General features: G+C 55.1%; 11 protein-coding genes, 1 long non-coding RNA gene, 3 other non-coding genes and 1 pseudogene across 20 annotated transcripts in view; 9 read left to right on the top strand and 7 right to left on the bottom strand.

Annotated features, from left to right (window-relative positions):
* RNF10 (ring finger protein 10) overlaps window positions 1-37,967 on the bottom strand; it is a 44,789-nt gene extending 6,822 nt beyond the window's left edge. The window contains exons 1-15 of the mRNA XM_075569221.1: window positions 37,397-37,967; window positions 35,989-36,170; window positions 35,526-35,722; window positions 35,277-35,367; window positions 34,965-35,149; window positions 34,670-34,806; window positions 34,196-34,356; window positions 33,511-33,630; window positions 33,207-33,438; window positions 32,995-33,128; window positions 32,362-32,479; window positions 31,983-32,084; window positions 31,605-31,757; window positions 31,039-31,109; window positions 7-29 (exon numbers count right to left, since the gene is read on the bottom strand). Of these exons, the coding sequence (XP_075425336.1) occupies window positions 7-29; window positions 31,039-31,109; window positions 31,605-31,757; window positions 31,983-32,084; window positions 32,362-32,479; window positions 32,995-33,128; window positions 33,207-33,438; window positions 33,511-33,630; window positions 34,196-34,356; window positions 34,670-34,806; window positions 34,965-35,149; window positions 35,277-35,367; window positions 35,526-35,722; window positions 35,989-36,170; window positions 37,397-37,508 (2,018 nt within the window). The 5' untranslated portion in view covers window positions 37,509-37,967. The remainder of the gene's footprint in view (window positions 1-6; window positions 30-31,038; window positions 31,110-31,604; window positions 31,758-31,982; window positions 32,085-32,361; window positions 32,480-32,994; window positions 33,129-33,206; window positions 33,439-33,510; window positions 33,631-34,195; window positions 34,357-34,669; window positions 34,807-34,964; window positions 35,150-35,276; window positions 35,368-35,525; window positions 35,723-35,988; window positions 36,171-37,396) is intronic.
* A 690-nt stretch (window positions 37,968-38,657) lies between these two features.
* COQ5 (coenzyme Q5, methyltransferase) lies at window positions 38,658-52,149 on the top strand. Of its 2 annotated transcripts, XM_075568409.1 has the most exons (8): window positions 38,658-39,048; window positions 40,268-40,417; window positions 41,294-41,518; window positions 49,659-49,760; window positions 49,853-49,959; window positions 51,422-51,510; window positions 51,594-51,705; window positions 51,871-52,149. In XM_075568409.1, the coding sequence occupies exons 1-8, from the start codon at window positions 38,895-38,897 to the stop codon at window positions 51,970-51,972; spliced, it is 1,041 nt and encodes a 346-aa protein (XP_075424524.1). In that variant the 5' UTR covers window positions 38,658-38,894; the 3' UTR covers window positions 51,973-52,149. The 2 variants fall into 2 exon arrangements, with proteins under 2 accessions (XP_075424524.1, XP_075424525.1); XM_075568410.1 differs by lacking the exon at window positions 49,659-49,760 and having other exon boundaries at window positions 38,677-39,048.
* Window positions 52,150-52,574: 425 nt separating this feature from the next.
* Window positions 52,575-53,986, bottom strand: DYNLL1 (dynein light chain LC8-type 1). Its single transcript, XM_075568412.1, has 3 exons — window positions 53,838-53,986; window positions 53,593-53,730; window positions 52,575-52,980 (listed from the first exon to the last, which is right to left on the bottom strand). Exons 2-3 carry the CDS (start codon window positions 53,722-53,724, stop codon window positions 52,843-52,845), a joined length of 270 nt encoding a protein of 89 aa, XP_075424527.1. The 5' UTR covers window positions 53,725-53,730; window positions 53,838-53,986; the 3' UTR covers window positions 52,575-52,842.
* A 4,445-nt stretch (window positions 53,987-58,431) lies between these two features.
* On the top strand, window positions 58,432-62,726 carry SRSF9 (serine and arginine rich splicing factor 9). The gene is made up of 4 exons (XM_075568406.1): window positions 58,432-58,694; window positions 59,452-59,660; window positions 61,557-61,729; window positions 62,142-62,726. Exons 1-4 carry the CDS (start codon window positions 58,495-58,497, stop codon window positions 62,277-62,279), a joined length of 720 nt encoding a protein of 239 aa, XP_075424521.1. The 5' UTR covers window positions 58,432-58,494; the 3' UTR covers window positions 62,280-62,726.
* On the bottom strand, window positions 62,367-64,568 carry GATC (glutamyl-tRNA amidotransferase subunit C). Its single transcript, XM_075568407.1, has 5 exons — window positions 64,366-64,568; window positions 64,228-64,275; window positions 63,180-63,349; window positions 62,996-63,099; window positions 62,367-62,920 (listed from the first exon to the last, which is right to left on the bottom strand). The coding sequence occupies exons 1-5, from the start codon at window positions 64,438-64,440 to the stop codon at window positions 62,850-62,852; spliced, it is 468 nt and encodes a 155-aa protein (XP_075424522.1). The 5' UTR covers window positions 64,441-64,568; the 3' UTR covers window positions 62,367-62,849.
* A 37-nt stretch (window positions 64,569-64,605) lies between these two features.
* On the top strand, window positions 64,606-77,895 carry TRIAP1 (TP53 regulated inhibitor of apoptosis 1). The gene is made up of 2 exons (XM_075568408.1): window positions 64,606-64,875; window positions 77,728-77,895. Exons 1-2 carry the CDS (start codon window positions 64,729-64,731, stop codon window positions 77,809-77,811), a joined length of 231 nt encoding a protein of 76 aa, XP_075424523.1. The 5' UTR covers window positions 64,606-64,728; the 3' UTR covers window positions 77,812-77,895.
* A 4,530-nt stretch (window positions 77,896-82,425) lies between these two features.
* COX6A1 (cytochrome c oxidase subunit 6A1) lies at window positions 82,426-84,017 on the bottom strand. The gene is made up of 3 exons (XM_075568405.1): window positions 83,857-84,017; window positions 83,258-83,400; window positions 82,426-82,653 (listed from the first exon to the last, which is right to left on the bottom strand). Exons 1-3 carry the CDS (start codon window positions 83,957-83,959, stop codon window positions 82,564-82,566), a joined length of 336 nt encoding a protein of 111 aa, XP_075424520.1. The 5' UTR covers window positions 83,960-84,017; the 3' UTR covers window positions 82,426-82,563.
* A 38,957-nt stretch (window positions 84,018-122,974) lies between these two features.
* On the top strand, window positions 122,975-197,991 carry MSI1 (musashi RNA binding protein 1). The gene is given in 15 exon segments (XM_075569220.1): window positions 122,975-123,081; window positions 126,830-126,840; window positions 126,843-126,869; window positions 130,543-130,624; window positions 170,887-170,971; window positions 178,003-178,044; window positions 178,555-178,647; window positions 181,192-181,240; window positions 183,164-183,246; window positions 183,494-183,611; window positions 184,380-184,502; window positions 184,803-184,859; window positions 195,750-195,806; window positions 197,126-197,280; window positions 197,971-197,991. Coding segments are annotated over 15 exon segments (1,062 nt in total). The 5' UTR covers window positions 122,975-123,022.
* A 989-nt stretch (window positions 197,992-198,980) lies between these two features.
* LOC142464811 (uncharacterized) lies at window positions 198,981-203,265 on the top strand. Its single transcript, XR_012787724.1, has 2 exons — window positions 198,981-199,105; window positions 200,484-203,265. It is a non-coding gene; the product is annotated as an uncharacterized LOC142464811 (long non-coding RNA).
* A 1,508-nt stretch (window positions 203,266-204,773) lies between these two features.
* On the top strand, window positions 204,774-212,152 carry PLA2G1B (phospholipase A2 group IB). Its single transcript, XM_075567877.1, has 4 exons — window positions 204,774-204,939; window positions 207,127-207,286; window positions 207,869-207,996; window positions 211,545-212,152. The coding sequence occupies exons 1-4, from the start codon at window positions 204,903-204,905 to the stop codon at window positions 211,661-211,663; spliced, it is 444 nt and encodes a 147-aa protein (XP_075423992.1). The 5' UTR covers window positions 204,774-204,902; the 3' UTR covers window positions 211,664-212,152.
* Window positions 212,153-213,275: 1,123 nt separating this feature from the next.
* Window positions 213,276-220,938, bottom strand: LOC142464810 (hydroxysteroid 11-beta-dehydrogenase 1-like protein A). The gene is made up of 6 exons (XM_075568402.1): window positions 220,767-220,938; window positions 218,948-219,078; window positions 218,098-218,209; window positions 217,613-217,801; window positions 214,431-214,574; window positions 213,276-213,514 (listed from the first exon to the last, which is right to left on the bottom strand). The coding sequence occupies exons 1-6, from the start codon at window positions 220,849-220,851 to the stop codon at window positions 213,300-213,302; spliced, it is 876 nt and encodes a 291-aa protein (XP_075424517.1). The 5' UTR covers window positions 220,852-220,938; the 3' UTR covers window positions 213,276-213,299.
* Window positions 220,939-225,271: 4,333 nt separating this feature from the next.
* SIRT4 (sirtuin 4) lies at window positions 225,272-239,121 on the bottom strand. Of its 5 annotated transcripts, none has more exons than XR_012787723.1 (5): window positions 239,034-239,083; window positions 232,018-232,556; window positions 230,880-231,174; window positions 228,636-229,313; window positions 225,272-227,007 (listed from the first exon to the last, which is right to left on the bottom strand). XR_012787723.1 is itself a non-coding variant. In XM_075568399.1 (5 exons), exons 2-5 carry the CDS (start codon window positions 232,500-232,502, stop codon window positions 226,985-226,987), a joined length of 960 nt encoding a protein of 319 aa, XP_075424514.1. In that variant the 5' UTR covers window positions 232,503-232,556; window positions 239,067-239,121; the 3' UTR covers window positions 225,272-226,984. The 5 variants fall into 5 exon arrangements, 4 of the variants coding, with proteins under 4 accessions (XP_075424514.1, XP_075424513.1, XP_075424516.1 ...); XM_075568399.1 differs by having other exon boundaries at window positions 229,157-229,313; window positions 239,067-239,121; XM_075568398.1 differs by having other exon boundaries at window positions 229,157-229,313.
* On the bottom strand, window positions 237,600-237,775 carry LOC142465313 (U2 spliceosomal RNA; annotated as a pseudogene).
* Window positions 239,122-239,569: 448 nt separating the features above from the next.
* On the top strand, window positions 239,570-239,710 carry LOC142465316 (U4 spliceosomal RNA). The gene has a single exon (XR_012787845.1). It is a non-coding gene; the product is annotated as a U4 spliceosomal RNA (small nuclear RNA).
* Window positions 239,711-244,821: 5,111 nt separating this feature from the next.
* Window positions 244,822-244,962, top strand: LOC142465315 (U4 spliceosomal RNA). The gene has a single exon (XR_012787844.1). It is a non-coding gene; the product is annotated as a U4 spliceosomal RNA (small nuclear RNA).
* Window positions 244,963-246,528: 1,566 nt separating this feature from the next.
* Window positions 246,529-246,669, top strand: LOC142465317 (U4 spliceosomal RNA). The gene has a single exon (XR_012787846.1). It is a non-coding gene; the product is annotated as a U4 spliceosomal RNA (small nuclear RNA).
* The last annotated feature ends 17,093 nt before the right edge of the window (window positions 246,670-263,762 follow it).

Raw genomic sequence — 263,762 nt, 5'->3', positions numbered from 1 at the left:
CCAGACACAGCTTTACCAGCTCTCAGCATCTACACGAGGCAGGAGACACGCAGGGCAGGCGTGAGACACGCAGGGCGAGCGTGAGACGCAGGGCGGCGGGCGTGAGACGCTGGGCGGCGGGCGTGTGACACTGGGCCTTGCATAGTTACACAGAGCGGGCGTGTGACACTGGACTGGCCTTACATAGTTACAAGAGCGGGCGTGTGACACTGGGCCTTACATACAGTTACAGAGCGGCGTGTGACACAGGGCCTTACATACAGTTACAGAGCGGGCGTGTGACACTGGGCCTTACATACAGTTACAGAGCGGGCGTGTGACACAGGGCCTTACATACAGTTACAGAGCGGGCGTGTGACACTGGGCCTTACATACAGTTACAGAGCGGGCGTGTGACACTGGGCCTTACATACAGTTACAGAGCGGGCGTGTGACACTGGGCCTTACATACAGTTACAGAGCGGGCGTGTGACACTGGGCCTTACATACGGTTACAGAGCGGGCGTGTGACACTGGGCCTTACATACAGTTACAGAGCGGGCGTGTGACACTGGGCCTTACATACAGGTTACAGAGCGGGCGTGTGACACTGGCCTTACATACAGTTACAGAGCGGGCGTGTGACACTGGGCCTTACATACGGTTACAGAGCGGGCGTGTGACACTGGGCCTTACATACAGTTACAGAGCGGGCGTGTGACACTGGGCCTTACATACAGTTACAGAGCGGGCGTGTGACACTGGGCCTTACATACAGTTACAGAGCGGGCGTGTGACACTGGGCCTTACATACAGTTACAGAGCGGGCGTGTGACACTGGGCCTTACATACAGTTACAGAGCGGGCGTGTGACACTGGGCCTTACATACAGTTACAGAGCGGGCGTGTGACACTGGGCCTTACATACAGTTACAGAGCGGGCGTGTGACACAGGGCCTTACATACAGTTACAGAGCGGGCGTGTGACACTGGGCCTTACATACAGTTACAGAGCGGGCGTGTGACACTGGCTGGCCTTACATACAGTTACAGAGCGGGCGTGTGACACTGGGCTGGCCTTACATACAGTTACAGAGCGGGCGTGTGACACTGGGCCTTACATACAGTTACAGAGCGGGCGTGTGACACTGGGCCTTACATACAGTTACAGAGCGGGCGTGTGACACTGGGCCTTACATACAGGTTACAGAGCGGGCGTGTGACACTGGGCCTTACATACAGTTACAGAGCGGGCGTGTGACACTGGGCCTTACATACAGTTACAGAGCGGGCGTGTGACACTGGGCCTTACATACAGTTACAGAGCGGGCGTGTGACACTGGGCCTTACATACAGTTACAGAGCGGGCGTGTGACACTGGGCCTTACATACAGTTACAGAGCGGGCGTGTGACACTGGGCCTTACATACAGTTACAGAGCGGGCGTGTGACACTGGGCCTTACATACAGTTACAGAGCGGGCGTGTGACACTGGGCCTTACATACGGTTACAGAGCGGGCGTGTGACACTGGGCCTTACATACAGTTACAGAGCGGGCGTGTGACACTGGGCCTTACATACAGTTACAGAGCGGGCGTGTGACACTGGGCCTTACATACAGGTTACAGAGCGGGCGTGTGACACTGGGCCTTACATACAGTTACAGAGCGGGCGTGTGACACTGGGCCTTACATACAGTTACAGAGCGGGCGTGTGACACTGGGCCTTACATACAGTTACAGAGCGGGCGTGTGACACTGGGCCTTACATACAGTTACAGAGCGGGCGTGTGACACTGGGGCCTTACATACAGTTACAGAGCGGGCGTGTGACACTGGGCCTTACATACGGTTACAGAGCGGGCGTGTGACACAGGGCCTTACATACAGTTACAGAGCGGGCGTGTGACACTGGGCCTTACATACAGTTACAGAGCGGGCGTGTGACACTGGGCCTTACATACAGTTACAGAGCGGGCGTGTGACACTGGGCCTTACATACAGTTACAGAGCGGGCGTGTGACACTGGGCCTTACATACAGTTACAGAGCGGGCGTGTGACACTGGGCCTTACATACGGTTACAGAGCGGGCGTGTGACACTGGGCCTTACATACAGTTACAGAGCGGGCGTGTGACACTGGGCCTTACATACAGTTACAGAGCGGGCGTGTGACACTGGGCCTTACATACAGTTACAGAGCGGGCGTGTGACACTGGGCCTTACATACAGGTTACAGAGCGGGCGTGTGACACTGGGCCTTACATACGGTTACAGAGCGGGCGTGTGACACTGGGCCTTACATACAGTTACAGAGCGGGCGTGTGACACTGGGCCTTACATACGGTTACAGAGCGGGCGTGTGACACTGGGCCTTACATACAGTTACAGAGCGGGCGTGTGACACTGGGCCTTACATACAGTTACAGAGCGGGCGTGTGACACTGGGCCTTACATACAGTTACAGAGCGGGCGTGTGACACTGGGCCTTACATACAGTTACAGAGCGGGCGTGTGACACTGGGCCTTACATACAGTTACAGAGCGGGCGTGTGACACTGGGCCTTACATACAGTTACAGAGCGGGCGTGTGACACTGGGCCTTACATACAGTTACAGAGCGGGCGTGTGACACTGGGCCTTACATACGGTTACAGAGCGGGCGTGTGACACTGGGCCTTACATACAGTTACAGAGCGGGCGTGTGACACTGGCCTTACATACGGTTACAGAGCGGGCGTGTGACACTGGGCCTTACATACAGTTACAGAGCGGGCGTGTGACACTGGGCCTTACATACAGTTACAGAGCGGGCGTGTGACACAGGGCCTTACATACAGGTTACAGAGCGGGCGTGTGACACTGGGCCTTACATACAGTTACAGAGCGGGCGTGTGACACTGGGCCTTACATACAGTTACAGAGCGGGCGTGTGACACTGGGCCTTACATACAGTTACAGAGCGGGCGTGTGACACTGGGCCTTACATACAGTTACAGAGCGGGCGTGTGACACAGGGCTGGCCTTACATACGGTTACAGAGCGGGCGTGTGACACTGGGGCCTTACATACAGTTACAGAGCGGGCGTGTGACACTGGGCCTTACATACAGTTACAGAGCGGGCGTGTGACACTGGCCTTACATACAGGTTACAGAGCGGGCGTGTGACACTGGCCTTACATACAGTTACAGAGCGGGCGTGTGACACTGGGCCTTACATACAGTTACAGAGCGGGCGTGTGACACTGGCTGCCTTACATACAGTTACAGAGCGGGCGTGTGACACTGGGCCTTACATACAGTTACAGAGCGGGCGTGTGACACTGGGCCTTACATACAGTTACAGAGCGGGCGTGTGACACTGGCCTTACATACAGTTACAGAGCGGGCGTGTGACACTGGGCCTTACATACAGTTACAGAGCGGGCGTGTGACACTGGGCCTTACATACAGTTACAGAGCGGGCGTGTGACACTGGCCTTACATACAGTTACAGAGCGGGCGTGTGACACTGGGCCTTACATACGGTTACAGAGCGGGCGTGTGACACTGGGCCTTACATACAGTTACAGAGCGGGCGTGTGACACTGGGCCTTACATACAGTTACAGAGCGGGCGTGTGACACTGGGCCTTACATACAGTTACAGAGCGGGCGTGTGACACTGGGCCTTACATACGGTTACAGAGCGGGCGTGTGACACTGGGCCTTACATACAGTTACAGAGCGGGCGTGTGACACTGGGCCTTACATACAGTTACAGAGCGGGCGTGTGACACTGGGCCTTACATACAGTTACAGAGCGGGCGTGTGACACAGGGCCTTACATACAGTTACAGAGCGGGCGTGTGACACTGGGCCTTACATACAGTTACAGAGCGGGCGTGTGACACTGGGCCTTACATACAGTTACAGAGCGGGCGTGTGACACTGGGCCTTACATACAGTTACAGAGCGGGCGTGTGACACTGGGCCTTACATACGGTTACAGAGCGGGCGTGTGACACTGGGCCTTACATACAGTTACAGAGCGGGCGTGTGACACTGGGCCTTACATACGGTTACAGAGCGGGCGTGTGACACTGGGCCTTACATACAGTTACAGAGCGGGCGTGTGACACTGGGCCTTACATACAGTTACAGAGCGGGCGTGTGACACTGGGCCTTACATACAGTTACAGAGCGGGCGTGTGACACTGGGCCTTACATACAGTTACAGAGCGGGCGTGTGACACTGGGCCTTACATACAGTTACAGAGCGGGCGTGTGACACTGGGCCTTACATACAGTTACAGAGCGGGCGTGTGACACTGGGCCTTACATACAGTTACAGAGCGGGCGTGTGACACTGGGCCTTACATACAGTTACAGAGCGGGCGTGTGACACTGGGCCTTACATACAGTTACAGAGCGGGCGTGTGACACTGGGCCTTACATACAGTTACAGAGCGGGCGTGTGACACTGGGCCTTACATACAGTTACAGAGCGGGCGTGTGACACTGGGCCTTACATACAGTTACAGAGCGGGCGTGTGACACTGGGCCTTACATACAGTTACAGAGCGGGCGTGTGACACTGGGCCTTACATACAGTTACAGAGCGGGCGTGTGACACTGGGCCTTACATACAGTTACAGAGCGGGCGTGTGACACTGGGCCTTACATACAGTTACAGAGCGGGCGTGTGACACTGGGCCTTACATACAGTTACAGAGCGGGCGTGTGACACAGGGCCTTACATACGGTTACAGAGCGGGCGTGTGACACTGGGCCTTACATACAGTTACAGAGCGGGCGTGTGACACTGGGCCTTACATACAGTTACAGAGCGGGCGTGTGACACTGGGCCTTACATACGGTTACAGAGCGGGCGTGTGACACTGGGCCTTACATACAGTTACAGAGCGGGCGTGTGACACTGGGCCTTACATACAGTTACAGAGCGGGCGTGTGACACTGGGCCTTACATACAGTTACAGAGCGGGCGTGTGACACTGGGCCTTACATACAGTTACAGAGCGGGCGTGTGACACTGGGCCTTACATACGGTTACAGAGCGGGCGTGTGACACTGGGCCTTACATACAGTTACAGAGCGGGCGTGTGACACTGGCCTTACATACAGTTACAGAGCGGGCGTGTGACACTGGGCCTTACATACAGTTACAGAGCGGGCGTGTGACACTGGGCCTTACATACAGTTACAGAGCGGGCGTGTGACACTGGGCCTTACATACAGTTACAGAGCGGGCGTGTGACACTGGGCCTTACATACAGTTACAGAGCGGGCGTGTGACACTGGGCCTTACATACAGTTACAGAGCGGGCGTGTGACACTGGGCCTTACATACAGTTACAGAGCGGGCGTGTGACACTGGGCCTTACATACAGTTACAGAGCGGGCGTGTGACACTGGGCCTTACATACAGTTACAGAGCGGGCGTGTGACACTGGGCCTTACATACAGTTACAGAGCGGGCGTGTGACACTGGGCCTTACATACAGTTACAGAGCGGGCGTGTGACACTGGGCTGGCCTTACATACGGTTACAGAGCGGGCGTGTGACACTGGGCCTTACATACAGTTACAGAGCGGGCGTGTGACACAGGGCCTTACATACAGTTACAGAGCGGGCGTGTGACACTGGGCCTTACATACAGTTACAGAGCGGGCGTGTGACACAGGGCCTTACATACAGTTACAGAGCGGGCGTGTGACACTGGCCTTACATACAGTTACAGAGCGGGCGTGTGACACTGGGCCTTACATACAGTTACAGAGCGGGCGTGTGACACTGGCCTTACATACAGTTACAGAGCGGGCGTGTGACACTGGGCCTTACATACAGTTACAGAGCGGGCGTGTGACACTGGGCCTTACATACAGTTACAGAGCGGGCGTGTGACACTGGGCCTTACATACAGGTTACAGAGCGGGCGTGTGACACTGGGCCTTACATACAGTTACAGAGCGGGCGTGTGACACTGGGCCTTACATACAGTTACAGAGCGGGCGTGTGACACTGGGCCTTACATACAGTTACAGAGCGGGCGTGTGACACTGGGCCTTACATACAGTTACAGAGCGGGCGTGTGACACTGGGCCTTACATACAGTTACAGAGCGGGCGTGTGACACTGGGCCTTACATACAGTTACAGAGCGGCGTGTGACACTGGGCCTTACATACAGTTACAGAGCGGGCGTGTGACACTGGGCCTTACATACAGTTACAGAGCGGGCGTGTGACACTGGGCCTTACATACAGTTACAGAGCGGGCGTGTGACACTGGGCCTTACATACAGTTACAGAGCGGGCGTGTGACACTGGGCCTTACATACAGTTACAGAGCGGGCGTGTGACACTGGGCCTTACATACAGTTACAGAGCGGGCGTGTGACACTGGGCCTTACATACAGTTACAGAGCGGGCGTGTGACACTGGGCCTTACATACAGTTACAGAGCGGGCGTGTGACACTGGGCCTTACATACAGTTACAGAGCGGGCGTGTGACACTGGGCCTTACATACAGTTACAGAGCGGGCGTGTGACACTGGGCCTTACATACAGTTACAGAGCGGGCGTGTGACACTGGGCCTTACATACAGTTACAGAGCGGGCGTGTGACACTGGGCCTTACATACAGTTACAGAGCGGGCGTGTGACACTGGGCCTTACATACAGTTACAGAGCGGGCGTGTGACACTGGGCCTTACATACAGTTACAGAGCGGGCGTGTGACACTGGGCCTTACATACAGTTACAGAGCGGGCGTGTGACACTGGGCCTTACATACAGTTACAGAGCGGGCGTGTGACACTGGGCCTTACATACAGTTACAGAGCGGGCGTGTGACACTGGGCCTTACATACAGTTACAGAGCGGGCGTGTGACACTGGGCCTTACATACAGTTACAGAGCGGGCGTGTGACACTGGGCCTTACATACAGTTACAGAGCGGGCGTGTGACACTGGGCCTTACATACAGTTACAGAGCGGGCGTGTGACACTGGGCCTTACATACAGTTACAGAGCGGGCGTGTGACACAGGGCCTTACATACAGTTACAGAGCGGGCGTGTGACACTGGGCCTTACATACAGTTACAGAGCGGGCGTGTGACACTGGGCCTTACATACAGTTACAGAGCGGGCGTGTGACACTGGGCCTTACATACAGTTACAGAGCGGGCGTGTGACACTGGGCCTTACATACAGTTACAGAGCGGGCGTGTGACACTGGGCCTTACATACAGTTACAGAGCGGGCGTGTGACACTGGGCCTTACATACAGTTACAGAGCGGGCGTGTGACACTGGGCCTTACATACAGTTACAGAGCGGGCGTGTGACACTGGGCCTTACATACAGTTACAGAGCGGGCGTGTGACACTGGGCCTTACATACAGTTACAGAGCGGGCGTGTGACACTGGGCCTTACATACAGTTACAGAGCGGGCGTGTGACACTGGGCCTTACATACAGTTACAGAGCGGGCGTGTGACACTGGGCCTTACATACAGTTACAGAGCGGGCGTGTGACACTGGGCCTTACATACAGTTACAGAGCGGGCGTGTGACACTGGGCCTTACATACAGTTACAGAGCGGGCGTGTGACACTGGGCCTTACATACAGTTACAGAGCGGGCGTGTGACACTGGGCCTTACATACAGTTACAGAGCGGGCGTGTGACACTGGGCCTTACATACAGTTACAGAGCGGGCGTGTGACACTGGGCCTTACATACAGTTACAGAGCGGGCGTGTGACACTGGGCCTTACATACAGTTACAGAGCGGGCGTGTGACACTGGGCCTTACATACAGTTACAGAGCGGGCGTGTGACACTGGGCCTTACATACAGTTACAGAGCGGGCGTGTGACACTGGGCCTTACATACAGTTACAGAGCGGGCGTGTGACACTGGGCCTTACATACAGTTACAGAGCGGGCGTGTGACACTGGGCCTTACATACAGTTACAGAGCGGGCGTGTGACACTGGGCCTTACATACAGTTACAGAGCGGGCGTGTGACACTGGGCCTTACATACAGTTACAGAGCGGGCGTGTGACACTGGGCCTTACATACAGTTACAGAGCGGGCGTGTGACACTGGGCCTTACATACAGTTACAGAGCGGGCGTGTGACACTGGGCCTTACATACAGTTACAGAGCGGGCGTGTGACACTGGGCCTTACATACAGTTACAGAGCGGGCGTGTGACACTGGGCCTTACATACAGTTACAGAGCGGGCGTGTGACACTGGGCCTTACATACAGTTACAGAGCGGGCGTGTGACACTGGGCCTTACATACAGTTACAGAGCGGGCGTGTGACACTGGGCCTTACATACAGTTACAGAGCGGGCGTGTGACACTGGGCCTTACATACAGTTACAGAGCGGGCGTGTGACACTGGGCCTTACATACAGTTACAGAGCGGGCGTGTGACACTGGGCCTTACATACAGTTACAGAGCGGGCGTGTGACACTGGGCCTTACATACAGTTACAGAGCGGGCGTGTGACACTGGGCCTTACATACAGTTACAGAGCGGGCGTGTGACACTGGGCCTTACATACAGTTACAGAGCGGGCGTGTGACACTGGGCCTTACATACAGTTACAGAGCGGGCGTGTGACACTGGGCCTTACATACAGTTACAGAGCGGGCGTGTGACACTGGGCCTTACATACAGTTACAGAGCGGGCGTGTGACACTGGGCCTTACATACAGTTACAGAGCGGGCGTGTGACACTGGGCCTTACATACAGTTACAAGCGGGCGTGTGACACTGGGCCTTACATACAGTTACAGAGCGGGCGTGTGACACTGGGCCTTACATACAGTTACAGAGCGGGCGTGTGACACTGGGCCTTACATACAGTTACAGAGCGGGCGTGTGACACTGGGCCTTACATACAGTTACAGAGCGGGCGTGTGACACTGGGCCTTACATACAGTTACAGAGCGGGCGTGTGACACTGGGCCTTACATACAGTTACAGAGCGGGCGTGTGACACTGGGCCTTACATACAGTTACAGAGCGGGCGTGTGACACTGGGCCTTACATACAGTTACAGAGCGGGCGTGTGACACTGGGCCTTACATACAGTTACAGAGCGGGCGTGTGACACTGGGCCTTACATACAGTTACAGAGCGGGCGTGTGACACTGGGCCTTACATACAGTTACAGAGCGGGCGTGTGACACTGGGCCTTACATACAGTTACAGAGCGGGCGTGTGACACTGGGCCTTACATACAGTTACAGAGCGGGCGTGTGACACTGGGCCTTACATACAGTTACAGAGCGGGCGTGTGACACTGGGCCTTACATACAGTTACAGAGCGGGCGTGTGACACTGGGCCTTACATACAGTTACAGAGCGGGCGTGTGACACTGGGCCTTACATACAGTTACAGAGCGGGCGTGTGACACTGGGCCTTACATACAGTTACAGAGCGGGCGTGTGACACTGGGCCTTACATACAGTTACAGAGCGGGCGTGTGACACTGGGCCTTACATACAGTTACAGAGCGGGCGTGTGACACTGGGCCTTACATACAGTTACAGAGCGGGCGTGTGACACTGGCCTTACATACAGTTACAGAGCGGGCGTGTGACACTGGGCCTTACATACAGTTACAGAGCGGGCGTGTGACACTGGGCCTTACATACAGTTACAGAGCGGGCGTGTGACACTGGCCTTACATACAGTTACAGAGCGGGCGTGTGACACTGGGCCTTACATACGGTTACAGAGCGGGCGTGTGACACTGGGCCTTACATACAGTTACAGAGCGGGCGTGTGACACTGGGCCTTACATACAGTTACAGAGCGGGCGTGTGACACTGGGCCTTACATACAGTTACAGAGCGGGCGTGTGACACTGGGCCTTACATACAGTTACAGAGCGGGCGTGTGACACTGGCCTTACATACAGTTACAGAGCGGGCGTGTGACACTGGGCCTTACATACAGTTACAGAGCGGGCGTGTGACACTGGGCCTTACATACAGTTACAGAGCGGGCGTGTGACACTGGCCTTACATACAGTTACAGAGCGGGCGTGTGACACTGGGCCTTACATACAGTTACAGAGCGGGCGTGTGACACTGGGCCTTACATACAGTTACAGAGCGGGCGTGTGACACTGGGCCTTACATACAGTTACAGAGCGGGCGTGTGACACTGGGCCTTACATACAGTTACAGAGCGGGCGTGTGACACTGGCCTTACATACGGTTACAGAGCGGGCGTGTGACACTGGGCCTTACATACAGTTACAGAGCGGGCGTGTGACACTGGGCCTTACATACAGTTACAGAGCGGGCGTGTGACACTGGGCCTTACATACAGTTACAGAGCGGGCGTGTGACACTGGGCCTTACATACAGTTACAGAGCGGGCGTGTGACACTGGGCCTTACATACAGTTACAGAGCGGGCGTGTGACACTGGGCCTTACATACAGTTACAGAGCGGGCGTGTGACACTGGGCCTTACATACAGTTACAGAGCGGGCGTGTGACACTGGCCTTACATACAGTTACAGAGCGGGCGTGTGACACTGGGCCTTACATACAGTTACAGAGCGGGCGTGTGACACTGGGCCTTACATACAGTTACAGAGCGGGCGTGTGACACTGGGCCTTACATACAGTTACAGAGCGGGGCGTGTGACACTGGGCCTTACATACAGTTACAGAGCGGGCGTGTGACACTGGGCCTTACATACAGTTACAGAGCGGGCGTGTGACACTGGGCCTTACATACAGTTACAGAGCGGGCGTGTGACACTGGGCCTTACATACAGTTACAGAGCGGGCGTGTGACACTGGGCCTTACATACAGTTACAGAGCGGGCGTGTGACACTGGGCCTTACATACAGTTACAGAGCGGGCGTGTGACACTGGGGCCTTACATACAGTTACAGAGCGGGCGTGTGACACTGGGCCTTACATACAGTTACAGAGCGGGCGTGTGACACAGGGCCTTACATACAGTTACAGAGCGGGCGTGTGACACTGGGCCTTACATACAGTTACAGAGCGGGCGTGTGACACTGGGCCTTACATACAGTTACAGAGCGGGCGTGTGACACTGGGCCTTACATACAGTTACAGAGCGGGCGTGTGACACTGGGCCTTACATACAGTTACAGAGCGGGCGTGTGACACTGGGCCTTACATACAGTTACAGAGCGGGCGTGTGACACTGGGCCTTACATACAGTTACAGAGCGGGCGTGTGACACTGGGCCTTACATACAGTTACAGAGCGGGCGTGTGACACTGGGCCTTACATACAGTTACAGAGCGGGCGTGTGACACTGGGCCTTACATACAGTTACAGAGCGGGCGTGTGACACTGGGCCTTACATACAGTTACAGAGCGGGCGTGTGACACTGGGCCTTACATACAGTTACAGAGCGGGCGTGTGACACTGGGCCTTACATACGGTTACAGAGCGGGCGTGTGACACTGGGCCTTACATACAGTTACAGAGCGGGCGTGTGACACTGGGCCTTACATACAGTTACAGAGCGGGCGTGTGACACTGGGCCTTACATACAGTTACAGAGCGGGGCGTGTGACACTGGGCCTTACATACAGTTACAGAGCGGGCGTGTGACACTGGGCCTTACATACGGTTACAGAGCGGGCGTGTGACACTGGGCCTTACATACAGTTACAGAGCGGGCGTGTGACACTGGGCCTTACATACAGTTACAGAGCGGGCGTGTGACACTGGGCCTTACATACAGTTACAGAGCGGGCGTGTGACACTGGGCCTTACATACAGTTACAGAGCGGGCGTGTGACACTGGCCTTACATACAGTTACAGAGCGGGCGTGTGACACTGGCCTTACATACAGTTACAGAGCGGGCGTGTGACACTGGGCCTTACATACAGTTACAGAGCGGGGCGTGTGACACTGGGCCTTACATACGGTTACAGAGCGGGCGTGTGACACTGGGCCTTACATACAGTTACAGAGCGGGCGTGTGACACTGGGCCTTACATACAGTTACAGAGCGGGCGTGTGACACTGGGCCTTACATACAGTTACAGAGCGGGCGTGTGACACTGGGCCTTACATACGGTTACAGAGCGGGCGTGTGACACTGGGCCTTACATACGGTTACAGAGCGGGCGTGTGACACTGGGCCTTACATACAGTTACAGAGCGGGCGTGTGACACTGGGCCTTACATACAGTTACAGAGCGGGCGTGTGACACTGGGCCTTACATACAGTTACAGAGCGGGCGTGTGACACTGGGCCTTACATACAGTTACAGAGCGGGCGTGTGACACTGGGCCTTACATACAGTTACAGAGCGGGCGTGTGACACTGGGCCTTACATACAGTTACAGAGCGGGCGTGTGACACTGGGCCTTACATACAGTTACAGAGCGGGCGTGTGACACTGGGCCTTACATACAGTTACAGAGCGGGCGTGTGACACTGGGCCTTACATACAGTTACAGAGCGGGCGTGTGACACTGGCCTTACATACGGTTACAGAGCGGGCGTGTGACACTGGGCCTTACATACAGTTACAGAGCGGGCGTGTGACACTGGGCCTTACATACGGTTACAGAGCGGGCGTGTGACACTGGGCCTTACATACAGTTACAGAGCGGGCGTGTGACACTGGGCCTTACATACAGTTACAGAGCGGGCGTGTGACACTGGGCCTTACATACAGTTACAGAGCGGGCGTGTGACACTGGGCCTTACATACAGTTACAGAGCGGGCGTGTGACACTGGGCCTTACATACAGTTACAGAGCGGGCGTGTGACACTGGGCCTTACATACAGTTACAGAGCGGGCGTGTGACACTGGGCCTTACATACAGTTACAGAGCGGGCGTGTGACACTGGGCCTTACATACAGTTACAGAGCGGGCGTGTGACACTGGGCCTTACATACAGTTACAGAGCGGGCGTGTGACACTGGGCCTTACATACAGTTACAGAGCGGGCGTGTGACACTGGGCCTTACATACAGTTACAGAGCGGGCGTGTGACACTGGGCCTTACATACGGTTACAGAGCGGGCGTGTGACACTGGGCCTTACATACAGTTACAGAGCGGGCGTGTGACACTGGCTGGCCTTACATACAGTTACAGAGCGGGCGTGTGACACTGGGCCTTACATACAGTTACAGAGCGGGCGTGTGACACTGGGCCTTACATACAGTTACAGAGCGGGCGTGTGACACTGGGCCTTACATACAGTTACAGAGCGGGCGTGTGACACTGGGCCTTACATACAGTTACAGAGCGGGCGTGTGACACAGGGCCTTACATACAGTTACAGAGCGGGCGTGTGACACTGGGCCTTACATACAGTTACAGAGCGGGCGTGTGACACTGGCCTTACATACAGTTACAGAGCGGGCGTGTGACACAGGGCCTTACATACAGTTACAGAGCGGGCGTGTGACACTGGGCCTTACATACAGTTACAGAGCGGGCGTGTGACACTGGCCTTACATACAGTTACAGAGCGGGCGTGTGACACTGGGCCTTACATACGGTTACAGAGCGGGCGTGTGACACTGGGCCTTACATACAGTTACAGAGCGGGCGTGTGACACTGGGCTGGCCTTACATACAGTTACAGAGCGGGGCGTGTGACACTGGGCCTTACATACAGTTACAGAGCGGGCGTGTGACACTGGCCTTACATACAGTTACAGAGCGGGCGTGTGACACTGGGCCTTACATACGGTTACAGAGCGGGCGTGTGACACTGGCCTTACATACGGTTACAGAGCGGGCGTGTGACACTGGGCCTTACATACAGTTACAGAGCGGGCGTGTGACACTGGGCCTTACATACAGTTACAGAGCGGGCGTGTGACACTGGGCCTTACATACAGTTACAGAGCGGGCGTGTGACACTGGCCTTACATACAGTTACAGAGCGGGCGTGTGACACTGGGCCTTACATACAGTTACAGAGCGGGCGTGTGACACTGGGCCTTACATACAGTTACAGAGCGGGCGTGTGACACTGGGCCTTACATACAGTTACAGAGCGGGCGTGTGACACTGGCCTTACATACAGTTACAGAGCGGGCGTGTGACACTGGGCCTTACATACAGTTACAGAGCGGGCGTGTGACACTGGGCCTTACATACAGTTACAGAGCGGGCGTGTGACACTGGATGCCTTACATACAGTTACAGAGCGGGCGTGTGACACAGGGCCTTACATACAGTTACAGAGCGGGCGTGTGACACTGGGCCTTACATACAGTTACAGAGCGGGCGTGTGACACTGGATGGCCTTACATACAGTTACAGAGCGGGCGTGTGACACTGGGCCTTACATACAGTTACAGAGCGGGCGTGTGACACTGGGCCTTACATACAGTTACAGAGCGGGCGTGTGACACTGGCCTTACATACAGTTACAGAGCGGGCGTGTGACACTGGGCCTTACATACAGTTACAGAGCGGGCGTGTGACACTGGGCCTTACATACAGTTACAGAGCGGGCGTGTGACACTGGGCCTTACATACAGTTACAGAGCGGGCGTGTGACACTGGGCCTTACATACAGTTACAGAGCGGGCGTGTGACACAGGGCCTTACATACAGTTACAGAGCGGGCGTGTGACACTGGGCCTTACATACAGTTACAGAGCGGGCGTGTGACACTGGGCCTTACATACAGTTACAGAGCGGGCGTGTGACACTGGGCTGGCCTTACATACAGTTACAGAGCGGGCGTGTGACACTGGGCCTTACATACAGTTACAGAGCGGGCGTGTGACACTGGGGCCTTACATACAGTTACAGAGCGGGCGTGTGACACTGGGCCTTACATACAGTTACAGAGCGGGCGTGTGACACTGGGCCTTACATACAGTTACAGAGCGGGCGTGTGACACTGGGCCTTACATACAGGTTACAGAGCGGGCGTGTGACACTGGGCCTTACATACAGTTACAGAGCGGGCGTGTGACACTGGGCCTTACATACAGTTACAGAGCGGGCGTGTGACACTGGGCCTTACATACAGTTACAGAGCGGGCGTGTGACACTGGGCCTTACATACAGTTACAGAGCGGGCGTGTGACACTGGGCCTTACATACAGTTACAGAGCGGGCGTGTGACACTGGGCCTTACATACAGTTACAGAGCGGGCGTGTGACACTGGGCCTTACATACAGTTACAGAGCGGGCGTGTGACACTGGGCCTTACATACAGTTACAGAGCGGGCGTGTGACACTGGGCCTTACATACAGTTACAGAGCGGGCGTGTGACACTGGGCCTTACATACAGTTACAGAGCGGGCGTGTGACACTGGGCCTTACATACAGTTACAGAGCGGCGTGTGACACTGGCCTTACATACAGTTACAGAGCGGGCGTGTGACACTGGGCCTTACATACAGTTACAGAGCGGGCGTGTGACACTGGGCCTTACATACAGTTACAGAGCTGGGCGTGTGACACTGGGCCTTACATACAGTTACAGAGCGGGCGTGTGACACTGGGCCTTACATACAGTTACAGAGCGGGCGTGTGACACTGGGCCTTACATACAGTTACAGAGCGGGCGTGTGACACAGGGCCTTACATACAGTTACAGAGCGGGCGTGTGACACTGGGCCTTACATACAGTTACAGAGCGGGCGTGTGACACTGGGCCTTACATACAGTTACAGAGCGGGCGTGTGACACTGGGCCTTACATACAGTTACAGAGCGGGCGTGTGACACTGGGCCTTACATACAGTTACAGAGCGGGCGTGTGACACTGGGCCTTACATACAGTTACAGAGCGGGCGTGTGACACTGGGCCTTACATACAGTTACAGAGCGGGCGTGTGACACTGGCCTTACATACGTTACAGAGCGGGCGTGTGACACTGGCCTTACATACAGTTACAGAGCGGGCGTGTGACACTGGCCTTACATACAGTTACAGAGCGGGCGTGTGACACTGGGCCTTACATACAGTTACAGAGCGGGCGTGTGACACTGGGCCTTACATACAGTTACAGAGCGGGCGTGTGACACTGGGCCTTACATACAGTTACAGAGCGGGCGTGTGACACTGGGCCTTACATACAGTTACAGAGCGGGCGTGTGACACTGGGCCTTACATACAGTTACAGAGCGGGCGTGTGACACTGGGCCTTACATACAGTTACAGAGCGGGCGTGTGACACTGGGCCTTACATACAGTTACAGAGCGGGCGTGTGACACTGGGCCTTACATACAGTTACAGAGCGGGCGTGTGACACTGGGCCTTACATACAGTTACAGAGCGGGCGTGTGACACTGGGCCTTACATACAGTTACAGAGCGGGCGTGTGACACTGGGCCTTACATACAGTTACAGAGCGGGCGTGTGACACTGGGCCTTACATACAGTTACAGAGCGGGCGTGTGACACTGGGCCTTACATACAGTTACAGAGCGGGCGTGTGACACTGGGCCTTACATACAGTTACAGAGCGGGCGTGTGACACTGGGCCTTACATACAGTTACAGAGCGGGCGTGTGACACTGGGCCTTACATACAGTTACAGAGCGGGCGTGTGACACTGGCCTTACATACAGTTACAGAGCGGGCGTGTGACACTGGGCCTTACATACAGTTACAGAGCGGGCGTGTGACACTGGGCCTTACATACAGTTACAGAGCGGCGTGTGACACAGGGCCTTACATACAGTTACAGAGCGGGCGTGTGACACTGGGCCTTACATACAGGTTACAGAGCGGGCGTGTGACACTGGGCCTTACATACAGTTACAGAGCGGGCGTGTGACACTGGGCCTTACATACAGTTACAGAGCGGGCGTGTGACACAGGGCCTTACATACAGTTACAGAGCGGGCGTGTGACACTGGCCTTACATACAGTTACAGAGCGGGCGTGTGACACTGGCCTTACATACAGTTACAGAGCGGGCGTGTGACACTGGGCCTTACATACAGTTACAGAGCGGGCGTGTGACACTGGGCCTTACATACAGTTACAGAGCGGGCGTGTGACACTGGGCCTTACATACAGTTACAGAGCGGGCGTGTGACACTGGGCCTTACATACAGTTACAGAGCGGGCGTGTGACACTGGGCCTTACATACAGTTACAGAGCGGGCGTGTGACACTGGGCCTTACATACAGTTACAGAGCGGGCGTGTGACACTGGGCCTTACATACAGTTACAGAGCGGGCGTGTGACACTGGGCCTTACATACAGTTACAGAGCGGGCGTGTGACACTGGGCCTTACATACAGTTACAGAGCGGGCGTGTGACACTGGGCCTTACATACAGTTACAGAGCGGGCGTGTGACACTGGGCCTTACATACAGTTACAGAGCGGGCGTGTGACACTGGGCCTTACATACAGTTACAGAGCGGGCGTGTGACACTGGGCCTTACATACGGTTACAGAGCGGGCGTGTGACACTGGGCCTTACATACAGTTACAGAGCGGGCGTGTGACACTGGGCCTTACATACAGTTACAGAGCGGGCGTGTGACACTGGGCCTTACATACAGTTACAGAGCGGGCGTGTGACACTGGGCCTTACATACAGTTACAGAGCGGGCGTGTGACACTGGGCCTTACATACAGTTACAGAGCGGGCGTGTGACACTGGGCCTTACATACAGTTACAGAGCGGGCGTGTGACACTGGGCCTTACATACAGTTACAGAGCGGGCGTGTGACACTGGGCCTTACATACAGTTACAGAGCGGGCGTGTGACACTGGGCCTTACATACAGTTACAGAGCGGGCGTGTGACACTGGGCCTTACATACAGTTACAGAGCGGGCGTGTGACACTGGGCCTTACATACAGTTACAGAGCGGGCGTGTGACACTGGGCCTTACATACAGTTACAGAGCGGGCGTGTGACACTGGGCCTTACATACAGTTACAGAGCGGGCGTGTGACACTGGGCCTTACATACAGTTACAGAGCGGGCGTGTGACACTGGGCCTTACATACAGGTTACAGAGCGGGCGTGTGACACTGGCCTTACATACAGTTACAGAGCGGGCGTGTGACACTGGGCCTTACATACAGTTACAGAGCGGGCGTGTGACACTGGGCCTTACATACAGTTACAGAGCGGGCGTGTGACACTGGGCCTTACATACAGTTACAGAGCGGGCGTGTGACACTGGGCCTTACATACAGTTACAGAGCGGGCGTGTGACACTGGCCTTACATACAGTTACAGAGCGGGCGTGTGACACTGGGCCTTACATACAGTTACAGAGCGGGCGTGTGACACTGGGCCTTACATACAGTTACAGAGCGGGCGTGTGACACTGGGCCTTACATACAGTTACAGAGCGGGCGTGTGACACTGGGCCTTACATACAGTTACAGAGCGGGCGTGTGACACTGGGCCTTACATACAGTTACAGAGCGGGCGTGTGACACTGGGCCTTACATACAGTTACAGAGCGGGCGTGTGACACTGGGCCTTACATACAGTTACAGAGCGGGCGTGTGACACTGGGCCTTACATACAGTTACAGAGCGGGCGTGTGACACTGGGCCTTACATACAGTTACAGAGCGGGCGTGTGACACTGGGCCTTACATACAGTTACAGAGCGGGCGTGTGACACTGGGGCCTTACATACAGTTACAGAGCGGGCGTGTGACACTGGGCCTTACATACAGTTACAGAGCGGGCGTGTGACACTGGGCCTTACATACAGTTACAGAGCGGGCGTGTGACACTGGGCCTTACATACAGTTACAGAGCGGGCGTGTGACACTGGGCCTTACATACAGTTACAGAGCGGGCGTGTGACACTGGATGGCCTTACATACAGTTACAGAGCGGGCGTGTGACACTGGGCCTTACATACAGTTACAGAGCGGGCGTGTGACACTGGGCCTTACATACAGTTACAGAGCGGGCGTGTGACACTGGGCCTTACATACAGTTACAGAGCGGGCGTGTGACACTGGGCCTTACATACAGTTACAGAGCGGGCGTGTGACACTGGGCCTTACATACAGTTACAGAGCGGGCGTGTGACACTGGGCCTTACATACAGTTACAGAGCGGGCGTGTGACACTGGGCCTTACATACAGTTACAGAGCGGGCGTGTGACACTGGGCCTTACATACAGTTACAGAGCGGGCGTGTGACACTGGGCCTTACATACAGTTACAGAGCGGGCGTGTGACACTGGGCCTTACATACAGTTACAGAGCGGGCGTGTGACACTGGCCTTACATACAGTTACAGAGCGGGCGTGTGACACTGGGCCTTACATACGGTTACAGAGCGGGCGTGTGACACTGGGCCTTACATACAGTTACAGAGCGGGCGTGTGACACTGGGCCTTACATACAGTTACAGAGCGGGCGTGTGACACAGGGCCTTACATACAGTTACAGAGCGGGCGTGTGACACTGGGCCTTACATACAGTTACAGAGCGGGCGTGTGACACTGGGCCTTACATACGGTTACAGAGCGGGCGTGTGACACTGGCCTTACATACAGTTACAGAGCGGGCGTGTGACACTGGGCCTTACATACAGTTACAGAGCGGGCGTGTGACACTGGGCCTTACATACAGTTACAGAGCGGGCGTGTGACACTGGGCCTTACATACAGTTACAGAGCGGGCGTGTGACACTGGGCCTTACATACAGTTACAGAGCGGGCGTGTGACACTGGGCCTTACATACAGTTACAGAGCGGGCGTGTGACACTGGGCCTTACATACAGTTACAGAGCGGGCGTGTGACACTGGGCCTTACATACAGTTACAGAGCGGGCGTGTGACACTGGGCCTTACATACAGTTACAGAGCGGGCGTGTGACACTGGCCTTACATACAGTTACAGAGCGGGCGTGTGACACTGGGCCTTACATACAGTTACAGAGCGGGCGTGTGACACTGGGCCTTACATACAGTTACAGAGCGGGCGTGTGACACTGGGCCTTACATACAGTTACAGAGCGGGCGTGTGACACTGGGCCTTACATACAGTTACAGAGCGGGCGTGTGACACTGGGCCTTACATACAGTTACAGAGCGGGCGTGTGACACTGGCCTTACATACAGTTACAGAGCGGGCGTGTGACACTGGGCCTTACATACAGTTACAGAGCGGGCGTGTGACACTGGGCCTTACATACAGTTACAGAGCGGGCGTGTGACACTGGGCCTTACATACAGTTACAGAGCGGGCGTGTGACACTGGGCCTTACATACAGTTACAGAGCGGGCGTGTGACACTGGGCCTTACATACAGTTACAGAGCGGCGTGTGACACTGGGCCTTACATACAGTTACAGAGCGGGCGTGTGACACAGGGCCTTACATACAGTTACAGAGCGGGCGTGTGACACTGGCCTTACATACAGTTACAGAGCGGGCGTGTGACACTGGGCCTTACATACGGTTACAGAGCGGGCGTGTGACACTGGGCCTTACATACAGTTACAGAGCGGGCGTGTGACACTGGGCCTTACATACAGTTACAGAGCGGGCGTGTGACACTGGGCCTTACATACGGTTACAGAGCGGGCGTGTGACACTGGGCCTTACATACAGTTACAGAGCGGGCGTGTGACACTGGGCCTTACATACAGTTACAGAGCGGGCGTGTGACACTGGGCCTTACATACAGTTACAGAGCGGGCGTGTGACACTGGGCCTTACATACAGTTACAGAGCGGGCGTGTGACACTGGGCCTTACATACAGTTACAGAGCGGGCGTGTGACACTGGGCCTTACATACAGTTACAGAGCGGGCGTGTGACACTGGGCCTTACATACAGTTACAGAGCGGGCGTGTGACACTGGGCCTTACATACAGTTACAGAGCGGGCGTGTGACACTGGGCCTTACATACAGTTACAGAGCGGGCGTGTGACACTGGGCCTTACATACAGTTACAGAGCGGGCGTGTGACACAGGGCCTTACATACAGTTACAGAGCGGGCGTGTGACACAGGGCCTTACATACAGTTACAGAGCGGGCGTGTGACACTGGGATGGCCTTACATACAGTTACAGAGCGGGCGTGTGACACTGGGATGGCCTTACATACAGTTACAGAGCGGGCGTGTGACACTGGGCCTTACATACGGTTACAGAGCGGGCGTGTGACACTGGGCCTTACATACAGTTACAGAGCGGGCGTGTGACACTGGGCCTTACATACAGTTACAGAGCGGGCGTGTGACACTGGGCCTTACATACGGTTACAGAGCGGGCGTGTGACACTGGGCCTTACATACAGTTACAGAGCGGGCGTGTGACACTGGGCCTTACATACAGTTACAGAGCGGGCGTGTGACACTGGGCCTTACATACAGTTACAGAGCGGGCGTGTGACACTGGGCCTTACATACAGTTACAGAGCGGGCGTGTGACACAGGGCCTTACATACAGTTACAGAGCGGGCGTGTGACACTTGGCCTTACATACAGTTACAGAGCGGGCGTGTGACACTGGGCCTTACATACAGTTACAGAGCGGGCGTGTGACACTGGGCCTTACATACAGTTACAGAGCGGACGTGTGACACAGGGCCTTACATACAGTTACAGAGCGGGCGTGTGACACTGGGCCTTACATACGGTTACAGAGCGGGCGTGTGACACTGGGCCTTACATACAGTTACAGAGCGGGCGTGTGACACTGGGCCTTACATACAGTTACAGAGCGGGCGTGTGACACAGGGCCTTACATACAGTTACAGAGCGGGCGTGTGACACTGGCCTTACATACAGTTACAGAGCGGGCGTGTGACACTGGCCTTACATACAGTTACAGAGCGGGCGTGTGACACTGGGCCTTACATACAGTTACAGAGCGGGCGTGTGACACTGGGCCTTACATACAGTTACAGAGCGGGCGTGTGACACTGGGCCTTACATACAGTTACAGAGCGGGCGTGTGACACTGGGCCTTACATACAGTTACAGAGCGGGCGTGTGACACTGGGCCTTACATACAGTTACAGAGCGGGCGTGTGACACTGGGCCTTACATACGGTTACAGAGCGGGCGTGTGACACAGGGCCTTACATACAGTTACAGAGCGGGCGTGTGACACTGGGCCTTACATACAGTTACAGAGTGGGCGTGTGACACTGGCCTTACATACAGTTACAGAGCGGGCGTGTGACACTGGGCTGGCCTTACATACGGTTACAGAGCGGGCGTGTGACACTGGGCCTTACATACAGTTACAGAGCGGGCGTGTGACACTGGGCCTTACATACAGTTACAGAGCGGGCGTGTGACACTGGGCCTTACATACGGTTACAGAGCGGGCGTGTGACACTGGGCCTTACATACAGTTACAGAGCGGGCGTGTGACACTGGGCCTTACATACAGTTACAGAGCGGGCGTGTGACACTGGGCCTTACATACGGTTACAGAGCGGGCGTGTGACACTGGGCCTTACATACAGTTACAGAGCGGGCGTGTGACACTGGGCCTTACATACAGTTACAGAGCGGGCGTGTGACACTGGGCTGGCCTTACATACAGTTACAGAGCGGGCGTGTGACACTGGGCCTTACATACAGTTACAGAGCGGGCGTGTGACACTGGGCCTTACATACGGTTACAGAGCGGGCGTGTGACACTGGCCTTACATACAGTTACAGAGCGGGCGTGTGACACAGGGCCTTACATACGGTTACAGAGCGGGCGTGTGACACTGGCCTTACATACAGTTACAGAGCGGGCGTGTGACACAGGGCCTTACATACAGTTACAGAGCGGGCGTGTGACACAGGGCCTTACATACAGTTACAGAGCGGGCGTGTGACACTGGCCTTACATACAGTTACAGAGCGGGCGTGTGACACTGGCCTTACATACAGTTACAGAGCGGGCGTGTGACACTGGGCTGGCCTTACATACAGTTACAGAGCGGGCGTGTGACACTGGGCCTTACATACAGTTACAGAGCGGGCGTGTGACACTGGGCCTTACATACAGTTACAGAGCGGGCGTGTGACACTGGGCCTTACATACAGTTACAGAGCGGGCGTGTGACACTGGGCCTTACATACAGTTACAGAGCGGGCGTGTGACACTGGGCCTTACATACAGTTACAGAGCGGGCGTGTGACACTGGGCCTTACATACAGTTACAGAGCGGGCGTGTGACACAGGGCCTTACATACAGTTACAGAGCGGGCGTGTGACACTGGGCCTTACATACAGTTACAGAGCGGGCGTGTGACACTGGGCCTTACATACGGTTACAGAGCGGGCGTGTGACACTGGCCTTACATACAGTTACAGAGCGGGCGTGTGACACTGGGCCTTACATACAGTTACAGAGCGGGCGTGTGACACTGGGCCTTACATACAGTTACAGAGCGGGCGTGTGACACTGGGCCTTACATACAGTTACAGAGCGGGCGTGTGACACTGGGCCTTACATACAGTTACAGAGCGGGCGTGTGACACTGGGCCTTACATACAGTTACAGAGCGGGCGTGTGACACTGGCCTTACATACAGTTACAGAGCGGGCGTGTGACACTGGGCCTTACATACAGTTACAGAGCGGGCGTGTGACACTGGGCCTTACATACAGTTACAGAGCGGGCGTGTGACACTGGGCCTTACATACAGTTACAGAGCGGGCGTGTGACACTGGGCCTTACATACGGTTACAGAGCGGGCGTGTGACACTGGCCTTACATACAGTTACAGAGCGGGCGTGTGACACTGGGCCTTACATACAGTTACAGAGCGGGCGTGTGACACTGGGCCTTACATACAGTTACAGAGCGGGCGTGTGACACTGGGCCTTACATACAGTTACAGAGCGGGCGTGTGACACTGGGCCTTACATACAGTTACAGAGCGGGCGTGTGACACTGGCCTTACATACAGTTACAGAGCGGGCGTGTGACACTGGGCCTTACATACAGTTACAGAGCGGGCGTGTGACATTGGATGGCCTTACATACAGTTACAGAGCGGGCGTGTGACACTGGGCCTTACATACAGTTACAGAGCGGGGCGTGTGACACTGGGCCTTACATACAGTTACAGAGCGGGCGTGTGACACAGGGCCTTACATACAGTTACAGAGCGGGCGTGTGACACAGGGCCTTACATACAGTTACAGAGCGGGCGTGTGACACAGGGCCTTACATACAGTTACAGAGCGGGCGTGTGACACTGGGCCTTACATACAGTTACAGAGCGGGCGTGTGACACTGGGCCTTACATACAGTTACAGAGCGGGCGTGTGACATGGATGGCCTTACATACAGTTACAGAGCGGGCGTGTGACACTGGGCCTTACATACAGGTTACAGAGCGGGCGTGTGACACTGGGCCTTACATACAGTTACAGAGCGGGCGTGTGACACTGGGCCTTACATACAGTTACAGAGCGGGCGTGTGACACAGGGCCTTACATACAGTTACAGAGCGGCCGTGTGACACTGGGCCTTACATACAGTTACAGAGCGGGCGTGTGACACTGGGCCTTACATACAGTTACAGAGCGGGCGTGTGACACTGGGCCTTACATACAGTTACAGAGCGGACGTGTGACACTGGGCCTTACATACGGTTACAGAGCGGGCGTGTGACACAGGGCCTTACATACGGTTACAGAGCGGGCGTGTGACACTGGCCTTACATACAGTTACAGAGCGGGCGTGTGACACTGGGCCTTACATACGGTTACAGAGCGGGCGTGTGACACTGGGCCTTACATACAGTTACAGAGCGGGCGTGTGACACTGGCCTTACATACAGTTACAGAGCGGGCGTGTGACACAGGGCCTTACATACGGTTACAGAGCGGGCGTGTGACACTGGGCCTTACATACAGTTACAGAGCGGGCGTGTGACACTGGGCCTTACATACAGTTACAGAGCGGGCGTGTGACACTGGGCCTTACATACAGTTACAGAGCGGGCGTGTGACACTGGGCCTTACATACAGTTACAGAGCGGGCGTGTGACACTGGGCTGGCCTTACATACAGTTACAGAGCGGGCGTGTGACACAGGGCCTTACATACAGTTACAGAGCGGGCGTGTGACACTGGCCTTACATACAGTTACAGAGTGGGCGTGTGACACTGGGCCTTACATACAGTTACAGAGCGGGCGTGTGACACTGGGCCTTACATACAGTTACAGAGCGGGCGTGTGACACTGGGCCTTACATACAGTTACAGAGCGGGCGTGTGACACTGGGCCTTACATACAGTTACAGAGCGGGCGTGTGACACTGGGCTGGCCTTACATACAGTTACAGAGCGGGCGTGTGACACAGGGCCTTACATACAGTTACAGAGCGGGCGTGTGACACTGGCCTTACATACAGTTACAGAGCGGGCGTGTGACACTGGCCTTACATACAGTTACAGAGCGGGCGTGTGACACTGGGCCTTACATACAGTTACAGAGCGGGCGTGTGACACTGGGCCTTACATACAGTTACAGAGCGGGCGTGTGACACTGGGCCTTACATACAGTTACAGAGCGGGCGTGTGACACAGGGCCTTACATACAGTTACAGAGCGGGCGTGTGACACTGGGCCTTACATACGGTTACAGAGCGGGCGTGTGACACTGGGCCTTACATACAGTTACAGAGCGGGCGTGTGACACTGGGCCTTACATACAGTTACAGAGCGGGCGTGTGACACTGGCCTTACATACAGTTACAGAGCGGGCGTGTGACACTGGGCCTTACATACAGTTACAGAGCGGGCGTGTGACACTGGGCCTTACATACGGTTACAGAGCGGGCGTGTGACACTGGCCTTACATACAGTTACAGAGCGGGCGTGTGACACTGGGCCTTACATACAGTTACAGAGCGGGCGTGTGACACAGGGCCTTACATACAGTTACAGAGCGGGCGTGTGACACTGGGCCTTACATACAGTTACAGAGCGGGCGTGTGACACTGGGCCTTACATACAGTTACAGAGCGGGCGTGTGACACTGGGCCTTACATACAGTTACAGAGCGGGCGTGTGACACTGGGCCTTACATACAGTTACAGAGCGGGCGTGTGACACTGGGCCTTACATACAGTTACAGAGCGGGCGTGTGACACTGGGCCTTACATACGGTTACAGAGCGGGCGTGTGACACTGGGCCTTACATACAGTTACAGAGCGGGCGTGTGACACTGGGCCTTACATACAGTTACAGAGCGGGCGTGTGACACTGGGCCTTACATACAGTTACAGAGCGGGCGTGTGACACTGGGCCTTACATACAGTTACAGAGCGGGCGTGTGACACAGGGCCTTACATACAGTTACAGAGCGGGCGTGTGACACTGGGTCTTACATACAGTTACAGAGCGGGCGTGTGACACTGGGCCTTACATACAGTTACAGAGCGGGCGTGTGACACTGGGCCTTACATACAGTTACAGAGCGGGCGTGTGACACAGGGCCTTACATACAGTTACAGAGCGGGCGTGTGACACTGGGCCTTACATACAGTTACAGAGCGGGCGTGTGACACTGGGCCTTACATACAGTTACAGAGCGGGCGTGTGACACTGGCCTTACATACAGTTACAGAGCGGGCGTGTGACACAGGGCCTTACATACAGTTACAGAGCGGGCGTGTGACACTGGGCCTTACATACAGTTACAGAGCGGGCGTGTGACACAGGGCCTTACATACAGTTACAGAGTGGGCGTGTGACACAGGGCCTTACATACAGTTACAGAGCGGGCGTGTGACACAGGGCCTTACATACAGTTACAGAGCGGGCGTGTGACACTGGGCCTTACATACGGTTACAGAGCGGGCGTGTGACACTGGGCCTTACATACGGTTACAGAGCGGGCGTGTGACACTGGGCCTTACATACGGTTACAGAGCGGGCGTGTGACACTGGGCCTTACATACAGTTACAGAGCGGGCGTGTGACACTGGGCCTTACATACAGTTACAGAGCGGGCGTGTGACACTGGGCCTTACATACAGTTACAGAGCGGGCGTGTGACACTGGGCCTTACATACAGTTACAGAGCGGGCGTGTGACACTGGGCCTTACATACAGTTACAGAGCGGGCGTGTGACACTGGGCCTTACATACAGTTACAGAGCGGGCGTGTGACACTGGGCCTTACATACAGTTACAGAGTGGGCGTGTGACACAGGGCCTTACATACAGTTACAGAGCGGGCGTGTGACACTGGCCTTACATACAGTTACAGAGCGGGCGTGTGACACTGGGCCTTACATACAGTTACAGAGCGGGCGTGTGACACTGGGCCTTACATACGGTTACAGAGCGGGCGTGTGACACAGGGCCTTACATACAGTTACAGAGCGGGCGTGTGACACAGGGCCTTACATACAGTAACAGAGCGGGCGTGTGACACTGGGCCTTACATACAGTTACAGAGTGGGCGTGTGACACTGGCCTTACATACAGTTACAGAGCGGGCGTGTGACACTGGGCCTTACATACAGTTACAGAGCGGGCGTGTGACACTGGCCTTACATACAGTTACAGAGCGGGCGTGTGACACTGGGCCTTACATACAGTTACAGAGCGGGCGTGTGACACTGGGCCTTACATACAGTTACAGAGCGGGCGTGTGACACTGGCCTTACATACAGTTACAGAGCGGGCGTGTGACACAGGGCCTTACATACAGTTACAGAGCGGGCGTGTGACACTGGGCCTTACATACAGTTACAGAGCGGGCGTGTGACACAGGGCCTTACATACAGTTACAGAGTGGGCGTGTGACACAGGGCCTTACATACAGTTACAGAGCGGGCGTGTGACACAGGGCCTTACATACAGTTACAGAGCGGGCGTGTGACACTGGGCCTTACATACGGTTACAGAGCGGGCGTGTGACACTGGGCCTTACATACGGTTACAGAGCGGGCGTGTGACACTGGGCCTTACATACGGTTACAGAGCGGGCGTGTGACACTGGGCCTTACATACAGTTACAGAGCGGGCGTGTGACACTGGGCCTTACATACGGTTACAGAGCGGGCGTGTGACACTGGGCCTTACATACGGTTACAGAGCGGGCGTGTGACACTGGGCCTTACATACAGTTACAGAGCGGGCGTGTGACACTGGGCCTTACATACAGTTACAGAGCGGGCGTGTGACACTGGGCCTTACATACAGTTACAGAGCGGGCGTGTGACACTGGGCCTTACATACAGTTACAGAGCGGGCGTGTGACACTGGGCCTTACATACAGTTACAGAGCGGGCGTGTGACACTGGGCCTTACATACAGTTACAGAGCGGACGTGTGACACAGGGCCTTACATACAGTTACAGAGCGGGCGTGTGACACAGGGCCTTACATACGGTTACAGAGCGGGCGTGTGACACTGGGCCTTACATACAGTTACAGAGCGGGCGTGTGACACAGGGCCTTACATACAGTTACAGAGCGGGCGTGTGACACTGGGCCTTACATACAGTTACAGAGCGGGCGTGTGACACTGGGCCTTACATACAGTTACAGAGCGGGCGTGTGACACTGGGCCTTACATACAGTTACAGAGCGGGCGTGTGACACAGGGCCTTACATACAGTTACAGAGCGGGCGTGTGACACTGGGCCTTACATACAGTTACAGAGCGGGCGTGTGACACTGGGCCTTACATACAGTTACAGAGCGGGCGTGTGACACTGGGCCTTACATACAGTTACAGAGCGGGCGTGTGACACTGGGCCTTACATACAGTTACAGAGCGGGCGTGTGACACTGGGCCTTACATACAGTTACAGAGCGGGCGTGTGACACTGGGCCTTACATACAGTTACAGAGCGGGCGTGTGACACAGGGCCTTACATACAGTTACAGAGCGGGCGTGTGACACTGGCCTTACATACAGTTACAGAGCGGGCGTGTGACACAGGGCCTTACATACAGTTACAGAGCGGGCGTGTGACACTGGGCCTTACATACAGTTACAGAGCGGGCGTGTGACACTGGGCCTTACATACAGTTACAGAGCGGGCGTGTGACACTGGGCCTTACATACAGTTACAGAGCGGGCGTGTGACACTGGGCCTTACATACAGTTACAGAGCGGGCGTGTGACACTGGGCCTTACATACAGTTACAGAGCGGGCGTGTGACACTGGGCCTTACATACAGTTACAGAGCGGGCGTGTGACACTGGCCTTACATACGGTTACAGAGCGGGCGTGTGACACTGGGCCTTACATACAGTTACAGAGCGGGCGTGTGACACTGGGCCTTACATACAGTTACAGAGCGGGCGTGTGACACAGGGCCTTACATACAGTTACAGAGCGGGCGTGTGACACTGGCCTTACATACAGTTACAGAGCGGGCGTGTGACACTGGGCCTTACATACAGTTACAGAGCGGGCGTGTGACACTGGGCCTTACATACAGTTACAGAGCGGGCGTGTGACACTGGGCCTTACATACAGTTACAGAGCGGGCGTGTGACACAGGGCCTTACATACAGTTACAGAGCGGGCGTGTGACACTGGGCCTTACATACAGTTACAGAGCGGGCGTGTGACACTGGGCCTTACATACAGTTACAGAGCGGGCGTGTGACACTGGGCCTTACATACAGTTACAGAGCGGGCGTGTGACACTGGGCCTTACATACAGTTACAGAGCGGGCGTGTGACACTGGGCCTTACATACAGTTACAGAGCGGGCGTGTGACACTGGGCCTTACATACAGTTACAGAGCGGGCGTGTGACACTGGGCCTTACATACAGTTACAGAGCGGGCGTGTGACACTGGGCCTTACATACAGTTACAGAGCGGGCGTGTGACACTGGGCCTTACATACAGTTACAGAGCGGGCGTGTGACACTGGGCCTTACATACAGTTACAGAGCGGGCGTGTGACACTGGGCTGGCCTTACATACAGTTACAGAGCGGGCGTGTGACACTGGGCCTTACATACGGTTACAGAGCGGGCGTGTGACACTGGGCCTTACATACAGTTACAGAGCGGGCGTGTGACACTGGCCTTACATACAGTTACAGAGCGGGCGTGTGACACTGGGCCTTACATACAGTTACAGAGCGGGCGTGTGACACTGGGCCTTACATACAGTTACAGAGCGGGCGTGTGACACAGGCCTTACATACAGTTACAGAGCGGGCGTGTGACACTGGGCTGGCCTTACATACAGTTACAGAGCGGGCGTGTGACACTGGGCCTTACATACAGTTACAGAGCGGGCGTGTGACACTGGGCCTTACATACAGTTACAGAGCGGGCGTGTGACACTGGGCCTTACATACAGTTACAGAGCGGGCGTGTGACACTGGGCCTTACATACAGTTACAGAGCGGGCGTGTGACACTGGGCCTTACATACAGTTACAGAGCGGGCGTGTGACACAGGGCCTTACATACAGTTACAGAGCGGGCGTGTGACACTGGGCTGGCCTTACATACAGTTACAGAGCGGGCGTGTGACACTGGGCCTTACATACAGTTACAGAGCGGGCGTGTGACACTGGGCCTTACATACAGTTACAGAGCGGGCGTGTGACACTGGGCCTTACATACAGTTACAGAGCGGGCGTGTGACACAGGGCCTTACATACAGTTACAGAGCGGGCGTGTGACACTGGGCCTTACATACAGTTACAGAGCGGGCGTGTGACACAGGGCCTTACATACAGTTACAGAGCGGGCGTGTGACACTGGGCCTTACATACAGTTACAGAGCGGGCGTGTGACACTGGGCCTTACATACAGTTACAGAGCGGGCGTGTGACACTGGGCCTTACATACAGTTACAGAGCGGGCGTGTGACACTGGGCCTTACATACAGTTACAGAGCGGGCGTGTGACACTGGGCCTTACATACAGTTACAGAGCGGGCGTGTGACACTGGGCCTTACATACAGTTACAGAGCGGGCGTGTGACACTGGCCTTACATACAGTTACAGAGCGGGCGTGTGACACTGGGCCTTACATACAGTTACAGAGCGGGCGTGTGACACTGGGCCTTACATACAGTTACAGAGCGGGCGTGTGACACTGGGCCTTACAGTTACTCACCTGAGCGAAGGAAGGAAAGGGCGAGTCGTCATCCTGTTTCAGCGGCGAGCCAGCAGGACTCAGAGCTGGGCCTGCAGGAAGCAATAACAAGGTACTGAGTGTATACAGCTCTAGAGTCAATTAATTCAGATATAGTGCATTAAAGGAGAAATTCATGCAACATCCCACGTTTAATTCAAGTCAATGCCATTATTAATGAGTTTCAACATACGGAGCATCCTTTGATTTCGATAACAGGTGTTGGCCCACCCGAGATCTTTGCAACACTTTCCTGTTTGTGATCACTTATTACCAATATTCCCAGCAGTGCGAGCTGCAAACTGTAACAATAGCTAATATTACCTTAGTAATATAAGAATACATTGTAGCTGCTGAAGGATTGATTGAAACTGAAAGGCGGCCATTTAGTGAACCCCGGGGAAGCAGGATCTTTGCTGATCGATCACGGAACAAAAAAAAAAAAAAAATCGATCGGCAGCTTAGGTAATTAGTTTTCAAAAAAAGGAAAAATCAAAGGCTGAATATACTGAAACATAAAAGCACTTCTCTATACACCCCCCTCTCACCCGTCTGTGAGGCCTGGCTGTAATTCATAGGAGAGGGCGAGGAGCCACGACTGTCTGCGCTGGATAGCAGGGCGACTGGATGTGTCACTGTGAGCTCAGCGTTCACCTCGGGGAACTGCTGCAGATTCTCAAGGGCGATGTGCACCTCGGGGTCTGCAGAGAACACGGCACGTCAATAACTCGGAAGCAGCAGGAGACCCTGCGCCGACACCAACCAGCAGGAGACCCTGCGCCGACACACCAACCAGCAGGAGACCCTGCGCCGACACAGCAACATAAAGCAACCCCCCGCCCCTCAGCACAGAGCAACGCCGCTCTCAGGGGCCTGGGAATTATTTCAGGGAGGGGGGGAGATGTTTAAATGGGAGCAGATCTTACACTTCCCTTGCTTCTCGTTCTCCTCCATCTCAATCCTCCTCTCCCTGCGTCGCTCGTCTCGCGCCTTGCGCTGACGCAGACTCTTCCGCTTCTCCACATCACCTAGAAGAAAGGACGTGCGGTGTGAGCGCGCAGAGAGACTCCGCGTGAACCCGGCAGAGCGTGCGATCGCCTCGAGCCATCGCTAGCAGGATGGGCCAGCACCGGGTGCGCGGAGGGAGATTAAACAAGATCTTTAACCCAATGTGACAAAGCCCTGAGCAGCTGCACGATGTGTGGGGGTCACAGAGTTATTCTCACACCCCCAGATAACGGGCTCGGCTTTTAGCTTTGCGCAGGGGTTTAAAACGGGGGATTTGTCTGCTGGTGCGCCACTCACCGGCAAAAAGCGCCAGGGTTTCCATGGAAACCACTGGGGGTCCCAGCGCCAGCTCACAGATGCTGAACTCGCAGGTGAGAGGCAGGTGACACAGGTAGCGGTGACGTCTGCGCACTTCCTGTACCAAGCAGAGAGCAGAGCTTTACAAGCGGACCCTGTGGCGGGGAGAAGCCGCCACTGCCAGGCACCCCGCAAATCATCAGATAATCCAGGGGCGCGCAAACTTTATTTGGGGCGCCCCACCTACCTGCTCATCAGTTTGAGCGCGCACCCCCTCCCAACCTTACCTCGCGCGGCGGCATACAACGTTACCGTGGCAACCATTACGTCACATGACCTCGCGGCGACATTTGATGCCGCTTTGCCATGCTGACGGCAAGCTTCTGAGCCACGGTAAGTGTAGTTGCAGAGGCATTGCGCAGTCCTCCGGCATCTAATTTAAATGACTTGGGGAAGAGCGCGGGACCTCTGCAACCGCCCGCCCCCCCAGTTTGCGCACCGCTGAGATAATCAATAGAGTGACAGGCTGAGCAGCCTCAACACAGCAGAACACATCAGTGCAGAACTGCACTCACTACGTCAGACTTTCCTTCCTTGTAAACGAGTCCCTCCCCCACTTAGAGACAGACACACCTCTGTCATAGTAAAGCCGTCAAGCTCAACCACAGCAGCCGTAATACTCTCCGGACACCGCTCCAGGCTGCCGTACTCCTGCACCAGACAGCGCACATTCACTGGGTGGAGGAACACGTGCTGCCCGTCCTCAGCTGGACAGAGAGAGGAGAGAATTACACACTCGCCGATACCTCCCCTCCCACACTCAGATTGAGCGCCACACCCCTCACCTTGGTAGAAGTAATAGAAGGGCAAGTTTGCACAGGGAGCGGCGTTTGAGGACTTGGTTTCCTGGGGACTGTACGAGGCGGAGGCTGCCTCACCTACAGGTCCCTGATCTCCCCCCTCAACCGCCCCAGAATCCCCCTCCGCAACAGCACTGGGGTCCAGAGCAGTGATCTCTGGCTGAGGAGACAAGTCTTCACGTGGAGGCTCCGTGGTCTCCTCAAAGGCGGACACAACCTGCCGAGAGAAAGCAGCGTCACAGCTCAGCATGTCCAGCCTGCAGGGGGCTCCCACTCACCCGACACCCACCTTGCTGTGCGAGTGTAGGACCCTCTCCCGGGGGCTCCGCTCCAACGTCAGAGCCTCCATGGAAGCTGCAGCTGCCTCAACCTCCGCCTGGCAGGCAGCACGAAGCCCGTCCTCCCGATCCTGAGCGTGCAAAGAACCAGAGAGCAGGTCTGACCCGGACAGCCGGAAACGGCACACAACCCAAGACCTCTCCGCCCCACCGGGCGTCGGGGTCCCGCTGTCACGGTAAAATCACTTCTAGGAAGTGCCGAGGAGCTGGTGCAGCCGGGAGAGGCCGATTTAAAGCCCCGCCGGCTGCACAGTTCATGATGTTCTTATGACATACCCGGCACTCAAATGGTTAAGTTAATCTTGGTGGCGGCCGTGTAACTGGGGTGTAGTGCGAGTGCGCGTTCGTAGTGTCCGGCGGGGAAGTGAGCAGCCAGCTGTGTTAACCCCCCAATAAGCGCAGAGCAGCCACATGGTGTTAACTCTCGGTCAAACATTTGCATTTATACCCCCCCTGGCATATTAACCCTGTGTGGCCACATTTCATGCAAAGCATCGTGGGCTCCTTGTGCAGCGTCGATGTTGAAGTCTTCACCGCCAGCCTGACCCAACCCGCCTCACCCCCCCTTGTTCCGATCCGCTGGCTGCCCCTTCTCCCGAGGTTCTGACCGCCCACCAGCTACTCCGTGCCTCTTACCTGCAGGTCTTGAATGGCTGCCTCTACAAAGCAGACCTCGGGGGTGTCCCGCTCTTCCCTGTGCTGCTGCAGCAGGGCCGCCTTCTCGCCCGCAATCACCTGCTTCAGGATCTGATCCTGGGAGGCCAGGAGGAGCTTGGAGAACTGCGTGTGCTCCTCACCTGGGGGAGACGGCAAAGTCAGAGCCCAGACCACGTGCGAGCATCCCACCCCCATCCCCCTCACTAGTGGTCGCATGACGTTACAGTGCTAGACTTCACTTCCCATATTTACGCTGCGTTACGGTATTCGCCTCAGCCCTATACTGGCAGGCGTTTCCACACACCCACTACCTTTGCTCTCACACAAATTACTTCTAACCCCCTCAAGAAAGAAAAAAAAAGTCTCCATTTAAACTTGACCGTTGCCTCCAGCACTTCTATGGAGGCCTTTTACACGTCCACCCCCTCGCCACCTGCCAGCTCCTGTCCTCACCTCCCAGGTGAATGGGCTTATCCAGCTTCATCCACTTTGATTTGGGCATCGCCACCAGAACGCCCTTCTCCCTCCTCATCAGCTGCATCGTGATGGTGTCACCCACGGCATAGAGACGGGTCTCTGTGGCAACAACACTGCACACAGACGGGGGGACAGATCAGGGCATTGGGAGGAGGCGTGCACGCAGCCATGGAGGAGAGAGCGGGCAGGCGGAAGCAGGCCGGCGGCATGAGGGGTTAGAGGGGGGGGTAGTACCACAGCGCTGCCCAGGGTGGGGGGGGGGGAGACTCACCTCTTGAGGTCCTTTTTCACAATAGAGCTGTAGCAGATGGGACACCGGCTCCAATCCTTCTCGCTCAGCGACAGGTAGTGCAGGATGCAGACCCAGCAGAAGATGTGCCCGCAGCGAGTGATCCTGGCTGCGGTGGGAGGGTACAGGCAGATCGGGCACGAGGGCACCTCATGGCTGCAGATACGCTGTGGGGGTGGGCAGGGCAGGAAGGGCAAGGTTGTGATTTAAGGTGTTACCCGACATTTAGAGCATCAGTCCAAAAGGACTGGATACAGGTCAAACCCCTCTATGAAGATAGAAGCCGCTACTGACCACTTGTTCAACAAGGTCCCAGCTGACCAGCGTGTCGGGGTCAGTGAAGTGGATGCTGTAATCATGATCCTCAGACACCACAAACTGGCAGCTAGAGGGAGCAACACAGGCGGGTGAGGGCGGTGACCACGTCCCATTTACTACCCACATCAAAGGACAGCCGGCCCCCCTCACCCACCCAGAACACGTCAGCAAAACGTGTGCCCTACAGGCGACCCTGAGCCGCGGGTCTCCCTCACACTCACTCACTTGGCCTGCAGGAAGAGCTCCTTGTTGAAGGGTTTGTGCCCCCACTTGTTCCTCCTGCCCCAGTTTCCATGCCCATCGTGAAGTGCCCCTGGCTGCCCACGCGGCTCAAAGGTAAAGTTCAGCAGGTGGTTCAAGCTGATCTTCTTGGGCCCCGAGTACTGGGCCGGGCTGAACTCGGCCCGCTGAGTCTCTGCTACCTGCACCAAGCACAGACAGAACGCTGAGCACAACTCCTGCACACCGAGCTGCGGGCACTGCCAACACAGGCTCACCACTGTCTCCTAACCCATGCCCCCCGAGAGAACATACACGACTACAGCTTCATACTGCAGGGGGTCTGTGACCGCTTACAAAGGGGGCGCAAAGAATGAAGAGTTGGGGGGGTTGCACTCGACACTTTATATTCTTTACTTCTTTTAGGTTGACAACCACTGTGGCAGAGCAGCCACCCCTGCACCCTCACCTCTTCCCTCCTCCCGTACACATACTGCTTGCTGCCGCCTCTCTGCGGTGGAACCTTGTTAAAAGTTTTGCTTTTCTGTGGGCCGGAGCGGCGGGGCTGCCCGGGGGCGCTCTCATTTTTGGGGTACGCGTTTTCGCGTTTGCGGCTGTAGCGCTGCTTGGAGCTGGTGCTGTTCTTCCCGTCTGAAATAGATGGGGGGGGGGAGAAAAAAAAAAAAAGCAAATGAGTGGAGGGTCGGAGAGGAGAAAACCCCCCTACCCAAACACAGGGAACTTCCTGGGCTCGCAGAACAACATTGGGTTCCAGACAGCAGAAGAAAACCTTATATACGGACGGCTAGGCCCTTCTCCCTGTGTATACAGATACATTTAGCTACAGCAGGAGTGGCCAACTCTAGTCCTCAAAGGCCCCCGACAGCCCATGGATATCCTAGCTTCAGCACAGATGGCTTAGTCATTATGATTGCACCACCTGTGCTGAAGCAGTGATATCCTGAAACCCTGGCCTGTCTGTAACCCGTGCGGACTGGAAATGGCAACCCTCCAAGCTACAGCGTAAAACAGCTCAGAACTCCACGTAGATAACATTTTCTAACATACAAGCAGGTCACAGCAACAGGCTGCTGCGGTGACATTATCAGTGGCAGCAGAGCAGGGTGGGCGAGCCTGTTACAGACAGATGCATCACCCCTGTAATCGTGCTAATATCACACCAGACGTGTCTGTCCAACATACTGACAGCAACTCATTCCGGTCAGGTAGACATGGGCAGCAGTACGGGACAGATAACGGCGCGCTGGGTGAATGAGACCGGAGCATACGCTTCCTCTATCAGAGCTCAGCCCTGTGTGCTGCGGTCAGAGATATGTCTGATCAACAACACGTGTGAAACTGCAAAACAAAAACATGCTGAGAAACTGTGCATTATATACAGGGTGCCCACCCTGTGTGTGTGTGGGGGGGGGGGGGGCGCTTTGCTGTATGTATATTGTTATTTATATAGCACCCACAGTGTATGCTGTGCTTCACAAGAGAGACAATACAAGGAATTATAATACAATAAGTGAAACAGTCAGACAATACAAAAGGAATGTCCTGCCCCGGAGAGCTTACAATCCAAGTGGTCAGACATGCTGGCGTGTGCGGGGTGTCCACCCTGCATGTGTGAGGTGCACGCTGTCCATCCTGCATGCTGGTCTCGTGTACGGGGTGCCCGCTGTGGTTGTACACATACTGCTTTTGTGTAGTGCAGTCTGAATTTGTATACATTTTGGTGCAGAACAGACTGGTGTGTACACGACATTGTGTTATATGGGCAGTATTGTTTCGATCTCTGGACACCATCAGTCCTGGATGTTCTGGTCATGTACACTACCCCCCCCCCCCCCCCAGCCTCCATCCCCGCTCACCACTCTTAGGCTTAGAATCCCCAGCAGGTCCAGTGGAGCCCGAGCGGTTCTGGGCTTTGCTGTTGGATCCCGGGTCCATGTCCGCGGTGGAGTTTGGGGAGCTCAGCGGCATAAGCCGGGGGGAGAGCGGGGGAAGCACACAGCGGGAGGTGGCTGGAAGCCAAGAGCATGGCGGGTGGGCAAAGGTGAGCAGGGCTCATGGCAACATCTTCTGTGTCAGAGCCCAGGGAATGAAGAAAGACAAACTGAGAAGGCAGGGGTGGGGGAGGAGAAGCAGGAGAGGTGTTGGGGGAGAGAGAGACAGACCCCGGGGGGGGGAGGTGAAGAGGCAGGCGAGCCCCGGGGGGCGGGAGGGGTAGAGAGAGACGGGACTGGGGGGCTGACAGGCAGACCCCAGGGGGTTGGGGAGAGAGATAGGCAGACCCCAAGGGGGTGGGGAGAGAGACAGGCAGACCCCAAGGGGGTGGGGAGAGAGACAGGCAGACCCCAATGGGGGTGGGGAGAGAGACAGGCAGACCCCAGGGGGAAGGGGGAAGAGACAGGCAGACCCCAGGGGGGGGGGGGGGAAGTGACAGGCAGACCCCAGAGAGTGGGGGGGACAGGCAGACCCCAGGGGGTGGGGGGGGACAGGCAGACCCCAGGGGGTGGGGGGGGAGAGACAGGCAGACCCCAGGGGTGGGGGGGGGGGGGAAGAGACAGGCAGACCCCAGGGGTGGGGGGGGGGGGAGAAAGACAGGCAGACCCCAGGGGTGGGGGGGGGGGGGAGAAAGACAGGCAGACCCCAGGGGGTGGGCAAGGGTAGAGAGACAGGCAGACAATGGGGATGGGGGGAGGGTGAAAGACTGAGACAAGTAGGCCCCCGGGTGGGAGGAGTGGGTCAGGGGGGAAGAGGCAGACAGGCCCCGGAGAGTGAGAGAGACAGACAAACCCTAGGGGAGGAAGGGGGGGGGAGAGAGGCAGGCAGGCCCTAGGGGGGAGAGAGGCAGGCAGGCCCTAGGGGGGAGAGAGGCAGGCAGGCCCTAGGGGGGAGAGAGTGAGACAGGCCCCGGGGGGGGGGGAGAGAGTGAGACAGGCCCCGGGGGGGGGGGAGAGAGTGAGACAGGCCCCGGGGGGGGGGAAAGAGAGTGAGACAGGCCCCGGGGGGGGAGAGAGTGAGACAGGCCCCGGGGGGAGAGAGAGTGAGACAGGCCCTGGGGGGGTTGAGGGAGAGAGCGAGACAGGCCCCGGCTGGGAGCGGGTGGAATGTATCGGGGTTTCCTGTTCCCGGAAGCAGGGGGCAGACCCTGGCGGAGACACACAGACCCGCGGCGATAATGGCGACTGGTCGCCGGACAGTACGAAGTCCCCGGATGTGGAGTTTACAAGAAGGGGGCGGCGCCGGCTCGGGGGCTGATGGGAGTTGTAGTTTTTACGGTTGGGCGTTTGTAGGTGACTTGCGAGTGAAAGTCACACCGGGAGGCGTGGCCGGCAGGGGGCAGAGGTCACTGGGCGGGGCACCATGATGGCGGCGCCCATGAGAGCTGCTGCCCGCTGCCGCCTCTCCGGGGCTGTGTGGAGATGGAGCAGTCCGAGGCCTTATCACCCGGAGCCCCCCGGGGGGGACACCCACTTCGGGTTCCAGACCGTGTCCGAGGAGGAGAAGGGAGAGAGAGGTGAGGGGGGAAGTCAAGCAGTGTGGTGGTCGGTGGGTGCCCGGTATTGGGGGTCAGAGCAGTGTGCGGGTCGGTGGGTGCCCGGTATTTGGGGTCAGAGCAGTGTGCGGGTCGGTGGGTGCCTGGTATTGGGAGTCAGAGCAGTGTGCGGGTCGGTGGGTGCCTGGTATTGGGGGTCAGAGCAGTGTGCGGGTCGGTGGGTGCCTGGTATTGGGGGTCAGAGCAGTGTGCGGGTTGGTGGGTCCCTGGTATTGGGGGTTAGAGCAGTGTGCGGGTCGGTGGGTGCCTGGTATTGGGGGTCAGAGCAGTGTGCGGGTCGGTGGGGGTCAGAGCAGTGTGGGGGTCAGAGCAGTGTGCGGGTCGGTGGGTCCCTGGTATTGGAGGTCAGAGCAGTGTGCGGGTCGGTGGGTGCCTGGTATTGGGGGTCAGAGCAGTGTGCGGGTCGGTGGGGGTCAGAGCAGTGTGCGGGTCGGTGGGGGTCAGAGCAGTGTGCGGGTCGGTGGGTCCCTGGTATTGGAGGTCAGAGCAGTGTGCGGGTCGGTGGGTGCCTGGTATTGGGGGTCAGAGCAGTGTGCAGGTCGGTGGGGGTCAGAGCAGTGTGCGGGTCGGTGGGGGTCAGAGCAGTGTGCCGGTCGGTGGGTCCCTGGTATTGGGGGTCAGAGCAGTGTGCCGGTCGGTGGGTGCCTGGTATTGGGGGTCAGAGCAGTGTGCGGGTCGGTGGGTGCCTGGTATTGGGGGTCAGAGCAGTGTGCGGGTCGGTGGGTGCCTGGTATTGGGGGTCAGAGCAGTGTGCGGGTCGGTGGGTGCCTGGTATTGGGGGTCAGAGCAGTGTGCGGGTCGGTGGGTGCCTGGTATTGGGGGTCAGAGCAGTGTGCGGGTCGGTGGGTGCCTGGTATTGGGGGTCAGAGCAGTGTGCGGGTCGGTGAGTGACCGGTATTGGGGGTCAGAGCAGTGTGCGGGTCGGTGGGTGCCTGGTATTGGGGGTCAGAGCAGTGTGCTGGTCGGTGGGTGCCCCATATTTAGAGGTCAGAGCAGTGTGCGGGTCGGTGGGTACCCCATGTTTGGGGGTCAGAGCAGTGTGCGGGTTGGTGGGTACCTGTTGTTGGGGGTCAGAGCAGTGTGCTGGTCGGTGGGTGCCCCATGTTTAGAGGTCAGAGCAGTGTGCGGATCGGTGTGTCTGTTACGTCTGTTCATATCTTTCTGCTCCTTTTCTCCCCAGTTTACCGGGTATTTGAGCGAGTCGCCCAGAATTACGATGTGATGAACGATTCCATGAGTCTGGGGGTGCACCGCCTGTGGAAAGACAAGCTCCTGCAGCTCATGGACCCCACCCCAGGAACCCAACTTTTGGATGTGGCGGGAGGGACGGGTAACAAAACAGTTACTACATACACTGAATATCCCCAACCTCAATGCCGTCTGACGGAAAGAGTTACCGGAATTTCCGCACTCGTCACATTCTCGCCCAGTTCTTAAAACGGAGACGGGTTTTAGCTGTCCTTGAATATTTCATATTTATCTGCGTTTTTAGTGAGCTTTATGGAGATTTGTGTCTTGTGAGAGTAGACCACGTCCATCGTGGATCCCACGTCACTCGCGCCAAATCCAAACCAATGGAGGCCAATGCACGTGTCCGTAGTGCACGTGAGCGCCGAGGCGGCAGATGCTTGGTGAGACAAACTTGATTGGCTGTGTCCATGCTGATCGCGCGTAACTGGGTCGGAGCACTCATACTGCGCACGTGAGCGTGGGTAGGCGCCATCCGTGCAAAGACAAAAATAAATGATGTCTTTGTCGCGCGATTGGCCGGTCACGTGCGCGGTTCAGCCATTGAGGGCGAAACGCGCACTTGACGTCACGGGCACACCCCCCATCGCGCAACAATGCAAGCCAGGAATCCCCCCTGCTGCAAGCAAGTGTCGCGGTGCTCCGTCGCGTGCCGTCAGCATGGATGAGGCCTTTGTCTTTGCCGCGCGACCGCCGGCTTATGTGAGCGCTTCGACCAATGAGGGCGAACCAGCTCCATGACCTCACGTCACCTCTGCCTGCAGGACAGAGATCTCTCCTGCTACAGGCAAGCGTGACGCCGCGCCACCGCGTACACTCTAACCCTCATGGTGATTTTAGATTTGTAAACACCTGGAAATCAAAATGCTTTTAAAATATCTGCATGTAATAATGTTCGGTATTTATTTAAATGGGATAAAACCAGGTGTGTTCATTGGATGAATCTGTTTTTATACAGGGGATATTGCGTTCCGTTTTGTTAATTATATCGGCGCTCAGAGGGAGAAATTCACCCGACACAAGCTGAAATCCCAGCAGGATCTGTCCTGGTCAGAGATTTCTAGGACCTACCTCCAGGAGAACTCCGGGTCCCTGTGGGGTTCCAGGGCTGTGATCTGTGACATTAACAAGGAGATGCTCAAGGTGGGGAAGCAGAAAGCGCTGAAACTGGGTCACTCTGAAGGTGAGATGTTTCACGACTGCCTGATGCTTCGTACTCACCCAGGATACTATATCTTTATGTACATTACTATTTCCTCTACCTCGAGTGCAATGTGAAAAGGGGACTGCTGTGACCTTGTCACTATCTCTGTATCTTGATACTCACCCAGAAAGTCTGTTCCCTTCCCTGAAAAAGTGGTAGACACATGGAATAGTCTCCCAGCAGAGGTGATGAAGGGCAATGGGGAGCAAACTAAGACAACAGACAAGGCTGGAGTGAGCACTGTGGTATTGCAGTAAATAGGTGATCAGCTGCTAATTCATGATGAGAACTTTGACTGGGATACTTGCACTTGATACTTCTAAACCAATGTAGTGTGACATGGTGCTTTGTACTGGTCAGTGAAAGTTTTCAGTACAGCAGATGCCTGCGATGTAAGCAAGTCAAATCAGCTTTATTGGCGTGACGGAAGAACATTCCAGTGTTGTCAAAGCATGAATAACAGGGGTTAGGGTAATGGTTACACAGTACATGAATAACAGGGATAATGATTACACAGTACATGAATAACAGGGAGTAGGGTATAATGATTACACAGTATATGAATAACAGGGGTAGGGTATAATGATTACACAGTATATGAATAACACTGGGTAAGGTATAATGATTACACGGTACATGAATAACGGGGTAAGGTATAATGATTACACAGTACATGAATAACGGGGTAGGGTATAATGATTACACAGTACATGAATAACGGGATAAGTGTAACAGGGACTTATCCCTGTTTAAAGAAACTTGCCTCTGATCCAGCAGTGTGCTGGTTAATTGCATACCAGCAATTAACCAACTCCACCTGGCTGATTAGAGCTCTCTCAGAAACTGAAGGGGGATTCCTTAGTCTCACAATTGGGGGCTGAACCAAGGCAGGACAGATAGATTTTTTCCTTAGTCCACACTGGACTGACCAGAGGAACAGATGTCTTGAGCTGCAGAAGGACTGGACTGTATCCTGATAGCAAGATAAGGGGACCAGACATTGCCTTGGCACACAAGGATGCTGACCCAGGAGAGCAGAGAGGCGTCCCCTGCAGTTACAAGAGACAGATGAGACATTCTTATGGGACTGTTATATATCTGTATAAATGTATATATATATATTTGGGGCTGGTAATTAGCTTAGCTAACCACTCAGTTAGAGAGGTCTGGACTACATGTGTAGATATTCTCCAAAGTGGAGTAGGTTTTCTTTTGCTTCATTTAAATATTTTGCTGTGTTAAAGGGACAGGCGCAATAAAGCCTAATTTTAGTTTCACTTTAAATGGTCTCCATTGCGTACCTCTGCACACGTCTCTTACAGTAGGGTATAATGATTACGCAGTACATGAATAACAGTATGTAGGGTATGATTATGAAGTACATGAATAACAGCAGGTAGGGTATAATGATGACACAGTACATGAATAACGGGGTGGGGTATAATGATTACACAGTACATGAATAACTGGGTAGGGTATAATGGTTACACAGTACATGAATAACGGGGTATAATGATTACACGGTACATGAATAACAAGGGGTAGGGTATAATGATTACACGGTACATGAATAATTGGGGGTAGGGTATAATAATTACACAGTACATGAATAACAATGGGTAGGGTATAATGATTACACAGTACATGAATAACGGGGTAGGGTATAATGGTTACACAGTACATGAATAACGGGGTAGGGTATAATGGTTACACGGTACATGAATAATAGGGGTTAGGGTATAATGGTTACACAGTACATGAATAACAGTATGTAGGGTATTATGATTACACAGTACATGAATAACAGTAGGTAGGTATAATGATTACACAGTACATGAAAAATGGGGTAGGGTATAATGATTACACAGTACATGAAAACGGGGGGTTGGGTATAATGGTTACACAGTACATGAATAACAGGGTAGGGTATAATGATTACACAGTACATGAATAACGGGGTTGGGTATAATGGTTACACAGTACATGAATAACGGGGTAGGGTATAATGATTACACAGTGCATGAATAACGGGGTAGGGTATAATTATTACACATTACATGAATCACAGCAGGTAGGGTATAATGATTACACAGTACATGGGTAACAGGGGGTAGGGTATAATGATTACACGGTACATGAATAACAGTGTAGGGTATAATGATTACACAGAACATGAATAACAGGGTAGGGTATAATGGTTACACAGTACATGAAAACAGGGGGTAGGGTATAATGATTACACAGTACATGAATAACGGGGGGTAGGGTATAATGATTACACAGTACATGAATAACGGGGGGTAGGGTATAATGATTACACAGTACATGAATAACGGGGGGTAGGGTATAATGATTACACAGTACATGAATAACGGGGTAGGGTATAATGATTACACAGTACATGAATAACGGGGGGTAGGGTATAATGATTACACAGTACATGAATAACGGGGTAGGGTATAATGATTACACAGTACATGAATAACGGGGGGTAGGGTATAATGATTACACAGTACATGAATAACGGGGTAGGGTATAATGATTACACAGTACATGAATAACAGGGGGTAGGGTATAATGATTACACAGTACATGAATAACGGGGTAGGGTATAATGATTACACAGTACATGAATAACGGGGGGTAGGGTATAATGATTACACAGTACAGGAATAACGGGGGGTAGGGTACAGTGTCAGATTTCCCGTTAGGCCCAATGTGGCAAAATTTTGGGGCGGCAGAAATGTGCGCCCCCATTTGCCGCGCTCGTTGGCGTATCGGACCTAAAGGGAAGTACTTACTTACTTGTGTCGGCTACCTCCGTTCTGCTGCCCTGCTCCTTCAAAATCGAGAGTCAAATGACGCAGCGGACGTCACAAGGCGTCTCGTTGCCATTGCAACCGTGACGTTGCGTTACCATGGTGACGTTAGCGGCGTCATTTGATGCTGGTTTCAGTAGGAGAAGCAGGGCGGCAGACACAGACAAGTGCCTACGGGTGGCGGATTTGTAAATCTGCCGCCGGTATAATGTATAATGGTTACACAGTACATGAATAACGGGGGGTAGGGTATAATGGTTACACAGTATATGAATAACAGGGGGTAGGGTATAATGATTACACAGTACATGTATAATAGGGGGTAGGGTATAATGGTTACACAGTACATGTATAACAGGGGGTAGGGTATAATGATTACACAGTACATGAATAATAGAGGTTAGGGTATAATGGTTACACAGTATATGAATTACAGGGGGTAGGGTATAATGGTTACACAGTATATGAATAACGGGGTAGGGTATAATGATTACACAGTACATGAATAATAGAGGTTAGGGTATAATGGTTACACAGTATATGAATTACAGGGGGTAGGGTATAATGGTTACACAGTATATGAATAACGGGGTAGGGTATAATGATTACACAGTACATGAATAACAGGGGGTAGGGTATAATGATTACACAGTACATGAATAACAGGGGGTAGGGTATAATGGTTACACAGTACATGAATAACAGGGGGTAGGGTATAATGATTACACAGTACATGAATAACAGGGGGTAGGGTATAATGATTACACGGTACATGAATAACAGGGGGTAGGGTATAATGATTACACGGTACATGAATAACAGGGAGTAGGGTATAATGATTACACAGTACATGAATAACAAGGGGGTAGGGTATAATAATTACACAGTACATGAATAACAAGGGGGTAGGGTATAATGATTACACAGTACATGAATAACAAGGGGATAGGGTATAATGATTACACGGTACATATATAACAGGGGGTAGGGTATAATGATTGCACAGTACATGAATAACAAGGGGATAGGGTATAATGATTACACAGTACATGAATAACAAGGGGGTAGGGTATAATGATTACACAGTACATGAATAACAAGGGGATAGGGTATAATGATTACACGGTACATATATAACAGGGGGTAGGGTATAATGGTTACACAGTATATGAATAACGGGGTAGGGTATAATGGTTACACAGTACATGAATAACGGGGTAGGGTATAATGGTTACACAGTACATGAATAACGGGGTAGGGTATAATGATTACATGGTACATGAATCACACAGGGTGGGGTATAATGATTACACAGTACATGGGTAACAGTTACACACAGGGGTGTGGGGGTTAGTGGGCGTCTCAGCCTGTGACAGGTGCTGATATAGTGTGCAGCCAGTCCTGCTGGGGTTTCATCTTCTCCCAGGAGCATCGTTATTTTTTGGTTCTCTTCAATATTATTAAAGTTCTGGATAAGAGCTGTGCGTTTCTCCAGGTGGGCGCTCCTCACTTCAGAGTATTGTGCAGCACAGCAGGAAGTGTGTTTCATCTTCTACCTCTCCTAGCTCACATCGCTGGCACAGTCTCATCTCCCGGGGCTTCCTGTTCTGTCTGTGTGTCTCACACACCTCTCCTAGCTCACATCACTGACACAGTCTCATCTCCTGGGGCTTCCAGTTCTGTCTGTGTCTGCCTGTGTCTCTCTCACACACCTCTCATAGCTCACATCGCTGGCACAGTCTCACCTCCCGGGGCTTTCAGTTCTGTCAGTGTCTGCCTGTTTCTCTCACACACCTCTCCTAGCTCACATCGCTGGCACAGTCTCATCTCCCGGGGCTTCCAGTTCTGTCTGTGTCTGCCTGTGTCTCTCACACATCTCTCCTAGCTCACATCGCTGGCACAGTCTCATCTCCCGGGGCTTCCAGTTCTGTCTGTGTCTGCCTGTTTCTCTCACACACCTCTCCTAGCTCACATCGCTGGCACAGTCTCACCTCCCGGGGCTTCCAGTTCTGTCTGTGTCTGCCTGTTGCTCTGATTGGAAGGGAAATGGGGAAAGAGGTGCGGGAGGCCCTGCTCAGCTGCTAGCACACGTATTGAAAACTAAGGTGTGCTATCAGGGATGGAAAGACAACATATTTGTGGACAGAAAAAGATACCCTATTGATGCACTCACCTATATTAATACAAAAATATTAAAATTTTATTTGTCAAAAAATGGAAACAAGCTAATTAAAACCTGATTAGTAGCGCTACATTGTGTTATACCATTAAAAGTGGCACGAATGTTCTAGTATATTCCTGTTATGTTTGTACAAACATGATAACATATATCATACTGTCTATGGAAATGATAGACATATACAGGACATATCCAGGAATGTTGTATGTGTATGTTTATTCAGTATGTCCATAAGTATTCAATAGACTCAAAATACTCGTGATGGTAACAGAGGTTGTGTACCACAGAATTAGGTTAATTGCCTGAGCCTAATACACTGATAGTTAATGCAGGGTAAATAGCCCTGGGTGGATACACCAGTAAGATAGCTAGTGTCAGTGATTGTCAAAGCTCGTTAACCGTGAGAAATTATTCCCATATGGGTGGTACTCATATTAACTTCTAATGTGATAATAAGGAGTAAATAGCCCCCTTCTGTCTTTGATGCAGCCAGATAGATATCATGTAGAGTCACACAATCCTATACTTGACAGTCCACACTCTGCTATGTGCATACATGCCTGTATAAGGCTGCAGTGTGTTACCCTAAGATCCCAGTGATAGCAAATACACTGTAGCCTGTGCACTAGAGTTCTCAGATGGATTATATACCTATAGTGCTGACGACATACTGCTATGTTTGTTCTGTTACTTGCTAGTGAGATCCACATAAAAACAAAGAGAGAACAGCGCAAAAAAAAACACTGATCAGCAGCACAAAACCCCACCTATCAGGTTGTATTGTATAACTCATTTTTAAGTCACTATTTTTATCACAGACCACATATGAGCGCAAGTCTTTTCTGTTTTCACTTAGTGAGATCCACGTATGGCTCACATCAGTTTTAGCTAAATCACCATAAGTGTAGCTAGATCAACCGTTGCGTGGGTTTTATAATCTAAGCCGGATACACAAGGAAATATCACTCATAGAGGTGAATGAAGTTGATGAAGGGTTAATTGCCCATAATGTCACTTGTGTCTGTAATAGTGCCTGAAAACTCGTTAGTCATCAGAACCTTTTCATGCATGTTTTCAGACTGCTTAGTTTCTATGTATTGGTGACGGGTTAATCCCCAATACCTACAATGCAGCAAGATAAATATCCTGTAGAGTAACACAAACATATGCTGATTCTGTCCACACTAAATTGTGTGCAGAAACATACACACATACGGCTGCAGTATATTGCCCTAGAATCAGGGCGATTTGTGGATATACTGTAGCCTGTATACTCGAACTTACAGCTGGGCTATATACCTCCAAAGCTGATGCCACACTTGCTATGCCTGTTCAATCACTTGCTAGTGAGATCCACGTATGGCCTAAATCAATTTTAGCTAGGTAGTAACAAGTATAACACCCTCGTGACAGTCGCGCTACTGACGTCTGCGTGATGTCATACCCGACGCGCGTTTCGTTCCTGTCTGGAACTTCTTCGGGGGTGCCCCGTGTTTTGTGGTACACAACCTCTGTTACTATCATGAGTCACGAGCATTTTCAGTCTATTGAATACTTATGACATACTGCATAAACATACACATACAACATTCCTGGATGTCTTGTATCATTTCCATAGACAGTATGATATATGTTATCATGTTGGTACAAACAGGAATATACAAGAATATTCGTGCCACTTTTACTGGTATAACACAATGTAGCGCTACTAATCGGGTTTTAACTAGCGTGTTTCCATTTTTTGACAAATTTAAAATTTTATTTTTGTGTTAATATAGGTGAGTGCATCAATAGGGTATCTTTTTCTGTCCACAAACATGCCTGTGTCTCTCACACACCTCTCCTAGCTCACATCGCCGACACAGTCTCATCTCCCGGGGCTTCCAGTTCTGTCTGTGTCTGCCTGTGTCTCTCACACACCTCTTCTAGCTCACATCGCTGGCACAGTCTCATCTCCCGGGGCTTCCAGTTCTGTGTGTGTCTGCCTGTGTCTCTCACACACATCTCCTAGCTCACATCGCTGGCACAGTCTCATCTCCCGGGGCTTCCAGTTCTCTCTGTGTCTGCCTGTGTCTCTCACACACCTCTCCTAGCTCACATCGCTGGCACAGTCTCACCTCCTGTGGCTTCCAGTTCTGTGTGTGTCTGCCTGTGTCTCTCACACACATCTCCTAGCTCACATCGCTGGCACAGTCTCATCTCCCGGGGCTTCCAGTTCTGTCTGTGTCTGCCTGTGTCTCACACACCTCTCCTAGCTCACATCGCTGGCACAGTCTCATCTCCCAGGGCTTCCAGTTCTGTCTGTGTGTCTCGCACACCTCTCCTAGCTCACATCGCTGGCACAGTCTCATCTCCCGGGGCTTCCAGTTCTGTGTGTGTCTGCCCGTGTCTCACACACACATCTCCTAGCTCACATCGCTGGCACAGTCTCATCTCCCGGGGCTTCCAGTTCTGTGTGTGTCTGCCCGTGTCTCACACACACCTCTCCTAGCTCATATCGCTGGCACAGTCTCACCTCCCGGGGCTTCCAGTTCTGTCTGTGTCTCTCACACCTCTCCTAGCTCACATCGCTGGCACAGTCTAATCTCCCGGGGCTTCCAGTTCTGTGTGTGTCTGTGTGTCTCACACACCTCTCCTAGCTCACATCGCTGGCACAGTCTCATCTCCTGGGGCTTCCAGTTCTGTCTGTGTCTGCCTGTGTCTCTCACACACCTCTCCTAGTTCACATCGCTGGCACAGTCTCACCTCCCGGGGCTTCCAGTTCTGTCTGTGTCTGCCTGTGTCTCTCACACACATCTCATAGCTCACATCGCCGACACAGTCTCATCTCCCGGGGCTCCCAGTTCTGCCTGTGTCTGCCTGTGTCTCTCACACACCTCTCCTAGCTCACATCGCTGGCACAGTCTCATCTCCCGGGGCTTCCAGTTCTGTCTGTGTCTGCCTGTGTCTCTCACACACATCTCCTAGCTCACATCACTGGCACAGTCTCATCTCCCGGGGCTTCCAGTTCTGTCTGTGTCTGCCTGTGTCTCTCACACACATCTCCTAGCTCACATCACTGGCACAGTCTCATCTCCCAGGGCTCCCAGTTCTGTCTGTGTCTGCCTGTTTCTATTTCCAGGCTGTGGGCGCTCATTCTGTACTGGCACAGGGTCTGTCTCTGCTTTGGGTCACGTACCCTCAGTAGGTAGGGTGCCACGGTGTATTCTCTCTGCGGGCTGTGGTAAGTCCCCAGCTTCTTTGAGCGATGGATATCATTTTTCCAGTCACATAATGCTCTTTCATTTGTCACTGCCTTGTGTTCCTGTTGCTCAGGGCTATCCTGGGTGGTCGGTGACGCTGAGGAACTGCCTTTTGCCAGTGACAAGTTCGATGTTTATACTATTGCCTTCGGAATCCGAAATGTGACCCACATAGAGCAGGTGAGTGATATACGCATAACCCACATAGCGCAGGTGAGTGATATACGCATAACCCACATAGAGCAGGTGAGTGATATACGCATAACCCACATAGCGCAGGTGAGTGATATACGCATAACCCACATAGAGCAGGTGAGTGATATACGCATAACCCACATAGCGCAGGTGAGTGATATACGCATAACCCACATAGCGCAGGTGAGTGATATACGCATAATCCACATAGAGCAGGTGAGTGATATACGCATAACCCACATAGAGCAGGTGAGTGATATACGCATAACCCACATAGAGCAGGTGAGTGATATACGCATAACCCACATAGAGCAGGTGAGTGATATACGCATAACCCACATAGAGCAGGTGAGTGATATACGCATAACCCACATAGAGCAGGTGAGTGATATACGCATAACCCACATAGAGCAGGTGAGTGATATACGCATAACCCACATAGAGCAGGTGAGTGATATACGCATAACCCACATAGAGCAGGTGAGTGATATACGCATAACCCACATAGCGCAGGTGAGTGATATACGCATAACCCACATAGCGCAGGTGAGTGATATACGCATAACCCACATAGCGCAGGTGAGTGATATACGCATAATCCACATAGCGCAGGTGAGTGATATACGCATAACCCACATAGAGCAGGTGAGTGATATACGCATAACCCACATAGAGCAGGTGAGTGATATACGCATAACCCACATAGAGCAGGTGAGTGATATACGCATAATCCACATAGCGCAGGTGAGTGATATACGCATAACCCACATAGAGCAGGTGAGTGATATACGCATAACCCACATAGAGCAGGTGAGTGATATACGCATAACCCACATAGAGCAGGTGAGTGATATACGCATAATTGTTAAACAGCCATCCATTTAAAAATAAAAGCATTGCTACTCTGGCACTGAAACAGGGTTCTTTGCTCTTATTAGCTCTGGTTTTATAGTTATTCCTATTGGTAAGCCTCAGAAAGACATAGGCTGCGGTCCCAGTTATTAGCGCCCGGTGGGGGGGGGGGGGGTGCGTGCACAGCGCTAACCGCGATCTGAGGGAGGGGAGCTTGCGACGGGAGGGGGCGTGGCCATCACATCACGCGGCTGGTTCGCCCTCATTGGGTGAACCGCCGGTGGGGGCGTGGCCACGCCTCCGTCGCTAGGAGTAAACTCAATTTGATTGAGTTGGGAAAAACCCTGCAGCACGGCGCGGCTGCACCTTCTGCGTGACGGTGCGTACTGGGCCCAGCCCCATTGAGGGGCGGTGCTTACACGCACAGTGCACGCCGCGCCGTGCGCACAGGCTGTTACTGGGACCGCAGCCATACACTGCACATCACCTTGCCATGGGTGAGGCCATGTCTGTGTGTAGATCTGACTCGGATTATGTACGTAACACACTGACAGACAATGAGAACTTCACTGAACTATGAGAATTTCTCTTTAAGGCTCTGCAAGAAGCTTACCGTGTACTCAAAGTCGGAGGAAGGTTTTTGTGTCTGGAATTCAGTCAAGTAAACAACCCTCTGCTGGCCAGGTATTTAACTAGTTCTTACATTACAGGCATGAGGGTTCTTACATGGGTGTAATATAAATATATACTAATTACTTATTCTGCAGGCTGTATGACCTGTACAGTTTCCAGGTGATTCCTGTGCTCGGGGAGATCATTGCCGGAGACTGGAAGTCTTATCAGTACTTAGTAGAGAGCATCAGATGCTTCCCGCCTCAGGTAAAAACCACAAACAATGGGAATGGACAGATCATAGTAACAGGGAAGAGCACACCAAATACATTAACACCCAGTTATTATGTCACTACACGCACTGGGAAGATGTTACCAAGGGTTTTCCTTTACTGTCATTAAAGCAAGCTAAACGCTGCCTTTTATCTTTAGGAGGAGTTTAAAGCCATGATTGAAGAGGCTGGATTTTGCCAGGTGAAATATCACAACCTGACATCGGGTGTTGTTGCTGTCCACTCTGGCTTTAAATTGTGATATTGGATGCTGCTGCCTTAGGAAAGTACTTTATGCGGAAGTAATTAAGTACTGGTTACAGAAGCACAAACAGTGGAATGCAGCAGTGATATCTAAATGTATTCTAATCTTAAGTGTGCATGCAATTATTTAAAGTTTCTTTTATATTAAAATTGGCCACGATCTTGGATACCTTGACGTGTGTGGGGGTGTTGTGTTCATTTCTTTTAAACTGTACTGTAAATGGTGATGTACTAGTGAAATTCTTAGAGAAACCTCAGTGATACAAGGAGCAACAGTGAGTTATTAATGTATTTACCAGTCAAGCACTCACTACTGTTACAGTATATCTCTAGTGAAGTTTAATATGGCTGTGAACAGTTCTTAACAGGAGTCTGATACAGCTTTGTCATGGTAATGAGTCTAGCCTGGTTTGGAAGCAGTGGCCATGCAATATTACCAATAAACAAGATTTCAAAGACTGAGATCTAAGTCTCCATTGTTCTATTAACAAATGCACACTACTAGCCGGGACCACGTCAATTTTTTGTAAGAATACTGTACAGCCACACATCTCCCCTCACCCCAATGTCCCTTAAAATAATAACAAGAGTGAGAATGCAGATGTTAAAAAGAAACATTTATTTAATGTTTAGAAAAAAAGTGAAAGAACCTTAGAAAATAAATACAATTGTTAAGTTTTGTTGCAAGAACTCTTTATAACCATTATGAAAACAAGTCAGCACAACAGGGTTCCAGTCCCATGAACACAAAAAAAATAAAAAATAAAGACATGGTGAGAGGAGGGGATTGTTCCCTTGGTGAGGCAGAGGTGTCGATCTCTGGTGTTTGTCATTTTGTACAGTCCAGTGAGGAATCCAAATACATGTTCTAGCCAGATTTGAACAGAAGGATGGCCACCTGGCCCAGGTAGAAGTAAATGAAGTGCTTGGTCTCGTGCGTTACGTAGCTGCCAAAATTTCTGCCCACGATGCAATGCCAAGTAGGATTGTATTTCTTGTCAAATTCCTGCAACATCAGAAAGCAGTGGTTACCACAGTATACTGAGCATCCTCATTCCCCGGGGAGTAACAAGTCTCACCCATACAGAGATCAGGCCTGCTCACCTTCTGTATGTATATACACCCAGTCACCTTTTTGAAGCATGTGAATAATTACATACATACATACTAAATAACAGGCACACCGGGTCCTGTATCAAAAAAAGAAGATTTGTGCAGTTTTGCACCCAGGCAGTTACTAATATTTTAGTGGCGTCACCATTTCTTTAAGTGGGGTGAAAATATACATACACACCCCAGTGCCACACCTTCGCATATACACACACATTTTGTATGCATTCTGTACCAATAAATTACCCATTTAACAGTTGTGCTGTGCTGGTATACTAGATCACTTTGGATGTATATATCGATATCACAATAAAACCACTCAGCACAACAGGGTTCTAGTCCCAATAAAAAGAAAAAAGCTGGACACAGTGGGAGGAGGGGGTTGTTCCCTTGGTGAAGCACTGGTGTGCACACACACTTTAAAACGCCACACACACACACACACAATTTAAACACCAGACACACACACACACAATTTAAACACCAGACACACACCGGCCCCACTCACCTTTTTGATGTACGCCGCGATGTCCTTCTCGATGTTGAATTTCTCCAGGGCCTGTGTCGCACACTCCACCGCGTCCTGCTGCATCTCCTCGGACATGTCCGCATTTTTGATGACCGCTTTTCTCTCTGACATGGTGACCTGCGTTATAGGAGGGGGGGCGCAAAACCATGAGCCGTGTCACCCACCATTAATATCGCTAACACCCCCGCCCCTCTCCCCCATGCAGCAGCAGCTCCCTCACTCACGGTGCTCGGTGTCCCGGTGCAGCTCTTGCTGTCTCTATATTCTTCCTCACACTGTCAGCCCCCGCGCGCGCGCCGCCTCCTATTAGCCAGCACTGGTGGGCCCACGCTGCACCCGATTGGCTGGCTGTCCACCCACTCGCTCTCTGATTGGTCAAACGCCTTTGGCTTCTCTCGGCTTTTTCCCCTCGCACTTTGTTTCAGACCATGATGCATCGCGGCGGCAGGCGTCCGTCTCCTTGGAAACGCACGCTGCTGGGTCGCCTCCCGGCATTGTCTCCGAGGCAACAGCAGCCGCGCCCCTTAATTCGCGCATGCGCAGGTGCTGCCAGGTAGCAGCTTCAGGTTAACATGTGACTAGTCACTACTGGTGCCTGGAGATACTCACTAGGGGGGCGCATATGCCTAAAATACTCCCTAAATACTCATCAACCACTTCTTCTCCAATATAAATATACACACACCACAAAATAGCCGTGTTAGTCCAGTTGCGATAGTGTAGAATAAAGGAGTTCTTCAGTATTAGGCGATACCTTTTTTATTGGACTATTAACAATTTATGTCATAGGACAAGCTTTCGAGAGTTCTCCTCTCTTCTTCAGGTCAAGCAATACTGATATACAAAGGATTCAATGGCTAAAACTGTAGAGAGGAAAAAAAAACCCAGATATTTACTGTAGATAAGGTAGGGTGTTAAATGTGTTTGAAGCCAGGGGATGGTGTCATATACATAAATATATATTTTATGTCAGAAGCACGTATTCCCATGATCTGTTATTTATATGTTATTTATATGATTGTTCCGTATTACTACTGTGAAGCGCTATGTACATTAATGGCGCTATATAAATAAAGACATACAATACATGAATATTCCCAATGCAGCTCAATGGGGTATTCTGTGTGGGCCACACAAAATGGCTGCCACAGTTTGGTTTCCCCTCACTGTGGCTCTGGCTGCTGCATGGCTGTGAAAATAATGCGTTACAAAACATGAAATAAGAGAGGAAATGTGTGTAGGAACCTTGCATCTGTCTCCGGCTCGTTTAAAGCTTCAGTTGAGAAGAGAGGATTTGATTATCACACAAAAGGAATAAATAAATACAATTGATTTTGATTGTTAATATGTCATCATTTTGTTTATTGAACAAAGGAGAATTTCTGCCCTGATGGCAGATAAGGAGCACGCCGGCATGCACAGACACCCCAAACGGCTAATGCAAGCCCGTCCCACCCCAGACTCTCACAACAAACGTCACACCCAAACTGTCAGAACGTTTAGAGTCGCACACCTGCCCCACCTCATGGTGATTTTACGCTCGGCGGCGACCCTTAGACGTCGCGCACTGCGAGATCCCTGCCAATGCTTCTACATTCAGATCGATGTCAGGGATTTTGAGTCTGCATCATACAGCAGATGTATATTGTATTGTATTGTACAGTATGTCTTTATTTATATAGCGCCATTAATGTACATAGCGCTTCACAGTAGTAATACATGTGGTAATCGAATAAATAACAGATAATATAAATAACAGATCATGGGAATAAGTGCTTTAGACAAACATAACATTAAGGAAGAGGAGTATATGTATATATATATATATATATATATACACCGTTATATATGAACCTTGTAGTTTTTACTTGAGAAACCGCCCAGGAGGGATAAAACGTGTTAGAAAAACATAGTCCTTTTTAATCACGGTCGAAGAAACCTTATTTGGTCATTCTGGCTGTCTCATGCATGATCACTGGTTCTCATTGATCTGCTGTACCTGTCCCTGATAGTTTTGTGTAGTGCCTTACAGGAAATGAAGTCGGCGTCTACGTGCGGAGGCATTGAATACAGAAAACCCCAGCACTCTTTCAGGGAGTACCTTCCTAGGACTTGCTCAGTTTTTCTTCCCTTCTTGACTGGTTATTCCTGCGACTATGTCTATTTGTTCAGTGAGTGGCCATCCTATAAGCACTGGTATTTCTGGAAGCTTGTGCAGAGGAGGCCTGTGATATGCACATGAGAGGGGGGCTTGTGAGGCTGTCTGTGGGTTTGACACTCAGCTGCTCCCCTGCGTCAGGTTTCTGCAAGGGGGCGAGTAGGAGGGGGCGGTGGATACACACAGAAGCTTCACCGAGTCATTGCAGCATCGCCGTACACGACTCTGTAACGAGGATTGTGCCTTGACAAGACAGGACTGCAACACATTTATGGTGTTTAGTTTTCTTTTTTTACTTATTTAGCTTCCTGAGAAAGCTGCCAGGGACCCAAGGAGTAAGAGCTGAGGATTAGCAAGAAGTGTGAATATTGTAATATGCAGTATTTATGTATGACTGAGATATTAGTGGAATTAATATGTACAATGAGAAAGGGTGAGATATGTTTTGTCACACAGATTCCATACTGATGCACACACGTGTACATGTGCAGAGGGCACACGCGGGGGAGATGCTGCCAAGTCTGGACACGTCAACTCACAGATATTCTCTGCTTCTGACTTATTTGCAGTCAGTGTCCCTCATTTTGAAAATGATTGTCTCAAACACTTCAATGGAGTATCACGGTCAATACATTTGCATTAAAATGTTTAGTTAATTTTATTTTAAACCGCGAAATCTCACTGATTTCGGTTTCTGGAAGTGACCCCTCGGCAAGTCCGTAGCTTTAATCGCAGGGAGGCTGCGGTACAATAGGTGGCAGATCACGGAATATGTCCTTAAGGTTCTGCTGTCCCCGCTGTTTCCAGCCCAGAGGAGCCCCCAAAAAAAAGTGTCGGATCGGGTGAAGGTGTGATCAGTATGGATGATGGCACGCAATGCCCCTGCAGCAAGAGAGACATTTTTCTTTAAACCAACACTTTTGTTTAAGCGCCTTTATAGTGTCTTAGGCTGCGTCCCCGCTAGCGCTGAGGTCGCTGAGCAGGCGGTGCTTGGCGAGGTGACTTGCATATATATATATATATATATGCAAGTCCCTGCTCACGCGATGCGCGCCCGCGTATGCGCGGGCACACACGCTCACCGGCGCTCAAGTAAACAAATTATTTAAACTTTCTAGCGCACTCTACTTCCCCTGCAGCGTCCCCCCCGAGAGCGCTTGCGAAAATTTAAAGGACACCCGGCGCTCATGCTTGGAGAGCTCTCCAAGCATGAGCGCGCTCAGCGCCAGCAGGGACAAAGCCTTAGGCCTCGGCCATGTTTAGTGCTTGCTTGCACTGACGCGCGCTCCCGCTCAGCACTGAGCCCCTACAGCCGCAATTAGAGCGGCTTTAGTAGGGGCTCACCTACGCTTCCGCAAGCGCGCGGAAGCGCAGGTCTTGGGGGAATTTAAAATTCCCCCGCTTGCCGGTGCGACAGGCCGGTCACGTGAGCGGTTCGCCTAATCAGGGCGAACCAGCTCCGTGACGTCACTGGCCCGCCCCCGCCCAGTGACGCGCCCGCCCCGCTGACAGTGTGTGCGGTAAGCAACCGCAAGGCCAGGGAAAGCACCCGCTTTCCCTGCGCCTCAGCACGCCAGCAGGGAGCCTGGCCGAGGCCTAAGGCTGCGTCCATAGACACTTCGCCCATGCGGAGGCGCGGAGGCTGAGGGAAAATGGGTGCTTTCCCTGGCCATGGTACGCTGTCCGTGGGTGTGTCTAGGGGCGTGCCAGTGACGTCACGTAGCTGGTTCGCCCTCATTGGGCGAACCGCTCAAGTGATCGGCCCATCGCGCCAAGAAATCAGTTTTAACTGTTATCTTGCGCAACGTGCGCCCCCTCCCGCACGCGCCCGCATGCCATATAGATGCGATCACTGCCTTTAGCCAATCTGATCGCTCAGTGTGCGGACGCGTCTGCGCAGTTGTCCATACCACCCGCGGCGCTGACCGCGCTCATGCTTGAGAGCGGTAACGTCACCAACTCTCAGCATGAGCGCCGGGTCTCCTGTCTATTTTGCAAGCGCGCGCGTGGAGGCATTGCGGACATGATGAGCGCGCTTCAAACTATCTTTTTTTTGTCTCCCCAAGCGCCATTCTTGGGAGAGCGTGGGACAATTTATATTGCAGGAACTAAACTCTGCAAGCGCCGCACACTCACCGCTGGCGTGGACTCAGCCTTAGCCACATTGTATACGATCAATTGAGCCTGCATATCCTTTAATGAGAGGTCTGAGGGAGCGAAGAGCAAGGCGTCTGCGCGCAGCCATCTTTAAGTAGCCGTCCGTTTGCGCAGCATAACACACACAATTCACAAGTGAGGCCTTGGCGAGAGTAAACTGCTAGGCAACTCGTCGCCAGGGTGAGGTTACTAGGCAACCCGACGCCATCGTTCGGTCGCCGAGTAACCTGCTGCCACGGTTAGGTTGCTAAGCAACTGTCGCCATGGGTAGGTTGCCAGGTAACTGGGTGCCCGGTACCCATTGCCATGGTAAAGCTGCTCAGCAGCACCATGCCATAGGACGCTTTGCCAAAACAGGATCAGCTACAGAGGACCGAGAGCGCGCGCCCGCGATCCCGCCTTTCCCCTTTAAGGCGCGCTCCCGACAGCCTTGCCCCTTTAAGGCGCGCCCACGCCGCCACTTCCCCTTTCCCGCGCGCCACCCCCCCCCCCCCACATCTACTCCTCTTCTTCCTCCCGCCGTGTCCCGGCGTGCACCGCGCGGTGAGTGACAGGAAGCGGGCGGGATGGCGAGCTGGGAGCGGGAGGTCGCGCGGGCCGGATCCGGGGACGGGCGCATCTACGTGGGGAACCTGCCGGCCGACGTGCGGGAGAAGGAGCTGGAGGAGCTGTTCGACCGCTACGGCCGGATCCGCAGCATCGAGCTGAAGAACCGCGGCGGGAGCAGCACCGCGCCGTTCGCGTTCATCAGCTACCAGGACCCGCGGTGAGGGGGGGCGAGGAGGGGCAGAGCGGCGTGGGAGCCGGGTGTGGGGGAGGTGGGGGCCGGAGGCGAGGTGTCAGCCCGGAGGAATCGTCCCTCTTTGTGTGTGCCGGACACGCGCGCTGAACCTGGCCCCCAAGCCCGGGAGTTGTTAGTGACCGACCCTGCAGCTGGAGGCCGTGGGTGTGTAAGGGGGGAACCGGGCCTTCCGTGCGGACTGTGTGTGCGGCTGGATGCTCGAGGGGGAGGGGAGTGGCCTTGAGTCGGTTGCGGAGCCGTGTGTGCGTGGGGGGAGGGGGACGCGGGCCGTGTGTGCGTGGGGGGAGGGGGTCGCGGGCCGTGTGTGCGTGGGGGGAGAGGGTCGCGGGCCGTGTGTGCGTGGGGGGGAGAGGGTCGTGGGCCGTGTGTGCGTGGGGGGGAAGAGGGTCGCGGGCCGTGTGTGCGTGGGGGGGAGAGGGGGTCGCGGGCCGTGTGTGCGTGGGGGGGAGAGGGGGTCGCGGGCCGTGTGTGCGTGGGGGGGAGAGGGGGTCGCGGGCCGTGTGTGGGGGGAGAGGGGTCCGTGTGCGCATGGGGGGAGGGGGTCGCGGGCGCATGGGGGTCGCGGGCCGTGTGGCTGTGGGCCGCGTGTCTGGGGGGGCGTGTCTGTGTGGGAGTGGCTTGTATGGCGCGGGTGGAAGCTGTGTATATGGCGCGGGTGGGAGCTGTGTGGGGGGTGGGGGTCTTTACGTGCTGCTTTGCCCCTCACTATCTTGTCTCTCAGGGATGCAGAGGATGCGGTGTTCGGACGGAATGGATATGATTTTGGCTCCTCCAGGCTACGTGTTGAGTTCCCTCGATCTTTCCGGGGGTCTGGTGGTGGTGGTGGAGGAGGAGGAGGAGGAGGTGGTGGTGGTGGTGGGGGTTATGGGGGCCCACGTGGCCGGAACGGGCCCCCCTCTCGGCGGTCAGAATACAGAGTACTTGTCTCAGGTAATATGACCTTTCTGCATCCTTCCTAAGGAGCCCTTACTATAGCCCTGGACTAGATACAGCTGTGTCCAACTAATTGTAGGGGGTTAAGGAACCCTATGTGAAATTCTGAGATCAGATACATTGTAAGGAACCCCAACCCTCTCTAATAGCACCTCTGAGATCAGATGCAATGTAAAGAACCCCAACCCTCTCTAATAGCGCGTCTGAGATCAGATGCATTGTAAGGAACCCCGACCCTCTCTAATAGCGCGTCTGAGATCAGATGCATTGTAAATTCTTATATTTGGTACAATTGTCAAATTACCAGAAAATTGCATGGAACCTTCTAGGAATGCCCGGGGAACCCAAAGGTTAATAGGAACCCTGGTTGAAAAAACACTGCTAGTCTGTTTCCCCATTTCCACAGGGCTCTTATATGAAATATAATTTGCCGTTACAATACAATTAGGCTTCACTAGTTCAGATAACACAGGACATGGATAAATATATGTATATACCGTATTTGCCAGAATATAGAGCTGTTTTTTTCCTAAATGTCCTGAAAAATGAACTCGTATTATATGCGCAACCTAACACCTTTTTTATTTTTCATGTAGAACAGCTTCAAAACTTAAGTCTTATGTGCGAGGCCGTGCTATATTCGGGCGCATGCATGCATACATCGAATCCAAAAAAACGAAAAAGGGAAATGGAGCAAAACAGAAGATGAGGGCTACAATACTATAACCAAGTTAAAACCAATTTAATTGAAGTGACAACATTGCATGAAACGCGTTGGTTACTTACCATACCTCTGCCAATGTTGTCACTTCAATTAAATTGGTTTTAACTTATAGTATTGTAGGCCTCATCTTTTGCTGTTGTGCTCGGTTTCGTTTTTTGTATTCGTTGTATTCAACTCGACAGCGTGAGGCAAGCATTTAGCATCGATGGCATCTAAATTGTGAGTGCTTTCATCTCCTTACCACATTATGGTTCATGTATAGCGGTAGGAAGATTTCTGGATTATGCATCAACAGCTCTAGGGTAGATATAGGAAGAGACCCAGATAGGGATGATTTTCAACAGTACTAATCTGCATTATCAACCATTGGATACTATATCCATACACACACTTATTTATGAGCTTGATTACTTCATTAATCACCAGACTCCATGATGCCTTAAATATTCCTTTCTTCAAGCAAATTAATACCTTATATTTTTTTGTCTGGGCTGTTAATTTGTATCCAGGATTTGGAAGCACTGACCTATGAAACTTTGTTCATTTTTGTCCACTTATACATACATATCTCCGTGTCCTGAACAGCAAGTCTGAGCGAAATAGTGACTACATTGATCTGCATTTCTCTGTTTGGGTGTCAGAACTCTTGCAGCTTGTGAAAAGTTAAAGCACATATTCACTCCAATAAGTGAATGTACTGCAGCTTATGGTGGTGATATGGCTGAACAACCGACTCCGAGGCACAGTTTAGTATCAGGTGGGGGTTACTTGTTCACGCCATGTCACTTCCCTATGTGAATTCCACGGCAGTGCTATTTAATTTTACAGTCCGTATTGCAGTTTGCTCCCTTGGAGATCTCTGGCTTATTCTGACACCACTGCTCACATTCCATGCAGCCATTCACAGGAAGTGACAGTCAGGATAATTCACTCAAGCAGCACTTTTATCTTTCACTTAATCAGAAATAGTAATAAATGGAGACGGCTCTGGCTCAGACTGCGTTAAACACTCAAACCCCATTTTCAGTGCATAAGACCCAATCCAGTGATTTATACACTGAAGCTTAGCATGTTTAATAAAGCCAGACATCTGTGTTCCTTTGGCAGGCACTACTGATTTTTTTTGTTTGCAGAGTTGCTCCAGGTAACACATGTATTTTCCATGCCAGGTCTTCCCCCATCAGGGAGCTGGCAGGATCTGAAGGATCACATGCGGGAAGCCGGTGACGTCTGTTACGCTGATGTACACAAAGATGGAATGGGGATAGTTGAATTTATCCGCAAGGAAGACATGGAATATGCTCTGCGGAAACTGGATGATACTAAATTCCGGTCTCATGAGGTGAGGTGGTACTCTAGAGGTGGAGGCAAAAAGGAGCATTCAATAACTGCAGATGTTCCTGCCATGGGTCCACACCAATCAAGAGCAGCACATGAGGAACAAAGACTGCACTCCTGTGGGCTGGTGTCTATTGAAACATTTTATGAACTTGGGTCAACGTTTTGGTCTTCCCATGGAGTTATCCCGATAAACTGTGTGTATGTACCATCGACTGAGCCACCTGGGTTGGCCACACCTGATACCCTCTCCCAGTCTCGGTTAACTTGATTAAAGGGACCAAAACCATCCTAGTTCATAAAATGTTGTTCATCAACGCACAAATCCATAGGAGTGCTGTCTTTCAACGGTACCATAACGGGGCCAGAAGTTTGGGAGCACGAGATACTGATTCACTTCTTCTCCCCCTCCCCAGGGTGAAACTGCCTATATCCGAGTCTGCGCAGAACGAAACGCCAGCTACTCGCGATCCAGATCCCGCTCTAGAGGACGTGACTCCCCATATCAGAGCCGTCGCTCCCCCCGTTACACCTCCCCCTTCCAACCGTACTGAGTGGCCATCGCAAGGATGCTTTCTATCAATCTGACTTGAGGCCGTCTACTCTGAACTTACATTCCACAACTGATGGATTTCATCAACTTTGTTTTTTCTTTTTATCGTTTTTGTTTTTTTTTTAAGAATTTAGCTTTCTTGGAATCAGATGTTTGGATTTTTTTTTTTTTTTTTTTAAAGTTCTCCGCAACTGAAATGTTTTGTTGAATCTTCAGGAAGGGAAACGACAGGAAGGTGCCTAATGTGAGGGGGGACCCGTTTGGTCTTATTCTGCATGTACTGGCCGCCTGTAATGACTTTACTGGGACTAACAGCGAGGCAGGATGCTCTGGCAACATGGCTAACCCAACAGAGAATGTAACTGCTTGTTCTACATGTAGACTCACCCCATCGGTTTATCACAGGAACAATATTATTTGAAATAAATTTTTAATCCTTCTGAAACAAGTTTGTATTTTTTTTTATTTTTAAAATATAAAAAGTTATGAAAGTGTTTTCTTTCAAGTCCACTTCAGTAACTGTCCTAATAGTGTGAATTCTCTGTTGCTGCTCCTTGCAGGTAGTTGGTCTTTAGGTCCGGTCAAGTCCTGAACCAATCACGGTAGCATCTCTCTCATGGCGTGTAGGTAAAGGAATGTTACCTGTTGGGGAAACTGGACTCAGTATAAGTCTATCAACATTAACTAATGAATAGGCTCAATTAATCGAGGTCATACCTGGAGGTGCCACAAAATACTCCTCTACAATGCTGCTGGCATTCCCAATGAGCTGTTCTGCACAGGAGCCTTCTGTTACCATGTCTGCCCTAATGTACAGGGCCCTATAATAGGAGAGAACACAGGAAGCTATCTGGTCACCAATAATACTCTGTGCAGCACAGACTGACAGGGTTGCAGTTACCTGTCCTGTAGAACAGACACCAGCGGGTCAACTCCACTTGTGTCCACATGGTGCAACTGGTCAGCAAAGCAGATAGCCGTCTCTAGACGTTGCACCGCCTCCCGGTTGCGGAAGTCCACTAACGCCAGATGCTCCAGGTGATCAATAACCTGCAGAGTGATTGGAGTCTCCTACAAATGGAGCAAGATGGGAACTATCGGTACTATCTGATTTGTCTACATAGTGTATAACGGTAACGCGGGTGATGAGAAGGCAATGGGCAACTTCAGGATTACAAGGCAGGACCGAGACACCTTACTAAGGAGATGTGTAAAGGATTATAATTCCCTAAAAATAAATTACATTTCAATCACCGGACATTCATATTTCCATTGGAATTATCACACGTGCACAGGGAGACTGGCACCTTACTACATGGGGGTCTCCAATCTGGTGACCGCGATGCCAGCTCCTCTACCCTCACAACTGGACAGCAGACCGATCTGCATCTCACACAGCCGGGACAAAACACATACCTGAGTCACAGAGAAGATAAAAATACATACCCAAGACACAAGCACACACTCCAGTAGCAGAGGGGGGACACAAGCGCACACACCTCAGTCGCAGAGTTGGGACACAAGCGCGCACGCACACACCTCAGTCGCAGAGGGGGGACACAAGCACAAATACCCCAGTCGCAGAGGGGGGACACAAGCACACACATACCCCAGTCGCAGAGGGGGGACACAAGCACACACATACCCCAGTCGCAGAGGGGGGACACAAGCACACACATACCCCAGTCGCAGAGGGGGGACACAAGCACACACCCCCCAGTCGCAGAGGGGGGACACAAGCACACACATACCCCAGTCGCAGAGGGGGGGACACAAGCACACCCCCCCCAGTCGCAGAGGGGGGACACAAGCACACACATACCCCAGTCGCAGAGGGGGGACACAAGCACACATAACCCAGTCGCAGAGGGGGGACAAGCACACACAACCCAGTTGCAGAGGGGGTGGGGGGCAAGCACAAGTACCCGAGTCACATGACCTATACATACCAGGCGCTGTCTCGAAGGTAGTGGACTCCAGGTCGGTTTCTGTGGCACCTTCAGAATGAAAAGAAAAGGAGTGTCAGCTTTTGGGCTCCCTCACAGACACGCTGGTCGGGGTGAGGCCTCTCCCTCGCTACTGGGTACCTTGCTCAGCGTGGCCGCACAACTCCGTGCCGCCCCGGGAACCGGTCCCAGGTAACCCGCCGCCCGCAGCCACATCTCCGGCCGTCTACTGCCAATTACGTCGCTGAGCACGTGGCCTTGAGAAGCAAATCAGCATCCATCTTTAACAAGGGATGTAAGATGGACGCCCCTTCCCTTTAGCTCTGCCCGTCTGTAAAATGGCCGCCTCCTCTATCTCTGCCCGTCTGTAACATGGTCGCCCTCTTAGCTCCGCCTCCTAGCTCTGCCCAGCTCCAAGATGGCCGCCGCTGCTTCCAAGACCCCGTAGAGGTGTCACGCGGAGTTCTAGTCCTCGCGCAGCGCGGAGACTCCGGTGCGAACAGCATGAACAGTGTGGGCGAGGAGTGCACCGACATGAAGCGGGAGTATGACCAGTGCTTCAACCGCTGGTTCGCAGAGAAGTTCTTGAAGGGAGAGGGCAGCGGGGACCCGTGCACCGAGCTGTTCCGCCGGTACCGGCAGTGCGTGCAGGTGAGAGGGATGGGGGGTCTGGGTGTCATGGGGGTTGTCATGAGGGGGAGGGGGGTCTGGGTGTCATATGGGGGGGGGGGTCTGGGTGTCATATGGGGGGGGGGGTCTGGGTGTCATATGGGGGGGGGTCTGGGTGTCATATGGGGGGGGGGTCTGGGTGTCATATGGGGGGGGGTCTGGGTGTCATATGGGGGGGGGGTCTGGGTGTCATATGGGGGGGGGGGGTCTGGGTGTCATATGGGGGGGGGGTCTGGGTGTCATATGGGGGGGGGGGGTCTGGGTGTCATGAGGGGGGGGTCTGGGTGTCATGAGGGGGGGGATCTGGGAGTCATGAGGGGGGGGGATCTGGGTGTCATGAGGGGGGGGGATCTGGGTGTCATGAGGGGGGGGGATCTGGGTGTCATGAGGGGGGGGGTCTGGGTGTCATGAGGGGGGGGGTCTGGGTGTCATGAGGGGGGGGGGTCTGGGTGTCATGAGGGGGGGTCTGGGAATCATGAGGGGGGGTCTGGGAGTCATGAGGGGGGGTCTGGGTATCGAGGGGGGGTGTCTGGGTGTCATGAGGGAGGGGGGGTCTGGGTGTCATGAGGGATGGGGGGGGGGTCTGGGAGTCATGAGGGAGGGGGGGGGTCTGGGAGTCATGAGGGAGGGGGGGGTCTGGGAGTCATGAGGGAGGGGGTGGGGTCATGAGGGAGGGGGGGGGGTCATGAGGGAGTCATGAGGGAGGGGGGGTCTGGGAGTCATGAGGGAGGGGGGGAGTCATGAGGGAGGGGGTGGGTCTGGGAGTCATGAGGGAGGGGGGGGGTCTGGGAGTCATGAGGGAGGGGGGGGGTCTGGGAGTCATGAGGGAGGGGGGGGGGTCTGGGAGTCACGAGGGAGGGGGGGGGTCTGAGAGTCATGAGGGAGGGGGGGTCTGGGAGTCATGAGGGAGGGGGGGAGTCATGGGGGAGAGAGGGGGGGACTGGGGGTCATGAGGGAGGGGGGGGGAAGTCATGAGGGGGGGGGTCTGGGAGTCATGGGGGAGGGGGGGGTCTGGGAGTCATGGGGGAGGGGGAGGGTCTGGGAGTCATGGGGGAGGGGGGGGTCTGGGAGTCATGGGGGAGGGGGGGGGTCTGGGAGTCATGAGGGAGGGGGGGTCTGGGAGTCATGAGGGGGGGGGTCTGGGAGTCATGAGGGGGGGGGGGGTCTGGGAGTCATGAGGGGGGGGGGTCTGGGAGTCATGAGGGGGGGTCTGGGTGTCGAGGGGGGGGGTCTGGGTATCGAGGGGGGGGTGTCTGGGTGTCATCAGGGAGGGGGGGGGGTCTGGGTGTCATGAGGGAGGGGGGGGGTCTGGGTGTCATGAGGGATGGGGGGGGGGTCTGGGAGTCATGAGGGAGGGGGGGGTCTGGGAGTCATGAGGGAGGGGGTGGGGTCATGAGGGAGGGGGGGGTCATGAGGGAGTCATGAGGGAGGGGGGGGGTCTGGGAGTCATGAGGGAGGGGGGGAGTCATGAGGGAGGGGGGGGGGGAGTCATGAGGGAGGGGGGGGGAGTCATGAGGGAGGGGGTGGGTCTGGGAGTCATGAGGGAGGGGGAGGGTCTGGGAGTCATGAGGGAGGGGGAGGGTCTGGGAGTCATGAGGGAGGGGGGGGTCTGGGAGTCATGAGGGAGGGGGGGTCTGGGAGTCATGAGGGAGGGGGGGAGTCATGGGGGGGACTGGGGGTCATGAGGGGGGGGGTCTGGGAGTCATGGGGGAGGGGGGGTCTGGGAGTCATGGGGGAGGGGGGGGGTCTGGGAGTCATGGGGGAGGGGGGGGTCTGGGAGTCATGGGGGAGGGGGGGGGTCTGGGAGTCATGAGGGAGGGGGGGTCTGGGAGTCATGAGGGAGGGGGGGTCTGGGTGTCATGAGGGGGGGGGTCTGGGTGTCATGAGGGGGGGGGGTCTGGGTGTCATGAGGGGGGGGGGTCTGGGTGTCATGAGGGGGGGGGTCTGGGTGTCATGAGGGGGGGTCTGGGAATCATGAGGGGGGGTCTGGGAGTCATGAGGGGGGGTCTGGGTGTCGAGGGGGGGGTCTGGGTATCGAGGGGGGGGTGTCTGGGTGTCATGAGGGAGGGGGGGGGGTCTGGGTGTCATGAGGGATGGGGGGGGGGGTCTGGGAGTCATGAGGGAGGGGGGGGTCTGGGAGTCATGAGGGAGGGGGGGTCTGGGAGTCATGAGGGAGGGGGGGTCTGGGTGTCATGAGGGGGGGGGTCTGGGTGTCATGAGGGGGGGGGGTCTGGGTGTCATGAGGGGGGGTCTGGGAATCATGAGGGGGGGTCTGGGAGTCATGAGGGGGGGTCTGGGTGTCATGAGGGGGGGGTCTGGGTATCGAGGGGGGGGTGTCTGGGTGTCATGAGGGAGGGGGGGGTCTGGGTGTCATGAGGGATGGGGGGAGTCATGGGGGAGAGAGGGGGGGACTGGGGGTCATGAGGGAGGGGGGGGAAGTCATGAGGGGGGGGGGTCTGGGAGTCATGGGGGAGGGGGGGGTCTGGGAGTCATGGGGGAGGGGGGGGGTCTGGGAGTCATGGGGGAGGGGGGGTCTGGGAGTCATGGGGGAGGGGGGGGTCTGGGAGTCATGGGGGAGGGGGGGGGTCTGGGAGTCATGAGGGAGGGGGGGGTCTGGGAGTCATGAGGGAGTGGGGTCTGGGAGTCATGAGGGAGGGGGGGTCTGGGAGTCATGAGGGGGGGGGGGTCTGGGAGTCATGAGGGGGGGGGGTCTGGGAGTCATGAGGGGGGGGGGGGTCTGGGAGTCATGAGGGGGGGGGTCTGGGAGTCATGAGGGGGGGGTCTGGTCGTCATGAGGGGGGGGGTCTGGGAGTCATGAGGGAGGGGGGGGAGTCATGAGGGAGGGGGGGGGTCTGGGAGTCATGAGGGGGGGGGGAGTCATGAGGGAGGGGGGGGAGTCATGAGGGAGGGGGGGGAGTCATGAGGGAGGGGGGGAGTCATGAGGGAGGGGGGGGAGTCATGAGGGAGGGGGGGGGTCTGGGAGTCATGAGGGAGGGGGGGGTCTGGGAGTCATGAGGGGGGGGGGGAGTCATGAGGGAGGGGGGGAGTCATGAGGGAGGGGGGGGTCTGGGAGTCATGAGGGAGGGGGGGGGGGTCTGGGAGTCATGAGGGGGGGGGTCTGGGAGTCATGAGGGGGGGGGGACTGGGAGTCATGAGGGGGGGGGTCTGGGAGTCATGAGGGGGGGGTCTGGGAGTCATGAGGGGGGGGTCTGGGAGTCATGAGGGGGATATCTAGGAGGGATTGTAGTGGTGGATTCCTGGGGGGATAAGAGATACCGGGGAGAAGGGGGTACTGGAAAGGGGGGGAAGAGATACCGGGGAGAAGGGGGTACTGGAAAGGGGGGGGAAGAGATACCGGGGAGAAGGGGGTACTGGAAGGGGGGGGGGGAGAGATACTGGGGAGAGGGAGATAATGGAAACATGGGGGGGGGGGGGGAGAACAGATACCGGGGAGGGTGGGATACTGAAAGGGGGGGGGGGAGAAGAGATACCGGGGAGGGGGGGGAGATACTGGATACCCTGTGCATAGAGGGTGCTGTCTCTCACTTTCTCTGTCCTTGTCTAGCAGTCTCATACAAGCCTCTTCTGAGTGCAGGCTATGTCTGTACCCCCTCTCACTGTCACCAGGGCTGTCTCACTGTGTCTCTCTCAGGCTGTCTCACTGTGTCTCTCTCAGGCTGTCTCACTGTGTCTCTCTCAGGCTGTCTCACTGTGTCTCTCTCAGGCTGTCTCACTGTGTCTCTCTCAGGCTGTCTCGCTGTGTCTCTCTCAGGCTGTCTCGCTGTGTCTCTCTCAGGCTGTCTCGCTGTGTCTCTCTCAGGCTGTCTCGCTGTGTCTCTCTCAGGCTGTCTCGCTGTGTCTCTCTCAGGCTGTCTCGCTGTGTCTCTCTCAGGCTGTCTCGCTGTGTCTCTCTCAGGCTGTCTCGCTGTGTCTCTCTCAGGCTGTCTCGCTGTGTCTCTCTCAGGCTGTCTCGCTGTGTCTCTCTCAGGCTGTCTCGCTGTGTCTCTCTCAGGCTGTCTCGCTGTGTCTCTCTCAGGCTGTCTCGCTGTGTCTCTCTCAGGCTGTCTCACTGTGTCTCTCTCAGGCTGTCTCACTGTGTCTCTCTCAGGCTGTCTCACTGTGTCTCTCTCAGGCTGTCTCACTGTGTCTCTCAGGAGAGTGCTCCAAGCATGAGCGCCGGGTGTCCTCTGATTTACGCAAGCGCGCGCGGGGGGGGGGGAAGGAAGAGGAGGCATTGCGGGCCAGCTGAGCGCGCGGAGGGGGGGGAGGAAGAGGAGGCATTGCGGGCCAGCTGAGCGCGCGGGGGGGGGGGGGGAAGAGGAGGCATTGCGGGCCAGCTGAGCGCGCGGAGGGGGGGGGGAGGAAGAGGAGGCATTGCGGGCCAGCTGAGCGCGCGGAGGGGGGGGGAGGAAGAGGAGGCATTGCGGGCCAGCTAAGCGCGCGGAGGGGGGGGAGGAAGAGGAGGCATTGCGGGCCAGCTAAGCGCGCGGAGGGGGGGGAGGAAGAGGAGGCATTGCGGGCCAGCTGAGCGCGCGGGGGGGGTGGAGGAAGAGGAGGCATTGCGGGCCAGCTGAGCGCGCGGGGGGGGGAAGGAAGAGGAGGCATTGCGGGCCAGCTGAGCGCGCGGAGGGGGGGGGGAAGGAAGAGGAGGCATTGCGGGCCAGCTGAGCGCGCGCGGGGGGGGGGGGAAGGAAGAGGAGGCATTGCGGGCCAGCTGAGCGCGGGGGGGGGAGGAAGAGGAGGCATTGCAGGCCAGCTGAGCGCGCGGAGGGGGGGGGGGGAAGGAAGAGGAGGCATTGCGGGCCAGCTGAGCGCGCGGGGGGGGGGAAGAGGAGGCATTGCGGGCCAGCTGAGCGCGCGGGGGGGGGGGGGAAGAGGAGGCATTGCGGGCCAGCTGAGCGCGCGGGGGGGGGGGAGGAAGAGGAGGCATTGCGGGCCAGCTGAGCGCGCGGAGGGGGGGGGGGAAGGAAGAGGAGGCATTGCGGGCCAGCTGAGCGCGCGGAGGGGGGGGGGAAGGAAGAGGAGGCATTGCGGGCCAGCTGAGCGCGCGGAGGGGGGGGGGGAAGGTAGAGGAGGCATTGCGGGCCAGCTGAGCGCGCGGAGGGGGGGGGAAGGAAGAGGAGGCATTGCGGGCCAGCTGAGCGCGCGGAGGGGGGGGGGAAGGAAGAGGAGGCATTGCGGGCCAGCTGAGCGCGCGGAGGGGGGGGGGGAAGGAAGAGGAGGCATTGCGGGCCAGCTGAGCGCGCGGAGGGGGGGGGGAGGAAGAGGAGGCATTGCGGGCCAGCTGAGCGCGCGGAGGGGGGGGGGAAGGAAGAGGAGGCATTGCGGGCCAGCTGAGCGTGCGGAGGGGGGGGAGGAAGAGGAGGCATTGCGGGCCAGCTGAGCGCGCGGAGGGGGGGGGAAGGAAGAGGAGGCATTGCGGGCCAGCTGAGCGCGCGGGGGGGGGTGGAGGAAGAGGAGGCATTGCGGGCCAGCTGAGCGCGCGGGGGGGGAAGGAAGAGGAGGCATTGCGGGCCAGCTGAGCGCGCGGAGGGGGGGGGGAAGGAAGAGGAGGCATTGCGGGCCAGCTGAGCGCGCGCGGGGGGGGGGGAAGGAAGAGGAGGCATTGCGGGCCAGCTGAGCGCGGGGGGGGGAGGAAGAGGAGGCATTGCAGGCCAGCTGAGCGCGCGGAGGGGGGGGGGGGGAAGGAAGAGGAGGCATTGCGGGCCAGCTGAGCGCGCGGGGGGGGGGGGGAGGAAGAGGAGGCATTGCGGGCCAGCTGAGCGCGCGGAGGGGGCGGGGGAAGGAAGAGGAGGCATTGCGGGCCAGCTGAGCGCGCGGAGGGGGGGGGGAAGGAAGAGGAGGCATTGCGGGCCAGCTGAGCGCGCAGAGGGGGGGGGGGAAGGTAGAGGAGGCATTGCGGGCCAGCTGAGCGCGCGGAGGGGGGGGGAAGGAAGAGGAGGCATTGCGGGCCAGCTGAGCGCGCGGAGGGGGGGGGGGAAGGAAGAGGAGGCATTGCGGGCCAGCTGAGCGTGCGGAGGGGGGGGGAAGGAAGAGGAGGCATTGCGGGCCAGCTGAGCGCGCGGAGGGGGGGGGGGAGGAAGAGGAGGCATTGCGGGCCAGCTGAGCGCGCGGAGGGGGGGGGGAAGGAAGAGGAGGCATTGCGGGCCAGCTGAGCGCGCGGAGGGGGGGGGGAAGGAAGAGGAGGCATTGCGGGCCAGCTGAGCGTGCGGAGGGGGGGGGGAAGGAAGAGGAGGCATTGCGGGCCAGCTGAGCGCGCGGAGGGGGGAGGAAGGAAGAGGAGGCATTGCGGGCCAGCTGAGCGTGCGGAGGGGGGGGGGAAGGAAGAGGAGGCATTGCGGGCCAGCTGAGCGCGCGGTGGGGGGGGGGAAGGAAGAGGAGGCATTGCGGGCCAGCTGAGCGCGCGGAGGGGGGGGAAGGAAGAGGAGGCATTGCGGGCCAGCTGAGCGCGCGGTGGGGGGGGGGGAAGGAAGAGGAGGCATTGCGGGCCAGCTGAGCGTGCGGAGGGGGGGGGAAGGAAGAGGAGGCATTGCGGGCCAGCTGAGCGCGCGGAGGGGGGGGGGAGGAAGAGGAGGCATTGCGGGCCAGCTGAGCGCGCGGAGGGGGGGGGGAAGGAAGAGGAGGCATTGCGGGCCAGCTGAGCGCGCGGAGGGGGGGGGGAAGGAAGAGGAGGCATTGCGGGCCAGCTGAGCGTGCGGAGGGGGGGGGAAGGAAGAGGAGGCATTGCGGGCCAGCTGAGCGCGCGGAGGGGGGAGGAAGGAAGAGGAGGCATTGCGGGCCAGCTGAGCGTGCGGAGGGGGGGGGGAAGGAAGAGGAGGCATTGCGGGCCAGCTGAGCGCGCGGAGGGGGGGGGAAGGAAGAGGAGGCATTGCGGGCCAGCTGAGCGCGCGGAGGGGGGGGGAAGGAAGAGGAGGCATTGCGGGCCAGCTGAGCGCGCGGAGGGGGGGGGGGAAGGTAGAGGAGGCATTGCGGGCCAGCTGAGCGTGCGGAGGGGGGGGGGGGAAGAGGAGGCATTGCGGGAGTCATGAGGGGGGGGGGTCTGGGAGTCATGAGGGGGGGGTCTGGGAGTCATGAGGGGGGGGTCTGGGAGTCATGAGGGGGGGGTCTGGGAGTCATGAGGGGGATATCTAGGAGGGATTGTAGTGGTGGATTCCTGGGGGGATAAGAGATACCGGGGAGAAGGGGGTACTGGAAAGGGGGGGGAAGAGATACCGGGGAGAAGGGGGTACTGGAAAGGGGGGGGAAGAGATACCGGGGAGAAGGGGGTACTGGAAGGGGGGGGGAGAGATACTGGGGAGAGGGAGATAATGGAAACATGGGGGGGGGGGGGAGAACAGATACCGGGGAGGGTGGGATACTGAAGGGGGGGGGGGAGAAGAGATACCGGGGAGGGGGGGGAGATACTGGATACCCTGTGCATAGAGGGTGCTGTCTCTCACTTTCTCTGTCCTTGTCTAGCAGTCTCATACAAGCCTCTTCTGAGTGCAGGCTATGTCTGTACCCCCTCTCACTGTCACCAGGGCTGTCTCACTGTGTCTCTCTCAGGCTGTCTCACTGTGTCTCTCTCAGGCTGTCTCACTGTGTCTCTCTCAGGCTGTCTCGCTGTGTCTCTCTCAGGCTGTCTCGCTGTGTCTCTCTCAGGCTGTCTCGCTGTGTCTCTCTCAGGCTGTCTCGCTGTGTCTCTCTCAGGCTGTCTCGCTGTGTCTCTCTCAGGCTGTCTCGCTGTGTCTCTCTCAGGCTGTCTCGCTGTGTCTCTCTCAGGCTGTCTCGCTGTGTCTCTCTCAGGCTGTCTCGCTGTGTCTCTCTCAGGCTGTCTCGCTGTGTCTCTCTCAGGCTGTCTCGCTGTGTCTCTCTCAGGCTGTCTCGCTGTGTCTCTCTCAGGCTGTCTCGCTGTGTCTCTCTCAGGCTGTCTCGCTGTGTCTCTCTCAGGCTGTCTCGCTGTGTCTCTCTCAGGCTGTCTCGCTGTGTCTCTCTCAGGCTGTCTCGCTGTGTCTCTCTCAGGCTATCTCGCTGTGTCTCTCTCAGGCTGTCTCGCTGTGTCTCTCTCAGGCTGTCTCGCTGTGTCTCTCTCAGGCTGTCTCGCTGTGTCTCTCAGGCTGTCTCGCTGTGTCTCTCTCAGGCTGTCTCACTGTGTCTCTCTCAGGCTGTCTCACTGTGTCTCTCTCAGGCTGTCTCACTGTGTCTCTCTCAGGCTGTCTCACTGTGTCTCTCTCAGGCTGTATCACTGTGTCTCTCTCAGGCTGTCTCACTGTGTCTCTCTCAGGCTGTCTCACTGTGTCTCTCTCAGGCTGTCTCACTGTGTCTCTCTCAGGCTGTCTCACTGTGTCTCTCTCAGGCTGTCTCACTGTGTCTCTCTCAGGCTGTCTCACTGTGTCTCTCTCAGGCTGTCTCACTGTGTCTCTCTCAGGCTGTCTCACTGTGTCTCTCTCAGGCTGTCTCACTGTGTCTCTCTCAGGCTGTCTCACTGTGTCTCTCTCAGGCTCTCACTGTGTCTCTCTCAGGCTGTCTCGCTGTGTCTCTCTCAGGCTGTCTCGCTGTGTCTCTCTCAGGCTGTCTCGCTGTGTCTCTCTCAGGCTGTCTCGCTGTGTCTCTCTCAGGCTGTCTCGCTGTGTCTCTCTCAGGCTGTCTCACTGTGTCTCTCTCAGGCTGTCTCACTGTGTCTCTCTCAGGCTGTCTCACTGTGTCTCTCTCAGGCTGTCTCACTGTGTCTCTCTCAGGCTGTCTCACTGTGTCTCTCTCAGGCTGTCTCACTGTGTCTCTCTCAGGCTGTCTCACTGTGTCTCTCTCAGGCTGTCTCACTGTGTCTCTCTCAGGCTGTCTCACTGTGTCTCTCTCAGGCTGTCTCACTGTGTCTCTCTCAGGCTGTCTCACTGTGTCTCTCTCAGGCTGTCTCACTGTGTCTCTCTCAGGCTGTCTCACTGTGTCTCTCTCAGGCTGTCTCACTGTGTCTCTCTCAGGCTGTCTCACTGTGTCTCTCTCAGGCTGTCTCACTGTGTCTCTCTCAGGCTGTCTCACTGTGTCTCTCTCAGGCTGTCTCACTGTGTCTCTCTCTCTCAGTCTGTCTCACTGTGTCTCTCTCTCTCAGTCTGTCTCACTGTGTCTCTCTCTCTCAGTCTGTCTCACTGTGTCTCTCTCTCTGTCTGTCTCACTGTGTCTCTCTCTCTGTCTGTCTCACTGTGTCTCTCTCTCTCAGTCTGTCTCGCTGTGTCTCTCTCTCTCAGTCTGTCTCGCTGTGTCTCTCTCGGGCTGTCTCGCTGTGTCTCTCTCGGGCTGTCTCACTGTGTCTCTCTCAGGCTGTCTCACTGTGTCTCTCTCAGGCTGTCTCACTGTGTCTCTCAGGAGAGTGCTCCAAGCATGAGCGCCGGGTGTCCTCTGATTTACGCAAGCGCGCGCGGGGGGGGGAAGGAAGAGGAGGCATTGCGGGCCAGCTGAGCGCGCGGAGGGGGGGGAGGAAGAGGAGGCATTGCGGGCCAGCTGAGCGCGCGGGGGGGGGGGGGAAGAGGAGGCATTGCGGGCCAGCTGAGCGCGCGGAGGGGGGGGGGGGGAAGAGGAGGCATTGCGGGCCAGCTGAGCGCGCGGAGGGGGGGGGAGGAAGAGGAGGCATTGCGGGCCAGCTAAGCGCGGAGGGGGGGGGAGGAAGAGGAGGCATTGCGGGCCAGCTGAGCGCGCGGAGGGGGGGGGAGGAAGAGGAGGCATTGCGGGCCAGCTAAGCGCGCGGAGGGGGGGGAAGGAAGAGGAGGCATTGCGGGCCAGCTGAGCGCGCGGAGGGGGGGGGGAAGGAAGAGGAGGCATTGCGGGCCAGCTGAGCGCGCGCGCGGGGGGGGGGGGAAGGAAGAGGAGGCATTGCGGGCCAGCTGAGCGCGGGGGGGGGGAGGAAGAGGAGGCATTGCGGGCCAGCTGAGCGCGCGGAGGGGGGGGGGAAGGAAGAGGAGGCATTGCGGGCCAGCTGAGCGCGCGGGGGGGGGGAGGAAGAGGAGGCATTGCGGGCCAGCTGAGCGCGCGGAGGGGGGGGGGAAGGAAGAGGAGGCATTGCGGGCCAGCTGAGCGCGCGGAGGGGGGTGGGAAGGAAGAGGAGGCATTGCGGGCCAGCTGAGCGCGCGGAGGGGGGGGGAAGGAAGAGGAGGCATTGCGGGCCAGCTGAGCGCGCGGAGGGGGGGGGGAAGGAAGAGGAGGCATTGCGGGCCAGCTGAGCGCGCGGAGGGGGGGGGAAGGAAGAGGAGGCATTGCGGGCCAGCTGAGCGCGCGGAGGGGGGGGGGAAGGAAGAGGAGGCATTGCGGGCCAGCTGAGCGCGCGGAGGGGGGGGGGAAGGAAGAGGAGGCATTGCGGGCCAGCTGAGCGCGCGGAGGGGGGGGGGAAGGAAGAGGAGGCATTGCGGGCCAGCTGAGCGCGCGGGGGGGGGGAGGAAGAGGAGGCATTGCGGGCCAGCTGAGCGCGCGGAGGGGGGGGGGAAGGAAGAGGAGGCATTGCGGGCCAGCTGAGCGCGCGGAGGGGGGGGGGAAGGAAGAGGAGGCATTGCGGGCCAGCTGAGCGCGCGGAGGGGGGGGGAAGGAAGAGGAGGCATTGCGGGCCAGCTGAGCGCGCGGAGGGGGGGGGGAAGGAAGAGGAGGCATTGCGGGCCAGCTGAGCGCGCGGAGGGGGGGGGAAGGAAGAGGAGGCATTGCGGGCCAGCTGAGCGCGCGGAGGGGGGGGGGAAGGAAGAGGAGGCATTGCGGGCCAGCTGAGCGCGCGGAGGGGGGGGGGAAGGAAGAGGAGGCATTGCGGGCCAGCTGAGCGCGCGGAGGGGGGGGGAAAGAAGAGGAGGCATTGCGGGCCAGCTGAGCGCGCGGAGGGGTGGGGGGAAGGAAGAGGAGGCATTGCGGGCCAGCTGAGCGCGCGGAGGGGGGGGGGAGGAAGAGGAGGCATTGCGGGCCAGCTGAGCGCGCGGAGGGGGGGGGGAAGGAAGAGGAGGCATTGCGGGCCAGCTGAGCGCGCGGAGGGGGGGGGGAAGGTAGAGGAGGCATTGCGGGCCAGCTGAGCGCGCGGAGGGGGGGGGAAGGAAGAGGAGGCATTGCGGGCCAGCTGAGCGCGCGGAGGGGGGGGGGGAAGGAAGAGAAGGCATTGCGGGCCAGCTGAGCGCGCGGAGGGGGGGGGAAGGAAGAGGAGGCATTGCGGGCCAGCTGAGCGCGCGGAGGGGGGGGGGAAGGTAGAGGAGGCATTGCGGGCCAGCTGAGCGTGCGGAGGGGGGGGGGGGGGGAAGAGGAGGCATTGCGGGCCAGCTGAGCGTGCGCGGGGGGGGGAGGAAGAGGAGGCATTGCGGGCCAGCTGAGCGTGCGGAGGGGGGGGGGAAGGAAGAGGAGGCATTGCGGGCCAGCTGAGCGCGCGGAGGGGGGGGGGAAGGAAGAGGAGGCATTGCGGGCCAGCTGAGCGCGCGGAGGGGGGGGGAAGGAAGAGGAGGCATTGCGGGCCAGCTGAGCGCGCGGGGGGGGGGAAGGAAGAGGAGGCATTGCGGGCCAGCTGAGCGCGCGGAGGGGGGGGAAGGAAGAGGAGGCATTGCGGGCCAGCTGAGCGTGCGGGGGGGAAGGAAGAGGAGGCATTGCGGGCCAGCTGAGCGCGCGGGGAGGGGGAAGGAAGAGGAGGCATTGCGGGCCAGCTGAGCGCGCGCGGGGGGGGGAGGAAGAGGAGGCATTGCGGGCCAGCTGAGCGCGCGGAGGGGGGGGAAGGAAGAGGAGGCATTGCGGGCCAGCTGAGTGCGCGCGAGGGGGGGGGAGGAAGAGGAGGCATTGCGGGCCAGCTGAGTGCGCGGGGAAGTATAGTTTTTTTTGTTTTGGTATGCGCCAAACGCGGGTCAGCATGTGTGCCCGCGCACGAGCGCCGCGTGAGTGGAAACTTACATATTTATATATATATATATATGTAAGTTAACGCAGCAAGCGCCGCCCGCACAACGCTGGTGGGGACGCAGCCTTAGGCTGAGTCCATGGTGACTCAGCCCGTGCGGAGGCGCGCTGAGGGAAAGCGGGTTCTTTCCCTGGCCTTGGTTAGTGCGCCGTCGGGGGGGGGGGGGCGGGCCAGTGACGTCACGGAGGTAGTTCGCCCTCTTTGGCCGAACCGCTCACGTGACCCGCCCTGCGCTCCCGTGAGCGCTTGAATCTAACATTTTCTTAAGACCCACGCTTCCGCACGCTTCCGGAAGCGTGTGCGAGCCCCTGCTAAAGCCGCTCTCATTGCGGCTGCAGGGGCTCACTGGTAAGCACCAGCGCGCCTCAGCACGGGCGCTGACCATGCCCGAGGCCTTAGAGTTCAGAGGAACGCTGCTTCAGAAAACAAATCACTTTGTATTTGTTGCGCGATGGCCGGGTCACCTGAACGGGTCGCCCAATGAGGGTGAACCTGCTCCGTGACGGCCACGCTACAGACCATTTTCAAATGGCCAGGTATCGCTCCAGCTTGCTCAGCGCGTGACGTCACTGCGCACATTTACCCTGGCCGAGGCCTCAGACTGGCAGTTGGACTCCCTCTCTGTCCATCAAACTGACCGCTTGTTTCAACATTCTTTCTGGGTTTCTTCTTATCCAATCCCGTATCTCCTGACGTGTGTTGCCAGGCAGATCAGGGACAGGGTCTCTTATGCCTTATCGTGCCGTGTGATAGGTGGAGCAGATTAATTCTCTATGAGCATTATACATATATGTGTAGCAGGGGCTACACACGAGGTGGGGAGGATACATGTAGGGGGAGCAAGATTCGAGGAGGGGATGGGATATCTCAGAGGTAGAGGTGGGTTAGGAGAGGGGGATTATGGGGGGGAGGAGTGGGGATTCTGGGCCGTGTCTGACCTTGCTCTGTCTCCGCAGAAAGCGATTAAGGACAAGGATATCCCGGTAGACGTCGTTGATTTCATGGGGCCCAACAAAGAGAAACCAGATGGCTCCTCCTGACCCAGCGCGGGCCTTGGACATCGGCGGGCCCACGACGTCACATCCTCTGCCCACACAGAAATTAAACATAATTTTATGATAAAAGTTGTAATTCATTATTAACGCGGCTCTAATTTTAAGAAAATCTTCCAGCCAAACAGGGAATTGAACCCTGGTCCAAATTAAGTGGGATGCTCTAACAACTGTGCTGACCATTAGCACAGGGGAGCCTCATACATAGGGAGTGATGCTGAGTGTGATTAAGAGAGAGGTGTTTATTTGCTTATCACTGCTGCTATATAACAAACAGTTGTCACAGTGGTGCCCTAATTAGGGTGGTAACGTCTTCCCTGCAGGGGTACTTTCTTGTTTCTGTCCAGTTTCCCCATTCTCTCCCAGGTCTGTATTAGTTGTGTAACACAAAGTGATGTAACTGGAAGGAAGGGGGTGGGGAAAGCTGAGACAACTGTCCTGGCAATTTAGGCCCGACACCACCCCAAGGTAAAGTGAGTGTGTGGGTATTGTGGGGTGGGGAGGATTGTGTGGTTCCTGTGGGTGGGGAATGAGACAGAGGGGGAGAGAAAAAACATGGAGGGGGCTAGAGGTGGGTGAGAGGAAGGGGGCTCGCAAGGCTGCCAACATAGGGGAGCCCCGGTGGAAACTTCTAGTCCTGGTCCCCGAGAAAGCTATCAGCGGCCCCGTCTGCGTATTCTTTACTGCCCAATCCAAAAGCTTCAGGATGTTCTGTCTAGCTGCATATAGTTGGTTACATTTAGGTGTGTGTTTGAGAGTCTGCGTGGTAAGGTACTCCTTAACATAGCTACATTCCAGGTGTCACGGAAATGTGCGTGTGTACAGCAATACGGAAAGATCCAGCACATTTGGGGTTAACAATAAAGTATATTTATTGAAGAGATTGATCTTTCATTCCCTAGCGGGGACTTTTGTCATGTCGATCACTGCAATAAATATACTTTGTTGGTCTGTGTGTGCGCGCGTTCGCTAATTAGGTCGGTAGTTCAAAATCATGTAACTTTATGTTTCTGATAATCGCAAAACAGTAGAGTTCTGACAACTGCAGAACTTGCCCTAAAAACAAAATAAATATATACATTAGAGTGTAAACCGTGAAAACAATTCAACATTTTAAGTGTCAAAATACAAATAGTCCGACCATCAAAGTTCAAATGAGAAAATATGCAGAAGTATTATAGAACGTCACCAGATGTCCTTCGAGATAATATTTGTAGTGTATAGGGAGGGCCGCCTTCAAACGATCTGCGTTTATCTCAAGAAGCGGCTTCTCCCAGCACGATGCCTGCAATCTGATCCTGGATGGATATTTAAAACAAAAAAGGAAAGACAGAGCGCAGAACGCCAACAGTCTATAATTCTGTGTATTTACATTAACAATCAATTTTACACTTGTACGTCGTCAGTGTAAAACCAGCATAGAGAAACAAGTGTCTTAGAAATAACCGCTCGAAGGAAGGTTTTTCTAACAGAAAAAAAAACATTCTGGGAAAAGAATATACACTATGTAACGTATATGAACCTAATGACTGTAATGTGCAATTTTTCCATGACATTACGTCAAAAATCTGGGGAAGTAAATACGCAAACATAATTGTGGGAGGAGATATGAATGCTATATAAGATGTATCCCTAGATGGATGAAACCCTGGGAGTAACACCACCAGAGCTAGTACACAAACAAAAACTAGGCAGCTTGTAAAAGAAACCCCGGGGGTTAATAGACGCATGGAGAAACTTAAAACCCAATTGAAAGGGATTCTACATTATAGTCTAACGTTCACAATGCATTCCCTAGAACAGAATGCATCCTGGTAAATTCCCACCTGCTGGGTGAAGTATCAGATGCACAAATAGGGGACAGCATTATATCAGATCACGCCTTGGTCACGTTGGATATAGTGTCTGGAATCGGAATGGTGCAAATACCGGGACATTCCCCAGTATCTATCAACCTAGGTCAATTTTAGGAATTATTTTATAAATAAATGGGAGGATTATAGAGAAACAAATAAGGAACATCGCATAAGTCCATTGTTGTATTGGGAAATGTCAAAGGTGATGACGAGGGGACATATCATTCGTATGTAGCCATGTTCAAGAAAAGGAGTATTGCAGGAGTATTGTTCAAGAAAAGGAGTATTGTTCAAGAAAAGGTGCATTGTTCAAGAAAAGGAGTATTGCATAGCTTGAACATGGCTACATTTTGTACAGCGAGTAGACAATTTTCCAAAGCAGACGGCGACTTTAAACTACTCCCCACACAAAGTAACAAAGAAACTTAAAAAATAAATAAAAAATAGCTTGTGAAATTTGGCTAGAAAACAAAGAAAATAAGAAATTGAGCAATAAAAGAAGCCCGATATTTTAGATATGGGAACAAATCAAGAAGAATATTGAGCAATCTGCTGAAAGACAGTAATAGCTTCGTAATAGGATTGGAGTTATTAGATGACAATCGGAATATAACATTTGACCGCCAAAAAAGAAATGAAACATTTAAAAACTTATACACAACTATCTAAGTTGATGAAGTAGTGCTCCGCTGCGAAACACGTTGGATATAGTTTGCGCCCAATTTGACCTTTTAATGTATCCACCATCCATCTTCTTAAGGTTATTTCTCCATATTGCTCATCTGCAACATTGTGTCCCATGGACTGATCTTTCCTCCTGTCCATTTGTTGGGGGTGACATCATACACTGGCGCGCCTCGCTAAGAGTGTGACTACCTGCCCGTGCTCACTCGTTGGGGCCGGGTTGGAGGGTTAGATGGACAGTTGCCAATATGTGCCTTGAGCCAGTATCCACCCGGGCAGCTGCTCGTTCTACTACGGTGATTATTTTTGTTCAGCTGCCTGATGTCCCTGCCAAGCTTCACTGCGAGAGTCTGCTCCACGGAATTGGGGCCGGACCGAGTGCTGCATCAGTGGTGATTCCAAGTTTGCCTCCCACCATCATCTTCACAAGGTTGGACGTTGGAGTGAGGACTTACCCTGATGTCCAGGCTCATGGTTTTTATACCTCAATGCTTTTAAATGCTGTTTTTTTTTGTACATGCATACATCACCCCACCTTTTTTTACCACTAAATATTGTCAATACCAAACCAAAAAGTGCTCGTGGCGCAAAGTGACCAGCAATAAACAATAACATGTGCAAATGAACCCAGTGAATAATAAACACTGAAAACACATATACTGTTACTCCATATGTAGATCCTCTGTTTCATAGGCTCCTTGGTGATCTCATATGCAGAAAAAGACACAAATGCAGAGGGTATATATAGTGCATTAACATTTACTGAAGGTGACCAACAACACAGGGCAAAGGAATAAAACTCACACTCTCCCCACTGGAATAATAGCAAGAAGTGACTTTGGGCGCACTTCACCCCTCCTCCCGATCTCGCTGTGCACAAAACCATGTGTGCCGGTCTCCTCCGTCAAAGGCCTTTTGACTGTTTGAGGCCACCGTACCAACCCTGCATCACTCCCGGTGAGATCCTGATTGGCGGAGACTGCTGAGGCGGCTGTTGCGCGTCTAACAGATGGGAGGCTCCGGTCGCGGCTGAGAGACGCTAACGGACGAGACCGGCACATGTTGTTTTGCGCAGCAGGTTCGGGAGGAGGGTTGAAGTGCATGCAGAGCAGTGATTGACAGCTCTGCCTATAATGAGGTTATTCAGCAGCAAGTCCTTCCGATGCTGGCCTCCTGCGGGCGCCGTTACAGAGGCCCCGTGCTTCCCCCCCCCCCCCCCCAAGGCATTTCAATTAAATGCTGGGGGATCGCTTGAGGCATGTGCAATTATCCTTACCATGTTTTCGGCGATGCATCACCATGGCAAATTACGCCATGGGGTCACTTGACACTGGAGACAAGGTGGGGGAGGGCGTGAGCAGGGCGGCAAGCAGGCAGGGGGGCGCAGCGGGGAAAGATCGCACAATCCAGCTCTAGCTCTTCCTGCTTCTGTTCTCCAAATGAGTGAATTGTCCCACATTTCATCAAAAGAAGCTTCCCCACAAGGGGTGCCGTGTCCAATATTGAACTGCACTGTCCAGTAAAAAATTAGCTGCAATACTGCATGTGTCTGGTATTACCTCTCTGGGCATAGAGACCTGACCAGCTTGGGGGGCAATGGAATTTCCCTAAGCAGGCCTGTTGCTAGGGTGCGGGGCAGCTTCCTCCATCCTGATTGACTGCGGCTGGGTAATGCAGCAAATCAGATGGTGGTGTCAGGAGCCTGGGGCCAAGGAGAGAAGGAAACAGCATGGAGCAGTGAGCGGTGTCTTGAGCACATCGCACCTTTCACAATGGTGTCCAGTATTTTTGGAAAAAGCTACCTTTTAAAGGTTTAATCACCCTGAAAAAGCTCAAACATGTGATTGACATTTTTGCAGATAAGTCTCACTTGAAGATTGAAGGAACCTTCTGAAACAGTTGCATGTATATATGTGTAAATATATTATTAAGGCTTCATCACCCTCAGCTGACCTATTAAACAAACATTCTATTCTTTCCAAGGTATTCCACACCCCAACGGTATGATAATGTGTAATCACTAAACCTTCACTGGATGTTTGTAGACGAACAAACCAAAACATGAAGAGAACCATAGACACTTTATTTAAGTGACCTCTGCTGCAGCAGTAGATCAAAAAGGGAATTTACAGCCTTAAATGCAGTGCTCAGAGGTGGGCCCACGCAACACTCTGGTCCAGACAACCCATGGTCAATCTGTTCAATGCTCCGACTCTTCGTAGCCACTAGGGAGAGCGTTCACATGAGGATTGTGGAACAGACTCTTGTCTCCATCTCCCCATGGGAATTTCTGCAGGAAGGAAATACAGATAGTAAATGCATGTATTACAGATCAGGCAACATGTGAAGGCGACAACTCGGCCGCTGAGACTGAACAGCTCCTGACCTTCATTCAGCACAAGTGATACAGAACCCTCGGCACCCTGTGCAACAGGGCGGTACGGCCTCAGGCCACTAACAAACCGTGTTTTCAGAGCAGTGTTGCCAAGTCTTTTCATGCAGCTAGTTATGACAGATCCAAAAGTGATCATTCTTCCTCTAACTATAGAGGTAATAAGAATTTTAATCAGTTAGTGTTAGGACCTGCAATATTTGGTCATGCCTTGATGTGGCTTGCACGCTTTGGCCAAAGGGTTTAACTAAATGACCCTTTTTCAAGAGAGATAGATATAGAGGAATTTCACTGTGTATTTTTGTCACATTGGATGTAACTCTGGGCTTCTTTGTTTAGTTTTAGCCACAACAGACAGACAGACAAAATATATATATATATATTTAAATTTTTGTGTCCATCATAGCTTGCTGGTATCTGGGTGTCAGTGTTGCCTTGAGCAAGGTGCCTGTGATAACAGCTGGCTTAATGACATGCAGACTGATCTCAGTGTGAGACCCACCTTGGTCCGGATCCGCAGGTGGGTGTAGGGCACAAATTCAGGTTGCTCATGAGAGTGATGCTGCATTTTCAGGTAAGCGTTCAGCATACAGACCGCAACTCCAGGTATAGCCACAACGAAGGTCAGGATCTTCCAGGTGCGAACTGAGGGGACAGAGCAACAAGCAGCGCGTTAATCCTCACACCACCCCCAGGGAGCTCCTCTCAGGCTTGTCCGGTCCCCCAGGCCTATGCACCGGGGGCAGGTGAAGGTGACCCCAAGGTAGTACGCCCCCCTCCCCGGAACGCCTCTCGGGCCGTGTCCGGGTCCCCAGGCCTCTGCACTGCACCGGGGACAGGGGGGAAGGTGACCCCGGGTAGGACGCCTCTCAGGTTATGTCCGGTCCCCAGGCCTCTGCACCGGGGACAGGGGAAGGTGACCCCTGGTAGGACACCTCTCAGGTTGTGTCCGGTCCCCCAGGCCTCCGCACCGGGGAAAAGTAAAGGTGACGCCCCCCTCCCCGGAACGCCTCTCGGGCTGTGCCGGGTCCCCCAGGCCCCTGCACCGGGGACAGATGAAGGTGACCCTGGGTAGGAAGTCCCCCGCCCCTCCCCCGGTACCTGCGCCTGCATGATCGAGATCAGCAGCTGCAGCTGAGAAGAGGCGCCCGCGGCTCGGGAGAGCGCGCCCGAGTATCCCGGAGAGTCTGCCCAGCGCCGCCATCACTGTCACACACACAGTCCGTGAACTGCACAACCGGAAACGGAACTGGCGGTGGTAACGCACTGCGCATGCGTTAAATAATAAAACAAAAAACCCTCATCAATGGACTGCGCATGCGTAAAACCCAGCGGCTCAAATTTACTGCGCATGCGCAAAACACAGCTCATCGATTTACCTGCCTGTGCAAAACCCAGCTCATCAGTGGACTGCGCATGCGTAGGGCGGGAGTTTTAATTCCACGAGGTGTGAGACACCGAGAGCAGAACTGTGACTGAAGGAATCCCACAGCCGCCCACTGTGAGCCTGAACCCCTGTGTGAGGGTGTCTGGCTCCCTCTATAAGGCTGTGTGTGTATATATATGTAAGGAATAACACTTGTGAGCACATTCACATGTCTTACAGGTCTGCACCCCTGCCTTTCAACCATTATCATCTTGCATACAGTGCTCAGCAAGGGATTCTGGGACATTACATGCAAATGAGCACACAATGTGTCACCTTTTGCCTGGAATATCGATTCACATGGAGCCCATTTAAACTGATGCATCGCCGTTCACACAGCTTTTAAGCACAGCATGGGACTAGCAAAGCAAGTCAAACCACTCACAGACATGTTTCAACCTTGATGGGTATCATCAGTGAGAGGTAGGTTTACATACACACATTTTAAGTTATGGTGGGTGAAAAAGGCGACAAAAAACCTCTATCGTTAGCATATAAGCCGATAAAGAATGTAATTTCCCAGAATCCCTTGCTGCAGTGTAAGCACTATGCTAGGTCAGGGGAGCACAAACTTTTCCTGCTGCGCCCCCCTGTCTCACTGCTCCGGAGCACGCACCCCCCCCCCCCCCACTGCTACCTTGCAGCTGCGTCAAATGACGCTCCGGGGTCATGGCACAACAGGTCACGTGACCCGTGACGTCATTTGACACCTGTGAGGTCACGTCACAGGACCCCGCGGCGTCATTTGATGCGTGTTGCCATGGAGACTCGTCACAGCGGCTGAATCCCGAAGGTTTTAATGTTGCAGAGGCCTCACGCGATCCCCCGGCATTTAATTTAAATGCCTGGGTGAAGATCACTGGGCCTCTGCAACTGCCCGTGTCCCCCCAGAAGAATCTTGCGCCCCCAGTTTGCGCACCCCTGCGCATCGCCTCTTATCTCCGGTGCAGGGAGGTTGGTGCTGGTGAGCAGGTCACCGGAGACCCGAGGACGCCGCTATGACAGAAGGCTCGCGCATGCGCAGCAGAGCGCCCGGCGGCCATTAGAAGGATTGTGCATGCGCAGGACGGCGGCCATTAAAGGAGCAGGTCCGCAGGGGAACTAAAAGTCCCATAATGCCAAGTGACTGCGGACCAGGTGGCGCTACTCAGCCAATAGGGCACCCCGAATCTCCTGCAAGGAGATTGATACATTTGGCGCGCTCAAGGAAGCACGCCAGTCGGAAGTCGGACAGCAAGGGGATAGGTAAGGTCAGGGAAAAGTGCTCCGCTGGACTAGGCCAGATTACCCCCTTCAGGTCCCAGCTAGGCCCCGACCATCCATAGCTTGTGGTGCTATAGGGAAGGCCCCTCAGATAGGGACGCTCCCCTTAGCCTGCTAGTGCCAGTATCCGCTGCAACGTGAAGGACGCACGCGGTGTGCGCGGCCTGCGTCTAGGCCCGAACCAGGTCCAACCAAGTCAGAGACTATTCTGAGGTGGTACACTCCTCGCGGGAAGCCACCCGACGCGGAGGCGGATCTTCGTTGGAACAGACGGATCGGTTGCCAATTACTACCCAGCGCCACCGGGTGCCGGAGCGCCCGTGAAGGTATCCTCATAAGCGCACCAACATTCGCGTGGGCAGCGCTGTCCCACACTTAGGGGTGGGAAAGGCCCTTGGGGTCTGGACACTGGTGCCCCTGCACTGAAGTACTGTGGGGGATATTCTGCGGGTCGGTATATATAGATATATTGCCTGTTCTTGTTACTGTTATTGTTTATTACCTCCCAGGAAATACTGTTCCCCATACTCTGTGTGTGTATTACTGGCCATATTGTCTTGGGAGGGGCTATCCTACTATGTGAGGATCCTAACCAGGTGGAGGCGCTGTTTAGTAGATATACATACACCCCAGGCTCCCTGTGGCGGAGGATCAGGCCTCCTGTTTGCCGCGCAGGTATTAGCAGCACATGTAGTCGCCCTGACCAGGGGTGCGCTAACTGGAAGGGGCACGGTAGTTACAGAGGCCCCCGAGCGTCTTCGAAGGCATTTAAATAAAATGCTGGGGGGCCGCGCGAGGCCTCTGCAAATTCCCGCGACGCGTGGCAAGCCCGGGTCACTTGACCCCGCGGCGTCAATGCCATGTCATCTTGTAAATAAATAAATCTTAACTCCATGCCCAGGACATACGTGAAAACGAGAGGTAACTCTCAATGTTTTACTTCCTCGTAACACATTTTATAAATAAATTTTTTAATGATTTTTGTAAATGTAAAGATCATCCTCTGGTTGCTACAGCAACCATTTAGAAAGTCATAGCCACTTCCTCTTTTGAAACAGTCTCTCACACACTTTTTTTTGTAGCTTTGCCCTTTGGCAACAAAGTATCACAAACAGATCTTTTGTTGTGTCCCAAACAGCAGCCTGTCTATTACTCTGAAAGCTGTAATAATAATGTGTTACACATAGTAATATAATGTTACATATCAGCTGCAGCATTTCACTGACTGCAGAACAAAGTTAGAAGGCGGCCATTTAGTTAGGCACACAATCAGGATTGTTACAGATTTATAACAGGAGCAGCAAACGATTGCCAGCTTGGGTAAGAATGTGGAATTATACAATGTCACATGCTTTACATGTACAAATAATAAGGAAAAAAAATATCCTTAGAAACCTGACCTGTTGAGGTGTCTTGAGGACTGCAGTTGAGCCTCCCTGATGCAATGTACCTTTGGTAAAATAGCAGTGCAATATATAAAGATTTGTTGTCCTGTGTGGCTCTCTCTGTGCAGTAGCGCTGTTAGTTACAGTGTAGAAATGACAGTGATGTAGCAGTGAGTACTCCCAGCCCAGTGTGGGTGCTCAGTGCCCCAGCTGAGCTCGCACTGTGTCCCCGCTGAGCTCTCTCTCTGTCCCCGCTGAGCTCGCTCTGTATCCCCGCTGAGCTCGCACTGCGTCCCCGCTGAGCTCGCTCTGAATCCCCGCTGAGCTCGCACTGCGTCCCCGCTGAGCTCGCACTGCGTCCCCGCTGAGCTCTCTCTCTGTCCCCGCTGAGCTCTCTCTCTGTCCCCGCTGAGCTCTCTCTCTGTCCCCGCTGAGCTCGCTCTGTGTCCCCGCTGAGCTCGCTCTGTATCCCCGCTGAGCCCGTACTGCGTCCCCGCTGAGCTCTCTCTCTGTCCCCGCTGAACTCGCTCTGTATCCCCGCAGAGCTTGCACTGTGTCGCCGCTGAGCTCTCTCTCTGTCCCCGCTGAGCTCGCTCTGTATCCCCGCTGAGCTCTCTCTCTGTCCCCGCTGAGCTCGCTCTGCGTCCCCGCTGAGCTCGCTCTGCGTCCCCGCTGAGCTCGCACTGCGTCCCCGCTGAGCTCGCACTGCGTCCCCGCTGAGCTCGCACTGCGTCCCCGCTGAGCTCGCACTGCGTCCCCGCTGAGCTCGCTCTGTGTCCCCGCTGAGCTCGCTCTGTATCCCCGCTGAGCTCGCACTGTGTCCCCGCTGAGCTCGCTCTGTGTCCCCGCTGAGCTCGCTCTGTGTCCCTGCTGAGCTCGCTCTGTATCCCCGCTGACCTCGCACTGTGTCCCCGCTGAGCTCGCTCTGTGTCCCCGCTGAGCTCGGACTGCGTCCCCGCTGAGCTCGCTCTGTGTCCCCGCTGAGCTCGGACTGCGTCCCCGCTGAGCCCGCACTGTGTCCCCGCTGAGCTCGCTCTGTATCCCCGCTGAGCTCGCACTGCGTCCCCACTGAGCTCTCTCTCTGTCCCCACTGAGCTCGCTCTGTGTCCCCGCTGAGCTCTCTCTCTGTCCCCGCTGAGCTCGCACTGCGTCCCCGCTGAGCTCGCACTGTGTCCCCGCTGAGCTCGCTCTGTGTCCCCGCTGAGCTCGCACTGCGTCCCCGCTGAGCTCGCACTGCGTCCCCGCTGAGCTCGCACTGCGCCCCCGCTGAGCTCGCACTGCGCCCCCGCTGAGCTCGCACTGCGCCCCCGCTGAGCTCGCACTGCGCCCCCGCTGAGCTCGCTCTGCGTCCCCGCTGATCTCGCACTGCGTCCCCGCTGATCTCGCACTGCGTCCCCGCTGAGCTTGCACTGCGCCCCCGCTGAGCTCGTACTGCGTCCCCGCTGAGCTCGCACTGCGTCCCCGCTGAGCTCGCACTGCGCCCCCGCTGAGCTCGCTCTGTGTCCCCGCTGAGCTCGCTCTGCGTCCCCGCTGAGCTCGCACTGCGTCCCCGCTGAGCTCGTACTGCGTCCCCGCTGAGCTCGCACTGCGTCCCCGCTGAGCTCGCACTGCGCCCCCGCTGAGCTCGCTCTGTGTCCCCGCTGAGCTCGCTCTGCGTCCCCGCTGAGCTCGCACTGCGTCCCCGCTGAGCTCGCACTGCGTCCCCGCTGAGCTCGCACTGTGTCCCCGCTGAGCTCGCACTGTGTCCCCGCTGAGCTCGCTCTGTGTCCCCGCTGAGCTCGCTCTGTATCCCCGCTGAGCTCGCACTGTGTCCCCGCTGAGCTCGCTCTGTGTCCCTGCTGAGCTCGCTCTGTATCCCCGCTGACCTCGCACTGTGTCCCCGCTGAGCTCGCTCTGTGTCCCCGCTGAGCTCGGACTGCGTCCCCGCTGAGCTCGCTCTGTGTCCCCGCTGAGCTCGGACTGCGTCCCCGCTGAGCCCGCACTGTGTCCCCGCTGAGCTCGCTCTGTATCCCCGCTGAGCTCGCACTGCGTCCCCGCTGAGCTCTCTCTCTGTCCCCACTGAGCTCACTCTGTATCCCCGCTGAGCTCTCTCTCTGTCCCCGCTGAGCTCGCTCTGTGTCCCCGCTGAGCTCTCTCTCTGTCCCCGCTGAGCTCGCACTGCGTCCCCGCTGAGCTCGCACTGTGTCCCCGCTGAGCTCGCTCTGTGTCCCCGCTGAGCTCTCTCTCTGTCCCCGCTGAGCTCGCACTGCGTCCCCGCTGAGCTCGCACTGTGTCCCCGCTGAGCTCGCTCTGTGTCCCCGCTGAGCTCGCACTGCGCCCCCGCTGAGCTCGCACTGCGCCCCCGCTGAGCTCGCTCTGCGTCCCCACTGAGCTCGCACTGCGTCCCCGCTGATCTCGCACTGCGTCCCCGCTGATCTCGCACTGCGTCCCCGCTGAGCTTGCACTGCGCCCCCGCTGAGCTCGTACTGCGTCCCCGCTGAGCTCGCACTGCGTCCCCGCTGAGCTCGCACTGCGTCCCCGCTGAGCTCGCACTGCGCCCCCGCTGAGCTCGCACTGCGCCCCCGCTGGGCTCGCACTGCGTCCCCGCTGAGCTCGCTCTGCGTCCCCGCTGAGCTCGCACTAAGTCCCCGCTGATCTCGCACTGCGTCCCCGCTGATCTCGCACTGCGTCCCCGCTGAGCTCGCACTGCGCCCCCGCTGAGCTCGTACTGCGTCCCCGCTGAGCTCGCACAGCGTCCCCGCTGAGCTCGCACTGCGTCCCCGCTGATCTCGCACTGCGTCCCCGCTGACCTCGCACTGCGTCCCCGCTGAGCTCGCACTGCGCCCCCGCTGAGCTCGCACTGCGTCCCCGCTGAGCTCGCACTGCGTCCCCGCTGAGCTCGCACTGCGCCCCCGCTGAGCTCACACTGCGCCCCCGCTGAGCTCGCTCTGTGTCCCCGCTGAGCTCGGACTGCGTCCCCGCTGAGCCCGCACTGTGTCCCCGCTGAGCTCGCACTGCGTCCCCACTGAGCTCTCTCTCTGTCCCCACTGAGCTCGCTCTGTGTCCCCGCTGAGCTCTCTCTCTGTCCCCGCTGAGCTCGCACTGCGTCCCCGCTGAGCTCGCACTGTGTCCCCGCTGAGCTCGCTCTGTGTCCCCGCTGAGCTCGCACTGCGTCCCCGCTGAGCTCGCACTGCGTCCCCGCTGAGCTCGCACTGCGCCCCCGCTGAGCTCGCACTGCGCCCCCGCTGAGCTCGCACTGCGCCCCCGCTGAGCTCGCACTGCGCCCCCGCTGAGCTCGCTCTGCGTCCCCGCTGATCTCGCACTGCGTCCCCGCTGATCTCGCACTGCGTCCCCGCTGAGCTTGCACTGCGCCCCCGCTGAGCTCGTACTGCGTCCCCGCTGAGCTCGCACTGCGTCCCCGCTGAGCTCGCACTGCGCCCCCGCTGAGCTCGCTCTGTGTCCCCGCTGAGCTCGCTCTGCGTCCCCGCTGAGCTCGCACTGCGTCCCCGCTGAGCTCGTACTGCGTCCCCGCTGAGCTCGCACTGCGTCCCCGCTGAGCTCGCACTGCGCCCCCGCTGAGCTCGCTCTGTGTCCCCGCTGAGCTCGCTCTGCGTCCCCGCTGAGCTCGCACTGCGTCCCCGCTGAGCTCGCACTGCGTCCCCGCTGAGCTCGCACTGTGTCCCCGCTGAGCTCGCACTGTGTCCCCGCTGAGCTCGCTCTGTGTCCCCGCTGAGCTCGCTCTGTATCCCCGCTGAGCTCGCACTGTGTCCCCGCTGAGCTCGCTCTGTGTCCCTGCTGAGCTCGCTCTGTATCCCCGCTGACCTCGCACTGTGTCCCCGCTGAGCTCGCTCTGCGTCCCCGCTGAGCTCGCACTGCGTCCCCGCTGAGCTCGCACTGCGTCCCCGCTGAGCTCGCACTGTGTCCCCGCTGAGCTCGGACTGCGTCCCCGCTGAGCTCGCTCTGTGTCCCCGCTGAGCTCGGACTGCGTCCCCGCTGAGCCCGCACTGTGTCCCCGCTGAGCTCGCTCTGTATCCCCGCTGAGCTCGCACTGCGTCCCCGCTGAGCTCTCTCTCTGTCCCCACTGAGCTCACTCTGTATCCCCGCTGAGCTCTCTCTCTGTCCCCGCTGAGCTCGCTCTGTGTCCCCGCTGAGCTCTCTCTCTGTCCCCGCTGAGCTCGCACTGCGTCCCCGCTGAGCTCGCACTGTGTCCCCGCTGAGCTCGCTCTGTGTCCCCGCTGAGCTCTCTCTCTGTCCCCGCTGAGCTCGCACTGCGTCCCCGCTGAGCTCGCACTGTGTCCCCGCTGAGCTCGCTCTGTGTCCCCGCTGAGCTCGCACTGCGCCCCCGCTGAGCTCGCACTGCGCCCCCGCTGAGCTCGCTCTGCGTCCCCACTGAGCTCGCACTGCGTCCCCGCTGATCTCGCACTGCGTCCCCGCTGATCTCGCACTGCGTCCACGCTGAGCTTGCACTGCGCCCCCCGCTGAGCTCGTACTGCGTCCCCGCTGAGCTCGCACTGCGTCCCCGCTGAGCTCGCACTGCGCCCCCGCTGAGCTCGCACTGCGCCCCCGCTGGGCTCGCACTGCGTCCCCGCTGAGCTCGCTCTGCGTCCCCGCTGAGCTCGCACTGCGTCCCCGCTGATCTCGCACTGCGTCCCCGCTGATCTCGCACTGCGTCCCCGCTGAGCTCGCACTGCGCCCCCGCTGAGCTCGTACTGCGTCCCCGCTGAGCTCGCACAGCGTCCCCGCTGAGCTCGCACTGCGTCCCCGCTGATCTCGCACTGCGTCCCCGCTGACCTCGCACTGCGTCCCCGCTGAGCTCGCACTGCGCCCCCGCTGAGCTCGCACTGCGTCCCCGCTGAGCTCGCACTGCGTCCCCGCTGAGCTCGCACTGCGCCCCCGCTGAGCTCGCACTGCGCCCCCGCTGAGCTCGCACTGCGCCCCCGCTGAGCTCACTGCGCTCCCGCTGAGCTCGCACTGTGTCCCCGCTGAGCTCGCTCTGCGTCCCCGCTGAGCTCGCACTGCGTCCCCGCTGAGCTCGCACTGCGCCCCCGCTGAGCTCGCACTGCGCCCCCCGCTGAGCTCGCACTGCGCCCCCGCTGAGCTCGCACTGCGCCCCCGCTGAGCTCGCACTGTGTCCCGCTGAGCTCGCACTGCGCCCCCGCTGAGCTCGCACTGCGCCCCCGCTGAGCTCGCACTGTGTCCCGCTGAGCTCGCACTGCGTCCCCGCTGAGCTCGCAATGCGCCCCCGCTGAGCTCGCACTGCGCCCCCGCTGAGCTCGCACTGCGCCCCCGCTGAGCTCGCACTGCGCCCCCCGCTGAGCTCGCACTGCGTCCCCGCTGAGCTCGCACTGCGCCCCCGCTGAGCTCGCACTGCGCCCCCTCTGAGCTCGCACTGCGCCCCCGCTGAGCTCGCACTGCGCCCCCTCTGAGCTCGCACTGCGCCCCCGCTGAGCTCGCACTGCGCCCCGCTGAGCTCGCACTGCGCCCCGGCTGAGCTCGCACTGCGCCCCCGCTGAGCTCGCACTGCGCCCCCGCTGAGCTCGCACTGCGTCCCCGCTGAGCTCGCACTGCGCCCCCGCTGAGCTCGCACTGCGTCCCCGCTGAGCTCGCACTGCGCCCCCGCTGAGCTCGCACTGCGCCCCCGCTGAGCTCGCACTGCGCCCCCGCTGAGCTCGCACTGCGTCCCCGCTGAGCTCGCACTGCGCCCCCGCTGAGCTCGCACTGCGCCCCCGCTGAGCTCGCACTGCGCCCCCGCTGAGCTCGCACTGCGTCCCCGCTGAGCTCGCACTGCGCCCCCGCTGAGCTCGCACTGCGCCCCCGCTGAGCTCGCACTGCGCCCCCGCTGAGCTCGCACTGCGCCCCCGCTGAGCTCGCACTGCGCCCCCGCTGAGCTCGCACTGCGCCCCGCTGAGCTCGCACTGCGCCCCCGCTGAGCTCGCACTGCGCCCCCGCTGAGCTCGCACTGCGCCCCCGCTGAGCTCGCACTGCGCCCCCGCTGAGCTCGCACTGCGCCCCCGCTGAGCTCGCACTGCGCCCCCGCTGAGCTCGCACTGCGTCCCCGCTGAGCTCGCACTGCGCCCCCGCTGAGCTCGCACTGCGCCCCCGCTGAGCTCGCACTGCGTCCCCGCTGAGCTCGCACTGCGCCCCCGCTGAGCTCGCACTGCGCCCCCGCTGAGCTCGCACTGCGTCCCCGCTGAGCTCGCACTGCGCCCCCGCTGAGCTCGCACTGCGCCCCCGCTGAGCTCGCACTGCGCCCCCTCTGAGCTCGCACTGCGCCCCCGCTGAGCTCGCACTGTCGCTCGTGTTATTTATTTCTTGGATCTGAGATTTTCCTGCAGATCCTTCTCTGTCCACAAAGTGTCAGCGTTCACCACTCTATGCCAAGATACCAGAGACCGACCCACTCCCCCTCTCTGTCCCCCACTCCCCCTCTCTGTCCCCCACTCCCCACTCTCCCCCCCTCTCTCTCTCCCCTTACCCCCTCTCTCACACTCCCCCTCCCCCCTCTCTCCCACACCCCCTCTCTCTCTCCCACTCCCCCTTCTCTCTCACTCACTCCCCCTTCTCTCTCAATCCCCCTTCTCTCTCACACCCCCCTCTCTCAATCCCCCCTCTCTCTCACTCCCCCCTCTCTCAATGCCCTCTCACTCCGCCCCTCTCCCTCTCTCTCTCAATCCCCCCTCTCTCACTTCTCCCTCTCTCTCACTCCTCCCTCTCTCTCACTCCTCCCTCTCTCTCACTCCCCCTCTCTCGCCCCCTTTCCCTTCTCTCCCCCTCTCTTTCCCTCCCACTCCCCTCTCACACACATTCTCTCTTTTTTCTCCCTCTCACAAACATTCTCTCTCCCTCACACTCTCTCTCTTTTTTCTCCCTCTGCCTCACAAACATTCTCTCTCCCTCACACTCTCTCTCTTTTCTCTCCCTCTGCCTCACACACATTCTCTCCCTCACACTCTCTCTCTTTTCTCTCCCTCTGCCTCACACACATTCTCTCTCTGACTCTGTCTCATGTTCTGACCCAGCTTTGTGCACACTCCCATTGTCCGTATTGAAGTACGGATCAGATTCAGGGAGGCGTGTTTGCGGTTCGATGCTTTACCTGGGCAGACCGATGTGTGGCAGACGATGCCTCTGATACGCTGTTTGCGAAGTCACTACATGTTGCAAGGAAATGATCATTGTATTGGATGATGTATAAAATGCAGACATGGCCTAGAGAGGATGTCCAAGCTCCATTCTTCCTACCAATAAAGGAATCCTCTTTATGGAAACGTTTGTCTTGGCAGAGTATGTAATGATGTGCCTGAGTACTGAAGTAATGATGCTCCTCGCTCGTGTGCCGGAAGGAGGAAGAGCTGTTGTGAATACTTTGCTCACTCGGTGAGACTTGGAGATGTAGACTTCCAAACAAAGAAAGTGTAGGGTTTGCAGAAGGTGGTACCTGTATTCTGCACGTGTCACAGCCGGGGCACACTTCTGCACACACAGGGGACCTGCGACCTGGCCCTGTGTGTGTGTGTTTTCATGTCAACTTGTGACCTTCCCTTGCATGCCACGCATCAGTGATATCACTGTCGCACCCCTGTCCGAAGCAGGCCCCCCTGTGACCCCGCACGTCAGACATATATGTACACGTCACTTCCGCTTCCTGTCGATGCTCCGTGAGAAAGCGCCACCGGCCGTGAAATGCGTAGGAAGTCTGTCTGTCTTTGTTTTTTTTTGTGTAAAGGATGAATTCACTAAAGATGTTTTATATTTTTCTGTTGAATTGGGTCTCTTCTTTGGACGCTGCGCATTGCTGGACCATTGTTTGTTTGTTTTTTAACGTGCGTATAACAAGACAGCGGTGCACGCCATGCAGAGAGCTTGGGTATTCATACCACATGGGCTGCACCAGGACGCAACGAAGATCCCGGGCTCGCTAACGGTAGTCTACGTTATATGGCGTTACGACTTGGCACATGAGGTCCGGGTGAGCGGTCTGGCGGCGGCGGGACAACCACGACCAAATGTCTAATTCGGCGGGTGGCTGCCTTCCAGAACTAGTTGTCCATTTCAATTAGATTGTAAGCTCTTCGGGGCAGGGACTCCTTTTCCTAAATGTTACTTTTATGTCTGAAGCGCTTCTCCCCTTTATGTGTTATTTGTATCACTTGTTATTTATATGATTGTCCCGTGTATTACTGCTGCGAAGCGCTATGTACATTAATGGCGCTATATAAATAAAGATATACATACATATGTACCCTGCTTTATATGTGATATAAAATATCTTTCTAGGAGAAAGGAGTGATTCCTCTCTGCTGCACCGTTACTGTGGGAGGTCAGAGAGATGGATATATATATATATATATATATATATATATATATATATATATATATATTACACCTGTCTCCTTTATTTTCAGTCCCTGACGCCGCTGTAGATCAGCGCTGTGTGGAGTGTTTATTCTGTGCCGCTTCGCATGTGAAAGAGCGAGGCAGGCCGCTAACAATGCTGGAGTTTAACGCAATCTCCCGCCCCTCAGCAAGGCCCCCGCTGCCCATCCTCAGAATGCACAAAAAGAGCGGCCTTTCAGCTCCTGTCTTTCAGAGCGAGTTTCCTTGTCAGGCCTGTGAATAGAAGAGGGGTCCTTTCATGTGTTAATCATGCGCCAGCTTCCCAGCCAAGAGAATGATTCACATAATCAGAGCTGTGCGATGGGAGCAGCACTGACTGGGACCAGCGTCCCCTCACTGACTGAGCCCAGCGTCCCCTCACTGACTGAGCCCAGCGTCTCCTCACTGACTGGGCCCAGCGTCCCCTCACTGACTGGGACCAGCGTCCCCTCGCTGACTGGGCCCAGCGTCCCCTCACTGACCGGGTGCAGCGTCCCCTCACTGACTGAGCCCAGCGTCCCCTCGCTGACTGAGCCCAGCGTCCCCTCGCTGACTGAGCCCAGCGTCCCCTCGCTGACTGGGACCAGCGTCCCCTCACTGACTGAGCCCAGCGTCCCCTCACTGACTGGGCCCAGCGTCCCCTCACTGACTGAGCCCAGCGTCCCCTCACTGACTGAGCCCAGCGTCCCCTCACTGACTGGGCCCAGCGTCCCCTCACTGACTGAGCCCAGCGTCCCCTCGCTGACTGAGCCCAGCGTCCCCTCGCTGACTGAGCCCAGCGTCCCCTCACTGACTGAGCCCAGCGTCCCCTCACTGACTGAGCCCAGCGTCCCCTCACTGACTGGGCCCAGCGTCCCCTCACTGACTGAGCCCAGCGTCCCCTCGCTGACTGAGCCCAGCGTCCCCTCGCTGACTGAGCCCAGCGTCCCCTCACTGACTGAGCCCAGCGTCCCCTCACTGACTGGGCCCAGCGTCCCCTCACTGACTGGGCCCAGCGTCCCCTCACTGACTGAGCCCAGCGTCCCCTCACTGACTGGGCCCAGCGTCCCCTCACTGACTGAGCCCAGCGTCCCCTCGCTGACTGAGCCCAGCGTCCCCTCGCTGACTGAGCCCAGCGTCCCCTCGCTGACTGAGCCCAGCGTCTCCTCGCTGACTGAGCCCAGCGTCCCCTCACTGACTGAGCCCAGCGTCCCCTCACTGACTGGGCCCAGCAGCACCCTCACTGACTGGGCCCAGCGTCCCCTCGCTGACTGAGCCCAGCGTCCCCTCGCTGACTGAGCCCAGCGTCCCCTCACTGACTGAGCCCAGCGTCCCCTCACTGACTGAGCCCAGCGTCCCCTCACTGACTGAGCCGAGCGTCCCCTCACTGACTGAGCCCAGCGTCCCCTCGCAGACTGGGCCCAGCGTCCCCTCGCTGAACGAGCCCAGCGTCCCCTCGCTGAACGAGCCCAGCGTCCCCTCGCTGACCGGGCGCAGCGTCCCCTTGCTGACCGGGCGCAGCGTCCCCTCGCTGACCGGGCGCAGCGCTCCCTCCCTGACTGGGCGCAGCGCCCCCTTCCTGACCGGGCACCGCGTCCCCTCACTGCTCTCCCCCCACTCACATCACCCCTCACTGCACATCTCCCCCACTGACATATCACCCCCTGCTCTCACATCACCCCGCCACTTCTCCCCCTTACATCACACCCTCACTTCTCCCCCCTCTTACATCACCCCCTCACTGCTCCCCCTTACATCACACCCTCACTTCTCCCCCCTCTTACTGCTCCCTCCTCTCACATTACCCCACACTTCTGTCGCTGAACCCCCCTTCCCTGTCTTGCAGCTTCTTCGTCTCAATGCCCATTCACCTTGTTATCCTGCTGTGTATAGCTGCATATATGATTATATACTGTTCCCTCTGTATAAAAGTCTATATGATTATACACGACGTATGTGTCTATGATTATACATGGCATATAGGTGTCTGTGATTATACACGGTGTATAGGTATCTGATTACACGTAAGACGTATATGTGTGTATATGATTATATGCGGTTTATATATATATATATAAATAATTATACACGACATATAGGTGTATATGTGCTTATACACAGCGTATAGGTGTCTATATGATTATACACGGCATATAGTTGTATATGATTATATACTGCCTCCCTGTATATGTGTAAGGGTTTTATCACAGAAATTCTGGCTGTCTTACTGCCCCTGTGTGTCAGTGATCTCAGCTCTGTACTGTACAGGGGGTAATCGGGAAAGTGATGTGACCCCACCCACAGGCTGACAGCCCTTAACCAGGAAAGGCACTGCCCTGCGGAACAGCAGGACAGAGTGATACCGTGTACCTGAGAGAGACATAAGTCCATATAGTTAAGTAACCTGCCACGTGCAGGTTAAGGAGTTGTTAACCCGTTGTGTTTATGTGAGTTTACCCCGTATTACACCACCTGCCCTCTTCTGTTAGAGTGTAAGTTCTTCAGAACAGTGACCGCCTTAACATACTCATTCAAAGAGTCATTTCAATATCTGTTGCCCTTATACTGTATGCTGGTGAGATAACTGCCCCCCCCACCCCCCGGTGCCGGCCTCCCAGGGCAGTATAGCTCTTTAACCCTCTCATATATTTTCTTTCAGGGTGTGAGGGGGTTAATGCTCATTAAGGGCGGGGGAAACTGTAACTGAAGGGGTCACTTCTCTTGTAAGGAAAGGGTCAGAGTTGGAGCTGCGCCTGGCAGGGGGTCTGTGAGGGGCTTCTTTATTGAGAAGGTGGGTTGGGAAAATGTCCTGCTGGGGGCTCATGAGGTCTTTGTTGGTGACCTCTCCCTCCCCCCCCCCTAAAGCATCAGTAGAGGCACCTGACGGGAGCCGAGACTCTGCGTACAAGATACACGTCACTATATGCGTCACGGATGAGAGATTGGAGAGCAGTTGGTAGAGGAGCAGCTGATTGGAGACGAGAGGCAGTTAGTACCAGCGCCGTTTTTTTTAAAATTTGGCCGCCCATAGGCGCTTACCCTTTTTTTGCAACCCTGGCCTCCTCTTGCAGCGTCCCGATGTCACGTGGTGAGGCGTTTCCATGACAACGGGACACCATGTGACATTGCGACGCCGCAGAAGGAGGCAAGGCCGCGCTTATATTGTTGGCGACAGCGACGTCGCGTCAAAACAAATGCATTGACGCCGTCGCGTGCACTTATAGTAAGCGCGGCGGCTTGTTCTTGGATTTTTCCAGCGACCGTGACGTCGCCGTTGCCGTCACTATAAGCACGGCCTAAGAGACCTTTACAGAGGCCCCCCTGGTAACCAGTTTAATCATTATGGGGAAGAGAGCAGGGCCTCTGAAACCGCAGCACCGGCCCCCCTGAAATTTGTTTCACCCGCTCCCCGATTTTGCCACCCTAGGCCCGGGCCTAGTAGGCCTATGCGTAAATACAGGCCTGGCAGTTAGAGCAGAGAGTGGGGGGGGGGGGTGTGCTGGGCCTCGTGTCCTAGGTGAGGTGTCTGTATGGTCAGTGCTAGCACACACTACATAACGAGAGCTGCTCACCTTTCTATGAAGATATCGGCCCTCACTCACTGTATCAGAGTCCTCCTAAATTCCATTAGATAAAAGGATAGATTTAGCCCATCCCTGCCCCTAACACACAGCCCGAAGGAGAGTCGGGAGCGGGTGGCAATGTCACTGCAAGAATATACTTGCATCATATTCCACTGCATGTGGAGAAGAGACCAGTGTGGGGAGCTCACAGGTGCGCTGGCACTGAAGGAGTTAACCAAAACCTCCATGTTACTGCACAGTGTGTCCCCTCTGTCACTGTTCCCCGTATATCTCTGTCACCTCGGTCACTGTTCTGTTCCCTGTGTATCTCTGTTCCCTGTGTATCTCTGTCACAGCTGTCACAGTTCTGTTCCCTGTGCATCTCTGTCCCTTCTGTCACTGTGTTCCCTGTGTATCTCTGTCCCTTCTGTCACTGTGTTCCCTGTGTATCTCTGTCCCTTCTGTCACTGTGTTCCCTGTGTATCTCTGTCCCTTCTGTCACTGTTCCCTGTGTATCTCTGTCCCCTCTGTCACTGTTCCCTGTGTATCTCTGTCCCCTCTGTCACTGTTCCCTGTGTATCTCTGTCCCCTCTGTCACTGTTCCCTGTGTATCTCTGTCCCCTCTGTCACTGTTCCCTGTGTATCTCTGTCCCCTCTGTCACTGTTCCCTGTGTATCTCTGTCCCCTCTGTCACTGTTCCCTGTGTATCTCTGTCCCCTCTGTCCCCGCTGTCACTATTCCTTGTGTATCTCTGTTCCCTCTGTCACTGTTTCCTGTGTATCTCTGTCTCCTCTGTCACTGTTCCCTTTGTATCTCTGTCCCCTCTGTCACTGTTCCCTGTGTATCTCTGTCCCCTGTCACTGTTCCCTGTGTATCTCTGTCCCCTCTCTCACTGTTCCCTGTGTATCTCTGTCCCCTCTGTCACTGTTCCCTGTGTATCTCTGTCCCCTCTGTCACTGTTCCCTGTGTATCTCTGTCCCCTCTGTCACTGTTCCCTGTGTATCTCTGTCCCCTCTGTCACTGTTCCCTGTGTATCTCTGTCCCCTCTGTCACTGTTCCCTGTGTATCTCTGTCCCCTCTGTCACTGTTCCCTGTGTATCTCTGTCCCCTCTGTCACTGTTCCCTGTGTATCTCTGTCCCCTCTGTCACTGTTCCCTGTGTATCTCTGTCCCCGCTGTCACTGTTCCCTGTGTATCTCTGTCCCCGCTGTCACTGTTCCCTGTGTATCTCTGTCCCCGCTGTCACTGTTCCCTGTGTATCTCTGTCCCCGCTGTCACTGTTCCCTGTGTATCTCTGTCCCCGCTGTCACTGTTCCCTGTGTATCTCTGTCCCCGCTGTCACTGTTCCCTGTGTATCTCTGTCCCCGCTGTCACTGTTCCCTGTGTATCTCTGTCCCCGCTGTCACTGTTCCCTGTGTATCTCTGTCCCCGCTGTCACTGTTCCCTGTGTATCTCTGTTCCCTGTGTATCTCTGTCCCCTCTGTCCCCGCTGTCACTATTCCCTGTGTATCTCTGTCCCCTCTGTCACTGTTCCCTGTGTATCTCTGTCCCCTCTGTCACTGCTCCCTGTGTATCTCTGTCCCCTCTGTCACTGTTCCCTGTGTATCTCTGTCCCCTCTGTCACTGTTCCCTGTGTATCTCTGTCCCCTCTGTCACTGTTCCCTGTGTATCTCTGTCCCCTCTGTCACTGTTCCCTGTGTATCTCTGTCCCCGCTGTCACTGTTCCCTGTGTATCTCTGTCCCCGCTGTCACTGTTCCCTGTGTATCTCTGTCCCCGCTGTCACTGTTCCCTGTGTATCTCTGTCCCCGCTGTCACTGTTCCCTGTGTATCTCTGTCCCCGCTGTCACTGTTCCCTGTGTATCTCTGTCCCCGCTGTCACTGTTCCCTGTGTATCTCTGTCCCCTCTGTCACTGTTCCCTGTGTATCTCTGTCCCCTCTGTCCCCGCTGTCACTATTCCCTGTGTATCTCTGTCCCCGCTGTCACTGTTCCCTGTGTATCTCTGTCCCCGCTGTCACTGTTCCCTGTGTATCTCTGTCCCCGCTGTCACTGTTCCCTGTGTATCTCTGTCCCCGCTGTCACTGTTCCCTGTGTATCTCTGTCCCCGCTGTCACTGTTCCCTGTGTATCTCTGTCCCCGCTGTCACTGTTCCCTGTGTATCTCTGTCCCCGCTGTCACTGTTCCCTGTGTATCTCTGTTCCCTGTGTATCTCTGTCCCCTCTGTCCCCGCTGTCACTATTCCCTGTGTATCTCTGTCCCCTCTGTCACTGTTCCCTGTGTATCTCTGTCCCCTCTGTCACTGTTCCCTGTGTATCTCTGTCCCCTCTGTCACTGCTCCCTGTGTATCTCTGTCCCCTCTGTCACTGTTCCCTGTGTATCTCTGTCCCCTCTGTCACTGTTCCCTGTGTATCTCTGTCCCCTCTGTCACTGTTCCCTGTGTATCTCTGTCCCCTCTGTCACTGTTCCCTGTGTATCTCTGTCCCCGCTGTCACTGTTCCCTGTGTATCTCTGTCCCCGCTGTCACTGTTCCCTGTGTATCTCTGTCCCCGCTGTCACTGTTCCCTGTGTATCTCTGTCCCCGCTGTCACTGTTCCCTGTGTATCTCTGTCCCCGCTGTCACTGTTCCCTGTGTATCTCTGTCCCCGCTGTCACTGTTCCCTGTGTATCTCTGTCCCCGCTGTCACTGTTCCCTGTGTATCTCTGTCCCCGCTGTCACTGTTCCCTGTGTATCTCTGTCCCTGCTGTCACTGTTCCCTGTGTATCTCTGTCCCCTCTGTCACTGTTCCCTGTGTATCTCTGTCCCCGCTGTCACTATTCCCTGTGTATCTCTGTCCCCTCTGTCCCCGCTGTCACTGTTCCCTGTGTATCTCTGTCCCCTCTGTCCGCTGTCACTGTTCCCTGTGTATCTGTCCCCTCTGTCACTGTTCCCTGTGTATCTCTGTTCCCTCTGTCACTGTTCCCTGTGTATCTCTGTCCCCTCTGTCACTGTTCCCTGTGTATCTCTGTCCCCTCTGTCACTGTTCCCTGTGTATCTCTGTCCCCTCTGTCACTGTTCCCTGTGTATCTCTGTCCCCGCTGTCACTGTTCCCTGTGTATCTCTGTCCCCGCTGTCACTGTTCCCTGTGTATCTGTCCCTTTTCGCTCTGCTTCTTCCCTCTGATTTCCCTCCATCTTTCAGTCCCTCTCTTGCCACATGGTTGGGGTGACATTCGAGTTTCTGGGAATCCGGGAGCCTGGAATATATCAGGTCCCGCTGCTATTTTGGGGCAGTTTGCAGCTGTGTGTCCCCCTCCTATCCACATCTGGGTGCTGTTCCCCCTTGGTTTCCCCTGTCTCACACCCTGCCGGCTGCTAACAGATGGACACCCGGATCTGCTTTCCAACCCCTGAATAATTTATTAGGAACAAAATAGTTGGGTCTGTGAACAGGTCCCTCCTTCCTTCCCTCTTTGTCTCTATAAAGTGCCATTGAGTGTCAGCGTTTCTAATTACAGGTCAGAGAGAACGAGCCCTCCTCTCGGCTGCATTCTGAGTTATTTATACACCTGAATTAAAGTGATAAAAGGCAAAATCCCGTGACCCAGTTTAGATTCAGGAGCCAGACCCAGGGGGGAGGAGTAGAACAGAGGGGTGTCTGGGTAGGATGCTAAAGCCCTACATATGAATCTATGAATGGCTCTTATTTACAAACAAGATTATTTTACTATTCCATGGAGGAAAAATCCCAGCCCAGTACAACCAGGAGTTTAGTGAATTCCCAACACATGCATTCAGTGACAGGCCTCATTCTAATTATATATATATGCCTATCTTTATTTATATAGCGCTATTAATGAGCATAGCGCTTCACAGCAGTGATATACGTGACCTAATCATAACAAATAATACAAATAACACATAGTGGGAAGAAGTGCTTCAGACATACAAGTAACATTTAGGAAAAGGAGTCCCTACCCTGAGGAGCTTACAATCAAATTGGTAGGTAAGAATAACGTGCAGAGACAGTAGGGCGTTCTGGTAAGTGCGTCTGCAAGGGGCCAAGGTCGATGTATGAGGTGTATAGTATCAGCCACGGAGCTACTCAAATGCTTCGTTAAGGAGGTGGGTTTTAAAGGTGGAGAGAGAGGGTGCCAGTCGGATATCCACCTTTAAGACCCACCTTAAGACACACTTGCTTAAAGAAGCATATGAATAGCACTGTGGATATTCTAAACACATGATACATAAAGCTTGGCCCCCTGCAGACGCACTTACCAGAACTCCCTCCTACTGTCTCTGTACGTTCTCCCTACCTACCAATTAGACTGTAAGCTCCTCGGGGCAGGGACTCCTCTTCCTTAATGTTACTTTTATGTCTAAAGCACTTATTCCCATGATCTGTTATTTATATTATCTGTTATTTATTTGATTACCACATGTATTACTACTGTGAAGCGCTGTGTACATTAATGGCGCTATATAAATAAAGACATACAATACAATACAAGGGCATTCCAGAGGTGCGGGGCAGTAAGTGAGAAAGGTTTAAGGCGGGAGAGGGCTTTAGATACAAAGGGGGTAGAAAGAAGACATCCTTGAGCAGAACGCAAGAGTCGGTATGGTGCATAGCGAGAAATTAGGGCTGAGATGTAAGGAGGGGCAGAAGAGTGCAAAGCTTTAAAGTGAGGAGGAGAATTGAGTGTGAGATGCGGGAATTCCTCAGAGGAGTGGATGTGACACCAAGGAATAAAACACAAATATAATGAGAAATCTCAGGGAGGCAACAAGGGAAATATCGGAATCACTGGAGAGAGCAGGACATGTCTGGTCAAAAGATGCCCAGATTCGCCTCTGCCCCCCAGATTCGCCTCTGCCCCCCAGTTGGGGACCTCGGCTCCTGCGCTCCCGACCCTGGCCCAGATGGGGTCCCAGTGTCTGGGCTGCTGGTTGTGGTCCCTGGAGGTTGTCGGTGGGGTAGGGGGGCCCAGATGGGGTCCCAGTGTCTGGGCTGCTGGTTGTGGTCCCTGGAGGTTGTCGGTGGGGTAGGGGGGGCCCAGATGGGGTCCCAGTGTCTGGGCTGCTGGTTGTGGTCCCTGGAGGTTGTCGGTGGGGTAGGGGGGGCCCAGATTCACTGTGTGTGATGTGAGATCCCCCCTGTAAGTGGCCTCTGTGCACAGTGAGTGATAGATGGGAGGGCTCTTTCCCCTGGCTCTCTTTCCCAGCTCCTGTTTGCTCCCCGCTCCCATTGACCAGGCATGTGGAAACATTCCGCCTCCTGCACTCCCATTGTCATGCTCGGGTTGCCAGGCGGCAGCTGCCCTCAATAACTTCACCACGACCCCCACCTCTAAGGGCACCAACCTGTGCCATGCGCCCCCTGCCCAGTCCTTGGGGGGGGGGGGAGGGGATACTCAGATCATAAAGAGGCAAATCACACCCAGCGTGGATTCTGCAGGTGCCTGTAACATGCAGACTGCTTGAGGCATCACACACAACAGCATAGAAGAGGTGGGGGTGGGAGGGTGTTCCAACTGTGAGGGTATTTGTTATCAAGTGCGGTGGGCAGGTTGCGTAGGGTCATTATGGGGTGTTGCTTGTAGGGTTGGGGTCTTTGGGGGTGGGGTGCATTCTGGGGGGGCTGTTACTTGTTGCCTGAGCCTGAAGGACACTGGAAGTGCTGAGTTCAGCTGATTAGCATAACAATCCCTGCAGATCCTCTTCATCCTGCACTAACGCCCGGCTTTTCAATCCAATTTCCAGCCTCCTTCTTTAGCTGATTACATCAACTGGGAGGAGGGGAGTGACCTTAAACCCATGCAGCATCTCCACAAACAGAGTATATAGGTCACCGTGAGAGGGATAGAAACAGCTTGTAACAGAGGGGACCGAGAACAGCACATACAGTAGTGACACAAAGGGGCTGTGTGTGTGTGTGTGTGTGTGTGGCACAGGGGCAGTGTACAAAAGGGGGAAGGGGCAGTGTACTAAAGGGTGGGGGGCAGTGTATATGATAGGGAGAGAGGCGCAGTGTATATGACGGGGGCAGAGGGGAAGTGTTGTGATGGGGGGCGAGGAGCAGTGTATTAAAGGGGGGCAGGGGGCAGTGTATATGATAGGGAGAGAGGGGAAGTGTTATGATGGGGGGGGCAGAGGTGCAGTGTATTTGACGGGTGTGTAGAGGGTCAGTGTATTTAATGGGGGGTGGGGTGTTGGGGCAGTGTGTTATCAAGTGACCCTGCAGGAAGAGACTTGGTTAGTCTTGGCTGTGTTGCAATTGGAGGTATAATGGCAGGACTGTGGGAGAATCTTTGGCTATTAGGCTCACCCTTCTGTCTCTTGATAGTAGTTTTGCCTTATTCCCTCTGTACCTGTATATACCCCCAAGCCAGTGACATCACATGGTATACAGACTGTGGGTGAGGTGATGTTTGCCATTCTTAAACACTTGGATCCTTCTTGGGTTTTCGGCTTTTGGGGGGGGGGTGAGGGGGGAGGAATCCTGAATCCTGACACTTTATCCCCAGCTCCCCCACCTGTGAGTCAATGAATTCCAGTGAATGCGTCTCTGCTTCCCACATGCAGAGCACACAAAGCTCTCCCTGCTCTTGTTGGCTTGAATAAAAGCTTCTATTCAGGCCCTCCCTGTAATCTCGGCAGGTCCCTCTCACCCTCTGGAATTCTTATGCGAGGCACGAGTTAAATTCAGCCTGCTAAGCTCAACTAGAACTGGACACAAAGTAGCATGTTTAGAGCAACCTGTTAGCTGGACCCCAATAAACCCCATCCGACTGATAGTCTCCCAGCCAGGGGGCTGTGTGTGGGGGTGGGTAATCTGGCCTATGGGGGGCAATGGAGGCTTGCTGAAGTTAGGGCTTGGAGCGGGGTATGTGGGTGAGGTTAGTGCTGGGAGCTGGGGATGTGGGTGAGGTTGGGGATTTGGATGAGGTTAGGGCTGTGGATGTGGGTGAGGTTAGGGGTGGGGATGTGGGTGAGGTTAGGGCTGGGGATGTGGGTGAGGTTAGGGATGTGGGTGAGGTTAGGGCTAGGGATGTGGGTGAGGTTAGGGCTGGGGGATGTGGGTGAGGATAGGGCTGGGGGATGTGGGTGAGGTTAGGGCTGGGGGATGTGGGTGAGGTTAGGGCTGGGGGATGTGGGTGAGGTTAGGGCTGGGGGATGTGGGTGAGGTTAGGGCTGTGGATGTGGGTGAGGTTAGGGCTGAGGATGTGGGTGAGGTTAGGGCTGAGGATGTGGGTGAGGTTAGGGCTGGGAGCTGGGGATGTGGGTGAGGTTAGGGCTGGGGATGTGGGTGAGGTTAGGGCTGGGGATGTGGGTGAGGTTAGGGCTGGGGGATGTGGGTGAGATTAGGGCTGGGGATGTGGGTGAGGTTAGGGCTGGGGATGTGGGTGAGGTTAGGGCTGGGGATGTGGGTGAGGTTAGGGCTGGGGGATGTGGGTGAGATTGGGGATGTGGGTGAGGTTAGGGCTGGGGGATGTGGGTGAGGTTAGGGCTGAGGGATGTGGGTGAGATTAGGGTTGGGATGTGGGTGAGGTTAGGGCTGGGGATGTGGGTGAGGTTAAGGCTGGGGATGTGGGTGAGGTTAGGGCTGGGGATGTGGGTGAGGTTAGGGCTGGGGATGTGGGTGAGGTTAGGGCTGGGGGATGTGGGTGAGATTAGGGCTGGGGATGTGGGTGAGGTTAGGGCTGGGGATGTGGGTGAGGTTAGGGCTGGGGATGTGGGTGAGGTTAGGGCTGGGGGATGTGGGTGAGATTGGGGATGTGGGTGAGGTTAGGGCTGGGGGATGTGGGTGAGGTTAGGGCTGAGGGATGTGGGTGAGATTAGGGTTGGGATGTGGGTGAGGTTAGGGCTGGGGATGTGGGTGAGGTTAGGGCTGGGGATGTGGGTGAGATTAGGCCTGGGGATGTTGGTGAGGTTAGGGCTGGGGATGCGGGTGAGGTTAGGGCTGGGGATGTGGGTGAGATTAGGGCTGGGGATGTGGGTGAGGTTAGGGCTGGGGATGTGGGTGAGGTTAGGGCTGAGGATGTGGGTGAGGTTAGGGCTGAGGATGTGGGTGAGGTTAAGGCTGGGGATGTGGGTGAGGTTAGGGCTGGGGATGTGGGTGAGGTTAGGGCTGAGGATGTGGGTGAGGTTAGGGCTGAGGATGTGGGTGAGGTTAAGGCTGGGGATGTGGGTGAGGTTAGGGCTGGGGATGTGGGTGAGGTTAGGGATGTGGGTGAGGTTAGGGCTGGGGATGTGGGTGAGGTTAGGGCTGAGGATGTGGGTGAGGTTGGGGATGTGGATGTGGGTGAGGTTAGGGCTGGGGATGTGGGTGAGGTTAGGGCTGGGGATGTGGGTGAGGTTAGGGCTGGGGATGTGGGTGAGGTTAGGGCTGGGGATGTGGGTGAGGTTAGGGCTGGGGATGTGGGTGAGGTTAGGGCTGGGGATGTGGGTGAGGTTAGGGCTGGGGATGTGGGTGAGGTTAGGGCTGGGGATGTGGGTGAGGTTAGGGCTGGGGATGTGGGTGAGGTTAGGGCTGGGGATGTGGGTGAGGTTAGGGATGTGGGTGAGGTTAGGGCTGGGGATATGGGTGAGGTTAGGGCTGAGGATGTGGGTGAGGTTAGGGCTGGGGATGTGGGTGAGGCTGGGGATGTGGGTGAGGTTAGGGCTGGGGATGTGGGTGAGGTTAGGGCTGGGGATGTGGGTGAGGTTAGGGCTGGGGATGTGGGTGAGGTTAGTGCTGGGAGCTGGGGATGTGGGTGAGGTTAGGGCTGGGGATGTGGGTGAGGTTAGGGCTGGGGATGTGGGTGAGGTTAGGGCTGGGGATGTGGGTGAGATTAGGGCTGGGGATGTGGGTGAGGTTAGGGCTGGGGATGTGGGTGAGGTTAGGGCTGGGGATGTGGGTGAGGTTAGGGCTGGGGATGTGGGTGAGGTTAGGGCTGGGGATGTGGGTGAGGTTAGGGCTGGGGATGTGGGTGAGGTTAGGGCTTGGGATGTGGGTGAGGTTAGGGCTGGGGATGTGGGTGAGGTTAGGGCTGGGGATGTGGGTGAGGTTGGGGATGTGGATGTGGGTGAGGTTAGGGCTGGGGGATGTGGGTGAGGTTAGGGCTGGGGATGTGGGTGAGGTTAGGGCTGGGGATGTGGGTGAGGTTAGGGCTGGGGATGTGGGTGAGGTTAGGGCTGGGGATGTGGGTGAGGTTAGGGCTGGGGATGTGGGTGAGGTTAGGGCTGAGGATGTGGGTGAGGTTAGGGCTGGGGATGTGGGTGAGGTTAGGGCTGGGGATGTGGGTGAGGTTAGGGCTGGGGATGTGGGTGAGGTTAGGGCTGGGAGCTGGGGATGTGGGTGAGATTAGGGCTGGGGATGTGGGTGAGGTTAGGGCTGGGGATGTGGGTGAGGTTAGGGCTGGGGATGTGGGTGAGGTTAGGGCTGGGGATGTGGGTGAGGTTAGGGCTGGGGATGTGGGTGAGGTTAGGGTTAGGGATGTGGGTGAGATTAGGGCTGGGGATGTGGGTGAGATTAGGGCTGGGGATGTGGGTGAGGTTAGGGCTGGGGATGTGGGTGAGGTTAGGGATGTGGGTGAGGTTGGGGATGTGGGTGAGGTTAGGGCTGGGGATGTGGGTGAGGTTAGGGCTGGGGATGTGGGTGAGGTTAGGGCTGGGGATGTGGGTGAGGTTAGGGCTGGGGATGTGGGTGAGGTTAGGGCTGGGAGCTGGGGATGTGGGTGAGGTTAGAGCTGGGGATGTGGGTGAGGTTAGGGCTGGGGATGTGGGTGAGGTTAGGGCTGGGGATGTGGGTGAGGTTAGGGCTGGGGATGTGGGTGAGGTTAGGGCTGGGGATGTGGGTGAGGTTAGGGCTGGGGATGTGGGTGAGGTTAGGGCTGGGGATGTGGGTGAGGTTAGGGCTGGGGATGTGGGTGAGATTAGGGCTGGGGATGTGGGTGAGGTTAGGGATGTGGGTGAGGTTAGGGCTGGGGATGTGGGTGAGATTAGGGCTGGGGATGTGGGTGAGATTAGGGCTGGGGATGTGGGTGAGGTTAGGGCTGGGGATGTGGGTGAGGTTAGGGCTGGGGATATGGGTGAGGTTAGGGCTGAGGATGTGGGTGAGGTTAGGGTTGGGGATGTGGGTGAGGTTAGGGCTGGGGATGTGGGTGAGGTTAGGGCTGGGGGATGTGGGTGAGGTTAGGGCTGGGGATGTGGGTGAGGTTAGGGCTGGGGATGTGGGTGAGGTTAGGGCTGGGGATGTGGGTGAGGTTAGGGCTGGGGATGTGGGTGAGGTTAGGGCTGGGGATGTGGGTGAGGTTAGGGCTGGGGATGTGGGTGAGGTTAGGGATGTGGGTGAGGTTAGGGCTGGGAGCTGTGGATGTGGGTGAGGTTAGGGCTGGGGATGTGGGTGAGGTTAGGGCTGGGGATGTGGGTGAGGTTAGGGCTGGGGATGTGGGTGAGGTTAGGGTTGGGGATGTGGGTGAGGTTAGGGCTGGGGATGTGGGTGAGGTTAGGGCTGGGGATGTGGGTGAGGTTAGGGCTGGGGATGTGGGTGAGGTTAGGGCTGGGGATGTGGGTGAGGTTAGGGCTGGGGATGTGGGTGAGGTTAGGGCTGGGGATGTGGGTGAGGTTAGGGCTGAGGATGTGGGTGAGGTTAGGGCTGGGGATGTGGGTGAGGTTAGGGCTGGGGATGTGGGTGAGGTTGGGGATGTGGATGTGGGTGAGGTTAGGGCTGGGGATGTGGGTGAGGTTGGGGATGTGGATGTGGGTGAGGTTAGGGCTGGGGATGTGGGTGAGGTTAGAGCTGGGGATGTGGGTGAGGTTAGGGCTGGGGATGTGGGTGAGATTAGGGCTGGGGATGTGGGTGAGGTTAGGGCTGGGGATGTGGGTGAGGTTAGGGCTGGGGATGTGGGTGAGGTTAGGGCTGGGGATGTGGGTGAGGTTAGGGCTGGGGATGTGGGTGAGGTTAGGGCTGGGGATGTGGGTGAGGTTAGGGTTAGGGATGTGGGTGAGATTAGGGCTGGGGATGTGGGTGAGATTAGGGCTGGGGATGTGGGTGAGGTTAGGGCTGGGGATGTGGGTGAGGTTAGGGATGTGGGTGAGGTTGGGGATGTGGGTGAGGTTAGGGCTGGGGATGTGGGTGAGGTTAGGGCTGGGAGCTGGGGATGTGGGTGAGGTTAGGGCTGGGGATGTGGGTGAGGTTAGGGCTGGGGATGTGGGTGAGGTTAGGGCTGGGGATGTGGGTGAGGTTAGGGCTGGGGATGTGGGTGAGGTTAGGGCTGGGGATGTGGGTGAGGTTAGGGCTGGGGGATGTGGGTGAGGTTAGGGCTGGGGATGTGGGTGAGGTTAGGGCTGGGGATGTGGGTGAGATTAGGGCTGGGGATGTGGGTGAGGTTAGGGCTGGGGATGTGGGTGAGGTTAGGGATGTGGGTGAGGTTAGGGCTGGGGATGTGGGTGAGGTTAGGGCTGGGGATGTGGGTGAGATTAGGGCTGGGGATGTGGGTGAGATTAGGGCTGGGGATGTGGGTGAGATTAGGGCTGGGGATGTGGGTGAGATTAGGGCTGGGGATGTGGGTGAGGTTAGGGCTGGGGATGTGGGTGAGGTTAGGGCTGAGGATGTGGGTGAGGTTAGGGTTGGGGATGTGGGTGAGGTTAGGGCTGGGGATGTGGGTGAGGTTAGGGCTGGGGATGTGGGTGAGGTTAGGGCTGGGGATGTGGGTGAGGTTAGGGCTGGGGATGTGGGTGAGGTTAGGGCTGTGGATGTGGGTGAGGTTAGGGCTGGGGATGTGGGTGAGGTTAGGGCTGGGGGTGTGGGTGAGGTTAGGGCTGGGGATGTGGGTGAGGTTAGGGCTGGGGATGTGGGTGAGGTTAGGGCTGGGGATGTGGGTGAGGTTAGGGCTGGGGATGTGGGTGAGGTTAGGGCTGAGGATGTGGGTGAGGTTAGGGTTGGGGATGTGGGTGAGGTTAGGGCTGGGGATGTGGGTGAGGTTAGGGCTGGGGATGTGGGTGAGGTTAGGGCTGGGGATGTGGGTGAGGTTAGGGCTGGGGATGTGGGTGAGGTTAGGGCTGGGGATGTGGGTGAGGTTAGGGTTGGGGATGTGGGTGAGGTTAGGGCTGAGGATGTGGGTGAGGTTAGGGCTGGGGATGTGGGTGAGGTTAGGGCTGGGGATGTGGGTGAGGTTGGGGATGTGGGTGAGGTTAGGGCTGGGGATGTGGGTGAGGTTAGGGCTGGGGATGTGGGTGAGGTTAGGGCTGGGGATGTGGGTGAGGTTAGGGCTGGGGATGTGGGTGAGGTTGGGGATGTGGATGTGGGTGAGGTTAGGGCTGGGGATGTGGGTGAGGTTAGGGCTGGGGATGTGGGTGAGGTTAGGGCTGGGGATGTGGGTGAGGTTAGGGCTGGGGATGTGGGTGAGGTTAGGGCTGGGGATGTGGGTGAGGTTAGGGCTGGGGATGTGGGTGAGGTTAGGGCTGGGGATGTGGGTGAGGTTAGGGTTGGGGATGTGGGTGAGGTTAGGGCTGAGGATGTGGGTGAGGTTAGGGCTGGGGATGTGGGTGAGGTTAGGGCTGGGGATGTGGGTGAGGTTGGGGATGTGGATGTGGGTGAGGTTAGGGCTGGGGATGTGGGTGAGGTTAGGGCTGGGGATGTGGGTGAGGTTAGGGCTGGGGATGTGGGTGAGGTTAGGGCTGGGAGCTGGGGATGTGGGTGAGGTTAGGGCTGGGGGTGTGGGTGAGGTTAGGGCTGGGGATGTGGGTGAGGTTAGGGCTGGGGGATGTGGGTGAGGTTAGGGCTGGGGATGTGGGTGAGGTTAGGGCTGGGGATGTGGGTGAGGTTAGGGCTGGGGATGTGGGTGAGGTTGGGGATGTGGATGTGGGTGAGGTTAGGGCTGGGGATGTGGGTGAGGTTAGGGCTGGGGATGTGGGTGAGGTTAGGGCTGGGGATGTGGGTGAGGTTAGGGCTGGGGATGTGGGTGAGGTTAGGGCTGGGGATGTGGGTGAGGTTAGGGCTGGGGATGTGGGTGAGGTTAGGGCTGGGGATGTGGGTGAGGTTAGGGTTAGGGATGTGGGTGAGATTAGGGCTGGGGATGTGGGTGAGATTAGGGCTGGGGATGTGGGTGAGGTTAGGGCTGGGGATGTGGGTGAGGTTAGGGATGTGGGTGAGGTTGGGGATGTGGGTGAGGTTAGGGCTGGGGATGTGGGTGAGGTTAGGGCTGGGGATGGGGGTGAGGTTAGGGCTGGGGATGCGGGTGAGGTTAGGGCTGGGGATGTGGGTGAGGTTAGGGCTGGGGATGTGGGTGAGGTTAGAGCTGGGGATGTGGGTGAGGTTAGGGATGTGGGTGAGGTTAGGGCTGGGGATGTGGGTGAGATTAGGGCTGGGGATGTGGGTGATGTTAGGGCTGGGGATGTGGGTGAGGTTAGGGTTGGGGATGTGGGTGAGATTAGGGCTGGGGGATGTGGGTGAGGTTAGGGCTGGGGATGTGGGTGAGGTTAGGGCTGGGGATGTGGGTGAGGTTAGGGCTGGGGATGTGGGTGAGGTTAGTGCTGGGGATGTGGGTGAGGTTAGGGATGTGGGTGAGGTTAGGGCTGGGGATGTGGGTGAGGTTAGGGCTGGGGATGTGGGTGAGGTTAGGGCTGGGGATGTGGGTGAGGTTAGGGCTGGGGATGTGGGTGAGGTTAGGGCTGGGGATGTGGGTGAGGTTAGAGCTGGGGATGTGGGTGAGGTTAGGGCTGGGGATGTGGGTGAGGTTAGGGCTGGGGATGTGGGTGAGGTTAGGGCTGGGGATGTGGGTGAGGTTAGGGCTGGGGATGTGGGTGAGGTTAGGGCTGGGGATGTGGGTGAGGTTAGGGCTGGGGATGTGGGTGAGGTTAGGGCTGGGGATGTGGGTGAGGTTAGGGCTGGGGATGTGGGTGAGGTTAGGGCTGGGGATGTGGGTGAGGTTAGGGCTGGGGATGTGGGTGAGGTTAGGGCTGGGGGATGTGGGTGAGGTTAGGGCTGGGGATGTGGGTGAGGATAGGGCTGGGGATGTGGGTGAGGTTAGGGCTGGGAGCTGGGGATGTGGGTGAGGTTAGGGCTGGGGATGTGGGTGAGGTTAGGGCTGAGGATGTGGGTGAGGTTAGGGCTGGGGATGTGGGTGAGGTTAGGGCTGGGGATGTGGGTGAGGTTAGGGCTGGGGATGTGGGTGAGGTTAGGGCTGGGGATGTGGGTGAGGTTAGGGCTGGGGATGTGGGTGAGGTTAGGGCTGGGGGATGTGGGTGAGGTTAGGGCTGTGGATGTGGGTGAGGTTAGGGCTGGGAGCTGGGGATGTGGGTGAGATTAGGGCTGGGGATGTGGGTGAGGTTAGGGCTGGGGATGTGGGTGAGATTAGGGCTGGGGATGTGGGTGAGATTAGGGCTGGGGATGTGGGTGAGGTTAGGGCTGGGGATGTGGGTGAGGTTAGGGCTGGGGATATGGGTGAGGTTAGGGCTGAGGATGTGGGTGAGGTTAGGGTTGGGGATGTGGGTGAGGTTAGGGCTGGGGATGTGGGTGAGGCTGGGGATGTGGGTGAGGTTAGGGCTGGGGATGTGGGTGAGGTTAGGGCTGGGAGCTGGGGATGTGGGTGAGGTTAGAGCTGGGGATGTGGGTGAGGTTAGGGCTGGGGATGTGGGTGAGATTAGGGCTGGGGATGTGGGTGAGGTTAGGGCTGGGGATGTGGGTGAGGTTAGGGCTGGGGATGTGGGTGAGGTTAGGGCTGGGGGATGTGGGTGAGGTTAGGGCTGGGGATGTGGGTGAGGTTAGGGCTGGGGATGTGGGTGAGGTTAGGGCTGGGGATGTGGGTGAGATTAGGGCTGGGGATGTGGGTGAGGTTAGGGCTGGGGATGTGGGTGAGGTTAGGGCTGGGGATGTGGGTGAGGTTAGGGCTGGGGATGTGGGTGAGGTTAGGGCTGGGGATGTGGGTGAGGTTAGGGCTGGGGATGTGGGTGAGGTTAGGGCTGGGAGCTGGGGATGTGGGTGAGGTTAGGGCTGGGAGCTGGGGATGTGGGTGAGGTTAGGGCTGGGAGCTGGGGATGTGGGTGAGGTTAGGGCTGGGGATGTGGGTGAGGTTAGGGCTGGGGATGTGGGTGAGATTAGGGCTGGGGGATGTGGGTGAGGTTAGGGCTGGGGATGTGGGTGAGATTAGGGCTGGGGGATGTGGGTGAGATTAGGGCTGGGGATGTGGGTGAGGTTAGGGCTGGGGATGTGGGTGAGGTTAGGGCTGGGGATGTGGGTGAGGTTAGGGCTGGGGATGTGGGTGAGATTAGGGCTGGGGATGTGGGTGAGGTTAGGGCTGGGGATGTGGGTGAGGTTAGGGATGTGGGTGAGGTTGGGGATGTGGGTGAGGTTAGGGCTGGGGATGTGGGTGAGGTTAGGGCTGGGGATGTGGGTGAGGTTAGGGCTGGGGATGTGGGTGAGGTTAGGGATGTGGGTGAGGTTAGGGCTGGGGATGTGGGTGAGGTTAGGGATGTGGGTGAGGTTAGGGCTGGGGATGTGGGTGAGGTTAGGGCTGGGGATGTGGGTGAGGTTAGGGCTGGGGATGTGGGTGAGGTTAGGGCTGGGGATGTGGGTGAGATTAGGGCTGGGGGATGTGGGTGAGGTTAGGGCTGGGGATGTGGGTGAGATTAGGGCTGGGGATGTGGGTGAGGTTAGGGCTGGGAGCTGGGGATGTGGGTGAGGTTAGGGCTGGGGATGTGGGTGATATTAGGGCTGGGGATGTGGGTGAGATTAGGGCTGGGGATGTGGGTGAGGTTAGGGCTGGGGATGTGGGTGAGGTTAGGGCTGGGGATGTGGGTGAGGTTAGGGCTGGGGATGTGGGTGAGGTTAGGGCTGGGGGATGTGGGTGAGGTTAGGGCTGGGGATGTGGGTGAGGTTAGGGCTAGGGATGTGGGTGATATTAGGGCTGGGGATGTGGGTGAGGTTAGGGCTGGGGATGTGGGTGAGATTAGGGCTGGGGGATGTGGGTGAGGTTAGGGCTGGGGATGTGGGTGAGGTTAGGGCTGGGGATGTGGGTGAGGTTAGGGCTGGGAGCTGGGGATGTGGGTGAGATTAGGGCTGGGGATGTGGGTGAGGTTAGGGCTGGGGATGTGGGTGAGGTTAGGGCTGGGGGATGTGGGTGAGGTTAGGGCTGGGGGATGTGGGTGAGGTTAGGGCTGGGGATGTGGGTGAGGTTAGGGCTAGGGATGTGGGTGATATTAGGGCTGGGGATGTGGGTGAGGTTAGGGCTGGGGATGTGGGTGAGATTAGGGCTGGGGGATGTGGGTGAGGTTAGGGCTGGGGATGTGGGTGAGGTTAGGGCTGGGGATGTGGGTGATATTAGGGCTGGGGATATTTATTTTTATATTTGTGGGGTATAGATTGTGATCCTAATATTACATTGCTGAGCTATTATCTTTAATAAGACATTTTATTCTTTACCTGTGAGCAGTAGTAAGTAGTAGTATATTGTATTTATTCTTTACCTGTGAGCAGTAGTAAGTAGTAGTATATTGTATTTATTCTTTACCTGTGAGCAGTAGTAAGTAGTAGTATATTGTATTTATTCTTTACCTGTGAGCAGTAGTAAGTAGTAGTATATTGTATGTATTCTTTACCTGTGAGCAGTAGTAAGTAGTAGTATATTGTATGTATTCTTTACCTGTGAGCAGTAGTAAGTAGTAGTATATTGTATTTATTCTTTACCTGTGAGCAGTAGTAAGTAGTAGTATATTGTATTTATTCTTTACCTGTGAGCAGTAGTAAGTAGTAGTATATTGTATTTATTCTTTACCTGTGAGCAGTAGTAAGTAGTAGTATATTGTATTTATTCTTTACCTGTGAGCAGTAGTAAGTAGTAGTATATTGTATTTATTCTTTACCTGTGAGCAGTAGTAAGTAGTAGTATATTGTATTTATTCTTTACCTGTGAGCAGTAGTAAGTAGTAGTATATTGTATTTATTCTTTACCTGTGAGCAGTAGTAAGTAGTAGTATATTGTATTTATTCTTTACCTGTGAGCAGTAGTAAGTAGTAGTATATTGTATTTATTCTTTACCTGTGAGCAGCAGTAAGTAGTAGTATATTGTATTTATTCTTTACCTGTGAGCAGCAGTAAGTAGTAGTATATTGTATTTATTCTTTACCTGTGAGCAGTAGTAAGTAGTAGTATATTGTATGTATTCTTTACCTGTGAGCAGCAGTAAGTAGTAGTATATTGTATTTATTCTTTACCTGTGAGCAGTAGTAAGTAGTAGTATATTGTATGTATTCTTTACCTGTGAGCAGTAGTAAGTAGTAGTATATTGTATGTATTCTTTACCTGTGAGCAGTAGTAAGTAGTAGTACTGTATATTGTATTTATTTTTAGAATGTATTATTAGTGCAGTTATAACTACAGTATATCAAGACTATGCGTGAGACCCAGAATGACAGCATCACCAGGTACTGTGATGTCTTAATTACGTCTCATTTCCCCGTATTTACATGTGGCCTGGGTTCCCCGATTGGCCCCTTACCTCCGCTGCCGCTCGGGAGAAGGGGGAGTCAACGTGGAGTTTGCTGGAGTGCCGAGCGCATCGCCAGAGCTCCGACGGGAGCTAATGATCAGGGCGCCACCATCTTGCCTTTGCGCACGCATGCACAGTATCTTCCCCTGGTGCGGCGGCCATTACAAGGTTCGCGCATGCGTAGGGAGGGGGTTCCGCGGGAGTACAGCCCCCAGAAGGCCACAGGGCTGGGAGTCAGGTGGCCAGGCCTGGTCAATGAAGTGACCGGATTATTCTGTGAGGCAGTTGATACATTTGGATCTCTGGGGGTTGCTGGCAATTGGAGCAGGGATACAGCTAGGGGAGGTTGTACAGGTGCCGGGGTCTGTGACCCTCTGCACTAGGCCAGAGATCCCCTAGGCCTCAGATAGGCCCCAACCCATCCTAAGCTTGTGGCTGCTTTAGGGAAGGCCCCTTCAGTTAGGGATCCTGACCCTTTAGTGGTTAGCCATCTTAGGGCCACAGTGGTTTCATTTGAACTATTTCTGCAGCAGTCTGGGACCAGACTGCCAGAGAGTGAGCGGCCATCATTGCGGAAGTCACTCCAGAGGGAGGCATCCCATCCAGCGGAGGATATCGTTGGTTCGGCGGATCCCCTACTTCTCGTTGTTAGCGCGCCCGGGTGTGGACACACCCGGCAGGTACCGTTCTCCAAACGTGAACCGTTCTCCAAACGTGCACCAACACTGGTATATAAAGGCGCTGATCACGCCTAGAGGGGTGGGCATCTTTTGGGGACACTAACTGGGTGAAGTGACCAAGGACACCTCTGGTACTGTGGACACGGTGTGGGGATGCACGGTGGTGGGACAACGCCCTGCGCGGCGAGGTATATCTGTAACCATTAGTATTGCTATTGCCTGTATGTGGTTTATGGTTATTGCTCAGAGTAAAGGTTATTATAACCTGTGGACTGTTATTAATAGTTCCTGCTCTGGGTTATCCCATCCAATTGGGATCCCGTGCAGGTGGAGGCGCTGCCACTCAGTATATTGGTTACCCCAGGCTCCCAGTAGCGGAGGCTCAGATCCCTGTGAGCCGACAGGTACCACCAGCACTAGTAGACTCTTCACATTAGAGGGAAAGAGGGCTACGTTCACTACTCACATTAGAATTAGAGGAGATGGCGTATGAGGTGACACGGGTGGGCTGTAATAGGTGTATGGTTTTATTCTTCATCATAACCCTATGAGGTTCAAAAGTTTGTAATTTATCAACTATATTGAATTATCTTTTCGCCCAGTAGAAGGTTACGCTCTACATACGCTCTCCCTCCTTCAGTATTCTATTACACAAGAAAGGACCATTTGGTTACCCACCCTACTTGGTCAGGATTCATGGCATTATTGGTAATATATAGCGCTGTTGGTATAGGGGACAGTTGGGGATTATGGATAGTTACAGTGGTTCCAAGTAATGGGTAAACATTAAGCCTGGTTATAGTTAGCCATTTAGAATGTAAGCTCTTCGGGGGAGCAACTCCTTTTCCTAATATTTACTTTTTGGTCTTAAGCGCTTATTCCCATTATTGGTCATGGGTGTTACTACGCATGTATATGTGTGTTTGTATATGTATATATATGTATATATATATATATATATATATATATATATATGTGTATGTATGTATGTATGTATGTATGTATATATATATGTATGTATATGTGGTGCAGTACAATTAAAGATATGCATACGTACACCATAAAAACCCAATATTAACCCATACATTTATGTATATCTTCATTTGTATAGCACCCCTATGAGCTTACAATCAAAGTGGTATCTAGGGAGAACTTCAAGGACAGTAGGAGGGTAGGTGATTAGATGTCAGTGGGAGTTAGTTTTCGATTGGTAAGCCTATGAATAGGGTTATTACTAGGGCGATTACGTCTAAGGTCAGAATTGTTTATTTTTAAAAATAAAATTATTTTTGAAAGCAGAATTTCATTCAAAATCGTATGTTTTTTTTAAATCAGTTGTGTAACATTAGATAATGGCGTATCCCCCCCCCGCCGCCCCCCCCCCCCCCCACACACACCCCACACACTCTTTTTTAAAAATGTATTAAGCTTCCTTTGGTTGCTAGAGCAAGGTTCAACAAAGTACCCAGCCACTCCTCTTACCGTGCACCCCACAACTGGAACAATCTACCGGAGACTCACAGTCACCACCAGTCTAAGGCTACGCTTATAGTGCCGGCGACGCGATGCGACGGTCGCTGGAAAATCAAATAGAGATGACTTCCAGCGATCGCGACCAATATGTCGCTCCGTCGCGCTTACTATAAACGCACGCGATGGCGGCAATGCATTTGTTTTGCTGCGACGTAGCTGTCACCGACACAGTAAGCGCAGCCTAGGTTCTTTCAAAACTAAAGCTGTCTCACATTTTAATCTGGTCTATAACTGTTACATACGCCTATAATATATATTATCTCTTACTGTGCATGCAATGCCTTGTATATAATGTGTAACCCTGCTCACTTAATGTAACAATGTATTTGTCATCATAACTCTGTGCCCAGGACATACTTGAAAACGCGCGGTAACTCTCACTGCATTACTTCCTGGTAACACATTTTATACATAAATAAATTTATGAAGCCACAGCACTTCCTCTTTTGAAATAGCGAAGCCAAAGGCCCCGCTCACACAGCGCGCGACACGATGTGCGCGCGCTTACGTGCGCACGTGCGTTTGTCACTGATGCCTGGCGGCCAGGTAGTATTGAAACTACCATTGGCTGCAAAGTGCGGCGTCGACGCTGCTGCAGTCGCGGGAGTCCGGCTGCAGCAGCGCGACGTCAATTTCAGCAGCCAATCAATGTCCAGACGTTTACATTGATTGGCTGCAGAAATTGACCAGAGACTCGGCAGTGGGGACGGGGGACCCCCCCCCCCCCCCCCCCTCTCAGTATATGATTCTGCAATAAGGAATGTATCGGAGGTTTACCGGCAGTTGGAAGGTTTTGGATAGATCTAAAGTGGTTGACGTCTGTCACCGTACCGTCCCCCAGTTTGTATATTTTTTTTTTTCCCCCAACGGGAGAGGAGGTGGAGTAGAAAGATTCTCTATTGAATATTGCCTTTTATTTATATTGACTCCGTTGGGCAAGTAGACACTGCGCCCCCCTCCTGCCCGCCCGCCTGCCCGCCCGCCTGCCTGCCTGCCTGCCCGCTCTCACACACTTCTTGGATGTCGTATCATTCCGTCTGCTGGGGATGATCACACATCGCCCAGCAGACGGAGGCGCACACACGCGGGCGCGCACACGCAGCGTCACAAAGTCCCCTGTGTCATGGCCTAAGGGTCGCTTCTCCCTACTAATTCTCCTCGATCTCTCTGCTGCCCTCGACACTGTTGATCACCCTGTTCTCCTGCACAGTCTCCAGTCCATTGGCTTCCGTGATGCAGCCTTCTCCTGGTTCATGTCCTACAGTACCTATCCAACTGCTCCTTCAGTATGCCATCTCTGGCGTCTCCTCCTCTTCACTCCCTCTTTATGGTGGGGTCCCACAAGGCTCCTTGACCCTCTGTTCTCCTCACTCTTCACCTTTTCTCTAGGTGAACTAATGCAATCTTTTGGCTTTTAGTATCATCCCAATGACACCCACATTTACTTCTCCTCCCTTGACCTCTCCCCCTTTTCTGTCCCGTGTCTCCTGGATGTCTCACCGTTACCTGAAGCTTAACATGTCCAAAACAGAACTAATACTCTTTCACCCCTCCACTGCTACCCCTGCACCCAAATTCTCCCTCACTGCCAACTCTGCACCCAAATTCTCCCTCACTGCCACCCCTACACCCAAACTCTCCCTCACTGTCACCCCTACACCCAAACTCTCCCTCACTGCCACCCCTACACCCAAACTCTCCCTCACTGCCACCCCTACACCAAAACACTCCCTCACAGTCACCCCTACACCCAAACACTCCCTCACTGCCACCCCTACACCCAAACTCTCCCTCACTACCACCCCTACACCCAAACTCTTGCTCACTGCCACCCCTACACCCAAACTCTCCCTCACTGCCACCCCTACACCCAAACTCTCCCTCACTGCCACCCCTACACCCAAACTCTTGCTCACTGTCAATACCACCACAATCTCATCAACACCTCAAGCCCGCCGTCTAGGGGTCAACTATGACTCCGATGTCTCCTTCATTCCTCACATTCTGTCCTTCACAAAGTTCTGGCGCCCACCTCCAAAATATTGCCAGGATACCCCTTTTCTCACTCATGTTGCTACTAAAATCCTATTTCACTCACTCATCCTCTCCCGCCTTGACTACTGCAACCTTCTCCTAGTCGGTATTCCCTTTGTCCGCCTCTCCCAACTCCAATCCATCCAAAACGCTGCCTCCAGACTCATCTACTGATCTCACCGCGCCACTTCTGCTGCACCACTACACAAATCGTTATACTGGCTTCCCATAGGCTCTAGAATTACATTTAAAACCCTAGCTCTGACTTACAAAGCTGGCAATGATGCAGCCACCATATTTTTCCGCCCTCATCCCCAAATCTATCCCTAAATGCCCCCTATATTCCACCCACGACATCCTCCTCTCCTCCTGCCTTATTACCTCCTCTCACTCCCGCGCTGCCCCCTCTCCCTGGAATTCCCTACCCCGCAGCACCAGACTCTCCCCCGGCTTTCAGACATTTATAAACTCCCTGAAAACTCACCTTTTCAAGGAAGCCTATCTGGCATACCCCTGGCCCAATCTCCACGCTGTGTAACGCCCCCAACATCCCCACCCCCCAAACTAATGGGACCAGCTGTGCGGCTGGCCTAATCTCCGCGCTATGTCAGCGGTGCGCAAACTGGCAACTTGATGTCATGACGTCGGAGCTGAGGTAAGTGGGGGGGGGGGAGGAGGGGGCTTGGAGAGAGGGGTACAGCCGGTAAGGGGCCGAAGGGAAAAAGGATTGCGCTCCCCTGTGCTTTGTAACACCCCCTAACATCCCCACCCCCAAACCATAATGGGATCAGCTGTCGAGTTGGACCATACTCTGACCTGACGTACACTCCATCCCACAATGAGCAGCCACTTTACCTTTTGTTTCAACATTGTCCTTCATTCCCTCTAGACTGTAAACTCTCCGGAGCAGCCCCCTCATTACCTCTCTGTCTGTTGGTGCATGTTTGTCTTTATTTGTATCTGTATGTACCTCTGTTTATGGAACTTTCAAATCTCTGTACCACCATTGTACCGCGCTGTGGAATATGTTGGCACTTTACCAATAAACGATAATAATCATTTGTATTATTTGGGGTTGGGTTATGGGTAGTTATGGAATATTAATGGGGGTTGGGGTTATGGAATATTATTGGGTGGGGTTATGGGTATTTATGGATTATTATTGGGGTGTTGTTATTGGGTAGGTATGGATTATTATTATTGGGGGGTTGTTATTGGATAGGTATGGATTATTATTGGGGGTTGAAATTGGATAGGTATGGATTATTATAGGGGGGTTGTTATTGGGTAGGTATGGATTATTATTTGGGGGTTAGGTTTATTGAGTATGGATTATTATTGGGGTGTTATTATTGGGTAGGTATGGATTATTCTTGGGGGGTTGGGGTTTTTGTGTAGGTATGGATTATTCTTCAGGGGTTGGGGATATTGGGTATGTATAGATTATTCTTGAGGTTTGGGTTATTGGGTAGGTATGAATTATTCTTGCTGGGTTGTGGTTATTGGGTAGGTATGGGTTATTCTTGGGGGGTTGGGGTTATTGGGTAGGTATGGATTATTCTTGGGGGGTTGGGGTTATTGGGTAGATATGGATTATTCTTGGGGTGGTTGGGGTTATTGGGTAGGTATGGATTATTCTTGCTGGGTTGTGGTTATTGGGTAGGTATGGATTATTTTTGGGGGGTTAGTTATTGGGTAGGTATGGATTATACTTGGGGGGTTGGGGTTATTGGGTAAGTATGGATTATTCTTGGGGGTTGGGGTTATTGGGTAGGTATGGATTATTCTTGGGGGGTTAGAGTTAGAAGGTAGGTATGGATTATTCTAGGGGGGGTTGGGGTTATCTGGTAGGTATGGATTATTCTTGGGGGGTTGGGGTTATTGGGTAGGTATGGATTATTCTTGGGGGGGTTGGGGTTATTGGGTAGGTATGGATTATTCTTGGGGGGTTAGAGTTAGAAGGTAGGTATGGATTATTCTTGGGGGGTTGGGGTTATTGGGTAGGTATGGATTATTCTTGGGGGGGTTAGAGTTAGAATGTAGGTATGGATTATTCTTGGGGGGTTGGGGTTATTGGGTAGGTATGGATTATTCTTGTGGGTGTTGGGGTTATTGGGTAGGTATGGATTATTCTAGGGGGGTTGGGGTTATCTGGTAGTATGGATTATTCTTGGGGGGTTGGGGTTATTGGGTAGGTATGGATTATTCTTGGGGGGTTGGGGTTATTGGATAGGTATGGATTATTCTTGGGGGGGTTGGGGTTGTCTGGTAGGTATGGATTATTCTTGGGGGGTTGGGGTTATTGGGTAGGTATGGGTTAGAAATATTAGGGTGGAATGTCTCCGATTTTAGGGACAGTCAGTGACAAACTGGGCACTATAGGGGCGGGGTCTAACACACGGAGGCGGGGTTTTCTCTAAACGGGGAGGGGTTTCACCGCATTGGGGCGGGGTTTAAGCGCGTTGAGGCGCGGTTTCACCTCATTGGGGCGGGTTTGAGCGCGTTGGGGCGGGGTTTCCGTCCCTGTGGGCGGGGCCCGCTCGCCCCTTCCCATCCTCTAGTCCCGGGAGCTGCTGCCGCTCTCAGGAGCCGCCGGACACCGAATGGAGACAGAAGCGCCCCAGCTCGGACTGCCGCCCCCGGACTCCGCGCATGATCCCTGGTAAGGAGAAGTTACCGGGGCGGGAGGGGCGGTACCTCTCCCGTACCCCCTCCCCCCCACCCCCCGGGGGCAGATACCCCGAGCTGTGGGGAATGAGAAGAAGTTTGGGGGGCAACTGATAATTTATCCCCCCCCCCCCCTGTGCGAACTTGGGGCAATCATGGATAACTGTAACTTCATACAATCAGATAACATTATATATAATGTATATACAGTGTGTGATGTGATATATATCACACTATATACACACACCTACACATGTATCTACACACACAGTGTGATTGATATATAACATTATATACATAACACATATGTCACACTGTCTGTGGTGTGTGTGTGTGTATGTGTATATGTGTATATGTATATATATATATATATATATATATATATATATATATATATATATATATATATGTGTGTCAATAGCGGGAGCATACATACAGATAGGGTCACACTGTATGAGTGAGTATATATACATCTCCATACAATATATATATATATATATATATATATATATATATATATATATACACCACATACTGTATACAGTGTTATACATATGTGTATACAGTGTTGTGTGTGTGTATATATATGTATATGTATATATATATATATATATATATATATATATATATATACACACACATGCACATATATCACACTGTACACGTGTATGTATACAGTGTGTGATAGTTGTGGATGTGTATATACAGTGTCTATAGGTGGAGCTCATCAGCGCCACCTATAGACACTATATACACACACGTGTGTGTATACAGTATGTGTGTGTGTGTGTATATATATATATATATATATATATATATTTAATATTTATATTTTAATATATATATATATATATATATATATATATATATACACACACACACACACACACGGAATTAGCCGTGTTAGTCCAGTTGCGATAGTACAGACAGAATAAATTGAAATACTTCAGTATTAGGTGATGATACCTTTTTTATTTGGACTAACAATTTATGTCATAGGACAAGCTTCCGAGAGTTCTCCTCTCTTTCTCATTGCTGACCTGAGGAAGAGAGGAAAACTCTTGAAAGCTTGTCCTATGACATAAATACTTAGTCCAAATAAAAAAGGTATCACCTAATACTGAAATGTGTATATTTATACATTTAGTATAAATATATATATATTTAGTATAAATATATACATACATACATACATACATACATATTATTATGGTGAGTGAAAAGGTGACTAAAAACCCTCCACCGTAGAGCATATAACATTTTTACCTGTGAGCACATTCACATGTCTTAGACCAGCGGTGCGCAAACTTGGGGGCGCGACCCCCCAGGGGGTGCGCGAGACTGCCTGTGGGGGGCGCACGGTTTACAGAGGCCCCGCGCGCTTCCCAAAGGCACTTAAATTAAGTGCCGGGGGAGCTGCAGGGCCTCTGTAAAACTTTACTTGCCTTGGCACCACACGCGTCACCGTGGCAACGCGGCGTCAAATGACACCGGAGCCCGGGTGAGGGGAGGCGCGGGGGTGAGGTGACTGCCGGCAGGGGGATGCAGGGAAAAAAGTTTTTAGCACCCCCTGTCTTAGGCAGATCTGCAACCCTGCTTTTCGCCATTATCACCTAGCATACGGTGCTTCCACTACAGCAAAGGATTCTGGGAAATGACATGCACACTTAAATTAAGTGCCAGGGAAGCGGCAAAGGCCTCTGTAAACCTCACTTGCCTTGGCTCCTGGCGGCTTCTTAGACACGTCGCCATGGCAACGCGACGTTAAAATGACGCAGCGAGGTCATGTGACGTCATGCCGACGGAGCCGAAGTAAGAAGGGGGGGGGGGGGGGGGAGGGGGGCGCAGGGAAAAAAGTTTGCGCTCCCCTGTGCTAGGTGATATTGGTAAAGGGTAGGGTTGCAGACCTGTCTAAGGCTGCGTCCATAGAGGGGGGAGCAGTGCGGAGCCGCGCTGACGCTGAGGCTCGCCTGCTGAAGCCTGTGCAATTTCATGCGCATGCAAACGAGCCAGCTTGCGCGATAGAGAGGGGGGGAGGCGGGGGCAGTGACGTCGCTGGGCCAATAGCCCGCGACGCACCGACGTCAACGTCACGGCGCCGTGACGTTGACGCTGCTTCGCGCTGATTGGATGTTTTCAGCCGACAGCGCGCTGAAAAACAGCTTCGCCTGTCGGCTGAAAAATCCAACTCGTCAGCACGCCTGCGGACGCTCGCGTGAGCCCCCTCTCAAGGCATCCTCATTGAGGATGCAGGGGCTCAGCGCGGAGCGTCCGCGCGCCTCAGCGCGGCTTCCCCTGCTATGGACGCAGCCTAAGACGTGTATGTGTGTATATCTATCCTGTCTGTCTGTCTATGTATCACACACACACACACACACACACACACACACACACACACACACACACACACACACACACACACACACACACACACACACACACACACAGTGACAGTTGTGTGCTCGTGATGTGTATAAGTGGGACGGTTGTTTGTGTGTGTGTGTGTATTTATCTATCTATCTCACACACACAATGCGATGCACTCACATGAAGGAATTTTTGCCGCCGCTGCCCCGCGCCAGTGGTCCCGCCGCGGTGAGGCGGCAGCTACCGACAATCGTCAGTAAAGGGAGAAGCGGAACTCCGTGTTCTTGTGCAGAAGGTTCCCAGGTTTAGTGGCTGCTGAGCGACGTTTCTCAAGACGAGAGCGGCCGCAAGCGGACCTCCATCCAATAAACCGCCGTACCTTCTTCTCAGCACCGCTGAGTGCGGCTTCTTCGTGTGTGTGTGTGTGTGTGTGTGTGTGTGTGTAAATATAAATTGGTAAAGAGCCCACACTATATACAGCGCTTTACAAAAGGTGTGTGTGTGTGTGTGTGTGTGTGTGTATCAATGGTGAGGGTAGGTGAGGAAATGTAAGAGGCTGTGTAGCATATCTCTCTCTATCTATCTCTCTATCTCTCTATCTATCTTCTCTCTCTCTATCTATCTTCTTTCTCTCTATCTATCTTCTCTCTATCTATCTTCTCTCTATCTATCTTCTCTCTCTCTATCTATCTTCTCTCTCTCTCTATCTTCTCTCTCTCTATCTACTTCTCTCTCTCTCTATCTTCTCTCTCTCTATCTATCTTCTCTCTATCTATCTTCTTTCTCTCTATCTATCTTCTCTCTATCTATCTCTCTATCTCTCTATCTATCTCTCTCTCTCTATCTATCTTCTTTCTCTCTATCTATCTTCTCTCTCTCTATCTATCTTCTCTCTCTCTCTATCTTCTCTCTCTCTATCTATCTTCTTTCTCTCTATCTATCTTCTCTCTCTCTCTATCTTCTCTTTCTCTATCTATCTTCTCTCTATCTATCTATCTATCTATCTATCTATCTATCTATCTATCTATCTATCTATCTATCTATCTATCTATCTATCTATCTATCTTCTCTCTATCTATCTTCTCTCTATCTATCTTCTCTCTCTCTATCTTCTCTCTCTCTATCTATCTTCTCTCTCTCTATCTATCTTCTCTCTCTCTCTCTATCTATCTTCTCTCTCTCTCTATCTATCTTCTCTCTCTCTCTCTCTCTCTCTCTATCGATCTTCTCTCTCTCTCTCTATCTTCTCTCTCTCTCTCTCTATCTATCTTCTCTCTCTCTCTCTCTCTCTATCTATCTTCTCTCTCTCTATCTTCTCTCTCTCTCTCTATCGCTTTCAGAATGTCTCTTCATTCTGGTCCTTTTTCCCTTTGCAGTAAGATGTTCATAGTGGCCTGAGCTGGCAGACGACGCAAGGTGAGCTGCTCCTCAGGATGGATTGGGTGCTATTTGGTGGGGGGAGGTTGCTCCTGGACCCCATACTCTTTTCTGTCCCTTCCTTATGTTCCCTCCCCCCCCTCTCTACCCCCCCCCCCCTCCCTCCTCCCCCTCCCTCCCTCCTCTCCCCCCCTCCCTCCTCCCCCTCCCCCCCCTCGCTCCCTCCTCTACCTCCCCCTCCCTCCTCTCCCCCCCTCCCTCCCCCTCCCTCCCCTCCCTCCCCCTCCCTCCTCTCCCACTCCCTCCTCCCCTCCTCCCTCCTCTCCCCCCCTTCCCCCTCTCCCCCCCCTCCCTCCTCACACCCCCCTCTTCCTCTCCCTTCCCTCCCTCCCTCTTTCCTCTCCCTTCCCTCCCTCTTCTCCCCCCTCCTTCCCTCTTCACCCCCCCTCCCTCTTCACCCCCCTCTCCCTTCTATCCCCCCCCCTCCCTCCGCTCCCTCCTCTCCCCCCCTCCCTCCTCTCCCCCCCTCCCTCCCTCCTATCCCCCCCCTCCACTCCCCCCCTCCCTCCCCCCTCTCTCCCCCACCACTCCCCCCCCCCCTCCCAACCCTCCCCCCCCTCCCCTCCCACCTCCCCTCCTTCTCTCCCCCCCTCCCTCCTCCCCCCCCCTCCTCTCTTCCCCTCCCCTCCTCTCTTCCCCCCCCTCCTCTCTTCCCCCCTCCTCTCTTCCCCCCCCTCCTCTCTTCCCCCCCTCCTCTCTTCCCCCCCCCTCCACTCTTCCCCCCCCCTCCACTCTTCCCCCCCTCCTCTCTTCCCCCCCCCCTCCTCTCCCCCCCTCTCTCTTCCCCCCTCACTCTTCTCCCCCACCTCTCTCTTACCCCCTCCTCTCTCTTCCCCCCCTCCTCTCTCTTCCCCCCCGTCTCTCTCTTCCCCCCTCCTCTCTCCCCCCTCCTCTCTCTTCCCCCCATCTCTCTCTTCCCCCCCTCCTCTCCTCTCCCCCTCCCCCTCTCTTCCCCCCCTCCCCTCTCTTCCCCTCTACCCCCCCTCCCCTCACTCCCCCCCCCCCCCACCCTCTCTCTCCCCCCTCCACTCTCTTCCCCCCCCTCCTCTCTTCCCCCCTCTCTCTTCTCCCTCTCTCTTCTCCCCCTCCTCTCTCTCCCCCCTCTTCTCTCTTCCCCCCCTCCTCTCTCTTCCCCCCCCTCTCCCCCCCTCCTCTCTTCCCCCCTCCTCTCTCTTCCCCCCCTCCTCTCTCCCCCCCTCCTCCTCTCTTCCCCCCCCCTCCTCTCTTCCCCCCCTCCTCTCTTCCCCCCTCCTCTCTTTCCCCCCCCACCTCTCTTCCCCCCCCTCCCTCTTCCCCCCTCCCCTCTCTTCCCCCCCCATCCCCTCTCTTCCCCCCCCTCCCCTCTCTTCCCCCCCCTCCTCTCTCTTCCCCCCTCTCTCTCTCCCCTCTCTCTCTCCCCCTCTTCTCTCTTCCCCCCCCTCCTCTCTCTTCCCCCCCTCTCCCCCCTCCTCTCTTCCCCCCTCCTCTCTCTTCCCCCCTCCTCTCTCTTCCCCCCCCTCCGTCTCTCTTCCCCCCTCCTCTCTTCCCCCCCCTCCTCTCTTCCCCCCCCTCCTCTCTTCCCCCCCTCCTCTCTCCCCCCCTCCTCTTCCCCCCCTCCTCTCTTCCCCCCCTCCTCTCTTCCCCCCTCCTCTCTCCCCCCCTCCTCTCTTTCCCCCCTCCTCTCTCCCCCCCTCCTCTCTTTCCCCCCTCCTCTCTTCCCCCCTCCTCTCTTTCCCCCCCTCCTCTCTTCCCCCCCTCCTCTCTTCCCCCCCCTCCTCTCTTCCCCCCCCTCCTCACTTCCCCCCCCCTCTCTCTCCCCCCCCTCCTCTCTTCCCCCCCCCTCCTCTCTTCCCCCCCTCCTCTCTTCCCCCCCTCCTCTCTTCCCCCCCTCCTCCTCTCTTCCCCCCCTCCTCTCTTCCCCCCCTCCTCTCTTCCCCCCCTCCTCTCTTCCCCCTCCTCTCTTTCCCCCCCCTCCTCTCTTCCCCCCCTCCTCTCTTCCCCCCCTCCTCTCTTCCCCCCCCTCCTCTCTTCCCCCCTCCTCTCTCCCCCCCTCCTCTCTTGCCCCCCCTCCTCTCTTCCCCCCCTCCTCTCTTCCCCCCCATTTCTCTCCCCCCCTCCTCTCTTCCCCTCCTCTCTTCCCCCCCCCCTCCTCTCTTTCCCCCCCCTCCTCTCTTCCCCCCCCTCCTTTCTCCCTCCCCCCTCCTTTCTCCCTCCCCCCTCCTTTCTCCCTCCCCCCTCCTTTCTCCCTCCCCCCTCCTTTCTCCCTCCCCCCTCCTTTCTCCCTCCCCCCTCCTTTCTCCCTCCCCCTCCTTTCTCCCTCCCCCCTCCTTTCTCCCTCCCCCCTCCTTTCTCCCTCCCCCCTCCTTTCTCCCTCCCCCTCCTTTCTCCCTCCCCCCTCCTTTCTCCCTCCCCCCTCCTTTCTCCCTCCCCCCTCCTTTCTCCCTCCTCCCCCTCCTTTCTCCCTCCTCCCCCTCCTTTCTCCTCCCCCCTCCTTTCTCCCTCCCCCCTCCTTTCTCCCTCCCCCCTCCTTTCTCCCCTCCCCCTCCTTTCTCCCTCCCCCCTCCTTTCTCCCTCCCCCCCTCCTTTCTCCCTCCCCCCCTCCTTTCTCCCTCCCCCCCTCCTTTCTCCCTCCCCCCCTCCTCTCTCTCCATTCCCCCCTCCTCTCCCTTCCCCCCTCTCTCTCCCTTCCCCCCTCTCTCTCCCTTCCCCCCACCTCTCTCTCCCTTCTCCCTACCTCTCTCTCCCTTCCCCCCTCCCTACCCCCGTCCTCTCTATCTTCTCCCCTTTCTTTTCTCCCCCCCCCTCCTCTCCCCCTTCTTTTCTCCCCCCTCCTCTCTCTTCCCTCTGCTCCCTCTTCCCTCCCCTCCTCCATCCCCTATTACCTCCCTCCTCCACCCTCTCCTCTCTCCCCCTCCTCCATCCCTCTATCCCCCTCCTCCATCCCTCTGTCCCCCTCCTCCATCCCTCTGTTCCCCTCCTCCTTCCTCCTCTGTCCCCCTCCTCCCTCCCTCCTCCTGTGCCCCTCCTCCCTCCCTCCTCCTCTGTCCCCCTCCTCCCTCCCTCCTCCTCTGTCCCCCTCCTCCCTCCCTCCTCCTCTGTCCCCCTCCTCCCTCCTTCCTCCTCTGTCCCCCTCCCCCCTCCTTCCTCCTCTGTCCCCCTCCCCCTCCTTCCTCCTCTGTCCCCCTCCTCCCTCCTTCCTCCTCTGTCCCCCTCCTCCCTCCCTCCTCCTCTGTCCCCCCCTTCCTCCGTCCACCTCCCTCCTCCCTCCCCCTCCCTCCTCCCTTCCCCATCCCTCCTCCTCCCTCCCCCCTCCCCCTCCCCTCCTCCTCCCTCCTCCTCTGTCCTCCTGTCTCCCCCCTCCTCTGTCTCCCCCTCCTCTGTCTCCCCCCTCTGCTCTCCCCCTCCGCTGTCCTCCACCTCCCCCTCTTCCCCTCTCCCTCTTCCCCTCTCCCTCTTCCCCTCTCCCCCTCTCCCTCTTCCCCTCTCCCTCTTCCCCTCTCCCTCTTCCCTCTCCCTCTTCCCTTCTCCCTCTTCCCTTCTCCCTCTTCCCCTCTCCCTCTTCCCCTCTCCCTCCCCTCTTCCTCTTCCCCTCTCCCTCCCCCGTCCCCTTCCTCTCCCTATTTTTTCCTTGTTCCTCCGCACTCTCTTTCTATCTTCCTGGTTGTGTTTTTAGAGGGTTTGCGGGAGTATTTCAGCCAGTTTGGAGATGTCAAGGAGTGTCTTGTGATGAGAGATCCATTGACAAAAAGATCCAGGTGAGTTTTGGTGATATTTTTTTCTTGATTTCCATTTTCTCAGACGTAGCGCTCTTCCACACGGGCTCTCTGCGCTCTTCCACACGGGCTCTCTGCGCTCTTCCACGCGGGCTCTCTGCGCTCTTCCACACGGGCTCTCTGCGCTCTTCCACACGGGCTCTCTGCGCTCTTCCACACGGGCTCTCTGCGCTCTTCCACACGGGCTCTCTGCGCTCTTCCACCTGGGCTCTCTGCGCTCTTCCACACGGGCTCTCTGCGCTCTTCCACGCGGGCTCTTCCACACGGCTCTCTGCGCTCTTCCACACGGGCTCTCTGCGCTCTTCCACCTGGGCTCTCTGCGCTCTTCCACACGGGTTCTCTGCGCTCTTCCACACGGGCTCTTCCACACGGGCTCTCTGCGCTCTTCCACCTGGGCTCTCTGCGCTCTTCCACACGGGCTCTCTGCGCTCTTCCACACGGGCTCTTCCACACGGGCTCTTCCACACGGGCTCTCTGCGCTCTTCCACCTGGGCTCTCTGCGCTCTTCCACACGGGCTCTCTGCGCTCTTCCACGCGGGCTCTTCCACACGGGCTCTCTGCGCTCTTCCACACGGGCTCTCTGCGCTCTTCCACACGGGCTCTCTGCGCTCTTCCACACGGGCTCTCTGCGCTCTTCCACACGGGCTCTCTGCGCTCTTCCACACGGGCTCTCTGCGCTCTTCCACACGGGCTCTCTGCGCTCTTCCACACGGGCTCTCTGCGCTCTTCCACACGGGCTCTCTGCGCTCTTCCACACGGGCTCTCTGCGCTCTTCCACCTGGGCTCTCTGCGCTCTTCCACACGGGCTCTGTCTCTTCTAATCACCGGCTCTCTGCGCTCTTCCACCTGGGCTCTCTGCGCTCTTCCACCTGGGCTCTCTGCGCTCTTCCACACGGGCTCTCTGCGCTCTTCCACACGGGCTCTCTGCGCTCTTCCACACGGGCTCTCTGCGCTCTTCCACACGGGCTCTCTGCGCTCTTCCACACGGGCTCTCTGCGCTCTTCCACACGGGCTCTCTGCGCTCTTCCACACGGGCTCTCTGCGCTCTTCCACACGGGCTCTCGCGCTCTTCCACACGGGCTCTCTGCGCTCTTCCACACGGCTCTCTGCGCTCTTCCACACGGGCTCTCTGCGCTCTTCCACACGGCTCTCTGCGCTCTTCCACACGGGCTCTCTGCGCTCTTCCACACGGGCTCTCTGCGCTCTTCCACACGGGCTCTCTGCGCTCTTCCACACGGGCTCTCTGCGCTCTTCCACACGGGCTCTCTGCGCTCTTCCACACGGGCTCTCTGCGCTGTTCCACACGGGCTCTCTGCGCTCTTCCACACGGGCTCTCTGCGCTCTTCCACACGGGCTCTCTGCGCTCTTCCACACGGGCTCTCTGCGCTCTTCCACACGGGCTCTCTGCGCTCTTCCACACGGGCTCTCTGCGCTCTTCCACACGGGCTCTCTGCGCTCTTCCACACGGGCTCTCTGCGCTCTTCCACACGGGCTCTCTGCGCTCTTCCACACGGGCTCTGTCTGTTCGAATCACCGGCTCTCTGCGCTCTTCCACATGCGCTTTGTCTGTTCTACACACGCTCTCTGTGCTCTTCCACACCCGCTCTCTGCGCTCTTCCACACGGGCTCTCTGCGCTCTTCCACACGGGCTCTCTGCGCTCTTCCACACCAGCTCTCTGCGCTCTTCCACACGTGCTCTGTCTGTTCTACACACGCTCTCTGCGCTCTTCCACACGGGCTCTCTCTGTTCTACACACCGGCTCTCTGCGGTCTTCCTCGCGCGCTCTGTCTGTTCTACACACGGGCTCTCTGCGCTCTTCCACACGGGCTCTGTCTGTTCTACACACGGTCTCTCTGCGCTCTTCCACACGGGCTCTCTGCGCTCTTCCACACGGGCTCTCTGCGCTCTTCCACACGGGCTCTCTGCGCTCTTCCACACGGGCTCTCTCTGTTCTACACACTGGCTCTCTGCGCTCTTCCACACCGGCTCTCTGCGCTCTTCCACACCGGCTCTCTGCGCTCTTCCACACCGGCTCTCTGCGCTCTTCCACACGGGCTCTGTCTGTTCTACACACGCTCTCTGCGCTCTTCCACACCGGCTCTCTGCGCTCTTCCACACGGGCTCTCTGCGCTCTTCCACACGGGCTCTCTGCGCTCTTCCACACCGGCTCTCTGCGCTCTTCCACACGGGCTCTCTGCGCTCTTCCACACGGGCTCTCTGCGCTCTTCCACACGGGCTCTCTGCGCTCTTCCACACGGGCTCTCTGCGCTCTTCCACACGGGCTCTCTGCGCTGTTCCACACGGGCTCTCTGCGCTCTTCCACACGGGCTCTCTGCGCTCTTCCACACGGGCTCTCTGCGCTCTTCCACACGGGCTCTCTGCGCTCTTCCACACGGGCTCTCTGCGCTCTTCCACACGGGCTCTCTGCGCTCTTCCACACGGGCTCTCTGCGCTCTTCCACACGGGCTCTCTGCGCTCTTCCACACGGGCTCTCTGCGCTCTTCCACACGGGCTCTCTGCGCTCTTCCACACGGGCTCTCTGCGCTCTTCCACACGGGCTCTGTCTGTTCGAATCACCGGCTCTCTGCGCTCTTCCACATGCGCTTTGTCTGTTCTACACACGCTCTCTGTGCTCTTCCACACCCGCTCTCTGCGCTCTTCCACACGGGCTCTCTGCGCTCTTCCACACCGGCTCTCTGCGCTCTTCCACACGCGCTCTGTCTGTTCTACACACGCTCTCTGCGCTCTTCCACACGGGCTCTCTCTGTTCTACACACCGGCTCTCTGCGCTCTTCCTCGCGCGCTCTGTCTGTTCTACACACGGGCTCTCTGCGCTCTTCCACACGGGCTCTGTCTGTTCTACACACGGTCTCTCTGCGCTCTTCCACACGGGCTCTCTGCGCTCTTCCACACCGGCTCTCTGCGCTCTTCCACACGGGCTCTCTGCGCTCTTCCACACGGGCTCTCTCTGTTCTACACACTGGCTCTCTGCGCTCTTCCACGCCGGCTCTCTGCGCTCTTCCACACCGGCTCTCTGCGCTCTTCCACACCGGCTCTCTGCGCTCTTCCACACGGGCTCTGTCTGTTCTACACCGGCTCTCTGCGCTCTTCCACACCGGCTCTCTGCGCTCTTCCACACGGGCTCTCTGCGCTCTTCCACACCGGCTCTCTGCGCTCTTCCACACCGGCTCTCTGCGCTCTTCCACACCGGCTCTCTGCGCTCTTCCACACACGGCTCTCTGCGCTCTTCCACACTGGCTCTCTGCGCTCTTCCACACCGGCTCTCTGCGCTCTTCCACACCGGCTCTCTGCGCTCTTCCACACGGGCTCTCTGCGCTCTTCCACACGGGCTCTCTGCGCTCTTCCACACGGGCTCTCTGCGCTCTTCCACACCGGCTCTCTGCGCTCTTCCACACCGGCTCTCTGCGCTCTTCCACACCGGCTCTCTGCGCTCTTCCACACCGGCTCTCTGCGCTCTTCCACACGGGCTCTCTGCGCTCTTCCACACGGGCTCTCTGCGCTCTTCCACACGGGCTCTCTGCGCTCTTCCACACGGGCTCTCTCTGTTCTACACACACGCTCTCTGCGCTCTTCCACACGGGCTCTGTCTGTTCTACACACTGGCTCTCTGCGCTCTTCCACACCGGCTCTCTGCGCTTTTCCACACCGGCTCTCTGCGCTCTTCCACACCGGCTCTCTGCGCTCTTCCACACGGGCTCTGTCTGTTCTACACACGCTCTCTGCGCTCTTCCACACCGGCTCTCTGCGCTCTTCCACACGGGCTCTGTCTGTTCGAATCACCGGCTCTCTGCGCTCTTCCACATGCGCTTTGTCTGTTCTACACACGCTCTCTGTGCTCTTCCACACCCGCTCTCTGCGCTCTTCCACACGGGCTCTCTGCGCTCTTCCACACCGGCTCTCTGCGCTCTTCCACACGCGCTCTGTCTGTTCTACACACGCTCTCTGCGCTCTTCCACACGGGCTCTCTCTGTTCTACACACCGGCTCTCTGCGCTCTTCCTCGCGCGCTCTGTCTGTTCTACACACGGGCTCTCTGCGCTCTTCCACACGGGCTCTGTCTGTTCTACACACGGTCTCTCTGCGCTCTTCCACACGGGCTCTCTGCGCTCTTCCACACCGGCTCTCTGCGCTCTTCCACACGGGCTCTCTGCGCTCTTCCACACGGGCTCTCTCTGTTCTACACACTGGCTCTCTGCGCTCTTCCACGCCGGCTCTCTGCGCTCTTCCACACCGGCTCTCTGCGCTCTTCCACACCGGCTCTCTGCGCTCTTCCACACGGGCTCTGTCTGTTCTACACCGGCTCTCTGCGCTCTTCCACACCGGCTCTCTGCGCTCTTCCACACGGGCTCTCTGCGCTCTTCCACACCGGCTCTCTGCGCTCTTCCACACCGGCTCTCTGCGCTCTTCCACACCGGCTCTCTGCGCTCTTCCACACACGGCTCTCTGCGCTCTTCCACACTGGCTCTCTGCGCTCTTCCACACCGGCTCTCTGCGCTCTTCCACACCGGCTCTCTGCGCTCTTCCACACGGGCTCTCTGCGCTCTTCCACACGGGCTCTCTGCGCTCTTCCACACGGGCTCTCTGCGCTCTTCCACACCGGCTCTCTGCGCTCTTCCACACCGGCTCTCTGCGCTCTTCCACACCGGCTCTCTGCGCTCTTCCACACCGGCTCTCTGCGCTCTTCCACACCGGCTCTCTGCGCTCTTCCACACGGGCTCTCTGCGCTCTTCCACACGGGCTCTCTGCGCTCTTCCACACGGGCTCTCTCTGTTCTACACACACGCTCTCTGCGCTCTTCCACACGGGCTCTGTCTGTTCTACACACTGGCTCTCTGCGCTCTTCCACACCGGCTCTCTGCGCTTTTCCACACCGGCTCTCTGCGCTCTTCCACACCGGCTCTCTGCGCTCTTCCACACGGGCTCTGTCTGTTCTACACACGCTCTCTGCGCTCTTCCACACCGGCTCTCTGCGCTCTTCCACACGGGCTCTCTGCGCTCTTCCACACGGGCTCTCTGCGCTCTTCCACACCGGCTCTCTGCGCTCTTCCACACACGGCTCTCTGCGCTCTTCCACACTGGCTCTCTGCGCTCTTCCACACGGACTCTCTGCGCTCTTCCACACCGGCTCTCTGCGCTCTTCCACACCGGCTCTCTGCGCTCTTCCACACGGGCTCTCTGCGCTCTTCCACACGGGCTCTCTGCGCTCTTCCACACCGGCTCTCTGCGCTCTTCCACACCGGCTCTCTGCGCTCTTCCACACCGGCTCTCTGCGCTCTTCCACACCGGCTCTCTGCGCTCTTCCACACGGGCTCTGTCTGTTCTACACACACGCTCTCTGCGCTCTTCCACACCGGCTCTCTTCGCTCTTCCACACCGGCTCTCTGCGCTCTTCCACACCGGCTCTCTGCGCTCTTCCACACCGGCTCTCTGCGCTCTTCCACACGGGCTCTGTCTGTTCTACACCGGCTCTCTGCGCTCTTCCACACCGGCTCTCTGCGCTCTTCCACACGGGCTCTCTGCGCTCTTCCACACCGGCTCTCTGCGCTCTTCCACACCGGCTCTCTGCGCTCTTCCAGACCGGCTCTCTGCGCTCTTCCACACACGGCTCTCTGCGCTCTTCCACACTGGCTCTCTGCGCTCTTCCACACCGGCTCTCTGCGCTCTTCCACACCGGCTCTCTGCGCTCTTCCACACGGGCTCTCTGCGCTCTTCCACACGGGCTCTCTGCGCTCTTCCACACCGGCTCTCTGCGCTCTTCCACACCGGCTCTCTGCGCTCTTCCACACCGGCTCTCTGCGCTCTTCCACACCGGCTCTCTGCGCTCTTCCACACCGGCTCTCTGCGCTCTTCCACACGGGCTCTCTGCGCTCTTCCACACGGGCTCTCTGCGCTCTTCCACACGGGCTCTCTGCGCTCTTCCACACGGGCTCTCTGCGCTCTTCCACACGGGCTCTCTCTGTTCTACACACACGCTCTCTGCGCTCTTCCACACGGGCTCTGTCTGTTCTACACACTGGCTCTCTGCGCTCTTCCACACCGGCTCTCTGCGCTTTTCCACACCGGCTCTCTGCGCTCTTCCACACCGGCTCTCTGCGCTCTTCCACACGGGCTCTGTCTGTTCTACACACGCTCTCTGCGCTCTTCCACACCGGCTCTCTGCGCTCTTCCACACGGGCTCTCTGCGCTCTTCCACACGGGCTCTCTGCGCTCTTCCACACCGGCTCTCTGCGCTCTTCCACACACGGCTCTCTGCGCTCTTCCACACTGGCTCTCTGCGCTCTTCCACACGGACTCTCTGCGCTCTTCCACACCGGCTCTCTGCGCTCTTCCACACGGGCTCTCTGCGCTCTTCCACACGGGCTCTCTGCGCTCTTCCACACGGGCTCTCTGCGCTCTTCCACACCGGCTCTCTGCGCTCTTCCACACCGGCTCTCTGCGCTCTTCCACACCGGCTCTCTGCGCTCTTCCACACCGGCTCTCTGCGCTCTTCCACACGGGCTCTGTCTGTTCTACACACACGCTCTCTGCGCTCTTCCACACCGGCTCTCTTCGCTCTTCCACACCGGCTCTCTGCGCTCTTCCACACCGGCTCTCTGCGCTCTTCCACACGGGCTCTGTCTGTTCTACACACTCGCTCTCTGCGCTCTTCCACACCGGCTCTCTGCGCTCTTCCACACCGGCTCTCTGCGCTCTTCCACACCGGCTCTCTGCGCTCTTCCACACCGGCTCTCTGCGCTCTTCCACACGGGCTCTGTCTGTTCTACACACGCTCTCTGCGCTCTTCCACACCGGCTCTCTGCGCTCTTCCACACGGGCTCTGTCTGTTCTACACACCGGCTCTCTGCGCTCTTACACACCGGCTCTCTGCGCTCTTCTACACCGGCTCTCTGCGCTCTTCCACACCGGCTCTCTGCGCTCTTCCACATGGGCTCTGTCTGTTCTACACACCGGCTCTCTGCGCTCTTCCACACCGGCTCTCTGCGCTCTTCCACACGGGCTCTGTCTGTTCTACACACACGCTCTCTGCGCTCTTCCACACGGGCTCTGTCTGTTCTACACACGGTCTCTCTGCGCTCTTCCACACGGGCTCTCTGCGCTCTTCCACACGGGCTCTCTGCGCTCTTCCACACGGGCTCTCTGCGCTCTTCCACACGGGCTCTCTGCGCTCTTCCACACCGGCTCTCTGCGCTCTTCCACACGGGCTCTCTGCGCTCTTCCACACGGGCTCTCTGCGCTCTTCCACACCGGCTCTCTGCGCTCTTCCACACCGGCTCTCTGCGCTCTTCCACACCGGCTCTCTGCGCTCTTCCACACCGGCTCTCTGCGCTCTTCCACACCGGCTCTCTGCGCTCTTCCACACGGGCTCTGTCTGTTCTACACACCGACTCTCTGCGCTCTTCCACACGGGCTCTCTGCGCTCTTCCACACGGGCTCTCTGCGCTCTTCCACACCGGCTCTCTGCGCTCTTCCACACCGGCTCTCTGCGCTCTTCCACACCGGCTCTCTGCGCTCTTCCACACCGGCTCTCTGCGCTCTTCCACACCGGCTCTCTGCGCTCTTCCACACCGGCTCTCTGCGCTCTTCCACACCGGCTCTCTGCGCTCTTCCACACCGGCTCTCTGCGCTCTTCCACACCGGCTCTCTGCGCTCTTCCACACCGGCTCTCTGCGCTCTTCCACACGGGCTCTGTCTGTTCTACACACGCTCTCTGCGCTCTTCCACACCGGCTCTCTGCGCTCTTCCACACGGGCTCTGTCTGTTCTACACACCGGCTCTCTGCGCTCTTCCACACCGGCTCTCTGCGCTCTTCCACACCGGCTCTCTGCGCTCTTCCACATGGGCTCTGTCTGTTCTACACACCGGCTTTCTGCGCTCTTACACACCGGCTCTCTGCGCTCTTCCACACGGGCTCTGTCTGTTCTACACACCGGCTCTCTGCGCTCTTCCACACGGGCTCTGTCTGTTCTACACACCGGCTCTCTGCGCTCTTACACACCGGCTCTCTGCGCTCTTCCACACGGGCTCTCTGCGCTCTTCCACACGGGCTCTCTGCGCTCTTCCACACGGGCTCTGTCTGTTCTACACACTCGCTCTCTGTGCTCTTCCACACCGGCTCTCTGCGCTCTTCCACACCGGCTCTCTGCGCTCTTCCACACCGGCTCTCTGCGCTCTTCCACACCGGCTCTCTGCGCTCTTCCACACCGGCTCTCTGCGCTCTTCCACACGGGCTCTGTCTGTTCTACACATGCTCTCTGCGCTCTTCCACACCGGCTCTCTGCGCTCTTCCACACGGGCTCTGTCTGTTCTACACACCGGCTCTCTGCGCTCTTACACACCGGCTCTCTGCGCTCTTACACACCGGCTCTCTGCGCTCTTCCACACCGGCTCTCTGCGCTCTTCCACATGGGCTCTGTCTGTTCTACACACCGGCTCTCTGCGCTCTTCCACATGGGCTCTGTCTGTTCTACACACCGGCTCTCTGCGCTCTTCCACACCGGCTCTCTGCGCTCTTCCACGCGGGCTCTCTGCGCTCTTCCACACGGGCTCTCTGCGCTCTTCCACACGGGCTCTGTCTGTTCTACACACGGTCTCTCTGCGCTCTTCCACACCGGCTCTCTGCGCTCTTCCACGCGGGCTCTCTGCGCTCTTCCACACGGGCTCTCTGCGCTCTTCCACACCGGCTCTCTGCGCTCTTCCACACGGGCTCTCTGCGCTCTTCCACACCGGCTCTCTGCGCTCTTCCACACGGGCTCTCTGCGCTCTTCCACACCGGCTCTCTGCGCTTTTCCACACCGGCTCTCTGCGCTCTTCCACACCGGCTCTCTGCGCTCTTCCACACCGGCTCTCTGCGCTCTTCCACACCGGCTCTCTGCGCTCTTCCACACGGGCTCTGTCTGTTCTACACACCGGCTCTCTGCGCTCTTCCACACGGGCTCTGTCTGTTCTACACACCGGCTCTCTGCGCTCTTCCACGCGGGCTCTCTGCGCTCTTCCACACGGGCTCTGTCTGTTCTACACACCGGCTCTCTGCGCTCTTCCACACCCGCTCTCTGCGCGCTTCCACACCGGCTCTCTGCGCTCTTGCACACCGGCTCTCTGCGCTCTTCCACACCGGCTCTCTGCGCTCTTCCACACCGGCTCTCTGCGCTCTTCCACACCGGCTCTCTGCGCTCTTCCACACAGGCTCTCTGCGCTCTTCCACACCGGCTCTCTGCGCTCTTCCACACCGGCTCTCTGCGCTCTTCCACACTGGCTTTCTGCGCTCTTCCACACGGGCTCTGTCTGTTCTACACACCGGCTCTCTGCGCTCTTCCATACGGGCTCTCTGCGCTCTTCCACACCGGCTCTCTGCGCTCTTCCACACCGGCTCTCTGCGCTCTTCCACACCGGCTCTCTGCGCTCTTCCACACGGGCTCTGTCTGTTCTACACACCGGCTCTCTGCGCTCTTCCACACGGGCTCTCTGCGCTCTTCCACACCGGCTCTCTGCGCTCTTCCACACGGGCTCTGTCTGTTCTACACACCGGCTCTCTGCGCTCTTCCACACGGGCTCTGTCTGTTCTACACACCGGCTCTCTGCGCTCTTCCACGCGGGCTCTCTGCGCTCTTCCACACGGGCTCTGTCTGTTCTACACACCGGCTCTCTGCGCTCTTCCACACCGGCTCTCTGCGCTCTTCCACATGGGCTCTGTCTGTTCTACACACCGGCTCTCTGCGCTCTTCCACACGGGCTCTCTGCGCTCTTCCACACGGGCTCTCTGCGCTCTTCCACACCGGCTCTCTGCGCTCTTCCACACCGGCTCTCTGCGCTCTTCCACACCGGCTCTCTGCGCTCTTCCACACCGGCTCTCTGCGCTCTTCCACACCGGCTCTCTGCGCTCTTGCACACCGGCTCTCTGCGCTCTTCCACACAGGCTCTCTGCGCTCTTCCACACCGGCTCTCTGCGCTCTTCCACACCGGCTCTCTGCGCTCTTCCACACCGGCTCTCTGCGCTCTTCCACACCGGCTCTCTGCGCTCTTCCACACCGGCTCTCTGCGCTCTTCCACACCGGCTCTCTGCGCTCTTCCACACTGGCTTTCTGCGCTCTTCCACACGGGCTCTGTCTGTTCTACACACCGGCTCTCTGCGCTCTTCCATACGGGCTCTCTGCGCTCTTCCACACCGGCTCTCTGCGCTCTTCCACACCGGCTCTCTGCGCTCTTCCACACCGGCTCTCTGCGCTCTTCCACACGGGCTCTGTCTGTTCTACACACCGGCTCTCTGCGCTCTTCCACACGGGCTCTCTGCGCTCTTCCACACCGGCTCTCTGCGCTCTTCCACACGGGCTCTGTCTGTTCTACACACCGGCTCTCTGCGCTCTTCCACACGGGCTCTGTCTGTTCTACACACCGGCTCTCTGCGCTCTTCCACGCGGGCTCTCTGCGCTCTTCCACACGGGCTCTGTCTGTTCTACACACCGGCTCTCTGCGCTCTTCCACACCGGCTCTCTGCGCTCTTCCACATGGGCTCTGTCTGTTCTACACACCGGCTCTCTGCGCTCTTCCACACGGGCTCTCTGCGCTCTTCCACACCGGCTCTCTGCGCTCTTCCACACCGGCTCTCTGCGCTCTTCCACACCGGCTCTCTGCGCTCTTCCACACCGGCTCTCTGCGCTCTTCCACACCGGCTCTCTGCGCTCTTCCACACCGGCTCTCTGCGCTCTTCCACACCGGCTCTCTGCGCTCTTCCACACCGGCTCTCTGCGCTCTTCCACACCGGCTCTCTGCGCTCTTCCACACCGGCTCTCTGCGCTCTTCCACACGGGCTCTGTCTGTTCTACACACGCTCTCTGCGCTCTTCCACACCGGCTCTCTGCGCTCTTCCACACGGGCTCTGTCTGTTCTACACACCGGCTCTCTGCGCTCTTCCACACCGGCTCTCTGCGCTCTTCCACACCGGCTCTCTGCGCTCTTCCACATGGGCTCTGTCTGTTCTACACACCGGCTTTCTGCGCTCTTACACACCGGCTCTCTGCGCTCTTCCACACGGGCTCTGTCTGTTCTACACACCGGCTCTCTGCGCTCTTCCACACGGGCTCTGTCTGTTCTACACACCGGCTCTCTGCGCTCTTACACACCGGCTCTCTGCGCTCTTCCACACGGGCTCTCTGCGCTCTTCCACACGGGCTCTCTGCGCTCTTCCACACGGGCTCTGTCTGTTCTACACACTCGCTCTCTGCGCTCTTCCACACCGGCTCTCTGCGCTCTTCCACACCGGCTCTCTGCGCTCTTCCACACCGGCTCTCTGCGCTCTTCCACACGGGCTCTGTCTGTTCTACACATGCTCTCTGCGCTCTTCCACACCGGCTCTCTGCGCTCTTCCACACGGGCTCTGTCTGTTCTACACACCGGCTCTCTGCGCTCTTACACACCGGCTCTCTGCGCTCTTCCACACCGGCTCTCTGCGCTCTTCCACACCGGCTCTCTGCGCTCTTCCACATGGGCTCTGTCTGTTCTACACACCGGCTCTCTGCGCTCTTCCACATGGGCTCTGTCTGTTCTACACACCGGCTCTCTGCGCTCTTCCACACCGGCTCTCTGCGCTCTTCCACGCGGGCTCTCTGCGCTCTTCCACACGGGCTCTCTGCGCTCTTCCACACCGGCTCTCTGCGCTCTTCCACACGGGCTCTCTGCGCTCTTCCACACCGGCTCTCTGCGCTCTTCCACACGGGCTCTCTGCGCTCTTCCACACCGGCTCTCTGCGCTTTTCCACACCGGCTCTCTGCGCTCTTCCACACCGGCTCTCTGCGCTCTTCCACACCGGCTCTCTGCGCTCTTCCACACCGGCTCTCTGCGCTCTTCCACACCGGCTCTCTGCGCTCTTCCACACGGGCTCTGTCTGTTCTACACACCGGCTCTCTGCGCTCTTCCACACGGGCTCTGTCTGTTCTACACACCGGCTCTCTGCGCTCTTCCACGCGGGCTCTCTGCGCTCTTCCACACGGGCTCTGTCTGTTCTACACACCGGCTCTCTGCGCTCTTCCACACCCGCTCTCTGCGCGCTTCCACACCGGCTCTCTGCGCTCTTGCACACCGGCTCTCTGCGCTCTTCCACACCGGCTCTCTGCGCTCTTCCACACCGGCTCTCTGCGCTCTTCCACACCGGCTCTCTGCGCTCTTCCACACCGGCTCTCTGCGCTCTTCCACACGGGCTCTCTGCGCTCTTCCACACCGGCTCTCTGCGCTCTTCCACACGGGCTCTCTGCGCTCTTCCACACCGGCTCTCTGCGCTCTTCCACACGGGCTCTCTGCGCTCTTCCACACCGGCTCTCTGCGCTTTTCCACACCGGCTCTCTGCGCTCTTCCACACCGGCTCTCTGCGCTCTTCCACACCGGCTCTCTGCGCTCTTCCACACCGGCTCTCTGCGCTCTTCCACACGGGCTCTGTCTGTTCTACACACCGGCTCTCTGCGCTCTTCCACACGGGCTCTGTCTGTTCTACACACCGGCTCTCTGCGCTCTTCCACGCGGGCTCTCTGCGCTCTTCCACACGGGCTCTGTCTGTTCTACACACCGGCTCTCTGCGCTCTTCCACACCCGCTCTCTGCGCGCTTCCACACCGGCTCTCTGCGCTCTTGCACACCGGCTCTCTGCGCTCTTCCACACCGGCTCTCTGCGCTCTTCCACACCGGCTCTCTGCGCTCTTCCACACCGGCTCTCTGCGCTCTTCCACACCGGCTCTCTGCGCTCTTCCACACCGGCTCTCTGCGCTCTTCCACACCGGCTCTCTGCGCTCTTCCACACTGGCTTTCTGCGCTCTTCCACACGGGCTCTGTCTGTTCTACACACCGGCTCTCTGCGCTCTTCCATACGGGCTCTCTGCGCTCTTCCACACCGGCTCTCTGCGCTCTTCCACACCGGCTCTCTGCGCTCTTCCACACCGGCTCTCTGCGCTCTTCCACACGGGCTCTGTCTGTTCTACACACCGGCTCTCTGCGCTCTTCCACACGGGCTCTCTGCGCTCTTCCACACCGGCTCTCTGCGCTCTTCCACACGGGCTCTGTCTGTTCTACACACCGGCTCTCTGCGCTCTTCCACACGGGCTCTGTCTGTTCTACACACCGGCTCTCTGCGCTCTTCCACGCGGGCTCTCTGCGCTCTTCCACACGGGCTCTGTCTGTTCTACACACCGGCTCTCTGCGCTCTTCCACACCGGCTCTCTGCGCTCTTCCACATGGGCTCTGTCTGTTCTACACACCGGCTCTCTGCGCTCTTCCACACGGGCTCTCTGCGCTCTTCCACACGGGCTCTCTGCGCTCTTCCACACGGGCTCTCTGCGCTCTTCCACACCGGCTCTCTGCGCTCTTCCACACCGGCTCTCTGCGCTCTTCCACACCGGCTCTCTGCGCTCTTCCACACCGGCTCTCTGCGCTCTTCCACACCGGCTCTCTGCGCTCTTGCACACCGGCTCTCTGCGCTCTTCCACACAGGCTCTCTGCGCTCTTCCACACCGGCTCTCTGCGCTCTTCCACACCGGCTCTCTGCGCTCTTCCACACCGGCTCTCTGCGCTCTTCCACACCGGCTCTCTGCGCTCTTCCACACCGGCTCTCTGCGCTCTTCCACACCGGCTCTCTGCGCTCTTCCACACTGGCTTTCTGCGCTCTTCCACACGGGCTCTGTCTGTTCTACACACCGGCTCTCTGCGCTCTTCCATACGGGCTCTCTGCGCTCTTCCACACCGGCTCTCTGCGCTCTTCCACACCGGCTCTCTGCGCTCTTCCACACCGGCTCTCTGCGCTCTTCCACACGGGCTCTGTCTGTTCTACACACCGGCTCTCTGCGCTCTTCCACACGGGCTCTCTGCGCTCTTCCACACCGGCTCTCTGCGCTCTTCCACCTGGGCTCTCTGCGCTCTTCCACACGGGCTCTCTGCGCTCTTCCACACGGGCTCTTCCACACGGGCTCTTCCACACGGGCTCTCTGCGCTCTTCCACCTGGGCTCTCTGCGCTCTTCCACACGGGCTCTCTGCGCTCTTCCACGCGGGCTCTTCCACACGGGCTCTCTGCGCTCTTCCACACGGGCTCTCTGCGCTCTTCCACACGGGCTCTCTGCGCTCTTCCACACGGGCTCTCTGCGCTCTTCCACACGGGCTCTCTGCGCTCTTCCACACGGGCTCTCTGCGCTCTTCCACACGGGCTCTCTGCGCTCTTCCACACGGGCTCTCTGCGCTCTTCCACACGGGCTCTCTGCGCTCTTCCACACGGGCTCTCTGCGCTCTTCCACCTGGGCTCTCTGCGCTCTTCCACACGGGCTCTGTCTCTTCTAATCACCGGCTCTCTGCGCTCTTCCACCTGGGCTCTCTGCGCTCTTCCACCTGGGCTCTCTGCGCTCTTCCACACGGGCTCTCTGCGCTCTTCCACACGGGCTCTCTGCGCTCTTCCACACGGGCTCTCTGCGCTCTTCCACACGGGCTCTCTGCGCTCTTCCACACGGGCTCTCTGCGCTCTTCCACACGGGCTCTCTGCGCTCTTCCACACGGGCTCTCTGCGCTCTTCCACACGGGCTCTCTGCGCTCTTCCACACCGGCTCTCTGCGCTCTTCCACACCGGCTCTCTGCGCTCTTCCACACGGGCTCTCTGCGCTCTTCCACACCGGCTCTCTGCGCTCTTCCACACCGGCTCTCTGCGCTCTTCCACACGGGCTCTGTCTGTTCTACACATGCTCTCTGCGCTCTTCCACACCGGCTCTCTGCGCTCTTCCACACGGGCTCTGTCTGTTCTACACACCGGCTCTCTGCGCTCTTACACACCGGCTCTCTGCGCTCTTCCACACCGGCTCTCTGCGCTCTTCCACACCGGCTCTCTGCGCTCTTCCACATGGGCTCTGTCTGTTCTACACACCGGCTCTCTGCGCTCTTCCACATGGGCTCTGTCTGTTCTACACACCGGCTCTCTGCGCTCTTCCACACCGGCTCTCTGCGCTCTTCCACGCGGGCTCTCTGCGCTCTTCCACACGGGCTCTCTGCGCTCTTCCACACCGGCTCTCTGCGCTCTTCCACACGGGCTCTCTGCGCTCTTCCACACCGGCTCTCTGCGCTCTTCCACACGGGCTCTCTGCGCTCTTCCACACCGGCTCTCTGCGCTTTTCCACACCGGCTCTCTGCGCTCTTCCACACCGGCTCTCTGCGCTCTTCCACACCGGCTCTCTGCGCTCTTCCACACCGGCTCTCTGCGCTCTTCCACACCGGCTCTCTGCGCTCTTCCACACGGGCTCTGTCTGTTCTACACACCGGCTCTCTGCGCTCTTCCACACGGGCTCTGTCTGTTCTACACACCGGCTCTCTGCGCTCTTCCACGCGGGCTCTCTGCGCTCTTCCACACGGGCTCTGTCTGTTCTACACACCGGCTCTCTGCGCTCTTCCACACCCGCTCTCTGCGCGCTTCCACACCGGCTCTCTGCGCTCTTGCACACCGGCTCTCTGCGCTCTTCCACACCGGCTCTCTGCGCTCTTCCACACCGGCTCTCTGCGCTCTTCCACACCGGCTCTCTGCGCTCTTCCACACCGGCTCTCTGCGCTCTTCCACACGGGCTCTCTGCGCTCTTCCACACCGGCTCTCTGCGCTCTTCCACACGGGCTCTCTGCGCTCTTCCACACCGGCTCTCTGCGCTCTTCCACACGGGCTCTCTGCGCTCTTCCACACCGGCTCTCTGCGCTTTTCCACACCGGCTCTCTGCGCTCTTCCACACCGGCTCTCTGCGCTCTTCCACACCGGCTCTCTGCGCTCTTCCACACCGGCTCTCTGCGCTCTTCCACACGGGCTCTGTCTGTTCTACACACCGGCTCTCTGCGCTCTTCCACACGGGCTCTGTCTGTTCTACACACCGGCTCTCTGCGCTCTTCCACGCGGGCTCTCTGCGCTCTTCCACACGGGCTCTGTCTGTTCTACACACCGGCTCTCTGCGCTCTTCCACACCCGCTCTCTGCGCGCTTCCACACCGGCTCTCTGCGCTCTTGCACACCGGCTCTCTGCGCTCTTCCACACCGGCTCTCTGCGCTCTTCCACACCGGCTCTCTGCGCTCTTCCACACCGGCTCTCTGCGCTCTTCCACACCGGCTCTCTGCGCTCTTCCACACCGGCTCTCTGCGCTCTTCCACACCGGCTCTCTGCGCTCTTCCACACTGGCTTTCTGCGCTCTTCCACACGGGCTCTGTCTGTTCTACACACCGGCTCTCTGCGCTCTTCCATACGGGCTCTCTGCGCTCTTCCACACCGGCTCTCTGCGCTCTTCCACACCGGCTCTCTGCGCTCTTCCACACCGGCTCTCTGCGCTCTTCCACACGGGCTCTGTCTGTTCTACACACCGGCTCTCTGCGCTCTTCCACACGGGCTCTCTGCGCTCTTCCACACCGGCTCTCTGCGCTCTTCCACACGGGCTCTGTCTGTTCTACACACCGGCTCTCTGCGCTCTTCCACACGGGCTCTGTCTGTTCTACACACCGGCTCTCTGCGCTCTTCCACGCGGGCTCTCTGCGCTCTTCCACACGGGCTCTGTCTGTTCTACACACCGGCTCTCTGCGCTCTTCCACACCGGCTCTCTGCGCTCTTCCACATGGGCTCTGTCTGTTCTACACACCGGCTCTCTGCGCTCTTCCACACGGGCTCTCTGCGCTCTTCCACACGGGCTCTCTGCGCTCTTCCACACGGGCTCTCTGCGCTCTTCCACACCGGCTCTCTGCGCTCTTCCACACCGGCTCTCTGCGCTCTTCCACACCGGCTCTCTGCGCTCTTCCACACCGGCTCTCTGCGCTCTTCCACACCGGCTCTCTGCGCTCTTGCACACCGGCTCTCTGCGCTCTTCCACACAGGCTCTCTGCGCTCTTCCACACCGGCTCTCTGCGCTCTTCCACACCGGCTCTCTGCGCTCTTCCACACCGGCTCTCTGCGCTCTTCCACACCGGCTCTCTGCGCTCTTCCACACCGGCTCTCTGCGCTCTTCCACACCGGCTCTCTGCGCTCTTCCACACTGGCTTTCTGCGCTCTTCCACACGGGCTCTGTCTGTTCTACACACCGGCTCTCTGCGCTCTTCCATACGGGCTCTCTGCGCTCTTCCACACCGGCTCTCTGCGCTCTTCCACACCGGCTCTCTGCGCTCTTCCACACCGGCTCTCTGCGCTCTTCCACACGGGCTCTGTCTGTTCTACACACCGGCTCTCTGCGCTCTTCCACACGGGCTCTCTGCGCTCTTCCACACCGGCTCTCTGCGCTCTTCCACCTGGGCTCTCTGCGCTCTTCCACACGGGCTCTCTGCGCTCTTCCACACGGGCTCTTCCACACGGGCTCTTCCACACGGGCTCTCTGCGCTCTTCCACCTGGGCTCTCTGCGCTCTTCCACACGGGCTCTCTGCGCTCTTCCACGCGGGCTCTTCCACACGGGCTCTCTGCGCTCTTCCACACGGGCTCTCTGCGCTCTTCCACACGGGCTCTCTGCGCTCTTCCACACGGGCTCTCTGCGCTCTTCCACACGGGCTCTCTGCGCTCTTCCACACGGGCTCTCTGCGCTCTTCCACACGGGCTCTCTGCGCTCTTCCACACGGGCTCTCTGCGCTCTTCCACACGGGCTCTCTGCGCTCTTCCACACGGGCTCTCTGCGCTCTTCCACCTGGGCTCTCTGCGCTCTTCCACACGGGCTCTGTCTCTTCTAATCACCGGCTCTCTGCGCTCTTCCACCTGGGCTCTCTGCGCTCTTCCACCTGGGCTCTCTGCGCTCTTCCACACGGGCTCTCTGCGCTCTTCCACACGGGCTCTCTGCGCTCTTCCACACGGGCTCTCTGCGCTCTTCCACACGGGCTCTCTGCGCTCTTCCACACGGGCTCTCTGCGCTCTTCCACACGGGCTCTCTGCGCTCTTCCACACGGGCTCTCTGCGCTCTTCCACACGGGCTCTCTGCGCTCTTCCACACGGGCTCTCTGCGCTCTTCCACACGGGCTCTCTGCGCTCTTCCACACGGGCTCTCTGCGCTCTTCCACACGGGCTCTCTGCGCTCTTCCACACGGGCTCTCTGCGCTCTTCCACACGGGCTCTCTGCGCTCTTCCACACGGGCTCTCTGCGCTCTTCCACACGGGCTCTCTGCGCTCTTCCACACGGGCTCTCTGCGCTGTTCCACACGGGCTCTCTGCGCTCTTCCACACGGGCTCTCTGCGCTCTTCCACACGGGCTCTCTGCGCTCTTCCACACGGGCTCTCTGCGCTCTTCCACACGGGCTCTCTGCGCTCTTCCACACGGGCTCTCTGCGCTCTTCCACACGGGCTCTCTGCGCTCTTCCACACGGGCTCTCTGCGCTCTACCACACGGGCTCTCTGCGCTCTTCCACACGGGCTCTGTCTGTTCGAATCACCGGCTCTCTGCGCTCTTCCACATGCGCTTTGTCTGTTCTACACACGCTCTCTGTGCTCTTCCACACCCGCTCTCTGCGCTCTTCCACACGGGCTCTCTGCGCTCTTCCACACGGGCTCTCTGCGCTCTTCCACACCAGCTCTCTGCGCTCTTCCACACGTGCTCTGTCTGTTCTACACACGCTCTCTGCGCTCTTCCACACGGGCTCTCTCTGTTCTACACACCGGCTCTCTGCGGTCTTCCTCGCGCGCTCTGTCTGTTCTACACACGGGCTCTCTGCGCTCTTCCACACGGGCTCTGTCTGTTCTACACACGGTCTCTCTGCGCTCTTCCACACGGGCTCTCTGCGCTCTTCCACACGGGCTCTCTGCGCTCTTCCACACGGGCTCTCTGCGCTCTTCCACACGGGCTCTCTCTGTTCTACACACTGGCTCTCTGCGCTCTTCCACACCGGCTCTCTGCGCTCTTCCACACCGGCTCTCTGCGCTCTTCCACACCGGCTCTCTGCGCTCTTCCACACGGGCTCTGTCTGTTCTACACACGCTCTCTGCGCTCTTCCACACGGGCTCTCTGCGCTCTTCCACACGGGCTCTCTGCGCTCTTCCACACCGGCTCTCTGCGCTCTTCCACACGGGCTCTCTGCGCTCTTCCACACGGGCTCTCTGCGCTCTTCCACACGGGCTCTCTGCGCTCTTCCACACGGGCTCTCTGCGCTCTTCCACACGGGCTCTCTGCGCTGTTCCACACGGGCTCTCTGCGCTCTTCCACACGGGCTCTCTGCGCTCTTCCACACGGGCTCTCTGCGCTCTTCCACACGGGCTCTCTGCGCTCTTCCACACGGGCTCTCTGCGCTCTTCCACACGGGCTCTCTGCGCTCTTCCACACGGGCTCTCTGCGCTCTTCCACACGGGCTCTCTGCGCTCTTCCACACGGGCTCTCTGCGCTCTTCCACACGGGCTCTCTGCGCTCTTCCACACGGGCTCTCTGCGCTCTTCCACACGGGCTCTCTGCGCTCTTCCACACGGGCTCTGTCTGTTCGAATCACCGGCTCTCTGCGCTCTTCCACATGCGCTTTGTCTGTTCTACACACGCTCTCTGTGCTCTTCCACACCCGCTCTCTGCGCTCTTCCACACGGGCTCTCTGCGCTCTTCCACACCGGCTCTCTGCGCTCTTCCACACGCGCTCTGTCTGTTCTACACACGCTCTCTGCGCTCTTCCACACGGGCTCTCTCTGTTCTACACACCGGCTCTCTGCGCTCTTCCTCGCGCGCTCTGTCTGTTCTACACACGGGCTCTCTGCGCTCTTCCACACGGGCTCTGTCTGTTCTACACACGGTCTCTCTGCGCTCTTCCACACGGGCTCTCTGCGCTCTTCCACACCGGCTCTCTGCGCTCTTCCACACGGGCTCTCTGCGCTCTTCCACACGGGCTCTCTCTGTTCTACACACTGGCTCTCTGCGCTCTTCCACGCCGGCTCTCTGCGCTCTTCCACACCGGCTCTCTGCGCTCTTCCACACCGGCTCTCTGCGCTCTTCCACACGGGCTCTGTCTGTTCTACACCGGCTCTCTGCGCTCTTCCACACCGGCTCTCTGCGCTCTTCCACACGGGCTCTCTGCGCTCTTCCACACCGGCTCTCTGCGCTCTTCCACACCGGCTCTCTGCGCTCTTCCACACCGGCTCTCTGCGCTCTTCCACACACGGCTCTCTGCGCTCTTCCACACTGGCTCTCTGCGCTCTTCCACACCGGCTCTCTGCGCTCTTCCACACCGGCTCTCTGCGCTCTTCCACACGGGCTCTCTGCGCTCTTCCACACGGGCTCTCTGCGCTCTTCCACACGGGCTCTCTGCGCTCTTCCACACCGGCTCTCTGCGCTCTTCCACACCGGCTCTCTGCGCTCTTCCACACCGGCTCTCTGCGCTCTTCCACACCGGCTCTCTGCGCTCTTCCACACGGGCTCTCTGCGCTCTTCCACACGGGCTCTCTGCGCTCTTCCACACGGGCTCTCTGCGCTCTTCCACACGGGCTCTCTCTGTTCTACACACACGCTCTCTGCGCTCTTCCACACGGGCTCTGTCTGTTCTACACACTGGCTCTCTGCGCTCTTCCACACCGGCTCTCTGCGCTTTTCCACACCGGCTCTCTGCGCTCTTCCACACCGGCTCTCTGCGCTCTTCCACACGGGCTCTGTCTGTTCTACACACGCTCTCTGCGCTCTTCCACACCGGCTCTCTGCGCTCTTCCACACGGGCTCTGTCTGTTCGAATCACCGGCTCTCTGCGCTCTTCCACATGCGCTTTGTCTGTTCTACACACGCTCTCTGTGCTCTTCCACACCCGCTCTCTGCGCTCTTCCACACGGGCTCTCTGCGCTCTTCCACACCGGCTCTCTGCGCTCTTCCACACGCGCTCTGTCTGTTCTACACACGCTCTCTGCGCTCTTCCACACGGGCTCTCTCTGTTCTACACACCGGCTCTCTGCGCTCTTCCTCGCGCGCTCTGTCTGTTCTACACACGGGCTCTCTGCGCTCTTCCACACGGGCTCTGTCTGTTCTACACACGGTCTCTCTGCGCTCTTCCACACGGGCTCTCTGCGCTCTTCCACACCGGCTCTCTGCGCTCTTCCACACGGGCTCTCTGCGCTCTTCCACACGGGCTCTCTCTGTTCTACACACTGGCTCTCTGCGCTCTTCCACGCCGGCTCTCTGCGCTCTTCCACACCGGCTCTCTGCGCTCTTCCACACCGGCTCTCTGCGCTCTTCCACACGGGCTCTGTCTGTTCTACACCGGCTCTCTGCGCTCTTCCACACCGGCTCTCTGCGCTCTTCCACACGGGCTCTCTGCGCTCTTCCACACCGGCTCTCTGCGCTCTTCCACACCGGCTCTCTGCGCTCTTCCACACCGGCTCTCTGCGCTCTTCCACACACGGCTCTCTGCGCTCTTCCACACTGGCTCTCTGCGCTCTTCCACACCGGCTCTCTGCGCTCTTCCACACCGGCTCTCTGCGCTCTTCCACACGGGCTCTCTGCGCTCTTCCACACGGGCTCTCTGCGCTCTTCCACACGGGCTCTCTGCGCTCTTCCACACCGGCTCTCTGCGCTCTTCCACACCGGCTCTCTGCGCTCTTCCACACCGGCTCTCTGCGCTCTTCCACACCGGCTCTCTGCGCTCTTCCACACCGGCTCTCTGCGCTCTTCCACACGGGCTCTCTGCGCTCTTCCACACGGGCTCTCTGCGCTCTTCCACACGGGCTCTCTCTGTTCTACACACACGCTCTCTGCGCTCTTCCACACGGGCTCTGTCTGTTCTACACACTGGCTCTCTGCGCTCTTCCACACCGGCTCTCTGCGCTTTTCCACACCGGCTCTCTGCGCTCTTCCACACCGGCTCTCTGCGCTCTTCCACACGGGCTCTGTCTGTTCTACACACGCTCTCTGCGCTCTTCCACACCGGCTCTCTGCGCTCTTCCACACGGGCTCTCTGCGCTCTTCCACACGGGCTCTCTGCGCTCTTCCACACCGGCTCTCTGCGCTCTTCCACACACGGCTCTCTGCGCTCTTCCACACTGGCTCTCTGCGCTCTTCCACACGGACTCTCTGCGCTCTTCCACACCGGCTCTCTGCGCTCTTCCACACCGGCTCTCTGCGCTCTTCCACACGGGCTCTCTGCGCTCTTCCACACGGGCTCTCTGCGCTCTTCCACACCGGCTCTCTGCGCTCTTCCACACCGGCTCTCTGCGCTCTTCCACACCGGCTCTCTGCGCTCTTCCACACCGGCTCTCTGCGCTCTTCCACACGGGCTCTGTCTGTTCTACACACACGCTCTCTGCGCTCTTCCACACCGGCTCTCTTCGCTCTTCCACACCGGCTCTCTGCGCTCTTCCACACCGGCTCTCTGCGCTCTTCCACACCGGCTCTCTGCGCTCTTCCACACGGGCTCTGTCTGTTCTACACCGGCTCTCTGCGCTCTTCCACACCGGCTCTCTGCGCTCTTCCACACGGGCTCTCTGCGCTCTTCCACACCGGCTCTCTGCGCTCTTCCACACCGGCTCTCTGCGCTCTTCCAGACCGGCTCTCTGCGCTCTTCCACACACGGCTCTCTGCGCTCTTCCACACTGGCTCTCTGCGCTCTTCCACACCGGCTCTCTGCGCTCTTCCACACCGGCTCTCTGCGCTCTTCCACACGGGCTCTCTGCGCTCTTCCACACGGGCTCTCTGCGCTCTTCCACACCGGCTCTCTGCGCTCTTCCACACCGGCTCTCTGCGCTCTTCCACACCGGCTCTCTGCGCTCTTCCACACCGGCTCTCTGCGCTCTTCCACACCGGCTCTCTGCGCTCTTCCACACGGGCTCTCTGCGCTCTTCCACACGGGCTCTCTGCGCTCTTCCACACGGGCTCTCTGCGCTCTTCCACACGGGCTCTCTGCGCTCTTCCACACGGGCTCTCTCTGTTCTACACACACGCTCTCTGCGCTCTTCCACACGGGCTCTGTCTGTTCTACACACTGGCTCTCTGCGCTCTTCCACACCGGCTCTCTGCGCTTTTCCACACCGGCTCTCTGCGCTCTTCCACACCGGCTCTCTGCGCTCTTCCACACGGGCTCTGTCTGTTCTACACACGCTCTCTGCGCTCTTCCACACCGGCTCTCTGCGCTCTTCCACACGGGCTCTCTGCGCTCTTCCACACGGGCTCTCTGCGCTCTTCCACACCGGCTCTCTGCGCTCTTCCACACACGGCTCTCTGCGCTCTTCCACACTGGCTCTCTGCGCTCTTCCACACGGACTCTCTGCGCTCTTCCACACCGGCTCTCTGCGCTCTTCCACACGGGCTCTCTGCGCTCTTCCACACGGGCTCTCTGCGCTCTTCCACACGGGCTCTCTGCGCTCTTCCACACCGGCTCTCTGCGCTCTTCCACACCGGCTCTCTGCGCTCTTCCACACCGGCTCTCTGCGCTCTTCCACACCGGCTCTCTGCGCTCTTCCACACGGGCTCTGTCTGTTCTACACACACGCTCTCTGCGCTCTTCCACACCGGCTCTCTTCGCTCTTCCACACCGGCTCTCTGCGCTCTTCCACACCGGCTCTCTGCGCTCTTCCACACGGGCTCTGTCTGTTCTACACACTCGCTCTCTGCGCTCTTCCACACCGGCTCTCTGCGCTCTTCCACACCGGCTCTCTGCGCTCTTCCACACCGGCTCTCTGCGCTCTTCCACACCGGCTCTCTGCGCTCTTCCACACGGGCTCTGTCTGTTCTACACACGCTCTCTGCGCTCTTCCACACCGGCTCTCTGCGCTCTTCCACACGGGCTCTGTCTGTTCTACACACCGGCTCTCTGCGCTCTTACACACCGGCTCTCTGCGCTCTTCTACACCGGCTCTCTGCGCTCTTCCACACCGGCTCTCTGCGCTCTTCCACATGGGCTCTGTCTGTTCTACACACCGGCTCTCTGCGCTCTTCCACACCGGCTCTCTGCGCTCTTCCACACGGGCTCTGTCTGTTCTACACACACGCTCTCTGCGCTCTTCCACACGGGCTCTGTCTGTTCTACACACGGTCTCTCTGCGCTCTTCCACACGGGCTCTCTGCGCTCTTCCACACGGGCTCTCTGCGCTCTTCCACACGGGCTCTCTGCGCTCTTCCACACGGGCTCTCTGCGCTCTTCCACACCGGCTCTCTGCGCTCTTCCACACGGGCTCTCTGCGCTCTTCCACACGGGCTCTCTGCGCTCTTCCACACCGGCTCTCTGCGCTCTTCCACACCGGCTCTCTGCGCTCTTCCACACCGGCTCTCTGCGCTCTTCCACACCGGCTCTCTGCGCTCTTCCACACCGGCTCTCTGCGCTCTTCCACACGGGCTCTGTCTGTTCTACACACCGACTCTCTGCGCTCTTCCACACGGGCTCTCTGCGCTCTTCCACACGGGCTCTCTGCGCTCTTCCACACCGGCTCTCTGCGCTCTTCCACACCGGCTCTCTGCGCTCTTCCACACCGGCTCTCTGCGCTCTTCCACACCGGCTCTCTGCGCTCTTCCACACCGGCTCTCTGCGCTCTTCCACACCGGCTCTCTGCGCTCTTCCACACCGGCTCTCTGCGCTCTTCCACACCGGCTCTCTGCGCTCTTCCACACCGGCTCTCTGCGCTCTTCCACACCGGCTCTCTGCGCTCTTCCACACGGGCTCTGTCTGTTCTACACACGCTCTCTGCGCTCTTCCACACCGGCTCTCTGCGCTCTTCCACACGGGCTCTGTCTGTTCTACACACCGGCTCTCTGCGCTCTTCCACACCGGCTCTCTGCGCTCTTCCACACCGGCTCTCTGCGCTCTTCCACATGGGCTCTGTCTGTTCTACACACCGGCTTTCTGCGCTCTTACACACCGGCTCTCTGCGCTCTTCCACACGGGCTCTGTCTGTTCTACACACCGGCTCTCTGCGCTCTTCCACACGGGCTCTGTCTGTTCTACACACCGGCTCTCTGCGCTCTTACACACCGGCTCTCTGCGCTCTTCCACACGGGCTCTCTGCGCTCTTCCACACGGGCTCTCTGCGCTCTTCCACACGGGCTCTGTCTGTTCTACACACTCGCTCTCTGTGCTCTTCCACACCGGCTCTCTGCGCTCTTCCACACCGGCTCTCTGCGCTCTTCCACACCGGCTCTCTGCGCTCTTCCACACCGGCTCTCTGCGCTCTTCCACACCGGCTCTCTGCGCTCTTCCACACGGGCTCTGTCTGTTCTACACATGCTCTCTGCGCTCTTCCACACCGGCTCTCTGCGCTCTTCCACACGGGCTCTGTCTGTTCTACACACCGGCTCTCTGCGCTCTTACACACCGGCTCTCTGCGCTCTTACACACCGGCTCTCTGCGCTCTTCCACACCGGCTCTCTGCGCTCTTCCACATGGGCTCTGTCTGTTCTACACACCGGCTCTCTGCGCTCTTCCACATGGGCTCTGTCTGTTCTACACACCGGCTCTCTGCGCTCTTCCACACCGGCTCTCTGCGCTCTTCCACGCGGGCTCTCTGCGCTCTTCCACACGGGCTCTCTGCGCTCTTCCACACGGGCTCTGTCTGTTCTACACACGGTCTCTCTGCGCTCTTCCACACCGGCTCTCTGCGCTCTTCCACGCGGGCTCTCTGCGCTCTTCCACACGGGCTCTCTGCGCTCTTCCACACCGGCTCTCTGCGCTCTTCCACACGGGCTCTCTGCGCTCTTCCACACCGGCTCTCTGCGCTCTTCCACACGGGCTCTCTGCGCTCTTCCACACCGGCTCTCTGCGCTTTTCCACACCGGCTCTCTGCGCTCTTCCACACCGGCTCTCTGCGCTCTTCCACACCGGCTCTCTGCGCTCTTCCACACCGGCTCTCTGCGCTCTTCCACACGGGCTCTGTCTGTTCTACACACCGGCTCTCTGCGCTCTTCCACACGGGCTCTGTCTGTTCTACACACCGGCTCTCTGCGCTCTTCCACGCGGGCTCTCTGCGCTCTTCCACACGGGCTCTGTCTGTTCTACACACCGGCTCTCTGCGCTCTTCCACACCCGCTCTCTGCGCGCTTCCACACCGGCTCTCTGCGCTCTTGCACACCGGCTCTCTGCGCTCTTCCACACCGGCTCTCTGCGCTCTTCCACACCGGCTCTCTGCGCTCTTCCACACCGGCTCTCTGCGCTCTTCCACACAGGCTCTCTGCGCTCTTCCACACCGGCTCTCTGCGCTCTTCCACACCGGCTCTCTGCGCTCTTCCACACTGGCTTTCTGCGCTCTTCCACACGGGCTCTGTCTGTTCTACACACCGGCTCTCTGCGCTCTTCCATACGGGCTCTCTGCGCTCTTCCACACCGGCTCTCTGCGCTCTTCCACACCGGCTCTCTGCGCTCTTCCACACCGGCTCTCTGCGCTCTTCCACACGGGCTCTGTCTGTTCTACACACCGGCTCTCTGCGCTCTTCCACACGGGCTCTCTGCGCTCTTCCACACCGGCTCTCTGCGCTCTTCCACACGGGCTCTGTCTGTTCTACACACCGGCTCTCTGCGCTCTTCCACACGGGCTCTGTCTGTTCTACACACCGGCTCTCTGCGCTCTTCCACGCGGGCTCTCTGCGCTCTTCCACACGGGCTCTGTCTGTTCTACACACCGGCTCTCTGCGCTCTTCCACACCGGCTCTCTGCGCTCTTCCACATGGGCTCTGTCTGTTCTACACACCGGCTCTCTGCGCTCTTCCACACGGGCTCTCTGCGCTCTTCCACACGGGCTCTCTGCGCTCTTCCACACCGGCTCTCTGCGCTCTTCCACACCGGCTCTCTGCGCTCTTCCACACCGGCTCTCTGCGCTCTTCCACACCGGCTCTCTGCGCTCTTCCACACCGGCTCTCTGCGCTCTTGCACACCGGCTCTCTGCGCTCTTCCACACAGGCTCTCTGCGCTCTTCCACACCGGCTCTCTGCGCTCTTCCACACCGGCTCTCTGCGCTCTTCCACACCGGCTCTCTGCGCTCTTCCACACCGGCTCTCTGCGCTCTTCCACACCGGCTCTCTGCGCTCTTCCACACCGGCTCTCTGCGCTCTTCCACACTGGCTTTCTGCGCTCTTCCACACGGGCTCTGTCTGTTCTACACACCGGCTCTCTGCGCTCTTCCATACGGGCTCTCTGCGCTCTTCCACACCGGCTCTCTGCGCTCTTCCACACCGGCTCTCTGCGCTCTTCCACACCGGCTCTCTGCGCTCTTCCACACGGGCTCTGTCTGTTCTACACACCGGCTCTCTGCGCTCTTCCACACGGGCTCTCTGCGCTCTTCCACACCGGCTCTCTGCGCTCTTCCACACGGGCTCTGTCTGTTCTACACACCGGCTCTCTGCGCTCTTCCACACGGGCTCTGTCTGTTCTACACACCGGCTCTCTGCGCTCTTCCACGCGGGCTCTCTGCGCTCTTCCACACGGGCTCTGTCTGTTCTACACACCGGCTCTCTGCGCTCTTCCACACCGGCTCTCTGCGCTCTTCCACATGGGCTCTGTCTGTTCTACACACCGGCTCTCTGCGCTCTTCCACACGGGCTCTCTGCGCTCTTCCACACCGGCTCTCTGCGCTCTTCCACACCGGCTCTCTGCGCTCTTCCACACCGGCTCTCTGCGCTCTTCCACACCGGCTCTCTGCGCTCTTCCACACCGGCTCTCTGCGCTCTTCCACACCGGCTCTCTGCGCTCTTCCACACCGGCTCTCTGCGCTCTTCCACACCGGCTCTCTGCGCTCTTCCACACCGGCTCTCTGCGCTCTTCCACACCGGCTCTCTGCGCTCTTCCACACGGGCTCTGTCTGTTCTACACACGCTCTCTGCGCTCTTCCACACCGGCTCTCTGCGCTCTTCCACACGGGCTCTGTCTGTTCTACACACCGGCTCTCTGCGCTCTTCCACACCGGCTCTCTGCGCTCTTCCACACCGGCTCTCTGCGCTCTTCCACATGGGCTCTGTCTGTTCTACACACCGGCTTTCTGCGCTCTTACACACCGGCTCTCTGCGCTCTTCCACACGGGCTCTGTCTGTTCTACACACCGGCTCTCTGCGCTCTTCCACACGGGCTCTGTCTGTTCTACACACCGGCTCTCTGCGCTCTTACACACCGGCTCTCTGCGCTCTTCCACACGGGCTCTCTGCGCTCTTCCACACGGGCTCTCTGCGCTCTTCCACACGGGCTCTGTCTGTTCTACACACTCGCTCTCTGCGCTCTTCCACACCGGCTCTCTGCGCTCTTCCACACCGGCTCTCTGCGCTCTTCCACACCGGCTCTCTGCGCTCTTCCACACGGGCTCTGTCTGTTCTACACATGCTCTCTGCGCTCTTCCACACCGGCTCTCTGCGCTCTTCCACACGGGCTCTGTCTGTTCTACACACCGGCTCTCTGCGCTCTTACACACCGGCTCTCTGCGCTCTTCCACACCGGCTCTCTGCGCTCTTCCACACCGGCTCTCTGCGCTCTTCCACATGGGCTCTGTCTGTTCTACACACCGGCTCTCTGCGCTCTTCCACATGGGCTCTGTCTGTTCTACACACCGGCTCTCTGCGCTCTTCCACACCGGCTCTCTGCGCTCTTCCACGCGGGCTCTCTGCGCTCTTCCACACGGGCTCTCTGCGCTCTTCCACACCGGCTCTCTGCGCTCTTCCACACGGGCTCTCTGCGCTCTTCCACACCGGCTCTCTGCGCTCTTCCACACGGGCTCTCTGCGCTCTTCCACACCGGCTCTCTGCGCTTTTCCACACCGGCTCTCTGCGCTCTTCCACACCGGCTCTCTGCGCTCTTCCACACCGGCTCTCTGCGCTCTTCCACACCGGCTCTCTGCGCTCTTCCACACCGGCTCTCTGCGCTCTTCCACACGGGCTCTGTCTGTTCTACACACCGGCTCTCTGCGCTCTTCCACACGGGCTCTGTCTGTTCTACACACCGGCTCTCTGCGCTCTTCCACGCGGGCTCTCTGCGCTCTTCCACACGGGCTCTGTCTGTTCTACACACCGGCTCTCTGCGCTCTTCCACACCCGCTCTCTGCGCGCTTCCACACCGGCTCTCTGCGCTCTTGCACACCGGCTCTCTGCGCTCTTCCACACCGGCTCTCTGCGCTCTTCCACACCGGCTCTCTGCGCTCTTCCACACCGGCTCTCTGCGCTCTTCCACACCGGCTCTCTGCGCTCTTCCACACGGGCTCTCTGCGCTCTTCCACACCGGCTCTCTGCGCTCTTCCACACGGGCTCTCTGCGCTCTTCCACACCGGCTCTCTGCGCTCTTCCACACGGGCTCTCTGCGCTCTTCCACACCGGCTCTCTGCGCTCTTCCACACGGGCTCTCTGCGCTCTTCCACACCGGCTCTCTGCGCTTTTCCACACCGGCTCTCTGCGCTCTTCCACACCGGCTCTCTGCGCTCTTCCACACCGGCTCTCTGCGCTCTTCCACACCGGCTCTCTGCGCTCTTCCACACGGGCTCTGTCTGTTCTACACACCGGCTCTCTGCGCTCTTCCACACGGGCTCTGTCTGTTCTACACACCGGCTCTCTGCGCTCTTCCACGCGGGCTCTCTGCGCTCTTCCACACGGGCTCTGTCTGTTCTACACACCGGCTCTCTGCGCTCTTCCACACCCGCTCTCTGCGCGCTTCCACACCGGCTCTCTGCGCTCTTGCACACCGGCTCTCTGCGCTCTTCCACACCGGCTCTCTGCGCTCTTCCACACCGGCTCTCTGCGCTCTTCCACACCGGCTCTCTGCGCTCTTCCACACCGGCTCTCTGCGCTCTTCCACACCGGCTCTCTGCGCTCTTCCACACCGGCTCTCTGCGCTCTTCCACACTGGCTTTCTGCGCTCTTCCACACGGGCTCTGTCTGTTCTACACACCGGCTCTCTGCGCTCTTCCATACGGGCTCTCTGCGCTCTTCCACACCGGCTCTCTGCGCTCTTCCACACCGGCTCTCTGCGCTCTTCCACACCGGCTCTCTGCGCTCTTCCACACGGGCTCTGTCTGTTCTACACACCGGCTCTCTGCGCTCTTCCACACGGGCTCTCTGCGCTCTTCCACACCGGCTCTCTGCGCTCTTCCACACGGGCTCTGTCTGTTCTACACACCGGCTCTCTGCGCTCTTCCACACGGGCTCTGTCTGTTCTACACACCGGCTCTCTGCGCTCTTCCACGCGGGCTCTCTGCGCTCTTCCACACGGGCTCTGTCTGTTCTACACACCGGCTCTCTGCGCTCTTCCACACCGGCTCTCTGCGCTCTTCCACATGGGCTCTGTCTGTTCTACACACCGGCTCTCTGCGCTCTTCCACACGGGCTCTCTGCGCTCTTCCACACGGGCTCTCTGCGCTCTTCCACACCGGCTCTCTGCGCTCTTCCACACCGGCTCTCTGCGCTCTTCCACACCGGCTCTCTGCGCTCTTCCACACCGGCTCTCTGCGCTCTTCCACACCGGCTCTCTGCGCTCTTGCACACCGGCTCTCTGCGCTCTTCCACACAGGCTCTCTGCGCTCTTCCACACCGGCTCTCTGCGCTCTTCCACACCGGCTCTCTGCGCTCTTCCACACCGGCTCTCTGCGCTCTTCCACACCGGCTCTCTGCGCTCTTCCACACCGGCTCTCTGCGCTCTTCCACACCGGCTCTCTGCGCTCTTCCACACTGGCTTTCTGCGCTCTTCCACACGGGCTCTGTCTGTTCTACACACCGGCTCTCTGCGCTCTTCCATACGGGCTCTCTGCGCTCTTCCACACCGGCTCTCTGCGCTCTTCCACACCGGCTCTCTGCGCTCTTCCACACCGGCTCTCTGCGCTCTTCCACACGGGCTCTGTCTGTTCTACACACCGGCTCTCTGCGCTCTTCCACACGGGCTCTCTGCGCTCTTCCACACCGGCTCTCTGCGCTCTTCCACACGGGCTCTGTCTGTTCTACACACCGGCTCTCTGCGCTCTTCCACACGGGCTCTGTCTGTTCTACACACCGGCTCTCTGCGCTCTTCCACGCGGGCTCTCTGCGCTCTTCCACACGGGCTCTGTCTGTTCTACACACCGGCTCTCTGCGCTCTTCCACACCGGCTCTCTGCGCTCTTCCACATGGGCTCTGTCTGTTCTACACACCGGCTCTCTGCGCTCTTCCACACGGGCTCTCTGCGCTCTTCCACACCGGCTCTCTGCGCTCTTCCACACCGGCTCTCTGCGCTCTTCCACACCGGCTCTCTGCGCTCTTCCACACCGGCTCTCTGCGCTCTTCCACACCGGCTCTCTGCGCTCTTCCACACCGGCTCTCTGCGCTCTTCCACACCGGCTCTCTGCGCTCTTCCACACCGGCTCTCTGCGCTCTTCCACACCGGCTCTCTGCGCTCTTCCACACCGGCTCTCTGCGCTCTTCCACACGGGCTCTGTCTGTTCTACACACGCTCTCTGCGCTCTTCCACACCGGCTCTCTGCGCTCTTCCACACGGGCTCTGTCTGTTCTACACACCGGCTCTCTGCGCTCTTCCACACCGGCTCTCTGCGCTCTTCCACACCGGCTCTCTGCGCTCTTCCACATGGGCTCTGTCTGTTCTACACACCGGCTTTCTGCGCTCTTACACACCGGCTCTCTGCGCTCTTCCACACGGGCTCTGTCTGTTCTACACACCGGCTCTCTGCGCTCTTCCACACGGGCTCTGTCTGTTCTACACACCGGCTCTCTGCGCTCTTACACACCGGCTCTCTGCGCTCTTCCACACGGGCTCTCTGCGCTCTTCCACACGGGCTCTCTGCGCTCTTCCACACGGGCTCTGTCTGTTCTACACACTCGCTCTCTGCGCTCTTCCACACCGGCTCTCTGCGCTCTTCCACACCGGCTCTCTGCGCTCTTCCACACCGGCTCTCTGCGCTCTTCCACACGGGCTCTGTCTGTTCTACACATGCTCTCTGCGCTCTTCCACACCGGCTCTCTGCGCTCTTCCACACGGGCTCTGTCTGTTCTACACACCGGCTCTCTGCGCTCTTCCACACCGGCTCTCTGCGCTCTTCCACACCGGCTCTCTGCGCTCTTCCACACCGGCTCTCTGCGCTCTTCCACATGGGCTCTGTCTGTTCTACACACCGGCTCTCTGCGCTCTTCCACATGGGCTCTGTCTGTTCTACACACCGGCTCTCTGCGCTCTTCCACACCGGCTCTCTGCGCTCTTCCACGCGGGCTCTCTGCGCTCTTCCACACGGGCTCTCTGCGCTCTTCCACACCGGCTCTCTGCGCTCTTCCACACGGGCTCTCTGCGCTCTTCCACACCGGCTCTCTGCGCTCTTCCACACGGGCTCTCTGCGCTCTTCCACACCGGCTCTCTGCGCTTTTCCACACCGGCTCTCTGCGCTCTTCCACACCGGCTCTCTGCGCTCTTCCACACCGGCTCTCTGCGCTCTTCCACACCGGCTCTCTGCGCTCTTCCACACCGGCTCTCTGCGCTCTTCCACACGGGCTCTGTCTGTTCTACACACCGGCTCTCTGCGCTCTTCCACACGGGCTCTGTCTGTTCTACACACCGGCTCTCTGCGCTCTTCCACGCGGGCTCTCTGCGCTCTTCCACACGGGCTCTGTCTGTTCTACACACCGGCTCTCTGCGCTCTTCCACACCCGCTCTCTGCGCGCTTCCACACCGGCTCTCTGCGCTCTTGCACACCGGCTCTCTGCGCTCTTCCACACCGGCTCTCTGCGCTCTTCCACACCGGCTCTCTGCGCTCTTCCACACCGGCTCTCTGCGCTCTTCCACACCGGCTCTCTGCGCTCTTCCACACGGGCTCTCTGCGCTCTTCCACACCGGCTCTCTGCGCTCTTCCACACTGGCTTTCTGCGCTCTTCCACACGGGCTCTGTCTGTTCTACACACCGGCTCTCTGCGCTCTTCCATACGGGCTCTCTGCGCTCTTCCACACCGGCTCTCTGCGCTCTTCCACACCGGCTCTCTGCGCTCTTCCACACCGGCTCTCTGCGCTCTTCCACACGGGCTCTGTCTGTTCTACACACCGGCTCTCTGCGCTCTTCCACACGGGCTCTCTGCGCTCTTCCACACCGGCTCTCTGCGCTCTTCCACACGGGCTCTGTCTGTTCTACACACCGGCTCTCTGCGCTCTTCCACACGGGCTCTGTCTGTTCTACACACCGGCTCTCTGCGCTCTTCCACGCGGGCTCTCTGCGCTCTTCCACACGGGCTCTGTCTGTTCTACACACCGGCTCTCTGCGCTCTTCCACACCGGCTCTCTGCGCTCTTCCACATGGGCTCTGTCTGTTCTACACACCGGCTCTCTGCGCTCTTCCACACCGGCTCTCTGCGCTCTTCCACACGGGCTCTGTCTGTTCTACACACACGCTCTCTGCGCTCTTCCACACGGGCTCTGTCTGTTCTACACACGGTCTCTCTGCGCTCTTCCACACCGGCTCTCTGCGCTCTTCCACACGGGCTCTCTGCGCTCTTCCACACAGGCTCTCTGCGCTCTTCCACACCGGCTCTCTGCGCTCTTCCACACGGGCTCTCTGCGCTCTTCCACACCGGCTCTCTGCGCTCTTCCACACCGGCTCTCTGCGCTCTTCCACACCGGCTCTCTGCGCTCTTCCACACCGGCTCTCTGCGCTCTTCCACACCGGCTCTCAGCGCTCTTCCACACCGGCTCTCTGCGCTCTTCCACACCGGCTCTCTACGCTCTTCCACACCGGCTCTCTGCGCTCTTCCACACGGGCTCTGTCTGTTCTACACACCGGCTCTCTGCGCTCTTCCACACGGGCTCTGTCTGTTCTACACACCGGCTCTCTGCGCTCTTCCACGCGGGCTCTCTGCGCTCTTCCACACGGGCTCTGTCTGTTCTACACACCGGCTCTCTGCGCTCTTCCACACCCGCTCTCTGCGCGCTTCCACACCGGCTCTCTGCGCTCTTGCACACCGGCTCTCTGCGCTCTTCCACACCGGCTCTCTGCGCTCTTCCACACCGGCTCTCTGCGCTCTTCCACACCGGCTCTCTGCGCTCTTCCACACCGGCTCTCTGCGCTCTTCCACACGGGCTCTCTGCACTCTTCCACACCGGCTCTCTGCGCTCTTCCACACTGGCTCTCTGCGCTCTTCCACACGGGCTCTGTCTGTTCTACACACCGGCTCTCTGCGCTCTTCCATACGGGCTCTCTGCGCTCTTCCACACCGGCTCTCTGCGCTCTTCCACACGGGCTCTCTGCGCTCTTCCACACCGGCTCTCTGCGCTCTTCCACACGGGCTCTGTCTGTTCTACACACCGGCTCTCTGCGCTCTTCCACACGGGCTCTGTCTGTTCTACACACCGGCTCTCTGCGCTCTTCCACGCGGGCTCTCTGCGCTCTTCCACGCGGGCTCTCTGCGCTCTTCCACACGGGCTCTGTCTGTTCTACACACGGTCTCTCTGCGCTCTTCCACACCGGCTCTCTGTGCTCTTCCACGCGGGCTCTCTGCGCTCTTCCACACCGGCTCTCTGCGCTCTTCCACACGGGCTCTGTCTGTTCTACACACCGGCTCTCTGCGCTTTTCCACACCGGCTCTCTGCGCTCTTCCACACGGGCTCTGTCTGTTCTACACACAGGCTCTCTGCGCTCTTCCACGCGGGCTCTGTCTGGTCTACACACGGTCTCTCTGCGCTCTTCCACACCGGCTCTCTGTGCTCTTCCACACCGGCGCTCTTCCACGCGGGCTCTCTGCGCTCTTCCACACGGGCTCTGTCTGGTCTACACACGGTCTCTCTGCGCTCTTCCACACCGGCTCTCTGTGCTCTTCCACACCGGCGCTCTTCCACGCGGGCTCTCTGCGCTCTTCCACGCGGGCTCTCTGCGCTCTTCCAGACGGGCTCTGTCTGTTCTACACACGGTCTCTCTGCGCTCTTCCACACCGGCTCTCTGTGCTCTTCCACGCGGGCTCTCTGCGCTCTTCCACACCGGCTCTCTGCGCTCTTCCACACGGGCTCTGTCTGTTCTACACACCGGCTCTCTGCGCTTTTCCACACCGGCTCTCTGCGCTCTTCCACACGGGCTCTGTCTGTTCTACACACAGGCTCTCTGCGCTCTTCCACGCGGGCTCTGTCTGGTCTACACACGGTCTCTCTGCGCTCTTCCACACCGGCTCTCTGTGCTCTTCCACACCGGCGCTCTTCCACGCGGGCTCTCTGCGCTCTTCCACACGGGCTCTGTCTGGTCTACACACGGTCTCTCTGCGCTCTTCCACACCGGCTCTCTGTGCTCTTCCACACCGGCGCTCTTCCACGCGGGCTCTCTGCGCTCTTCCACACGGGCTCTGTCTGTTCTACACACCGGCTCTCTGCGCTCTTCCACACGGGCTCTGTCTGTTCTACACACCGGCTCTCTGCGCTCTTCCACACCGGCGCTCTTCCACGCGGGCTCTCTGCGCTCTTCCACACGGGCTCTGTCTGTTCTACACACGGGCTCTCTGCGCTCTTCCACACCGACTCTCTGCGCTTTTCCACACGGGCTCTGTCTGTTCTACACACCGGCTCTCTGCGCTCTTCCACACGGGCTGTCTGCGCTCTTCCACACGGGCTCTCTGCGCTCTTCCACACGGGCTCTCTGCGCTCTTCCACACGGGCTCTCTGCGCTCTTCCACACCCGCTCTCTGCGCTCTTCCACACGGGCTCTCTCTGTTCTACACACGGGCTCTCTGCGCTCTTCCACGCGGGCTCCGTCTGTTCTAATCACACGCTCTCTGCGCTCTTCCACACGTGCTCTGTCTGTTCTACACACCGGCTCTCTGCGCTCTTCCACACGGGCTCTCTGCGCTCTTCCACACGGGCTCCGTCTGCTCTACACACCGGCTCTCTGCGCTCTTCCACACCGGCTCTCTGCGCTCTTCCACACCGGCTCTCTGCGCTCTTCCACACCGGCTCTCTGCGCTCTTCCACACCGGCTCTCTGCGCTCTTCCACACCGGCTCTCTGCGCTCTTCCACAGGGGCTCTGTCTGTTCTACACACCGGCTCTCTGCGCTCTTCCACACGGGCTCTGTCTGTTCTACACACGGGCTCTCTGCGCTCTTCCACACGGGCTCTGTCTGTTCTACACACGGGCTCTCTGCGCTCTTCCACACCGGCTCTCTGTGCTCTTCCACACCGACTCTCTGCGCTCTTCCACACGGGCTCTGTCTGTTCTACACACCGGCTCTCTGCGCTCTTCCACACGGGCTCTCTGCGCTCTTCCACACGGGCTCTCTGCGCTCTTCTACACGGGCTCTCTGCGCTCTTCCACACGGGCTCTCTGCGCTCTTCCACACGGGCTCTCTGCGCTCTTCCACACCCGCTCTCTGCGCTCTTCCACACGGGCTCTCTCTGTTCTACACACCGGCTCTCTGCGCTCTTCCACACCGGCTCTCTGCGCTCTTCCACACTGGCTCTCTGCGCTCTTCCACATGGGCTCTGTCTGTTCTACACACCGGCTCTCTGCGCTCTTCAATACGGGCTCTCTGCGCTCTTCCGCACCGGCTCTCTGCGCTCTTCCACACCGGCTCTCTGCGCTCTTCCACACCGGCTCTCTGCGCTCTTCCACACGGGCTCTCTGCGCTCTTCCACACCGGCTCTCTGCGCTCTTCCACACGGGCTTTGTCTGTTCTACACACCGGCTCTCTGCGCTCTTCCACACCGGCTCTCTGCGCTCTTCCACACCGGCTCTCTGCGCTCTTCCACACGGGCTCTGTCTGTTCTACACACCGGCTCTCTGCGCTCTTCCACACGGGCTCTGTCTGTTCTACACACCGGCTCTCTGCACTCTTCCACGCGGGCTCTCTGCGCTCTTCCACGCGGGCTCTCTGCGCTCTTCCACATGGGCTCTGTCTGTTCTACACACGGTCTCTCTGCGCTCTTCCACACCGGCTCTCTGTGCTCTTCCACACCGGCTCTCTGCGCTCTTCCACGCGGGCTCTCTGCGCTCTTCCACACCGGCTCTCTGCGCTCTTCCACACGGGCTCTGTCTGTTCTACACACCGGCTCTCTGCGCTCTTCCACACGGGCTCTGTCTGTTCTACACACAGGCTCTCTGCGCTCTTCCACGCGGGCTCTCTGCGCTCTTCCACGCGGGCTCTGTCTGGTCTACACACGGTCTCTCTGCGCTCTTCCACACCGGCTCTCTGTGCTCTTCCACACCGGCGCTCTTCCACGCGGGCTCTCGGTGCTCTTCCACACGGGCTCTGTCTTTTCTACACACCGGCTCTCTGCGCTCTTCCACACGGGCTCTGTCTGTTCTACACACCGGCTCTCTGCGCTCTTCCACACCGGCGCTCTTCCACGCGGGCTCTCTGCGCTCTTCCACACGGGCTCTGTCTGTTCTACACACCGGCTCTCTGCGCTCTTCCACACCGGCTCTCTGCGCTCTTCCACACGGGCTCTCTGCGCTCTTCCACACGGGCTCTCTGCGCTCTTCCACACCGGCTCTCTGCGCTCTTCCACACCGGCTCTCTGCGCTCTTCCACACGTGCTCTGTCTGTTCTACACACCGGCTCTCTGCACTCTTCCACACGGGCTCCGTCTGCTCTACACACCGGCTCTCTGCGCTCTTCCACACCGGCTCTCTGCGCTCTTCCACACCGGCTCTCTGCGCTCTTCCACACGGGCTCTCTGCGCTCTTCCACGCGGGCTGTCTGTCTGTTCTACACACCGGCTCTCTGCGCTCTTCCACACGGGCTCTCTGCGCTCTTCCACAGGGGCTCTGTCTGTTCTACACACCGGCTCTCTGCGCTCTTCCACACCGGCTCTCTGCGCTCTTTCACACGCTCTCTGCGCTCTTCCACACGGGCTCTCTGCGCTCTTCCACACGGGCTCTGTCTGTTCTACACACCGGCTCTCTGCGCTCTTCCACACGGGCTCTGTCTGTTCTACACACCGGCTCTCTGCGCTCTTCCACGCGGGCTCTCTGCGCTCTTCCACGCGGGCTCTCTGCGCTCTTCCACACGGGCTCTGTCTGTTCTACACACGGTCTCTCTGCGCTCTTCCACACCGGCTCTCTGTGCTCTTCCACACCGGCTCTCTGTGCTCTTCCACACCGGCTCTCTGCGCTCTTCCACGCGGGCTCTCTGCGCTCTTCCACACCGGCTCTCTGCGCTCTTCCACACGGGCTCTGTCTGTTCTACACCGGCTCTCTGCGCTCTTCCACACGGGCTCTGTCTGTTCTACACACAGGCTCTCTGCGCTCTTCCACGCGGGCTCTCTGCGCTCTTCCACGCGGGCTCTGTCTGGTCTACACACGGTCTCTCTGCGCTCTTCCACACCGGCTCTCTGTGCTCTTCCACACCGGCGCTCTTCCACGTGGGCTCTCGGCGCTCTTCCACACGGGCTCTGTCTGTTCTACACACCGGCTCTCTGCGCTCTTCCACACGGGCTCTGTCTGTTCTACACACCGGCTCTCTGCGCTCTTCCACACCGGCGCTCTTCCACGCGGGCTCTCTGCGCTCTTCCACACGGGCTCTGTCTGTTCTACACACCGGCTCTCTGCGCTCTTCCACACGGGCTCTCTGCGCTCTTCCACACGGGCTCTCTGCGCTCTTCCACACGGGCTCTCTGCGCTCTTCCACACGGGCTCTCTGCGCTCTTCCACACGGGCTCTCTGCGCTCTTCCACACGGGCTCTCTGCGCTCTTCCACACGGGCTCTCTGCGCTCTTCCACACCGGCTCTCTGCGCTCTTCCACACGGGCTCTCTGCGCTCTTCCACACCGGCTCTCTGCGCTCTTCCACACCGGCTCTCTGCGCTCTTCCACACGTGCTCTGTCTGTTCTACACACCGGCTCTCTGCGCTCTTCCACACGGGCTCCGTCTGCTCTACACACCGGCTCTCTGCGCTCTTCCACACCGGCTCTCTGCGCTCTTCCACACCGGCTCTCTGCGCTCTTCCACACCGGCTCTCTGCGCTCTTCCACGCGGGCTCTGTCTGTTCTACACACCGGCTCTCTGCGCTCTTCCACACGGGCTCTCTGCGCTCTTCCACAGGGGCTCTGTCTGTTCTACACACCGGCTCTCTGCGCTCTTCCACACCGGCTCTCTGCGCTCTTCCACACGCTCTCTGCGCTCTTCCACACGGGCTCTCTGCGCTCTTCCACACGGGCTCTGTCTGTTCTACACACACGCTCTCTGCGCTCTTCCACACAGGCTCTGTCTGTTCTACACACCGGCTCTCTGCGCTCTTCCACACGGGCTCTGTCTGTTCTACACACACGCTCTCTGCACTCTTCCACACCGGCTCTCTGCGCTCTTCCACACACGGGCTCTCTGCGCTCTTCCACACAGGCTCTGTCTGTTCTACACACGGTCTCTCTGCGCTCTTCCACACGGGCTCTCTGCGCTCTTCCACACGGGCTCTGTCTGTTCTCCACACACGGGCTCTCTGCGCTCTTCCACACACGGGCTCTCTGCGCTCTTCCACACGGGCTCTGTCTGTTCTACACACGGTCTCTCTGCGCTCTTCCACACGGGCTCTCTGCGCTCTTCCACACGGGCTCTGTCTGTTCTACACACACGGGCTCTCTGCGCTCTTCCACACAGGCTCTGTCTGTTCTACACACGGTCTCTCTGCGCTCTTCCACACCGGCTCTCTGCGCTCTTCCACACCGGCTCTCTGCGCTCTTCCACACCTGCACTCTGCGCTCTTCCACACCTGCTCTCTGCGCTCTTCCACACAGGCTCTCTGCGCTCTTCCACACACGCTCTCTGCGCTCTTCCACACCGGCTCTCTGCGCTCTTCCACACGCGCTCTCTGCGCTCTTCCACACACGCTCTCTGCGCTCTTCCACACACGCTCTCTGCGCTCTTCCACACACGGTCTCTGCGCTCTTCCACACACGCTCTCTGCGCTCTTCCACACACGGTCTCTGCGCTCTTCCACACACGCTCTCTGCGCTCTTCCACACACGGTCTCTGCGCTCTTCCACACCGGCTCTCTGCGCTCTTCCACACAGGCTCTGTCTGTTCTACACACGGTCTCTCTGCGCTCTTCCACACCGGCTCTCTGCGCTCTTCCACACCGGCTCTCTGCGCTCTTCCACACCGGCTCTCTGCGCTCTTCCACACCGGCTCTCTGCGCTCTTCCACACCGGCTCTGTCTGTTCTACACACCCGCTCTCTGCGCTTTTCCACACACGCTCTCTGCGCTCTTCCACACACGCTCTCTGCGCTCTTCCACACACGCTCTCTGCGCTCTTCCACACGGGCTCTGTCTGTTCTACACACCCGCTCTCTGCGCTCTTCCACACACGCTCTCTGCGCTCTTCCACACCGGCTCTCTGCGCTCTTCCACACACGCTCTCTGCGCTCTTCCACACACGCTCTCTGCGCTCTTCCACACGGGCTCTGTCTGTTCGAATCACCGGCTCTCTGCTCTTTCTTAGGGGTTTTGGCTTTGTTACTTTCATGGACCAGGCCGGAGTGGACAAAGTTTTGGCTCAATCAAGGCATGAGCTGGACTCGAAGACGGTGAGCTGTTCATCTTCCTGTGGGGTTCAGCCAAGATCACTTAGGGGTGTCAGTCATGTGTTGTTTTGTAATTGGTGTAGATCAGGTGTGGCAACCAACAGGCCTCTGATTGAGCCACCTGTGCTGAAGCAGGGATACCCTTAGAACTTGACCTGTTGGTGGCCCATCGGGGACTGGAGTTGGCCACTCCTGGTGTAGATGGTTGCTAGTTTTAGACACCAATTCCTTGTGAGCCGGGAGGCACGGTGTCTTATCTTTATGGGGCTCCTCGGGTCTGTACCAATGCGTTACTCCTTAAACTCTGATAGTGCCGTTTGGGGGACATTGCAGTCAGTGAGAAGATGCGTGCGATACTGGCCCGATCAGCACTACCACAGTTTATTAAATAATACTCTGCGTTATTTGCAAGCGTTAAAGCGATTTCAAGGACGCAACTGCCAGAAATCGCAAATGCATTGTGTAAAAGGTTTCATTTTCCTCTCCTGGGTTCGAGTTATCGGGATATACGTCAGAAATACCCTCGGCAGAATCTGTCTTAAAGAAAAGTCTCCCTGTGTTTGAGGAACTTGTGGAAGATGTCCGCCATGCCGCCAGGTGACCGGCGTTTGCACAGCGCTTTGCGCAGTTATATCTGCCTGTGTGTGGTCACGCTCGCTTGGCGTGTTGTGGTCAACACTAGTATTAAAAACACTCGACAAGTAACTTCTTAAACCATCCTGCAAAATGCCAGACTGTTACATGGCTGAGTGCTTTGCGTTCATTGCCTCTTGTTTTTCTGGCTGGGAGGATGTGGGGATTGTGTCCTTGTGGGGGGAGGGGGAGTGCTGGGCAGCGGTCCCCTGGTCCTGGGATGGGAAGTTTGTGTGTGTTGGCTGGGAGGGGAGCAGTGTGTGTTCGATGAAAGCACAGGGCAGCTTGAAAAGGCTTTTTCTGCGGGGAGTGAGGCTGATGGGACAGTGCAAATACTCACTGAGCGTCCTGGGATAAATAATGCACATGTGATGGGATCTTCGTATTATACGGTGTGCTGAGAGCTGGAGGCCAGTGCCGGCCTAATTGATTTGGTGCTGGTACCATTGGGTTGGTGCCGGTCCTTTTAGGTCACTGCTGGTCTAGTTGGTTTCGGAACTGGTGCTGGTCTGGTGGTTTTAGGGGAAGGTTGCTGTGATAAGCAGTGCATGTCAATGGCGTCGGTCCCGCATCGGGCCTGTGTCTCCCGGTGTTAGCTGTGAGAGGATTCATTCTTGTGATGTTCTTGTGTGTAGGGCGTCCAGGCGGCTTCTTCAAAAATACTGGACACATTGGTGAAAGGTGTGACACGCTTGACACACAGACACTTCTCTCCGCTCCATGCTGTTTCCCCCTCTCCTTGGCCCCACCCCAAAGCTCCTGACGCCTCCTCCTGATTGGCTGCATTACTCAGCAGCAGCCAATCAGGATGGAGGAAGCTGCCGAGCCCCCTAGCAATATCCCTACACTCTCCCTGCTCAGGGAAATCCCGTGTTCACCCCTCTCCCCCCCCCCCCCAAGCCGGTCAGGTCACTGTGACAAAAACACTGCCTCAAACTACAGGTCAATCTCTCTTCTCCCAATACTATCCTAATTCATGGGAAAATGTGTTCACTCCCAATTAAGCGCTTACTATACCAAGACAAATTTCCCTAGCCAATTCCAATCTGGCTTCCGCCCCAAACACTCCACCGTAACTACCCTGCTAAAAGTTTGCAATGAGATCCAGTGTGGAATGGAACGGGGACAACTCACTGGTGCAGTATTCCTAGATTTTGCAAAGGCTTTTGACACAGTTGATCATGTTATCCTGCTTAACAAACTCCAGAGCTCTGGAATAGGGAAACATGCTTTAAACTGGTTTCAGTCCTACCTATCGGGAAGATCCCAACATGTGTCCATCTCAGGCTCTAACTCCAACCCCCTGGATATCACCTGTGGTGTCCCGCAAGGCTCTGTTCTGGGGCCCTAACTCTTCATCAGTGTTCCTTCAAATACTTTCTGGGTAAGCTACCCGTCTATCTGATCAAGCTCCTCACCCCTACCACACGCAGCACTTATCATCTAAGATCTGACTCCAAAAGACTGTTCATGGTCTCAAGGTTCAGGTATCCGGCCGCTCCTCCTTCTCCTTCCGTGCACCCCAAAACTGGAACAACCTAGCGGAGACTCTCACAGCCGCCACCTGTCTAAGTTCTTTCAAAACTAAAGTGGTCTCACATTTTAATCTGGTCTGTAACTGTTACATACGCCTATAATATATATTATCTCTAAGGCTGCGCTTATAGTGCCTGCGACTCAACGTCGCTCCAAAACAAATTAATTGACTCAGTCACAAGCGCTTATTGTAAGCGCGATGGCAACGGAGCGATGTTGCGTCTAAAAATTTGGAAGCCGGATAAATTTGATTTTTTTAGAGACAGTCGCCACTTGTGACTGTCTCTAAACCAATCAAATTGCGCGGCCCGCCCACTTTAGTGACGTCACTGGCCTTGTCGCTAAAAGGAAAATTACAACTTTCGCCGGTGGCGATGGTGACGTCATTGGTCATGTCGCCAGCGCTTATAGCGACGCGACACGGCATCAAAACAAATGCATTGCCGGCGTCGCGTGCTCTTATAGTAAGCGCTATGCGACGGAGCGACGGCTTGATCGCGATCGCTGCAAGTCATCTCAATTTGATTTTTCCAGCGACCGCAGCCTGCCGTCGCCGGCACTATAAGCGCAGCCTTACTGTGCATGCAATGTCTTGTACAGCAACGCCTCGCTTCTCGGCGCCCCGCTTTTCGCCGAACCGCCGATACGGCGGTACTGAGAAGGGGCCGCCATGTCTGCGCATGCGCATAACGGGCCGGGGTCGCGCATGCACAGAATGGGTTTTTTTTTGCCGATGTTGCGCATGCGTAGAACGGCGCATTGCCGGTTTCATGCGCACATAACGAAAATCGCCGGTTCCGCTTTCCTGTGATTTTCGCTTTGCGGCGGGTCCTTAGAACGGAACCCGCCGCATGACTGGGGCCCTCCTGTGTATAATGTGTAACCCTGTTCACTTATGTAACTATATGTATTTGTAACCATGTATTTGTCGTCATAACTCTGTGCCCAGGACATGCGTGAGAACGAGAGGTAACTCTCACTGTATTACTGCCTGTAACACATGTTATAACTCTGTGCCCAGGACAGACGTGAGAGCGGGAGGTAACTCTCACTGTATTACTGCCTGTAACACATGTTATAACTCTGTGCTCAGGACATGTGTGAGAACGAGAGGTAACTCTCACTGTATTACTGCCTGTAACACATGTTATAACTCTGTGCCCAGGACAGACGTGAGAGCGGGAGGTAACTCTCACTGTATTACTGCCTGTAACACGTTATAACTCTGTGCCCAGGACATGCGTGAGAACGAGATGTAACTCTCACTGTATTACTGCCTGTAACACATGTTATAACTCTGTGCTCAGGACAGACGTGAGAGCGAGAGGTAACTCTCACTGTATTACTGCCTGTAACACGTTATAACTCTGTGCCCAGGACATGCGTGAGAACGAGAGGTAACTCTCACTGTATTACTTCCTGTAACACGTTATAACTCTGTGCCCAGGACATGCGTGAGAACGAGAGGTAACTCTCACTGTATTACTGCCTGTAACACATGTTATAACTCTGTGCCCAGGACATGCGTGAGAACGAGAGGTAACTCTCACTGTATTACTGCCTGTAACACACGTTATAACTCTGTGCCCAGAACATGCTTGAGAACGAGATGTAACTCTCACTGTATTACTTCCTGGTAACAAGTTGTATAAATAAATAAGTGTCCAGAGAGGTAATAACGGACACATGCATGTCCAGTATTACCTCTCCTTTGTTACAGGACAGTGTGTCCAAATACAGGACAGTCCGGTTCAATACCGGGCACCTGGCAACCCTCTGTTGTGTGTGTTTCCTGGAAGTTTCTATTTGTGTTTAGTGTGTGTGTGTATATGTGATTGTGCAGTGTTTTGTGATACTTTGTGTGTGCCTTGTTAATGGGATCACTCAGTCTCTCCTGTTTCCATTCCTTTCTTTATTGCCGCGTCTCTCTATTTTAATGTAACTTTGCACTCCTCTAAACCCTCTCTGCCCTTCTCTCACTCTGTGTCTCAGTGCTACAGGTGTCTGTGCTGCTTTTCTCTCTGCCATTTACCTGTAACAAAGGGGACCTGTGTTCAGTGATGTGAAATAGATGCTGGACCCCTTTGCTTCTGGGTTTTGCTCCCGTTAATAGCATCTCTGCGGCCTTTGCTGACAGCACAGAAGAATGTCATCACAAAGGGGTATTGTTGAGAGGTCCTTCGATCTCCTGTTCTGATTTCGGTCCCCTGATGCCCAGAAGCACGTGCATTCCTGATTGGTGAGGGCCGAAGAGGCTCTGCCAAAGCTGAACTTCTGTATTCTCTCCTAACACCGCCCTCCAGAACAGGACTTCAAAACCCGAGCACCTCTCGGCACAATAATATTAATATCAAACATCACCATAATAATGAAGCCCGTGCACAGTGTGTGTACTTGTTGTTCTGTGTTGCTGCCAGTGTACACTGCTCTGCACAAAATAAAATACCAAAGTTTCAGGAAGTCTGGGCCCAGTGAGCTTAAAATCTAATCTTAGTAGCACGAAAATATAAATGCAAAGGGACTATCCCAACAATGAAACTCATTTCTCCCACTTGAGAAGCTTTGAGGCCTTAGTTTGTGGGACTTCCTCTCCAGGTTCCTGTGGACCTGTTCTTTGTGTGTGGGACTTCCTCTGTCCGTTCCTGTGGATCTGTTCTTTGTGTGTGGGACTTCCTCTCCGGGTTCCTCTGGATCTGTTCTCTGTGTGTGGGACTTCATCTCTGGGTTCCTGTGGACCTGTTCTTGGTCGCTGTGTGGGACTTCCTCTCCGGGTTCCTCTGGATCTGTTCTCTCTGTGTGGGACTTCCTCTCCGGGTTCCTGTGGACCTGTTCTCTGTGTGTGGGACGTCCTCTCCGGGTTCCTGTGGACCTGTTCTCTGTGTGTGGGACTTCCTCTCCGGGTTCCTGTGGACCTGTTCTCTGTGTGTGGGACGTCCTCTCCGGGTTCCTGTGGACCTGTTCTCTGTGTAGTGGGACTTCCTCTGTCCGTTCCTGTGGATCTGTTCTCTGTGTGTGGGACTTCCTCTGTCCGTTCCTGTGGATCTGTTCTCTGTGTGTGGGACTTCCTCTGTCCGTTCCTGTGGCCCTGTTCTCTGTGCTTGGGACTTCCTCTCTGGGTTCCTGTGGACCTGTTCTCGATCTCTGTGTGTGGGACTTGCTCCCTGGGTTCCTGTGGACCTGTTCTCTGTGTGTGGGACTTCCTCTGTCCGTTCCTGTGGACCTGTTCTCTGTGTGTGGGACTTCCTCTGTCCGTTCCTGTGGACCTGTTCTCTGTGTGTGGGACTTCCTCTCCGGGTTCCTCTGGATCTGTTCTCTCTGTGTGGGACGTCCTCTCTGGGTTCCTGTGGACCTGTTCTCTGTGTGTGGGACTTCATCTCCGGGTTCCTGTGGACCTGTTCTCTCTGTGTGGGACGTCCTCTCTGGGTTCCTGTGGACCTGTTCTCTGTGTGTGGGACTTCCTCTCCAGGTTCCTGTGGACCTGTTCTCTGTGTGTGGGACTTCCTCTCCTAGCTCATGTGGACCTGTTCTCGATCTCTGTGTGGGACTTCCTCTCCGGGTTCCTGTGGACCTGTTCTCGATCTCTGTGTGGGACTTCCTCTCCGGGTTCCTGTGGACCTGTTCTCTGTGTGTGGGACTTCCTCTCCGGGTTCCTGTGGACCTGTTCTGTGTGTGTGGGACTTCATCTCCGGGTTCCTGTGGACCTGTTCTCTGTGTGTGGGACTTCCTCTCCGGGTTCCTGTGGACCTGTTCTCTGTGTGTGGGACTTCATCTCCGGGTTCCTGTGGACCTGTTCTGTGTGTGTGGGACTTCATCTCCGGGTTCCTGTGGACCTGTTCTGTGTGTGTGGGACTTCCTCTCCAGGTTCCTGTGGACCTGTTCTCTGTGTGTGGGACTTCATCTCCGGGTTCCTGTGGACCTGTTCTGTGTGTGTGGGACTTCCTCTCCAGGTTCCTGTGGACCTGTTCTGTGTGTGTGGGACTTCCTCTCCAGGTTCCTGTGGACCTGTTCTCTGTGTGTGGGACTTCATCTCCAGGTTCCTGTGGACCTGTTCTCTCTGTGTGGGACTTCCTCTCTCCGTTCCTGTGGATCTGTTCCCTGTGTGGGACTTCCTCTCTGGGTTCCTGTGGACCTGTTCTCTGGGTGTGGGACTTCCTCTCCGGGTTCCTGTGGACCTGTTCTCTGTGCTTGGGACTTCCTCTCTGGGTTCCTGTGGACCTGTTCTCTGTGTGTGTGACTTCCTCTCTGGGTTCCTGTGGACCTGTTCTCTGTGTGTGGGACTTCCTCTCTGGGTTCCTGTGGACCTGTTCTCTGTGTGGGACTTCCTCTCCTAGCTCATGTGGACCTGTTCTCGATCTCTGTGTGGGACTTCCTCTCCGGGTTCCTGTGGACCTGTTCTCGATCTCTGTGTGGGACTTACTCTCCGGGTTCCTGTGGACCTGTTCTCGATCTCTGTGTGGGACTTCCTCTCCAGGTTCCTGTGGACCTGTTCTTGGTCGCTGTGTGGGACTTCCTCTCCGGGTTCCTGTGGACCTGTTCTCTGTGTGTGGGACTTCATCTCCGGGTTCCTGTGGACCTGTTCTTGGTCGCTGTGTGGGACTTCCTCTCCGGGCTCCTGTGGACCTGTTCTCTGTGTGTGGAACTTCCTCTCCAGGTTCCTGTGGACCTGTTCTCTGTGTGTGGGACTTCCTCTACAGGTTCCTCTGGATCTGTTCTCTGTGTGTGGAACTTCCCCTACAGGTTCCTCTGGATCTGTTCTCTGTGTGTGGGACTTCCTCTCCGTTCCTGTGAACCTGTTCTCTGTCCTTTGTACAGTTCATGCAGCCAATAACCAACACTTGTAACTCATTTGATGCTGTTTCTTTCAGATTGACCCAAAAGTGGCATTTCCCCGCAGGGCTCAGCCCAAGGTTAGTGATTTTCCCGTGAGGGAGGGGGGTGAGCAGCCTCTCGGGATCTGAGCTTCAGTAGGAGAGGAGCATGTGAGTGTGGAGGGGGGGAGCACAAGAGATTCAAACAGCCGGGTGGAGGAGGCCTGGCGGGGGCAGTTAGAGATGGGGGTAGCCTGGGGGGCGGGTAACCATGAAAAAATCGGCTTAAAATCAGTAGCTAGCAGGTGCAGCAAGTGTGGGTCCGGCAGCCACCGGCAGAACTGGGTTAATTCCCTTAAGTAGGATGATGACAGACGGTTTGGTGGTGTCGGAACACGAGGAGATTAGTGCCGGGATAATTAGGTGCAGCAGGGAGACCCTCTGTTCGAGGTGTGTGGTGGGGCCCTTGTGTCTGCCTCTCACCCACTTGTTCCCAACCTCCTCCTCCCGGTCACTTTGGTCTGTGCCTAGTGTTGGGCATGAGCGGGGAGCGAGCTTGCGGACGGGGTGGAAGAAGGCTGGCACCATGACGCTTCCTTTTCATTACAGATGGTGACGAGGACAAAGAAGATCTTCGTGGGGGGGCTGTCCGTGAACACCACTGTGGAAGATGTGAAACAGTATTTTGAGCAATTTGGGAAAGTGAGTGCAGAGTTTGGGGAGAGGGGGGGGGGGCGGAGACGCACACTATTTGGGCTGCGGTCAGACGGGGTTAGCAGCTTGGGTACACGGGTATTCAGCGGGTCTGCTTGGTCTAGTGCAGAGGTGGGCAACTCCAGTCCTCAAGGGCCTCCAGCAGGTCAGGTATTAGGATATCCCTGCTTCAGCACAGGTGGTTCAATCAGTCCTTGCTTTCGCACAGGTGGCTCAATCAGTGAGCCACTGATTGAGCCACCTGTGCTGAAGCAGGGATATCCTGAAAACGTGACCTGTTGGTGGCATTTGAGAGCTGAAGTGCTCCCGCCCCCCAAACCCCCCCTGTCCTAGCGTATCGGTAATTAGCTGGACGTTATATGGGGCAAGTCTGCACATGCCTGAGACCACTGTCTCCATGACAACTAGGGGGCATCACCAGCAATGGTACAGGGGGGTCTGTGAGTACAGGGTACTAAGAGTCCTCTGAAGAGGGAGGAATTGTTAAACAAATGGGACACACAGAGGCTTCCGAGGGAGAGATAATCAGATTAATACAAAGAGTATAATAAGGAGACCCCCACCCTGTGACACCTGAGGACAGAGCAGCCCCCTCCCCCATTATAAGACCCCTCACAGACACTAATGGAGAAGCCTCGTTATAAGGCGATTAGATCCCCATGTAATTAGAAGGACAGATGAGAGGGGGGGTGGGGGGGGGTACTGGGCTGCAGAGTTTATGCAACGTTTGGGGGAGGGGCTATCACACACAGGAGAGATTACACAATCACACAATTACACAATCACAGCCAGTCTGTGTGACACTTATTGCACTAAACCTTACAGGACCAACGTGTGTCACCTGCACAATCCTGTGACAGCCCGGCGAGTCACCGCGTCCACAATCCAACCCCCATGTTTTTGTTTAATTGAATCCCTTCTCTCTCTGTCTGTCTCTGTTTCTCTCTCCTCTGTCTGTCTCTCCCTCCTATGTCTCCCTCCTGTTGCTGTCTCTCTCTGCTCTCTCTCTCTCCCCTCTCTCTGTTTCACTGTCTGCCTGTCTTCTCCCATCTCTCTCTTTCCTCTGTGTGTGTGTACGTGTCTCTCTCTCTCTCTCTCTCTCTCTCTCTCTCTCTCTCTCTCTCTCTCCTCTGCCTGTCTCTCTCTCTCCTCTGCCTGTCTCTCTCTCTCCTCTGCCTGTCTCTCTCTCTGTCCTCTGCCTCTCTCTCTCTCTCTCTCTCTCTCTCTCTCTCTCTCTCTCTCTCTCCTCTGCCTGTCTCTCTCTCTCCTCTGCCTGTCTCTCTCTCTGTCCTCTGCCTCTCTCTCTCTCTCTCTCTCTCTCTCTCTCTCTCTCTCTCTCTCTCTCTCTCTCTCTCTTCTGCCTGTCTATCTCCTCTGCCTGTCTCTCCTCCATCGCTCCTCTGTCTCTCCTCTCTCTCCCTCCCTCCCCTCTGTCTCTCTCCCTCCCTCGCCTGTCTCTCCTCTCCCCTCTGTCTCTCCTCTCCCTCCCCTCTGTCTCTCCTCTCCCTCCCCTCTGTCTCTCCTCTCCCTCCCCTGTGTCTCTCCTCTCCCTCCCCTCTGTCTCTCCTCTCTCTCCCCTCTGTCTCTCCTCTCTCTCCCCTCTGTCTCTCCTCTCTCTCCCCTATGTCTCTCCTCTCTCTCCCCTATGTCTCTCCTCTCCCTCCCCTCTGTCTCTCCTCTCTCTCCCCTCTGTCTCTCCCCTCTCCCTTCCTCCCTCCCCTCTGTGTGTCTCTCCTCTCCCTCCCCTCTGTCTCTCGTCTCTCTTCCCTCTGTCTCTCCTCTCTCTCCCCTCTGTCTCCCTCCCTCCCCCCTGTCTCTCCTCTCTCTCCCCTCTGTCTCCCTCCCTCCCCTCTGTCTCTCCTCTCTCTCCCCTCTGTCTCCCTCCCTCCCCTCTGTGTGTCTCTCCTCTCCCTCCCCTCTGTCTCCCCTCTGTCTCTCTCTCTCCCCTCTGTCTCCCTCCCCTCTGTCTCTCCTCTCTCTCCCCTCTGTCTCCCTCCCTCCCCTCTGTCTCTCCGTGAGTCTGTCTCTTCCCCCCCCCCCCCCTGATATCTGGTGGGGCCCCCCTCCCCCTCCTTTTCAGTTGCACACAAAGGCCTTTCCCTCTGTCCCTCTCCCCTGCGGCTCAGGACATACTAAGCTGCAGTCATAGTAACAGACCAGGCTCCCTGAGCCGCTGCTTCTCCAGGGAACCAAATGGTTTTGTTTGAAAAGCCTGATACTGTTTGACCTGGTGAGGAAATAAAGCGATCTCACAGCTCCTGAGAAGGGGGTACACCCCCTCCCCCTGTATTTCCTCCCTTGTCCCCTCCGTGCCCCCCTTAAGCACCTGACACTGATGTGTAACACTCACATTAGATGCAGGTTTTAGCTGGCACTGTACGGCGGTCCTTGTTTACACCCCTGTCATGGCCGCACCTTTGTGTCGTGAGTGGTCTCATTGTGACGCTGAGAGCTGCTACCTCAACCCGCCTTCAGCAGCCGGCCACAAGGGTCTGCGCTGCCCCTTAAACCCGTTCCTTGTCTCTTGTGCAGGTGGACGATGCCATGCTAATGTTTGACAAAACAACCAACCGGCACAGAGGTGAGTGTCTTGTTAAAAGACCCCAAGAGCTTGCAGTCTAATTTTACAGCAAGGCGGCGTCACAAAGGTGCCTCTGGCCCTGCTAATTATCCTATAATCCTCCCTTGCAGAGATCTGAGTATTGTGTGTGTGTGTGTGTGTGTGTGTGTGTGTGTGTGTGTGTGTGTGTGTGTGTGTGTGTGTGTGTGTGTGTGTGTGTGTGTGTGTGTGTGTGTGTATGTATATATATTTATATTTATATTTACATTTACCGGAGTAGCCAGAACTGGTCCGGTGACAGAGACAGCACACAGTAAGTAGTATGGAAAAAAACTGTATTAAAGATAACGCAGGACACCAAAACCAACGTTTCGGTCCTCAACAGGGACCTTCCTCAGGGTAGTACTAATATAGTAGCAGTGCTAAGGGAAAAAATATACAAACACAGAGAGAGGAAAATCCCGAAGTAAGCACTCTGATCAAAAATAAGAAAAATACAAAACGTTTATTTATCAGATATTGCAGCAAAAGAGCAAAGAGAAGAGTAATAAAGAGAACCAGTTTAAAACCTGGTGGGGATAGAAAAGCAGCCTGTATGAAAATCGTAACGCGCATCCCACCGCCACACAAATATATAAATGTGCAGAACACCCGAAATAGTAAGCAGGGCTGGAATAAACTGTGCAGCACAATTAAGGAGGGAAATCCCTATACGTCAGGCAGTGGGGTGACAAGGTTCCCACTGAAAGTCAAGACCGACCGGTCCACAGAAGAACAGTATCGGGCACAGCTATGCGGAAATGAGCCCGAATCTCAGATCGATGTAATACAGACATGACGTTTAGAGCCACCACATATAGGCGAGTCCTAATGGTGTCAAAACCATGGCTAGGAAGGCAGCATGGCTGACTAATCGCTCATATACTAAACATCGTATCCACCACTGGTACTAGCAAGTCCAAAAGCTGTGCGCGATGTGTGGCACAGATGGAAGCTGTACGGGCATTCGGAAAGAGCACACTGGCAGAACGGGACAGGGAATAAAGTCCCGCTGGAGGTTTAAATGGCGGTGGGCTGGTGATCTCCTTGGTGGGTATGTGAAACGCGCCCTTGCATCTGCCGGAGCCGTTGCGGTGCAGTAAACAGACCGCGAGTTACTGTGAGGCAGAATCTAGTGCCACAGAACGGCCCGCGAGGTAACGGGTCAGTATCATAATAAGGATGTGGGGCTAGGTAAATGGCAAAGTGTCAAGTCCATATCGCCAGTATCGTCCGCTTGTCCGTTCCTCGTCCCACACAGCAGCCCCGGTTCCCCGGAGCGATATCTTCAGTCCCCGTTGTGAGCGGTTGCCAGGTGGACCGGGCTGCTGTGTGGGGCGAGGAACGGACAAGCGGATGATGTATGTGTATATGTATTTGTAGGGTCACAGGATGTGGTCAGTGCAGGGCCTGGCTGTGTGCGTGTCCCTGCACAAGACACTGTCCCTTTGTGTGCTCGCTTCCAAAGACACCATACCTGCTCCCTCCCCCCCCCCCCCCTCCTCCTCCTCCCGGGAGTCTCCCCTTGTCCCAGGTAACCCTATCCAGGTCTCTCTCCTCTTGGGACTCTGGCTGCAGCAGACGGTTCTCTCTGTTGTAGTTTTAGAAAACACCTGAAACATTGTTACAGTCCTCCGGGAGGAGGGGGGGGGGCAAAGCACAGCCATCTTTAAATAACCCCGGGACTTCGCTATGGTCTTCTTATTGTCTACCCACGTCACAGAGTACCCCACTATGGGGTACTTGTCTCAAGCGCTGGTACCAGTTACCGCACCTGTTCCAGCTCAACTGGAGGGCATTGGCATACCGGCTGGACTGCACCCCACATGTATACCGCTCTCTGACCTCCCCTCCCCCCACCACCTCCCGTCTTAGATTATTACTTCTCTCCTCCCCCCCCCCCAGGGTTTGGGTTCGTGACCTTCGAAGGCGAGGACGTGGTGGAGAAGGTTTGCGAGATTCACTTCCACGAGATCAACAACAAGATGGTGAGGGGACGCCGGGAGACTCCACCGCTCATGGTTATTCTTCTGTATCCCCGGCGGCTGCCTAGGGGAGGGTCGGGGGGGGGGGAGGCATGTGGGGGGTGGATATTGGGAGGGGAAAGGGGATATGAGGATGTCGAAGGGTGGCAAGGTCTTGGGTGTTCCTGGGCCGTGGCTGTATTTGTCCCCGGGTTGGGGACGTTGGGGGAATCCGGTGTTGACGGGATAATCACGTGATCTCCGCTCGCAGGTCGAGTGTAAGAAGGCGCAGCCCAAGGAGGTGATGTCGCCAACCGGATCTGTGCGGGGCCGCTCCCGCGTCATGCCATATGGGATGGACGCCTTCATGCTGGGGATCGGGATGCTGGGTGAGTGCCGACTGTTTGGCACATGGAGCTCTGTGTTTGCGTTGCTGAGGGCAGATTTCCCTCTGCTGGTCATAGGGGGTTATTGCATCCTCACCAATAGTATTTTATTTCTGCCCTTTTTATATCAGCTGCAAACACATGGGACTAGTTAAGCGCAGACACATATCTGTTCCCTATATCTATGTCACCTGCTGGATATTATTGATGCAGAAAGCATAGAGAAAATGAAAGCAACAGTGAGGCTTCATGTATAAAACCGCTCCCTATAACTCCTATTACCCCATGTACCCGCGCCCTTTAACTCCTCCTATTACCCCATATACCCGCGCCCTTTAACTCCTCCTATTACCCCATATAACCGCTCCCTATAACTCCTCCTATTACCCATATAACCGCTCCCTATAACTCCTCCTATTACCCATATAACCTCTCCCTATAACTCCTCCTATTACCCCATGTCTCCCTATAACTCCTCCTATTACCCCATATAACCACTCCCTATAACTCCTCCTATTACCCCATATAACCGCTCCCTATAACTCCTCCTATTACCCCATATAACCCCTCCCTATAACTCCTCTTATTACCCCATATAACCGCTCCCTATAACGCCCCACATAACCCCACCTTATAACTCCTCCTATGACCCCATATACCCGTCCCCTATGTGAAACGCAGGGTAGAGGGGATATATATACTGTGTGATTTGTATTGCAGGGCTGTACCACCGATTGGATGTGTCTCAGGCTTTTGCTGTCTCCTTTTTAGGTTTTAGGGATCCTTTCCAATCTGTCTCTTTCCTGCCCTCAGGGTACCCCGGGTTCCAGGCTGCCACTTATGCCAGCCGCAGCTACACGGGTATTGCCCCCGGGTATACCTATCAGTTCCCAGGTAGGTTTGTGTTGCAGTCGCCCCCTGGTGGTTGCACAGCTCAGCGCATGTTAAGATGTTCCCATCCTATGTGATCTTCCTGCCCCTAAAGGGGGCACAGACTTTGGGGGGGGGGGATTTCTGGTGGCAAATGGGACCAGTCGGTGTGCTCAGTGAAGGGATGGGGGTGTCAGTGATATTCTCGGGGGGCTTCGGGGTGGTTGTTTTGATCGGCATTGTTCTTGCTCTCTGCCAGTCGCCCCTGTGGGATGGGGGAGGGGGGCTCCAGCAGTTCCTAAGCTGTTTCACATTTCGTTTTAGAGTTTCGTGTAGAGAGAACCCCTCTCCCAGGCGCCCCCGTCCTCCCAGAACTCACAGGTCAGTCCCATTGATTTCCTAAACCTCACAGATGAGGAGAGCGAGGGAAGGTTAGTGGGGGGGCGAGCGCCAGCCTCGCCCTGCGGGACGCACGGAGCCTACACTTGTCGGGTTTGGTGCCGTCACCGAGGTTTGCTGGCCACGTCCTCTTGTGTTTGCAGTAAAACGTTGCACCGGGCTTTGTCATTTCGGGGTTATTTGGGGGAATAATTAGTGTTTATTGAGTGTGCGTTCTTTGTTAGGGGATGTGATTATTCGGCGTGTTCTGGTCCAGTCTGCGGCAGTGGGGGAGACGGTATCTTCGGAACTGGTAATCAGGAGGGGACATGCACAGAGCTCCCCTGTGATAAGGAGGGGACATGCGCAGAACTCCCCCCTGTGATCAGGAGGGGACACACGCAGAACTCCCCCCTGTGATCAGGAGGGGACATGCACAGAACTCCCCCCTGTGATCAGGAGGGGACACGCGCAGAGCTCCCCCCTGTGATCAGGAGGGGACACGCGCAGAACTCCCCCCTGTGATCAGGAGGGGACATGCACAGAACTCCCCCCTGTGATCAGGAGGGGACACGCGCAGAGCTCCCCCCTGTGATCAGGAGGGACATGCACAGAACTCCCCTGTGATCAGGAGGGGACATGCACAGAACTCCCCTCTGTGATCAGGAGGGGACACGCACAGAGCTCCCCCCTGTGATCAGGAGGAGACATGTGCAGAGCTCCCCCCTGTGATCAGGAGGGGACACGCGCAGAGCTCCTCCCTGTGATCAGGAGGGACATGCACAGAACTCCCCTGTGATCAGGAGGGGACATGCACAGAGCTCCCCCCTGTGATCAGGAGGGGACACGCACAGAGCTCCCCCCTGTGATCAGGAGGAGACATGTGCAGAGCTCCCCCCTGTGATCAGGAGGGGACACGCGCAGAGCTCCCCTGTGATCAGGAGGGGACACGCGCAGAGCTCCCCTGTGATCAGGAGGGGACATGAACAGAGCTCCACTGTGATAAGGAGGGGACATGCGCAGAACTCCCCCCTGTGATCAGGAGGGGACACGCGCAGAACTCCCCCCCTGTGATCAGGAGGGGACACGCGCAGAACTCCCCCCCCTGTGATCAGGAGGGGACACGTGCAGAGCTCCACTGTGATAAGGAGGGGACATGCGCAGAACTCCCCCCTGTGATCAGGAGGGGACATGCACAGAGCTCCACTGTGATAAGGAGGGGACATGCGCAGAACTCCCCCCTGTGATCAGGAGGGGACACGCGCAGAACTCCCCCCTGTGATCAGGAGGGGACACGCGCAGAACTCCCCCCCTGTGATCAGGAGGGGACACGCGCAGAGTTCCCCTGTGATCAGGAGGGGACGTGTGCAAGTCTCTTGCAGCTCTTACCTTGTTCTGCGCTGTGAAAGGACTTACCTGTCCGTCCCAGAGTATCTGCCCCTGTGCAATGGGGTCTGTCCCTGCCCGATGGGGTCTGTCCCCACTCGCAGTAGGGTCAGTAAGAGTCCAAACAGTATGATTTTTAGGCTTTAACCTTCAGTGGTTTATTTTCCACATCTATAACAAATAGGCACACTGTTCCTTTAAGGTAAACCAAATCATAAAATAAAAACCTACTCCCCTTTGGGACTAACTACACAACAGTGTCTGACACAAACACTGGCTAGCTAAGCCCAGTTTCCAGCTTTAACAATACACTCATGTATAGAAAACATAATATCAAGTCCTTATCTGTGGTTGTGGGAACTCTGTCCCAAGAGAGTCCAGGAAATCCCTCAGGATACTGCAGCCCTGACAAGACCGCTCTGCTCCCTCAGCAGTATATGGACCGCCGGTTCCTTGAAGACAAGACCCGCATCCAGCAGGCTTGTTCAGTTTCATGGCGAGTCTCTTCCTGGGTGTGGGTCCCAGCAGGCCTGGGGAACCGTTCCAACCAGCTTCCTTCCTGGTTGGTTAAAGTCTCTCTTTGCTGGCAGCTGATTACCTTTTTAACCCCTTTGTAGTCAGGAGTTCTGTCTTTCTTAATTAGCTGCACTCGCAGCTAGCTTCTCCCTGGAGTTTAACCTCCTGCACGCACACTTGTGGCGGGGTCTGTCCGTGTATCTGTCTGTCCCGCGCAGTGGGGTCTGTCCGTGTATCTGTCCTGCGCGGTGGGGCCTGTCCGTGTATCTGTCCTGCGCAGTGGCGTCTGTCCGTGTATCTGTCCTGCGCAGTGGGGTCTGTCCGTGTATCTGTCCTGCGCAGTGGGGTCTGTCCGTGTATCTGTCCTGCGCAGTGGGCTCTGTCCGTGTATCTGTCCCGCGCAGTGGGGTCTGTCCGTGTATCTGTCCTGCGCAGTGGGGTCTGTCCGTGTATCTGTCCTGCGCAGTGGGTTCTGTCCGTGTATCTGTCCTGCGCAGTGGGGTCTGTCCGTGTATCTGTCCTGCGCAGTGGGGTCTGTCCGTGTATCTGTCCTGCGCAGTGGGGTCTGTCCGTGTATCTGTCCCGCGCAGTGGGGTCTGTCCGTGTATCTGTCCCGCGCAGTGGGGTCTGTCCGTGTATCTGTCTGTCCGTGTATCTGTCCCGCGCAGTGGGGTCTGTCCGTGTATCTGTCTGTCCGTGTATCTGTCCCGCGCAGTGGGTTCTGTCCGTGTATCTGTCCCGCGCGGTGGGTTCTGTCCGTGTATCTGTCCTGCGCGGTGGGGTCTGTCCGTGTATCTGTCCTGCGCAGTGGGCTCTGTCCGTGTATCTGTCCCGCGCAGTGGGGTTCTGTCCGTGTATCTGTCCCGCGCAGTGGGTTCTGTCCGTGTATCTGTCCTGCGCAGTGGGTTCTGTCCGTGTATCTGTCCCGCGCAGTGGGGTCTGTCCGTGTATCTGTCCTGCGCAGTGGGCTCTGTCCGTGTATCTGTCCTGCGCAGTGGGGGTCTGTCCGTGTATCTGTCCCGCGCAGTGGGGTCTGTCCGTGTATCTGTCCTGCGCAGTGGGGTCTGTCCGTGTATCTGTCCCGCGCAGTGGGTTCTGTCCGTGTATCTGTCCCGCGCAGTGGGGTCTGTCCGTGTATCTGTCCCGCGCAGTGGGGTCTGTCCGTGTATCTGTCCCGCGCAGTGGGGTCTGTCCGTGTATCTGTCCTGCGCAGTGGGGTCTGTCCGTGTATCTGTCCTGCGCAGTGGGTTCTGTCCGTGTATCTGTCCCGCGCAGTGGGGTCTGTCCGTGTATCTGTCCCGCGCAGTGGGCTCTGTCCGTGTATCTGTCCCGCGCAGTGGGTTCTGTCCGTGTATCTGTCCCGCGCGGTGGGTTCTGTCCGTGTATCTGTCCCGCGCAGTGGGTTCTGTCCGTGTATCTGTCCCGCGCAGTGGGTTCTGTCCGTGTATCTGTCCCGCGCAGTGGGGTTCTGTCCGTGTATCTGTCCCGCGCAGTGGGTTCTGTCCGTGTATCTGTCCCGCGCGGTGGGGTCTGTCCGTGTATCTGTCCCGCGCGGTGGGGTCTGTCCGTGTATCTGTCCCGCGCGGTGGGGTCTGTCCGTGTATCTGTCCTGCGCAGTGGGGTCTGTCCGTGTATCTGTCCTGCGCAGTGGGGTCTGTCCTTGTATCTGTCCTGCGCAGTGGGGTCTGTCCGTGTATCTGTCCTGCGCAGTGGGGTTCTGTCCGTGTATCTGTCCCGCGCAGTGGGGTCTGTCCGTGTATCTGTCCCGCGCAGTGGGTGCTGTCCGTGTATCTGTCCTGCGCAGTGGGGTTCTGTCCGTGTATCTGTCCCGCGCAGTGGGGTCTGTCCGTGTATCTGTCCTGCGCAGTGGGGTCTGTCCGTGTATCTGTCCCGCGCAGTGGGGCCTGTCCGTGTATCTGTCCTGCGCAGTGGGGTTCTGTCCGTGTATCTGTCCTGCGCGGTGGGTTCTGTCCGTGTATCTGTCCTGCGCGGTGGGGCCTGTCCGTGTATCTGTCCTGCGCAGTGGGTTCTGTCCGTGTATCTGTCCTGCGCAGTGGGTTCTGTCCTTGTATCTGTCCTGCGCAGTGGGGTCTGTCCGTGTATCTGTCCTGCGCAGTGGGGTTCTGTCCGTGTATCTGTCCCGCGCAGTGGGGTCTGTCCGTGTATCTGTCCCGCGCAGTGGGTTCTGTCCGTGTATCTGTCCTGCGCAGTGGGGTTCTGTCCGTGTATCTGTCCCGCGCAGTGGGGTCTGTCCGTGTATCTGTCCTGCGCAGTGGGGTCTGTCCGTGTATCTGTCCCGCGCAGTGGGGTCTGTCCGTGTATCTGTCCCGCGCAGTGGGGTCTGTCCGTGTATCTGTCCTGCGCGGTGGGGTCTGTCCGTGTATCTGTCCTGCGCAGTGGGGTCTGTCCGTGTATCTGTCCTGCGCGGTGGGTTCTGTCCGTGTATCTGTCCTGCGCAGTGGGGTCTGTCCGTGTATCTGTCCTGCGCGGTGGGTTCTGTCCGTGTATCTGTCCTGCGCGTTGGGGTCTGTCCGTGTATCTGTCCTGCGCAGTGGGGTTCTGTCCGTGTATCTGTCCTGTGCAGTGGGGTCTGTCCGTGTATCTGTCCTGCGCAGTGGGGTCTGTCCGTGTATCTGTCCTGCGCAGTGGGGTCTGTCCGTGTATCTGTCCTGCGCAGTGGGGTTCTGTCCGTGTATCTGTCCTGCGCGTTGGGTTCTCTCCGTGTATCTGTCCCGCGCGTTGGGTTCTGTCCGTGTATCTGTCCTGCGCAGTGGGTTCTGTCCGTGTATCTGTCCCGCGCAGTGGGGTCTGTCCGTGTATCTGTCCCGCGCAGTGGGCTCTGTCCGTGTATCTGTCCTGCGCAGTGGGGTCTGTCCGTGTATCTGTCCCGCGCAGTGGGGTCTGTCCGTGTATCTGTCCTGCGCGGTGGGGTCTGTCCGTGTATCTGTCCTGCGCGGTGGGTTCTGTCCGTGTATTTGTCTGTCCGTGTATCTGTCCTGCGCAGTGGGGTTCTGTCCGTGTATCTGTCCTGCGCAGTGGGGTCTGTCCGTGTATCTGTATTGCGCGGTGGGTTCTGTCCGTGTATCTGTCCTGCGCGTTGGGGTCTGTCCGTGTATCTGTCCTGCGCAGTGGGGCCTGTCCGTGTATCTGTCCCGCGCAGTGGGGCCTGTCCGTGTATCTGTCCCGCGCAGTGGGGTCTGTCCGTGTATCTGTCCTGCGCAGTGGGGTCTGTCCGTGTATCTGTCCTGCGCAGTGGGGTCTGTCCTTGTATCTGTCCTGCGCAGTGGGGCCTGTCCGTGTATCTGTCCTGCGCAGTGGGTTCTGTCCGTGTATCTGTCCTGCGCAGTGGGTTCTGTCCTTGTATCTGTCCTGCGCAGTGGGGTCTGTCCGTGTATCTGTCCTGCGCAGTGGGGTTCTGTCCGTGTATCTGTCCTGCGCAGTGGGGTCTGTCCGTGTATCTGTCCCGCGCAGTGGGTTCTGTCCGTGTATCTGTCCTGCGCAGTGGGGTTCTGTCCGTGTATCTGTCCCGCGCAGTGGGGTCTGTCCGTGTATCTGTCCTGCGCAGTGGGGTCTGTCCGTGTATCTGTCCCGCGCAGTGGGGTCTGTCCGTGTATCTGTCCTGCGCAGTGGGGTCTGTCCGTGTATCTGTCCTGCGCGGTGCGGTCTGTCCGTGTATCTGTCCTGCGCAGTGGGGTCTGTCCGTGTATCTGTCCTGCGCAGTGGGGTCTGTCCTTGTATCTGTCTGTCCGTGTATCTGTCCCGCGCAGTGGGGTCTGTCCGTGTATCTGTCCTGCGCGGTGGGTTCTGTCCGTGTATCTGTCCTGCGCAGTGGGGTCTGTCCGTGTATCTGTCCTGCGCGGTGGGTTCTGTCCGTGTATCTGTCCTGCGCAGTGGGGTCTGTCCGTGTATCTGTCCTGCGCGGTGGGTTCTGTCCGTGTATCTGTCCTGCGCGTTGGGGTCTGTCCGTGTATCTGTCCTGCGCAGTGGGGTTCTGTCCGTGTATCTGTCCTGCGCAGTGGGGTCTGTCCGTGTATCTGTCCTGCGCAGTGGGGTCTGTCCGTGTATCTGTCCTGCGCAGTGGGGTCTGTCCGTGTATCTGTCCTGCGCAGTGGGGTTCTGTCCGTGTATCTGTCCTGCGCGTTGGGTTCTCTCCGTGTATCTGTCCCGCGCGTTGGGTTCTGTCCGTGTATCTGTCCTGCGCAGTGGGTTCTGTCCGTGTATCTGTCCCGCACAGTGGGGTCTGTCCGTGTATCTGTCCCGCGCAGTGGGCTCTGTCCGTGTATCTGTCCTGCGCAGTGGGGTCTGTCCGTGTATCTGTCCCGCGCAGTGGGGTCTGTCCATGTATCTGTCCTGCGCGGTGGGGTCTGTCCGTGTATCTGTCCTGCGCGGTGGGTTCTGTCCGTGTATCTGTCTGTCCGTGTATCTGTCCTGCGCAGTGGGGTTCTGTCCGTGTATCTGTCCTGCGCGGTGGGTTCTGTCCGTGTATCTGTCTGTCCGTGTATCTGTCCTGCGCAGTGGGGTCTGTCCGTGTATCTGTCCTGCGCGGTGGGTTCTGTCCGTGTATCTGTCCTGCGCGTTGGGGTCTGTCCGTGTATCTGTCCCGCGCAGTGGGGTCTGTCCGTGTATCTGTCCTGCGCAGTGGGGTCTGTCCGTGTATCTGTCCTGCGCAGTGGGGTCTGTCCGTGTATCTGTCCTGCGCAGTGGGGTTCTGTCCGTGTATCTGTCCTGCGCAGTGGGGCCTGTCCGTGTATCTGTCCTGCGCGTTGGGGTCTGTCCGTGTATCTGTCCCGCGCAGTGGGGTCTGTCCGTGTATCTGTCCCGCGCAGTGGGGTCTGTCCGTGTATCTGTCCCGCGCAGTGGGGTCTGTCCGTGTATCTGTCCTGCGCAGTGGGGTCTGTCCGTGTATCTGTCCCGCGCAGTGGGTTCTGTCCGTGTATCTGTCCCGCGCAGTGGGGTCTGTCCGTGTATCTGTCCCGCGCAGTGGGGTCTGTCCGTGTATCTGTCCTGCGCAGTGGGGTCTGTCCGTGTATCTGTCCTGCGCGGTGGGTTCTGTCCGTGTATCTGTCCTGCGCGGTGGGTTCTGTCCGTGTATCTGTCCTGCGCGGTGGGGCCTGTCCGTGTATCTGTCCTGCGCGGTGGGGTCTGTCCGTGTATCTGTCCTGGGCAGTGGGGTCTGTCCGTGTATCTGTCCTGCGCAGTGGGGTCTGTCCGTGTATCTGTCCTGCGCAGTGGGGTTCTGTCAGTGTATCTGTCCTGCGCGGTGGGGCCTGTCCGTGTATCTGTCCTGCGCGGTGGGTTCTGTCCGTGTATCTGTCCTGCGCGGTGGGGCCTGTCCGTGTATCTGTCCTGCGCGGTGGCGTCTGTCCGTGTATCTGTCCTGCGCAGTGGGGTTCTGTCCGTGTATCTGTCCTGCGCAGTGGGTTCTGTCCGTGTATCTGTCCTGCGCAGTGGGTTCTGTCCGTGTATCTGTCCCGCGCAGTGGGGCCTGTCCGTGTATCTGTCCCGCGCAGTGGGGTCTGTCCGTGTATCTGTCCTGCGCAGTGGGTTCTGTCCGTGTATCTGTCCTGCGCAGTGGGGCCTGTCCGTGTATCTGTCCTGCGCGGTGGGGCCTGTCCGTGTATCTGTCCTGCGCGGTGGGGCCTGTCCGTGTATCTGTCCTGCGCAGTGGGGCCTGTCCGTGTATCTGTCCTGCGCGGTGGGGCCTGTCCGTGTATCTGTCCTGCGCGGTGGGGTCTGTCCGTGTATCTGTCCTGCGCGGTGGGTTCTGTCCGTGTATCTGTCCTGCGCGGTGGGTTCTGTCCGTGTATCTGTCCTGCGCAATGCGGTCTGTCCGTGTATCTGTCCTGCGCGGTGGGGTTCTGTCCGTGTATCTGTCCTGCGCAGTGGGGTCTGTCCGTGTATCTGTCCTGCGCGGTGGGGCCTGTCCGTGTATCTGTCCTGCGCAGTGGGGTCTGTCCGTGTATCTGTCCTGCGCGGTGGGTTCTGTCCGTGTATCTGTCCTGCGCAGTGGTGTTCTGTCCGTGTATCTGTCCTGCGCAGTGGGGTTCTGCCCGTGTATCTGTCCTGCGCAGTGGGGTCTGTCCGTGTATCTGTCCTGCGCAGTGGGGTTCTGTCCGTGTATCTGTCCTGCGCAGTGGGGTTCTGTCCGTGTATCTGTCCTGCGCAGTGGGGTTCTGTCCGTGTATCTGTCCTGCGCAGTGCGGTCTGTTCGTGTATCTGTCCTGCGCGGTGGGGTCTGTCCCCTCGCGGCTCTCATTCCGCGGAGAGGTTTCACTCCTGCTGTATTCTTATTCCGCCGCATTCTTACCACGGCTGTAACGGGATTAAGTGCTCGTTTCTTACCCCATTACACGGAGCAGCGATAATCCGCTCACTTCATTTACCCCTAGATACATTTTGAATAATAATAATAAAATAAATATTTATTTGAATAAGTCGTCTGGTATTAAAGGCAACAGAAACGTGTAACTTCTCTCTCTATCCCTCCTGCTGTCATCCCGGGAAATTCTCGGACTCGGGCCCAGAGCCACGGAAGTGTGCCACGCTTTAGCATTCACATGAATGGGAGTAAAGGTGTGCTAAAGCTTAAACGCCTTTAGTGGATCTGGGCTCCGTGTCCATTATCTGTAATGGGTGACAGTCCTGACTCTGTCCATATAACTCTGCCTCTGTGCGCAGGTCTCTCTCTGTCCCTATAACTCTGCCTCTGTGCGCAGGGCTCTCTCTCTGTCCCTATAACTCTGCCTCTGTGCGCAGGGCTCTCTCTCTGTCCCTATAACTCTGCCTCTGTGCGCAGGTCTCTCTCTGTCCCTATAACTCTGCCTCTGTGCGCAGGGCTCTCTCTGTCCCTATAACTCTGCCTCTGTGCGCAGGGCTCTCTCTCTGTCCCTATAACTCTGCCTCTGTGCGCAGGTCTCTCTCTGTCCCTATAACTCTGCCTCTGTGCGCAGGTCTCTCTCTCTGGCCCTATAACTCTGCCTCTGTGCGCAGGTCTCTCTCTGTCCCTATAACTCTGCCTCTGTGCGCAGGTCTCTCTCTATCCCTATAACTCTGCCTCTGTGCGCAGGTCTCTCTCTCTGTCCCTATAACTCTGCCTCTGTGCGCACGTCTCTCTCTCTGTCCCTATAACTCTGCCTCTGTGCGCAGGGCTCTCTCTCTGTCCCTATAACTCTGCCTCTGTGCGCAGGTCTCTCTCTGTCCCTATAACGCTGCCTCTGTGCGCAGGGCTCTCTCTGTCCCTCCGCTCTGCCTCTGTGCGCAGGGCTCTCTCTGTCCCTCCGCTCTGCCTCTGTGCGCAGGGCTCTCTCTGTCCCTCCGCTCTGCCTCTGTGCGCAGGGCTCTCTCTGTCCCTCTGCTCTGCCTCTGTGCGCAGGTCTCTCTCTGTCCCTATAACTCTGCCTCTGTGCGCAGGGCTCTCTCTGTCCCTATAACTCTGCCTCTGTGCGCAGGGCTCTCTCTCTATCCCTATAACTCTGCCTCTGTGCGCAGGGCTCTCTCTGTCCCTCCGCTCTACCTCTGTGCGCAGGTCTCTCTCTGTCCCTATAACTCTGCCTCTGTGCGCAGGGCTCTCTCTCTCTGTCCCTATAACTCTGCCTCTGTGCGCAGGTCTCTCTCTGTCCCTATAACTCGGCCTCTGTGCGCAGGGCTCTCTCTGTCCCTATAACTCGGCCTCTGTGCGCATGGCTCTCTCTCTGTCCCTATAACTCTGCCTCTGTGCGCAGGGCTCTCTCTCTGTCCCTATAACTCTGCCTCTGTGCGCAGGGCTCTCTCTCTGTCCCTATAACTCTGCCTCTGTGCGCAGGTCTCTCTCTGTCCCTATAACTCTGCCTCTGTGCGCAGGGCTCTCTCTGTCCCTATAACTCTGCCTCTGTGCGCAGGGCTCTCTCTCTATCCCTATAACTCTGCCTCTGTGCGCAGGGCTCTCTCTCTGTCCCTATAACTCTGCCTCTGTGCGCAGGGCTCTCTCTCTGTCCCTATAACTCTGCCTCTGTGCGCAGGTCTCTCTCTGTCCCTATAACTCTGCCTCTGTGCGCAGGTCTCTCTCTGTCCCTATAACTCTGCCTCTGTGCGCAGGGCTCTCTCTATCCCTATAACTCTGCCTCTGTGCGCAGGTCTCTATCTGTCCCTATAACTCTGCCTCTGTGCGCAGGGCTCTCTCTGTCCCTATAACTCTGCCTCTGTGCGCAGGGCTCTCTCTCTATCCCTATAACTCTGCCTCTGTGCGCAGGGCTCTCTCTGTCCCTCCGCTCTGCCTCTGTGCGCAGGTCTCTCTCTGTCCCTATAACTCTGCCTCTGTGCGCAGGGCTCTCTCTCTCTGTCCCTATAACTCTGCCTCTGTGCGCAGGTCTCTCTCTGTCCCTATAACTCGGCCTCTGTGCGCAGGGCTCTCTCTGTCCCTATAACTCTGCCTCTGTGCGCAGGGCTCTCTCTCTGTCCCTATAACTCTGCCTCTGTGCGCAGGGCTCTCTCTCTGTCCCTATAACTCTGCCTCTGTGCGCAGGTCTCTCTCTGTCCCTATAACTCTGCCTCTGTGCGCAGGTCTCTCTCTGTCCCTATAACTCTGCCTCTGTGCGCAGGGCTCTCTCTCTGTCCCTATAACTCTGCCTCTGTGCGCAGGGCTCTCTCTCTGTCCCTATAACTCTGCCTCTGTGCGCAGGTCTCTCTCTGTCCCTATAACTCTGCCTCTGTGCGCAGGGCTCTCTCTGTCCCTCCGCTCTGCCTCTGTGCGCAGGGCTCTCTGTCCCTATAACTCTGCCTCTGTGCGCAGGGCTCTCTCTGTCCCTCCGCTCTGCCTCTGTGCGCAGGGCTCTCTCTGTCCCTCCGCTCTGCCTCTGTGCGCAGGGCTCTCTCTGTCCCTCCGCTCCGCTCCCCCTTTCACTGGCGTTCCTTCTGCAGGTTCCACGAGTTCTTACAAAGTCTTTTTATTGTATAATTCCTGCATTATGAGGGGCGTCCGTTTGACCTCTCGCACTGCTGCCTCCTGTCTTTCAGCGATCCCCCTGACTGCGTACGGGCCGGTGGCCGCAGCAGCTGCAGCCGTGGTGAGAGGTAACGGAAGTTTAACGAGAATAATGACGCATTGGGGGGAGCTCTGTGTGTGCCCGGCAGGGGGAGGAGGAAGGAAGGGGGGTGTCCTGGGATAGAATAAAATCTCAGGAGGATAATAGGAGCCCTCCATAGATGGGGGGGGGAGGGAGGGGTTGCAGGGGAGATGGGCTAGTGGGGGTTTGTAGAGGAGATGGGGTGGGAGGGGGGTGCAGGGGGAGCTGGGATGGGGAGATTTGGGTTGCAGGCTACTGCTGGCTGAGGTGGGTGCTAAACTCTTCGGGAAGGGACTGCTTTTCCTAATGTTACTTTTATGTCTGTGCGCTTATTCCCACTCTGTGTTATATTGTGTGACGCGTGTTACTGCTGTGACGCGTGTTACTGCTGTGACGCGCTGTGTACATTGAGGGCGCTATATAAATAAAGATATACATACATGGGTTTTGGGGCGGTTGCTGGCTGAGGTCGGGGAGTGTCCGAGTGAGATTGGTTTGTGGGGGGATTAGGGGGCTCTCTGTAATATGGGAAGGGTGCAGGGATTAGGGGGCTCTCTGTAATATGGGGGGGTGCAGGGATTAGGGGGCTCTCTGTAATATGGGGGGGTGCAGGGATTAGGGGGCTCTCTGTAATATGGGGCGTGCAGGGATTAGGGGCCTCTGTAATATGGGAAGGGTGCAGGGATTAGGGGGCTCTCTGTAATATGGGGGGATGCAGGGCTTAGGGGGCTCTCTGTAATATGGGGGTGCAGGGATTAGGGGGCTCTGTGTAATATGGGGGGTGCAGGGATTAGGGGGCCCTCTGTAATATGGGGGGTGCAGGGATTAGGGGGCTCTCTAATATGGGGGTGCAGGGATTATGTGGCTCTGTAAAATGTGGGGGGCAGGGATTAGGGGTCTCTGTAATATGGGGGGGGGCAGGGATTAGGAGTCTCTGTAATATGGGGGGGTGCAGGGATTAGGGGTCTCTGTAATATGGGGGGGCAGGGATTTGGGGGCTCTGTAATTTGGGGGGGCAGGGATTAGGGTGCTCTGTAATTTGGGGGGCAGGGATTAGGGGGCTCTCTGTAATTTGGGGGGGCAGGTATTAGGGGCTCTGTAATTTGGGGGGGGCAGGGATTAGGGGGCTCTGTAATTTGGGGGGGCAGGGATTAGGGGGCTCTGTAATTTGGGGGGGGCAGGGATTAGGGGGCTCTGTAATTTGGGGGGGCAGGGATTAGGGGGCTCTGTAATTTGGGGGGGCAGGGATTAGGGGGCTCTAATTTGGGGGGGGGCTGGGATTAGGGGGCTGTCGGTAAGATGTGCTCTCTTACTTTTGTAAATAAGGTTCCACTCCAACCCGCACAGGGGGGTTTCTGGGAACCAGCAGCCCGGGGACGATGGCAGAGCTGTACGGAGCAGCCAATCAGGACTCGGCGGTCAGCAGCTACCTCAGTGCAGCCAGCCCAGCGCCCAGCACGGGGTTTGGACACAGCCTGGGGGTAAGTGTGGCTCTGGGGGCTGTGCAATGTGTCTGGATGTGGGGGGCTGTGCAAGGTGTCTGGGTGTGGGGGGGGGGGGCTATGTGTCTGGATGCGGGGGGGGCTATGTGTCTGGATGCGGGGGGGGGTTATGTGTCTGGATGTGGGGGGGCTGTGCAAGGTGTCTGGGTGTGGGGGGGCTGTGCAAGGTGTCTGGGTGTGGGGGGGGCTGTGCAAGGTGTCTGGGTGTGGGGGGCTGTGCAAGGTGTCTGGATGTGGTGGGGCTATGTGTCTGGATGTGGGGGGGCTGCTATGTGTCGGGAGTGGGGGGGCTGCTATGTGTCGGGAGTGGGGGGGGGCTGCTATGTGTCGGGAGTGCTATGTGGGGGGGTGCTATGTATGGGGAGTTGGGGGTGCTATGTGTTGGGAGTGGGGGGCAGGGTGCTATGTGAAAAGAGGGGGTGCTGTGGGGAGTGAGGTGCTGTTTGTGGCAAGAGGGGTTGCTGTGGGGAGGTGGGTGGAGGGGGTGATATGTGTGGGCAGGGGGGTGCTGTGTGTGTGGGCGGGGGGGTGCTGTGTGTGTGGGCAGGGGGGGTGCTGTGTGTGTGGGCAGGGGGGGTGCCGTATGTGTGGGCAGGGGGGGGTACTGTGTGTGGGCAGGGGGGGTGCTGTGTGTGGGCAGGGGGTGTTGGGGTGCTGTGTGATGGGTAGGGGATGCTGTATGTGGGGTAGGGGGTGCTGTGTGTGTGGGCAGGGGGGTTCTGTGTGTGTGCACAGGGGGGGTGCTGTGTGTGTGGGCAGGGGGGGTGCTGTGTGTGGGCGGGGGGGGTGCTGTGTGGGCAGGGGGGGTGCTGTATGTGTGTGTGTGTGTGTGTGTGGGCAGGGGGGGTGCTGTATGTGTGTGTGTGTGTGTGTGTGGGCAGGGGGGGGTGCTGTGTGTGTGCAGGGGGGATTGCTGTGTGTGGGCAGGGGGGGTGCTGTGTGTGTGTGTGGGCAGGGGGGGTGCTGTGTGTGTGTGTCTGGGCAGGGGGGGTGCTGTGTGTGTGTGTGTGGGCAGGGGGAGGTGCTGTGTGTGTGTGGGCAGGGGGGGGTGCTGTGTGTGTGTGGGCAGGGGGGTGCTGTGTGTGTGTGTGGACAGGGGGGGTGCTGTGTGTGTGGGCAGGGGGGGTGCTGTGTGTGTGGTGAGTGGGCGGTGCAGTGTGTGGGGAGGGGGGTGCTGTGTGTTGGTGGGGGGGTGCTGTGTGTGGGGAGTGGGCGGGTGCTGTGTTTGGGGAGAGCGGGGTGTGTGGGCAGGGGGGGTTCTGTGTGTGGGGGAAGGGGGTGCTGTGTGTGGGGAGTGGGCGGGTGCTGTTTGTGTGTGGGGAGGGGGGTGCTGTGTTTGTGGGGAGGGGGTGGGTGCTGTGTTTGGGGAGAGCGGGGTGCTGTGTTTGGGGAGAACGGTGGGGTGTGGGCAGGGGGGTTCTGTGTGTGGGGAGTTGGGTGCTGTGTGTGGGGGAGGGGGGTGCTGTGTGTGGGAAGGGGGTGCTGTGTGTGGGAAGGGGGTGCTGTGTGTGGGAAGTGGGCGGGTGCTGTGTGTTGTGGGGAGGGGGGTGCTGTGTGTGTGGGGAGGGGGGGTGCTGTGTGTGTGGGGAGGGGGGGTGCTGTGTGTGGGGAGGGGTGGGTGCTGTGTTTGGGGAGAGCGGGGTGCTGTGTTTGAGGAGAGCGGGGTGCTGTGTGAGCAGGGCGTCTTGTTTCATCCTGCTGTGTATCCGCTCTTTGCATTATAATGTCACGTTCTGTCCCCAGGCCCTCTTGATTGCCACAGCTTTCACTAACGGATACACTGAGGCTGCGGGTATCTGAAGAGGTGAGAGGGAACGGCAGCAGGGGGCGGTCACGTGGGCCGGTGTCGGGGCGGGTGCCACGCTGTCGGGGCGGGTGCCACGCTGTCGGGGCGGGTGCCACGCTGTCGGGGCGGGTGCCACGCTGTCGGGGCGGGTGCCACGCTGTCGGGGCGGGTGAGAGGCGCTGTCGGGAGAATCTGTGTTCAGCGATTTATTCACAGGCGCCTCGTTTACTAGTTTTATTTCAGTCATAGTCGGAGAACAAGGAATTTCTGCACAAATTCCTCCGATTCTTTATAACCTGAAGTCACCTGTCATCAATGTCACTGTCACCCCTTCCCCCCGCGTGCTCCCTCTCTGTCTACCCCCCCCTCCCTCTCTGTCTACCCCCCTCCCTCTCTGTCTACCCCCCTCCCTCTCTGTCTACCCCCTTCCCTCTCTGTCTACCCCCTCCCTCTCTGTCTACCCCCCTCCCTCTCTGTCTACCCCCTCCCTCTCTGTCTACCCCCTCCCTCTCTGTCTACCCCCCTCCCTCTCTGTCTACCCCCCTCCCTCTCTGTCTACCCCCTCCCTCTCTGTCTACCCCCCTCCCTCTCTGTCTACCCCCCTCCCTCTCTGTCTACCCCCCTCCCTCTCTGTCTACCCTCCTCCCTCTCTGTCTACCCTCCTCCCTCTCTGTCTACCCCCCTTCCCTCTCTGTCTACCCCCCCTCCCTCTCTGTCTACCCCCCTCCCTCTCTGTCTACCCTCCTCCCTCTCTGTCTACCCCCCTCCCTCTCTGTCTACCCCCCTCCCTCTCTGTCTACCGCCTCCCTCTCTGTCTACCCCCCTCCCTCTCTGTCTACCCCCCTCCCTCTCTGTCTACCCCCCTCCCTCTCTCTCTACCCCCTCCCTCTCTCTCTACCCCCCTCCCTCTCTCTCTACCCCCCTCCCTCTCTCTCTACCCCCCTCCCTCTCTCTCTACCCCCCTCCCTCTCTCTCTACCCCCCTCTCCCTCTCTCTCTACCCCCCTCCCTCTCTCTCTACCCCCCCCTCCCTCTCTCTCTACCCCCCTCGCCCACTCTCTCTCTACCCCCCTCGCTCGCCCTCTCTCTCTCTCTACCCCCCTCGCTCGCCCTCTCTCTCTACCCCCCTCGCTCGCCCTCTCTCTCTCTACCCCCCTCGCTCGCCCTCTCTCTCGCTCTCTCTACCCCCTCGCTCCCCTCTCTCTCTACCCCCTCCTCGCTCTCTCTCTCTACCCCCCTCGCTCGCTCTCTCTCTCTACCCCCCCTCGCTCGCTCCTCTCTCTCTCTACCCCTCCTCTCTCTCATCTCCCCCCCCCCATAACCATGTACCCAAATAAATACTGAATGTGCTACAGTATAACAGTGTGACTGATGGGGGGCTTCTCATTCTTCCACAGGTTCGATTTGAAGCATCTCCTGCCCCCCCTTCTCTGTCACCGTGCGCCCCCCCCCCCCCTTCCAGCGGCCTCCTTCAGCGTAGGAATTTGTATTTATTTCGTGTCCTTCTCTCCCTCCAGTTACTGGGTTTTATTTCCCCCTAGCCGTGTGTTCGTGTCCATGTTTAGCGAGTTCAGGGAAACGTTTATTTTTTTTAAATTCTGTATTATTATTTTTTTGCGCTGGTGATGGCGGGCGTGGGGGGGGGCACGCACCTCTGTACAAAACACTGGCGGGAGATTTCCGGGGGGATGGGGGGGGGGGACGTTTTGTCTGGGAATGTTTTTAAAAAAATAATAATAATATTTTTTTTATGTAAATGTCAGCTTTTACGTAAAAGTGAGACGTGGAGAGGACACTGCACAAAGAACAAGACAAATGTATATTTTGCTAAAACGAGAAACTATTTGTAGACAGAAATTATTTTAATTTTCTCCGAATTGTGTTTTTTTTTTTTTTTTTTGTTTTTTTTTGTGTGTTTTTTTTTCTTCTGTAAAATATGTAAATACCGCACACCGATTGTCCGACAACCTCCAGGGCTCCACCATCCCGCGGCGCGTCCTTGGGTCACTCGGGGACCTGTATTTTAGCAATATCTTCCTGAAACTTGACTCGATGGTCAGATATTATTTTTTTTTTTATATATATATATATATATATACACATTTTATTATAACGGAGACTTCGGCCCATCGGAATGTCCGGGAATACGCGGCGATGCGCTGTGTATAACGTCTTGCTGTGCGCGCGTCTCCGAGATAATTAACTCTTTAAGGGTCAGCCGCTATCCTCGGGGGGGGGGGGGGGAGACCTCTGAGAATCAGGGGGTCCTGGGAACACTTTATGGCTGAATGTTCTTTTTTTGCCATTTCATGTGAAGCTGCTGCTTACCAACACATGTTTTAATAAGGGCAATAAGGCACTTCCTGGCTGGTGACTGTTACCTCCGGGCCACACGTATGGGCAACTTGCCACTAGATCTGCACTTTGTATGGAAACGTGTAATTATGAATTACATGCAGATTGTGGGCCTGCTCCGACACACACACACACGCACACAGTGACACACACGCACACAGTGACACACACACACAGTGACACACACACATACACACAGTGACACACACAGTGACACACACACACACACACACAGTGACACACACACACACAGTGACACACACACACAGTGACACACACACACAGTGACACACACACACAGTGACACACACACAGTGACACACACACACACACGCACACAGTGACACACACACACAGTGACACACACATACACACAGTGACACACACACACACACACTGACACACACGCACACAGTGACACACACAGTGATGCACACACAGTGACACACGCACACACACAGTGACGCACACACACACAGTGACGCACACACACAGTGATGCGCGCACACGCAGTGACGCGCGCACACAGTGACGCACACACACACACAGTGACGCACACACACAGTGATGCGCGCACACACACAGTGACGCACACGCACACACACAGTGACGCACACGCACACACACAGTGACGCACACGCACACAGTGAAGCACACGCACACAGTGAAGCACACGCACACAGTGACGCACACGCACACAGTGACGCACACGCACACACAGTGACACACACACAGTGACGCACATGCACACACAGTGACGCACACGCACACAGTGACGCACACGCACACAGTGACGCACACACGCACACAGTGACGCACACACGCACACAGTGACGCACACGCACACAGTGACGCACACAGTGACGCACACAGTGACGCACACGCACACAGTGACGCACACGCACACAGTGACGCACACGCACACAGTGACGCACACGCACACACAGTGACGTACATGCACACACAGTGACGTACATGCACACACACAGTGACGCACACGCACACAGTGACGCACACGCACACAGTGAAGCACACGCACACAGTGACGCACACGCACACAGTGACGCACACGCACACAGTGACGCACACGCACACATTGACGCACACACACACAGTGACGCACACACGCACACAGTGACACACACGCACACAGTGACACACACGCACACAGTGACGCACACGCACACAGTGACGCACACACGCACACAGTGACGCACACACGCACACAGTGACGCACACGCACACAGTGACGCACACAGTGACGCACACAGTGACGCACACGCACACAGTGACGCACACGCACACAGTGACGCACACGCACACAGTGACGCACACGCACACACAGTGACGTACACGCACACACAGTGACGTACATGCACACACACAGTGACGCACACGCACACAGTGACGCACACGCACACAGTGAAGCACACGCACACACAGTGACACACACGCACACAGTGACACACACGCACACAGTGACACACACGCACACAGTGACACACACGCACACAGTGACACACACGCACACAGTGACATACACGCACACAGTGACACACACATATATATTATTTTTTGGGGGGGTCGTTTTAAAGCCACATTCTTCCTGTTATGCTGCTTTCTAAAACCTATGATTGCTTTCATGAATCCCGCTGCCTCCCCGGGAGAGGGCGGCAATCGTGATCATCTATAAAGAGTTAATTATGGACGGGGGTCACCTACAGTACTGTAAAACAATCATTCAAAGCAATAATCTTTGTTACTGAGACTGGAAAGGTTTTTTGTTTTTTTTAATAGTTCCAAATAAAATGTTCAATTTTCTTCTCCTTTTGTTTTATTTGTGAACATGTGTGCTCCCCCCTCCTCTCTTTCCCCCCATTCTCCCTCTCTTACTCTCTCTCCCCTCTCTTACTCTCTCTCCCCTCTCTTACTCTCTCTCTCTTTCTCTCTCCCCCCTTCCTCTCTCTCTCTTTCTCTCTCCACCCTTCCTCTCTCTCCCCCCCTTCGTCTCTCTCCTCTCTCCCCCTTTCTCTCCTCTCTCCCCCCTTCCTCTCTCTCCTCTCTCCCCCCTTTCTCTTTCTCTCTCTCCCCCCTTCCTCTCCTCTCTTCCTCTCTCTCCCCCCCTTCCTCTCTCTCCACCCCTCCTTGGCTGGCTGGGCAGTTAGGGGTTTGGTGGGTGTTGGTTGTTGTTGTTATTTGTCTGCAGTTAATCTGTAACGAGGTGGTCTCCTTGAGGTGGGACCTGTTGGGCCTGTCCCCCCCTCTCCAGCTCTGGGTTCTGGGACAGCAGTGGATTCCTGTCGCATCTGCTGATTTACAGACTGCCATCAACACCGGAGGATTCGGGGACGAGAGGCCCTGAGAGGGTTAATCCCAAACTCCTCATAAGAGCGCGTTGGTGGAATAGGCAGTGTCATCCCTCAGTGTAACCGCATTTCTGCCCCAGGCAACATTTTCATTGTGTGATGATTCCTGTGCACCCAGCATTGTATGAATGTTTCAGTAGTCGGGGGTTCGGGGACCAGCCTGCGTGCGTTTCACTGCAAGGGTCAATAGTGGACGTGTCTCGCACTGTCGCTGCAGCAGATTAATGTCACACCAAGACACTCATTGTGAAGTTGTGTGCCACTGGGATATGACTGTCATGGTGGGTGTCTCTGTCTCTGTAATATGACTCTCGCATAATAAAGGAGTAGTGTGACACAACCTAAGTGTGTGTGTGTGTGTGTGTGTGTGCGTGCGTGCGTGCGTGCGTGTGTGTGTGTCTCTCAACACTGTTACTCTGTATTACGCTGAAGCTCTGACACCTGACACCGTGGGAGCCTTGGGCACACACAGTGGGGGGGGCTTGGGGGCACACGGTGGGGGGGAGGGCTTGGGGACACACGGTGGGGGGGGGCTTGGGGGCACGGTGGGGGGGAGGGCTTGGGGACACACGTGGGGGGCGCTTGGGGACACACGTGGGGGGGCGCTTGGGGACACGTGGGGGGCGCTTGGGGACACACGGTGGGGGGGGACGCTTGGAGACACATGGGGGGGGCGCTTGGGAACACACGTGGGGGGAACGCTTGGGGACACATGGTGGGGGGGGCACTTGGGAACACACGGTGGGGGGGGGCGCTTGGGAACACACGGTGGGGGGGGGCGCTTGGGCACACACGGTGGGGGGGGCGCTTGGGCACACACGGTGGGGAGACTGTGTTCCATGGTGAATGATTGACCCTGCGGGAGAAGAGTCTTATCTTGAGACTCCTATGAATAGAGACCCGCAGCCCTCCTGGGGAAGGCAGTTCCCAATAACAGCGCTGGTTCAAGGTCCTCGGCCTTTTATCCGCTACATAACGAGTGAGAAAATGTGCACTTGGCAGCCGGCGCGGCGCTTGGCGTCCTTGAGGTGTCAAGGTCAGAGTTTGAGTATTTAATATTGTTGGGCTGGGGCCGGGACACTTCGAGTCTCCGCCATGATGGTCCCCGCGCTCCTGGCGCTGCTCCTGGCAGGTAGGTCTGCGCAGTAATCATTTCTTAGCTCTGTGACAACGCATCTAATGGTCCTGGGGTAATATCCTGCTGTAGCGTGCGCTAAATCCTCCACAACTCATTATATAATAATAATATAATAATTAAAGAGATAATCCAAGCAGCTTAAAAAAACAACCATTTTTGTTTTTTTTGCTTTTTATAAATGCCGCCTTTGATTACCTTTTTATTGTAAACTAATTACCTAAGCTGCCGATCGAAAAGTTCTCCCGTGATCGATCAGCAAAGATCCTGCTTCCCAGGGTTCACTAAATGGCCGCCTTTCAGTTTCAATCAATCCTTCACTCAGTGTAACTCAGCAGCTACAATGTATCCTGATATTACTAAGGTAACGTTATCTATTGTTACCGTTTGCAGCTCACGCTGCTGGGAATATTGGCAACAAATGATCTCCGCATCTCCCCTCCTGAAATCCCTCTCCTGGCTTCCGATTAAATCCCGCATCTCACACTCAATTCTCCTGCTCACTTTTAAAGCTTTACATTCTTCTGCCCCTCCTTACATCTCAGCCCTAATTTCTCGCTATACACCATCCCGACTCTTGTGTTCTTCTCAAGGATGTCTTCTTTCTACCCCCTTTGTATCTAAAGCTCTCTCCCGCCTTAAACCTTTCTCACTTTCTGCCCCACATCTCTGGAATGCCCTTCCCCTCAATACCCGACTAGCACCCTCTCTATCCACCTTTAAGACCCACCTTAAGACACATCTGCTTAAAGAAGCATATGAATAGCACTGTGGATAATCATGGACACATGACACATAAAGCTTGGCCCCCTGCAGACGCACTTACTAGTATTCCCTCCTACTGTCTCTGTACGTTCTCCCTACCTACCAATTAGATTGTAAGCTCCTCGGAGCAGGGACTCCTTCCTTAATGTTACTTTTATGTCTGAAGCACTTATTCCCATGCTCTGTTATTTATATTATTTGTTATTTATATGATATGTATTACTACTGTGAAGCGCTGTGTACATTTATGGCGCTATATAAATAAAGACATACAATACAATACAAACGGAAGTGTTGCAAAGACCTTGCACCGCTGGGGAAGTGTGCTAAAACCTGCTATAGAAATCACAGGATGCTCAGTATATTAAAACTCATTCAAAATGGCATTTAGAGTTGAATTTTAAAATGTAGCAAAGGTAGTAAGTATCTAACACTACAGAACTGATTTATTTAAACAAAACACGTAGGATATTGCTTGGATTGGGCCTTTAAATTGGGGGGGGGGGGGGAGAGCAGTCCCTCGTAGTTACGTGATCTTGTCCGTGTAACGACCCAGCAGAATAGGATTCCGGTGGCTTTGTAAATATATTATCCTCGCACATTGTGTGTACGTTGCACGCACTGAAACGTGTGTGGAGCCACAACACCCTGTGTTTCTGAGCAGGATCACCATTAGTAGTGAGCTGCTGGTGCTTTGCACGCACCTGTGCGGGATTTGGATAATATAGGCGGTATGGGTGACATTGGCATATTAAAGGCCACGTGATTAATGCTCAGGGCGTGGCTCGTGGTTACCCAATGTTCGGTGCTATTGACCATTTTAATGCATTTTATGCTGATTTGTCTCAATTACATCCCAGAATTTGGGGAAACTCATTACAAAAACATTGGAAATTCTGCCGGTTTTAGTCTTCGTTGGTGACGCCGGTGCAGGGGTAACGTGGCACCAAATGGTTAGCAGGCCTGGCAATTATAACATTAATGCTCTCCCTTCTGTCCCTCTTTCTATCTCTTTCCCCCTCTCTCTTTCTCTCTTTCCCCCTCTTTTTCTCTTTCCCCCTCTCTCTTTCTCTCTTTCTTTCCCACTCTTTCTCTCTTTCCCCCTCTTTTTCTCTTTCCCCTCTTTCTCTCTCCCCCCTGTTCTATCACTCCCCCCATTTCCTCTCTCTCTCCCCCCTGCCTTCTCTCTCTCCCCCCTGTCCTCTCTCTCTCCCCCCTGTCCTCTCTCCCCCCTGTCCTCTCTCTCTCCCCCCTGTCCTCTCTCTCCCCCCTGTCCTTTCTCCCTCCTTCCTCTCTCTCCCTCCTTCCTCTCTCTCTCCCCCCATTCCTTTCTCTCTCTCCCCCATTTCTTTCCCTCTCCCTCCTTCCTCTCTCTCCCCTAATCTCCTTCTCTCCCCCCCCCCCCCATCTCTCTTACAGCGTCCTGCACCAGTGCCTCCCCTCACAGCCGAGCACTCTGGCAGTTCCACAGTCTGATAAAATGTGCCATCCCTACCAGCGAGCCTCTCCTGGAGTTTAATAACTATGGGTGTTACTGTGGGCTGGGGGGAGGTGGGACCCCCAAGGACACTCTGGACAGGTAAGTGGAAGACAAACCCAGCTTCTCTGCCATTGTGCCCCTATAACTGTCACCCCTTAGAATTTGGGGGAGTACGGCTATGAGGCAGCAGCTCGGGGGGGGGGGGGTGGTGTAAGGTCCCAGATAGAGAAGCTTCACAATAACACATGAAAGCTCAATGGGTCACCAGCGCCAGAACTCACTAACCTCTCACATAGAGCTGACAAAGTGCAGTGCCGCAAATAGAATTGTGCAGACACAAGACGCCCCTCTCCCATAGAGCTTACAATCTAATTTCTGTTCCTGAGGCACAGGGAGTTAAAGTGACTCCCAATTCCCAATAAGACTGGAACCGGGTTCACCTGCTTTTCACCCCCTGTGCTTCTTGTGTCAGGTTAGTGACCCTCCCCCAAAGTGTTTTTCCATCTGTGGCACAGGGTAGAAATTAACTCGTAGACTGATGTGGTGGGGGAACCCATGGAACGCCGGTCCGGCCGGTCCTGTTCCCTGTCCCTGGTCCCCTGTCGCTCTGTTTCTCGTGCGTCCGCAGATAATGATGCAGGATGGGATACCAGCACAGTCTCTGCTTTCTCCTCTCTGCAGATGCTGCCAGGTTCACGATGGCTGCTACACGGAGGCGAAAAGACTTTCCAGCTGCATCGGCCTCACTGATAACCCGTATACCAAGGAGTACAAATACACCTGTTCCGGGACCAGCATCACCTGCACCTGTAAGTCCCCCCGTTCTGTACGTCACAGGGAAAGAGGCGACACTCCAGTGGGCTTGAGAAAATAAAGTGGGCTTTATTCAGGGCTCAACGTTTGGGACCTCGCAGAGCTGAATAAAGCACACTTTATTTCTTTTCTGAAGCCCACTGCCTCTTTTTCCATTTCAGCTACACACCCCACTGGTGTTTTCTAGTCCACCCGTGGCAGTACTTTGTTTGTCAGGGCACCTCCGACCCTCCCTGCAGTCTAATAATTTCTTCAAACTGCAGGTCTCCTCTAGGACAGAGACACACAGGGCAGGTCTCCTCTAGGACAGAGACACACAGAGCATGTCTCCTCTAGGACAAAGACACACAGGGCAGGTCTCCTCTAGGACAGAGATACACAGTGCAGGTCTCCTCTAGGACAGAGATACACAGTGCAGGTCTCCTCTAGGACAGAGATACAAAGTGCAGGTCTCCTCTGGGACAGAGATACACAGCACAGGTCTTCCCTAGAACAGAGATACAAAGTGCAGGTCTCCTCTAGGACAGAGATACAAAGTGCAGGTCTCCTCTGGGACAGAGATACACAGTGCAAGTCTCCTCTGGGACAGAGATACACAGTACAGGTCTCCTCTAGGACAGACACACACAGTGCAGGTCTCCTCTAGGACAGAGATACACAGTGCAGGTCTTCTCTGGGACAGAGATACACAGAGCAGGTCTCATCTAGGACAGAGATACACAGTGCAGGTCTCCTCTAGGACAGAGATACAAAGCGCAGGTCTCCTCTGGGACAGAGATACACAGTGCAGGTCTCCTCTGTGACAGAGATACACAGTGCAGGTCTCCTCTGGGACAGAGATACACAGCGCAGGTCTCCCCTAGGACAGAGATACACAGTGCAGGTCTCCTCTGGGACAGAGATACAAAGCGCAGGTCTCCTCTGGGACAGAGATACACAGTGCAGGTCTCCTCTGGGACAGAGATACAAAGCGCAGGTCTCCTCTAGGACAAAGACACACAGGGCAGGTCTCCTCTAGGACAGAGATACACAGTGCAGGTCTCCTCTAGGACAAAGACACACAGGGCAGGTCTCCTCTAGGACAGAGATACACAGTGCAGGTCTCCTCTAGGACAGAGATACACAGTGCAGGTCTCCTCTGGGACAGAGATACACAGAGCAGGTCTCATCTAGGACAGAGATACACAGGGCAGGTCTCCTCTAGCACAGAGATACAGAGTGCAGGTCTCCTCTAGGACAGAGATACACAGTGCAGGTCTCCCCTAGGACAGAGATACACAGTGCAGGTCTCCCCTAGGACAGAGATACACAGTGCAGGTCTCCCCTAGGACAGAAATACACAGCGCAGGTCTCCTCTGGGACAGAGATACACAGTGCAGGTCTCCCCTAGGACAGAGATACACAGTGCAGGTCTCCTCTGGGACAGAGATACACAGTGCAGGTCTCCTCTGGGACAGAGATACACAGTGCAGGTCTCCTCTGGGACAGAGATACACAGGGCAGGTCTCCTCTAGGACAGAGATACACAGAGCAGGTCTCATCTGGGACAGAGATACACAGTGCAGGTCTCCTCTAGGACAGAGATACAAAGTGCAGGTCTCCTCTAGGACAGAGATACACAGTGCAGGTCTCCTCTAGGACAGAGATACAAAATAGACCTCTACTCACAGGTTCATAATGAAGTTCTCCAATTTAATGTGACAGCCAAGAACAGCAGATCATCCGATGAAAGGTCCATATGGGCCTGAAACATTGTCTTTCCACTGTTCTTGGCTGTCACATTAAAGCTGCAGTCCCAGCAATATCCTACATGGTTTTTTTTTTGTAATAAATCAGTTCTGTACTATGAGAAAATACTTGTAGCATTTAACAAAAAAATGTTTTAAAGACATTTTTAATGTTTCTAATGTAAGAAACATTTCCAAAGTCACAGCCTCTTCCCCTTCTGATAGGCTCTGGCTCTTAAGCCCCGCCCTCTCTCTAGCAGTGAACCAATTGTATCTAGTAACTGCCCAGTCAATCATATTCCAGGACTACATTGCCCACAATGCTGTGCAAGAACTGAATTAAATAGCCCAGAGCAAGCGATTGATTACAGGAGAACGGATTGATCTGCAGCTTAGCTAATCATGTGTCAGTATGCAGATTGTATTAATGCACATATTGAATGGGAAAAAAATAATATATATATATATATATTTTTTAAACGGCAGCTTGAACTGCAGCTTTAAATGGAGAAATTCATTATGAACGTGTGGGTGGAGCTCTCCTTTGTACCTCTGTACGGCACTTTGAAGGGATTGTGTGTCTGTGTTGTGTCTGTGTTGTGTTGGCTGCACCCGCCGGATTCTCCTCCCCTGAAGCTGTTCCCCCGCACTTTGGAATTCCTCCCCACTGTCTGACACGGGACGAGCGCCGCTCCCACACGCGTGTTCTGTATAATTGCATTACTTTATCAGACGGGGGATAGATTTCATTGGGATACATATTCATGGCCAGCACTATATTTTCCAGGATTGCGTTAAAATGCTGCTCGCGTCGTTTGTGCGTCGTTGTGTATCGTTTGTGCGACCGCGCAGGTTATATTATAGTGTCCTGTATGTGCTGAGCTGGATGAGCTGATCCATTAAACATAATAAACACTGACCATTACACGTGGGAAGGTATCGCCAGCTGGACGGGCAGGTTTTATATGGGTCACTATGGATATACGGTAGACATTTCAGAGAGATTTAGCTTTTTGATATTATTTTGCTTTATTTTGCATTTACTAGCCAGACTGATTTAATGGGATGATATGAATAAGCTGTAGCAGCTCTGTAATAGATGGATATATTATATATTAAATTGAACTAAACACACCATGCTGCAGACGCACGTCTCTCTCCCTGCTGATTCCCAGAGGGTGATTTTAAATACTGTTAATTTCTCTCCTCTCTCTCTGCCTCCCTCTCTCTCTTCCCCCTCTCTCCCCACACAATTTCTCTCCTCCCTCTCTCTTCCCCCCTCTCTCTTCACCCCCCTCTCTCTTCTCCCCCCCCTCTCTCTTCCCCCTCTCTCCCCACACAATTTCTCTCCTCCCTCTCTTCCCCCCTCTCTCTCCCCCCCCTCTCTTCCCCCCTCTCTCTCCCCCCCCTCTCTTCCCCCCTCTCTCTCCCCCCCCCTCTCTTCCCCCTCTCTCCCCACACAATCTCTCTCCCCCTCTAACTCTCCACCCTCTTTTCTTCCTCTCCTTTCCCCCCTCCCATCTCTCTCCCCCCCCTCCCATCTCTCTCCCCCCCTCCCATCTCTCTCCCCCCCTCCCATCTCTCTCCCCCCTCCCATCTCTCTCCCCCCTCTCTATTCTCTTCCTTCCCCCCTCCTTCCCTCTCTGCCCTCCCCCCTCTCTCCCTCCCCCCTCTCCCCTCTCTCCCTCTCCCCCCCTCTCCTCCCCTCTTTCTCCCCCTCTCCTCCCCTCTTTCTCCCCCTCTCCTCCCCTCTTTCTCCCCCTCTCCTCCACCATTTCCCCCCCCCCTCTCCTCCACCATTTTCCTCTCTCCCCCAGCCTACAGCAATGCCTGTGAACAGTTTATCTGCCAGTGTGACCGTGCGGCTGCCATCTGCTTCTCTACCTCCCCTTATAACTCGGCCTACAAGAATCTGGACAAGAACAAAAACTGTTAAGTTTCCCAGTCGCTGACTCTGACATCTTTCCGGCTCCAGGATAGCGCCTGACTTAGGCAGAAATAAAGCGTGATCAGGACTCCAGCGCCTCCATGTTTAATAGTAACCGCAAGAACAGACAGAACATCACTGCCCAGTATTCCTATTGTACGGAATATTCTACACTTTTCTTGAACTTAATTAAACTAAAATGACATACCATACACACACAGCTCTCTCTCTCTCTCTCTCTCCCCCCCCTATATATATATATATATATATATATATATATATATACACACACACACTGCACAGCCCCCCCTCTATATACACATACATAAGAATAGAGGAAAGAGTCCCTAAAGGAGCACACAGGTTTACCAAAATTAAGCAAACGTTTATTGAATTTCACATGTAATAAAAAAATTTAAAAACTGTACAAAAATGGTTATAAAATAGCAGACTCCCTGCACGAGTCCTCAAAAGATCTATGATGCTAAAGCCAAATTTAATCCAAATGAGACAAAAAGCATGTATGTGCACAGACAATATGGGTTAGGGTGAACTACCCCGATGTAACTCCTCATATAATATGTATCTCGACTAATAACCAGATATAAAGCAATAAATAGCCTTGAAAAGCAGATCCAGACCCATCAGTGCTATATGGAACCACACGGCAAAACAAGGGGAAAAAAGTTGTGTAGTGAGGTTAAATAACCAATATCCAGAGTAAGGGCGGTGTCCTATCACAGCACTGATGTAATACACAACTCCTGAGATATCACTAACTTCTGCGGGCTAATACAGAGTAACTATAACCCAACTAGCCATGACGTATTTAGCAAACCTTGAGCTGAAGTGGCTCCTAAAGACATGGTAAAGTCACAAAACGCCTGGTAAATGCAGTTACAGTCATACATTGGTTATAGCTATCTGCAAGTGGTAATAGCCAGTCCATAATCATGAGTATGCATAGCAGCAGCAGAGTCACAAACGGGCATATCTACTGTACGTGCTCTCAGAGAGAGAATCGGGGTGTCTTGCCAAGCGCTCCCTCTCCTACGCGTTTCGACCTTTGTCTTCAACTGGGAGTGTATATATGGGATATGTATATTATATACATACACAAACATACAACCAAAAGACAAGAAGAAGCGCAGGCTCCATAGCATGTAACTGTATAAAATATAGGTACGTTTATTAAAACAAGCAGCCCCAAGAAATTGCACTTCCAGGGTTAAAAAGAAACACACTCATGGGAGAGAAATCTCTAAAGGGAGTCATCAACGGGGGTGGAGGAGTCCAGAATATACAGGGTGCACCTGATCAAATGATACCAGCATGCAGCTCCTCCCACCAGCATACAGCTCCTCCCACCAGCATACAGCTCCTCCCACCAGCATACAGCTCCTCCCACCAGCATACAGCTATAATAATAAGTATTCCTGGTGACTTGTATGTGTATTTCTGGCTGTGTGCAGACCCCCACACAGCGCTGTTGCTGCATATATTCCTGTGTACACACCTCAGTGGGGTTTAGCCTGAGCGGCTGCATATACCATTCAGGACCCTGTATACTCGTATTCTGACACAGGGACAGAAAGTTACACGCAAACCATTTATTCTGCTGCAGCTGCAAAAAAAGAAAAAAGCTTCATACAATGTTTTCCAGAATATAGAATGTATCAAGTATTTTTCCCACCAACCCAGGAGCCCAGTCTCTGAGCAAGACAAGCGGCTTAATGCCCCAAAAGGGGTAAAACAGTTCTGCCTGCCGCAGGACGGCCGCTCGCACCACCTCCCGGGCGCACGCCTGCTTGGGGGACGCCAGCATGCTCACTTTGTCACCCACTTTCTTCACCGCGTTCTCTGCAGAAGAGACAAATCTCACCGGGGGTTTCACTCCCTCCCTGGGGGGTCTCACGTGGGCCTGGTGCTGGTTCTCTAAAAGTGGGTCCCACTTTCTGGGTTATGCTAGGACGGGCTGCGGGTCCTGTATGTGGTCTGGTAGAGGGGGGAGGGTTTTTGTTTTTCTAACCACTCTTGGGTGAGAGGGAGGGGGACAGGGTCTGTGACTGCCCTCAGGACTGGGGGGGACAGGGTCCATGACTGCCCTCAGGACTGGGGGGAGGGGGGGCACGGTCTGTGACTGCCCTCAGGACTGGTGAGGGGACACGGTCTGTGACTGCCCTCAGGACTGGGGGGACATGGTCCATGACTGCCCTCAGGACTGGGGGGGGGGACACACGGTCTGTGACTGCTCTCAGAACTGGGGAGGACAGGGTCTGTGACTGCCCTCAGGACTGGGGGGGACATGGCCCATGACTGCCCTCAGGACTGGAGGGGGGACACGGTCTGTGACTGCTCTCAGGACTGGGGGGGGGCAGGGTCTGTGACTGCCCTCAGGACTGGGGGGACAGGGTCTGTGACTGCCCTCAGGACTGGGGGGACAGGGTCTGTGACTGCCCTCAGGACTGGGGGGGACAGGGTCTGTGACTGCCCTCAGGACTGGGGGGACAGGGTCTGTGAGTGCCCTCAGGACTGGGTGGGGGGGACACAGTCTGTGACTGCCCTCAGGACTGGGGGGGACAGGGTCTGTGACTGCCCTCAGGACTGGGGGGGACAGGGTCTGTGACTGCCCTCAGGACTGGGTGGGGGGGACACGGTCTGTGACTGCCCTCAGGACTGGGGGGGGGGGGGGGGGTAGGGCAGGGTCTGTGACGGCCCCCAGGACTGAGGAGGGGGGGGGGGGGAAGGATGGGGCCTGTACACCCCCCATGCTCACCTGTATCAATGTATCCCAGAACAGCCACAGTCACAGATATATTGGTTTTCTGAAGGGAGAATTCTCTGCGGAGGGAGCTGTAAAAACCTTCCAGAGCAAACTTGGATGCAGAATACGTGGCAGTGAATGGAGCCCCGATGCGTCCTGTGCAGAATAAGCAGAGCACACAAACCAATCGGGCTGCGTCCACGCTGCCGCTGACCGCGCTTGGCGCAGTCAGCACAATCAACTCATGCTCGTGAGCATGGACGTACGCTCAGGGGCGCTGGGCACTTGCCGAGACAAATGTAATTGACGTGTTTAGGGGTCACATGACCTCCTCAGCCAATCAGTGCCAGTCAGTGTTTTGGCCACGCCCCCTGCTCGCGCTGACAAAAAGTTGCCGGACACTCGAACGCTCATGCTTGTAGAGTTGGTGACGTCACCACGCTGTCTGTGGGTGTGTAAGGCTGCGATTATACAGAAAAACGCCCGTAGCGACACCACGCGGCGCAAAAACAAAATTTAAAAACGCATCAACTGTCTCCCGCTTCGCAGTAGCGAGCGGGGAGACAGGTGAATTTGGTATAGCCACTTACCACGTACGTATGAAACTTGTTTTTTGCGCCACACATTTTCTGTATAATCGCAGCCTTGCACACCCACAGACATACAGACACACCCACAGGCAGACACACACACAGACAGACACACAGACGGACACACCCACAGACGGACACACCCACAGACGGACACACCCACAGACGGACACACTCACAGAGAGACAGAGACACCCACAGATATACAGAGGGACACACCCACAGACAGACACACAGACGGACACACCCACAGACGGACACACCCACAGACGGACACACCCACAGACGGACACACCCACAGACAGACACACCCACAGACAGACACACCCACAGACAGACACACAGACAGACTCACCCACTGAGAGACAGAGACACCCACAGATATACAGAGGGACACACAGACGGACACACCCACAGACGGACACACCCACAGACGGACACACCCACAGACAGACACACAGACAGACACCCACTGAGAGACAGAGACACCCACAGATATACAGAGGGACACACAGACGGACACACTCACAGACGGACACACCCACAGACAGACAGACACACTCACAGAGACAGAGACACCCACAGATATACAGACGGACACACCCATAGACAGACACACCCACAGACAGATAGACACACTCACAGACGGACACACCCACAGACAGACACACCCACAGACAGACACACCCACAGACAGATAGACACACTCACAGACGGACACACAGACAGACAGACACACTCACAGACGGACACACCCACAGACAGACAGACACACTCACAGATGGATACACCCACAGATATACAGACAGACACACCCACAGACAGACACACCCACAGACAGACACACAGACAGACACACTCACAGACAGACACACTCACAGACAGACAGACACACTCACAGACGGATACACCCACAGATATACAGACAGACACACCCACAGACAGACACACCCACAGACAGACACACACACAGACAGACACACTCACAGACAGACAGACACACCCACAGACAGACAGACACACTCACAGAGAGACAGACACCCACAGATATACAGACAGACACACACACAGACAGACACACTCACAGAGAGACAGAGACACCCACAGATATACAGACAGAGACACCCACAGATATACAGACAGACACACCCACAGACAGACACACCCACAGACAGACACACAGACAGACACACTCACAGACGGACACACCCACAGACAGACAGACACTCACAGAGAGACAGAGATACCCACAGATATACAGACGGACACACCCACAGACAGACAGACAGAGACAGACACACCCACAGACAGATAGACACACTCACAGATGGACACACCCACAGACAGACACACCCACAGACAGATAGACACACTCACAGACGGACACACCCACAGACAGACACACCCACAGACAGGTAGACACACTCACAGACGGACACACCCACAGACAGATAGACACACTCACAGACGGACACACCCACAGACAGACACACCCACAGACAAATAGACACACACAGACGGACACACCCACAGACAGATAGACACACTCACAGACGGACACACCCACAGACAGATAGACACACACAGACGGACACACCCACAGACAGACAGACAGACACACCCATAGACAGACAGACACACCCACAGATATACAGACAGACACACCCACAGACAGACACACCCACAGACAGACAGACACTCACAGAGAGACAGACACACTCACAGACGGACACACCCACAGACAGACACACTCACAGACGGACACACCCACAGAGAGACAGAGACACCCACAGATATACAGACAGACACACCCACAGACAGACACACCCACAGACAGACAGACACTCACAGAGAGACAGACACACTCACAGACGGACACACCCACAGACAGACAGACACACTCACAGAGAGACAGAGACACCCACAGATATACAGACAGACACACCCACAGACAGACAGACAGACACACCCACAGACAGACACACCCACAGACACACTCACAGACAGACAGACAGACACACCCACAGACACACTCACAGACAGACACACCCACAGACACACAGACAGACACACCCACAGACACACAGACAGACACACTCACAGACAGACACACCCACAGACAGACAGACACACCCACAGACACACTCACAGACAGACACACAGACAGACACACACACACACAGACAGACACACTCACAGACGGACACACCCACAGACTGAAAGACACACTCACAGAGAGACAGAGACACCCACAGATATACAGACAGACACACCCACAGACAGACACACAGACAGACACACTCACTGACGGACACACCCACAGACAGACACACAGACAGACACACTCACTGACGGACACACCCACAGACAGACAGACACTCACAGAGAGACAGAGACACCCACAGATATACAGACAGACACACCCACAGACAGACACACCCACAGACACACAGACGGACACACCCACAGACAGACAGACAGACACACCCACAGACAGACACACCCACAGACGGACACACCCACAGACGGACACACCCACAGACAGACAGACACACTCACAGACAGACACTCACACTCACTCAGAGACACACACAGACACGTTACCGCTCAGAGAGGACATGATAACGATGCCCCCCTGGGATTCCCGCAGGGCACTCAGGGCACCGGACGTCAGCTGGACATAGCTCAGGAAGTTCACAGTGAGGGAGCTCAGCACTGAATCCATGTCACCTTGAAAAGTACCAAACGATCCGGATCCCCCCACGTGGTTCAGAACCAGATAATCCAAACCCCCTGGTGAAGGAGCAGAGAGTATAACAGGGGAGGTGCTGAGCTCAGAGACAATGCCCTGAACACCTACACTCAGCTGGAAGGATTCATGTGTGCGCAACATACAGTTCTACGCCAAATCCAGTGTGCAGCCAGCACCGGGCTGCAATCCGCACAGCAGAACGTAGCACCGGGAAGGTTATTACACACAATGCTGTGTCTCAAGATTTCACACCCAGAAAATTGTTCCTGAGGACTGCAATAAATGTAATGAGGGGTCAGATTTACATTGGAACTAGATATTCATGGATACATTTTACCCAGCGTGTTCCGGGTTTCCTGGGCCACGTTCTGTGCCGACGTGAGGTTTCCCATATCCGAGACCACGTAGTGGGCAGAACCGGCTCCCAACTCCAAACATTTCTCTGCCACCTGCAAAGCAGACATCATGGAACCCATCACCTGCAGGATAGGGGGGCCCATCACCTGCAGGATAGGGGGGCGCATCACCTGCAGGATAGGGGGGCCCAGGGAGGGGCAGCAGAGCCAAGGGCCCCTATCCTGGTTGATAGGTATATGGCTGTACAGCGGTTAAAGTGTGGTGGTACTAGTATAGGTAACATAAGAAGTATAACGCCTCAGCACCTTCCTAGCGGACAGAGACAGGGGCAGCTGCACAAAGGGTATAGCCAAAGGACACTCAGGCGGCTATACACGATGCACTCTATATAATATATGTGAGACTGTGTCTAAAGGATAATAAAGCTGCTGTTTGAAAGAATAAAGTTCTCGGTTCCCATCAATGCTTACCAACGCCCGGCCTGCACCCCGAATAAGGTAAAGCCTCCTAAGTAGCCAACAATACAGACACGCATGTAACCTCCCTAAGAGCCAGCCAGGGAGGGGTGTGTGTGTGGATATATATATATATATATATATATATATATATATATCCACACACACACTTGGTTGAGTTCATGTGTTTTTAGCACTGAATGTGTTAACCCGTCAACTGTCACAGGTTGCTGCCCTACAAAGAGTTAAAGGACGAGGCCCCAGGTCCGTGAGGCTCAGAGAGGGGTGCATGTAGAGGCTGATTTGCACGACGTGGTGATCCTGGCAGAGTACGGTTATAATAAGACCCCGTCCCCCCTCCGGGGAGTTTCTTACCTCTCGGAGACGCTCCGCTCTTCTGGCTGTGAGCATCACACGCGCCCCCATCTGTGCAAAGTGATAAGCAATCTGCTCCCCGATCCCAGTGCTGGATCCAGTGACCAACACTCGTTTCCCACGCACCATCTCTGCAAGTCCCAGATACACCAAGGACAGTGACGGGAGACATCATTTGGTCTATATAAAGGGTCTATATAAAGGACACACACACACACACACACACACACCTACCTTCATAGAAAGGGAGTCATTTGTAATACGATGTTATTATGATGCTGGTACATTTACAAACCAATGCTGGCTTCAAATTACATTTTACCAAAAAGCATTAGTTAAGTTTCACCCCCCCCCACCCCCACCCCTCCACCCCCACCCCTCCGCCCCCCAAGTCATCAGTCTGCTTTTTTTTTTTCTAAATGGAGTTTTAAAAAATAACTAAAACATGTCCTCTTCCCCCTGGTGACGATGGCAAAGACTTGTGTGTTTGGTTGCGAACCCATTCATTCTTTTTCCGGGCTCTCTGGGAGAATACCCAGCATGCATCTCTCCATAATGGTTTGCAATTTCTAAAAGCTTCTGTATTCTCTTCGTAGCGAAGGTCCACGTTTTACATCCACGTGTGAGCAGCGGCAGAGCACACTGCTCGAACCCTTCCTCTTGAGGCACAGTGGAAGGTCCCCTTCCCAGATGGTCTGGTTTCTTACAAGGAGTTCCGTCCCATCTCCATTCTCCTTTTGATTCCATTTGAAAAGTCCCCATCCATTGATACTTTCTTGCCAAGGTAGACCTAGTCTTCCCCTTCTTCTTCTTCTATTCCATTTATTTTGATCTTTGTAGAGTTGGCATCATTGTTGAACATCACTTTGGTCTCGCCGAGACTCACATGGAGGCCACTTTCTCACTTGCTTCAGCCACTTCTTGTATTTGTTGCTGGAGGTCTTCTGGATTTGTGGCAAAAATAACCGTGTCATCTGCAAACCGTAGGTGACAAGTATTTCTTCTTGGTTTAGATTTTTTCCCCCAAAATGTTTAAGTGTTGCTGTGAAAAGCTGTGGTAACACGGTGTCTTCCTGACGGACACCTTTGCTAATCCTTATTTTGCTTGTCGTGTAATGGTTGACGTGACACTCGTAACAGCTCCTTATAGTATTAATGCATCTTCAACATTTTGACATCTTAATCCATTTAAAAGTGCCGGAGGTGTAGACAGAATCAAACGCTTTGCATTCTACGAATCCTAAGCCGAGTGCTACATCATATTAATCCCTTCGGGAAATCACTTCTTATACAACGTGGAAGTGGTCCATTGTGTTGTGTCTACTACGAAATCCCCATTGTTCTCTAGGCTGGCCAAAGAATTTACCTGTCCTTCCATCAGCACGTAACAAGATTTGCAAGGCGTTTCAACATCGTGTGTGTGTGTATATATGTGTGTGTATATATGTGTGTGTATATATGTGTGTGTATATATATGTGTGTACATGTGTGTGTGTACATGTATGTGTACGCATGTATGCATATATTTATTTATATATATATATCGGCAATACAATACCGTTTGAAGACGAAGATCAGAGGCAGCTCTCCAGGTAAGTGGTCAAAAGAAATTTGTATTAACAAATGTTAACAAAGATGTCTTGTTAATACAAATTTCTTTTGACCACTTACCTGGAGTGTGTGTATGTGTATGTGTGTGTGTGTGTATATATATATCCCTAAAAAGACAGTGAGTGCACTCATAAGTTAAATCATAGCTGCAGTCCTAGAGTTACAAGCTTTCATTGGGGCTGAATGTAGAAGGGAATCTCAGACTTACCTGGAGTCACAGACTCAGTGCTGTAGAAGTAATAGGCAGAGAACCCCCCACACACACAGAGCAGCAGCAGTTTTGCCCCGGCCATGCTGCCCAGGAAGTGTCTGCGTATATGGGGCAGTAAGAGGAGCAGTTACAGGACAGCAGAGATTGTGAAATGTCTCTGCAGGTAGCTTGCAGCCAATGGGTATTCTTGAATTTTTATAACAGGGTCACACACACCTGCACTATTGACCTAGGTTAACGTATGCTGGGTTGGTGACCCATCTTCCAGGTTGCTGCTGCTCCTCCTCTTTCTGGTGCAAGAATGGATTGAACAAGCAGGTTAGCAGCCTGTTACCCTCCTGTTACTGTCTCAGACATTGTCATTGATCTCTATTCTGTGTCCCTGTCAGATTATCCCATCACACCACTCTCATATCACAGAATGAGGGTCCTTTGTATTAGATTCATGTTGTCTGACTGTCTTTACATGACAAATTCCAAACGTGTTTCCTGGTAAACGACCTTCACTAATGAATATCTGCTTTGTGCTTTTGTTATAACAGCTGTTTCTTCATACTAGCAAGCTATAAAAAGGCTAAAATTAAAAGGTTCATTTGGGGCTAGGAAAAGCTAGATCACGTCTTGTTTGAGGACAGAACCAGCTAACCCAAAGACAGCTCCATGTATAAACCTAATCACCTTGCCTGCTAAGGACCGAAGCTTAGTATTGTAACACACACACACACACACACACACACACACACACACACACACACACACACACACACACACACACACACACACACACACACACACACACACACACACACACACACACACACACACACACACACACACACACACACACACACTATATATGTATTACACTATATATGTATTATTTTTTTTCAAGGAGTTAATTGTTTTTTCAAATTTAGAACAAATTGGAGGGCAAAGATATGTCCGCCGCAAGGAAATGACTTTTATGCACACCACCACATAAAATATAACTTTTAATATGTATATTAAAACTATGACCCAAATAAAAGGAGTACTGAAATAATAAATCCCACTTATTAGAGACATAGGTCCAATGATATTAGCTAAATTAGCACTTGAAATGAAAGTGCCTTACTAGGGTGCACAGTGTACTGGCAGCGTCGGCGACTGCCAGTTAATTCATAAATACAACAGTAAGGCTGAGTCCCCTGTGGTCACCGCGGCGCACGCTACAGCGCGCGCTCCACACACCACAGCACGGGCCTCTGTGGGGCCCCAGTGGCTGTGTGTGTGGGCACGCGAAGCGCTGTGACGCGTACGCTGGCAGGGAAGACAAGAACTGTGTCTTCCCGTGCCGCGCTCACGTGGCTGCGCGCAGCCAATGGCAGGGCAGATATGCCCCATCATAGCCGCGCCCCACCGCGATCTCCCCTACAGACCGCCGATCGCGGTTGTAGTCTCTGCACGCGGTGCCGCCAGGCGCGCGTGCCGCAGGGAGGACTAGGGCCTTAGCATAACCCACTGCCTTTTTAGATACTTGGTACGTGGAACAGAGGTATCTTGTACGCTGTGTCCACGCTAAATCGCTGAGCGAAGAAATAAAGACGTTGATTTAAACTGCGAACCCGATTCCCGAGTATTACATCGTCAACGTTTCTCTAACAAGTTTGAGAACCTAAAGGCAGCAAATAAAAGGGAAAGTTGAGAGACTTAATTAATTTATATTGTGATCATTGATTTATGCGATGTAATAAATGTAATAGATATACTAGGGGGACTGGGGCTGCATCCTCAGAGGTGTGGATATAATGCACTTTACTACTGAGTGAATCATGGGACAGAAGCAACACTAGATTGATACAGATCAAGTGAGATTGTGCGTCACTGTAATAGTCAGTGATATAATTCTGTGTGGTGCCAGCCGGGCTAGACAGCCTCATCAGTGTAATACAAAAGCTGGTGGACTGTGGGTATAAAATATGCAAATGATGTAAAAGTAGCTCAATATCAGCTAACAGATGTCGTACAATAATGCTACACTCCTGTAAAGCTCCATATGATGTAAGTGAGGCCCCAGTGTGAAACCACTGCCCCCTTCTGCAGCAAAGCCAAGGAGTGCCAGTCAGCGGGTGCTCACCAACCAGCGGGGGCCGCGCTACTGCCGCGCCAACGGAGCCCAGCAGCAGGTAAGTAAAATAAGCGATGCTGCTGCGATATAGCAAATACAGGCAGTCCTCGTTTTACAACGCTTCGCTTTACAACGAATGGCTTATCCAACGCTGTGCAATGCATACCTATGTTCATTTTTACAACGCCAAAATGGCTTATCCAACGCTCTTACGATGCTTTGCATCGTTGCAAAGCGTCGTAAGAGCGTATATATATAATATTATACTATATAATATATTATTTATTATGTTATATTATATATATAATACAGTATATACACTATATAATTTATGTGTGTGCTGCATATCTTATTGCCTGCATAAAATATTTGGTGTATTTTAGTGTTAAAAATGCGTTCAGGAACGGAACCTTTCATTTAAACAGTGTTCCTATGGGAAAACGTGTTTCGCTTTACAACGCCATTTTGAGTAACGCATTGTGACGGATAACCGAGGACTGCCTATATAGGTGAAAATGATCGCACGGAGTGCCACTGGAATATCGTGAGCCCAGCGCCATCCTCACCAGCAGCAGGGTAGTATTGAAATAAGTTGCCGGTAATACCGCACTGTAAGTAAAGGTATCCCCCGCGCAGATGGTGGGAGAAGCAACTATATATGGTCAGCGTGTATCTAACCATACTCAGCTGATGGTTCCAACGCTACCCGGCACATACACATAGGCCGCGCTTATAGTGCCAGCGACGTTAGCCAAAAACAAATGCATTGCCGCCGCCGCGTGCGCTTATAGTGCGCGCGCGACGGCAACAAAGCGACGGAGCCGTTGCGAAAACTGGTAGCCGGCAAAATTTGATTTGTCAAGGGCTGTCGCGTTACGTGACGGCCCTTGAACCAATCAAATTGCCGGAAACACGCCTTACTGCCAATGCTTAAAACCGGCTATCTAGTGCAATCACTGGAGTATGTCATGTGACCTCGCGACCTTGGAGCTTGAGTAATAGCCGCGAATATATAGTAGTACTGTACCCTGGATTCTAAAGTGACTGGTATAAGTTTGCTAGTCCCTACAGTGCATCATAATGTATTATAATAAAGTACTCATGGTTAAAAAAAGAGAAACGTCCCGACGTGCGTTTCTCTCCTGTGAAGGAGCTTCGTCTGGGGTAGTGAGCGTCCCACAGGTGCTGTTTAAATACCCTAGCGTTGTCATGGCAATCACAAAAGGCTTGATACAAGGCATCTCCATTTCGCGACAGCGCCATCTATTGGTGTGCATACAGATTGCAGAAACATCGCCATCTATTGGTGTGCATAGATTGCAGAAACAGCGCCATCTATTGGTGAGCATACAGATTGCAGAAACTGCACTGAAACAATACATGATTAAGTTGGTACAAATAAGTGTCAATGATTAAAAATAATAATGTGAATATAATATACTAATTGTTTTCATGGATGTGAGAGCCCATCGTTGACCCCTGAGAAAGCGACAGCGAAACGCGTAGTCTGGCATCTGGTGAAGCGGCTGATCTTGAACGGGAGGACCGGTGTTGGGAGGAACGCCATCCGCGTCAGCCACGTCATCCGGTCACCTGATTTCGGAACCCAGAAGTGACGACAGCGGTAACGGTGGAGACTTGGAGGGGAGGGGGGGGGAGAGCGCGACTTCCCCACCTCCCGGGTGTCCCGGACGCTGATTTTCATCGTGCAATGTTTTAAACGGATCCCCCTGATGTAAGCCTTTACTGCAGGGGGTATTTTTGTGATAAATATACATTTTATTTATAAAGTACCCTCTGCATTATCCTAGTCTTTCTTCTTTCCCCGGGGTCCTGCGGAGTGCACATCCACCCACGTTTTACCACATTTTGCCACCGTTTTGGATATGCCCATATATTTCTTACGTTTGTGAGTATAAATCATTGGAGGTTCTATATACTACTGAACCCTGTCATACAGAACTGTGCTATGTCCATTCTCTCCTCCCTCCTTTGGTGATACGTCCCCCGCTCCCCTGATTTTCTTGGGTGCAACAAGAGGGAAGCTGTTTTATTGACAGATAAAAGGCATTTCTTACCTGCCAGGGTTATTACCCCTAAAAGCAGATATAGCCAAATAATAAAGCTTTATAATACGTTTTTTTGTTTTAAATACTTTCCCACAACTCTAAAAGGAAAATAACTAAGGCCCAAGTTCACTAAATGGCGTTATCCCGTATTGATTTGAATGGGAGAGATGTGCTGATGCTTAGCACTCTCTATTGAAGCTGAGCCCGAAATTGGAATACAGTTTGGGAGACATTCGCTGAACAGAGAATTTAAACGAGAGATGCTTTTGATGCGGAATTTCCCAGAATCACTGTTGCCGCAGTTGTCCGGGAATGAGGATGGGTCATTTCAAACATCACATTTATTCTTTATTTGTGATATACGCCGTTTAGTTTACAGGTGAAGTGCAGAAAGAAGCCGCACCCGGCAGAACACCTTCAGATGTCACACAGTCTGTAAGCGGGACCAAGGTCGGATTCATAGAAAGGCAAAATAGATCACTTCTTCTTAGGACCCGGCGCTGGGGCAGAGGGATACCCAAATGTATTCATTGGACAGGAAGAAGCCTCCATGGGTCGCTGTGCGTGTGACCATCCCTGTGTGCTCCGTTATGTCTGCTTTTCTCGGTGTGCCAGCTTGGTAGTGGTAGGGTGTAATGGGATGCCAAACTGGTGCCAGCTTGGTAGTGGTAAGGTGTAATGGGACGCCAAACTGGTGCCAGCTTGGTAATGGTAGGGTGTAATGGGACGCCAAACTGGTGCCAGCTTGGTAGTGGTAGGGTGTAATGGGACGCCAAACTGGTGCCAGCTTGGTAGTGGTAGGGTGTAATGGGACGCCAAACTGGTGCCAGCTTGGTAATGGTAGGGTGTAATGGGACGCCAAACTGGTGCCAGCTTGGTAGTGGTAGGGTGTAATGGGACGCCAAACTGGTGCCAGCTTGGTAATGGTAGGGTGTAATGGGACGCCAAACTGGTGCCAGCTTGGTAGTGGTAGGGTGTAATGGGACGCCAAACTGGTGCCAGCTTGGTAATGGTAGGGTGTAATGGGACGCCAAACTGGTGCCAGCTTGGTAGTGGTAGGGTGTAATGGGACGCCAAACTGGTGCCAGCTTGGTAGTGGTAGGGTGTAATGGGACGCCAAACTGGTGCCAGCTTGGTAGTGGTAGGGTGTAATGGGACGCCAAACTGGTGCCAGCTTGGTAGTGGTAGGGTGTAATGTGACGCCAAACTGGTGCCAGCTTGGTAGTGGTAGGGTGTAATGGGACGCCAAACTGGTGCCAGCTTCGTAATGGTAGGGTGTAATGGGACGCCAAACTGGTGCCAGCTTGGTAATGGTAGGGTGTAATGGGACGCCAAACTGGTGCCAGCTTGGTAATGGTAGGGTGTAATGGGACGCCAAACTGGTGCCAGCTTGGTAATGGTAGGGTGTGGGACGCCAAACTGGTGCCAGCTTGGTAATGGTAGGGTGTGGGACGCCAAACTGGTGCCAGCTTGGTAATGGTAGGGTGTCATGGGACGACAAACTGGTGCCAGCTTGGTAATGGTAGGGTGTAATGGGACGCCAAACTGGTGCCAGCTTGGTAGTGGTAGGGTGTAATGGGACGCCAAACTGGTGCCAGCTTGGTAATGGTAGGGTGTAATGGGACGCCAAACTGGTGCCTCACTGACGGACAAGTAAAACCGTAATCTGACTGAGTGGGACAGATGCCAACAAGAAGCCAGTTCTCATATACCACGATGTGTAACCCCTAATAGGTCCTCTCTACCCCGGGGGCACAGGGAGGAGGATAAGAAGCACCCCACTTTAGGACATATCACTATGGGGGGGCAGAATGTTGCCCTCTTGGCAATGAGCAGCCGGTGCCATTCAAGCCCGGGCTCTGAACATGGCATATAATACGTAGACAGCACCCAGAACAACCCGTCTCGTCTCTATCTTCCTGACCTCTCACCCAGAACCGTACCATGGTGGTAACGACGTGCCGCGCTCAGCGCCAGACCCTCCCCACCCGGGATTCAGTACATTGGGCAGCGCCAACTCCAGAACTTCTTATAAGGCTTCAAAATGTGACCGCTCCGGAGGCTGCAAGGAGATACTCAGGCATTAGTATTAATATTACACCCAGGCATCATTCTTATTATTACTATTACACCCAGACATTATTATTACACCCAGGCATCATTCTTATTATTACTATTACACCCAGGCATTATTATTACACCCAGGCATCATTCTTATTATTACTATTACACCCAGACATTATTATTACACCCAGGCATCATTCTTATTATTACTATTACACCCAGGCATTATTATTACACCCAGGCATCATTCTTATTATTACTATTACACCCAGGCATTATTATTACACCCAGGCATCATTCTTATTATTACTATTACACTCAGACATTATTAATATTATTACTAATAATACACCCAGGCATCATTCTTATTATTACTAATAATACACCCAGGCATTACTATTACACCCAGGCATTACTATTACACCCAGGCATTATTATTACACCCAGCCATTATTATTAATATTACTATTACACTCAGGCATCATTCTTATTATTACTATTACACTCAGACATTATTATTATTATTACTATTACACTCAGACATTATTATTATTACTAATAATACACCTGGGCATTATTATTACACCCAGGCATTATTATTACACCCAGGCATTATTATTAATGTTATTATTATTACACCCAGGCATTATTATTACACCCAGGCATTATTATTACACCCAGGCATTATTATTACACCCAGGCATTATTATTAATATTACTATTACACCCAGATAGTATTATTATTATTAGGTAATAATATTACACACAGGCATTATTATTATTAATAATAATAAGGGACCCAGGCATTATTATTACTATTATACCCAGGCATTATTATTATTACACCCAGACAATCTTATTATTATTACACCTAGGCAATATTATTAGTATTACTCCCAGTCATTCTTATTATTATTATTACACCCAGTAAATATTATTATTATTACACCTAGACATTATTACTATGATTATTATTATTATTATTATTATCACTAGTACTATTAAACTCTGTCATTATCACACCCATACATTATTATTATTATTATTATTACGCCCAGATATTCTTATTATTATTACAGCCGGTGTTCTTATAATAAGATTATTTCTTATAAAGTGTTGACAGTGTACACGGCGCTGTAAATAGAACGAGCCCCTGCCCGTAGAGACAGATCTAAGTTTGGTGACCGGGGCACGGGGAGATAAGGACTTTCCCCCGAGGTCCTTCCTTCAGCCCAATCACAGCCAGACAGAGCCATCATTATACACCCAACGTTTCCACTACATTCCGGGTTACCCCACCTGCAGCAAGTGACTGAGATACATCCTCGTACACTCGCTGCGCCCGGCTCATCAACACACTAACTCAGGGGCGGCCAAGTCCAGTCCTCAAGCCCCCCAAACAGGTCAGGTTTTCAGCACAGGTGGCTCAATCAATCAGAGGCTCAGTCTTTGACTTAGCCTCTGAGTGAGCCACCTGTACTGAAGCTGGGATATCCTGAAAGCCTGACCTGTTGGGGTGGGGCTGGAGGGCGGGAATTGAGCCCCTCTGTGCTAAGGCCAGTACGTCTCTAATACATTTCCCTTTTATGCTGAAGTATTCTCACGTGACTTCTAACAGTACCGTACATTTCAACCCAGTGCTGGGCAACTCCTGTCCTCAAGGGCCACCAACAGGTCAGGTTTTCAGGGTATCCCCACTTCAGAACAGGTGGCTCAATCATTGACTGCACCACCTGTGCTGAAGCAGGAATATCCTGAAAACCTGACCTGTTGGTGGCCCCTGAGGACTGGCATTGGCCCACCCCCTGCACTACTCCAAAAGAAACATCCAGACCTCCCCCATCCTTATCCCCAGGCGCGGGTCTCGTAAAGTGGGATCCGGGTGAATAAAATAAAACTGATGGGCTGCACTCCCCAACGTCCTTCCCGGGCCAGCCTCCCAACCCCTCTGCTCCACTGAAGTGGTTCTGTGTTCGGCAGTCGGTTACAGAGCAGAGAGCCCCGCGGCTACCGAGGGAGTCACCGTGCGAGACATCGACCAGGCACAAGAGCGACAGAACGGCAAAGTCGCTCAAAAAGCTGCCCTGGCACCAACTCTGGGACGGGTGACTCTGAAGAGGCCCCTCAGGGCTGGCTTTGCTTCATACATTGGTCCGTTGACAATAGGTGTGGCAGGACATCCCCGCAGCGGGAGTTCACTTTTACCACTGCCAAGTGATCTGCTCGGGTGGGGCCGATGTTGAGTATTGCCATGGGAAGCTGCCTCTCCTTGGCACTGAGTGCAAAGCGGTATCCAGAGTAAACCTGGAAAACAGCAGCAGAGCAGGTCAGCTGAGGCCGCCAGTTCCCCAGCGTGTAATTACAGTTATCCATTACCTAGCCCTGGTCACAGAGAAGATGGACGTGCACCCCTGGGGTATGTATATCTCTATTTGTATAGCGCCATAAGACACAAATGTTTCCCTAATCAGGGAGACACACAGGATTCCCATATGTACGCGCTCATTCGGATAGGATGCAGGAGAATGCTGAGAATTAATTCAATCTCTGAGATATAGCTCCAACTCCTACTGTACTCTTAAAAGCAAACACAATCAAATATTTATTCAACACATGCTGTAATTATATATATATATATATATATATATATATATATATATATATATATATATATATATATATATATATATATAAAGTGTACAAAGAGTATGCAAAAATGTTTCTGTGGTGTATTTACAATAGTGTGTTTAAAATCCTCTGTGCTGAATGCAGGGTCATGAAATCATGCAGTCAGTTCACATATGGGAACACTGCCATCTATTGGTTGTAGTGTCTAAGTGTGCGGTTTATATGCCTATTACTGTAACTGATTTGTATCTGGTTTATATGTCTATTAGGCTGAGTCCCCGCTGGCGCTGAGCGCGCTGGCGCTCAAAGCATGCGTGGCGGGTGTCCTGCGTCTGCTCGCGCTAGTAGATAATAAAAAGCGCCATACAACCGTCTCTGTTGATCATCAGATTAGACCCGCTTCACCACGTCGGCGTCACTGGCGTGAAGTCACGACGGTGACGCGGTGAAGCGGGTCTAATCTGGATCATCAACAGAGATGTATCAACACACCCTTTGTACATATATTACAGCATATGTGTTGAATAAATACTTTATTGTGTTTGCTTTTAAGAGTACAGTAGGAGTTGGAGCTATAGCTCAGAGATTGAATTCATTCTCAGCATTCTCCTGCATCCTATCCGAATGAGCGCGTACATATGGGAATCCTGTGTGTCTCCCTGACACATCGAGCTTATTACAGGCATACCCCGCTTTAAGGACACTCACTTTAAGTACACTCGCGAGTAAGTACATCTCGCCCAATAGGCAAATGGCAGCTCACGCATGCGCCTGTCAGCACGTCCTGAACAGCAATACCAGCTCCTTACCTGTACCGAAGCTGTGCGCAAGCGGGGAGACTATAGAGCCTGTTACACATGCGTAATTGACATCAGTTATGCACGTATATGACGATTGCCGTACAGTACATGCATCGATAAGTGGGAAAAGGTAGTGCTTCACTTTAAGTACATTTTCGCTTTACATACATGCTCCAGTCCCATTGCGTACGTTAATGCGGGGTATGTATGTATATATGCGTACGCTAATGCGGGGTATGCCTGTATGTGATCCCTGCTAGCTGAGCCTTAGAGGCAACTGGCACCTCCCAAGGAGGTAAGTATCTCCGGAAGCAGGGGCTCCCCGGAACTGAAATGATGGGGTTCAGCTCCAGAGACCCCCTGCTTCAATCCTAAATGAAAAAAATATGCAACACAAAAACGTCCCGCTTGGATTGCCGCTTTAAGAGGGTCTTTCACTCACCTGCAGTGAGGACCCCACTATCAGCACCGCGTCCGCCAGGCGTAGGCACTCGTACACGGAGTTGACGATGTCTTGGCTCACGGTGTCACCGAAGAACGTCACCTGAGGCTTCAGGACCCCCCCGCACGAGTCACAGGCCGGGACGCGAAAGCTGGACACCTGCTCGTCTGTCAGGAAGACGTCGCCGTCCGGGGCCACGCCGTGCGCCTGCTCGCGCCAGGATGGGTTGAGAGCCGTAAATCTGTGCTGTAGTTCAGACCTGCCAAACACTGCGCTGCAGCCAAGGCAGGTCACTCTGAGGGGGGGAGGGGAGAGAGGCAGGTCACTCTGAGGGGGGGAGGGGAGAGAGGCAGGTCACCCTGAGGGGGGAGGGGGGGGAGAGACAGGTCACTCTGAGGGGGGGGGAGAGACAGGTCACTCTGAGGGGGGGGGGAGAGAGACAGGTCACTCTGAGGAGGGGAGGGGAGAGAGACAGGTCACTCTGAGGGGGGGAGGGGAGAGAGACAGGTCACTCTGAGGGGGGGAGGGGAGAGAGACAGGTCACTCTGAGGGGGGGAGGGGAGAGACAGGTCACTCTGAGGGGGGAAAGGGGGAGGGGAGAGAGGCAGGTCATCATGAGGGGGGGGGGGGGGAGGGGAGAGACAGGTCACCCTGAGGGGGGGGGGAGGGGAGAGAGACAGGTCACCCTGAGGGGGGAGGGGAGAGAGACTGGTCATCATGAGGGGGGAGGGGAGAGAGACTGGTCATCATGAGGGGGGAGGGGAGAGAGACTGGTCATCATGAGGGGGGAGGGGAGAGAGACTGGTCATCATGAGGGGGGAGGGGAGAGAGACTGGTCATCATGAGGGGGGAGGGGAGAGAGACTGGTCATCATGAGGGGGGAGGGGAGAGAGACTGGTCACCATGAGGGGGGGGGAGGGGAGAGAGACAGGTCACCATAAGGGGGGAGGGGAGAGAGACTGGTCACCATGAGGGGTAGGGAGGGGAGAGAGACAGGTCACCATAAGGGGGGAGTGGAGAGAGACTGGTCACCATGGGGAGGGGGGGTTGGAGGGGAGAGACAGGTCACCCTGTGGGGGGGAGGGGAGAAAGAAGCCCTCTCATTCCCTCTATAGGCAGCGCGGCGGTTTCTCTCTACCTGTGAGTGCAGCCGTGTAACTCGATCAGGTTGCGGTTTCCGGCCTTCGTGTGCAGCGCGTCCACGTTCTGCGTCACCAGACCGCGCAGCCTCCCCGCCCTCTCCCAGTTACACAGAGCCACGTGCGCCACATTCGGCTGATGGGTAGAGAACTGTGGCCACCCCACAAAGTTGCGGGCCCAGTAGCGCTGCCGGGCCGCCCCGCTCCTGACAAACTCCGCGTGCTGGATGGGCCGGCGCTCCGTCCTGGAGTACAGGCCCACCCCCTCGGAGCGGTAGTCGGGAATTCCGGACTCGGTGGATATCCCGGCTCCTGTCATAACAAAAAGGCTCCGGGAACGCGACACGAAGTCCTTCAACGCCTCCAGGTGCCGAGGATCTGCCGGGGGGCAGGCTGGGACATACTGCGACAGCGCGAGCCACGAGCCGCGCCCGCGCCAGGACACCGACAGCAGCCGCACCCCCTGTGCCGCGCTCACCCGCATCACCCGAGAGTCCCGGGCACAGCACACCGAGGAAGGAACACGGAGAACCCGCGTCTGCAGGAGAAACGTGGTCAGGGTCTCAAACACAGCGTGTCACATCCCCACACTGTCACGAACTGTGCCACGTAACCCAGCAGTGCCTCTATATCTGCACACTCCCACGGCACGTGCAGGCCCGTGGCCCGTATTTCATGTCCTGCTCATTGCAGCGGTAACTTTTGTACCTATTCCTGCCAGTGAGTGGAGCTCGGAGCGCTCAGCAAACCGCGAGGTTGAGGATTTCTCTCATAACCATCAGCTGATTATGGGCGATTTATCAGCACTTTCATTGTGTGTGTATACAAGCTGTGTTCGACAAATCCATTCAAATACAGGCCCGTGGCGACTGGATTTGACCCCGTGGCGACCTCCTCATGGCCGACACCAAGCAGGGCGGGATTGGGAGCGGGACTAGGTGGCGAGTAGATTTTTTGGTTGGGCGAGTAGATTTTTGGGTGATTTGTCAACCACTGTATATAAGTATATAAAAGTCCCAAATACATGTTATACGCAATATGACTTTTGCACAGGCGCGGGTGGGGGGGAGGGGACCTGTGCCCCTAACCTCCATCTTTACCCCGGCCCCTGCCTGTGCCCCTAACCTCCATCTTTACCCCGGCTTCTGCCTGCACCCCTAACCTCCATCTTTACCCTGGCCCCTGCCTGCGCCACTAACCTCCATCTTTACCCCGGCCTCTGCACATTTCTTTCTATTTAACTTGTGGGTTTTGATAGATATATATATAAATATATATATATATATATATATATATATATATATATCAACTGTAAATATTACTGTATGTTCATTTGCATGTCTTAGACAGGTCTGCAACCCTGTCTTTCCCCATTATCGCCCAGCATACAGCGCTTCCACTGCAGCAAGGGATTCTGGGAAATGACATGCAAATGAGCACTCAGTGCCACCTTTTGTCTCAAGCTCGTATTACACAAGCAAATCCTCAAGCCAATGTGTGCTGTTTTAAACACAGCTTTTAGACAGAGGCTGGGATGAGATGCAAAGCCATTAAACCCACTCACAGACATGTTTATGCTTTACTGTGGAGGGTTTTTGTCACTTTTTTTACCCACCATAACCTTAATAATTGTGGTGTGTGTATATATATATATATATATATATATATATATATATATATATATTTTTTTTTTTATTTTTTTCACATACCTATATATTATCTAGGATAGCAATCACTATATATATTCAGCACTCAATAGGTTAAGATGTTTTCAATTGTTTTTCTCATAAGGAATCTTGGGGGCAGTTTGAAACTAATAGTATACAATGTTATTGGCATCAGGGACAACTTGAAACCAAGCAGTATGACGCACATTTTAATGATAAGACTTGTTTTTGTAAGTTCCTAATGTTCGTAAAATAAGGTACTTGATGACAATAACAGAAAAACAAGTATGTAAACAAGTATGTAATTTAGTTGGCAAAAGCGAGTTAGCTGAGAGTGAGTTATATCTCTTTGATCTAAGGGTATAAGAAGTAGCGGTCGCAGGCATAAGCCACTGATACTTGTTACATCGAACAGAAGTATTTTATACGCTGTATCCATGCTAAATCGCTGAGCTGATTGAAGAAATAAAGGCGGCTGATTTGAACTGCGAGCCTGATTCCCGGGTACTACATCGTCAAAGTTTTTCTAACATAATGGTGGAGAATGCGGGCACGGACTAACAGCTAAAGCTGGTGAGTAAGGCACGTTATATAGCGGCGTGCGCACGAGTGCGGATTTTTAGTTGGCTGACGTTAGTCAGCCTTTCTATAGAAGGGCCGCACGCGCGCGCGGCAGGGAGAGGGGAGCCGACAGACAGCGGCGAAGATGAAGAAATTCATCTTTACGTGCCGCTGCCTGCGCTCAAATATATGTGTGTGTGTGTATTTCTGTATGTATGTATGCATGGATGTGTGTTTATATGGATGTGTGTGTGTGTGTGTGTGTGTGTGTTTATATGGATGTGTGTGTGTGTGTGTGTGTGTGTGTGTGTGTGTGTGTGTGTGTGTGTGTGTGTGTGTGTGTTTATATGGATGTGTGTGTGTGTGTGTTTATATGGATGTGTGTGTGTGTGTGTGTTTATATGGATGTGTGTGTGTGTGTGTGTGTTTATATGGATGTGTGTGTGTGTGTGTGTGTGTTTATATGGATGTGTGTGTGTGTGTGTGTGTGTGTTTATATGGATGTGTGTGTGTGTGTGTGTGTGTGTTTATATGGATGTGTGTGTGTGTGTGTGTGTGTGTGTGTTTATATGGATGTGTGTGTGTGTGTGTGTGTGTGTTTATATGGATGTGTGTGTGTGTGTGTGTGTGTGTGTTTATATGGATGTGTGTGTGTGTGTGTGTGTTTATATGGATGTGTGTGTGTGTTTATATGGATGTGTGTGTTTATATGGATGTGTGTGTGTGTTTATATGGATGTGTGTGTGTGTTTATATGGATGTGTGTGTGTGTGTGTGTGTGTGTGTGTGTGTGTGTGTGTGTGTGTGTGTGTGTGTGTGTGTGTGTGTGTGTGTGTGTGTGTGTGTGTGTGTGTGTGTGTGTGTGTGTGTGTGTGTGTGTGATTGCAGAAGATAAAAAAAAATATTTATTAGATTATTTTTTTTAAAGAAAAAAACAACTTTATCTAGGACTTACATTCACTCACACAACCCATGCACACACATATACTCACGCATACATACACATACACACACATATACCTTACCTGCAGCTCCCGGCACTATATACAGGAAAAGCATGCAGCACATGCACGCGTGTTCGCATAGGAACGCACGGCCGCCTCCTGTATATAACAGGCCTTATCGTGTCTCCCAAAAGGAGAGGGGGTTCTATACACCTTATCCCACGCTGTCAACTTTGTCCGAGCCGACCCGGAATTAAAAAAAAGACTTCGAGCATATTGGTTCAGGAGGAAAAATGTGGTTAACCGTGAAGATTAAGAAAGGACGTCCATGATTGTAAGAAGTACTAAGACCAAGAACGGAGACAGGATCGGCACCCAGGTTGCCTGGTTATTTCACTTGATGGGCCCAAAGAAAGGCGGGTGTCTCTGGGCCAGGATACAGGAAAAAAGGGGCGATGTAGAGGAGTGTGCACCTCTACTTCTGACCACCTATAAAACGTATGTTATTCGTTACTCACATATATTGAAAGAAGGTAGTCACGATTAGTGTTGGACCGGGTCCTCAATTATAAAAAAAAAAACGGGTAACGGGTACCCGGCCAATGTAACAGGTTCTACCAGGTCGGTTACCCGGTTACCCGGTTTGGCACTTACCTGCAGGGTGGCGGCGACATCTAGGACCAGCAGCAGCGGTCCTGTGACAGACGGCTGTCCAATAGGAACGCTGCGTCTCCTGCTCCGGTCACGTGGTTCCCCGGCGGCTAACACAGACACCGTTTACCAGCTCCGGTGCTGTGGAAGTGATTCCTGCAGCTCCCCCGCCGGCTGAAGACACCTCCGATGCTGCCACCGCCACAGGACCGCTGCTGCTCCTAGATGTCTTCGGAAAGGTAAGTAATGAGATTATTTCCAGCTGCCCTGACATTACCCGACGCCGGGTATTACCGGGCGCCGAGCCCACTTCTCAGTTGCCGGGTCCGGGTAATGTCCGGGTAGCTGGAAATGTGCCGGGTAACGCCGGGTACCGGGTAATTCCGGTTACTCGGTACACCACTAGTCACGATGATCAAATTAAAAAAAAAAATTAAGTCCATATATTATCGTTTAAAAATGGACTGGCTTAAGAGGAAAGCCTTCACATATTTATTGGATACCAAACATCTCAGGGGGTAATCCTTTGGATATTTGGGATGATGGGGGGTAATCCTTTGAATATTTGGGATGATTATATGTTTGTCCTAGACAGGATCAAAGAATTTTTTTGTCAGAGTTTTATCTATTGATAGGCAACAGAGTCAATATCATGTGGCTCATCTAATCTGCTAAAGATAGATAAATAGATATATATTTTTTTGTAAGCCCGGGCGGTGATAGTGATCACTCCAAAAAAAAACGTGCCTCATGGCCCACAGAGGGTACCAGGTGCTCCCTACTTGTGACAGTCCTCCCCGAAGGTCGGTCCAGTCCTTGATCTATCCAGTGCGTCTTCAGCCACGAGGGCCCAGAAGATGTCTGGCGTGTTACATGGAGTCTTCATCCGAAGAATTAGGCCGAGTCCATAGAAGGACAGGCCGTGCTGAGGCGTGCGGACGCTCAGCGCTGAGCCCCTGCATCCTCAATGAGGATGCCTTGAGAGGGGGCTCGCGCGAGCGTCCGCAGGCGTGCTCAGGCTTTGGAGTTTTCAGCCGAGCGCCAAGTTGTTTTTCAGCGCGCTGTCGGCTGAAAACCTCCAATGAGAGCGGGGCTGCGTCAACGTCACGGCGCCGTGACGTTGACGTCAGTGCGTCGCGGGCGATTGGCCCAGCGACGTCACTGCCCCGCCTCTCTCAGTCTCCCCCCACCTCCGATCACGGACGCTGGCTCGCCTGTATGTGCGTGGAATCGCACAGCTTCTGCAGGCGAGCCTCAGTGTCAGCTCCCCCCCTCTATGGCCCGGGCCTTAGGCTCCTCTTGCTCATTCCCTTCTTGGCCAGGCCAGGCAAAAGGGTCCGAGTGCCAGGGGGTCTTCAGCCGTAGCCAAGTGTCCCAACTCAGTCTCCTCTTTTCTTCCCCTCCTCGGCCAGAAGGCCGGGCAGGTGGGTCAGAGTCCACTCGGGACGAACGCCACGTAATCTTTTCTCTCCGAAGGGAAGTTTTACTCTCGCCAAAGAAAGACAGGCGACTAATAACCAAACGTGGAAAAAAAACAAACAAAATTCACAGTGCTGAGTGCTTCTGTGCTCTGTGCAGAAAGGGCCCAAAGTGAGCCCTGACCCGGAGGCCAGGGGGGGTTCAAAATAAATCTGTGCGTGCTCCAGCCAGAAGGCCAGGGAGATGCTCAGGGTGGAAATAATAAGGATCCGTGCTACCCAGTCCTGCAGGTACCGGGTGCTCTAGTGATGCAGGCATCCTCACAACCCGAAGGTGCAGCGACCAATGTACCCCACCAGGTTTACCATCCCTGGGGTGCAACAAACTAAAAAAGCCCGGGCTTACTAGTTCCGCTTCCCGGCAAATTTGACCATTGAATCAAGTGTATTTCTACAAGGTCCATCCTTGGAAGGACAGACCATACACTTGATCTTAGCCAAAAGGCCGAGAAGCGATAGCCAGACAGCTGTTTCAACCTATAGGGTCTCTTCAGTGTGAGGTCAGCGCCCCGTCGCCAGTTCTGAATACAATTTCCTAGTATTCAGAAAATCTGGTCGTGCATCGTGGCGGCAAATATGCCTTGGGTTGAGGGCCAATTTGCAGGCAGAGTGCTGCAGCTGATATTATACAGCCCACTGATGGACTGTAGGCAACAGAGCTAATATCATGTCGCTCATCTAATCTGATATATATGTATATACACACACCTGTCTAAGACATGTAAATGTGCTCATAAGCGATATTTTTTTGATATATATACCATCACATTTTAAGTTATGGTGGGTGAAAAAGGCAACAAGAAACCTCCACCATATAGCATGTCTGTGAGTGGTTTAACTGGCTTTGCATCCGATTCCCATGCTGTGCTTAAAAGCTGTGTTAACACTGTTAAGCATGAGTTTATAAGGGTTCCATGTAAAAATGGATTTCAGGCAAAAGGTGAGACGGAGTGCTCATTTGCATGTCATTTCCCAGAATCCCTTGCTGCAATGGACGCACTGTATGATGAAGGGCAGGGTTGCAGACCTTAATTGTGAATGCGCTCACAAGTGATCTTTTATTTGAGATATATATATATGTACACACACATACATATACACATACATATACTCATACACACACACACACACACGTGAAGAGTCCAAAAGTTTACTGATTGGGATTACATAATTATCTACAGAGACCTCTATGGACCCCCTTATTATCTAACCTCCCCCAGCAAGCCAGCTCACTCACCTCCCCCAGCAAGCAAGCCAGCTCACTCACCTCCAACAGCAAGCAAGCCAGCTCACTCACCTCCCCCAGCAAGCAAGCCAGCTCACTCACCTCCCCCAGCAAGCAAGCCAGCTCACTCACCTCCCCCAGCAAGCAAGCCAGCTCACTCACCTCCCCCAGCAAGCAAGCCAGCTCACTCACCTCCCCCAGCAAGCAAGCCAGCTCACTCACCTCCCCCAGCCAGCAAGCCAGCTCACTCACCTCCAACAGCAAGCAAGCCAGCTCACTCACCTCCAACAGCCAGCAAGTCAGCTCACTCACCTCCCCCAGCAAGCAAGCTAGCTCACTCACCTCCCCCAGCAAGCTCACGCACTCACACTCACCTCTCCCAACAAGCAAGCTCACGCACCCTCACCTCTCCCAACAAGCCAACTCACTCACCCTCCCCCAGCCAGCTCCCTCACACCCCTACCCCAGCCAGCTCCCCTCACACCCCTACCTACACGATGCTTTCGGTCTTCAAAGACATTACCTAAACGGGACTACAACTCCCAGGGCCCTGTGCGCCATGACCGGAAGCTCCCAGAATGCTTCACTTCTGAGGGCATTTTGGGGGAGGGGGGGTGTGTGTGTGTGTCAAGTGAAGCGGAAATGTCACGGCGGTTACCGGGAAGCACACGGGACCTGAGGAGCAGGGGGGTATAATGAATTCTTCAGTAAAGCGAGTGATTAGTATTAGTTACTCTCGGTATATCTGGGTTTGATCTGTGCGCGCGGCAGAGCAGCCTGGGAGCCAGGTGTAGATTTGCATAACTGCTCCCAGAATCCTTTGAGTGACCGCCAGACTCTGCTTCCCCCCGTTATAAATCTGCTGTTACACGTTTCCGTGCACGATCCGCAAGTGTCAAAGAGTTGGGATCGGTTCCCGGGATAACATTCCTACACGGTGCCCTCGGTGTGAGGAGTGTCACTGTCTCTCCATGAGCTGTCCCGGGTCCCGGTGAGGCTGGGTGGCCGGCCCGCGCTTCCCTCGGTAGCTTTGCGCAGTGGCAGTATCGTAGCCAATGAGGTTTATCCGAGGCGCGATTATTGCTAATTGAAAACTTTTCCCAATACCCCGCCGTGACGGCTTGAAATATAGCCGGCACCGGCAATTTTTGACAGTCTCTACGGAGACTGAACAAAGCGGTTCAAAAAGCAGATATATGTATTGTGTGTGATTGAGGTATAGTATGTATATAGTGTATGTATGTATATATATGTATGTGTGATTGAGGTATATGTATAGTATGTATTGTGTGTGATTGAGGTATATGTATATTATAGTATATAGTATATACATGTACATGTACATACTGGAGTGTGGCGAGTATACTACACATATACACAGGAGAGTATACTGTTCGCTCTGCAGAGACTGAACGAAGCGGTTAGAAAATCAGATGTGACTGAGGTATATGTATAGTATGTACATATGCAAATGCATACAGCAGGCAGAGAGCATATAATATATAGATAGACAGACAGAGACAGGAGAGTTTACTGTGCACATGCAGAGTATGTAATATATACGCAGAGGCAGAGAATATAATATATACTCACAGGAGTGCACACAATTATATCTATATAATTAATTAATAATATATATATGTGTGTGTGAGACACATACACAGGTAGAGATACACACACATTGTACTGTACACAGGCGGATTTGATTAATCAGTTTGGGGTGATAATATCTAAACGTAATTTTAATATTTAGCGGAGGATTTTCAGAACTCTGATCTACGTATAGCGACAGCCGGGCTCCGGTAATGGGGGAAAGGGAGGTACGGGGCTCCGGTAATGGGGGAGAGGGAGGTACGGGGCTCCGGTAATGGGGGAGAGGGAGGTACGGGGCTCCGGTAATGGGGGAGAGGGAGGGGCGGGGCTCCGGTAATGGGGGAGAGGGAGGTACGGGGCTCCGGTAATGGGGGAGAGGGAGGGGCGGGGCTCTGTTAAAGGGGGAGAGGGAGGTACGGGGCTCCGGTAATGGGGGAGAGGGAGGTATGGGGCTCCGGTAATGGGGGAGAGGGAGGTACGGGGCTCCGGTAATGGGGGAGAGGTAGGGGCGGGACTCGGGTAATGGGGGAGAGGGAGGGGCGGGGCTCGGATAATGGGGAAGAGGGAGGGGCGGGGCCGGGCTCCGGTTATGGGGGAAAGGGAGGGGCCGGGCTCCGGTAATGGGGGAGAGGGAGGTACGGGGCTCCGGTAATGGGGGAGAGGGAGGTACGGGGCTCCGGTAATGGGGGAGAGGGAGGGGCGGGGCTCCGGTAATGGGGGAGAGGGAGGTACGGGGCTCCGGTAATGGGGGAGAGGGAGGTACGGGGCTCCGGTAATGGGGGAGAGGGAGGGGCGGGGCTCTGTTAAAGGGGGAGAGGGAGGTACGGGGCTCCGGTAATGGGGGAGAGGGAGGTATGGGGCTCCGGTAATGGGGGAGAGGGAGGTACGGGGCTCCGGTAATGGGGGAGAGGTAGGGGCGGGACTCGGGTAATGGGGGAGAGGGAGGGGCGGGGCTCGGATAATGGGGAAGAGGGAGGGGCGGGGCTCCGGTTATGGGGGAAAGGGAGGGGCCGGGCTCCGGTTATGGGGGAAAGGGAGGGGCCGGGCTCCGGTAATGGGGGAGAGGGAGGTACGGGGCTCCGGTAATGGGGGAGAGGGAGGTACGGGGCTCCGGTAATGGGGGAGAGGGAGGTACGGGCTCCGGTAATGGGGGAGAGGGAGGGGCGGGGCTCCGGTAATGGGGGAGAGGGAGGGGCGGGGCTCCGGTAATGGGGGAGAGGGAGGTACGGGGCTCCGGTAATGGGGGAGAGGGAGGTACGGGGCTCCGGTAATGGGGGAGAGGGAGGTACGGGGCTCCGGTTATGGGGGAAAGGGAGGGGCCGGGCTCCGGTAATGGGGGAAAGGGAGGGCCGGGCTCCGGTAATGGGGGAGAGGGAGGTACGGGGCTCCGGTAATGGGGGAGAGGTAGGTGCGGGGCTCCGGTAACGGGGGAGAGGTAGGGGCGGGGCTCGGGTAATGGGGGAAAGTGAGGGGCGGGGCTCGGATAATGGGGAGAGGGAGGGGCTCCGGTAATGGTGGTGGGAGTTGCGGGGGAAAGCCGGGTGCGGAGCCGCCTTGATGTTGTCCACCACGACCCGGATTTCTCTGATCTGTTTCCGGTAGACAGGCCTATGCCGGTGTTAGGGCTCTATGCTTGTCCGGTCTCACGGTGCAAGGCCCGTGTCACGTGTTCAGTGTTTGGGCAACGTAACTGCCGAGTGTTCAGTGCCCGGTTTAGGCTGCGTCCCCGCTGGCGCTGAGTGTAGGGTGACAAGTTGTCCCGGTTTAGCCGGGACAGTCCCGGTTTTTCATGTGCTGTCCCGGTTTCCAATACATTCTGAAAATGTCCCGGATTTTACTTGGGGTCCCGGCTTTTGGGGCTGCGGGGAGCGGAGGATGCTGGCTGCCCTCCCAAGCGGGCGGAGGGGTGTGGGGGCGCAGAGATAGCAGGAGAATGCCGGCTGTGATTGGAGGATGCGGGGGGGGGGGGGGCGCGGAGTTTTGAAGTTGTGCTGCAAGCCGCGCCTCCCCTTCCCTCAGCACCGCTCCCTTCTCTCCTCCAGTAATGCCGGGCCCTCCCCTTCCTCAGGCTCCGCCCCTCTGTCCCTCCCTTTAGGCTCCGCCCCTCTATCCCTCCCTTTAGGCTCCGCGGGCCTGCCAGCCTCTCATATGCATTGGCTACCTATTCAGCTCCAGTCCAGGTAACCCACATGCCCTCTTATACCCCCTCCCAGGCACCTTACCCACCCCAAGGGGGGAGAGGCCTTATTTTTATGTGTGTGTTTGCAGAGGTGGGCTTATTGTGTGTCAGTGTGTGTGTGTGCCACTGGGTGTGTGTTTGTGTGTGTATGTCACACTGTGTGTGTGTCTGTGTCTGTGTGTCACACTGTCTGTGTGTTTGTCACTGTGAGTGTCACAGTCTGTGTGTGTGTGTCTGTCACTGTGTGTGTGTGTGTGTCACTGTCACTGTGTGTGTGTGTGTGTGTGTGTCACTGTCACTTTCACTGTGTGTGTGTCTCTGTGGCTCTGTGGCTCTGTGGCTCTGTGTGTGTCACTGTCTGTGTGTGTGTGTGTGTGTGTGTGTCACTGTCACTGTCACTGTCACTGTGTGTGTGTGTGTGTGTGTGTGTGTGTGTGTGTGTGTGTGTGTGTGTGTGTGTCTGTGTCACTGTCACTGTGTGTGTCACTGTCTGTGTGTGTCACTGTCACTGCGTGCGTGTGTGTGTGTCGCTGTCACTGTGTGTGTCTGTCTGTGTCTGTGTGTCACACTGTCTGTGTGTGTGTGTGTCACTGTTAGTGTCACAGTCTGTGTGTGTGTGTCTGTCACTGTGTGTGTGTGTGTGTGTGTGTGTGTGTCACACTGTCTGTGTGTATGTGTGTCACTGAGTGCCACAGTCTGTGTGTGTGTGTCTGTGTCAGTGTCACTGTTTGTGTGTCACTGTCACTGTCTGTGTGTCACTGTCTGTGTGTGTCATTGTGTGTCACTGTGTATGTGTGTGTCACTGTGTGTGTGTGTGTCACTGTCACTGTGTGTGTGTCACTGTCACTGTGTGTGTGTGTCACTGTGTGTGTGTGTGTGTCACTGTGTCACTGTCACTGTGTGTCACTGTCTGTGTGTCACTGTGTGTGTGTATGTGTCACTGTGTGTGTGTGTGTCACTGTCTGTGTCACTGTAACTGTGTCACTGTCTATGTGTTTGTGTGTGGCTGTATCCTCCCCTCCAAATTCCATCAACATGGCTGCGCGACGTCACGTAATGCCCATTTCCGTAACAACGAGCCGCTCCATGACGTCACGCGGCATCAAGTTGATATGACAACGGGACGTATTATGGCGCCGAGGCATCACGTGATGCCACATTGTCATGGCAACATGTCACCGCCTGATGTCTGCCTCATTGTCATGGCAACGGGGTGCGTCACGTGATGTAATTTGTTTTATAAATAATTTTTTTATGTGTCCCGTATTTTAATTTTGAAAATCTGCTGTCCCTAGCTGAGCGTGCTGTGCGCGTGCTGTGTGCGTGCTGTGCGCGTGCTGTGCGCGTGCTGTGCGCGTGCCGCTTTTACTTATTGCAGTCTTTATGTGGAATTCCCCGCTCACGCGAGGCGCGCTCGTGCGCGGGCACGCACGCTCACCAAAGCTTGGCGCTTGAGCAGACAAAAAAACTGACTTTGAAGCGCGCTCAACTTGCCCGCAACGCCCCCCCCCCCCGTCCGCGCTTGCAAAATACGCAGGACTCCCGGCGCTCATGCGTAGAGAGTTGGTGACGTCATCGCTCTCAAGCAGGGGCGCGGTCAGTGCCAGCGGGGACGCAGCCGTCCTCTGTGCCGCTGACCGCGCTCATGCTTGAGAGCGGTGACGTCACCAACTCTCCAAGCATTTTTTTGCGCGAGGGGGCCGTGGCCGACCAGAGCCTGGCGCTGATTGGTTGAGGTCATGTGACCCTTCAACACGCCTGAAACACAAATCAATCTGTCTCGGCAAGTGCCTGCGAGCCGGACAGATTTGAATTCATTGTGCTGTCCGCGCTAAGCGCCAAGCGCGGTCAGCGGCACAGTGGACCCAGCCTTAGGCTGTGCCTATAGTGCCGTCGATGGCAACGGCGACACGGTGGATGACGTCACCCGTCGCTGTCGCCACCGGCGAAAGTTATGTTTCGCCGGGCGGCGGGGTCGCGGGATTCCGGCAATTTGATTTGTTCAAGGGCCGCCACGTGACGCGACAGCCCTTGAAAAATAAAATTTTGCCGGCTTCCAGTTTCCGCGACGGCGATGTCGCTCCGTCGCTTTGTCGCCGTCGCGCGCACTATAAGCGCACACGGCGGCGGCAATGTATTTGTTTTCGGGCGACGTCGCTTCGCCGTCGCCGGCTCTATAAGCGCACACTATAAGCGCGGCCCTCGTGGTGACTTGGTAACTGCACTTCCCGGGGACAGAGGATGAGTAGCGAGGACCAGTACTGCACATCATCCCTCATTTGCATGAAATACCCATCATTCCCCGCTGCGGCGTTTAAACGTGTTACCACTGACACCGTGGGTGTAATCTTCCCGCCCTAAAGATTAGTAGTTGTCCGATACCGGGAAAGATATACTGGCGGCGGGGGGCACATATACATACAGAGAGTGGGAGTGGTTACATGTCTCTCCGTGAGCTGTCCCGGGTCCCGGTGAGGCTGGGTGGCCGGCCCGCGCTTCCCTCGGTAGCTTTGCGCAGTGGCAGTATCGTAGCCAATGAGGTTTATCCGAGGCGCGATTATTGCTAATTGAAAACTTTTCCCAATACCCCGCCGTGACGGCTTGAAATATAGCCGGCACCGGCAATTTTTGACAGTCTCTACGGAGACTGAACAAAGCGGTTCAAAAAGCAGATATATGTGATGTGTGTGATTGAGGTATAGTATGTATATAGTGTATGTATGTATATATATGTATGTGTGATTGAGGTATATGTATATAGTGTATATATGTGTGATTGAGGTATAGTATGAATATATATATATAGTGTATATATATATGTATGTGTGATTGAGGTATATGTATATAGTTTATATATGTGTGATTGAGGTATAGTATGTATATATATATATATATATATATATATATATAGTGTATATATATGTATGTGTGATTGAGGTATATGTATATAGTTTATATATGTGTGATTGAGGTATATGTATAGTATGTACCTAGGCATGTACATACAGGACTCAAGAGGGAATATTATATATATTTATACACACACCAGCAGAGAATATAAGATATAATTTTATACTCTCTCTGGGGTGATAATATATAAATGTAATTTTAATATTTAGCGGAGGATTTTCAGAACTCTGATCTATGTATAGCGGCAGCGGGAGTGCAATCAGAATAGGGGGAGGGCGGTGCTCCGGTAATGGGGAGAGGGAGGTGCGGGGCTCCGGTAATGGGGAGAGGGAGGTGCGGGGCACCGGTGATGGGAGAGAGGGAGGCGCGGGGCTCCGGTAATGGGAGAGGGAGGCGCGGGGCTCCGGTAATGGGGAGAGGGAGGTGCGGGGCACCGGTGATGGGAGAGAGGGAGGCGCGGGGCTCCGGTAATGGGGGAGAGGGAGGCGCGGGGCTCCGGTAATGGGGGAGAGGGAGGTGCGGGGCTCCGGTAATGAGGGAGAGGGAGGTGCGGGGCTCCGGTAATGGGGGAACGGGGGGGCGGGACTCCGGTAATGGGAGAGAGGGAGGTGCGGGACTCCGGTAATGGGAGAGAGGGAGGTGCGGGGCTCCGGTAATGTGGGAGAGGGAGGTGCGGGGCTCCGGTGATGGGAGGGAGGTGCGGGGCTCCGGTAATGGTGGTGGGGAGTTGCGGGGCTCCGGTAATGGGAGAGAGGGAGGTGCGGGACTCCGGTAATGGGAGAGAGGGAGGTGCGGGGCTCCGGTAATGGGAGAGAGGGAGGTGCGGGGCTCCGGTAATGGTGGTGGGGAGTTGCGGGGGGAAAGCTGCTGCGGAGCCGTCGTGTCCCGGATTTCTCCGGTCTATATCCGGTAGGGAGGCCTATGCCGGTGTTAGGGCTCTGTGCCTGCCCGGTCTCACCGTGCAAAGCCCGTGTCTCGGGTTCAGTGTTCCCGGGGACAGAGGATGAGCGGCGAGCACAGGTACTACCGAGCACATAGAGGCGCGTCACTGAGTACGTCATCCCTCATTTGCATGAAATACCCATCATTCCCCGCTGCGGCGTTTAAACGTGCTACCACTCTACCACTGACGCCGTGGGTGTAATCTTCCCGCCCTAAAGATTAGTAGTTGTCCGATACCGGGAAAGATATACTGGCGGTGGGGGGTACATATACATACAGAGAGTGGGAGTGGTTACATGTCTCTCCGTGAGCTGTCCCGGGTCCCGGTGAGGCTGGGTGGCCGGCCCGCGCTTCCCTCGGTAGCTTTGCGCAGTGGCAGTATCGTAGCCAATGAGGTTTATCAGAGGCGCGATTATTGCTAATTGAAAACTTTTCCCAATACCCCGCCGTGACGGCTTGAAATATAGCCGGCACCGGCAATTTTTGACAGTCTCTACGGAGACTGAACAAAGCGGTTATAAAAGCAGATGTGGATTACATGTATGTGTGACTGAGGTATATGTATAATGTGTTGACTCAGGTATATGTATTGTATTTATTTATGTTTGTGTGTTTGTATACAGGAGGGTGTTTTATGCACAGATAGAGAATATTACATATTTGTATAGTTTTATATATATATATATACTGGAGAGTATACTGCACACTGCAGAGACTGAGCAAAGCGCTTATATAAGCAGATGTGATTGAGATATATGTATAGTATGTATATTTGCATATATATATATATATATATATACTGCAAGAGAGTGTACTATGCACAGGCAGAGTATATTACATATGTATATGTATATACACAGGAGAGTATACTGCACACTGCAGAGACTGAACAAAGTGGTATAAAATCAGATATGTTCATTAAGAGAGAGGGTAATTGTGTTACTCAATGGGCTTATCTAGCTCGCATCGCGGCAAAACAAATGCATTGTTGCCGTCGCGTGCGCTTATAATGCACGCAATGGCGACGGAGCGACAGCTGCCACAAATCTGGTAGTCACTGATATTTGATTTTTTCGGCGACGGTCTCCCCTTGCGGCCAATCGGGAGCTTCTCCGTGCCTCTGCCCTCCCCTTTTATGATGTCAGCCAGCGACGTCGCCTAAACTTCAAATACAACTCGTCGCATCATTGTTTTGGGGATCACAAATGGAACGCGCTGTCACGTATAAGATCATTGCAAACGGGGGTCGGGTAATTCATTGGTTATTTCTTAAATGGGGTCTGGCTGGAGTTCCCTGAGGAGAGGGTGTCGAACAGGGGAGGCCATCTCCAGGCCTGAAGGGCCACCAACAGGACAGGTATTCAGCCACTTGTGCTGAAGCAGGGATATCATTAAAACCTGACCTGTTGGTAGCCCTTGAGGACTGGAGTTGGCCGCCCCTGGTGTAGAAGTACTGCTGGGTATCACTATAGGGGACAGTCCTAAGGCCTCGGTCCCAGTGTGCGCCGCGAACAAAGAGCGAGGGCGCGACCGTATGTAGGGAAGACAAGAATTTTGTCTTTCCGTGCGGCGACGGCGTCACATGGCTGACTGTCAACCAATCACAGTGCAGATACCCTTCCCACCTCCGCGGTATTTATACTAAATCAGAGTAGGGAGGTAATAATAATAATAATAGAACTAGTAATTCAAAGTACTTAAAAAGTAATTGTATTTAAAGCGAAAATAATAAATTAAATGTATTGGGATAATGAATGATTGAAAAAAGTCAGATGGTGCCCTTTCTTTTTTGTGATCTCCAGCACTATGTTACGGGAACATGGGGATCCATGGGGATCCTTTTGCTGGTTGGAATCTCACACATGTGTCCGGGTGATCTGTCCTTGCTTCCTCTGTTGTCTTTGCTCCCCTTGCTCCTCTCTGGACGCGCATCCCATCACGACCCCTAGACCACAGATCACGGCTGAAACGTACACGTGCCGCCAGGCGCTCCGACGCGCGTCTGCACGCTGTGACTGGGACCGTAGCCCAAGAGAGGTTTTGACACAAACTGGTAACAGTTACAGGTGTTTAAGTGTAGTATCACTGAGCCCCAGGAGAGCACCTTACTGACATATAATCCATCCCAAAACGACAATAAAAATAGAAGTGGGCTGCGTGGCTTCGGTCCCAAGAGACGGCCCCATCCCCCAGCCTAAAAATAAATAAAACAACTGAATGCTAAGTTGGGATCTGCCGGACCAGACGCCTCTTCCTCTGCTTCTAAAAATGTTCTCCGTCTTGCGATCTCCTGGATATGAATCCATCTGTACCCCAGGAGGGAACCCTGCTCTGTGCTCCGACAAAAGACCAGGATCGGGGGTTAATGGTGGGGGTCCTTGTACATATTTTGCGTGCCCCTATAAAAGTGTTACAATGATATTAACCCAGGGTGTGTATTTGACATGTGGGACACCCACCTGCTTTTTCACAGAGGTATAGCAATACATTTTTTTTAATAAGACTGTGATACTGTTCATTTGTGTGTTTAACACTGAGATGCAGCCAATGGAAAATATAGTAACTAATACACCTTCTGTAGGGCAAACCAGGGAGAATAGCATGGAACACATACACATCAATGTGAACCCAATTGCGCCTCCTAATGTCATAAAGCCGGGGTGGCCAAACCCAGTCCTCAAGGACCCCCAATAGGTCAGGTTTTCAAGATATCCCTGCTTCAGCACAGGTGGTGCTCCGTAGCTTCCCTTGAGTACAACTAGAAAATATTGCACTATATTAAAACAATTAATTCAGGGGGACTGAATGTAAGAAATAAATGATATTCCACATTATACCATGTAGACTTCTTCCAGACTCATACACAGGCAAATGTGGAAAGGAATAAGGGCAGTGGGCATATTTATTATTTATAATAAAAATACAGCAAAAGTCTGAAGCGTATCAAATGGCAGACACCCTGAGCCAATAGAAACCAATCTGTATAATCGCCAAATAATATGTCTATCGCCTCCCCTTCTGCGTGTGAGAACGTTCCATAATCTGAGATCTCAGCGAACTGGCGGTATGCTGGTATTACTTAACAAGTCTAGACAAACATGACAGATCGGATTAGTTCCTAATAAGGTTTTCATGCTCACTAATTTCCTTTGGGAAGAATCTTGCTGTCTCTCCTACATAGATGATGCCACATGGGTATTTAACAATGTACACCACAACATTTAGTTGGCAATTCACACGTGTTGATTGGGAAGTCCTTGGCACCTACGGGGATGGGGGAATCTGTCCCTCTAATAAACTCGTTACATTGTATACAGTGCCCACAAGAATACATACCCTTCAGTTCAATCAACCATGCCATTTGTGAATGAGTACGTACGGATTGCTGAAAGTCCGCCCAGCGTCACCCGCAGGTGTTTGGATCTCCTGTACAACCTCAGTGGCACTAAACTGAATTTGGGACGTTGTTGTCACCTTGCTGAATACGTTTATTGATAATGGAACCAATCTTCTCAGGTTTTGCCGCGTATCTCAATGATAAATCTCATAAGTATGTTTTTTTGTGTTCCCAACAATTTCTGCTTATTATGTGATTGGGTTTTAAAGAGGCAAACTAAGCAACACTTTAAAAAATATATATATTTTTTTTCTGTTTTACTATATGCAGCCTTTGATTACCTTTGTTGAAAACTAATTACCTAAGCTGCCGATCGATTAGTTCTCCCGTGATCGATCAGCAAAGATCCTGATTCCCGGGGTTCACTAAATGGCTTCCCTTCAGTTTCAATCAATCATTTAGCAGCTACAATGTATCCTTATATTACTAAGGTAACATTATCTATTGTTACAGTTTGCCGCTCCGCAGGGATGCGCAAACTTTTGGGGCTGTGCCCCCCTGCCTCCTCTCCCCCGGTGCTCGCGCCCCCCCAACCCCTTACCTTAGTTCAGCATCAAACGACGCCACGGGGTCATGTGACGGGATGTTGCCGCCACGTTGCCATGGAGACGCGTCCCGAAGCCGGCTGAATCTCGGTAAGTTGAGTTGCAGAGGTCTCGCGCGGTCCCCCGGCATTTAACTTAAATGCATTGGGGAAGACCGCGGCGCCTCTGCAACCCCCGCGCCCCCGAGTATGCACACCGCTGCGCTATAGAAATCAAAGGATGCTCAGTGTATTAAAACCGGCATCAAGAGTGGAATAAAAAAATACTGTAGTAAGTATTAGCTAATACTTCAGAACTGATTTATTTCAAACGCGAGTAGGATATTGCTTGGGTTGCCTCGTTAAGTACCGATCAACAAATGTATTGACCTTCTCGTCAGATCTCTTATTAAGAAGACGGTCCTCTGGGGTCTTGTACCAGTGACATGTGAGAGAAGGCAGGCTCCGTGGGAAAGAGCGGAAATAGATGCAGTAAATCCTAGTATTGTAGTGTAGTGTGTGTCTTTATTTATATAGCGCCATTAATGTACACAGCTCTTCACAGTAGTAATACACGGGGTAATCAAATAAATAACAGATAATATAAATAACAGGTCATGGGAATAAGTGCTTCAGACATAAAAGTAACATTAAGGAAGAGGAGTCCCTGCCCCGAGGAGCTTACAATCTAATTACTAGTGTGGGGTTTCCTCCTGACACTAAACCTTTTTTAGCTGCTGAAATTGTCCTGGGATTTCTCAGTAGTTGCCATAGAGACTTCAACTGAGCGACAGCCCAGCAGTTTGTGACTGACAATGCAAGACAGCACCTATAGGTGCAGTATGCTTCAGGGTTTCACTTCCAGTAAGTCCTGCCGCTGGGACCTGTCTGTACTGCCACCTATTGGTTGTTTGGGGTTTGAAGTCATGTGCCGGGATCTGATCCGGCTGCGGATACGGTTTTGGATGATGGAAAGCAGGGGGCGGCCAACCCCAGTACTCAAGGGCCACCCCCAGGTCAGGTTTTCAGGATGTCCCTGCTTCAGCACAGGTGGCTCAGTTTCCCAGAATGTGAAATCATGAAACCGTTCGTTGACCTTGCAGTTGAAAAGTCCAAGTTCGCTGGCTTGGTTTTGCCAGGGATATTTTGAATGAGCGTTACATTTGGGAACGCTCTCGGCACGTTATAAAACGTTGCCATTTTTAATGTGGTCAAATATGTGATTGAAACGCTTTCATGTGATCAAAAATACCGGTGACTATTCCATTCCTGTCGGGAAACGTATTTATTTATAAAATGTGTTACCAGGAAGTAATGCATTGAGAGTTACGTCTCGTTTTCATGCATGTCCTGGGCACAGCGTTATGATGACAGATACATGGTCACATTAAGTGAACAGGGTTATACATTATATATAAAGACAATGCATGAATAGTTAAAGATAAAATGCATTATAGGTGTTTGAAACAGTTACAGACCAGATTAAAATGCGAGACAGCTTTACTTTTGAAAGAACTTAGCCTGGTGGCGGCTGTGAGAGTCTCCGGTAGACTGTTCCAGTTGTGCGGTGCATGGTAAGAGAAGGAGGAGCGGCCGGATACTTTGTTGAAGCTTGAGTCCTATCTCAGGTGATAAGTGCTGCATGTGGTAGGGGTGAGGAGCTTGTTCAGGTAGCTGGGTAGCTTGACCAGAAAGTATTTTAATGCAAGACAAGAGAGATTAACTTTGCGGCTAGACTCAAGTGATGACCAATCTAGTTCTTTGAGCATTTCGCAGTGATGTGTGTTGTAGTTGCATTGGAGAACAAAACGGCATATTGAATTGTAGAGGGTATCAAGTTTGCTAAGGTGGGTTTCGGGTTCCGAGCCGTATACTATGTCCCCATAGTCTATAATTGGTATTAGCATCTGCTGTGCGATTCGCTTTCAGCAGACTTAGGCCTCGGGCATGGTCAGCGCTTAGGCGCTGACCCGTGTTAAGGCGCGTTCTCGCTTACCAGTGAGCCCCTGCAGCCGCAATGAGAGCGGCTTTAGCAGGGGCTCGCGCACGCTTCCGCAAGCGTGCGGAAGCAAGCGTGGGTCTTCAAGCGTGGGTCTTATCCAATTTTTCGTTTTAAGCGCTCAAGGGAGCGCAGGGCCGGTCACGTGAGCGATTCGCCCAATGAGGGCGAACCATCTCTGTGACGTCACTGGCCCGCCCCTGACACGCCCCCGGACGGCGCGCGAACCAAGGCCAGGGAAAGCACCCGCTTTCCCTCAGCCTCAGCGCGCCTCTGCGCGCCTCCGCACGGGCTGCTGCAACCCTGGACGCAGCCTTAGGGAGGATTTGTTCCTACAAAGTACACCTAGTTTGGCATAGGTTTTGGATGTCAGGGTATCAATGTGCAACCCAAATGTTAAATGGGAGTCATACCATATGCCGAGATAGTACGTAAGATTCAAGTCATTCAAATGTCCAGCCCATCGTTCATTAAAAATGCCAGATCTATCAAAAAGAAAATGTGGTCGGTTCTCCAAATGGAGGGAATAACAGTTTTCCTAAGAGATTCTTGCTCCAGATTGAAGAAGGTGTGGCAGAAACACCACAGTATGCGTGGCTCAACGACCCAAGTACTAAATAGCTTCACAGCCCTACTTTGAAACTGTAAGCTCTTGGGACCAGCGGCAGACAATCAGCTCTCGGAGCCTTCATAACTGATGGAGCAGAGTGCCAGCGACTCTAGCATCACACTTACCTGTGTCTACTTAACAAGTACCTACCTGTATTGTAATATAGTAATTATGTAACCAGGATTTGTTGATAATAAGACTCGATGCACCTACTCACATTGCAACATAGACTGGAATTGAGAACCCCAACCTTCCTTTTGTACCCCCTTCCAAATGCCCCCCCCCCCATAATATTCATTGTTGTATAAGTATTGAATTGTAAAACCAATAAAATAGGAGAATTAAACAAAAAAAATGCAAGATCAGGCAATCGTGTTTCATCTTCATCTTCCAGCAATATCTTCTTTTAGATTTAAACGACAATGGTCCCCATACCCTGTGACAGGGCGACCAACACGCTTCAGATCATCGTACCTGCTCTCAATCTCCCGCAGGAAGGTCTTTACTTGTTCATGGTTTTGGTTTCGTGACCGAAAAAACTCATGCAACCGACCCATTCGTTTTCCCACCACGCCAGTCTTTATTCCAGCTATAGTAAGACCTCCGTCTGCCACTAAACACACAAGCTTGGGTAGTGTCTCTTTACGCGTGTTTACCACGTGATATGAGATGTAGACCGCTGGGATGAGATATAAAGTTTTTCGGTCTCTTTTAAATGAGTGTCACATTTATGGATAATGAGGGCAAGCTGGACACGATGTTGGCTTCCTGACCTCTCGTCAACAGCTATGAATGAGCTTTAATTTGTGGTGCTAATCTCTTTGATTGTCTTGTAAGATCCCCTACAAGGTCAATAATTCTTTCAATTACTGTATTTCTACTTAGGCTATTTGTAAAAGCTGAAACTGGTTCTGGATTCACTATTTCAGCTGCTTTATATAAACAGTCCTTAAAGCTGCAGACCAAGCAATATCCTATATATTTTTTTTTTTTTTAAATAAATCAGTTCTGTACTATGCGAAAATGTTTGTTGTTTTTTAACAAAAAAAATGCTACAACTCTCAATTACATATTTAATGTATTATAATGTAACAAGCATTTTTTTGTTTCTATAGCAACCATTTACAAAGTCACATCCCCTTCCTCTTCTGAAACAGGCTCTGGCACACCCCTTTTTGAGCCCTGCCCTCTCTCTAGCAGCTCACCAATTGTATCTAGTGACTGCCTGGTCACATGATCTTCCCCACAGAACTTTGCATCTTTGGTTCTCTTCTGCTGCACTGACAGCCATTCAGTGAACCCCCCGAGCTGAATCTTCGCCGATCGATCACAGGAGAACGTATCGATCGGCAACTTAGCTAATTACTTATCATTGTGTGGATTGTATTAATGCGCAAATTAAAGGGGAAAAAGAAATAAATAAATAGATAAATAAACCGGCAGCTTGGGCGGCTGCTTTAATAAATGAGTCTGCAGTCATCTGGAGTAAAACATAACTTTACAGCAGCTTAATTCACCTTGATTACTTATTGAAATAAACGTAGTTGTTTCTCATTTGTAAATCTTTCAACTCCTTAATTGGCCAGGAAAGGTATTATATTTTCGGTTGGGTATTTCATTGTGACGTCGCGGATCCTAGTTTAAAAGGTATGGCCCGATGGATGTTTAAACGATGGACATATTATACTATTATGGATCTTGTTGGGTGGGATAAACGAGGGATAGTAAGATCACACTAGACAACGGAGGACAGTGGATGCAGGATCGAGGGCCTCTGGCCAAACGCCAGGCGCACTCCTATGAGGATCTGGTTTCAGAAAGTGATGTAGTCAAGATGTGTGTTGGGAATTGGGGGTGAAACAGTTATATCTTTAATATAACCAAGATGTTTAGTCCTTGGAATAGCACAGAAGCAAATATAACGTGTCATCTGTTTATTCAGTCTATTATTTTTATTATCGTAACTGAAGTTGTTAAACAGCCTAATTTTAAGGTTAATATACATGAGACAAGAGGAAAAACTATTCAAGTCTATTTAGTGCCTCAGTACTTCTTTCACTTCCCGACTCGTGACCGTGACAAATCTGTCTCCTAATAATCTGTTATACCATTTTATGTTCATTTATTTTTTAACACCTCTTTGCTACTTTTTTAAAAAAAAATTTTTTTTTATATTTAGTATTGTATTGTATGTCTTTATTTATATAGCGCCAAAAGTGTACTCAGCGCTTCACAAAGAATACAGTACAGGGAATTATAATAATACAATAAGCGCAGCAAAATCAGACAATAGGAAATGAAATCCCTGCCCCGAAGAGCTTACAATCTAAGAGGTTTGATGGGAAACTTACAGAGACAGCAGGTGAGGAAGTAAGTGCTGTTTTAAAATGAAGTTTATAAAATAAGTTTAAGCCGGATTTTAAAAAAAAGTTTCTCAGCGAGTCGGAATGAGTAATAGGTTGTAAATAATGTTCTGATATACATTTTGGCTAAATGTACTCCATCACGGCCCCTGCTTCTGTCTGCGTCCCCTGGGACAGCTGTTATTTGTCACTGGACTGGTAAAGTGCAACACACTGCTCATTTGCATGTCCTTACCCAGAATCCCTGGCTGCAGTGGAAGCACTGTTTGCTAAGCGATAATGGGGAAAGACGGGGTTGCAGGCCTGTCCGAGACGTGCTAATGCACAAGTGGCATTTTATTTACTGTACCCTGTGCGGTGCAGGGTTTGTGTCACATAAGTTTTTTAATGTCTAGAATGGTACATTCAATTTCCCCCCTCCCCCCCCCAAAAAAACCCACCCCACCCAAGATAATGAGGACATCCTTCTTGTGTACTATTAGATATGAGAATATAAAATGAATGTTAACAGTGTGTAAGGAGCGTAAGACACTTAATTAGTGTACAGCAGGGGGCGCTCAACTCCACTCCTCAGGACCCCCAAACAAGTAAGGTTTTGAGGATATCCCAGCTTCAGCGCAGTGCTGAAGCAGGGACTGGTTGAGCCACCTGTGCTGAAGCAGGGATATTCTCAAGACCTGACCTGTTGGGAGTTGTAGAACCCTTGGTATACAGGAATAGGTCTGCCTGCTGTATAAATGTGACCATCTGTCCTTATTTTAAATTCATCTTCAGCGTAACCTGCGACCCCTCCCTCGTCATTACCTCCGTACATTTCACTCGCCGCTCCCCCAGTGAGCTTACACTCCATTTGCCTGAGGCACAGGGATAGTAGCAGGGATAGGCGTGATGTTCACAGTTCAACACGCGTCTTCACCAGCAGCCTTTCCGTTTGCATGTTTCCAATCTCTACACGGAGTGGAGAACATGTTAGCTTGTGTTCTAGGAATAACTGCCCGTTACGGACACGGACCAGGACTCGGCAAATGACCACCTAGAATCAGGAGGGGACAGGACGCTGACCACCTAGAATCAGGAGGGGACAGGACGCTGACCACCTAGAAGCAGGAGGGGACAGGACGCTGACCACCCTGAAGCAGGAGGGGACAGGACGCTGACCACCTAGAAGCAGGAGGGGACAGGACGCTGACCACCTAGGAGCAGGAGGGGACAGGACGCTGACCACCTAGAAGCAGGAGGGGACAGGACGCTGACCACCTAGAAGCAGGAGGGGACAGGACGCTGACCACCTAGGAGCAGGAGGGGACAGGACGCTGACCACCTAGAAGCAGGAGGGGACAGGACGCTGACCACCTAGAAGCAGGAGGGGACAGGACGATGACCACCTAGAAGCAGGAGGGGACAGGACGCTGACCACCTAGAAGCAGGAGGGGACAGGACGCTGACCACCTAGAAGCAGGAGGGGACAGGACGCTGACCACCTAGAAGCAGGAGGGGACAGGACGCTGACCACCTAGAAGCAGGAGGGGACAGGACGCTGAACACCTAGAAGCAGGAGGGGACAGGACGCTGACCACCTAGAAGCAGGAGGGGACAGGACGCTGACCACCTAGAAGCAGGAGGGGACAGGACGCTGACCACCCTGAAGCAGGAGGGGACAGGACGCTGAACACCTAGAAGCAGGAGGGGACAGGACGCTGACCACCCTGAAGCAGGAGGGGACAGGACGCTGAACACCTAGAAGCCGGAGGGGACAGGACGCTGACCACCTAGAAGCAGGAGGGGACAGGACGCTGACCACCTAGGAGCAGGAGGGGACAGGACGCTGACCACCCTGAACCAGGAGGGGACAGGACGCTGACCACCTAGAAGCAGGAGGGGACAGGACGCTGACCACCCTGAAGCAGGAGGGGACAGGACGCTGAACACCTAGAAGCAGGAGGGGACAGGACGCTGACCACCTAGAAGCAGGAGGGGACAGGACGCTGACCACCTAGAAGCAGGAGGGGACAGGACGCTGAACACCTAGAAGCAGGAGGGGACAGGACGCTGACCACCTAGAAGCAGGAGGGGACAGGACGCTGACCACCTAGAAGCAGGAGGGGACAGGACGATGACCACCTAGAAGCAGGAGGGGACAGGACGCTGACCACGGTTGGTCTGACCCCGAACTCTCCCCAGCTCCACTTAAAGCTCATTTGAAATAACCTACGAGAAAGCAGATGTGTTGGGCAAGTGAATGCTGCCGTCCTGTGTCTCTGTGCTATCACTATGCGACTCTTAGTGACCTCAGACACGTCCCCAACCTCCTGCGCTCAGGCCAGCTAACATGAGATTGTAAGTGGGGGTAAAGGGTAAGGAGAGACACTTGGGGTAATGGGGTAAGGAGAGACACTTGGGGGTAATAGGGTAAGGAGAGACACTTGGGGGTAATAGGGTAAGGAGAGACACTTGGGGTAATGAGGTAAGGATTGACACTTGGGGTAAAGAGAGACACTTGGGGGTAATAGGGTAAGGAGAGACACTTGGTGAGTAATGGGGTAAGGAGAGACACTTGGTGAGTAATGGAGTAAGGAGAGACACTTGGGGTAATGGGGTAAGGAGAGACACTTGGTGAGTAATGGAGTAAGGAGAGACATTTGGTGAGTAATGGGGTAAGGAGAGACACTTGGGGTAATGAGGTAAGGAGAGACACTTGGTGAGTAATGGGGTAAGGAGAGACACTTGGGAGTAATGGGGTAAGGAGAGACACTTGAGGGTAATAGGGTAAGGAGAGACACTTAGTGAGTAATGGGGTAAGGAGAGACACTTGGTGAGTAATGGAGTAAGGAGAGACACTTGGGGTAATGGGGTAAGGAGAGACACTTGAGGGTAATAGGGTAAGGAGAGACACTTAGTGAGTAATGGGGTAAGGAGAGACACTTGGTGAGTAATGGAGTAAGGAGAGACATTTGGTGAGTAATGGGGTAAGGAGAGACACTTGGGGATAATGGTGGTTTGGATAGATACTTGGGGGTAAGGATAGACACGTGGGGGTAAAGGGGTAAGGAGAGACACTTGGGGGTAATAGGGAAAGGAGAGACACTTGGGGGTAATGGGGTAAGGAGAGACACTTGGGGTAATGGGGTAAGGAGAGACACTTGGGGGTAATAGGGTAAGGAGAGACACTTGGGGTAATGAGGTAAGGATTGACACTTGGGTTAATGGGGTAAAGAGAGACACTTGGTGAGTAATGGGGTAAGGAGAGACACTTGGTGAGTAATGGAGTAAGGAGAGACACTTGGGGTAATGGGGTAAGGAGAGACACTTGGTGAGTAATGGGGTAAGGAGAGACACTTGGTGAGTAATGGAGTAAGGAGAGACACTTGGGGGTAATAGGGTAAGGAGAGACACTTGGTGAGTAATGGGGTAAGGAGAGACACTTGGTGAGTAATGGAGTAAGGAGAGACACTTGGGGTAATGGGGTAAGGAGAGACACTTGGTGAGTAATGGAGTAAGGAGAGACATTTGGTGAGTAATGGGGTAAGGAGAGACACTTGGGGGTAATAGGGTAAGGAGAGAAACTTGGTGAGTAATGGGGTAAGGAGAGATACTTGAGGGTAATAGGGTAAGGAGAGACACTTGGTGAGTAATGGGGTAAGGAGAGACACTTGGTGAGTAATGGAGTAAGGAGAGACACTTGGTGAGTAATGGAGTAAGGAGAGACACTTGAGGTAATGGGGTAAGGATTGACACCTGGGGTAAAGAGAGACACTTGGGGGTAATAGGGTAAGGAGAGACACTTGGTGAGTAATGGAGTAAGGAGAGACACTTGGTGTAATGGGGTAAGGAGAGACACTTGGGGTAATGAGGTAAGGAGAGACACTTGGGAGTAATGTGGTAAGGAGAGACACTTGAGGGTAATAGGGTAAGGAGAGACACTTGGTGAGTAATGGGGTAAGGAGAGACACTTGGTGAGTAATGGAGTAAGGAGAGACACTTGAGGTAATGGGGTAAGGAGAGACACTTGGGGTAATAAGGTAAGGAGACACTTGGTGAGTGATGGGGTAAGGAGAGACACTTGGTGAGTGATGGGGTAAGGAGAGACACTTGGTGAGTGATGGGGTAAGGAGAGACACTTGGTGAGTGATGGGGTAAGGAGAGACACTTGGGGTAATGGGGTAAGGAGAGACACTTGGGGTAATAAGGTAAGGAGAGACACTTGGGGGTAATAGGGTAAGGAGAGACACTTGGGGTAATGAGGTAAGGATTGACACTTGGGGTAAAGAGAGACACTTGGGGGTAATAGGGTAAGGAGAGACACTTGGTGAGTAATGGGGTAAGGAGAGACACTTGGTGAGTAATGGAGTAAGGAGAGACACTTGGGGTAATGGGGTAAGGAGAGACACTTGGTGAGTAATGGAGTAAGGAGAGACATTTGGTGAGTAATGGGGTAAGGAGAGACACTTGGGGTAATGAGGTAAGGAGAGACACTTGGTGAGTAATGGGGTAAGGAGAGACACTTGGGAGTAATGGGGTAAGGAGAGACACTTGAGGGTAATAGGGTAAGGAGAGACACTTAGTGAGTAATGGGGTAAGGAGAGACACTTGGTGAGTAATGGAGTAAGGAGAGACACTTGGGGTAATGGGGTAAGGAGAGACACTTGAGGGTAATAGGGTAAGGAGAGACACTTAGTGAGTAATGGGGTAAGGAGAGACACTTGGTGAGTAATGGAGTAAGGAGAGACATTTGGTGAGTAATGGGGTAAGGAGAGACACTTGGTGAGTAATGGAGTAAGGAGAGACATTTGGTGAGTAATGGGGTAAGGAGAGACACTTGGGGATAATGGTGGTTTGGATAGATACTTGGGGGTAAGGATAGACACGTGGGGGTAAAGGGGTAAGGAGAGACACTTGGGGGTAATAGGGAAAGGAGAGACACTTGGGGGTAATGGGGTAAGGAGAGACACTTGGGGTAATGGGGTAAGGAGAGACACTTGGGGGTAATAGGGTAAGGAGAGACACTTGGGGTAATGAGGTAAGGATTGACACTTGGGTTAATGGGGTAAAGAGAGACACTTGGTGAGTAATGGGGTAAGGAGAGACACTTGGTGAGTAATGGAGTAAGGAGAGACACTTGGGGTAATGGGGTAAGGAGAGACACTTGGTGAGTAATGGGGTAAGGAGAGACACTTGGTGAGTAATGGAGTAAGGAGAGACACTTGGGGGTAATAGGGTAAGGAGAGACACTTGGTGAGTAATGGGGTAAGGAGAGACACTTGGTGAGTAATGGAGTAAGGAGAGACACTTGGGGTAATGGGGTAAGGAGAGACACTTGGTGAGTAATGGAGTAAGGAGAGACATTTGGTGAGTAATGGGGTAAGGAGAGACACTTGGGGGTAATAGGGTAAGGAGAGAAACTTGGTGAGTAATGGGGTAAGGAGAGATACTTGAGGGTAATAGGGTAAGGAGAGACACTTGGTGAGTAATGGGGTAAGGAGAGACACTTGGTGAGTAATGGAGTAAGGAGAGACACTTGGTGAGTAATGGAGTAAGGAGAGACACTTGAGGTAATGGGGTAAGGATTGACACCTGGGGTAAAGAGAGACACTTGGGGGTAATAGGGTAAGGAGAGACACTTGGTGAGTAATGGAGTAAGGAGAGACACTTGGTGTAATGGGGTAAGGAGAGACACTTGGGGTAATGAGGTAAGGAGAGACACTTGGGAGTAATGTGGTAAGGAGAGACACTTGAGGGTAATAGGGTAAGGAGAGACACTTGGTGAGTAATGGGGTAAGGAGAGACACTTGGTGAGTAATGGAGTAAGGAGAGACACTTGAGGTAATGGGGTAAGGAGAGACACTTGGGGTAATAAGGTAAGGAGACACTTGGTGAGTGATGGGGTAAGGAGAGACACTTGGTGAGTGATGGGGTAAGGAGAGACACTTGGTGAGTGATGGGGTAAGGAGAGACACTTGGTGAGTGATGGGGTAAGGAGAGACACTTGGGGTAATGGGGTAAGGAGAGACACTTGGGGTAATAAGGTAAGGAGAGACACTTGGGGGTAATAGGGTAAGGAGAGACACTTGGGGTAATGAGGTAAGGATTGACACTTGGGGTAAAGAGAGACACTTGGGGGTAATAGGGTAAGGAGAGACACTTGGTGAGTAATGGGGTAAGGAGAGACACTTGGTGAGTAATGGAGTAAGGAGAGACACTTGGGGTAATGGGGTAAGGAGAGACACTTGGTGAGTAATGGAGTAAGGAGAGACATTTGGTGAGTAACGGGGTAAGGAGAGACACTTGGGGTAATGAGGTAAGGAGAGACACTTGGTGAGTAATGGGGTAAGGAGAGACACTTGGGAGTAATGGGGTAAGGAGAGACACTTGAGGGTAATAGGGTAAGGAGAGACACTTAGTGAGTAATGGGGTAAGGAGAGACACTTGGTGAGTAATGGAGTAAGGAGAGACACTTGGGGTAATGGGGTAAGGAGAGACACTTGAGGGTAATAGGGTAAGGAGAGACACTTAGTGAGTAATGGGGTAAGGAGAGACACTTGGTGAGTAATGGAGTAAGGAGAGACATTTGGTGAGTAATGGGGTAAGGAGAGACACTTGGGGATAATGGTGGTTTGGATAGATACTTGGGGGTAAGGATAGACACGTGGGGGTAAAGGGGTAAGGAGAGACACTTGGGGGTAATAGGGAAAGGAGAGACACTTGGGGGTAATGGGGTAAGGAGAGACACTTGGGGTAATGGGGTAAGGAGAGACACTTGGGGGTAATAGGGTAAGGAGAGACACTTGGGGTAATGAGGTAAGGATTGACACTTGGGTTAATGGGGTAAAGAGAGACACTTGGTGAGTAATGGGGTAAGGAGAGACACTTGGTGAGTAATGGAGTAAGGAGAGACACTTGGGGTAATGGGGTAAGGAGAGACACTTGGTGAGTAATGGGGTAAGGAGAGACACTTGGTGAGTAATGGAGTAAGGAGAGACACTTGGGGGTAATAGGGTAAGGAGAGACACTTGGTGAGTAATGGGGTAAGGAGAGACACTTGGTGAGTAATGGAGTAAGGAGAGACACTTGGGGTAATGGGGTAAGGAGAGACACTTGGTGAGTAATGGAGTAAGGAGAGACATTTGGTGAGTAATGGGGTAAGGAGAGACACTTGGGGGTAATAGGGTAAGGAGAGAAACTTGGTGAGTAATGGGGTAAGGAGAGATACTTGAGGGTAATAGGGTAAGGAGAGACACTTGGTGAGTAATGGGGTAAGGAGAGACACTTGGTGAGTAATGGAGTAAGGAGAGACACTTGGTGAGTAATGGAGTAAGGAGAGACACTTGAGGTAATGGGGTAAGGATTGACACCTGGGGTAAAGAGAGACACTTGGGGGTAATAGGGTAAGGAGAGACACTTGGTGAGTAATGGAGTAAGGAGAGACACTTGGTGTAATGGGGTAAGGAGAGACACTTGGGGTAATGAGGTAAGGAGAGACACTTGGGAGTAATGTGGTAAGGAGAGACACTTGAGGGTAATAGGGTAAGGAGAGACACTTGGTGAGTAATGGGGTAAGGAGAGACACTTGGTGAGTAATGGAGTAAGGAGAGACACTTGAGGTAATGGGGTAAGGAGAGACACTTGGGGTAATAAGGTAAGGAGACACTTGGTGAGTGATGGGGTAAGGAGAGACACTTGGTGAGTGATGGGGTAAGGAGAGACACTTGGTGAGTGATGGGGTAAGGAGAGACACTTGGTGAGTGATGGGGTAAGGAGAGACACTTGGGGTAATGGGGTAAGGAGAGACACTTGGGGTAATAAGGTAAGGAGAGACACTTGGGGTAATAAGTTAAGGAGAGACACTTGGTGAGTAATGGAGTAAGGAGAGACACTTGGTGAGTGATGGGGTAAGGAGAGACACTTGGTGAGTGATGGGGTAAGGAGAGATACTTGTTCCCTAGGTTCATGCTCACTGGAGGGGTAATGGGGTAATGGGGTAATGGTGTAATGGTGTAATGGGGTAATGGGGTAATGGGGTAATGGGGTAATGACATTTCCCTGTGTGACACTGACTAAAACTGCCACACACAGGGAGTCAGGGATAACACGTGCACGCGCAGACAGGAATGCGCACTCTCGGCGTCCCAGATCGCGCACGCAGAGGGTGGGGCGCTGCTTCTCTCGGGGTCGCGCACGCAGGAGAGGTAGGGGGAGCAGGCGCGTGCCCGCAGTGAGCTCTGAAAGTTGTGTGTGTGACGGGACCGGTTACCGGCGCTGCACCGGCGGCGACATGGACGACCTGGGTGAGTAACCTGTGAGCTCTGCCTGCCCTCACGCATACAGAGACACACACACACTCTATCTCACTCACACACTCACTCTCATACATACACTATCTCACTCTCTCATACTCACACACTATCTCACTCACACACACACAATCTCACTCACACACACTATCTCACTCACACACTCACTCATACATACACTATCTCATACTCACACACTATCTCACTCACACACACACACACACACACACAATCTCACTCACACACTCACTCATACATACACTATCTCATACTCACACACTATCTCACTCACACACACACACACACACACACACACACACACACACACACAATCTCACTCACACACTCACTCATACATACACTATCTCATACTCACACACTATCTCACACACACACACACACACACACACACACA

The sequence above is a fragment of the Ascaphus truei genome, chromosome 13 (assembly GCF_040206685.1).
Source record: "Ascaphus truei isolate aAscTru1 chromosome 13, aAscTru1.hap1, whole genome shotgun sequence".
NCBI classification, from domain to species: Eukaryota; Metazoa; Chordata; class Amphibia; order Anura; family Ascaphidae; genus Ascaphus; species Ascaphus truei.
The sequence above is the reverse complement of the archived record's forward strand: the minus strand, read 5'-3'. Positions and strand labels throughout refer to the sequence as shown.

Bases quoted from the DNA above. Each gene is read 5' to 3' on its own strand.
- GATC (XM_075568407.1), bottom strand. From the start codon at position 64,440: ATGTGGCTGCGGGCGGCGGGTTACCTGGGACCGGTTCCCGGGGCGGCA. The intron at 63,350-64,227 runs GTATGTATAGGT...CTCCATTTGTAG, and splicing joins TACCTTCGAGACAGCGCCTG to GAGACTCCAATCACTCTGCA. The intron at 63,100-63,179 runs GTAACTGCAACC...CTCCTATTATAG, and splicing joins GTGTCTGTTCTACAGGACAG to GGCCCTGTACATTAGGGCAG.
- COQ5 (XM_075568409.1), top strand. From the start codon at position 38,895: ATGATGGCGGCGCCCATGAGAGCTGCTGCCCGCTGCCGCCTCTCCGGG. The intron at 40,418-41,293 runs GTAACAAAACAG...GTTTTTATACAG, and splicing joins GGATGTGGCGGGAGGGACGG to GGGATATTGCGTTCCGTTTT. The intron at 49,761-49,852 runs GTAAGTCCCCAG...CCTGTTGCTCAG, and splicing joins TATTCTCTCTGCGGGCTGTG to GGCTATCCTGGGTGGTCGGT.
- COX6A1 (XM_075568405.1), bottom strand. From the start codon at position 83,959: ATGGCGGCGCTGGGCAGACTCTCCGGGATACTCGGGCGCGCTCTCCCG. The intron at 83,401-83,856 runs GTACCGGGGGAG...CTGTCCCCTCAG, and splicing joins TCTCGATCATGCAGGCGCAG to TTCGCACCTGGAAGATCCTG. The intron at 82,654-83,257 runs GTGGGTCTCACA...TCCTTCCTGCAG, and splicing joins ACCTGCGGATCCGGACCAAG to AAATTCCCATGGGGAGATGG.
- LOC142464810 (XM_075568402.1), bottom strand. From the start codon at position 220,851: ATGGCCGGGGCAAAACTGCTGCTGCTCTGTGTGTGTGGGGGGTTCTCT. The intron at 219,079-220,766 runs GTAAGTCTGAGA...TGGGACTTGCAG, and splicing joins CACTGAGTCTGTGACTCCAG to AGATGGTGCGTGGGAAACGA. The intron at 218,210-218,947 runs GTAAGAAACTCC...TCTGCTTTGCAG, and splicing joins GAGCGGAGCGTCTCCGAGAG to GTGGCAGAGAAATGTTTGGA.
- TRIAP1 (XM_075568408.1), top strand. From the start codon at position 64,729: ATGAACAGTGTGGGCGAGGAGTGCACCGACATGAAGCGGGAGTATGAC. The intron at 64,876-77,727 runs GTGAGAGGGATG...CTGTCTCCGCAG, and splicing joins GGTACCGGCAGTGCGTGCAG to AAAGCGATTAAGGACAAGGA.
- PLA2G1B (XM_075567877.1), top strand. From the start codon at position 204,903: ATGATGGTCCCCGCGCTCCTGGCGCTGCTCCTGGCAG. The intron at 207,287-207,868 runs GTAAGTGGAAGA...TCCTCTCTGCAG, and splicing joins CCCAAGGACACTCTGGACAG to ATGCTGCCAGGTTCACGATG. The intron at 207,997-211,544 runs GTAAGTCCCCCC...TCTCTCCCCCAG, and splicing joins GACCAGCATCACCTGCACCT to CCTACAGCAATGCCTGTGAA.
- SRSF9 (XM_075568406.1), top strand. From the start codon at position 58,495: ATGGCGAGCTGGGAGCGGGAGGTCGCGCGGGCCGGATCCGGGGACGGG. The intron at 58,695-59,451 runs GTGAGGGGGGGC...CTTGTCTCTCAG, and splicing joins ATCAGCTACCAGGACCCGCG to GGATGCAGAGGATGCGGTGT. The intron at 61,730-62,141 runs GTGAGGTGGTAC...CCCCCTCCCCAG, and splicing joins CTAAATTCCGGTCTCATGAG to GGTGAAACTGCCTATATCCG.
- SIRT4 (XM_075568399.1), bottom strand. From the start codon at position 232,502: ATGCGGGTGAGCGCGGCACAGGGGGTGCGGCTGCTGTCGGTGTCCTGG. The intron at 229,314-230,879 runs GTGAGTGAAAGA...GCTGTTTTCCAG, and splicing joins TAGTGGGGTCCTCACTGCAG to GTTTACTCTGGATACCGCTT. The intron at 227,008-229,156 runs GTATGAAGCAAA...ATCTCCTTGCAG, and splicing joins CCTATTGTCAACGGACCAAT to CCTCCGGAGCGGTCACATTT.
- DYNLL1 (XM_075568412.1), bottom strand. From the start codon at position 53,724: ATGTCAGAGAGAAAAGCGGTCATCAAAAATGCGGACATGTCCGAGGAG. The intron at 52,981-53,592 runs GTGAGTGGGGCC...CTGATGTTGCAG, and splicing joins TCGCGGCGTACATCAAAAAG to GAATTTGACAAGAAATACAA.